The 288,358-nt window shown below is 34.2% G+C and overlaps 15 protein-coding genes, 1 non-coding gene and 1 pseudogene across 19 annotated transcripts in view; 11 read left to right on the forward strand and 6 right to left on the reverse strand.

The window, feature by feature from the left end:
* LOC130614662 (uncharacterized) overlaps positions 1-607 on the forward strand; it is a 3,207-nt gene extending 2,600 nt beyond the window's left edge. The window contains exon 2 of the mRNA XM_057436098.1: positions 1-607. This exon is cut by the window's left edge and continues 773 nt beyond it. The gene's annotated coding sequence lies outside the window, so the exon portion shown is untranslated.
* A 10,685-nt stretch (positions 608-11,292) lies between these two features.
* On the forward strand, positions 11,293-15,452 carry LOC130614643 (uncharacterized). Its single transcript, XM_057436078.1, has 4 exons — positions 11,293-13,031; positions 13,357-13,921; positions 14,369-15,142; positions 15,230-15,452. The coding sequence occupies exons 2-4, from the start codon at positions 13,855-13,857 to the stop codon at positions 15,430-15,432; spliced, it is 1,044 nt and encodes a 347-aa protein (XP_057292061.1). The 5' UTR covers positions 11,293-13,031; positions 13,357-13,854; the 3' UTR covers positions 15,433-15,452.
* Positions 15,453-16,936: 1,484 nt separating this feature from the next.
* LOC130614644 (uncharacterized) lies at positions 16,937-18,801 on the forward strand. Its single transcript, XM_057436079.1, has 4 exons — positions 16,937-17,061; positions 17,496-17,546; positions 17,682-17,855; positions 18,033-18,801. Exons 1-4 carry the CDS (start codon positions 16,995-16,997, stop codon positions 18,167-18,169), a joined length of 429 nt encoding a protein of 142 aa, XP_057292062.1. The 5' UTR covers positions 16,937-16,994; the 3' UTR covers positions 18,170-18,801.
* A 15,660-nt stretch (positions 18,802-34,461) lies between these two features.
* On the reverse strand, positions 34,462-34,593 carry LOC130619987 (U11 spliceosomal RNA). Its single transcript, XR_008980721.1, has one exon. It is a non-coding gene; the product is annotated as a U11 spliceosomal RNA (small nuclear RNA).
* A 10,268-nt stretch (positions 34,594-44,861) lies between these two features.
* Positions 44,862-48,064, reverse strand: LOC130613703 (uncharacterized protein F13E9.13, mitochondrial-like). The gene is made up of 5 exons (XM_057435034.1): positions 47,770-48,064; positions 47,155-47,240; positions 46,893-47,069; positions 46,328-46,485; positions 44,862-45,630 (listed from the first exon to the last, which is right to left on the reverse strand). The coding sequence occupies exons 1-5, from the start codon at positions 47,843-47,845 to the stop codon at positions 45,294-45,296; spliced, it is 834 nt and encodes a 277-aa protein (XP_057291017.1). The 5' UTR covers positions 47,846-48,064; the 3' UTR covers positions 44,862-45,293.
* An 87-nt stretch (positions 48,065-48,151) lies between these two features.
* LOC130613700 (aspartate aminotransferase, mitochondrial-like) lies at positions 48,152-55,344 on the reverse strand. Its single transcript, XM_057435032.1, has 12 exons — positions 55,018-55,344; positions 53,045-53,201; positions 51,808-51,936; positions 51,640-51,699; positions 51,490-51,563; positions 51,256-51,343; positions 50,976-51,044; positions 50,701-50,736; positions 50,221-50,371; positions 49,813-50,055; positions 48,994-49,067; positions 48,152-48,809 (listed from the first exon to the last, which is right to left on the reverse strand). Exons 1-12 carry the CDS (start codon positions 55,086-55,088, stop codon positions 48,687-48,689), a joined length of 1,275 nt encoding a protein of 424 aa, XP_057291015.1. The 5' UTR covers positions 55,089-55,344; the 3' UTR covers positions 48,152-48,686.
* LOC130613704 (UPF0598 protein CG30010-like) lies at positions 55,344-60,642 on the forward strand. Its single transcript, XM_057435035.1, has 3 exons — positions 55,344-58,862; positions 59,939-59,987; positions 60,097-60,642. The coding sequence occupies exons 1-3, from the start codon at positions 58,728-58,730 to the stop codon at positions 60,549-60,551; spliced, it is 639 nt and encodes a 212-aa protein (XP_057291018.1). The 5' UTR covers positions 55,344-58,727; the 3' UTR covers positions 60,552-60,642.
* Positions 60,643-61,154: 512 nt separating this feature from the next.
* LOC130613701 (dehydrogenase/reductase SDR family member 4-like) lies at positions 61,155-70,752 on the forward strand. Its single transcript, XM_057435033.1, has 9 exons — positions 61,155-61,358; positions 61,790-61,967; positions 62,310-62,387; positions 63,607-63,630; positions 63,990-64,060; positions 65,053-65,101; positions 65,628-65,762; positions 68,557-68,612; positions 69,495-70,752. Exons 1-9 carry the CDS (start codon positions 61,216-61,218, stop codon positions 69,607-69,609), a joined length of 849 nt encoding a protein of 282 aa, XP_057291016.1. The 5' UTR covers positions 61,155-61,215; the 3' UTR covers positions 69,610-70,752.
* Positions 70,753-73,029: 2,277 nt separating this feature from the next.
* LOC130613849 (uncharacterized) lies at positions 73,030-97,239 on the forward strand. 2 transcript variants are annotated; one of them, XM_057435199.1, is made up of 29 exons: positions 73,030-73,188; positions 75,865-76,345; positions 76,619-76,822; positions 79,802-80,021; positions 80,164-80,311; positions 80,644-80,897; positions 81,566-82,265; positions 82,522-82,755; positions 83,176-83,356; positions 83,440-83,707; positions 83,924-84,228; positions 84,373-84,527; positions 85,284-85,458; positions 86,286-86,449; positions 87,137-87,276; positions 87,394-87,505; positions 87,660-87,879; positions 88,209-88,411; positions 88,957-89,193; positions 89,750-89,968; positions 90,451-90,633; positions 90,783-90,904; positions 91,257-91,412; positions 91,818-91,901; positions 92,790-93,113; positions 93,721-93,918; positions 94,165-94,935; positions 95,903-96,014; positions 96,176-97,239. In XM_057435199.1, the coding sequence occupies exons 1-29, from the start codon at positions 73,158-73,160 to the stop codon at positions 96,223-96,225; spliced, it is 6,651 nt and encodes a 2,216-aa protein (XP_057291182.1). In that variant the 5' UTR covers positions 73,030-73,157; the 3' UTR covers positions 96,226-97,239. The 2 variants fall into 2 exon arrangements, with proteins under 2 accessions (XP_057291182.1, XP_057291183.1); XM_057435200.1 differs by lacking the exons at positions 84,373-84,527; positions 85,284-85,458; positions 86,286-86,449; positions 87,137-87,276 and having other exon boundaries at positions 83,924-83,979; positions 87,411-87,505.
* A 3,065-nt stretch (positions 97,240-100,304) lies between these two features.
* On the forward strand, positions 100,305-132,270 carry LOC130614879 (uncharacterized). Its single transcript, XM_057436346.1, has 35 exons — positions 100,305-100,456; positions 104,280-104,390; positions 104,661-105,204; positions 105,296-105,361; positions 105,584-105,681; positions 106,188-106,464; positions 106,709-106,783; positions 106,956-107,012; positions 108,649-108,852; positions 108,919-109,111; positions 109,460-109,610; positions 109,872-110,029; positions 110,848-111,580; positions 112,082-112,312; positions 112,856-113,030; positions 114,330-114,606; positions 115,287-115,603; positions 115,679-115,845; positions 116,328-116,490; positions 117,052-117,212; positions 117,614-117,750; positions 118,071-118,182; positions 118,375-118,603; positions 119,102-119,295; positions 120,000-120,230; positions 121,131-121,310; positions 121,645-121,830; positions 122,005-122,147; positions 122,354-122,518; positions 125,840-125,929; positions 127,457-127,795; positions 128,615-128,797; positions 129,566-130,414; positions 130,548-130,625; positions 130,934-132,270. The coding sequence occupies exons 1-35, from the start codon at positions 100,429-100,431 to the stop codon at positions 130,955-130,957; spliced, it is 7,326 nt and encodes a 2,441-aa protein (XP_057292329.1). The 5' UTR covers positions 100,305-100,428; the 3' UTR covers positions 130,958-132,270.
* A 134-nt stretch (positions 132,271-132,404) lies between these two features.
* LOC130614880 (uncharacterized) lies at positions 132,405-135,074 on the forward strand. Of its 2 annotated transcripts, XM_057436348.1 has the most exons (3): positions 132,405-133,376; positions 133,455-133,700; positions 133,844-135,074. In XM_057436348.1, the coding sequence occupies exons 2-3, from the start codon at positions 133,457-133,459 to the stop codon at positions 134,638-134,640; spliced, it is 1,041 nt and encodes a 346-aa protein (XP_057292331.1). In that variant the 5' UTR covers positions 132,405-133,376; positions 133,455-133,456; the 3' UTR covers positions 134,641-135,074. The 2 variants fall into 2 exon arrangements, with proteins under 2 accessions (XP_057292331.1, XP_057292330.1); XM_057436347.1 differs by having other exon boundaries at positions 132,405-133,700.
* Positions 135,075-136,122: 1,048 nt separating this feature from the next.
* On the forward strand, positions 136,123-157,780 carry LOC130613762 (enhancer of mRNA-decapping protein 4-like). Of its 2 annotated transcripts, XM_057435102.1 has the most exons (22): positions 136,124-136,278; positions 140,734-140,775; positions 141,389-141,497; positions 142,866-142,965; positions 144,296-144,485; positions 144,711-144,954; positions 145,176-145,285; positions 146,105-146,284; positions 146,647-146,676; positions 147,405-147,474; positions 147,849-148,087; positions 149,114-149,205; positions 149,893-150,418; positions 150,580-150,604; positions 151,040-151,325; positions 151,866-152,077; positions 152,631-152,690; positions 153,575-153,740; positions 154,824-155,010; positions 155,622-155,802; positions 156,173-156,387; positions 157,346-157,780. In XM_057435102.1, exons 2-22 carry the CDS (start codon positions 140,738-140,740, stop codon positions 157,542-157,544), a joined length of 3,459 nt encoding a protein of 1,152 aa, XP_057291085.1. In that variant the 5' UTR covers positions 136,124-136,278; positions 140,734-140,737; the 3' UTR covers positions 157,545-157,780. The 2 variants fall into 2 exon arrangements, with proteins under 2 accessions (XP_057291086.1, XP_057291085.1); XM_057435103.1 differs by lacking the exons at positions 155,622-155,802; positions 156,173-156,387; positions 157,346-157,780 and adding an exon at positions 155,087-155,615 and having other exon boundaries at positions 136,123-136,278.
* A 5,165-nt stretch (positions 157,781-162,945) lies between these two features.
* On the reverse strand, positions 162,946-169,348 carry LOC130613383 (zinc metalloproteinase nas-6-like). Its single transcript, XM_057434738.1, has 11 exons — positions 169,188-169,348; positions 168,948-169,025; positions 168,280-168,308; positions 166,826-167,052; positions 166,554-166,602; positions 165,741-165,882; positions 165,232-165,341; positions 164,143-164,214; positions 163,655-163,882; positions 163,517-163,567; positions 162,946-163,097 (listed from the first exon to the last, which is right to left on the reverse strand). The coding sequence occupies exons 1-11, from the start codon at positions 169,346-169,348 to the stop codon at positions 162,946-162,948; spliced, it is 1,299 nt and encodes a 432-aa protein (XP_057290721.1).
* A 31,388-nt stretch (positions 169,349-200,736) lies between these two features.
* LOC130613385 (lactoperoxidase-like) lies at positions 200,737-203,998 on the forward strand (annotated as a pseudogene).
* A 55,814-nt stretch (positions 203,999-259,812) lies between these two features.
* Positions 259,813-261,409, reverse strand: LOC130614331 (serine/threonine-protein kinase Nek7-like). Its single transcript, XM_057435756.1, has 2 exons — positions 261,146-261,409; positions 259,813-260,886 (listed from the first exon to the last, which is right to left on the reverse strand). Exons 1-2 carry the CDS (start codon positions 261,190-261,192, stop codon positions 259,845-259,847), a joined length of 1,089 nt encoding a protein of 362 aa, XP_057291739.1. The 5' UTR covers positions 261,193-261,409; the 3' UTR covers positions 259,813-259,844.
* A 126-nt stretch (positions 261,410-261,535) lies between these two features.
* On the reverse strand, positions 261,536-266,302 carry LOC130614330 (uncharacterized). Its single transcript, XM_057435755.1, has 6 exons — positions 266,168-266,302; positions 264,891-264,970; positions 264,668-264,775; positions 263,506-264,556; positions 262,939-263,319; positions 261,536-262,745 (listed from the first exon to the last, which is right to left on the reverse strand). The coding sequence occupies exons 1-6, from the start codon at positions 266,298-266,300 to the stop codon at positions 261,628-261,630; spliced, it is 2,871 nt and encodes a 956-aa protein (XP_057291738.1). The 5' UTR covers positions 266,301-266,302; the 3' UTR covers positions 261,536-261,627.
* A 466-nt stretch (positions 266,303-266,768) lies between these two features.
* LOC130613386 (uncharacterized) lies at positions 266,769-267,492 on the forward strand. Its single transcript, XM_057434739.1, has 3 exons — positions 266,769-266,908; positions 266,995-267,069; positions 267,315-267,492. Exons 1-3 carry the CDS (start codon positions 266,769-266,771, stop codon positions 267,490-267,492), a joined length of 393 nt encoding a protein of 130 aa, XP_057290722.1.
* The last annotated feature ends 20,866 nt before the right edge of the window (positions 267,493-288,358 follow it).

The raw sequence follows: 288,358 nt of genomic DNA on the forward strand, positions 1-288,358 counted from the left end.
TGCAAGGTCAGAAATAAAAGTATGAGAACTGCCATTGCATAATTTTCTTTGCACTTCTACCACCGGAGTTGTGATTTGTCACTAATGTTTTATCACATTTAATAAGGATTAGTCAATTGTGGTTTTTCCTTTATTTAACTTGTATTAATTTTTTGTAATTAAAAAGCGTTGCACTTGTCCATGGAATACTTTCGCAAAATTGCTTTATTTTTTAGTCTATCTTGGTTCAACTTTCTTATGAATTTTGCCAGTTATATACGAGTGTTTAGTTTACAACAAGAGATCGCATAAGGGCTTTAATTTGCACGGAAAATTTTTTTTAATTCAACTAGAAACGATGTTCTAGGTTAAGAACAAAGAAAAAAAAGAAAAACTCAAATAAATTTGCACTGATACCTTGCTATACTTGCGGACTTGCTTAGATAGGCTATTGTTGATAAACAATACCTTTAAATAAACAATACCTTTAAAAGAAACTCATTATATTTTTTATACGCACTTTAAATTTTTCATATGTCGTATTTCAATAACGTATATATTTGTTGAAGCATGATAAACTAACGCACATGTAATTCGATATATTTTCATGCAATATAACTCTTCGGAATTGTTGTTTCTATATCCCCCAGAGAAGCGAAAAGAATTGACAGCGCTTTTCGAAAATACCTTGTGGTTATTTTAGCATAAACATATGTTATTTTTTAAAAAAAGTATGCGACGTGGTATTATCAATACAATGAAAAATACATTCATATTTTTTTAGCAGTGTCTTTCAACTTTTTTTTAGGCAATGTTTTTTACTCCTTTTAAAAGACTAAAGGATGTATAGCCCTGTACAATAAGCTAGAAAAACTTGATATAAATTTTTATAACATGCAGTCTACCATGAACTTTAAAATTAACATTTTAAAGAAGTGTTTGAGTTATTCCAAGACAAATAGATACACCGTTGTTAACCCTTTGGCGGCCAGGGGGGTCATATATGACCCCCTCACAAAAGGCGTTATTGTGGGCGAACCGCCCGGCCTTTTTGGCTGTAAATTTATAAATACCGTCTTGAAGTATCTACGAAGTGAAATATCGAACTTATGATTGGTAGATATAAATAAAATAGCGTCTTGATATCTCAACATTTTGTAAACATTCACATTAAGTTATGATTCTCGTTGTCACGTCTTTATTCATTATGTGCGGATTAATAGTCAGCAAATTTCAAAGAAATTAAAATTTTATAGCTATAATAGCCAGATTATCCACGTCAGTAAATTGAATAAAAAAGTCAGCACAAAATAGAAAATGTCTACAGCAATTATATCCGTATTAATAACCTACACAAAAACAATGTTCACGTGAGAAAATGACCAGAAAGATCCGCTGCAATTTATTCCAACAGCTACCCTCTCACTTGTTCATAAACGTAAGCACAAGAACTCACATTGGGAATTACATTAAATATTAAAACATTTTGATATTCCATGTCATGGCTGCGGCACATTTTTTGTAGTGGGTACCAGAGCAACATAAGCAATTCTTTTCACGGAAAACGGCTTAACAAAAGATTTGCGATTAGGTGAACGGAATAGAATTATTTGACATATTTTTGAAGATTTCCCTCAATAATATGAATGTTTAAATCACACGTACGGAGCGGCCTTAAATGACAGAGAAGGGCGATTTTTGAAATTGTCGTAATTAGGGCCAGCGTTAAATTTGGGTCTACGTTATAAAAGCCAAAGGTATTAGAAAGAATAAAAGAAGCGTCATAGCTGCTGAACAAACGAAACAAGTGGCTAAATTAAAACACAATGGAATTGTTTTTATTGTGATGTTGATGGTCAAACAAAAGAGGATGTTTAAAACTTTTACAATAAAAAATTTAAAGTTCTTCTCCCAACAACCGATGAAGCAGTTTAAAAAATTTTACGAGGACCATTTCTATCCCCAGCGACAGCCAACGTTTTGCTGTTGCGTAATCTTAAAAATACAATGTTATATCATTAAGATAAAAAAAATAAAAAGTATGTTTGGATGATTCGTTTCTAGACAGAGTTCACGTCAATACTTTTTATGGTTTAACAGAGATGTTTTGTTACCTTTTAATGTTCATTCGTATCAGAAAGGTTGAAACAAAATCGTTCAGAATCTCATCTCTTCTCTCTAGCTAATTCATAATTACAGATAATCTATAGTTACAGTTTTTTAATATGGAGACCGTCAAATAGCTGTATTAGCTAATCGGGTGAGAGCACCAGTGAGAAAAACCTAGATAGTATATATATATGATGACAAATAGTAGATATTAACTCAGATTGAGCTCAGTTTATTTTCGTAAATGAAAACACGCATTATTATCTCTTGTGTTAGGTGTACACACGTTTCTCCCTAATTTGAATATATCTGCGTGAAGTTTGGTTAACTATGACAAAATTGTCGATCTCTCGGAGGAGTCGTCGTCGTACCACGGCAAAACTAATACGTTATCTGCTTGCTGCTACCGTAAAAATGCGTGAAAATGTAATTACAATATGTTAAAAATTAGCTAAATAGTCATACGATACAGTATAAAATATCTTTCGATCAGTAAAAGCGCAAAGTATAAAAAAAATTAAAAGTTAAGTAAATAGAAACCAAAAGATATGATAGATAATGTGGAAACCGGAAAACTAACGATAAACCAATCACACGAAAATACTTACGAAAACGTGTTTTACCTGTTTGTTTTTATCTCTCTTTATCTCTCTTTATATCTCTAATCACCAGATACTGAACAATACCAGTACTGTACATTAACATTCCAACACGAACGCTTTTGATGAATACAATAAAACGACTTAATGTGTCGTGGAGTTAATAAAAGTGATTGTCAGCTTTTCATATAACGTTTTATCTGTGCTTAGATTAAATAGCAGATTCTTGATTTTTATTTTAAGCATGCACAAAAAATTCCCGTTGAATTCCCGCGGGGGAAAAACTAAGCTTGTGCATTGAAAATAGCTAAACGTTAATTTAGAACTGCATTGAGTCGTTAATTCAAATGCTTTAGATTCAAATTTAAATGAATTTAGTTTTAAAATTGAACATTGTTTAACATTGCTGAACACTATCCTCGCCTTTCCGTCTAATTCACAGCCAGTAACTGTCATCCCCAGAAATGGTCACTATTATAGATCGCCTTTATTAACAGGGTAACTGTGTCCGGGTGTCTGTAATTGTGAAGTAGACTAATTCTTTACAATATGAAACCGTTCTGTTCTTTACAAAGCTTTGATGTTATTACGAAGATTGCCTTATTAACTTTATTAAAGCTAGTAACACATAAACAGTGCACTTATAAGTTTAAGGCAGAATAATAATTATCATTATTATTCCGCATATTTATACAGGATATAGCCAATTCAGTGTTATCAATGAGGGTCTCATGTTCGGAATGTATACATTAACTATATACCGGCATTACCTGGCATAGTTGGTTGGCATAAAGAGTGGTAGTGGTAAAGACACTTGCTAAACATGCCCGCGCTGTGGACCGAACCACGGTCAAGAAAAAAAACGGGTGAAAATAACTGACGTCATCTGTTTGGGTAACTGAGGACCAATTTCCTGGGTCAACCAATCAGTTTTTGAACAGATGGGTTGATGAAAGAATTACAGGAAAATAGACTCTTTTAAAATTAGGTAATCACATCCTAAGTTTAATACTTTTCTATGTCAGACATTTAGTTAACAGTTCTCTCATGCTGGAAAATTCAGCTTTGTCAACCCTGGTTCCGCCTATTGTCGACTGGTAGAGGTTTATAATGCCTCTTATTTATTTCTACCTAATAGACCAGTTTTCCATTTCCTGACGGTTTTAAGTTAGCTATATATTTTTTTAAATTTCTTTTTACCAGTTTTTTAATGATGGTTAGTAAACAACGTATGTATATGTACGTAAAAATATAGAAAAGTATATAACAACTCTAATATCATCTAATACTCAATTAAGCTGCCTCCTACCTATAAGCCCTCCCTTTTAATAAGCTCTAATCCTCAAAATACATTTCTGAGAAATGTTTGTGTACAATATGCATTTCTCATTAAAATTATTTCAAGTCAGCGAAAAAAAATATCCAACTTAAAAACGACAACACTATTTAAATCATTTTGTTAAAATCTCGGCATTTGTGTCGCTATCAGTGTTGCCATTGATAACGTTCATATCAGCAAAATTTTGCTATCATATTTCAATTTTTTCATACATAAAAATCTAGCATCAGTTTTAAGTGACACAAAATTAAGGTTCAAGTATATAACTATTCGGTAACAAGGTTTAGCAAACTTTTTCTTTCTCCAATAAAAATACAAAATTAAAATTGTCAGTTAAAATGTAATGTTAGATTTTTCGCATTCTTGTGAGAATAGAATCAAGCGCCTGTCTTAAAAACATTTCATGTATAGATACCTATCTAGACATCGTATCCAGTCGGTTTGGTGTGAAATGATGAATTTTTTTATACGTTTTTTTTTACTACTGCTAGCTGAGCTATAAGTATAATTCTTTGAAATAACGAGATGACTAAGGGATTGTAGCTAGGTGACCAGCTACTGTCAATTTAACAGGAATATGTTTTAATACTCAGCTTCCTGAAGCTTTATCAGATTGAGGTTAATACTTTCTAGTCTCTGTTTTCGATAAAAAAAATGAAAAATCCTAATTTAGTCAACTTCAATCAAAAGTGATAGTATCTTGTAACTGGTTAGAGCTACCTATGCATAGCTTCTTTTAAAACAAACGTTTCTCGTTTTCTATCACTTCACCTCCATTAATGTCAGTATAAGGATCAACAATACTTGTAGGATTTTTTATATCATTTTATTTGAAAAGGAAGTTAAAACAGAATAATAATGCTTTAAAAGTTGTAAACAACCGATCTTTCCTTGCTCTCGTACATCCCAAATAAAACTCTTAACACTTGCCTCGTTTTAAAAAAGACATCCTCGTTTCGATGTATGGCAAAATATGAAGTATTCTTAGAATTTAAAAATTTCTGAAACAATTGTCTCTTCTGCCTAAGTGTAGTTTTCCACGATACAATTTGCTTTTAATTAAACGACGCAGAAAAAGGTTTTGACATGCTACGCTTGTGTTCCTCATGTGATATGCTACAACTTCCAAAAGTTGAAATTATAAATGGGCAAGGCGGGATCACCCATTCCCCGTCACTTTTTTCTTCTTCACAAAACAGGGTTTAGAGCTTCTGGGTAACCTGTGCGCACATTGGGCGGAATGCTTAGTAGAAGTGTACTGTGTCTCAGGCTTTTACATAACTATTAGTTAAATCAGAAAAACCATATTCCTGCATACTTAGATTATATTCTTATTGTAGCCAAACAGTTCACCGCATAACCAGTACAGAGCTGACAGTGGGTCGGACACAGTTCACAGTGGGGAGCAGAGCCGCATACAGCTTGTACTGGTGTACAGGGTCGATACAGCTCACAGTGGAGAGCAGGGTCAAATACAGCTCACAGATGAAGCCATAGACGCAGATACGGCCATAGGCAAGGCGTACATTAAAATATGCCATCTAAATCATGCATCAAATTCCTGTATATGATTCCGATAATCTTGAGTAGCGCTGGAAGCATCATGAAGTAGTGCAAATGTTGTGTCCTTGAAAAGCCACCGTAAATAGACTAGGAATGCCACCGTAATAGGCTCACAACGGCCTAAGTAAGATCTTTAGCGTTGGTGTAACTCTCCATCTTTGCACTTATGAATACAATTATGTAATAACCAGACCGCTCAAAGAGTTCAAGAAATTATACCTACCTGGTTCTGACTATGGGCTAACAATGAGCTAACAATATGTTGTGCATAATTTACACACCTTACGGAGTTTTCAACATGTTCTTACTTCAATGTCTCAAAAAGGAGTGATACTTTAGTCAAGTGATGGACGTACCTTTTAAGGTAAAGTGTTGCTCTTTCTTCTTGTCGTCGTCGAAAAGACGTCGAAAATTCTCGGAAATAAAAGAAATAACAAAACCAAAAAGAGATTTTTGGTGAGAAATAATTTCTTGCGTATTGAACAACTCGGTGATTATCACAAAATTTTCAAAGAGTTAAGACTCTCAGACAGGGACTGCTTTTAGGTGTAATTAAATTTATTTTCAGAATTCTAATATTTCTCCTTTACTATATCGGTGGACAATGATGAAACAGTAAAGAAACTTGCATCGCAGGTGTCACCGAATAGATTTGAATATCTCCTTTCTTCTGTTAGACGCATATATCCAAAGAATACACTTGATTAAGAAAATCTGTTTCTGCTGAAGAGCGCTTGGTTATGGCATTACGTTTTCTGGCAAGTGGAGATTCACAACAATCGTTATGTTACATTTCTTGAATAGTCAACATTGTCATCAATCGTATCAGAAACTTCTCATGCCATTATGAGAACCTTCAAAATGATTCCTTACGTTATCCTTCTTCCGTAGACGATTGGATGAACATTACAAACTCGTATGAAGAATTGTGAAATTTACCTCATATAAACAGGGCAATATGTGAACGCCTATTCTATTGATTTTTTGCCTAAATGAACAACGCTTTAAGGAATGCAAATATAATGACGTAATTCGTCAAATTAAAATCTCGTTTGCCAAATGACATATTATGAAAGTATTACTGATGGTTTTAATCTAAGAAGATTAAACTAGGCTCTTATAAAATTGAGTCATCTTATATAGACGCCGAGCGCTTAATTAATCCTCCCTCTTTCTGCTAGTTTGGAGAGTCGCCTAATTAGTAGTGCACGCTTACTTAGTATTTCCCCTGACTAAACAATGACTTTGCAATTTCAATTTCGGCACTACTTTGCGTGACATACAGACAGACAACGAAGAGATTAAAATTCCAAAATAACTTTTTATTTGTGTGACTACGCTTTGTCACTTTTCTACGAAAATAATCAATTATTTATAAAATTCACTTCCAGGCTCCTATGCTCATTTTAAAATATAAACGCGAATTTTTTTTTTTTTATATTATCAGTTTCGAAACTTACTTTCGTTGCTTAGTTACACGAAAAAAAAAAATTAAAGAAATAAAGATTAAAAGGCAATGCTATATCCCTGACGTTAAACTGTGGTTATCAATAACCGCCTTTTGTGAAAGCATAACATCTCTATGGTGATAGAAAAATAAAAAATGAATAGGTAAGTATGATTAAAAAAAACCAATAAAGAAATATATTGTAACGTAGGGCAATACTATTAAACAGACGCCATGTTTTTATCAAGTAAATGGTTGCCATCTTACTATCAGAAACCTAAAAGGAGTTGGAGACGAAGTTCCTGTTTAAATGGCTATTTCTAGACGAAACGTGTGAAATTACCACAGATCTAGGATAACGATTTCCACGAATTTATAAACACAATTACAACGAATTTCAGGTTTAGTTTTCTGCACCGCGCAAGAACAAATGCAAAACTAGTTATAACTGGTTATAATTAGTTATAACTGGTTATAACTGGTTATAACTGGTTATAATTAGTTATAACTGGTTATAACTGGTTATAATTAGTCATGCTATAATTTTAAACAAGTTTAAAAAACGTTCTTAAAGCTATATATGGTTTTATATTCGGCGGAAAGAAAAAAAAAATGAGAACAAAAGTGCTTATATTTTTATTTATATTGTCACGTAAGAAAACGTCATAGCGGCGGCGCGCATTCTCGAATTATTATTTCGAATTATTTTTATCCCACAGTATTTGATTAAATTTCTACCAGAAAGAGACCTTCTTCCAAATTCGGCGGTGTAACTTTATTACTAATCACCTAGTAGATACTCATTTGTAGTAAAATCCTAGAATATCGGGGTTTTGTGCGAGCATTTATCAACATCTACAAACTGTGTTTTTTAAACGAGGACGCTAAACCAAAGTATTTTTTGCTAAGGGGGACTCTTTTCGCTCAGAAATAGTCTGAAGTAAGTTGAAAGGAACAGTTATATCCTGACTAAGGAAGCGATAAATCATTTCTCCCCTTCATCTCTAAAACGTAAGACTTATGTAGTTAGTTATGGTCATGAACAATGTAAGTATTGAACAACAAATGAAGTTATTATTCGATTTTAAGTGTACACCTTATTAGCAAATGCCAGACCTATCTTCGTTCCTAGGGAGTTTTTTTTCCTTTTTGAAATAAAAGAATACGTCGAAAGATACCCGGGCATCGTTGGCCGGATTTTAAATTATAATCAGCTCAATTTTTCACACAATTATGAGGATTCTTTCCTTATACAGCACTTTTTAAGGCCAATATTATAACGGCGCATGGCGCCGTTATCGATTAATTTCGTAAACAAAATTTAGCCGATACAAAAAACATCAAAATTAGCAACAAAATACATGATTTTTAAGAAAGAGAAGAATATAGTTAAAAAAAACTCCAATAATTTCATTAATGTCTTTTGAATCTAGTGTTTCCGTATATTTCATTAATAGAAATTATACCCCATATGATCTTTTCTCTACCTACCGAAATGCGCGTGCATAAACAAAAATCGGTAAGGTTCTGTAAACTGTTAAACATTGGCAAGTCATCTATATACACAAAATGTGCTTGTTGTGTCATTACTTCATTTCTCATTAACTTTTTTATCTCCAAAAGTATTTTAGTTCACAAAAATCTAAGACAGGATTGCTTTCTGTTTCTTGTCTTTATACTCCGTTGTACATACCCAAATATTCTTCTTCTTCTCTCTTCATTCTTTTCGTTTTTTTTTAATGACAAGTGATTTGAAATTCAATATAAATCGTCAGTTCATAAAACAAAATTTCTGGAAGTACCAACAAACACGGAGAAAATATAATTTAATAGAAGTATTCAATGATTACGCTGTTTATGGTATATTTTAACCGCTATCCGACTGGCGTTCTTGCGCAAAAAAGCATCAAGAGTATTGAACATTTTATTCTTTTGACCACGTTTGACAACAGAAGAAATTTTTTTTTCATAAATTCTATCCACGATTTCAGCTCCCCATAATAAGTGCCTACAAATTTAGGTATTTTTAGAGCCTGCTGGAAAACACCATAATATATTATTTTAATATTTTAAAGCTACTTATTGCAGTTACAAAACCAACTGTTTATTTATATAATTCAGTCGTGGCAATATGTTTAAGTCCACTTGCTAAAACCATCAAACAATTTTACCGCTAAAGTCCCGCCATTGTTGCTTGCATAATTTATGCATTACTTATGACATACATAATTAGTGGTCGTAAAATAGACAACAATACCAGGGTATTTTTCGACGTCTTCTCTCATATAAATAGGCAACGATCGCTGCCAACGAGGCTTGTAACACTAAGTTAACTAACAATTATATAAATTCTCAATATCTTTTTTCTTATTATGAATATTATCATGTCATAAACAGGCGAGTTTATTCTAGGCTACGTTTCGACAGCTACATCGACGTGCAGTGGTCGATGAGAAGGGTAGCTGTAGTTGGAATAAATAGTTTCGAAACAACCCAAATAAATGTTAATAATAATAATAATAATAATTTCAAAGTTAAAATCATATTTGAGTTTTTTAACTAACATCAATCCCAAGAACTTTGAGTAAGAGATTAAAATACTTCATTAACAGCCAGGCTAAGCAGAGTATTATTTGTTAAAGCAACAACCGTGTGGTGAGCTAAGGGAGCTTTTATTTTTGTACTTTTCTAAATTAACGCCATTTTAAACCTCGTTGAAGAAAAAAATTGATAAAAATAACCGCTTATTAAGCTCGGCTTCACTGGGCATCTAACTAGCTTTAATCTGGTTGGGTGTGACTTTTAAGCGTCTTATACAACCTAGTGAGAATGCAAAAAGTACCTGTAGTGCGAGTTATGTTAAATAAAATGTTCTGCGTCGAGGTGCGATTTGACCATACCCGGTAGTTGCCTAATAATGTATACCTACTTTGGTTTGTCGTATGACGTTGCAGTGAGTTTGGATCTAATCCAGGGTTTTGCGTTGCAGCATGTTATATGAGATTTTTTTATTTATTTTTTTCTGAAATCATCTATTTTTTTCTATTGCATACAAAAATGAAATGAAATATTTTAAAATTTATTGTGAACTGCCTCACCTCGGGAAAATGCTTTTTTTAGTGTAAATTCAGCTTCAGACGCTCATTTCACGCCATTTTAACGCGTTTTAAATTAATTTATATTGTTTTTTAGTACATTTAAAGGCTAATTGGCGTTTATACTGATAAAAGATAACTGACATATTTCTGCATTTTTTTCTGCATTATTTTTTAGACCATCTTGTGACGTTTAACATAAGGACAGTAATTAACGATTAGACGAATAGATTTTCACAAGTTGTATCTGTTCACTCCAATTGTGGTTAGAAATATTATATAAGACTGATTTTATCTTTCGAGTTATAAAAAACGTAAACTCGTCATTACTCCCTTTTTGATTTATGAGTCAAAGCAACGGATCAATAATAAATATTGTTTCTCGGTGATTGATAACTAAATAATAAATCTTGCATTAACAAAGAAAAGTTATAATGTATGTCTCTATTTGATATGTCGTAGTGGTTGATGATTAGGAAGAACACAATTACACGCCTTTGTTTCGGAACTCGTTTAATTGTTACCGTCATGCACGCACCCAAATACCGGAAGGATGTTATTTCACTTTAAATGCGAATGCTTTTGTATAATATCTTCTCTTTAACGATGAGTAATCAAAGATAGCGTTGCTAATAGGGAAACGGTTTAGAAATTAGTTTATATTGACCCACAAATACAATATTTAGTAACGTGATTTGTTTGTTGAAAAATTAAAGTCATTTTAAATTATTGTTATTAAAAGCTATCAAATAAAAACGTTTAATGAATATTTGTCACACAGCTGAACCCAAAATAACCACGTGATACCTCAATACGCCCTTTCCGATCTACATTGTTGTTTGAAACGTAATATTGTCTTCATAAAAGCCGTAATTTGTCTTTCAGTCCCCGGAATCAAGTTTTTGTAAAAGAACGAACAAAATATTTGTGGACAAAAGAGCAAATTTAATATGATGTTTTTTCCAACACTGTTGCGATCACCTGCTGAATAAATCAGTATTTTATGGTAAAAATGTTTAAAACAGGTCTACAAATAGTCATATATATCATTGTTTTTTTTTCGGATTAGGCATATAGTTTCTATTGAACTTCCCGAGCTATTTCTTTGCTGTCATATATTAAGGGTAGCAAAATGAGCCTAACAAGTCAGCAAGTTGGACACGTGATACCAACTTAACTTTGTATTTTTGTTACTCACTTCATAGAAACCTAATTTGTCGTTAAAAATAAATATAAAAGAGTTTATCAAGGTCCTCACAATTAAAGCAAAAATTCCTGGTATATGATTCTCAAAAATATAAACGAAATAAGGATAAATTGTATCTGATTGTTAGAAGCAACTTCATGTTTCAGCAAAAACATCAACCATCACCACAGCGGTAGAAAGGACAATAATTTTTCGTTGACGCAAAAATTAAAATAATTCACATGATTAAAATTTGATATAACAATCATTGATTTATTTAAATCCGTTCGAACAATAAGTATTGGTGTATTTAAACAGTAGTAAACACTTCATTATTGTTCACAGATAATACTAGAAATAAGGACTTACCAACATTTTGACGAAGACTTCAAATAAAATGTATCTGCCAAATGCAATTTTAACACCAAAAGCATTCAGATTTATTAAAGGGAACAGCCAAAATATCTTTGTTTCAACATGTTGCCTAGACAACTAGTCGACCATTTTAAGATCAGATTGCATAAAAAACAATAATAATTAGGAATCGTTATCGAATGTAAAACGCCAATTCATTTCTTATGTAACAATGACTTCCCATGAAAGATTAATTGCGGAAAGAGAAATCGTCTCCAACAAAATAAACATGTTAATTAACTTTGCATAATTACTTTTAATTATGCAACATAATGTCACACAAACAAATAAAAAGCCGAGGAGCCTTTCAAACAACAAATCAAAAATTTCAGAAGCAGAAGAAGGAGTAAATTCGAAATGAAGTGTGTGTTATCAACGCTAGCAGTAGCGTTATGTATTTTTTCGTTGACGTCTGCATTAGATAAGCGTTATTTTATTCCATTTGGAGCAGAGAATGGAGACGAAACATTGGTTGATCTGAGTAAGGGCATTGGATCTAGTAAAAGTGACGACGGAACATTTCTTGTTGATGTGGAGCACATTCCATTTTTTAATATGACATCAAATACTAAAATTCAAGTAAGTTATAATTAACTAGGATTTTTGTTGTTAAATTTTTTCCTTTAAAAGCACTGAAATCAGAATTTTCATTGTATGAATAGCAAACGAAATCTCCGTGATTTTTTTATAATTTGCTGCCTTGAATATCATAAGAGTATTACACTCTAAAGATTTAAAGTAGATGGAGAGTTTGGTTTTCTTTACGACAAACTTATCATTTTTCACTGATGTTAGTTAAGATTTCATTGACGAAAGAAGTTCTCCCTTCACACAAGAACAAATCGCATATGGTTTGTACTGGAGAAGTACTTTAAAAGGAGTTAACGCTTTGCGCTGTGTGGGCTTTGTATGCTTATACTATCAAGAAAAAATAAAAAAAATATTTCTTCTGTTGTCAAGAAAAAAAGTAATTAATTTTAAAAAATATTTTACTTTACAGATAAGTCCAAATGGTTTTATCACATTCTTCGAGGGGTCAATTCTTAACCCTTCTACGCCAACACCATTTCCAAGATTACTTCCATCTGGCATGGCAGCTCCTCAAATTGCTATTTACCATACAGATCTACTATTTACGAATCACATGATGTCCAGACTAACCTATCAAATGCATAGAAATGGGATAGCTATCTCGCAAGTACAAAATGATATAATGTCATCCTTTGGAAAAAGTTTCACACCAACTAGAGTGCTTGCAGTAACGTGGAAATACGCAGAACCATTTGACGCTGTGGTACCAGTAAGTGTTTTATTAATATTATTGCTTTGGTGATAATTTTTTTTGTTAAAAGATCTTAAAAGAGGGCATAGAGAAGGGTTTCATGTAGCACTGAGCGCCTTCTGCCAACTCTTGGAAATTATTTTGTTGTTGAAATAATAAACTAACTGCTCCTAACAATTTCTTCTATTTTTTTAGTTTTTCTAATAGCTAGTTTCCATTTGGATTAATTTTTCGCTTTAATTTTGTCAAAGTGCGCAAGAAAACTCATGAGCTTTTTGCGCTTTAGCAGATAATACAGTCGAATGAAAACGGATCTTATTGTTATGATGATCTTTCTTTACAGTATACCCAAAACGCAACCTTTCAATTGGTTCTGGCTACAGACGAACAAGAAACTTTCCTGTTTTTGCATTATGGTGAGCTGAACATCAAGGACTTCCGACCAACAGTTGTAAGTAGTGTGTGGATTTTTTACCCTTATACGAGTAAAAGAATCTGTCTTTTCTTTAAGCTCTAGCTCACCTATCCTCCTAACATAGTACTAGTATCATAAATGTAGAAAAATGTAGTAAAAAATCCAAAGCATAAAACTTTTTACCATTTGTTAAGTTAGCAAATATTTCCACCAGCTACTAATCTCGTGCCATCTTCTTCGTCCTCACCAATTTATTAGCCGAACATCTTTACATCTCGTAGTGATACTGCTCAAATTTAATAGGTGCTATGACATGTTAAATGTTTTTATTAGGTCGGCTGGCAAGGACCATACCCTTCAAACTCATTCACACATAGATTGAGTCAGTTAGTGTCGGACCCCAATGACGCAACCATTAACAGACCAATGGAATTGCAGAAAGAATCCAACGTTGGAATGCCAGGAAAATGGATTTATGGAGTAACCCACAAGTGTAAGTTGGACTTTACCCAAAAAGATTTTTAAACATTATTTTTTCTACAGAATTTTGTCTTCCACCAAGTTTAAGCTTAATGGAAAGAATGAATGTTTTTTTTTTAACCTAAGCGTGAATAAAAGTTACTGGATATTACTGAAAACTCTGTCTTTTCTTATTTGTACAGCTCCTTACCAACGTTATCAATTTTTTCTGTTCCATAAAATTTTTTTTTAAATTTGAGTTCTCTATTATTAATTTGATAAGAAAACACCGCAAACAGACTAAAAAGGCTGGAAAGGTATTTTTCGACAACTTATGAATTTCAAGATGTAGAATCTTTCTGGCACGCAAATTTTGGTGACCGTTTGGACCCTGCACTTGGGAAGGGGCTGTTTTTTATTCCTTCTATTTATTTTAACATTGAGTAATATAAATAACTAAGCAATATAATTTTTTATTTAGATACCAAAGTACTAGTTGCCACAACCACAACTTTTTCAAATGGTACAACCATTACCACTTTTGCCAACGGTACGACTCATATAACCACTACAACTGGTACAACTGGCACAACCGGAACAACCGGAACAACCGGAACGACTGGTACCTCCGTTATGACGTATTCAAACGGCACTACCATTACCACTTTTGCGAACGGTACGACCGTTATAACCACTATGACTGGTACAACTGGCACAACCGGAACTACCGGAACAACCGGAACGACTGGTACCTCCGTTATGACGTATTCAAACGGCACTACCATCACCACTTTTGCGAACGGTACAACTGTTATAACCACTAGGACTGGTACAACTGGCACAACCGGAACGACTGGAACGACTGGTACCTCCGTTATGACGTATTCAAACGGCACTACCATTACCACTTTTGCCAACGGGACGACCGTTATAACCACTAGGACTGGTACAACTGGCACAACTGGCACCACTGGAACGGCTGGTACCACCGTTATGACGTATTCGAACGGCACTACCATTACCACTTTTGCCAACGGGACGACCGTTATAACCACTAGGACTGGTACAACTGGCACAACTGGCACCACTGGAACGACTGGTACCACCGTTATGACGTATTCAAACGGTACCACCATTACCACTTTTGCCAACGGGACGACTGTTATAACCACTAGGACTGGTACAACTGGTACAACAGGAACCACCGGGACGACTGGAACCACCGGAACAACGGGAACAATTAGCACTGTATCATGTATGTAGCTTCTCCTTTTCACAGAGTATTTTATTGCCGCTGGCGTATACAATTAACACAATTTTTTCTTTTTTTTTACATATTTAGACATGCAATATTTTATTTCATTTGGATCAGAGAATGGCGATGAAGTATTAGTTGATATTAGCAACGGAATTGGAGTAGGCAGTCAAGACGATGGAATATTTTTTGTTGATGTTGAACACATCCCCTTCTTCGATTTGACATCAAATACCAGAATTCAAGTAAGAAAAATACCTTATTTCTCAAAGCTGAGGATAATTAAGTAAAAGTCCTTTTCGAAAATACTGTGCTTCCATTTTTTTTCCAAAATATATTACACACGAAACTTTATGCCTAAATTTTGCTTTTAGCGACAGCGAAGGGAAAGCGACTTGTATCACACATTAAATGACATAAAATATTGTTATTCATTTTCAGATAAGTACAAATGGTTACATCACATTTTTTGGAGCACCGACATACAACCGCTTTACACCAGAAGCCTTTCCAAGACTACTATCATCTGGTCTTGCAGCTCCTCAAATTGCCATCTACCATACAGATTTACTGTTTTCAAACAACATGTTGTCAAAATTAACCTATCAAATGCACAGAAGCGGAGCGGCTCTCACACAAGTACACAGTGATATAATGACATTCTTCGGAAGAAGTTTCACTCCAACTAGAGTGTTTACAGTGACTTGGAAATACGCTGAAACGTTTCTTCCTGGATCAAACGTAAGTATAGATTTTATTCAAACTAATAATTATGTCACTGTTCTTAGTATGTCGTGTTATTTTCACGTCCCGCCTAGTTTGGATACATACTAACTTATCAGGATCAATTAAGTTGAGGCACTTAGACTTTTTCTTTTTACAAATAAGAACAATTGTACGAAACACGTTTGTGACAAATAACAGTGCGAAAAAATATGATAATGCTCGAAAAATTATGACAATAGTCACTGCTGATGCTTTGGAAAATGCCCGTCATTATAGGTACGTTTGACTGCTGTACCGCATGAACACTCTAACTGTACACGCCTTTCTTTATGATAACTAAATGACTGTTTCCGGCTGTTTTAAACTTGCCTTCACTTAGAGTTAGATCTCAAGCTAAACAGAAACGATGTTTTCTTTTCGAAATTTTACACTAAAGCAAATTGCTGGAATTAGGGTTCGAATATTTTTCTAGGGAATAAACATTGCCCCTAAGCCAGACTGTACTTCAATACATGTTACTTTCTTCTCTCACTTAATGTTACTATCTTTTACAATCTCCTTTACAGAATAATCAAAACGCAACCTTTCAATTGGTACTGGCTACAGACGAAAAACAAACTTACCTCTTTTTGCATTATGGGGAACTAAACATCAATGGGTTTCGACCAACTGCTGTAAGTAATTTTGAGCATTATTTTGCACGTACATCTCACTTTTGCATACTTTACTGTTCTCATCTCTTCATGTACATGCAACAATGACATTAAAAGATGATGATCAAAAACAACTGTTTTTAACTAAATTTTTAAGGACTTACTTTTAACAGAACTAAAAAAAGTATCTCAATAAAAAAACTTGTAGTTTGAAAAAAATGCTTGAGAAATTCGAAATTTGAAATTCTAGAAAGTAATCTGAAGAAAGACAAAGCAAAACAGCTTAGTTCAGTCTATATCAACGTAATTACAGAAGGTTTTATTTGTGGACGCTATACTTTACTTTCCCATAGCAAACACTATAGCTTTGCATATTTTTTATTTAGGTTGGCTGGCAGCAGGCAAACCCTTTGAACTCATTCACGCATCCTCTAAGTCAGCTAGTGTTTGACGCAGCTGAACCTACCAGACCAATGAGACTGCAGAGCGAATCAAATGTTGGAGTCGCAGGAAGATGGATTTATCGCGTTGCAAAACCATGTAAGATAAAGGCTTTTTGCCTTTTTTACTTTCAAACTGTCATGCATTTCAAAAGTTTTAAGAACACCGTTAAATTGTAAACTATATTCCCTTTTGATAGACAGTAAGACATCCTTTTAAAGAAAGCGTTCATAACCAAACACCACTGGAATGTTAGCATTGCGCCTTTTTTGCCAAATCTAATTATTGTGTATTGATAACAAACAACATTCTTCCGGTGTTATCCTTTTTTACAATTTGTTTGGTATAAGTTAGTATTAACAGTTTCAATTTGTATCCACTCGGCGATTGCCTTGTGATTTTAAAACTTAATTTAGGATTAATTCACATTGCAGAACTCTTATTAGGCAGATATGCACAACCCTTGTATATTGGCATTGTTACTTATGTTTAAATTTGTTCTCGATCATTAACTATAAAATTAACATTTTTAGTGGTTGTCGAAGATACAGTGACTACACCACCGACTGGCACTCCAATCGCATGTACGTGGTTTTGTATTACTCAACCTTTATTTCAAAAAAAAATCCTTCTTATAAAAGCTACTAACTGTTCTAGCTTTTGGTATCAATATTAATGGTGTTTGCATGAAATCAATTGCATTTTTTTTTTATTTTTAGGTCCAGCACCTGCCACTAATGCATGTGATGGCAAACAGGGCAACATTGTATATCCAAGTCGTCCAGATTTATTTATCTCGTGCGTGACAGGAAGTCAACCAATTTGTCAACCGTGTCCTATTGGTTTGAATTTTGTAGAATCATGTAACCAATGTCTTCAGCCAGGCGTAACAGGTAAATAAATCCAAACTAAACATATTGATCGTTTTTTTATAGAATTTGTTACAATGTACGACAAGAAAAAGGACGGAACAATCGATACGATCTGTATACTACCATAGAATTATTATTCAATCAATCGGCCTTTCTTTAAGTATATTTCTTTTAATCCTTTAATTATATTATTTTTAGAATGTGTTGCAACCCTACCGCCAGTAACCAACACTATACCAACCGTGCCATTTGACGGCTGCACTACAGAAAGAGGTAGGCGCCATACCACGTTTTATTATTTCGGTTATCAGAATTCAATATTAGAAAATGTTTAAGCTTGACAAATAATAGTTGTAACTTTTACTCTGTAAATAAATACAGGCCCAAGACGGGTTTAAGTACAAACTTAGTATGGTAAACCATCGAGTGTTTGTAAACATTTATAAAAATTGAAATGCCTTGTACTGTTTTATATAGTTAATCATTAAATATACCACAGTAAATGATGAGAGTCTTGTAAAAATTTATTTTAGCTAATGAATACTGCTCAGGAAAGTCGGTTGGGCAATACGCAAATCCTTTTGATAACTACGATCGAACATTTTTCTGGTGTTATGGTATCGGAGCGGTGTGTCAAAACTGTGCACCTGGAACAGCCTTCTGTGCCACCAGTGCTACATCTGGAGTATGCAAATAAGTTGGGAAGCACGTTTACCAACCTAACTTTAGGATGCTCAATCGCAACAAATGGTGATGCCATCTATAAAGTAATTGATGTTAAGGTGGAGGTTCATTTCTACCTTTTTGTCATTGCAAACATTACAAAGATATTTTTAAAGAAGATAGATTTTTTACGTGTTGGTCGTTTTAAAAACTAATTTATTAAAAAAAAAATATTCGTTAACTTGAAAATTTGAGGTCGTATACCATTAGAGTGGACTGTAACGTCATTTGTACTTACATTCCGGAACGTTTGAAGCAAAATACACACTCAGTTCCACTCCTTTCTAGTTGATGTTGACCACAACGGTACCAAAATGTGTATCAATACAATATTACCATACCCTTCTCTAAATGTCGCTAAATTTTTATCAAAATTTCGTCCAAATTAGGTTTAGGTATTTATTATCTATCAATTTATTTATTTAGAAGGCTGAAGATTTTTTTATTGTAAATATATGTCTGACATATTCTGACGGGATGGTAAATGACTTGGAACACAAATGTCTCTTTTCTTTACCGGGTTAGCCATCACTTACTCAGCTTCATAAAAAAATCACAATTCTACTTTAGGGGCACAAACTTTTGCGAGCATTAACTTTTGCGTTTTTCGCGTTTTCTGGTAATTTTCACGAAAGTTTATGCCTTTGAAAATTGTGAATCATCAAAACGCGAAAGTTTTTTCACACAAAATCATGGATATTTTTCAAAACGCGAAAGTTTTTTCACCATAAAAAAATCATAAAAACGGGGCAATTTTCAAAAGTAATGATTATTTTCTACTTTATTCGCCGTCAACTACAATAACACTTGGTATTTTATTCTTCTTTGGAGCTGAGAGAATTTCTCTGATGTCCCGATTATTTGAAACAGTAGTGCTTGTGTATGCAGTCTTTTTCTTCTTTTTGTCGGGGGCTTGTGGTCTAACGACTGTAGGCGGCAACGCCATGATGAAATTGAACAGATTTCCAACAAGCAAAGTGCCATCGATTGATCCTTCCAAGATATAGATCCGATGCTCAGTAATGATGCTGAGCAATCTGATGATAGCCATCTCTTAGCAATTTGTGATGTCACAGTTGAGGAATTTGAAGTGTTATGTGGAAGCAAGATACAAGAAAGTGACGACGATACTGACTCATAATGGGAAGAGGCAGATAATTAAATTTACTTAGCCTAAACTTTTGATTACCGTAAAAAACTTAGTTGTGATTTAACGAACAAAATTTTTTTCTTGGATTTTGCCCATTCGCGATTTTTTCACGCGAATATAAACCTCATTTTGAATTCGAGAAAGTTTTTTCCGCGAAATTTGATTCAAGAATCGCCAAACGCGAAAGTTTTTGTCAAATATTTCGCGTTTTTTTGACACGCGAAAGTTAATGCCCGCGAAAGTTTCTGCCCTTAAAATAATTGGAGAGGGTTTGAAATTAAGACTGTATGTTTAACTTTTGTCAATTCTTTGCACAATTTCAAGAGGACACAATTTCCGTTCTGAATTTTTAAATATTATTTTATCCACCAAAAATTTTCCATGAATGTCTCAATAAATATTAAAAGGGACACGAATTATAAACAATTTATATACTAACTGATAATAATAAAAAACATTCTCGTTGTAAAATATATTTAACTAGCCTGGAGACGCGCCGCCTCACGCCGGAAGTAGCACGTTAGGTAAACTGTGAAATGTTGCTTAGAGACAAGCTTCAATTCATCGCAACACTTAGTAACACTTTTCATGACAGGTCGTGTGTATAAATTGAAGAATTGACAGGTTTCCATATTGGTCACATTGAATGCCATCACCCTACATTTTATGACTCATAATATCTTAGTTAAACAGTTCAATTATGAAAGTAAAAAAATTAAATTTGCTCAACCCTTTCCTTAAAAATACTATAAGTTTTGTAAAAATACATGTATTAAGTTGAAACTTGTTGTGGGGGTGCCTTCGGATTGGTTTTATGGAATGAGCATGAAAGGTATATTGTGTTCAGCATACTTCCAGAATTTCAGAATTTTGGCATTTTAGGTAAGAGCGAAGAGCTGAGATTTAACCAAATTTTTAAACTTTGAAAAATTTACAAAAAAAGCGAATTAGTGTTATGTCGCTCTTTTTGTGTGTGAATGTGGGTTAAAAAGAGCTGTATATAGCTTAAGCTAAATTTGACATTTTTCTTACGCTTATTGTGCAATAAAGAACATGATGAGAACATGAAAACAAGTTGCAAAGTTGCAGCTTTATCCATAAATTTAAACGTTCCTATATAAAAGATAAATGGTTACAGGTTAAACAAAATTCATGAGAAATTTTATTTTGTGGAATAATTTCTCGTGAATTTTTGGAAATTAATTTTAAATATAAATAAAAACAAGAATTGTGACGAATGATGAATGAATTATGGGTAAGAATCCCATTAGTACGGGTTAATCTCGTAAAATTAATAAACTTTCACTTTTTGCAAAGTTTCCATTACAGCAAAAGCTTTAGCTACCTAACTTATTTGCAAATTTGTTGCAGCCAACTGCATTTAGCTATAATTTTACTCAGTAGCTGCATGTAGCTAGGTAGCCACTAACAACAAGTTGCAGGTTAGTGAAAATCAGACAGGTCAACATATAACACAAAGAAACAACAATAACAATGGCTAAGATAAAAAGCACTGACCATAAAATGCCAAAATCAAGCGCATCGCTATCAGTGGTGATAGCAAGATTCTGATGCGCTTATCTGATTGTTATAAATGAGTATAAAAAAGTGCAAGGAAAAAAGGAAAGAAATTGAATGGTTTATTTTCGATGATGCATATTTTTTTATGTATTATTTTGTACATTTTATATTCCTTAATCTTCATCAGTTGTTGAATCGTCAGAAGAAATATCAGAGTGAACATCACTTTGTTCGTACTCAATACAATTTGTGTCCAAAGATTCTGAATCATCATCATCGTCACTCATTAAGGAGAATTCGCTTTTTGGTTTTGGCATAATGTAGTCTTCTAAACCTCGAATGTTAACAAGATGGTTTACGGTATACAAAATTAACAAAGACAAAATAATATGGACAAAATATAACAGACAAAATAATACGGCTTTTATTATGAAGACTAGTTGTTATTCCCTGAAAGAAATTCACAGGTTCGCTAGTGCTCAAATATTCGCACGTCATATTTCTCGCATCGGCATTTCGTGCATTATGTCCTCCATTTAAAATTAAGTAATGCAGTTACTCAGACGCAGTTTGAAATAAAGCCCCGAGGGAAACCATTTTAAATAGACAGACAAAATACGGCTATTAATAAAGAGATCGAACGATTTATAATTTATAATATTATAAACTATTTTATTACACTCTTCACGTCTAAGAGCACGTCAAAAATTGTCTATACCCTAGGAAATAGCATGTTTTGCAAGTAATATCACGGCCTTATGGAAAATTTACACTTCTAAATGTAAAACCAGGGGCGGATCCAGTGTACGTCAGCGTCGTCATGCAACTGACATAATTTTTACTAAGAATCGTAAAAAATAATAGGGTACTGTGATCCTGCAGTTCCTGCGACCGTCGACCTTTATTTTACGGACCTTTCTCTTGTGTGACTGAGTTGATGGATACGGCAAAAAGCGACTGACATCCGAAGAATTTTCATGCAATGTGATTGGCTTGCCGGCCGAAATAAGGTATTCTGATTGGTTTACAAAAAACTGACGACTTTGACCCATATTTACGGCATTCGAAATGTGACACAGCATGTATTTTTCAATAATCATTGAATTTTTTTGTAACCGATGCCGTGTAATTTGAATTTCGGACCAAACGAAAGCAATTAGGAGGGTTTTTTCGGACCAAACGAAAGCAATCAAGAGCTTTTCGGACCAAACGAAAGCATGCAACCAGGTGTGGTGACTCACCATGTATGCAGCAATGAGATGCAATAATTTTTTAAATGTGCAAGAAAGATACGTAAAGTTATTACATTAAATTAAGTCTTTATGTCAAAAATGTAATTACAGTTGCGTAGCTATAGATATTGGAACATATGTAGCTAGCTAGAAATTTCAATGCAGAGTGGGTTATTTTTAAAGTTGTTGTTGTTGAACCAAAAACTTAGAGAGTTCTGCAATTGCTTTATGTTAAGAAGATAATGCTTTATTATTCTTGTTATCTTTAACACTTGTAATATATAGCTAATATAAGCATGCACCATCTAACTTTCATATGAAAAATCCTTTTTATACCAATTTTTAATTTTCACAAAATAGGCCCAGAGCACACGTAGACTGATAATAACTTCCTGCAGATGTTAATAGCTTACTACTAGGATTTATCATTTGAGGAATTTTGATATTAGTACAAGTCTGTGAATTTTTTAAAAAAAATAATAATTCATAACCAATTGTTAAAGTGGCAATTTTATGTGGGTAGTATAAAAAAGCATACTTTTCGCTAATGGTAAACGTCCAATAACTTGTGCAAAAATTAAAACAATGGCTTAAAACTTGATATGGTATAGTTTTAGACCAGATCGATGAAAGAGAGTCCAATATACATTGACCTATCATTGTAGTTCTTAAGTTTTTTAATTTAGGAATTTTCGGTGACTCCGGCAAGGCATTTTTTACAGCACATCTGTTTTAACACATATACAAGAACAAAAACCATTAAAAGCAATTATTCTGATTGAAATAAGTCAGATAGGAATTGATAAAACTAGTTTAAGCCTAAATTATTTAACCAGTCCAAAGAAATTGTAAAGTACCGGAATGTTCAACTTAAATTATGTTGGTACAAAAGCTTAATCATGATTACGACTACGGTTTAAGTGATAAAATTTTTGTTTGTCCTTTATTTATTATGTTATCAATTGAATAATATTTGAGCAAACACATTTTGCAGAATAGGCAGTGACCAACCAAACGGATGCATATATGTTTTATTCTGTGGTGCTACATCCAACATGTTGTATAATACAGAAGTTAGTTTCGACAATTTACTTATTTCCTGGGATAATTATTTTTAGCTCTTAAAGTCACTGGAGATTGGTTTGTACATCTACATGTCCTAGCTACATGTTGGTGACAATACACTGGTTGGCGTGCTGCAACATTCCATCATTAGGGTTTTTCCTTTACCCTGAGGTATATATATAGTAAGAATTCTGTTTTACTTTCTTGCTAAGAAGAACATCAACATTAGTATTCCATCTTACATATGATGATAATGACGCTTTGTACAATTAAACTGGTGTAACACAATAGAATTTGTGGGGAATGAAGCTGTTTTTACTTGTACTATCAGGCTTGGTTTAGTTTATTTTGGTAGACTAGTTGCGATTGCATGGTTAGTACTCTGAACACAGAAAATTTTTGCCAACTTTCGCCAAATACTTTAATTTTCCAGTCGTAAGAAAAGTTATGATGTGCCTCCAGACTGTACAGATACATCAAAAACCAAATTTCCTATTTATTACTTAACTGTGGTGCAAAGTGCAAAGTTGAACCTGTATTTACATCATTAAATGCTAAAAATACTTATGCTCAAGTTCATATTCTGTTTTGTCTGCAAGGTGTTGATGAAGGATGTGATGATAATTTTAAAGCCAACCATTTTTGTAATTCTGGTTAAAACAATTCAGCTTCCCCTAGTTAAGCCTACTTTAGCATATAGCAGACTGTCCATGTCTGGAATAGCTAACATTACGTTATTAACCATTTCCTAGAAATGCTGACGAGCCCTGATATTGGGCGAAACAGTCTTAAAATATTTGAATTTAAACTGTTGTTTTTAATTTTCATACACTTTTGAAACCCTTTAAAAGATGGTTTGTTATTTTCTTGTCCATTCAAAACTTTAGAGCAAAAAATATCTCTAACAAAACTAATAATTTGGACATTATTTAGGCCGTTTTTAATGCGTAGAGGCTTAAAATAGCGAAAGTTTCTGGGGCTGCGCCCCGCACCCCATGTGCGGCTCACAGCGCCCCCAATGACCCCCAGCTGTTTTGGACGCAGCAAATTGCTGTGTTTTTTCTTGCTTCGCAAAAAATGTGACTGACATGTTAAAAATGTTGGATCCGCCCCTGAAAACAATATTGTATTACGCTATTTAGGAAAATTATCTCTGAAACTAAGATCTCGTTTAGTGAATACATTTCACAACAGTTCTCCTGGTTGAACACAAACACGTGCACAAACTAAACCACAAAGGGACCTGGGATAAAAATAATCTTTTGTAATAGCATTTGAAGCTCTACACAATGAAGGCAACAGGTACATAAATTCCTAAAATGTTTTTTGTGCGCATTAATGGGACATTGCTGACGGCAACAAAAATTTTTAAACTACTATATCTCCTTAACCACTGACCAAAACCGCACAATCCTATTTAAACTTGATTAGAGTTTCCAGCTAGACACAATACAGGTAACAGCTAAAAAAAATTGTAATAAAAAACCTTCTGCATCAACGGATCATTGCTGACGTGATTAAAATTTAAATGACAGATCTCATTTCTTATTTCTTTTTTACTTAAGTGGATTTTTCCACGGGCCTTATCGACTAGTCTCTATTATAATAATACGGAGGTTCCGTCTGCCTTTGCGTCTGCTTTTGCAAAGTGGATTATATTCTTCACAATTTTCTTTATAAAGTCTATAAAACATCACCTATAGATTTGTTTGGTAAATCAGCAATGTTGATGTTAAACTATTGACGTCAAAGGAAAGTACATTAATATTAGTGATTATGATTTTTCACCGTGTGTGTAACTAGAGACCACCTAAGACCAAATTAAGTAATCGTTCCAAACCTGGGTCCCCAAATCCGTTTTCGAATGGACATCAAAAAACTTTTAAGCTGCAATATCTCTGCAACCGTTTGTCAAAGAAACATTTTCTTAATCAGGGTTTCAAGATCAATACGATGAAGACAACAGGTATACAAATTTCTATTTTTTGTGTTTTGGTGGGTTTTTACTGACGTCAGCAAAATTTTTAAACCATTTTATCTCCTTAGGCGTTCGTCAAAACATATGATCCCATATGCATTATTTGGTCAGCATTTCAACTCTATACATTACAGGCAACGAATAAACTAAATTTCACCCTTTTTTGTATTTGCAGTGCTGACGTCAGCATAAAATCTAAAACAACCTATTTTTCCTTTGTCCTTCTGCTTAAGTGGATTTTTCCACGGTCCTTATCGGATTTTTACGACATATACAAACGACTACTAAATGAAATATATACAGGCAAAATGCACATAGATGAAACATGCCAATAATTACAAACACAGACTTACAAACATTATACTACCGAATGAACAATTGCCCAACAACATTAAAGTATTTTGTATCTGTGACAACCAAATTTATGTTAACAAGAAAAAAAATATGCTCTAATATAATAAGAGCTTTTTTCGGTGAAGATACGCGTTTAAAACGACAACTGAACTTCAATTAAACAAAATTACCAACATCGTCAAAAAAGAGCTATTTATAAAAACTTTATAGTCGCGGAGCATATGAGAAATTTTTTGGTCGATTGAAATAATTTTAACTTGTTGAACCTGCTAGATAATCACTCATATATTCCGAAAATCTTTACTGGAATTATTGGATGCACCAACTCCTTGTTTCCAGGCTATTTTCTCATTTTAAGACGTCATCCATAGGAAAAAAACCTAATTTAAGACTTTTAAAATACGATGCAATAACTGTCTAAGAGCTCTAGGGAAGAGGCTGCAGTTGGATGTGGATGTTTTGATTAGTTCAAATCATTTTATAGGTTTTTTAAAAAATTAATGGTACGTGAGAAATCAAAAAAAGACCAATGTGTGAAACTAATCCCAGTAAAAAGTTGAAAAAATGATAAACTGCAAAAGATTTTACTCGCGAAATTTCCTACGCTAACTTTTCTATATGCTGTGTGCACAGATAATGAAATTGTTCTTATAAGAAAAGTGTATATCTTGAGAGAGAATTGCTGCATTGTTCCTCTTTTATGACGAAATCTAGACTACCACTTCCTACTTTTTTTAATGAGCTCTCCGGAAGTATAAGTGACTTTGACGGGAGTAGTTTTTGTTCCCTAATTTTTTTGTTGACAGTTCTACAGTTAACTAGTCGATAATTGATCAATCCACTCAAGCAGATAAACAAATATTTCCATTATTATGATGACGTCAGCAAAGACAAATCGATCCACAAAAATTCTCTTTCGAAATTTGTATGATACCCGCTGCCGTTATTTTGTAAAGCCTGAAACTTTGATAAAGAAAATGTACAGGATCATGTGCTTTTGACGAATGGTTACAGAGATATTGCGGTTTTAAGGTTTTTTGATGAAATTTTCTTGATAAGCGTTTCAAGCTCTAAGAAAAAGATTTGTGTACTTTTGTGGGACATTGCTGATGTCAGCAAAAATTTTAAACCCTTTTATATCCCTAACCATTCGTCAAAAGCACATGATTCTACATTTTGATCGCCAGCGTTTCAAGGTTTTTTAAGAGAGGTAGCGGGTAAAGAAATTTTTATTTAGAATAACGCTGGGTCATTGTTCACCTCATCAAAATTTAAATGACAGATCTTTTTTATATTGGTTTTTGCTTAGGTGGATTTTTTCAAGGGGCTTTATAAACTAGTCTTTATAAATAGGAAAAGTGTTCGTCTGTCTGTGACAGGCATTTTCCTTTGATGTCGCCGAAAAACTTATGTCTTTAATGTTAAATTTTTTGACGTTACGGCACGACGTTAATAACATTAATGAAACGTCAATATTTTAATTTAAAATAACGAAGCCATTACAATGCACGTAAAACTTTGAGGTCAAATGACATGAAAATGAGGGTGGTGGCGTCAGTCATTTTTTACTGCTTAGTTAACTAGGGACACCCTGGGACTAGATTGGGTAAGTTTTTAAAACCTGATTCCGCGAATCCTTTTCGGAATGAACGTGTTAGTAACATCATTAAAAAACCTTTAAACAGTATGCAAAAGTTGATGAACACAATAATACGCCAGTTCCGTGTGTCTGTGACAGGCAAAGTTGATATCGTCATTTTCCTTTGATGTTGCCGAAAAAATCTTTGATGTTACTGAAAAAAAATATGTCTATTTTGTTAGCGGGTTTACTTTGTTTACATCACGTGATGAAAACGACTCAATTTGATTTGCTGAAATTAATTTAACAGCTAACTTTCTTTCCTCGAGACCGAAAAAAACACAAAAGAAAGGTCCCTTCGTCTTGAAAAAAGTGCAACATGTGATGACTCTAAGTACTCTAAGTAAAGAAGTAGAAGTAAAAAAATAAAGTTGAAAGCCACAAGAAGTTACTTCGGAAGTGAAGAGTAGAGCTAGGAAGTAGTAAAGTAAAGTTAGAAGTAGAAAATGCATGCTAGAGATTCAAGTGGATTGGAATTCAGAAAAAGTAAGGACTTTGATATATTTAGACGTTCCGTTTTTATGTCGCTGAAGCTGCGTGTTACTTTTTTTTATGTAGTACACTTAAAGTCGCATTCCTAAAATCGCATTCTCAAAAAAAATCCATTAAAGCTCCAAATTCTTAAAGTTTTTACCGCGTTTTATTTAAAAATAAAAAAGCTAGCCATATTTGTTTACAATTTTTTTGCATAATTAATGTGTCCCCTGGTGCGTAACTAATGTATTTGTCCTAAAATTCAAAATGCTACATAAAGCTGTTAGCTGGCTAACAAACTAATTTGCTGGACAAACGGAAAACTTTGGTTTGTTTTACATTACTATTGTTTCTCTTTATAATGTCTTTTACTAAGCATGAATACCTAGCTGTAGACCCAGTTAAGTCTCCCCAGTTGAAGTATATTTAACTGGCTGTCTTAGCTACTGTTATCTGATAGCTAATGTTAGCTTTAAGGCTCCCATCCCAAGCTTAGCTAGCTCTAACCTATCTCTTCTTTTTTGAACACGAATTATGATGAAACAAGCTAGCTACAAAATCTTTCTTGAACTTTTAGGATGGTGTGACTCATTGTTATGCCCATAGAGTATAATTTTTTCACATTATTTGGGGACCAAAATATGACAAGTGGAACGAAGTTTATAGAATTTAAAGTGTGTGTGTTAAGTTAATTTTATTGTTTTGTTTCTGACATCCTGTTAAACTTTTGTCAGCCTACATGTAATATGCCAGGTTTTTTTACATTTGATTGGAAATTTACGTGTGTTTATGATGACTTTGGGTTAAAAAAAATTATGAGAGGATGGTATGATTAAGTCAGTTTATAATTGTTTGTGTTGCAAAATGCTGTTTTTTAAAATTTTGTGTAAATTTTTGTGGAAATAAACCACATGCAATATATACTGAAAAAACAAATTTTTGTAGAATCAGACTTCACTGTAAGCTGTTGTATAAGCTAATGTCTTTATATTTCGTAATATAAACTATTGTTGAGGAGAACTGTATGTGATGTCATTTTTGGTGGAAGAAAATTCCATGGTTTCAGAGTTTTGTTTTTCTTGAGAATTTTACAAAATTTTGTAGGGATATATAAATGTTTGCTGATGATAAAGAAATACTTAATGTTCGGACTGAAACTGTTTTTGTTTTTTATATTTTGTAATCTAACGGGCGAGGACTGTATACACTGAAATGACTGATTTTTCTAAATTCTGATGTGTTTTATAACCCTTTTGTAGTAGATTAATGGGTATTGGCAATATACAATATGCTGAATGAAATTATTTTGTTTAGATGTGTTTCTCAAAAACCAATCTGTTTTACATTTTGTGTACACTTTTGTTTACGAACCGTATACAATGTTTCCAAAATAATGAGCTTTTTTATTCAAGTTTATTCTTTGCTTATTGATTTTTTGACATTTAGGTTCAAAATTGTTGGTAAAGGGCAGTACGGATCATCATACTACAAAAGAAAAAATTTTGTCTTCTTAACTGGTTGATTTTTACATTTTGTGTAAATTTTTTGTGGGAGAGCATGGTATGCAACTGAAATGACTGATTTTTGTAGATTTAAATTTGATGTTTTCCAAACTATGGCTTTTTCATATTTTTGTATGAGTTTTTAAGGGAAAGACAATTTTTAAAATGTGTAACTCTTGTAGGCCAACTTTTTGACATTTCAGAATAAAATACTGAGGGTTTTCAACATAATCACTTATAAGATGTACATATTTGAGATGGGTTATTTCTGACATTGTTATTATCCGTGTTGTGACTGTCAGTGTTGTAACTGTCGGTGTTCTTACTGTCGGTTTTGTGAGTATTGGTGTTGTGAGTGTCGATGTTGTGAGTGTCGTTGTTGTAACTTTTTATTAACTAGATTTTGCACCTTGCATGTTGTTCTTTATTATTTTGTGTAAGATTTGTGTGGAGGATTTAATGCGATTTGACATTTGATATTTGGTGTAAAATTTTCAGAAATTTTTTTTGTAAATGCACTGATGGCGTCAGCAAAACATCTATAGCAACCTATTTTTTCATTGGCCTTTTGGCTAAGTGGATTTTTCCACGGGCCTTATCGACTAGTCTCTTATAATAATACAGAGACTGTGTCTGTTTGTATCAGGCAAAGTGGATGTCTTCATTTGATGTTGTCGAAAAGGTTATGTCTAATATGTTTTATGTCTAATATATTTTTTGACGTTAGAGCGCGACGAAAATAACACTACTTTAACGTCAATATCCTATATTAAATTAACGAAGCCATTGCAGTCCACCTAAAATTTTGAGGCCAAATAACTTGGAAACGAGGTGGTGACGTCATTGTTTTTCACCGCGTGGGTAACTAGGGACCACCTGGGACCAATTTGGGTAATTTTCCAAACCTGGGTCCCCAAATCCGTTTCGGAATGAACGGGTTTATGACGTCATCAAAGAACCTTTAAACCCCATTATCTCTGCAACCGTTTGTCAAAAGTACATGATCCTATACATTTTCTTGATCAGCGTTTAAAGAGCTACAACATGAAGGCAACGGGTATACAAATTTTGAAAAAATAATTTTCTGTACTTTTATTAGGGACTTTGCTGACGTCAGCAAAATTTTTAAACCCGTAAATCTCATTAACCATTCATCAAAAGCACGTAATTACATACATTCTCTTGATCAGCGCTTTAAGGTCTACACAATAAAGGCAACGTAAGAACAAGGTTCTAATATTTTTTGCAGATGGGTTGCTGACGTCATCAAAATTCATATGACGCTTATTTTTCAATTTTATCCTGCTTCAGTGGATTTTTCCACGGGCTTTATCAACTAGTAATTTGTATAATTTCTCAGATTGTGGTCTACTTGATGATTAAAAACTGAGAACTCTGTGGTCAAGGTGATTGTAAAAGTAGTACTAGCTAGCTATACACTCAAAGTTTGTGGGTGAAAAGAAATTTACAAGGGTTGTTTAACACGAAAAGTCTAAAGGAGTTTTTTACCAACATTTTGGTTCATGGTATGCCATATTAAACATTATTTTTTTGCAGAAAAACCTTTGAAATCGTGTTTTGTAAATTTTGGACAAAAAGAAAGTGACAGTGTATGTAACGAAAATTCTAAACCCCCGGTCAATACAGAAGCCAAAAATTTCGAAAAGTTTGTCAGAAACTAGCTCGTTGTCACGACAAATAAAGAGAAGTTACAGTATAAAACACAAAACTCTTTTACATTTATAATTGGCTAGAACAGAGGAGGACAGGACAGGATTTGGCTAGCACAGAGGATGAGAAAAGGGTACCTTGGAAGCATTATTATCAGAGGTTGCTTAACAATGAGTTTGATTGGGATGAGGATAATTTGTCTGATGATAATGTTGTAGAAGGGCCAGCTATGCAGATCAAGACAGAATGGGTAGTGGAGGCTATTAGAAAATTGAAGATTGGCAAGGCTGCAGGAGTATCACGTATGGTTGCAGAGATGGTAAAAGCATCTGGATATATTGGTGTTGAGCTTATTAAAAGTCTTGCTAATCAGATTATAAAGGATGGTGCTATTCCGAGTGAGTGGCAGTCGAGTGTAATAGTAAATTTTTTCAAGGGCAAGGGTGATGCATTAGACAGAGGTAACTATACAGGTTTGAAGTTGGTTGATTAAGTAATGAAAGTGATTGAAAGAATGATTGATAAGTTACTTACAGAAAAAATTGATATAGATTAGATGCAGTTTGGTTTTGTTCCAGGGCGTGGCACTACAGATGCAATATTTTTACTCAGACAGCTTCAGGAAAAGTATTTAGGAAAGAGAAAGAATCTCTATTTTGCCTTTGTAAATTTAGAGAAAGCTTTTGATAGAGTGCCACGTAAAGTTATTTGGTGGGCTATGAGAAAATTATGTAGGTCCACTCGCACGGACGTGGGGGTTCTGTTCACAATACACAAAACACAGTTTTGATGATGATCGTGTAATGTAATGTTTAAACTAAAAATATTAAAATGATTACAAAGATTAACTAACCTAATGGCCCGACAAACACTGAAAGGGCAAGGACACACACAAAACCTGCAAAAAGCAAAAAGAGACAAACAAGAAAAACATGAAAAAACCTACCAGCTGGCCAAGAGTGTGCGCTGGAATAGTGAGCCAGTGAGAAAAATTGAAACTTGATTGATTCGACTACTTCATAGTCAACTAGTGACGGAACGAAAAACTAGAAAAAACGTAGGCCTTATATAGAAAAAAATGATATAAAAACTTGTTTGACAAGATACAGAAACAATGCTACATATAACCCTAGAACCCTAGATTGTAGCTGTGATGAGAAATTCCTAATCAGAGCAGAATTATCTCACTCATCGTACAAGGTAGAATATCTGTTCCATAGAATTCTTATAAGCTAGCTACAGTCAACTTCTAGTCTACATGTTATCGGGTACGCTGTGTTTTTAAGTACAGTTGAATCTGAGGTTAAAATCTGCTCAAAATATGTTCACGCTTTCCTGAAAAGCAATGAAATTGTGAAATTCTGCTTTATAAGTGTATCAAATATAATTTAAAATTTCGTTCTCAAGGCTGGAAATACGCTTACTCTCCCTCTGTTTTAGACTTTATATACTTGAAAATAGGCAAATATGATTCTTTTATGTAACATAAGCTGCATTAAAAATTTTATTCGAAGGATCGTATATGCACGTTCAATGTATTTCTCAAATTTGAGTATTGAAGGGTTTCACAGTCTTCAAAATCAACACTGGCAACATAAACTTCTTTTCAGCAGCGGCACTGCAACGCAGTTTGGCTCTTCTTTAACCTTTGTCGCTTTGAATAGCAATTCCGCCGTTTTTTTAAGGATAGTGAAGATTGTTGAACCGTTTCTCCGAATAATGCAACTGGTGACTATATTTAGAGATTTAAGATTTTGATTCACTGTAGAATTAAAGGACAAACTATTTGTATTCCAGCGCAAACTGAAAGCCTGCCAGCACGTGATTAAAGAATTTGAAAACATGCCGAAAGTTTTTATCAGTTTGTTTCAATGGAGAGCATATGGGAAAAGTTGCTGTCAAGTTACTGTGATTGAATCGTTGATATTCATCAAAACATCAGAACAACCATCTCCATATGCCTTGGATATTTCATACTGACCTGAATAGAATTTGCAACATTTGTTAGTTAGAAATAATATACCAAATTTCATGTTTTTTAAAACTTTTGTTATTAACCCGTTTCAGCTATAAGAAGTCCTGTTCATATGGAGTTATTTGTGAGACAAAATTCGTGTTAATTTTACGTCGCGCCGTAGTGTTCTTCGTCGTGATGTTTTACTCAATAGTTTTAAAAAAAGGGAGCTTTTTACCTATGTCGTTAAAATAAGAAACTTTCGTAGAGATATGACATCATTTTTTATCCTAATGACGTCTTTATAATTTTTTTGTCTATCCTATGAAATGTTTTCATCGATAGATGTATTGTAGGAGTTAGATATATTATTATTTTCAATGGTTCTTAAAACTCCATTTGTTCTTGCTTGTTTACATTTTAAGCTACCATTTTTTTGACGATGGGCAATACCGCTTCACATCAGCCCGTCGTCAAGTGCGCTAAGCCAATCAGAATGCCCAAAAACCCATCTTGCCCACCGGCATAATCCAGACGGTTACCAGTCATCTAAAGTGAACAAGGAGAACTTTGCGAAAGAAAATATTACTGCTGTTGAAATAAAACATCTAGAAGAACAAATTAATATATATGAACAATGTTCATCGTTAAACCGCAACAGGATCAGAAAGCCAACCAAAACCAAATATTACATCGTTGAGAACGCCAATATGGTGCAGAGATTGGAAGTAAAGAAATCAAACGTAATGCTGTTAAAAAGCCGGTTAAGAAGTGGGTAGATGAAATTACCCTTTTCTTTGACTCCACTACAAAAAGCCAACGCATGTTATATCATCAGATACGAATACAAATGCTCATTCTACCTCAAAACTACACCAGACGTTAAAGTGTGTTTTAAAGACTAAGATACGAAGAAGATAATAATATGAAGAATTCCAACCGAGCTACATAAGCGTTGTTTTTCATGGTACAAGTACACCAATCATTCAAGGAGCATTTTTAAACCAAGGACGTGTAAGCTACATGCAATTTCTCAGCGTTTCTTATTATAATATAAACGTACCTGCTTATCTTTGGTTATTACCTACCAACTTAATAAAAATCACTAAATAAGCCTAGTCTAAAACATCTTCTTTTAATAGGAAATTTGGGTGACTAGAAAGGCCAGCTACAAAAGGTATATATTAAGTAAAGGTCGCCATGTCGCTTCTTTTGTTTAAATGATGCCGTTGTAATTAATTCTGTTTAATCTAGGTTTCGTCCCGGCAGATACCGACACGAAATTTGTTTCGTAATGACCTATCTACAATGGTCAAACTTCTGATACTTCGAAAACAACTCAACAAATTTTCCTTTTCATACCATGGGGCGTCAATTTAAAGAAATCGACTACCCTCGTTTCCAAACATTATGCACCCAAAATCTCTTGATAGCGATTCCGCGTAGTGTCCCTGTTATCAGACGTCTACGTGCCATTGACGGCAAGTGCCCTTTTCAAATTATTTGTCTTGCTTATCATTGGTACACTCATTATGCTTTACTATCACTTGTGGCTTTTTATCAAAAATAACGGGACGCAATCATTTAGTTATGATAATTACATTCTAACTGTTTATTAATTACACGATTTATATTCAAATAGTCGGTGGCCCCTGGAAATACGCATTTAATGTGTTTTGAAAATACTTGCAAAGTTTCAGTGAAGAAAGATTAGTAATTTTTCTGATATTGCTGATCATAAAGCTCGTTTAGCAAAAATTGGGTGTCCGGACCTTAAAATTCTGACTTTATGCATCAGTATTTTCACCAGAAAGCTTTCTTTAGTTTAGAAATGGTCACCAAACATTCCCATACATATCAAATATCTTCTCAAGTCTATTCAACATCCAATGATAAGTCACAATTCAACATTTTTCTTTGGTTAAAAAATGTCCGGAAACTACACGAAAGATACGTTACCAAGATTTAAGGCCAGTCAAAACGTTTTTACAAGTGATAAGGACCTTGTTTTGAAGTTAAGCGGTGACTCGTATGTATGCCAACGTAAAGTTACATTGCTTACAAAGCCTCACGCAAGCATTTTTTTTTACATTCATTGAAATTTCTTCTATTCCGTAAATAAAATTGTAACATACGTTACGCATATTCACAGCGGTTAGAGAGGATTGACGGGATTAATATAGTTGCGTTATGATTTAATATTAGGTAACCTTAAGTTGAACTAAATCTTTAAAATTTCACTTTTGGGCTTTTGTAGATATACAAAGTGAAACATGCAAATGTAACTTACGTTTGGTAACATACGTTACTGCAAATTCGAATGTTTTCTTTTCGAACGTTTTGTTCAATTTTTTTGGTTGAATTGTTTTATTGACGATCGTGCGTTGTATTTGTAATGACCAATTATGATGCAGTTTTCATAAATAGGACGTTTGATTTTATTGGGGAATATCAAGCCCATTTAGATTTATGTTCAACAGTACCATTCTTAAAAGCAATATTTAAAAAATAAAATTTTGCCAATATTATTTCTTATGTATCAACCACGCAAAACATACAGAAAATCATAATCAAATAGTGTCATGGATATAAAGTTATAGCTTTGCCTCCTGAAACTTTTTACTACTGTTTCATCTATATTAAAATGCCCGTATACGTCTATCCGTCACGCAAAATGGTAGCCTAGCTGCGCAAGTAGCGGGACGCAAGCAATGTGGTATTAAAAGGACGGGGGAACCCGCGGATTTTTCCGCGGGCTAACGACTAGTTAAATATAATATAAAGAGACGAGGCTAAAATAGGTTTTAAGTCTAAAATTAATTGAGAGTGACATACGTTACGAAACTTTTTAGATATGCATCGATTTAAAGTTTTCGAGCTGATCTTCATTTTTTATGCTAAATATATATTATTTGTTTTGTATACTCTCTTTTTCTTTTGACCCTTTATCAAAAAACTTTATTGCAACAACATGAAACAGTATGTCATTACCTTGTCCGGTTAAAAAATTACTCAGCAATTTTATTTTGCGGAATAAGTTTTCATGACAGTAATAAGTGTTGCTACCTAACTGCATATAGCATAAGAATTATTAACAATTTTGTTATAGGCAAACTGTGTTTGATTACTTTCACTTTTTAGTCAGAGGTAGCTGAAGGTTGTGGATATCTAATACAAATAAATAATAATATACCAAACTAAATAATAACTTTAAAATTATGGAAATATAGATAAGGCTGGCTTTTATGCTCCCTTATATTCTGTTTCTAGCCAAAATCATAAAAATGGTTTGTCTAAGATTTATATAAGATAAGAAAATAAGTGGTAATATATCAATACCAACCTATAGAAACATATAAATAACAAAAGAAAACTAATACAAAGCTTTAGGAGGTGGCTGGGTAGCTAGCTATAGCTTGTCCGATAGGTAAACAAAAATGAAAACAAAAAGAGGAAATACCTAAAAAGTATCTTAAAAAAAACTGCAATCTTGTCTTTTCGGCTATGTAAAAAAGTATGCATGGTGAACATGCGTAGTAGAACAAAGCGGGGTATGAAAAAAATAAAAGAAACGTGTTTTTTCTGGATTTCGATTGAAAGCAAAACGAATTTTATCTTTGTTTAAAAACTAGTTGACTCTCTTAACAATTTACTTTAATTTGATTTTTATGTAATTATGATGCGAAATGGTACACATGACATTGTAACATCGTTGGTAAATTGTATAATACCAAACGAAAGAGAAGAGCATGCCATTAGCGGTACAAATTTAATCTGCAGTAAAAATCTGAATGTTTGTTTTCTGCGAAATTAAATCTAAGGTTTTTTGTTCGGACAACATTACGAATAGGTTTTCTGTGTAATTTTTAGCAATGATGTACAAAAGCGGAGAATAAGAAATAAATGTAGATGGTTTCAAGACTGTTTCTCTTAACCCTATTCGGTCAGACATATTTTGAACATATTATGACCGGGAGAGGATTCCGCTCCCTTCTTTCTCCATAACTTTTGATAGGCTTTTTAAAAAGAAATCAAGTCTGGCACAGTATGTGAAAAAAAGGAACAAAATGGTGGGAATAAATACTGTCATCACTTTTCTCTGACGTCATCAGAAGCTTTAAATAATCATAATCTATTGACGATTTTCCTAAAACATTGATAGCTATTTACCCCTTAATGGTGTTTAATGTACAGTCACGTCGCAGGATCCAAACCTTTGCTGTTCACAAAAAGAAGGAGGGTGGAAAGAAGATACAATGCAATGAAACAAATCGTTAATGTTGATTACGGTTTTTATTTTTTTCCTGCTTTGGTGGACTGTCTCATAATTAGCTGTATGAGCTGCTAATTATAAGGTACGCATAGTATATATAATTATTCTGCATCGGCTAACTATTCTGTTACTGGCTAATTATCAGTTTGCCTTGAGTGCCTAATTTGCTTGAAAAACTTTCTTGAACTCACCCAAAGTATCACCAAATATTTTTCTAGATTTCTTAGAAAAAACTTGTTTTTAAAAATCTCCCGAAAAGGACAATTGATTTATCAAATCCGACAAATTTATTAATTATATGTTTACCCTTCTTTGTTTCAACTTGTTAAATTCAATTTGTCAATTGAAATTTCAAAAGTTATAGATATGTTCAACTTTTTGGATTTATCAAACAAAACAATGGCCAGTTAGTTTCCTCAAAATAAGAAATTACAACTAATCAGACTCTCCAAAAAGAGATTTAAATTTGAGAATTCGAATAAAAAAAGACAATAAATGATCAAATTTGTTGATTTTTTTGTCGATTTCGACAGAATAAATCCTGGATTGTTTCAATCATGTATCGCCTGCTTAATATGTTACTTGTTTAACAAAGATATCAAAAGCCAGCTTATTTAACTATACTTATAAATTTTGAAGGCCTAAAAACTGAAATACTCAAATGCTAATATGTATTCATTGCTCTGAATTAATTAACTATTTCATTAATTGAAATTGAGCTTGCCCATAAGTTATTATATTCGAATCGACAAGTTTATACATAACAAGATTTGTATTCTGTAATTTCCAGAAATTTCCTGATCAGTTTTGAGAATATCCAGAAAATTTTAACTGTTATTTTAGAATACTTCATATAGCTATGTAAAAAAAATTTTAATTTTTATTTATCGAGTTGTATTTTAACTTTGCAGGCTAGTTGCAATAATAATTGAGAATTAGAATACTCAAAGATTTGTTTACCGCATAAGTCTCTGTTTTCAAGGTCTGCTTCAAATTTCAGAATCTCTCAGGCTAATGACAGAAATCTTCAAGACGCTGGGCTTTTTGTTTTAAATTTTTTTTTTAATACATTGCAATTCTTAACAAAAAGTGGAATCAAACAGGTGTGCTACAAACAAATTCGATATTTTTTACATTTTTACGGTGTCATTTTGATAATGACCTGCGAAATCGGTTAGTCTGGCTTCATACAAAGTCCTATTAAAACATTATTTCCCACATTTATTGCATTTTTGTATCAATCAAACAGTAAAGAAATAATTTAACTTTAGCTGTTCGACAGATGTTTCAGAATTATAAAAGATTTTCTTATTTTTTACTGCTCATCTTAACTTTCAATTCATCATTGATTTCAATTCATCACCGCCTCAAAACACGAATCTATTGCCATATCCGAGGAGATCAATATTGTGTGCCAGCGCCCTACTGAAAATAAAAAAGGTTTGAGTTCCACAGGAAATTGAATAATACTCATATTAATAAAAAAAACATTTTTTTCCTCCGGAATGGAATCCTGCTCGATACCAAGCAGTGTGTTGGTGATGCGCACAGTAATTCTACTTCAATATGATATCATTCAACTTGAAAAGGTAAAGCACAAAGGCTCACTAATAAATCTATACATATGTAACATCGCACTAGAATTCTAGATTGAAATTTCACATATCTCCATAACTTTTGATAGGGTTTTCTAAATGAATTCAAACTTGTTACACTTATAGTACATCCTGAAAGGAACAAAATTGCAGCAATAGGTTTATCTGCAATATTATCGGATTCTTGAAATACCACTATTTGCTTAAGATAAATTACTTTCTAGAACGAGTTTTAACATTTTGTTTACAGTTTTCGATAGTGAAATAGAAGTTTTTTTTCGATTTTTGGGTGAAAGCCAAAAAATTAAGGAAAACGGGATGATCACGTGTACAAACTATGCAGGATGATTTTATTCACTGATAGAAGGTTGTGCTGTGAGCACGATCCTAACGAACGTTATTATATTTCCTGAAAGATTTTATAGGAATCCAAGGAGTAGTTTTGACTAATGGTCAATATATAAGGCCCTGAGAGGTATGGGACCTGACAATTTTGCATGTAAGTATCTAAGAGATAAATAAAAAATTTATAGCTTTACAGCGTAGCAATAAGTATTTATTGAAAAATCCGCCATGGAAAGGAGGGGGGGGGCTGAATAAGTTCCCGGACCAGAAAAGGTTAAAAGATGTGTCACGCAACGATTCAACTCGATTAGTCCTTCGTATTGGCATCGATACGCGTTGGTATGTAGTTTCATCATAGCACCTATAGAACAGTTGCATCCAATACACTGGTTATAAAGACATTCTACAGGCGAAAACGAAAAAGAATTGACGATGAATTTCTGATGCTTAGTGTTTCAGATTTTTTTGTAGGATTGGTATCATTGCCAATGTATTCAATGAAGTTTTTCAAAATGGATCAAGACCGTTATTGCAAGCTTTACCCTTGGATTATTGCATTTATATACTTCCCATTCTCCTATTCATGGACCTTAACATTAGGTATCTGTATGGAAAGATATTTCGCTTTTAAAAATCCTCGATTTAAGCGTTATGTAAAGGACATATGGGTTTATCCGCTTGCTTTCTTCTTACTTGTTATTTGCGCAGCGCATGGGGCGTATGCTTCGTGGTCCACCTCTCTATTACAATCACCATCGGTAATAGTATCAAAATATAAGTCAGATAATACCACAAGTTTTATTCTAGCAGCGGCACTCACATTACCCATAGGCTTCTTAAATCTGTTAGTATTCCTACATGTAGTAAAAGAATCCAAAGCAATGGCGGGTAGTAGACATACTAGAGCAAATTCAAGTCATCAGTTGACAATACCAGTTTTGCTAATCTTTGGATGTTTTATTGTTCTTTACACACCGTATATTGTTAGGTTAGTAATTAATTTACTGCTGCAGTTACACGGTTCTATGCTTTCAGAAAAAATCGGAAACTGGTGTTCTCTTGCAATTTGTACGAACTCTTTTATGAATTCCCTTATACTGCTTCGTTCATCAAAAATTAAAAATAAATCAGCCAAATGAAGAAAACAAGAAAGAAGAATTCATTAATAGTATTTATTGCACAGTGCCGAAAGAAATATCGGAGATAATTTTTTTAGAGTTTTTCATGCTCTCATTTCCATATATAACGAGTCTTTGGCGAGTATAATATGCGATAACTAAAAAACGAAAATATATGACGATATTTTCCGATAAAGAAGTGCAAAAACTGCGTTATCATATAAACCGAACATAAATCATTGTATATGATATACTGGTAGATTATTGTTCAATTCCATTCAAAGTTTTTTGTTCTACGCGAATAAAGTTAGATAATATGATCGTGCAAATGATTTAATAATAAATTTACTTGTTCTGAATAATCGAATTAAATTCTATAACGTGTTATAAATCTCTCTGAAGTAAAAGTTGAAAAATATTTCCTCAGCGATGGAGAATTGTCTTCCTAATGACCCTTTAATGATAATTCGCGAAGAAAAGAAAAATTGAATTGTAAATATTTATGTTCGTTTAATAAAAATTTGTTTTATTTTAGAATATTACGGAATAAATTTACCGACAAATTCCAACCTCGTCCCTAGGAGTATATCCTTCTCCACGGCACTGCGCTTTCTTATAGTTTTGACATGGTAACAGGTGCTGGGGTCGAGCTTAAACGAGTTCTAGTTTTTCAAGAAAACAATAAGCTTGTTGCACTGTAGAGTTGAAAAAAATTAAAAATATAATTTAAAAACTCAACCATATGATAAAATATATATTATAATGGAGAAGTGATATGAGAAAACACCCAAACTCGCGGAATAATCTAAAAGAAAAAGGAAAAAGGTTTTCGTACAGAACACAAATTCTCGTAATTATTTTTTCTTAAATCATGCGAAAATACTACAGAACCCTGTTTATTTTCTTAGCTGCAGCTATAACACACTTCAGCGCTGGGTCATTTCACACAGTTCAAAAATAACTTCTGAGCAAGTTCATTACTCCACCAGCCGAATATACTTCTTATCACTTTTATTTCGGAAAAAGAAATTTAAGGATTTTCTTTACATCGGCATTGTGTGAATAAACCAGAACTTTCAGCCAATCAAAAATAGCAAAGAATGTAAATATTTCCTACATAATAAGTTACCTAGTTAGCTAATATAGAATACCTTCATCTCTATGTTTAACAGCATCCCTATGCTTGATGTTTTCTCCTACTGGCACTGATCACACACCAATTTCATTCCCAAGTAATTTGTCCATATCATAATTATTTAAATTATTAAAGGACGAAATTGTAGACGGTCATAATAGACAATAACCATTCTCAGACATACATTAACTTCAAAAAATGTCGGACGTTTTTATTACTGCACAAATGCATCCGAAAATTTAATTGTCCGAATTTTTTTTGTCCGATTTTTTAATGTACAAACATTGTAATTGGTTTTGTTTACTGGCGTGTAATTGGTAACATTTTATTTGAAGATACGGTATATTTATTACATCATCAACGCTATTATCAAGAAATACAATTAAATCTGCTTTTGTTCCTTTTCTCTTTTCATTTTCTTGATGAAAATATTTTAACTCTGTGTCCTTCAAATGCTGACTTCAGCATATCAAAATTTCCCTAACAATTTGGTTGGTTTATCTTTTATGATATCTCTATGGTGTCTTTATATTCCAATCATCTTATATTTTTAAATGTTACTTCTAAAAATATTTTCAACCCTGAATTGGTGTAGTTCAGCACTTTTGATTCTCTACCTTAACATACACAAATCACACAGATCCACGAAGTACTCCACGAATTTTGATGCCTCTAATGGTACTCAGGGTTAGGCTACTACTTGAAAAATTCCAGCAAGGCCTGATCTGTGCTGACATAAGCAAAGTTAAAAAAGACCAAAATGGAATAATTGGTGGGTATTTAATTTGGCAAATGATAAATTTTTTATAAAATTTGGCGAGGATTTAAGTTGGCAAATACAAAAAAAATATTCATTTTGGCGGGGATTTATTTTTGCGAATGATACAAAGAAATGAAGTTTTATCTCTTTAATAATAACCGTCGTCTGTCTGTCTGTGTGTCCGCGAAAGCCGTGTCCCGTAACGGAAACACGAAATTTTTAAAATGCGCATCAATACCAAATGCGATATATTTCTGTCCACTTTGTTGCAACGGGTTAATTTAAAGGACGAGCGAACGCGACAGGCGACCCCGTGGATTTTTCCACGGGCTAACGACTAGTCTCTATAATATCTCTATAATAATAGCCGTCGTCTGTCTGTCTGTTCAAAAGGGTTACCGATATTCCTTTGATCTTTCCGCGAATTTTTAGAAAACAGGGGGTTGTTTAATGAAAAACTTTATAATTAATTGAACTAAACTCAAGAAATTAATTTATTTCCTTACATAATTTAATTAATTTAATTGATAAACTTCTAATTTAAAAACCAAATTAGGTGATTAAAATAAATTCATTATTTAAATGCGCCTTTTTTAATAATAATTTACCCCCGTGACCTTAATCGCTGATTCCGCTCAGGAGCCATCTATATTATAATACCCGTATACGTCTGTCACGCACAATGGTACCGCAAGTAGCGACACACACGTAATTAAAAGGACAGGCGAACCGCGGATTTTTCCACGGGCCACCGACTAGTGTCTTAAAACTTATTGTGAATATAAAAAAGTTCGTTTTGGGGGGAAAAAAGCATTTTACTTTTATAAAAAAAAATGTTTTTTTTAAAAATTTGGCGAACTGTAGATTATGTTAAATTTGGCGTAGTTCGTTTTTGGGGGAAAAAAGCATTTTTCTTTTGTTTATAAAAAGTTTTTTTTAAAAATTTGGCGAACTGTAGATTATGTTAAATTTGGCGAGTATTTAATTTGGCGAATAGTCAGTTATTAAAATTTTGGCGGCTATTTAAATTGGCGAGTTTCGGCGAAATTCGCCAAATTTAATCCTCACCAAAATTTATCCACTTAAGGTAGTTGGAGAGCCTGGTAAAGGATGTTTAGAGAAGTTTTATATTGTTGTTCCTTAAGCATTTCGACACTCGTTACCTTAAAATGAAACATAAAACTTTTTATCATGTTGAGCTTGCATCATAACTAGGTTTTTGTGAAGTTTTCATTTTTAACAGCAAGAGCTTATCTAGCTAGCTACAAGGTTTTTTTCTTAGACCCATAGCCACTTTCTGCCTATGGGTCTAAGTATGGGTTAGTTTTATGTTATAATTATATATAGCTGTAATATTAGGTTTCTTAGCTAGTATTTTTCAGCAGTTATATCTCCTAATTTTGTTGGACCTTTTGGACTTCTGAGCATGAACTGTGAAAGATGAAGTAGCTAGCTACAAAATCTGAAGCGTATACACAAGGACAAGGATACTTTTAAAATGTGTGTAAACTTGTGAGTGATTTATATTTATATACGTCGCCTCAAAAATTTCAAGGAATATACTTTGTCATTTGTTTTAAAAAAGAAACGCAAAAGTGATTCGTCAGTAGTGCTTAAACATCCCATTTAAGCCGCAGATATTTTGCAATTTTTATTCAACTATGTGAATCGAACCCACAACTTATTGAGCACGAGTCAATTGCTCTACTGACTGAGCTACAAATCCCCAAATCATGCCATGCATAAATGACAAATTAAAACCAGATAAACACGTTTTTTATATAAGAAACACACTGCTTGGCTTCAGCCTGGGCTTTTTTAATTTTTCCCGATTTAAGCCTCAAATGTTTCTAAACGTGTTTTTCTTCTTTTTCCATACAGGGTTACAGTATATACTACGATATAAAATGTGACAACACAACTTTGTATTTTATTTAAAAAAATTAAAGAAGTTTTCCGTTATATTATTAATGGTTTAGTATTCCTTGCATTTTTAAAAATCTTGTTCGAGACTTTCAGCCTAGCCATGTTTCTTAACTATATTTCAATTTTGGCCTAATCTCACCCTCGTGTTTCTTATATAGATGTTTCTTATATAAAAAAACGTGATAAATAAGCCCCCAATCTGAAATAAACCCGCAGTCAGTTCTTTCAAGGTGGAAAACTTTATAATTTTTTTTAAAATAATTCCAAATCGTTGATGAGAGTTTTGGTAAATATTGAAATAATGATTGGAAACATGGTATGGAAGGTTTTTAGACTGGTTTAGCACAATAGACTAAGAAATAAGTAATCGTAGTTCCTGAATTTAGGCGTTTTCAGAGACAATTCTGAAGAAGGCACATGTTATGTACATTAAAAGGCTTGGGGCGGAATGCTTTATCCAGTTCAGAGAAATTCTTACATTAATTCTGTCAGTCAAAATAGGGTTATGCATACACCCCTAAACACCTATTCAGTCATCAACAGTAACCGAAAGAATCTGATGCTGTGCTTATACTTAAACACTCGTATCCTGATTTAAACGAAAACGTAAGATTTCGAAAACGGAATTGTTTTACTCATTTTATGTTGACACCCACATATTAAAACGCATAAAATTTTAAATTATCACATTTCTATTATACCGAAGTTATGTACGGGGACACACAGGTCATTTTTTAGGGCTTAAATTAATTGAAAAATTGACAAAGGTTTTGAAATAATGTGACTGAGAAAAAATCCAGAAAGATTAAAGATGGAGTAAATATAACTGATATTGTTGAACAAAACAAAATCATAATAGAAATTGCAAGGAAGCTGGGTGACTAAAAAAAGTCTTTCAAAAATGGCTGTGAATTCTAAGAGCTGGTTCTACATAAAACATTGCAACTCCAATTCTTAAAGCTGTGTAAATTGTCATGACTCGCTGCAAATCGGAAGTTAATCAGTGCAATACGAAATTGTCTATCCGCGTAAAAATTAACTCTATTATATTAACGGTGCAGCGGGACGGCGATATTTTCGAGTCCCCGACATGAAACTTTTAACTCGCTCCTTACAAACCTCATTTCTCCAATCACCGTCCTTTTTAAAATGCGACCCAATAATAATACCATGTGCGTTTTTAAATTCCACAAAATTATTTAGCGTTACACCAGAACCAATTAGGACGGGTAGATTACAACTTGAAAGGACATTGTTAAGTTCTTTAGAGCTTGCTGGTTTTCCTGTGGAAGCGCCTGTTAATACAACACCATCACTCATAAAAAAGTCGGCAGCTGTACACATCTCCGTTAAACTGACGTCACTTGTGATGGCATGAGAGCTAATAAAAAAAACGCAGTATCAATGAGCATTAATATAAATCCTCGCATTTGATTTGGCAGTTTTTACAAAAAATATTTTCTCGGCTCTATGGTTAAAGGGAAAATGTTACGACATTCACTTTCTCATTATATGGCACAAATTTTCCTCGGGTGAGAAAATGTGATAAAAATCATCTAATTTTAAATTTTAAAAAATTACGCCGAATCGATATATTATTACTAGTCCGCCGAAAAAATTTAATTCATACAAAAATGAACCAAGATCTCGATCTTGCGCACTCGAGACCTCGGTATGCTGTTAAAAGCTTTTTCCCATGTGAATAAAATAACTTTTTAGCAGTTTGTTAGCAACTCGAGATCTCGACTTGAAATCATGCTGAAACATTTGCTGGTTCCTGAGGAAATATTTCCCATATAAACACCACCTAAATATTTATTTCAAATTAAACGACGTGTTAATGTGTGGTGCTTAATTCCATAACTACAGTATTACATACACACAAAAAGAGGTGTTTCACAAAAGTAAGATTAAAATTTTAGAGGTAGGGAAAGTTTTAGTAAAAATTTTCCGTGACTTTCAAAACACAGGACACAAATGCCCACTTACGTTCATGCTTTTTTTAGAGAAAAAGCATCGTTTGATGATTAAATCTTCGTTTATACAAGAAATTAAACACAATTTACGGATAGTTTTACCTGTGTTTTTTCTTCAGATCTGTCAGTACCAACACATTTTCGGCATCGATTGTTTTTCTGTAGCGTAAAAGTTCACCAGCATCAGCATTCATTAAACCTTCATCTGCAACATGACCAAACAAAAAACCTTCAGCGCGTATAAAATCAAGACCACTGACCTAAAAAAAAAACAGATTACGTAGACTAATAATGAAAAAATTTAAATATGATTACAACTAACTTTTTTTGAAACATACAGCTGAATGAACCGAGACAATCATATGGAACTTGATAGTGAGAAACAAATATTATAACACCCTTTCAGATGACACTATGACAAGGGACGTGGGCTTTTTAAACGCGACAGGTACAACAACTATCATTAACGCTCCCTGAAAGGCGTATATTCATTTTTTGGTTCCAATTCTAGGCGGCTGTATTGCCAGCTTCCTTAGTTCAAGGTTGGGTTCGAAAGCTCTTTTCAAGAACCACCGATCAGGTGAGATTGTGGCGAGTAAGTTTAGTCCTCCAGAGTTACAATTGGTGATAGCCATGGTTCCAGCAGTACCTAATTAAGGATACTTACCGCTGCTATGGCTAATGCTTCCTTATTGCAACCGGCTAATATTTGTATCCCACACGGTACATCCGCACCTACGTATTTTACAGCACTGGCTACAGCTGTCATCGAGGATGTAATTTCAGGACCCACATTACGGTTTAAGTAGGGAACATCATGCATATTTTCAACCATAAGGGCGTCCTATAGAAAAATACATATCGTGACATATACAGCTCCGGCAAGTTTCGGTGGACAAAATTAAGCGTTAATATAAAGAAACTGGTACCACTCCTGCGTTTAGATATAATTCAGCTTCTTGTTGAGCAAGTTTGATTGTGTGGTTGAGACTACCTGATATATAGTTTGGTGTACCTACACAAAAAAAACTGAGATAATCGTTTGAAAGCAACCACAGTAAAAAATTAAAATTTCCGCTATACACATGCAACACGGGCGCTTATTTCAAAATAAATGGGTTCAGGTCAAAAAAAAATATATATATATATATTTTACTATCGCAGCTTAATTAGTATGTAAAATACCTACAGTTGTAGTGAACGCATTTATTAGGGAAGTTCTAGTTTCAAATATTTGCACCACTTAGTAATTTGAAGCATTCACTTCACACCTTGTATGCATACTGTTGCATTTCTAGTTGATCAATTTTTTGTTTGTTTTTATCGTTTTTACTGTTTTTACTGCTTTTTCCATTTCTATTCTCAGACAGGACGGACATTGATAGCAGTTTTTTTTGTATTTATGTATATATTTGCAAATTACTGAAGTCCTCATCCTGTATAAATATTTTTAAATAAATAAATAAATAATAAATACATTATATGAGAACTTGCAATAAAAAAAGTTATACATATACACATATCTAAAAATAAAAATTTATCACCTGGTAATGGCCGAACGTGGATCATTCCAATGGTAGTTGGATAACATGATTTAAAAATGTTCTTGAACCGATTCATGGACGCCTTTGTAAATGATATGTCGTTTATTTATATAAAAGAAAGTATAAAACAAACAAACAACCAAAGGAAGTGTTTAATTGGAGAAATGTAAATGACATTAGCACTTATAGCGATTTTAAATATGGGTGCTTGCACTAAGAAATAAACTTTGTCAACAAGCATAGGACACGCAAAGCTCCTCGTTGTCCTTTTAGCCCACTGTTAATAAACCTGTTCTCTGAAGAAGCTGTGTCAAGTACAGTGAGATGTTTTGCAAATAGTAAAATAACCAACAAAAACACATGAAAAGACAAAAAAGAGAAGTTTTGAAACAATATTTTTATTTTTTGCTGACGCACGGTATTAATAAGATTTCTATTTTGACATTTCTGAATATCTTGTTGTTATAATCTATATCGATATCTTTTGTAGTAAATGTTTTCGTAAAAACTGGGTTTCAAAAATATATCTCGTTTAGTTTAACAGATGCATATTCAATATTGATAAGTTTGGGCGGTGATAATTAATATCAAGTTAGTTTGCAAAAGTCAAAGGGGTATTCCTTCTGAAAGAAAAAAAAATCACAAAATTATAAATCTAATAAATAAAAAAAAACATACTTCGAAGCTCTAAAAATAAATACTGTGGTTTAACTCAGCAATACTAAAACATGACAGCACACTACACTTAAAAGAACAGAAATCTGACCACGAAAGATGTTTTCTCACTGAAGTAGTAAATCCAAACATTAGCTTACAGCTGGCAAAAGAGCTTCTTACAAAAACAAAGTATATGGAAACGTAAAAACAGAACTGAAGAAGAATTCGGCGTGGACAGATGATTTGGATGACACAAATTATCATTTTGTAACAGCATGCATAGCCTTTGCTAAATATTCCACGTTTTTAGATGTGATTCCCACAACTGAAATACGTCCGTCTTTTGTAAGATACACTGAATGGTCTTTCGTTAAATTAGCAACCTGAAAAAAATGAAGAGTAATCTATATTATAATACCCGTATATGTCTGTCTGTCACGGAAAATGGTAACCGCAGTAGAGACACACGAAATAGGGTAACTAAAATACGGGGGTAATAGTATATATAAACACGGGCTGGGACGCTAACTGGAATATTTTCTCGATTGCAAATTATTTTTACCCTACCTGATCTGGTTTCATACCAGTATAGCAGAACATACCAATTTGATTGACAATATGCGACCAATCGTGACTTGAACCTTAAAATACAAAACATGATTTATAGTTTCACCTTCCTTTCCATCAACCTGTGTTATTTAGCAAAATTTTTTGGACTAATTTAAGTTTACTTTTTATATCCCTTGAGAAAAACTGTTTGTGGGAAAAAATTTCAGAAAAATTTAATTTTGTGAACTTATTTTTGCGATTTTGAACTCTATTCGTAAACATAATTCTAAAATAATGTACTTTTTACAACAAACGCAAAACAGGGACAAATTCGATCAACGGCAAATTTGTCATGGAATATTAACAAATAGTTTTTAAAGAATGACTGATGTTCCTGAAGAATATTACTATCTTGTTAACGTATTCGTTAAAAATATTCAAAAAAATGTTATAACAAGCTTCCTCATCGCAAACATTTATTTTACATTTTTTCGTCTATCTTCCGCCGCAAAACGTCAGTGATCACAAAAACAATAAAAGGGTTTCTCTCATTCTCTCCCTTTAACTTCTTTTTCATAACATTAAATTTTGCTGAAGTCTTAGTCCAAACACTTTATTCTCAGAACTTAGGTATATATGTCGTAATGGACAAAGTAGAAATCATCCTAACAGACATTTTAATTTTCAAAAATGTATATGCTTTCAACAACGTGACCTACGCGAATTCCCATACCATAAATCGACTTATGAATCTTTTCTAAACGTAGCTTAATACATAGTGATGTGGAATTCGCAATAAAAGTTCAACTGTATGTTCAATACACGTAGTCTACTTACCTTCCCTTTCTAGATTTTTTTTTAATGCTGCTCGAACACTGATGATACGGTCGGCCATTCCCTTGACCTCCACCAACCATTGTGCATATAGGTCATCATTGTAAAATACCTCATTAACAAGACGAGCACCGTGAATGGGAGGATTGGAATACAATGGACGGATCAAGATTTTGATCTGTGATTCCACAGCTTTAGCCTCTTCACTCGTGTTACAAACTACTGTGAATGCTCCAACTCTTTCTCCTAGAAATAAATAAATAAAATAACAAAACTCCATCTTGCAAGGTGATGAAGAAGGTGGACAAATTACGCCCCTGCAAAAACTAGCAGTGTGAAAGTTAATATATTTATGATTGGTTTGTAAAATTGATACCTATTAAAACCACAAGAAAAGATCTTCATACTAACCGTACAATCCCATATTTTTAGCATAAGATTGCGCCAGGCAAGGAGTATGTCCATCTTTAATGAACAAGCGCAACGCATGCGCGTCTCGAGTAAGATCCCCACTTGCGAATCCTTGGTAGGCCATATCAAAGAAAGGAAAGTGATTTTTTCGCTGAAAAAAAAATGTGGCAGAATAGAGAGAATGTTAGAACTGAACACATGGGTGCATTCAAATCCCATCACTTTTCCATGACTTCTGGGATTGCCATAACTTGTGGCCACCGTGCAAATCTTTGTTAAGTGCTAATAATACACAACACCTTGCGTTGTAGATTCTAGCTACTGAACCACAACATTTGTTTTAATTCGAACAAAGGTTTTGGTCCCTTGCGAATTCGAAGAATACAATGTGTAATAAGCAAAAATAAGAACGCAAAACAACAACTACAAAAACATTGAGATCAACAAAAAGCAAAAAACTATAAAACACAATAGGAATACCTTGATGATATTAGACAGTTCTTGCCATTGTTCTGGCTACAATAGAACAAAGTGAAAGTATCAATTATGAAATTGTTCCGAAACTAGTAGACATAAGACCACTAGTAAAACCGTAAGAAATCTGATTCTCTTGTTATAAATTCGAAAGCATAAATATTGAAAATTTAAGATTCTTCTCTAATCTATAGGACTTGAAAATCACCAGGGATATTTGATTCTAGTCTAGTTCAGTGTTTCAATTCAACAATCCTTTTTTCAAACCCGCAACAACTTACAGTAGGATCAACACCAGTTGGATTGTGTGCACAAGCATGAAGCATGATAATGGAATTTTCTGGAAGGTTCTAGAAACAAGGTAAAAAAATTAAAATATTCTAATTAAGATTTTTAGTAGAAAATCTATAACCTATTTAAAATGCATTCAATTGATTTAAAATTATGTATACTGACAACAACATCAATTATCTGCACTTGACGTTTTCCAGTGATGACACTTTATGAAAAAGGTACAACACAAAGAAATTGTTTCAGATAATTTTCTGGTATAAAACTTACAGAGAGGTCCTCAAAACAACCAGCAGCATCAAAGCCACAAGTATTTTTATCATAATATCGATAGCTTGCAACTTCCATGCCTGCATGTCTATAAAACATTTAGGCAAATGTTCATATTTTTAGAGGTTTATAACAACACGCCTTGTACAATGACTTATAATAGTCTAATAGTCTTGAATATTATACGTCACTTGTAAAGCATTGTTGATTTTGGTAAGAAATTTAAGAACTTACTTAAAAATAGGTCCGTGGTTAGCCCATGATGGAGTTGGTAAGAAAACGGTTTTATTATGAGGGTAAAATTTTTCCTACAAAGCAAAAATGAAAAGACTAAGATAATAACAAATTTCTACAAATGTCTATAAACATAACACAAATACTTACAAGAAATGCAGCTCCAATTCTAAGTGAACCAGTACCAGAGATTCCTTGAACAGTGCAGTTCTAAAGGCATAACAGCACAAACATACAAATAGATGTAATACATTACACACAAATCTAAACACAGTTAGATTTTCTTGTTCAAATTTGACCAAAACAAGAGAAACACACCAATCCATTGTTAACGATTTCATTATCAGGGCCAAAAGCCAAATTCGCACTTTCTTTTGTAAACTCTGCGATGCCTGCTATACCAGCATATTCTTTGTCCAGTTGCTTGCGTATTAAATTCTCTTCTGCCTAAAATTACAAAGACATGAATTTCCAGATCACCATACATAGAAAGTACAATTTACATGTTCCAGGTAAGATTTTAGATTTTTGTCTTTTACGAAGTACAGACTGACCTTTGTTGTAGTTGCCAGAAATATCAAAATTCTGGTACAGTAAACTTTACAAATATCAAGAGGATATTATATTAAAAAAATTAGTAGACAGATCCAAAAATACAAAGTTTTCTGAAAATTTAATTGGGAGTAATGTATACTTTAAAGCAGGAAACTTTTGCTGGAAGAAAGTTTCGTGGTTTTTGGGGCCTGTCCGCGAAAGTTTCTTCTGCAAAATTTTCTAAAACGTGTTGTCCGCGAAAGTTTTTCTTGCGAATCTTGAAATACCCAGTGTAACAAAGGTTTCAATCCCTGGAACTTGTTTAAACTTATTGCTGATGAAGGGTTACAAGGAACTTATAGCAAAATTTTACACTGCACAAAAAAAGGGAGAAATAATAGGTTCTTATTTACGAATAGAACCTTTATTACAAACCCCAAATCTAGAAAAAGAACCAAGGAGAGCGAACAAAAAACAAACTACGGAAAAGAAGAGCGAAGAGAAAAGCAAACACATACGAATGTTTTCTGCCCGAGTTACTGCCAATAACAGTAAAACATAAGACTCATCTACCAATCCGAAGATTGTGAAGGCTTTATAATCATAGACTAAGAATATCATATAGTATTTTTTTGTGATAAAATAATTACAACATTTATATCCTTTGTTTTATATTGTTTTTTAATATTTCATTATCGGTCCGCAAAACTTTTTTCCCTTAAAAAATTTCCAAATTGCTCATCCGTGAAAGTTTTTCCCCACGAAATGCAAACTTTCTTCCAGGGAAAGTTTCTTCCTTTAAAGTACCAGTTTTGGGACACAAAGTTTATGTAAAAACTCTGCTTTCGCCTTACAAAATACACGAATTTCAGCATAAGGAAAATAAGAAAAAGAACACTTGTGTAAATGTGTTAAATAAACAAGTATAAAATAGTAAAAAGATACAGCCACACAAAATGACAATTTTCCTGGTCTAAGACCTAAAAATATATACATTTTCTCTGACAAAATGATGACTCACAGCTTTAATGCATGGCAAAACATATGGTTTTCCATTATCATCTCTGTAAGCACCTGCTCCTAAATTTATCTTATTTGGATTTGTGTCACGTTTAAAAGCTTCAGTGATTCCAAGGATAGCATCTGGAGGACCTTGTTCAACATGGGACCAAAACGAGCTATAAAAAGATTGTTTTTTTAAAAGAGACTAGTAACAGCATTAGTCTGTTTTATTTAATTTCGATAGTATATATAGTACAACAAAGTTGGGCTAACAAGTGGAAACAAAATACATAAAATTCTAAAGTTTTACATAATTTTTTGTGTCCACAAAATTTTAAGTGAAATGGTCGTTACAGGCAAACAGACAGTTTGCAATAATGGCATTAGACAATAAATATCAATTCTAACAAACTTTTAAATGTGTATTTGTATGATATGAGCAGCACACATCAAAACTCTGAAGTTGTTAATGTGGATGATAAAGATTTAATTAAAGGGATTATACCTGCATTGCAAAATGATATTTGATATATATAATATTTTTTTTGCTTTCGTATACTGAAGATATAAATTTTAAAAACCAAGATTTGAAAAATGCTGACATTACATTTCGACATGAGATGAGATCATTCTTAAACCACATAATTTTACCTGTCAAGATATCAAAAGCATCATATGAAAATCTTTAAAGTTCATTTTCAACGCAGGAATATCTTTAATATAAAAAAAGGTTTTATATTTTTTAAAGGAAGCTTCCGATCCAGAGCAACACTGAATTAGAAGGAAAGATGAAATAAATCAATAAAAATATTGTCAACACAAATTGTAGCAAATTCAATTATTGAAAAAACAGCAAATTTATGCCTTGGTGTATTATAAGACTATATCCTAATGAGCTTCACCAAATTGCAAAGAATTATTAAATTGCAGGCGATTAAAAATCCTTCTAATTGAATAAAACAAACTAAGAAACAATGCTACGCTAGAAAGCTGCACATCTCAAGTCAGTTTTTAACTAGATGATTTAACGGGGTGCTGATAGGCAGTCTATATACAACCTAAGAAATGTGGGTATTTAGAAGAGCTTTTAAAATCTAAATACTGCATTTTCTCTTTTCAGCAGCACAACACTAATTTGAACAAGTGTGCTGCGCTAATTAGAGGGCAGTGTTGAAAATGAATTTGTTTAGCAAAGAAAATAAAACACTAGCATGTTTTGTAAGCCAACTTTTAGCAGTGTTCACACAAATTTCACTAGTTTTACTAGTGTTACAAATTTAGAACATATATTCTGAAGTAGTTTCATGTTTTACTATTCAGATTTCTTCAAGTTTCGTGTGGAAGTTAGATTCTGTTTATTAATTTTTTATTAAGCACCATTTTTCTAGGTATGGGGCTAAATCCAAAGTTATTCGGCCCAATCAACCGATGTGGATGTTAAGCTGCCTGTTGACAATGTACACTGGTGGTTTGTTGTTGGTTTTGTTTTAAAGTCTGGTGGTTTGCTGCTTTGGTATGTGTATATAAACAAAATTTTATGCAATCAATCTCTTATTTCCTGAGCACTGTTTCTCCTGGTTATCTTGGCAAAACGCACTGAGTACAAATTTATGTGTGAATATAAGAGACCTGTCCAGGACAGAATAGAGATTTGTAGGAAAAGCCAAAACATTTATGATGGTGTCAATTTTACTTTGATTTGCTACCACTCACCCATTCAGGACAGAGTTTTTACACTAGGTCTGCGTAGCTCAAAATGAGCATTAAATACTCTAGGACTCTCCATCTACGCCATGGCCCCTCCTGGAAATAATAGACAGGGTATATCCCTCCATATTTGTGAGGCTATCCATGTAAAATATGCACATCTATCTATCTAACTGGTCATTCACTGAAAAATCGTGATATGAATCCATCCATGTTTTAAAAGGCTTGACTTGTTTTTCTGACTAAGATTTGGTCTCTTTTTTGTTCAGAAGTAAGAATACGCACCTTAATCTGACTGATGACAATTGTGCGATTCTTTTTGTCGTAGTTGACAAGTTCTTCAGTTTTAAAGCCATCCTTCTGTTGGTTTTGTAAACTTTGTCTATGGTCGCCGTGCAATACAACACGAGATAAATGCCTTTTACACGCGTTACATTTGTAGCAAGGAATAAACGTTTATACTGCAGCGGAGTGTATCTAACACAGGTTTGACTGACAAGTCGGTACGGATGGCAGTGCGTCACGCCTGCTGCACGTGATAATGTTGCTGTTTTCAAATAAAAGGGTAGCTGCGGCTTCAGGGGAGGAAAACAAGCTATTCTAACTGTCCACAAAAATCAACAGCAGTGAAAATGATTCATCTTAGTTAAGTATCCTGGTCTATCTCTTATTATCAATTTTAAAATGCAATAAATTATGTCCCAATTGTTTTTGGTACTAAATCCAAATCTCTCTCACTTATCACAAAAAATGACAACTGATTGTTTCAGTTGGCACTGTGTCAAGGCATACTGTTCTGCCCGGATAATGAACATTGGCTTGATTAAGTACGACAGCTTGCCCCAGTTAAGAACAGGGAAAAAAATACATAATCAGGGCAACATAATCAGGACAAACCGACTTATTACTCAAGAAAATATTATTTGGCACTTATAAAAGGAACATAATCAGGGCAGGCCAGTTTATATATGACAGTGTAATATTATTTCTCACTTATTAAAGAATGCACATAATCGGGGAAGGCTGGATTATGTATGACAGTCAAATATTATTTGAAACTTATAGAACAAATATATCGGGGCCCACCACTTTTTTATCATTTGTCATCACTTCTGACAAGCAAATAGCCCTGGTGGCAAAGTTGTTGTTGTTCTCAAATGAAGCAAAATTTCGTGGCAAATACTAAGTTTTGGGATTCGCAAGTATATTAACTTTTCACCAAACTTAATTTCCGCAAAAAAAATAATTTAGGTTCCGTGAAATTTAGTTACTTCAAAGTATATTATGTTGAAGTTATTTACTACAGAGTAGTGTATACTAAGAATTACATCGATACTTTTTTCTTTCGCCATGTATAGTTTTCCAAAGAATGTTTAACTTACAAATGTTCGAAGAAAATGCCAATCACAGCCTGGCCAGCCATTATATCAGCTTTCATAATCCGGTCACCACGACATAACCAGTGCAAAAAAACATAATCGGACCATGCGTACGTAATCCGGTTGTGCTGATTGTAAACAGGCCGTTTTCGCAATCTAGGCAGAACAAAACTCCCTTTCAAGTAGAGTTCTAGGTTGAAGCACCTAAAAGTTATAAATGCTGTGTCAATAAAATACATGTTTTTTTCTTCAAAATAGAGTACCAATCAGTATATAGACAAGTGTAATTTTTATTAGTACTACTATTAAAATTTAAATTGTTGATAATCACTCTTAAAGGGAGCCTGAGGTATAAAATGATCTTGGATTTATATTATAGAGCTTAAAAAGTTAGCTAACAAGTTAATTTTTTAAAAAGCTCTTTTTGTTTTTAAGATATTTAATTTTAAGGATTTCAGATTTAATTATGTTGCATGAATTATGATATCATATTTTAAGTAATAGCAAATTTGGAAATTTTCTGTCATCAGTAATTATAGACCTGTTAAGAGATGTGCATTCAAACTTTATATCTTTATAATATCTACCCAGCCGGCACAAAGAGCTCTAAAAGACGCCTTTTAGACATCTTCCGCAATTCTAAAAAGACGTCTTTTTTAGCGCTGATTTGTCTGTCTATAATGCATCTTTTTAAGCATCTAAAAGATGTCCTTTTAAAGATGCATTTCAAAAGATCTCTTTTAGACATGTTTTAAAAGATGTTTTTCCAAAGACGTCTTTTAGAAATTTTTAAGAAATTTTTTACGACGCGTCTTTTTAAAGACGTTTTTTATACCTTTTACAGATTTATCAGCGACTAAAATGCATCTTTAATGCAACTTCTTAAATGCATGTTTAGAAAGAGATCTTTTATATATCTATAAGACGTCTTCCTTGGTTTTAATTGTTTTTTTTTTACTTAACTTTTCAGAAAAAATAGGCAATTTATAAAACAAATTTAAGATGTTTTTGTACGTTAATGTTGAAACGTACATTTTTAATAAATTGCAGAAATAACGATATCAAAGACAACAAATATTTTGCGATGAAAATATTTTGAACTTTTTATATCAAATTCGTATTGACACTTTGAAAAATAAAATTTATTTTAGAATTACAGTAAGCAAATATAACTGGAAGTAAATAAATAAAATATTTTTTATAATAAACACTAATCATTCATATTCATATTTATAAATTCTAATTATTAAAATATTCTGTATTACGAATTCTACTGAATTCTAATGAACTTATCCATGCGTAGAAACATTTCTACGCACTAATCTCTACGTCAGTTTTTAAATAAAGCATGCTATGTAAAGCATAAATTGGAACTCTAATCGAAAAAATCTTAAGCATATTAAGCTTAGGCCATATGAAAGAATCACCTTAAAAATTCTGTGAAAATTGCTAGTAGTTGAAATTCATTGTAACGCTTGCAAGGCCAAAATAAACAAAATAAATATTTGAAATAATAAAAAAGTCAGATCAGAAGAAACAAAAAAAAATAATAAATGTATAAATGTCATTCATAAATGAGTAAAGTCGAAAGGGCTTTTCCTTTGTTTATACATTTAATGTACCCCTTACGTCTCTGATCCTCTGACTGGGAGCTTTTCGCAGCTTGTTCCCAAAATTTGCGTTGCATTTCTTGCTCATTCACATCTTTAAAACGCTCGTTGACAGATTCTAAAGAGAAAATAATAGCTTATTTCCAAGTAAATTTTCATAGAAACATAGTCAGAAAACACACCATACATAGAAGGGTCACAGCGTAATACATCAGCTAATACACTTACCTACTATAATTTTATAAATTAATTTGCCGAGAATCACAAACAAAAGTACTTACTTTTTAAGCAACAGGTGTTCCGCAGATGCTTTCATTAAAATACTGCCAATTTTAATTGAATGTTCCAATGATCATTTGTCAAAGAATATCTACCAGGGTGTGCAGGAAAACAAAATTACGACGCATTAAAATGAAAACAAGTTTGCGAACACCCCCGTCCTTTTAAATCGAATTTTTCATATAAAAAAGAAAGACACATTTTAGACCACTTTTAGAAATAAGAAATAAGACGTCTTTGCAAAGATGCGTTTTAGATGCATTATAGCAAGAAGAGAAAGATGTCTTTTAAAAGATATATTTTAGATAACTTTTAAATGTCTTTTAAAAGACCTCTTTTAAAGATCTTCTAAAAGACATCTAAAATGTGTATACTACAAGATTCAAATTTATTTACTTTCAAGAGACGTTTAAAAGATGTCTTTTGAAAGACGTTCTTAAGAAGATGCATTAAAGACATCTTAATAGCGCTTTCTAACAGAAGATTTAAAAAAGACATCTTAAGACGTCTTGTGTCGGCATTGATAAAGTTTGAATGTACATGACAAAAAAAGTCAAAATTGGCTATTACTTAAATATGGCATAATTTATGAGACACCAGACCTGTCTCTATTTGCATTTGGTAATACCCCAGGCATTTAAATGTTTTATATTCAACTGGTTTAATTTGGGGATACTTAATATACATAATTTTTTTAGGTAAGACGTGCATTTGACACAACAAAAACATGTTTGCCAAACGTCTAAATCTTCTCATCAACAAAAGATGGTATTCTGTTATGTCATCTGGTAAATATGTTCAAGGTTTTTCTCCAAGGGATGGAGTGAGAGAATATTTTTACTACATTGATCATCAGGGGCAGGTAAGATTTTCTTTTTATTAATTTTTGAAGCAGCCTGCATTTTTTTTCAGAAGTAAATTTTTTTACGTATATATATGTATATATATATATACCTACTAATTATTGTATATATACCTACTACTGTATATATACCTACTAATTATTGTCTTGCCTCTAAATTCTCTCAATAAAACAAAATCAGGAAGTATTTTCAATGTTTTCCAGGAGATTGCCATCAAAAATTTGCAAGTGCCATTTTGCATGATGGTATTTCTGTTCTACTGTAGTTAAACAAAACAACAGTATTTCAATTGTTCTGTACTGGATAATATATGAAAGAGTTTTTTCTGCTTAAGCACTACCATTTGTGATGCAGTCAGCAATTTTACCAGTTAATTTTGTAAAAATAAGTTCCTGGATCTATTTCTTTACCATCTCTCTTTTGTTTCATTGTGATTGTTTAAGTTGCCATCTTATCAATAAAAATCTGCTTCCAGAATGCAAACAATATTTATTATTAATTATATACGGTAACAAGTAAACCTAAAAGATATACTGAACATAATGCATGTTAATGTAAAAAAATGCAGCTAAATACAAGAGATAAGTATATATATCAACATTGGGTTTTTGGAAAAAAACAACCTCCCTGTAAGGATACTCTTTTTTTCTTTCTTTTTTTTATTGTTAGTTATTTTTCTTTGTAAAATTTTTATGTAAGTAGTGAGGGAAACTAGATGAAAACATTTTGAAACTTTTATCGTTTTATCTTTTATCATTTTTTTTGGTATATTCATGTAAATTCACAAAACCTAATGTATATATAGAGGCAAACTGCATATATAAAATTGTTTACTATTTTGACTCTTAAATCTGGATAAATTTGCTCAGGTGTAAATATAGTAATGTAAAAAAATTGTTGAAATTGTTTCATGTGGAATGTGGGTTTCGTTTATTTCAGAAATGGTTTTTAATCCAGCATGAATACGTATTTAAGGATTTTTCGATATTTTATTATTTATTATTAAAATATTAAATTCTGTTTTTTCTGGCTTAAAATTATGTTCAATTTTATGTTAATATATCTTTACATTTAGTTATTCTTAGAAGGAACAAAAATAAGAAATTTTGTGACATGTTATAAAGGTAAGAATGATTACTAAACAATTCACAGAGAAAAGTTTGCATTTATGGACAAATTGTTGTGGTCAAATAATTTTGTGTGTGTGTAATTAACTGTTAAATTTCATTTTAGATAAAGACTTTTTAACATTTTTCTTTAAAAGATTAAGACTAAACAAGGCTGGAAAGTACTGTGACGATTTTCCCTATATTTCTCGTTGTGGACCCGAAATCAATTATGTTTATTGCGAGAACAAACCAATTGTTTTTACTGACATTATCAATGCACAAGAGGGAGACAGAATTGTTATAAATAAAATAGGTCCAAAGATGACAATAACATTTCAACCGGAAAAACTTTGCATGCTCCCTAAAAATGGGCGGGTTTATCATCCAGCTTCAAAAAAGGTTGGAGGCGTTGGAATACTAAAAACTAGTTTGGCCATTGAGTTTAGTAATCATTTTTTATTTGAAAATGGTGAAGAGGATAAAGATCCACCATCACATTTTGTATGGAAAGGTTGCAAGTATCAATTAGATAACGAATTGTGGAATATTATGAAGGAAGATAATGTTGAAGAAACCTAAGCATATGTATAATATATTTTTCTTTGTGTTGAAATTGTATATATATGTATAGTATATGAAAAAAGGACCAATGTTTTGTTGTATTTTGATACGTATAGGTCTTTTAATTCTTAAATTAATTTTCTTCCCTTCAATCCTTTTTAAAATTGATTTATACCTTGAACACTACCAGATCTTCCTTTTTGCTGTTTTGTTCTAAAATGCAACTAAGCTGTGAACTATGTATGGCAACACTCAACCCTAATTATGCTAAGCTTTTGAGGTAGAGGATAGCATAAAGTGTCTGCAGGCCATAAATCTTATGCTCATGTGATGATGAAGCATGGCACATTTGTAGGATGCGTTAATACGAGTCATTCCAGGTAAAAAAAAGATTTTATGACATCATAATGTCACACCTACATAGACTTGGCCATTTTCCCATTTTGCAACATGATGTATGAGTAATTTTATTTATTGACTAAATGGGATAAAAATGACTCGTTATACGTGTATTATTCTGTATTTGTCACCTGGTAGAAGGGGTGTGCAGAATGCCTTCTAGTGATTGAAAACTGCCTTGTTTATCAAGCATATATTTCCAATCTATATACCAGCTTTTGAAACAGTTTTTAATATACTTTCTAGAAGATTTAATGAAGTTGAGTTACAGAAATTACAAACTATGATTCGAACAGCATACAATCGAATGATAAGACCACAGAATACAAGTACTGCTGTTTTGGGTGTAAGAAATCTAAATATGTCCTCTGTACTTCACAAAAAATTGGATGGTAAAGTTGCTATAGTAACAGCCTCAACTGCAGGGTGAGTCAAGGTTTTTGTAATCTAATTTAGCTCTAATTTTTAGTCTTTAGCTTACGTTTACAAACTTGGGTGTATAGTTTATGTTTGCAAGCTGGGTGTAACCTATGCATTGCACATAGACAGTGAGAACGCAGGTATACAAAGAGAAAATCTTTATGTTACTTTAGAATTCTCGTCACTTTTATCTGACAAAAAAAACACAATATTCTATTTATGCTAATAATTGCAGTAGTAAACAATTTTATGCATCTTAGATGAAACATGTGACTAGTATCAGATTAAACTTTCGTCGTTACCATCCATGCTATGGATTTCTGCTTATGATAAAAAAGTTGATGTGACAAGTATAATTGTCACCTGAAGGGGCTTTGTCCTTTTTTTCAAATAAGGTACATATTAGACAACAACAATTAAAAGGCATTTTATTTTAGTATTGGTTTTGCTATAGCACAAGGCTTAGCAGAGAATGGAGCAAAGGTATTGATTAGTAGTCGCAAGCAGGACAATGTCGACAAGGCTTTGGAGAGGTTAAAGAATGAGGGTTTAGATGTGTCTGGAACTGTTTGCCATGTCAATAAAGAAGAGGACAGAACCAAACTCATACAAAAGGTATTCTTAATTCTGGCACATTTTTGTTACGAATACTTCTCATATATTGTGCAAGCAGGGAATTAAATCCAAATTGTTTTTTATAATGTACTTTGAGTAATATGGAAGTGATCTCATGGGTTAACTTGTAAAATTATACAGGTGGTTGGTAAATTTTAATAAATATGGAGGGGCCATGCTAAAGTAATCTTAAATTTGGTCAAGTTTGAGTGGAAATTTTATGACGGTGGAGGGCAAGGTGTTGATTTTTTGTTTTAGAAGGAACATATAAGTGGTAAGTTAGGACAAACATTAGTTAAATAAATAAGTACAACTCATTATCGTATTATATTGGATTTGTAGGCAGTTTCGTATTATGGCCAACTAGATATTCTTGTTTCAAATGCTGGTGTTAATCCTTACTTCGGACCAGTGCTTCAGGTATGTGTTGTTTTTTCGCCAAGGAATATTTTAGTAAAATGAAGCTATAAGAAAACTAGTGAATATACATACATAATATCAAGTCGTTCATTTTGTTCTACTTTGTATAAGCATAGCTTGAGATATACTATACTGGTTGCACATCATATTTCACTTGGAATCCCTTTACACTTTTTTTTACCAAAGTTAATTTGCATAAAATTAACCATAGTTTACTACCTCTTAAATTTTTTTGCTAAACCTTTACACAAGTTGCTTTTTTACTATTTTTCTTGTACAAATAGAAAGTAGCCTTTATTTTTGACGTATTATTCTCCATCATTTTCCACGCATAACGTATGTATAGTTGACTGTGTGTAAGTTAACCTAAGTAAGCAATAAGTGGCAGATCTAGGATTTTCTGAGACTTAGTTAAAACATTGCACAGAAATTAGTTGGGGGTCGTAGAAGTGGGGTGATGTAAGCACTCCAAGAAGTGTTTTACTATTTTAAGCTTCGTGAATACAAAAATTGCCAGAAATTGTCTTTCAATTCGTTAATTATCATAAAAATTGACGAAGAAATTATCCAGAATTCGAAAATAAAAGTTCTATCAGAACATTGACGCTGCTATTTTCTATAAGAGGTACAACCTACTTGGTTTCTCTTATTATGTAAGATGTAAAACTTTAAATTCTGTTTTCACGAATCAAACCATGATTTGGATTTACAACAGTAAAGAGAACATTGAGTATATAATTAAACTCTAGCTGTTTCTGCTTGTTAGTTCAGCATGTTTAAAATCGTTAAAGTTAGGAACATGTTAAGAAAAATTTTAAAGCTCTGTGAAGCTTAAATGCATTTTTTCCATGAAAATATAAAGAAAAGATCACAAATCTAAAAAGAAAGATGACAAAAAGCTATAAGTGAAATAAGAGGCGTTGCCCATCTGTCAAGCTTCAAACAAGTAAAATTTTAATCATTAATTACATAATGTCATAGAAAATTTATGTACGCTACCCCTAGGTGATGCCAATCTAGAGTATATATTCGTTGCACTTGAATTGACTCTTCGGAGCTGATGAATTTTGTGAAAATACAATAGGAATAGGAATGATATGACGAGAAGATAAGTGCATTAGTGTTTGAAACACTGTTTAAATAATATGGTCTATAAAAAGATATACAAATTTTATAGAATAAACATATAGTATAATTTTTTTTTTTTAATTTTATTTAGACGCCAGAAAGTTCATGGGATAAGGTATTGTGTTAATTTTATCAGTCTAACTTTAATTTTTTTCTCTTGTGTCGCAAAAGCCGTTCGTATGCAAAATATGCCTTTCTTGAATTTTTTCTTTGATATTTTGCAGGTCTGTGAAGAAATTTAAAACAGTTAACAGGACAAACTAAAACAAAACAATTTAAAACCTCGTTACGACGACGAGGCTGGTATTGTCACATCCAATAGGAAGAGTTTGACACAAAAATAACGCTTTTAAAGCGCTACTTTTGAACTGGAATTGGTAATTTAATCAGAAATTTTGATAATGCTAGCAGACAAGTAATTAAGTGAAGTAATTAAGAATATTTGTCAAAGTGTTATATTTCTGTTTTTATTAGATATTCGATTCCAACGTGAAATGTGCATTTCTGCTGGCTAAAGAAGTTGCACCACATCTAGAGAAAACTAGGTAAAAACGCTAAAATTTATAATTTTTTCCCATTCAATCTGCATTTCAATTCGGGATGGCCACCCTTGGCGCGTCAATTTTGACTTGTTGCCGTCAATAAAACCAGAGCTAACTTCGTTTTGAAATAAAAAGCGAATTTGCTGCGACTAAGTTTGAATTAACTTTAGGTAGTGTCCAGAATGTGTGTCATGCCTTATTTTAAGCAATCGTTTAATTTTGTGAATGAAAGAATCTTATTTTAGGAATTAAATTTCCCGTATTAAAATGTATTAATGTTCACGGGCCCAGTGAAATTTCATGAAAAATAATTAAGTATCATGTTATTCCTGGTTAAACGTTTATTACGACAAATGTTGTTCCATAAACCTCCCTATAATGGACATCCCATATAGCCGATAAATTTTACAACGGACAGTTTTTTTGTATGAAGAAATCTCCATTTATTGTACATTACAGCAGATATATATTTCTTTATTAAACGGTGTACGTTACTTACAACAACGAATAACCCCATTAAGAAATAAGCAAATCGTGGTTATATTCCATACGTTAAGTTATATTACGTTGATAATAATATGGATACATGTTCCGTGTGTTTGTAATCAAATAAAGCTTGGTTTTTTTTACATGTTCTGTCTCATTTTATTTACAACATGCTGCCATTTTTAATTTTCTACTGCTCGCCTCAGATCACGTGACTATATCTATTGTTTTATGAAGGAATTCCTGCTGCTGTTGACGTCAGCATGCTGGGACCTTTATCGTTACATATCATTGCATATTATCTTGAAACTTTTGAAGACAATAATTTTATGTCCTTTGTTAAATTTTTTCGATCGCCTTTAGTCTCTTCTTGAGCCAGGAAGACATTGAACTAGAATTTTTTTTAACCTAGCCTCGATTAATTCATCCCCAACTACCTGTACACTTTTAAAGCGAGACTACTATTATTTTTTTTCTCCTTTACAATAGTTTACATATTAATTTTATAGAGGTTCCATGCTGTTTGTATCATCAATACTTGGCTTAAACCCATCCCAAGTAGGTATTCGAATCATAGCTACCGAAAAAGGAGAATTTTTTTTAATTAAAAACAAAATTCATCGTTTCCTTCAGATGCTTTCATCACAATAGTCAATGATGAATTTTTTTATTAAATCTGACTCGATGTTTAAAAATTATTTTTTCATCACACGCCAAATTTAATGCAGGCCAAGGAACCTACGCCAAATGTTTCTCCTCTCGGGGTATCTTTGAATCATTTTTTAAGCGCGTGTCCAGTCCACTCTGTCGAGAATGCCAAGAATTGTCAGAAATTTTAAAAATATAGGTAAAATGTCAGCAAGATTTTGATCTTTTATGGAAAGTTGGATGGTCAATCAGAACTATTTTTATTTTGGAAAATATTGGCAATGATTAAATTTTAGAATCATTCACTTTTACCTGGACACCCTGGAGTTAAATTCCTTCAATCGAAATTACGAACGGAAAGCTGTGCTTATAGAATAAACAGCTTTTTTCAGAAGATCTTGCAATTTGTAGTTAACAATCTTAACGCTTGATTTAGATGTTGGGAGCATATTCAGTTTCAAAAACAGCTTTGTTGGGTTTGGTCAAAGTCTTAGCTGGTGAATGTGCACCAATGAATATTCGTGTGAATGGTATTGCCCCTGGAGTAATCAAGACAGCTTTTAGCAGTAAAGTATGTCTTTTTATATATCCACTGCGAAATATTTACGCCTGCTTTTTTGTGCGTTGCGGAGGTAACCTGAGAACACAATATTAAAATGATATTAAACCTCCCACTCCCAAATTAGTTAACCTAAAAATCCAGTTTTGACGTCATGACGTTGCTCAGGGCTGTGCTATTGTATGAAAGGGCCGAGCTATAGTTCTTTTTTACAGTCGCCATTCCACTGTTTGTGTTTGCTGCGAGTTTCGATGGAGCAACAAATACAACGATACAACAGGAATTTTTACCGACGTTGATATATAAAAAATATTAGCTACTTAGGAGTCCTCTTTAAAATTTCTGACGGGCAACGTAATGACGTCAAAACTTCTCTGATGTTTGGCGCTTCACGTAGGAATTTCATCATAGTAGCTTGTGCAATCTTGTTTCTTATATATTAATTCCCTTGCGTGAGTAAAACTGTGAGTCCACGAGACGGAAATCACGGGTCACTTTCTTATGACGTGGCCGTACGCTAAAATTTTCCTTAAAAATAAGTAAGTCATTAAATAGGAAAACAGCGGGTCCATTTGTCATTTATTTTCGGCCGTTACGGTTAAAATAATTTAATTTTACCCCCGGTTTACCATATGTGCAGTATCTCATGGAAACAAGTTGTTTATCAACTGACAAAAGAAAACCGAACTGAAAAAAGTTGTCTGTTTTTCAAGTTAATACTGAAAAAGTTATTTCCAACAAAGTTTACTTATCATGAGGTTAGATTAAAGCTTACCGTATTTCCTCCAATAAGCGCCGCCCTCTATTAAGCGCCGCCCTCTAATAAGCGCCGCACCTAAAATCACAAAAATTAAATAAGCGCCGCGGCGCTTATTAGAGGAAATACGGTATATGTTTTTTTATATTTTCCATTTTTGTGTTCTGGAACCGAGGTTGTATCGCATTCGAATATGACTGTATTTCGAATCTAAAATGTAAAAAACAAACTGTTGTTGTCGAACGAAATTGATAATGTTGTCAGAAATATTTTTTAAAACGAAGAAAAACGTATGATGATATAACATCACAAAAAGAATTGATTGGAAATGCATCAGACAATTGTAGCTATACATTTTCAATTCGTTCTCTTTGGGATGAAGCGAAATTTAGTTATCGAAGTAAAAAACCGATTGGACTACTGAGAAAGCGAAAAAAAAGCAGGTGTGTTCTCTAAATTATTTGATAGAGAATTGAATTTGGGTGCATAACGATTTTTTAACCGTTTCTTCCAGAGCTAAGCTTTTCCTTGAATATTAAATTTGTTGTTGTGTCTTGAGCAGGAAAATATTTTCTTTAAGCATTTATTTCGTAAGAATATACTCCGAAAAATGGATCAGAATTTAGAATGTCCTAAGAATATGCCTGAGCCTGATAGTTTGAATATGAACATTTGTATGACGCACAAAATTGATTAGAAGTTAACTTTTTTTATTGTATATCAAACGAACTAAACTTTTTTGTGTCCAAGCGATGGTCCGTTACATGTAGTAGAATTGCCATTAGCTAGCTATAGTAACTTATAGCATGCTTTATTTTATAAAGGCATTATATATTTTCAGTCCATGGTTATGTTGAGAACATATTGAGAATAATGAGGATAGCAGTTGTCAAAAAAGTTAAGAACATAAAGGCTGAAACTAAAACACACTATTCTTATAAAAACATAAACCGTAAAAGTAAATTTTTCCGTTGTTACTGTTTTTAACACTACAGACTGTGTGATTCAGTGTTGATGTCGTTATAATAAACCTAAACCTAAAACCTAAACTTAAATCAATGTTTACATCTGTTACGTTACAATCGTTTGAAATACATTCGATTCTTAAATTCGAAAACGCTGCATTGTTATCTTCTTTGATTTTATGCGTGATTTTCTAGATTATAAGTTTGGGTCTGGTAAAGCAAGATGTTCTTTTAATATTTTGGATTGAAATATTTCTGTAGATATACAATATACCAAATGATTCAGGTATTTTATTTCTCTTTTTCATGTGTTTTCAATTAATAATTTCTTATATTTTGAGTATAACTTTGGAAGGTTTGTCGTATGCAACAGACTGAATAGCTGATTTCGTATGACTTAACAAAAATTGGTGGATTTTTTTTTAATGTTTGGTATCCATTTTTTTCCTGGTGTACTTCAGGAATTGCAAAGCAAGTATATAGTTTTAGCGTATTCCGCTTTTTACGTAACGGTTGTTATACGCCTATGATATTTTTGGACATTTTCCATTTTTATTTCATAAGTTTTTTTATTATTTTTTTGTTGTTGCACACTTATATTTTTAAATTTTTTGTTTCAGCGTTTAAAGATTGTGAGCAACCTCGATCCCAGGGCTTTTTTTCTTTATGCCATACCGTGATAAAAGAGACAAAGAGCCCGGGGTCGAGGTTGAAATGTGAGTTTTAAAAAATCAAATTACTGTGTTGTATGTTTTTGTATGGTACCCCTTACATCAGTTTAATGAGAGATTCAGTGGATTCTTCCACGGGAATTCGACTAGTATATATTATTAATACTCTCTTATAATTACAAATGGTTTATGATTGTTTTGAGATTAAATTGCCGTGAAGTGAGAGGTAAAAAATTTCGTCTCAAATTGAGATTTTTTCTAAATCGCAAACAGTTTTTATTACCTCAACTTACAATCATATTCGTACAAAGAAAATTCTTATAGTCGGCATGTGCATATAGTACAAAGTTTCCAATTTACAACAAGTATCCTCTATGTACAGGGCTGTACATCATTTATGTTATTGTCTTTAGCTAACGGAAACACCAGCGATTAGTGAAACTATGTTAAATTCGATTCCAATGAAAAGGTAAGCAGACACGCTCTTATAGAACGATGTTTCCCGCTAGGCGAAGTATTTCGTGCGAACTAGATCTAAACCTTTTTATTGGCTAATGGTCAATTTGCCGCCTATCAAATTAAACTTGATTTCTTCTATATTTGACTAGTTTAACCTGTCCAATAAATATATTTGTTTTTTTACTCCACGAGAAATAAGTCCACCTAATTGGAAATTGGTCCAAGGCTTTGCAAACTTTAAAAGCTTTGTTCTTGTCATCTTAAAAGGTGCCCATATAGCATTGGCCCGTTTATCACTGGCACATAATAGCGTAATTCAAAATGGCGGGCGTCAGAGTGTTTCTCCGTAAATATAAAGGAACATAATGGCAATAAATCAGCCGTTTCGGCAGGAAATTCTACGGCGTAATACTCATTTATTACAGTCTTATACGGGACGTTTCAGATCACAAAAAAAATAACAAACGACCGTTGTAGCTTGGTGAAACTGGCGAAACCAACTGAACATAAAATAATAATTCAAAATGTTTTATTTGTAAAAATAAGGTTTTTGTACCTTTTGTACCGTTTAACAGGGTAGTTCTGTTATCAACACTCAAAAACTATTAATTCACGTACCGCTACACTAGACTGGTATGCTTTACTAGTCTCGATAGTAAAAACAGCGACAAAAAAGAAGCCCATTTAAAAGGTTTTACCGGCTAAAGCCGTAGAAAAAAAACAGCGATAAGGCAACGTTAACTTTGGGGTGGGGGGAGGGGAGGAGGATTGGTACGATAGTTTTTTACTTTTTACCAAATATTTGTTTGTTCTAATAAATAGTGCCAAAACAAGCACAACAAATATTCTCGTCAGAGAATAGTAATTTTAACAGTAATTTATCTATTTGTAGATTTGGCACTCCATCAGAATGCGCTGGAACAGCTGTGTTTTTATCGTCGGACGAAGCTAGTTATATAACAGGCGAAATAATTTCAATCACCGGAGGCATGCAATCGAGGCTGTAGTGTTGTGTGTTTTTAGTTCACGTTTTCTTTACATTATCTTCATATTATATAATTTTGCTACCGGTGCGAACGGCTTTCAGGATATTTCACGAAGTGGTAATCTCTTTTCCAGACTATAATTATCATTATTTTGTTCTTTAGAAAAATTATCGTAATTAAAAAAAACATAAACGACAAATTTGTAAATCTATATTATAATACCCGTATACGTCTGTCTGTCTGTGTGTCTGTCACGCAAAATGGTAGCTTAGCTGCGCAATAGCGAGAACCACGCAATGCGGTATAAAAAGGACGGGCGAACCCGTGGATTTTCCACGGGCTAACGACTAGTTAAATACAAAACTAACTGGAAGATTTTCCTGCTATTTGTAGACCCAAGGTTATTAGTAGACAATTAAAAAATATTTAAATTAGCACTTGCCACATCTTTTCTCTGTAATATATAGCTTCTCTTTTAACATCAATTTTTTAAATAAATATTCCTAATTTCGGTCAACCGTTTGAAAGGGTTATTCTTTGTAAATATGGGTACTTAATCTGCAAATTCGCAAACTATGGAGAAAATTGTCAAAAAAAATTCGTAATTCTAATAAAGCGTGTTTTAGAATGTAAAACAGAGGTTACGCTGTATAAATTTTCAGAAAACTCAAAAATTAAGAAACACCAGGCTAAACCGAAAACGTTTTTTGACTTTGGACCTGCTACTTGGTTTGCTAAAAAATGTCTGGAAATCGATAAAATGTAATTGTTGCTTAGTAACAGCATCGAAGATATTCGAGAATTCTGGTCAGAGTGTCGAGAATTTACTCACAAATGTGCATGTCAAATTCTTACACAATTCCCTCCAAGGAAATGATTTTTTTATTCCAAAACGAGAAAAGGAAAAGGTGTGTTTCATGAATGCGTATTAGCGATTCTGTTTGGAACACGAAATCCTCAAGTCTGCCTTACTTTTGATTTTTACATAACGTATTTTTAACCCGAGCTCAAACATATTCAATATTGCTTGTACTGAAGTTTCTTTGCAATCTTATAGATTTTACTTATAAAATGGTTTCTTATTAAAAAAATAAAGATTAAATTTTGTAAATTGTTTATTGATAAATCTAGATAATTTTTGTTAGAATAAATTTTTTTAGTGTCTTTGGGCTTTTTTATTTTTTTTAACTTGTGGTGTAAGCCCGAATTAAAAAACCCCGAAAAGATCATAATACCTCACAAAATGGAGATAATTTTTTCTGGCAAGACATTGAGGATGGATGCATTTCTTTAGTTATAGTTTATTTTAATCACTAAAATCTCTTTTCTTGTATCTAGAAAAGGGTTTAAACTTATCCAGCATTTAACAACCTCGTCCCTAGCGCTTCTAGCATTTTCTCTTTCTAGCATTCTCGTCGCACCACTAGCGAGGCGGTCGACCGAAGTATTAATCATATTAACCAATCAGATTGTGACGATGAGCAGCCAGGGCTATTTCTTATTGCTGTCCGAGATTGTCATAAAGAGAAAAAAAGCCCTGAGAACGAGGTTGAGCATTTAATAGATCATTCACGAATTTTCAATCTCCCGTAAGATTAAAGCAATGACCTTTCACGAAATTAAATTATCGCAAATCTAAAACATAGCATACTTTCGCGAAATCTGTATTTTAAGAAGAAAAAAAGTTTTTAAAAAACTTTGTTCTAAGCATATAAAAAAGATTGCGCAAGGGGGGTGTCTTTGGCTACAAAACAGTGATTTTGTTTTCATTTTCACCATATGTCTTTGAATGCATACAATTAAAAACAGTTCCATCCATTCATCATTTTCTAATTCCCTGCTGAGGGTCACAGGTTAACAAGGTTGACCACAAGATGTTTTTTAACTAATTAGCTAAATAATATTTTAATAAATTTAAAAGCTTTAATTTTTTATGAAAATTTTATTTCCTCTTCAGCAAATCTTAACCTCGATACATTTAAGTTTTATATTTGAATTGGTTTAAATTCAATACAAATGTGTCACTGATGTTTTAGGCAGATTGTACAAGTTCTATTATTACCCAATAGCGTTACTAGGACCTTTTCTAACATGAAATCAAAGAGCTCTGGGAACGAAGTGGACAACTACCGTTTTTATTTAGTAAAAAGGTTCGTTGTTGGCCATGCTGTTTCTACGTCTTTATTTGTTTTAATCACGTGATCAGTCTATATTAGGAGAATAAATCACAATCTCGGTCGGCACTTGGATCTGATGCAATATTTTATAGTACAACCCGGGGTAGTTGGGTATTTTCTTAGTATGGACCGGTTAAATGGTTCTTAGCTAAGAAGACATTAAAAGCATGTACACGAAGACTTGTGGTTGAAAAAAAGAATGGGTCGTCACCTGTTTGATGCAATCCCATAATACACTGCAAATGCCAATATTGACGGTGCTGTATTTCCCAGTACCTTATCGATAAAATAATGTCGGCAAAAATATAATCACTTTGACATGATTTACTCACTTTTTGCCAACTAATAGAGAGATCCATTAATTAAGTTTAAACTGGTACATTGCTACATTCTGTGACTTGATACAAATAGGACTAATTCCCTACGATCCACTTGTTAATCAATATACTGGTACCGATCCCCTCAGGTATAGTTATCGACAATACAAGAAAAATTAGTTTGAAATCTAGGATTACAAACGACAGTGAATTTTATTTGTTCTAATTAGAAGAAATCTGACAACCTCGATATTACTTTCGGATCACGTTTGGCAATGATGGTAGACACAGAGGGATCCGTCTTTTTATTCTGAAAAGGTTTTTCTTTACCTATATAATTTTTAAATAAAATAAGATTCTTGGAATAGGAAAAGACACAGTATATCGTTCTCGTTCCCAGGCTTTTTAAAACAAGCCCTTTTTAAGGAGTTCTGGTGATGATTATCCTAACTGATAAATTGGGATAAGGAGGCCGTTAGTAACGAGGCTCACTTAATGATTATTTGTTGAGTAAGTACAACTTAGTCCCTGGGGTTTGTTACGTTTTTTTGTATTCGGATGAAACTCTAAAAAGGGCTTAGGGACGAAGCTGTCATGTAGATTTTTTTCGATGACATTATCCTTACATTGACAACCGAAATTTCGTGATGACATAAACAAATAATGTGGTGCTACTAGTGATAGAAAAATATTTTGCCTCTTTGTTGTTAGGTAACAGTCAAAAGACAGAACTTTCAAAATCGCTTAAATGTTTCGCCTATGGATACTTACAAACAGAACATTTTGAATATTTAAAACCGTTTGTCATTTTAAATGCTGGCTCCATAATTGACATCTATTTAGTCAGATGGTAAATTATTAAGATTTTTACTTAGTACAGAAATAGCCTAAATTAAAACAGGTGGCTGCATTTAAGTTAATCAAAGATAGAGAAGAAATATTTTTCAATTTAACTTTTATCTGACAAAATATTAACAACCTTGACTCGCGATTATATTTTACTCGCGTATAATTTTTAAATATTGCTTTAAATTTACTTCATCAAAATTATTGACAATAAGAAGAAAGAACGAAGATGAAGTTAAGAAGATTAAACATCTCGGCGGGTAATTTTTTCTTCTTCTTCCTCTTTTTTTTTGTCTGGCAATTTTATTATTAAACAGCCTTATTGTTAAAATTCTAAGAAAACTTTCAAAGTTTTATTTGGTTAGTTCAAGAAATATTTAACAAATATTGAAGTAACCAGACATCAATGTAATAACAACTTTAGAATCTGAAAATAAGGCCAGGTACAATAATTTAGGTAGAGAGGATCACTAAAATTAGAAAGATGAACATGACAAAAGAAAAAAAGAAAGTAAAAATTGTCGTATAAAATGTAGTCCATAGCGTTTTCTTCAATGTTGGCATCTCTGGAAAAATATTATGGGTATTGGTTCAAATTTTTAAGATGTAAGCACAAGCAGTGTAGAAATACCTAACGACTTGTCGCTCTACCTAAGGGATATGCACTTTAAAGTTTGTCTACAGTAAAATTAACCGTTACTGAATTTCGCTTATTTCAGAATGCTGCGCTTCAATTTTTAAAACGACTAAAAATAATAATATTTATTCTACACAAAAAATCATTAACTTGCCTCGTCGCCTTTAAAAAAAATAGGAATTTTTTACTAGTAAAAATGTAAATTTTTTAAGCAAGAATTTTTTTCCACACATGTCTTCCAGCAATCACCATAGCAACAACTACACTATGACGAATAACATTCACGTAATATGCGACCTGGTATATCGAGAAATTGGACCAATATCGAGTAGTTTGTTAAAGACTACTTAAAAATTCACAGTCTCAATGGAACCATTCTCAACCCCAGTGCGCTTTGAGATAAACCTCTTCGAGTTTTTAATCTCAAAGAGCTCTGGGGACGAGAATGATCTTTAAACGAGAAATATTAGTCTCAAAAAACATTCTTTCATCTTTTTGTAGTTTCAAAATCAGATTTGTGATTAAGTATCCCTCTTGTAGACTCCCAGTAAAATGAAGAACTTGCTAAGAAACTTTTTCTAGTAAAATGACCCCAGAATGTACACAGCTTTTTCTAGTTCAGGGTGTGCTTGGTTCTTATGAAAAACGTATTATTCCTTCCTCTGCATTACCACCTAAAAAATAAAAGAGAGCTGGGATTATTTTTTTTAAATCATGAAAATTAGTTTAGTATTATTTTCAACAAAAAAATTCAACAAAGGTCACAGAATTATAAATATAAGTGTGACAATAAAAAACAACAACTAATTTTTATGCATTCAGAACTTTTTCAAGATCCACTCTAATTTAAAAATTCAATAAAATCCGCTTCCTATGGCACATGGAGTTAGCTTGTTTGGCACCAAGGTGTTCGTTGTCTCCGGGGCGGGAAGTTCAAGCTCGGCGATTTTAAACCGCTTTGTTGAGCCCTCAGTATCGAAAGTGAAAGCGTTTTTATCATCTACGGTAGCCCTATTGGCTCTAAAACAACTGTGTGGCATTTAAAAAGATGTGGGAGCTTACCGAGAAGAGTTTTTTTAATCCATTACTTTTTAATGAAATATTGTTGAAGCTTTAAACTTTTATTAAGCATAAATAAATGCTGTCTGATTAATTCCTAAGAAAAAATCTTTTTGTAGGATGTAACACCAGACAGAAAAAGACCTTGCTTTAACGTGCATCTGGAGTCTGCATCTTTTTGCCTAAAGCTAAAAGGGCTTAGCACGAAAAATGTACACATTCAAATTATAAGGAAGCCCTGTCTTAAGGAACTTTAGGTCTAAAATAACTAGTGGTTAAAAAATATAAAATAAATAGAACGCAATTCATTTTACAACTTATTAACCCAAAGCTAAGGCTGCAATGATATATATATATATATATATATATATATATATATATATATATATATATATATATATATATATATATATATATATATATATATATATATATATATATATATATATATATATATATATATATATATATATATATATATATATATATATATATATATATATATATATATATATATATATATATATATATATATATATATATATATATATATATATATATATATATATATATATATATATATATATATATATGCAATGATATATGCAATGATATACATCTTTTATATAGATTTCTTGTTATTACACGATTTTGTTATGCCAATGACTCATATTTAATTGTTAAAAAATGCAGTTTGTGTTACTTAATATTCACTTGGTATAAACATAGAAAAAATAACAAAATTTAGCCCTAACCTGGGGTGTGCATTTGCATGTAAAAAAGATAACAGAAATTTCCAAAAAGAAAATTTATATGCTGTATTTTTTTATTAAAAAATTATTATATTTATTTCCATTTTGAAGAAAACCAGATTAAAGTATGTAGATCGGAATGGAAATATAATTATGAAAAAGTATTTCCCATGTGTACAAAGATATTCTTGCATTACAAACAGCCTTATTTTTGTTTTATGTTAAAAATGGTAGCAAACTTGAATATAGAATCTATGAGGCTTTAACTTTTGAAAAAGGAAACACTCCCAGTAAAAATAAACATATATAACGATATAAATTACTTTTTAATATTCCTTGAAATGTAAAGTGCACAGCATTTCTATAGCATGGTATATAAGTGACATAAAAATACAACTTGCAACATTGAATGTGTTTTTTTGTGCACTGTTGATTACATGCATTTACATTATATCATTATATACATTATATACATTGTGGTTTTAAAGGAATATTTGTGGTGTTGGTTTTTGGTGTGTTATCTCAAGATCGTACGCTACCTCCGATGAAAACAGATGAGGAAGGAAGGTTTACACTACCCCCAATGACAACAGATGAGGAAGGAAAGTTTACCCTACCACCAATAAAAACGGACGATGAAGATAAGTTTACACATCCCCCAATGAAAACAGATGATGAAGGGAAGTTTACACATCCCCCAATGAAAACAGATGATGAAGGGAAGTTTACACATCCCCCAATGAAGACCGACGATGAAGGGAAGTTTACACATCCCCCAATGAAGACAGACGATGAGGGGAAGTTTACACATCCCCCAATGAAAACAGATGATGAAGGGAAGTTTACACATCCCCCAATGAAGACAGACGATGAAGGGAAGTTTACACATCCCCCAATGAAAACAGATGATGAAGGGAAGTTTACACTCCCCTCAATGAAAACATTTACAGATCCACCAAGGGAAGATAGGTATAATTTTTTTTAATAATTGTCAAAACTATGTGGTTTATGGCGAATAAATCAAACACAAAATGCTACATTGTTACAGAAATAATTTGTTCTTCACTAGTAGTGTTACATTTAAAGTCCTTTCAAATAAAAATTTGAGAATGTCCTCAAATCTCCTTAATTTTTTTTTGTATATATTTAAATAAAAAAGTTTGAAAATTCCTCAAAAATTTGACTCTATAAAAAGAGTGGCAACCCTGAGTAGGACAACAGATTAACATTTGTTTGTTTTAGGCTATTGAAAATTCTAATTGACACGAAGATTAACGTTATACAAAATATTGGAAAAGTGTTTGTAAGAAACGGCATGGAACCAATGCAGTTGAAAATGATAGTTACTGGTATTGGAGCAAATGAGGAATGGATGTGTATTTCAGATAAAGACATAAAGTCTCCAGTTGTCTTGGGTAATCAATTGGACCCTATCTGCAAATTGAGGTAGGTTTCTAATTCAAGGTGGCATTCCTAGTTAAAAATGTAAATTAAACTAAGAAATGAGGTTTTAGGAGCTCCAAGTTTTTAGAACCTAATGATTTTTCTGTTCTTAAATGAACTTTAGATAAACCTTAGACTGCGTCAGCTCAATCAAACATAGTAACATTTATAATCAGTGAAAATTAAAAAGCAAAAGAATAAAAAGCAAAAATTAAAAAGTTAAAAAGTGATCTCCATTAGAATTTGCCAAATATATTAGAGATGGAAGTTTTAAACAAAAGCAGACTTCCATTACAGGTCACTTGGTCTGGAAGATTATTCCACACTTTTGCAGCTTCAAATAGGAAGACTTTTTTGCCAAATTTCGTGTTGACCAAGGGAAGTGTTAACCTGTTTTTTGAAGCTCCTCCTGTTTGATGGTTATGACAGTTTTTTGCCAAAAGGAATTTTGAGCACATGTAATCAGGAGCAATGTGATTCATGGCTTTGAAAACTAATATGGCATCGTTTTTGATGAGTATATTACTTTCCCAAGAAAGGTACGGTCTCATTTTAATCGTTTTTCTAGTTTTCACAATCTACCTTGGGTGGCACAAGCCCATGCCGAGGTGCAGTAGTTAAAATGGCATGACAATTGCATTAGTAAACACAAATAAAAACACAGAAGTTAAAATTAGCAGAAGCTTTTTGGTTTATATAACCATTCTCAATGCATAGAATTAAAACCTTATGGCAAATGTTGATAATAAACAACAAACAGTGTAAGAAGTGTTATGTTGTACGGTAGTGAGACATGGGCAGTGAAGCAGGAAGATCTTGACCGTTTAGAAAGGAATGATATGAGAATGGTTAGGTGGATGTGTAATGCCAGTCTGAGAGACAGAAAGGGTTCAGATGAGCTAAGAAGCAGGCTTAGTCTCTGTAGAATTAAAGATGTTATCCAGATAAGAAGATTGAATTGGCTGGGGCACTTGGAAAGAATGGAGGAGGATAATTGGGTAAGAAAGTGTAGAGACTTGATAGTTCCTGGGGCAAAGCCCAGAGGCAGACCAAGAAAGACTTGGCAGGAGGTTATAAGGACAGACTTGATAGAGAGGAAGTTGAGTTTAGATCTAACACAGTCTAGATCAGATTGGAAGAGGGTCATTAATATACCCCGTCCAACCCATGCTAGCATGGAAAACGAACGTTAAGCCGAGAATGATGATGATGATGAAGTGCATTAATTAAAATGTTTTTTGTCTAAGGTGTTAAACAGGATGCAATGCTTCTAATTTTAGAATATTTAATTAATATTTTTCTATTTATGTCATTAATGTGCTCTTCCCATTGCATTTTTTAATTAAATGTTACCCCAAGATATTTAAATTTTTTCGCTCCTTTTTTCCTCTGTGGCACCCCGAAACCCGTTTTTATAAAGCAGATCTGATCCTGTGTCGTTTACAAGAGCCAGCTGCATTTGGCCCGTTAAGTGGAACTCAAACCAGTCAAAGGCAGCATTCTATGATGCCAAAACACCATAGTTTTTTAACAAAATTTTATGATGAACAGTGTCAAAAGCTTTTTTAAGGTCAATGAGCACAGCACAAAAAATTATTGTTGGTTGAGCTCAGTAAGAATAAAATCAAAGACATCCACTACTGCAGTTTCTGTTGAGACTGTCTGTCATTCAGAAAGTTGTGTTCAGAAATAAAATGAGACATTTGTTCATCCACTAACTTTTCAAAAATTTTCATAGGAATTGGCAAAATAGAGATAGGCTGATAATTAGTAGGATCTGTTTTATTGCCACTTTTAAAAATAGGCGAGACCCAGTTAGTCTTCCAACATTTAGGTACATAACCAGTAAATAAAGATTTGTTAAAAAGACTTGATAAATAAATACTTAAAACTGATGAGCCTGCTTTTAGCAGTCGTGAACAAATTCTATCTAAGCCTGTAGCCTTATTGAGTTTTGGTTAACTAATTATTTTTCGACACTTTTGGTCTCAATAGGAGCCCACCGAAAATTGTGTCGATAACAGGTGGATTAACATTAGTAGTGTAAGAAGAAAATTTTGAGGTTATTTGTTTGGCAGCAACGCTGACAAAAAATTAATTGAATGTGTTGGAAATTTCTTTTGGGTGAGATTCTGTACCTTCGTTTTGGACTACTCATTTTATCGAGGTAGTATTGCCTGACTTATCAGGAACCAGTTTTTTTAGGGTCCTGCAAAATGTCATTATAGTACTCGTTTTTGACTCGTTTTTTGAGACAATCTTAAGATGGTGTACAGGAGTTTTTTTGTTTATTCAAATTTCTTATCCAAATATCATATCCAGAATAAATATATTTCTAAACAACGTTTTAAAAGAAAAAAAAATGATATCAGAATATCATTGAAAATTTCTATTCTACATGCCATCTTTGTTTATATTATTGTTTCCCTTTTAAAATTATGTCACTTTTTTTCCATAACTTTGCAAGCGTGTTGCACTGGAACTATTTTTATTAGACTATTTATTTTCAACATTTTCAGTTTAAAGAGGAATTATTGAAACTAAATATTTTTGGTGAAGATAATAGTATTATAGTTGTAAGATCTTGAAGAGTTGTATAATAGGAAAATAATGGAAATATATATATCGTTTAGAAATACTTTTTAATATATGCTTAATATGTATTTGGATTTATACAGGTTGCCTTGATGCGTCCTTGAAGAGAGTGTACAAAAAATTACACATTCAAAAGTATAGCATTACTATGCATTTGTATATTTTGATCCCTTGAATAATACAAAAAAAAGGTTTTAATGTCCTTACTTTATGAAGGCAACCTAAATATCTATGATTTTTGCAAACAAATCAGTGTGAGCACACGTATTGAAGTCAGAGAATGTTTGGACAAAACTCAAATAGTTGAAATTTGCCTATTCAGAAAGGTTTGAAATTTTCAGCCTTGCAAAAGAGTCTTGTAATTATAGCATTGCCTAATTTTTTTAGGTTTATGCAAAAGGGTTTTTGCACCATAAAAACTTTAAATGTTACAGCTCAAGCATTGTCAGGAATAATGTCAGGAAAGGAATTTAAACTAACGCTAGTCTGGTTATCATTAAATTTTCCAAAACCAAAACAATCTCAGATCAAAACACGCCAGGTCAGAGAGCGCGTTTTTGATACATCAAAATCCTCAGCTGCTAATTATCAAGGAAAGTCATTGAATGTAAGTTACTTTATATGTATACTACATAATTTCTTTAGTTTCAGTTGAAATTTAACAAATTATATTCTAATTTCCCCATGGATTTTTGTTGCCTTCTTCTAGTTCTTTTGTTAAGCATAATAATAATTTGGAATTACTGTAGGTTGATGAGTTTGGAATAGATGATACTCCTTCTGTTAATAAATGCCCTAAGCTTCCAAAAGATATCCAAGATCTTGTTGATCATGACAAAAAGAAGAAATGTGTAGAAACAGGAACGTTTTTAGTTGGTTGCAATGGTCCTTCTGATGGTAATTGTTGCTTTTAATCGTTTTAAATATTTTATGGTAATTTTGATTATTGTTTTGATGCTGATTATGATAAACCATCAAAATCATCACATGAAGATCAGATTAATTATTTTATTTATTGTTGTGTTTTGAAAAATGATACCAATTCTTCTTTTTTTCTGGAAAGTATTGATATCTGTAATAATTTCTTTTCTGCATAATCAAGATCAAGATAGTTTATCCTTATTGAAATGGCAGCTTTATATGTATTAATAATAGTTTAAGTTTAAAGCAAAATATGTGTAAAGAAAGAAGAATAACAAAGATGTAAGCAAACAATTGTTTTTTCATAGGAAAAATAGAAATCCATGAAAAACGTAATACCAGCATGCCTACTAAAACTCCACCAATGAACTACACTCTAACTCCAAAAAATGGAACCGTTATGGATTTTGAAAAATCACAAACAATGTTTAAGAGACATGTTGTCAAGTGTGCAGATCTACTCTACCGATCTGTTTTCATTACAAAAAACACAAGCTTTACTTATATACCTCCTTATAACAGCAAGCAGAATGTTACACTGAAAATTAGATTTGGATGCTTGGTACGTATCACAGTGGTCAATTTTATAATACCTATTGTCAAAGCAACAGAAACAGGAAAATTCCTGTGGATTTTATTCTACAGGCTACAACTAGTTTTTTCATTATATCTGATACATATATCATTCTCATGCTGATATTTCTACTTTGCTTATAAAAGGATTGCATGAAATGATGTTAGCAATGCATAGATTGCAAATCCAGGGACAAATCACGGTATGAAGGGTTGTACCTACAAAAATTATTCAAATTTGCATTTTCTCTTTGTATACCAAATATTTATTACGAGTGGTCTGGAGAATCTCAATTATTTCAGTATGTTATTCTTTTTCTAATAAAGGCGTGTTAGTTAAATGCTCAAAGCAATTGTCTATATTAACTATCAGAATGACTCTCTGGCAGTTTATAATGCTCCTTTAAAAATAGATGTTTTAGCTGAGTTAGCTGAATGTAGAAAAGCACTAACAATCACAGTGCTTATTCTTACTATTTTATTTTTATAAAACACTCTTTTTTGTGAGTATTTTACTCTACACAGAACATTTTTTGTATCATTTAATAGATCCCACCTTTTTTAAACACTAAATCTCTACCTGAATAAAAGCATACATGTCAGGTATAAGTGTTTGGCAACAAGTTAGTGTTTTTTAAGCAAACGCTTTTTCTGTAGATTCATACAACACGTGGTAAAGAAATCAACCGAGCTATTAACAACAGAGATGATGATGATACACATAGTGTAAAGGTAACAATAGCAATTGAAAGAACAAAACAAAAACCGAAATGTTTGGTAGGTAAAGCATTTGCCCCACCAATTCCGGCAGATCTTAGCCAAAATGAAGGTTTTCCTGTGGAGAAGCTTCTTTTTTCAAATCCAAAACTCTATCAAAGAGGATTTCCCGATATTCAAATGAAGGGGAAAAAATTGATGGAAGATAATCATGACAATCTCAATGCTGGTATTGCTATTTTTGGAGTTAATAATGGTGAAATTGGAAATTTCCAATACAAATGTGGTAATGGAGATTTTGCCAATATTGAAATTGCAGACAAGAAAGTCTTGTTGTTAAAGCGAAAGTGTTTAATCAGGTTTAAACCAGAAAAAGAAGATGTGTCAAACACGCAGTCTGTGCATCTTCTAATGCGTTGCTGGGATGGAAGTGATAACAAGACGGTTGGTACCCACGATAAGTCGGAAATTGACTTCTCTAAAGATGCGTATAGTAGTGAAGACACAAGTGTTGAAATTTTACGCACTGGTTGTGACGGACGTGCTGGGTCTGGTAAGAAGAAAAACAGATGTGATGAATGCTCACTTTATGAATGTAAACCAAAATGTGATAATGAATACAAATCAGATGCTATACAAGGTAATTCAAAAAATTGTAGATGACATAAGGCTGAGATCGTGGGTGCTTTCAACTGCTAACTTGTAAAATACTCAAATAAAATTAAAAAAGTTAGTTAATGATGAAATATTGATGCTATCAATTTATATCTAAGCGGAACCAAATCTTTTTTTAAAAAAATGTGTATATACTTTTTAAAATTGTGACTGTTCGTTCTAGATGTAGATTAAGTCAATCAATGGTATAAAAACTATGATTACATAATGTTGCATTTTAGTTTGTGATGAATGTATACTTGGAAAAACTGGTAAACAAATGAATGAAAGTAAGTTATTCTTTGAAAATGGTGAGAAAAAATGTTGTTCGCAAAGGCTGGTGTGTGGTAGATGCCCGGATAGACATCCTGTCAAGCAGGATTGTAACCAGGATCCAATTTGCAACCGTGCTTTTGCTGCAGTTAAAAAATGTGGAGTTTGCGTTGGTGGAAGGACTGGACGTAAACCAGAGGATGGTACGTTCTGTTTGTTTGTTTGTTTATTTTTCAAGATGCTAAACGGACCTTGAAAAATTCACAAACCTCACTCTTTAGACATAAATATATACCGAAAAAAATCCTTTAAATCTTGTCAGGTGTGTAAAAGATTTTCAGCTAGAACCTGAAAAGTTTAAGTAATTTTGTTAAGGATATAAATAATCAAAACTGATTTTTTTTGCTATATGTTGCAACAAAGTTACATTTCAAGCAATGCTTTCAGCTGGTTGTTTTTTAATTTCTTATTACACAACATTAAAATTAACTGTTCGCTGGTATTTAATCCTCTTTATTTCAAAAACGTTATTGTCAAGGCATCATTGCCAAATCCTAAAGCTTTTTTCCAATGTTTTTTTATGAGATAATGTTTTTTATGAGATGATGCTTTAATGTATACAGTGCTTAACTCTTGTGGAAAATGCAAAAATGATGCTAATGCTGACGAAGAGTGTGCTAGCTACATCAGTGATGTTATTCCAAAATCTTCACATGCTTCGGTGTCTACACAAGTTTATCAAATCTGTGGATATGCCCATGAAACACCCAGAGAAGAAATTCACTGTGAATTGAGAAAAAAAGAGTAAGCAAACTGTTAAATTTTATCAATTTTAATATTTCCTATGATTTCTTATGTTCTCTGGATAAATGTATTCATTCCTTTAGCTCTGATGAAAAATGTGTATTGGAAAAAACATGGTTTAAAAGAATTATTGGCCAAATGGAATGTCAGCCAGCAATGCGTAAGGAATGTATATCAAGGGCTAGATATCAATCGTGCAGCCCAGGCAATTATACTATGGTATGCACTGATGCAGCCGCGACTGAGGTTTCGTTCAATGAAGATATTGTTTTAAAGGAAGACAAAGATATTGTAATCACTGGAATAATTCCAGCATCAGCTTCACTTGGCCAAAATAAAATTCTAATTGCTGTACGTCTTTTAAACGATTTCGTTTGTTAATAACATGTAAAGAAAAAGAGTAACAAAAATAAGAATTGTGTTGCAAGCATTAAGATATATACATCTAACACTAGTAACAAATTAGCTCACAAATTACATTCCTGGTTGGTCTTAGTTATCTAAACAACAAGTGTAATATTTGTGTTAAATGTACATGTTAAATCTTGATAATTTTTTTACCTTTAGGGTGCCTTCTCCCTGCGCAATAGATATTTTTGTAAATTTGGCAGCATGAAACCACAGATGGCAAAACACAACGCAACTCATGTCCTTTGTCAATATTTTGCTAAGAAAGTTGAAAGGAACATTCCTATCAAAATCATTTCCTGTGCCAATCAATCATCAAATGTACTATTCATGAACGTAGGATGTGACATGCCCATGATACAAAAAGTGAAGTTAGGAAAGAAATTTACATACAACATTTTCTTTAATCAAACAGTACAGAAGAATGTGGCACAAGGATGTGAAGACTATGTTCAAATCACTGGGTTTGTTTATATACTCATTTTATAGTTTTAGGTTGTCATCTGATTTAGATTCACAGGAAGATAAAGCTAGAGGATATACACAATTCTCATTTTAATAGTACCACATCTTTACTTTTAGTAATGCTACTTTATATTTTTTTGCAGGAAAAAAATTGGTGTGAATAGCGTGCAGGGAAATAAAATCTCCATTCCTAAAAAATGTTTTGCTTGTCCTGGAAGTACTTTAACTGATGCACCGGGTGTTTATGAAGTAAGCATACCTGAAACCAAATGTGCAATTGGTGGCATGGATGTTGTCAGTAAGTTGCCTGAATTAGAAAGTAACTGACCATATGTTTATCCCTTTGGCTGCCAAGACGATATTCAAGACTCTAAAATTTCTTTTGTCCATTACCCAACTAATAACAGTATCAATTAATTGCTAGCTACTCCAAAACTTCACAATTAAGATTTTTAGCAAAAAGGCTAGTTAGTTTGCAGTTTGCTGCAAATTGTTTGAACATATGAGGGTTTATTAGAGGTCTGCCCATGTCATCGGAGAAAAATTGTGTAGGCACTGCTAGTGTATGCTTAATGTTTGAAGATTACTGCATAGAGATTGAACCCAGTTATTATTGGTGGTCTAGAATAATCTCTGTATGTCTGTCTTAGAATGAAGTTGACATGCTGCAAAAGTCAGTGTTACCTAAACCTTTACGCAGAAACTCAAAAATTTAATCAGCTTTGGTATTATGTACCCTCTCTAATTACCATAACCAGTAAAATAATAATATGAAAAAATAAATAAATAAATAATAATAGCCACCAATGGGTTAAAAGTCGAACTACAGTATTGGAATAATTGTTGTGAGAAAAAATGTTTTATGTGATTTCTTGCGGCGTATCTTTAAAGGAAAATAACAAAATTTATCTTCTAAACCAAAAAAATTAAACTCTCCTTGAAATTGTTTTGTTAAAAGTTTGCTTGCTTAAAATATTCGATTTACAATATTTAGTTGTCAGGTTTATTCTTTTTATCAACTTGCAGTTGACGGTGTTTGACCAATTTCGTTTAGGCACATGTGGTAACTTAAAACTTAATGCAAGAATGAAGAAAATAAAGACTGTACGATGGTCAGTGCAATATAAGAATGGAAATCCTGCTGATGACAATAATGGAGCCAAACTGGCAAAATTAAATGCTACCCTTGGTAGTAGGAGAGGAATATTTGCCAAGAATAATGCATCAATGTATGTTGATTTTTACTAAAAGCTTCAATTGAACGATGTGACATTAATTATATTACTAGAATGCATTAATTATTTACTAAAAACTTCAATTGAACGATTTGACATTAATTATATTACTAGAATGCATTAATTAAGCAATTACCTTGGTGCATAGTTTTTGTTTCAGTTTTTAAAAGGAATTAAAAAAAATTAAATCGTTTTAAAATATATATCTGTAAAATGTCAAATTATTACCTAATTATTACCTCATATTGACTTTTATCAATTAAAATAGTAACATTTCCTTCTTTAAATTAGTTAAAATGTTAAAAATTGTGTGTCGAAGCTTTCTCACTGTGTCAGGGTAGCTAGTTCTCATAACAAGACAGCAGTCTTCCGGATAACATTTTATATATTCCATCACAAATACTTAGATAATATGACATTTGTTCTTTGCAAATGAGAATGATATTGATGCAAAGATAGTAGCTGTTGTCATTTCATGCTAATCCTAAAAATGATGTCAATATTCTCATTTTAATAATTTGATGGTAATGAAGCACCATACATCTATTATTTGTTTTTTTCAAGTTTCTATCTATTACGTGGTTGTAGAAATGCTGCCAGGACATATGTTTATATATATTGTGGAGAATTTAGTGTACTAAGGATTGTCGCCCCTGCTGCAGTATGAAAATTTAAAAAACAAATGAATATTCTTTTTATTTACACTTGCGTTATGTGCTTGCTCTACTTCAAGGTATAGAGAACTCTAACTTAACAAACGTAAACTCTAAAAAATAATTATTTTCTATACATTTATATTTATTTATTTTTTCTTTGCATAGATGGTCAATTCATGGGCGAAAATTTGTTTTTAAAATGTGTGCAATGAATAATGCTGATATGGAATGTTGTGCAGAAAAAGAAGTTTTAGTAAATAGCTCTATCCAGGCTGAGATTAAGTTTCTGGCTAACAAAGGAAGGAAAAAGGCAGATATCAAAATGTTTGGTAAGTTCTAATTTATGTTAAACTTTGAAGGAAAGCTAAAAATGTTTTCAGATAAAAAAAGATTGAATAAATGCAAGGATATATTTGAGATTGTAACAAGATTTTTTATAAAATTTCTATATTCACTGGGAAGTCACGCTCTATGTCCTAAAGGCAAATATTACATTGTGTCTATGTACAAAAATTTGGACCAAAATATCCCCAACAATTGCTAATCCTGACATTTCTTTCAAGAAAAAAAGAGAACTCTTCATTGTTATTTTTTTTACAAATGATTAAAACCAGCTTGTATCTTCAAAAAGCTTGATTACTATCCATTTTCTCCTCATATTTTGTCAAAATCCTCTAAAAAATAGTATAGTTTTTAGACATTTTTAGAAATATATTCTAAACTTTTGATCCAAAACCTAAATTCTCCTGAAATCTTTTGAATTTTTTATAATTTTAAGTCTGTGATTACCCTGACGCGTGTCTTGTGTTTTTAATATAGCAAAATCCTTGGTTTACCAACGCCCATAATTTACGTTTGTTAAAAATCAGATTAAATGCAGATTAACTCATTTGGTAAGAAATGACTTAATCTGCATTGCGAGCTGATTGCGATCAATGTCACAAACTTTACTTACAAGTGCCTTATATTGTACTTACTTTTGTACTCATTTTCTTTGTCATTTTCCTTTTATGCAGCTGCTGTTAAATCATGTAATGCACGAAAACTGGAATACAAATGGATTGTAAAAGAAAACAATGAAGTTCTACCATTAACTTCTTACGAGCGAAAGTTTATTATCAAGCAACGCGAAGAAGGGAAAGTAAACAAAGCTCGAGTAAGTTGATCCTTTTTAAAAAAAATTATTTGTACATTATTAAAATTCAACATATATAATCATGAAGTGAAGAAATTCTCTTTATTGGTTTATTAATTAAGTCCATTTGATTTTTAGAATCTCACAGTGCAATTGATGGCTAAAATACCTGATACCAACATTATGGCATTATCTAAACAAAGGAATATTTCCATCCCAGCTATCCTGTTAAAAATCAAACTTGCTGGAGGTAATAAATTTTTTATGATGGAAAGTACATTTGTCAAGGTTTCCTGTGATTAAAAAAATTTCCTCGTGAGAGTAATTTATTCTCCTAATATATATACCTGATAATTGACTTAATTTACTGATTCGTTGTATGTGCAGTCTATTATACTTTTCAGGTCGTAAAAAGGTTTATGCTAAATGTGATCAAAAAAGATTCACGATTCCATCAAAACTAAAAGCTGGAGCAGCTGCACAATTCAAATGGAGTTGTTTCGTGAAAGGTGATGATGGAAGTGATATGAGCAGATGTATGGAAAATGCCACAAAAGTTTTGGAGTTTCCCAATTTACCTGACTTGACAGTTAGCCCGATGAATCATTTCCAATGTGGTGGGATGTACGTAATGTTTTGTTATTGCCCTAATATTTATTTTGTTGTGTTTTGTTTTGTTGTGTTTTGTTTTGTTTTTGAAAACTTCCATGTTTCTGCATATTGCATTGAAAACATGTTAGCGAGGAGGTTTCTGATTGTGGTAGTATTTTTTGTATAATTACAACGAATTATTGCCTTGGATTTCCCTGTATGCTTCTTACAGCAAGAATCAAAGATTTGTTGTTTGAGTTGTTTTTAAAATGTCCCCTTTAGTACTAGAAACTTTTTAAGCCCTGTTAAACATTTTTAAAACATTTCTAACAGCCTTCATATGTTTTCTCATTCTTATATAGATACACCATCAAACTCGAGTATCTGCTTAACAAAGAAGCCATTGATTCACAGTCTATTGATGTCATAGTCCTAGACGAAGCACCACCCAAAATCAAATGCAAACCTCCTAAGGAAACGAAAGACGATGCTTACCAAATTATGTGCAAAGTTGAAGGTGCAAAGGCAGATGCTATCAAGTTAATCAATAACATTGATGATGCAGGTAAAAGAAAATAACAGGGTTCATATAGAACCTGGAAAACCTGAAAAATGGTTGAATTTGTGTTAAAATCAGAGAAAACATAGAAAAGTCAAGAAATTTTGTTTAAATTTTCTAGAAATTCTAATTTTTTCAAGTAATATTTCTTTTAAAAAAAATTTTTTCTGAATTTTATTGAAACAAACCATTCAGTGTAGTTAGTGTCTTTTTTTTATTCCGTTTTCATTCTTTATCATGACCATTCTGCGCTGACAATGCAATTGGATTTTGAATGTTTTATTCAGTGTCAAAAATTGTGAGGGAAAATCTTCTGATGTCAGGGAATTTTATTTTGAAAATCTTGTAGGAACCCTTTACATGTTCTACAATGAGCATCATTAAAGGACCTTTGAATGAAATACCTTTTATGTTACTACTTTACTTAATTTTGTCAGCATTAAGCTTTTATTGTTTTCAGTATTACTGCTAAAGTCATACTCACTATCAAAGCTGCTGTAGGGAAGGAAGTTTTTCCTTTTAACGCACTAAAATTTTATATTACCGTTTAGACTTCGCCGTTGATTTAAATTCGACGAAGGCCCAAAAGACTATACAAATTAAGAGGGTTGGCAAAAAGATAGTTAAAGGCGGTTTCGACAGAGAAGTTAACATCATCAAGATGCATCTCAAAAAAGAATGGCTTACTGAGAATTCGAAATATAAATTTGAAGCCAGTGCGAAGAACGAGAATGGTGAAAGTGAGCCTGCTGTGGTTGTAGTTGAACACTCTGGTCCTCCAACTGGCTGTACGTATACTGTTGTTTTTATACTGTACAAATGAAGGGAATAACTTTAAGAAATGCTCAGGGTTTTATTGGGCACCTTAAGATTTAGGACAGTTCAGTAGTTTTTATTTATTTATTTATTTATTAAAAACGAATATTCTTACAGGATAGCCATTCAAAAACTAAATATATAATATAGATTGGTCCTGTGTAATTTTTGATTGAAAAGAGGGCAAAAAGTAAAAGAATAATGAAAAAATAAAATAAATAAATATACAAACAAAAAATGAGAACATAAGTAATAAAAGAGAGTAAAATTTAAAATATAAATATTAAAAAGTGTGTGGTTACTTAAACCTTAAAAAATTATTTATATAAGTTTAAAAAAACCTTGTCTGATTTCGCGGAACGAATTGCTTAGTTTTTATGTCGAAATTTGCACTAATACTTAATTTCGAGAAATTTTAGTCATCCGCAAAATGAAGCATTTTGGAACCATTTTTCAACCAGTTCCGCAAAAAAAAAGTTATCTGTTGGTTAGAAAGACAGGAGTTTGAATAACTATTATTATTCTTAGGTATACTCAGTGTTTCTCCGATGGAGGGCATAGCATTTGACACGAAATTTGAAGCTTTTGTTGAAGGCTGTAGTACTGGTGATGACGGAGAAGAAGAAGACGAAGAAAATGACGATGAGGACGGATTGGAGTATCAAATTGGACCAGTTTTGGATGGCAAGTTGACTGCTGAACCATTCAGTGGGGAGTTCGAACAAAATCTTGATGTTCTACCACCAGGTGAACCTTTTATTAGAAATTCGCGAGCACAAATTGCATTAAGGCTAAACTTAATTTAAGTTGTCCCGAGAATAACGGAGAAATTCTCCTTTTAATTTAATGCTAGTTCATAAAACTGGAGAAAAGTAGGGCTTAAAAAGAAATTGGTGCTCAAGCTCCTATTCAAGTAACATAAAATGCTCCTTTTGACTGAAATGTTTTAGATGCTCAGCAATTAAAAAGAAAGTTTATTTTTAACTAATCTTTTTTATCTCTATAAAATAGTCGTATATTATATGTTCAAGATGGCTGCGCGCTGGTTCATTCCGGGTCCTCCTAAGTGTTAATAATTTACTGACGGACGAAACGTTTTTTTTTTTCCACGAGATAGGGACAAGTTGTAAAGAAAGTCGTGAATATATAAAAAAAACATTAATACCATCTTTATATTGGCATAATCTGTTTTTATGTGATCCTCTAAGAATCAACATTTCATTTTATAGGCGATGGTTCTCGTGGACAACTAAAAATTAGAGCGATAGTCAGAAATAGAAGGGGGAAATTTGTTAAATTGGAAAAAACAGTGAACTGCACTAAGCCTAATATTGAAAACAAAGAAATCTTCAGGCAGAGAAATAACGAAACAAGAATAAATCTTGAAAATGGAAACTATGAAAAAGCTGCAAGTAAGTCCTTTTATTTTTTCGTGTTAGGTTTTTTCATTGTTTGTTTGTTTGTACGTCCGTCTATTTTTACTTATTACCAATAGTATATCGCCGCCCTGGCAAAAGTAGGTTATTTCACCAGTCAGAAACCGTCCAACTTTGACATTTAGATTACATTGCAAAAACCAACGAGGGTGTTGTAAAACTCCAGGATGAAAAAAACAAAGATAAAACTCAATGTGAGCAACTTTCTGATGAAGCAAAAGTTCGGCGCAGTGAAAGTGCTGAACAGGTAATTCTTATTAGCGTTAAGTTTGTTTTGTTTTTTGCATTGACGCTATGTTTTTGTGTAAATTGCAGAATATTTGGCGCAGCCGCGATATGTGGTGCATAGGCAAGAGAATACGTTATTTTTTTGCTGGTAATATATATGAGCGATAACTGCATAACAAACCACTTCCGGATTGTTGCCTACAAACCGCCTATATTTTTTTTTCAGATGACATGTTCTAATTTATATGTTTACGTGCAAATATAGCATCCACTCTGTTTTTCTGTGGTTATTTCTGTCACATCTCTACCCTTTTTGAATTGCTTTGTCTTTTAAGTGTTATAATAGCCTGTGAATTAATACTATTTTATAGATGGCACAGGCGTCCAATCCAAACCTGGGAAAAGCTAGTGTTTTATCAGGTGTGGCAGCTCTTGTGCGGAAAAACTGTCCCAAGGATGAAATTGTGTCTGATAATCAAAAGGCAGCAGTTGTATCTTCCTTGAAAAATATGAAAGAACAGAAAGCGGTAAATTATTTTTTCCTGTCGTTTTTTTCGTTTCAACAACCTTTAACGTTATTACCGGCGTTGACCTAATTTTTGACCTTTTTACCGTCGTTTTTTAAGCTTTTACCGTCGATGTCATGGTCTTCGACGTGTCTAGTCTGACGTTTTTATCGTTGTTGTCGAAGTGTTTTCGCCGATACCTTTGTCGCAGTCTTCGTCAGTGTTATAGTTTTTATTAGCCTTGATATCAAAAATTGTCATAGTTTTCATTTTTTTATATTTTTGCCCATTTAATGTTAAGATACCCTTTATATTTGCTGTCGTAGTTGTTGTTGTAGTTGTTAAAAATTCCCCTCCGGACGCATTTTTAACTACATTTCTCCACAAGAGCGATCAATTGTTTAGACAGGCGACTCCTTGTTTTAGGCCCCCGCAAGACGTAGGAGAAGAAGCGTAGGCGAAGAAGAAGGCAACGAAGAAGAAAGCGCTTCCTTTGTTAGCGAAGCTGAGGTGAGTTGTTTTCCGTATTTTACAACCATTCATTAACGATAAACAAAAATAAAAATGTGTTAACCTTTCAGGAAAAGCTTGATCATATTGTTTTTACGAACAATCCTCATAAACTTTTAACCCTATTCGGTCCGGGGTAATTCGAACATATTATGACAGGGAGAGGGGAGGATCCGCCTCACCTTCATTGCTTTTGGCAGCGTTGTCCTACTTAAATTAAACATGGCACACTTATAGTGCGGCATGAAAGAAACAAAATGGCAGCAATAAATCTTTGCTTATGTCAGCATTTTTTCTGTGACGTCGAAAGTTTGAAATTTTTCTGTTATACCACTGTCTGCTTAAAATTAAATTACTTACGTTTTAGAGCGAATTTTTACCCTCCGTTTAAGGTTTCTGACAGCTAAATGTTTCGGTTTTTATATAGATCTCATGAATATAAAAAATTGCACGAAAATCCGATTTTTCCTGTTTGCTAAAATTCGAAAATATCGTATATAATCAAATTAATCACGTGACCAAAACTCTCAGAAATAACCCACCGAAATAAAGTTAGTTTCAAATCCTACAGATAATCTTAACGAAAGTTATTATATTTCTCAGATTTAAGTATTTTATAGAGATTTCTAAGGGTAGTTTCGAATTATTGCTCTATCTAAAGCTGTAAGTATGGGACCTAAATATTTGGAATACAGGTGCTTTATAGATAAATATAAAAACTGAGTAGATATCATTACAGCATAGCAAAAAAGAGTTATTAAAAAAAAACGGCAGGGTGGATTGGACTGAATAGGGTTAAACCACCACCACTAGCTCGACTATCGCTTTAGTTACTACTCAAATTCATCACCCCAAATGCAACATCCAAAATTTTATCTTATACCATAGGTTCTGAGTTTTGTTGAAACTCATAACAATCTTCTCCTACCAGTTGGCTACACAGACACTGACACTTCTGCTAAACAAGATTTTATTGAAGAGTTGCCTTACTATCTCAAATCGCTATGCGACAGCTTGATTTCTGATCCACTCAATGCTACAGCAGAACATATTTCACTGCATGCTTCCAGGCTGGATAATTTGACGGAGATGACATTAACTACACCCCTTGGTGACGCCATCATGATAAACGGCGAAATTGCTAATAAATATAGCTACTGGAATTGTTCGTCAGCTGACTACTGCGATGGAGTGTTTTTTGTTGCTTCATCGGTGAGTATTTTTATGTTTTTTATCTAAACAATTGATGACACAAAAAGTAAGTGGTCTTAGTAACTGAGACAGACCTACTTTTAATTCAAAACGACCTAAAATTTACAGATTTTACCTTTGTTTCAAAGTAAGTTTTACCCAAAGCCAACTCATGTTCTACAATCCTGGCCAAAATTGTTGATAAAATTTCCAATGCAACATAAGTTCATAAGATAAACAAAGATGCAAGCCCCCCTCTCTCTCCCCATTTCAATGTTAAAGACAATGGCTGGCTGTGGATTGAGTGGCCAGCTGCATTTTTCAAACTGTTACAATGACTTCAAAATTGAAATGGGGGGAGAGGGGAACTGGAAACTAGCTAGTATTCTATAAGTGAAAACTTGCACTGTTTTAGTATACACATAGCATAATTTTGCTGGCTAGTTTATGTCAACAAAACAGAGAATCTCTACATATGAAACACAGAAACAAAAAAGATAATAAACTCACATGTGTTGGGCCTTTTCTCAACCAATTTTGGCCAGGATTGTAGGTCCCAAATAGTTTTCATGCTCTATTTTTTTACGGTATATATGTCGGGTGTTTTCAGCTCTTTATCTTTTTTCAGCTTACCTTTGATGCTTTAAGTCTGACGGAGCCAAGCTCTGATTTCACACTGGTTTCTAACTTGGTCAAAGCTGAATTTGCAAATCCAACTGGAGAAGGTGTGGACGGAACTTATGACTTCATCCAAGACGAGTCAATACCGTCTAATACAAAAGTTACTCTGGATATCTCAGCGCACAACATTACTGGAACTGTACTAGTAAGTGGCATATTTACTTACCTTAACCCACTTCCAACCAAGATATATCTTGTTTTTCTGAAGTCCTGTCAGGAGGTCAGGAAATCCAAAAATTGTCAGAAATTTTGTAAATATTGTCAAATATCATATGCCATAAAAATGATTTAAGTGGATGAAACAGTTCAGTTTTAGTATGGTCACAACCTGTACTGCATATAAAACCCAACTTTACCAACATTTTTATTTTTATGTTTCTAACCTTTTTAGTGTCATGTGTGGCACGAAGGGGTGTGGTCATCTGACCATTGCAGTACATTAAACGCTGATAATATGAATGGCAATGCTGACTGCAAATGTTATAAGCATGGATTCATCGCTGCATTTGATGTGCCAGAAATCATCCAATCGCTTGAGGAAACCACTACCACCTTTGCTCCTACCACTAACCAACAGTCTGTTAACTCCAGCGTAACAATCACCACCACCACAAGAAATGATAACAGCAACCCAACCACCACCACAACCACTCGTTCCACAACAACCAAAAAGATTAGTCCTGAATTGAACCGAGAGTCCACACTTTCATTTAAATTTAACGCTGTTTTCAATGACGTTATCGACAAATTTGGCAACAAGACCGCCGCTGAGAAATACATTTGCGATACAGTTCGAAACGACCTGAAGTTAAACAGCGAAGATATACGACGCTGTGATATCAGCAGTGGTAGTGTGATTGTCGTTCTTGTGCTGTATCAAAACGAAGAAGATACCAACTCGACCTTGCAACAGTTTGGAACTCTGGTTCAAACCAACACTTTCACTGTGGAGCTACCTGATGGGACAAAGATGCATACCATCGAAGATTCTGCTTTGCTTAATGGACAGCAACACAGCGTAGAGCTACCTGATGCAGATGATGATGATGAGGACGATGAAAACTACGGGGTGGTGATTGGTGTTGTTGTTGCTTTGCTCGTCGTGGGTGTCATCATAATCATCGTGATTGTTGTTGTCGTGAAGCAGAAGAAAACAAAGAAGGTAGTAGTGAGCTATATTGGGGGTTAGCTTTAATAATTTCTAGGGATACACCCTGTTAATTGTTTACAGGAGGGGCTACAAAGGCGATTCTGAGCGTTTGAAGCTCCTATTTCAGCTACAGAATCCGCTTTTGAGATTACCGCCCAAGTAGACTTCAACCTTATGGAGAAATGGAACCCATGACCTCCTTGATGTTCGTTTTCTGATTACGTAGCCGTTTCGTAATTCATCACGTTTTAAACTTATATTTCAAATGTCCCCGATGACGCTACACATCTTTTATAAGCCACCGAGTTGTTAAAAGTCGAAGCTTAGATTTGGTTCAAAATTTAAGCAACCACTAAGCGACTTCCGAAGCTAAAAATTTGAATAATTAGGCAAGTGAAGTTTACTTGTATATAATATACCGTGCAGCTTCTGTAACAGTTTCTTAAAAGAATATTTTTTTATAATAAATAATAAGATGAAGCGCGCAAGTAAAAAAATAGCACTTCTGCATTGCCGCATGAAGACGAAATAAAATTGCTTTTAAACCATCCTTTTAATATCTTGATTATATACTAAAATTATTATAATAAACCAAACACAAATATGGATAGAAATTGTTTTGTGCCACAATTTTTTTCTTTCTTTTATTGTTGTCTCTAACATAGTGTTTTAGTGGGGAAATAGACCATAAGAACATTGGATTTTATAATTTAACTATGCCAATGATTTGCTTTATATTTTTCGAAGTTTGTGTTTAGTCTTTAAAACACTTGTGTTATTGTCGTTATGTAAACATGCAGCAAGCGCGACACAACGAACTGGTTGAAAGGGCCAAGAAAACAATCTTGGTTATTTTTGTGTTTTCTTTGTTTAAAAAGAAAACATTTAAAATATTATTAAGGGGGTCTAAAGGTCTGGACGTTTCTTCGAAGTGTGTACGCGGTCATTTAGTAATGCAATTCTTTTATATAATTTTTAGGTCGCCCCATCTCCCTATCCAAGTTATGCTCAAATGAGAAGTCCAGACACTCAGGAAAAGCAGAATCCTCAGAGTCATGCAGGATACGAAAATTTAAGACAATCGCCTGAAGGTAGGAAATTAATAATACATCGTTTTGTTCGTCAGAAAGTACCTTAATCCGCCCTCGGGCGTTAATGTTTTACAGGCGTTTTAATGCAGATTCAGGGAAACGTTATTGCTTATAGGAAAAAGTTGTAGTGAGTTGTTTACCTATTGCTTCTTTCATTTTAGGTATACGCGCCGAGCCTGGTATCAATAACCCCACATATAACAGTGAATGAATCAACTTACCATGTCCACACTGTATGTAGTGGACAAAACTCGTACAAAAATGTTGCTTTAGATATTGTTTTAAAGGGTTTCGATTTAGCATGAAAATTTTTAATAACCACAATTAAGTGTTTGCACTTTTTTAAAAAAAAAAAGAAAAGAAGTTTATTCCGTGGGGTCGAGCACAGTGGTCCCTTGCTCGTTTTCCTCTCCTTCGAAAATTTCTATTTCTCAAATAAAATTTCCAGGTCTTCTCGAGTTTGTGATTTTTATTTTGTTTAAATCTTCGAAAACATTACATCGGACGAAAATTTAGAAAGCAAGATATCTTACCCGACATTTTGCGATGCGATACCCCGGGTTTACTTCTCGTTTTAGTACTTTGTATTATATTATTGTGTTTATATGTATATGCGTTTGTAAATAAATGGCGAATTTTATTAATAAGCTTTTGTTATAAACAGAGCTCGTGCAGAGTTTGGAAAAAGCTGGAAGTGATGAACTTTAGATTAAACAGTTAAGAAAAATCTAAAATAATAAGATAATTCCAAGTGAAATTTTAAAAATCTAACTGACAGGTAATAGATTTTATTTTGATCCTTTGGCAAAGTAAATGGTGAATGGATCAATGTCTTCAACACGGTGATAAATTTTGTTATGGATGAATGAAAAATCCTGGGTATTTTTTTTTTCCGAATCTGTTCGAACGTTAAAGTAATATACAATTTTTTTAGAAAGCTTTTTAAAAAGTTTGCGTTGTGTTAAGAATTTTAACATTGTATATAGAATGTTTTGCATATATTTAAGATGTGTTATTTTATTCGGAATGTATGCAGGGTAAATATGTTAACTAATTAGTTTTTCTCTAAGAATCGTCTTTAGACAGATGAGAATTTGGTTAAGTATTTCTTTTTTGATTAAAGGCTGGTTTACTTATGCCTTGCATATATATTTAGGGCTGTATCTTCATTGCTATATTGTATAATACACCTAGTTTAATGTGAGAAAAAATGAAGAAAAACGTATCCGGTTTTTTGTTTATTTGTATTTACCTTTTGTGGAAAATCCACACACTAAACTTTCTTCATAGCGCGATGTCTCTCTTTTTATCGGCACAGCAAGACGACCCATTTTTTTCTATTATTGTTGTTGTTGTTGTTGTTATTAAACGAGATTGGAATGAATAAATAAACACGTTTAAAATATTAATAAAATACTAATATCCTGAACATAATTTCAAAATGGTAGTTTTCTAGCCAGCCAATCGATAAAAAGCTTTAATTAATTTTTCTTCTTAGTTGATAGTCTTAGAAAACTATATTCCTGCATTTTGTAAGAAAATTACGTCTCGCTCCTGAACATGCTAGAAATAAAACGATAAATACATACATCGACAAGCAATAGAACGTTTTATGCCGGCATCTTTATTAAAAGAGATCTATTTACATCGTTAATGGTTAATACTTTAATATATACAAAAATACGTGAGCAAAAAGAAGGCACGAGTTGCCTTATCACCAAGCCATGTTTTTAAGCAAAAAGAAATAGAGTTTAAATAATATTTAATATAAATGTCAAGTATAGTAAAGAAATATTCTAACTATATTGATTAAACAAATGACAAGTGTGTATCTAAAAATCTGTATTGTAATGCCCGTATACGTCTGTCTGTCTGTCTGTCTGTCTGTCTGTCTGTCTGTCTGTCTGTCTGTCTGTCTGTCTGTCTGTCACGCAAAATGGTAGCTTAGCTGTGACGGGCGAACCCGTGGATTTTCCATGGGCTAACGACAAGTATTTATAAATGTCTGTAAGTGCTGTCGTTAATAATTTTGATTTTGCAGTTGGTTTGCTTTATTTGCATCAGATAAAAAAGTATTTCACAGGGATTGTCCCCTATATCTTTTTTAATTAAGACTAAGTCGATCGTGAGGTGTTAACACGAGAACATATGGAGGTGACCCCTGAATTTTGGACATAATAAAAAAGAGAATGTGATCCCAGTTTTTTTTCTCGAGAGAGAGAGAGCTCAAAGAATGCTGTGTCGAGAATCTGCATAGCTACTAAGAAAAAAGTAGTTCTCCTGTAAGTGGAAAAAAATAACACTTCTGGCAAGGATGTTGACGGGTTCACTCCATGTGAACTCGTCAACTTTTCGTTTGTAGTAATAATTCTCGTTTCATACAAAAACAAGAAGCCCTGTGGCTTAAAGATTTCCGCCAATAGCAATAATCTAAAAAAGTACTGAACTTTGAAGAGTACTGAGTATTGGGGAACGAAATCATTGAATATTTTAAAATTTTAAAATTCAATTTTTGATTATTATTGTAACTGTTAATCATAGCTAATTTAACTTACATAAACTTCATTTCTCTATAAGAACAATTTTAAAAGAAAAATAATAAGCCTGAAAATTGATGAACAATAAAAACAAAATGAAAACAACGACAGTTATTTTCAGACTACATATTCATATTTTTTCTTTTATAACACATTTGTTACGGTTTTATAGCTATTATACATTATCTCTCACCAAAAATTTTCAGCCTCGACTATTCCTCTTTAAATTAAAATTGATGACTAATTAATTAGTTCTGTCGAATATGGCTTTAGTCTTCGTGCTTGCAATATTGTACAGAAGGAAATGGCGTAATTATTAAAGGGGAACATTAATAATATCAAAGATGGTGCATTTTAGGACGATCTTTATAATGCTACACTGCACGAGCTTTAACTTTCGATAGCATATAAACTTTAAAATAAAGTATTGTTCATTGGATAATAAAACATTGGATAATAAAACAATTTGTTGCACTGTTAGGATTCTTGTTGACTCAAAACTCACTTTAGCCTCGTTCTCCAAAAAAATCTGTCAAAACGAGGATTTAGACTTTAGCCTGGATAAGTTTGAGGCGTCCAGCCTAGCTGCGCTGTCTCTTTCTATCTATCTCCTCAGGCGATTTAAAAGATTCCGCCTTTGCTGGCGGAAATCAAAGTAAATTTGAAAGTTGTATCAGGGAAACAAAATTTGGTCACAACACAATATTATAGATTTGCTAAATAGAAACACAAAATAATGGTGGAAAACCGATTTCATTGTACTACGTCAAATGATTCATCGTGGCTTAGTGTAGCGCCAAGCTAGTGTGTTGAAGCGTCATCGTGACGGTATAGACTGATGTCACCAAGAAGAAAGAAAGAAAAATATGGCTATTAGATCGTGAAGATATATTCAAACCTTTAATTTAAATGCTGAATGCATTTCATATAATATCTATGGCAGCCTTGCCAACTAAGATGTTTGTGAACAAATCCAACACGCATTAATCTGGGAGAGAAATTGTTAATGCAGTTCAAAAATAAGATTTTCAACTCGTTGTCAGATTATTTTTTTCGTCTCACATGTGCACGCTTTTTTATAAGAACAAGCATAACCTGAGACCAGCTATTCTTATTTTTTGAGACTATTCAGCCTAGTTTGGACTTATTTTTTTCTTAATAGTAAGAACACAACTTCTAATGCAGCCTTATTTTTTATTATTTCCCCAAATCTCTTTGAAATTTTTTTGTGTGCTATAAAAAATAGGTGTTTTATTTTTATTGTGCTAATGGACCTCTATAATTGTTTTCATGAACAATCGAGACAGAGGAGACAGAGAGAGATTTCTTCCTAGATTGTTTATACTTTTGGGAAAATTAAGATTCAGGTTGTCTTTAGCTCCTAAAAGTGGTTTTTTCTCTTTTGACATCGAGACCGAAAGCAAAAAGTAAACGCTAGCGGCTTTGACATAGGCAACAAAACATTAGGATGAGGATGTACAGAGCCTGAAGTTATTCATAATTTACTTTTATTATTCGGCAAAATCCGAGGCTCCTGTTCTTATCACATAGCTCTTATTAAAACAACGTGTACTGAGGCATGGAAATTTTGGTGTTCGAGGAGGCTTAAGGTTTTTAGGTTTCAAATAACGAAGTCTGGGAACGAGTTGGAATAAAAAACATAACGTCAGGAATATGAATTTGCATTAAATTATTCCTTTTTTTATAAATAACTACATAAATTATTGATATTCTGTCTCATTGTATTTATCTTTATAAGAATTCTCATAAATAAAATAAAAAACGAAAAGAAAGAAAGGAATTTTCTTGGGATGAATAAGCATTTCATAGCACATGAAACCAAAATGAAAAATCTTCACCAGAAAATGGACGTATAAATGAACTTTAAAATGTGGACAGTTATAGGTAAGGTTTTTAGGCTTTCATTTCTTGTTTATTTTCTTCTTCTTCTTCTTCTTCTTCTTCTTCTTCTTCTTCTTCTTCTTCTTCTTCTTCTTCTTCTTCTTCTTCTTCTTCTTCTTCTTCTTCTTCTTCTTCTTCTTCTTCTTCTTCTTCTTCTTCTTCTTCTTCTTCTTCTTCTTCTTCTTCTTCTTCTTCTTCTTCTTCTTCTTCTTCTTCTTCTTCTTCTTCTTCTTCTTCTTCTTCTTCTTCTTCTTCTTCTTCTTCTTCTTCTTCTTCTTCTTCTTCTTCTTCTTCTTCTTCTTCTTCTTCTTCTTCTTCTTGTTATTGTTTTTGTTCTCCGTCTTAAACAGTATTTCCAAATTTGACATTCCGGAGAAACTTGAAACATCTGATTTACAAGACAGATAAAGAGTTTCTCTATTTTCTTAATGGACATTTACCTCGCACTTGTTTTTACCACAAACAAATATTTTGATCTTTCGACGGTACTCTCTTAGTATTTTCATTTTAAACTAAATTAAGTACACGCTCTTTTTTATAAGAAACACGCTTATAAGAAACCTGAGGCTCAAAATTTAAAAATATTAAGCTTGACTCAAGCTTTCTCAAGCTCCTCCACACCATACTATTGCAGAAAATAAATAGCAGACAAACTAAAACTATTAAGAAGCAACCATTTTTGCAAACAAAGCTTTTGTACCTTGGTTGGATTTCCTGTACAGGGGGTTGATGACCTACTTACTTAAGAAACTGTTAAGAAATTTTTAGCCTCAAAATCAGATAAAAATAAGAAACTTAAGCCTCAGTAGACAAAGATAAAAAAAGTGTGTAGTTAAAAATAAAAGTCCAAAGTTTTCTCGTGTTTCCCGATTTTTAAAAAGCACGCGGTGTATTATATATTTGTGCATCAACAGCTTTTAATGAATATATATTTTTCTTTAGTGGTCTAGAGAAATGGTGGTGTTATTCATTTAAACTATATATACAAATTTACTACGTGCATGCTAAGTAGACAAAAAACCACCAATTCAAGTCTTAAAAACAAATGGTGAATCGCCATTCTCGACCCCACAGCTCTTTAAAGTTTTAATATAAAAGAGCTCTGGGGACCAGAATGGTGATCCACGTCTCCAGGGTTCAAAATACTTAACACAAAAGTGAACTGATCCTGGAGAAGAGGTTGCATACTGGTAATGTTTTGCGTTGCATCAGCTTCCAGATTATTCTATTATTATATAAGATAATTCATTCTGGTATATATTTAACAGGAAATATGATCAATTTAAAATTATGCATATTTACGGAAATTATGTATAAGGGTTAGGGTTATAGTTATTTTGCATAATAACCGGTTGGTATGCATACTTCCAGAATTTATTACATCTCTGTAATGCTACGTTGACACTAATAAGAAAATAGAATTATCATTATTATTATCCAGCGAGCACTTTTCCACATCTTTTCTTTAAAAAAGATAAAAACCCCGGGAACAAAGTTGTTATAATGTATAACCTTGCTTTAATTTACTTCTTGGTCGTAGTAGGACTTGATATTCAGAGTTTTCTACAACCTCGTCCCTAGGGTTTCCTGCCTGTTGGACATGGAGGCGTCAGGTGAGCGCTAGCGGCCTCGACGTTAGGTAACAACCTTGGGGACGAGGATGTTTTTATGCTTCGCCTAAATACAACTATCGTTCATTTTTTCGAAATAAAACAGTGACACAAATTATATTGTACCAAAATATTTTTTTTTACAACGAACAGCACGAACTCAAAACACACAAAATCAAGCTTAGCAAGGCTCAAGTGTTAAACCGTCTTTAACAATAATGGTTAAATAAAGAAATCAATCAAAACGGATATAGTTCTACTTAAAACATTGTACTAAACATTGTCTTGTTCAGGCTAACAAAATTAGGACCATGTTTATAATTTTGTTCCCCTTTTTGTTTTCGTGTCTTTAAAACGAAACGTAAAGAGTTTTAGTAATAAGAATTTGTACTACTACACAAAGATTGATTTTGAAAACTACAACTCCGGGCATAATATAGTGAAAAAAAGGGCGGGATTTTTAACACCGTAATCACAAGGATTTTAGAACGCCCTTTCGTAAACAAAATTATTTTATTGCTGTTTATTATGGATGAAATGTCAGGTGGATGAAAAAATGTCAGTTTATACTACTCCGTTTAAACTGATCGTGTATTTCAGCCTTAACAAAAATTAAACGGCATGCATGGCAAAATAAAAACGAACAGGACGGGACGAATCATGGATAACCTTGCTGGAGAAAATGAAGATTTAGCGGAAGATGTAAAAAAAATAACCTTGTTGTTTGTATGGAAGAAGGACGGAGGTTGTCAAAAGTGCAGCTCGCGCTTTTTTGACGTGTTGTTTGTTGATCACATTTCAACGTAGAAATACTGGCCAAGAAATACAAGTAGTCAAAACCCAACAACCCTTGAGATTAGGTTGCCATTTGCATGGATCAGTAGTCTAGGTCTTTAAAACCCCTGGGTGCACGAAATAAGTAGTTACGGTAACCATGTGAGGTGTATACCGTTAAGCTTGGTTCTCACCTGGCACTAAAAGAGCACTAAGGAGCACTAAAGAGCACTATAACGAGCGATATCCCGTGTTTTTTCGTAACTGAGAATCAGTTTCAACGCTCCTTAGTGCTTATCAGAGAGCTTAAGGTTACTGTAAAGGAAACAATTTTTTTTAGGTTTTTTGCAAAAAATTCAAGACATATAGAAAAAAAAATTCTCTTTCGAATGACATATTTTATATTCAATGAAAATAATTGAAACATCCCTTTTTTCTGAAAAAAGTCTTTTCGAAGGTTTTAGCTATATCCTTCACACCTTCAAGAGAATATTTGCAAAATGAGTTGAGCATATTTTTTGTAAACATTATGCATGATGTGGAACTCCCCTGTAAATTATATGCATAATAGATAGTTTACTTTCACCATCGATATATATATATATATATATATATATATATATATAAATAAATTCTGGTTTTCCATAATATGAACAGCTAATAGCGCTATATCTTGATGGGGGATATAATTTGTATCTTAACTTGGGGAAAACCACATGCAGAGGGTTTATATGTTAAAGCTGTTCTTACAATCTTTAACCTTTTTAATCCAGACTACCCGACTGGCAGTTTGAATGGTTCAAATTGGTTTGAATGTGTCAATATTTCTGAACCCTCCTCAGAGCAAGTGATTCTGATAAAATATATTTGTGACGAAACAGGAATACAAATAACTTTAAATGTTTCTAGTCCTTGATCCTAGTAAAGTTGGATTTAAAATGTTGATACCCACTTAATCATATGATAGTCAGTTGATATACTTGCCAAGGGCTTTCAGTTACTGTGTAGATGAATTATTTTGATGTATATAGTGAAATGAAAATACACTAAGCAGTTATAGACTAGTTGTTATGCAAAGATTCTTTATATAAGTAGTCCTGATTTTTATCTTAGTGACTTTTTTGACAGGTTTGACTATAAACAAAACTCAAATAAATGCAAAATTTCCACAACCAGCAGATTTAAAAATTGAACTTATGCAAATGTGAACCTTTATCATATAAATGTCATTCCCCAGTGTTTATAATTCATTATTTGGCTCTGCAATTTTTTGTTAAAGGGTATGTTATTTGTCTTTATGCTGAGTTATGTTGGCATATATCATGAGTTAGTACGTTGGCATTCACATTGGCAATTGTCATAGGTCAACTTAACTTACTGCAAGTTTTCTTTATTAAAGCATTTACACCAGAGACTGTATTTTTGTATGTTATGTTTTATAGTGTGGATGGTATTTGTGCTATTGCCAATTATATGTCATGGCATCAAAAATGATATTCCCTCTGGTAGCTGGCAAGCTTGGACAGAATGCAAAGACCCATCAATTTGCAGAGGTATTTTATTTTTAAATATGATTTACATACTGCTTTGGTTTCAAAAATTATTTTTAAATAGTATATATATTGATTATATTTTTATGCCTGAATTAGGGTATAATTTATGTGCATCAGTTTAATATAAATTTTTTGTATTATATATATTGCAATCCTGAATAATTTGTTCCAAATTTAGGCTTCCATACTTTCAGCTGTATATTTAACTTCTATTTTTTTATAATTTTAATTATTTTATATACCTTTACTGGAAAAAAAATTAACTTATAGCTTGCAATGAAATATCAAGAATATACAAAATGTGCATGGCCAAGGAATCATTATGTTCAAGAAATGGGATGACACAAAACCAATCCTTAATAGATGTGAAAAATGGATCCTCAATAAACCCATTATTACCATTCTCTTGTAACAAAAACAAAGACAAGTGGAATGTGCTCCAAAGAATCAATGTGTCCTTGACGAAACTGCAGAACCTAAACATTTCAGTTGATGTTCGTTTTTCTGTTAAACTTCTCACCAGCATAATGGGTCAGGCAGCTGTGATGACAGACAAAAATGAGCAGAGTTTTCTAAATACTTCTCTCTATAGATTAAAAATGTTTTTTCAAAATTTTGACAGTTGCAAGTCACAACCTGCTAATAAACCTCATTGTATGGTGTTATTGGAGTTGATAAAACTTTTCTCTGGGGAATTAAATTACACATGTAATAAATTGCCACCCCAGTTTCACTGTCAACCAGGAGAGAAATATTGTTTTCCCTTAAAACAGTGCATTGGTATGAATCAAACCTGTCAATTTAATTTTGAAAGGCGAGTAAAGTTTTTTGTTTTATATATTATTTTATTTGAAACAGTTTCTTAAATTCCTAATTAATTGTAATGGCACTGGTTTAAACTTTAGATTTAAAGATAATGATGAACAACAAGTTAAGAATAGGTGCTTGGAGTTGTCATCATTTTGTGGAAGGTACAAATCCTTTGTTTAAAGCCACTAATCTTTATTAGCATCATGAACCATGCAATAATACGAAACTGCAATTTAGTGAATGAAGATCAGATTTTTTTAAACTTATATACAAAACACTAATAAACATTCTTCTAAATGGTAAATAAAAGTAAAACTCATTGTGTGTTACCTATATGACTTGTTAATTGATGCATATAATTATTATATATATTGTATATTTAGCTTTCATGCTAACATTACAATCTTCGATAAGCTGTGTCCTGATCTAAAATTGCCTTTGCAGAAGAAAACAGACTGTTTCAAGCCTATTAATAACAAAGGTACTGTTTTTCAGTCAGAATGTTTGTGTCATAGCTGAGTAAGCACCTATTATAATCAATTAGCCTTAAAGTAAGAAGGCAGGTGGATAAAGTTCATTCAAATTATATTAGTTCCACTATATTGAATGTATTGATCTAAAATAAACAAAAGACACAATATAGAAATCAGAATGTGTATATATACTATTGAGTTCAATATCCTACAGCAGGGTTGTATCTTAAAATGCGCTTTTAGTTTGAGCCGCTATAATCTCTTATATCACTTTGTTTTGGTCGGGTACACTTCAAAATAAGCGAAAGTAAAGCATTAATGGCATTGAGAACAGTATCAAACAGAATCAAATCAAATCAAAACACTGTTAATTGACAAGGCTGGTGAATGTTTGTCGGTTTAAATTTTAGGTTTTGAACATAGGAAATATATTATGCAGTTTTTTGCATCTGTTTTTCTTATTCTTTTGCAAGATAGAAGAACCAGTCAACATTAAATTCTGAAATTATTTTAGTGTGCCACAAGTTTGCAAATATGCGTGATGCATGTTTCTTGTCAAAAAATGTATGCTCACTCAACTCACCAGCAGATATTATTCCTCAATTGAGCTGTTGTGAGAAGTCTGATGGCATTGATCCATTGATGTTTATTTGTGGTCAAAATATGTTCAATAAATCAGGAGACACTTTTAATATTCCAAGTAAATACAAGTGCCCTGGTGGCCAGTCATTCTGTTTTGCAACTGGTGGTTGTTTGATGGATGATACTAAATGTTCCCTAAATAAATTGAGGTGTGTGATGATGTAGAATTTTTGATTTCCGATGTAATTTGAAATGTAAAATATTGAAGATGTTTCAACCTACCCACTCACAAATTATTCTTGATAAACTGTATTCCTGGTACTTCATTATTTTTTGTAAGAAAGGATTCGAATAAGTAGCCTTGTTTTGAGTAAAAATAACACTTTTGAGCAGAAGCTTCACATTGTAATCGCACAAAGAAATGTTAAAAAACTTTTAATGTTTATCTTTTAGTGACATAGAAGCTCGCAACAAAAGCTATCTCTGGAAAATAGCTTGTAATGTGTTACCTAATTTTTGTAGAACAAGGTAAGTTTTATTGTAAAGTAATTCAAACAATTATAACATAGAAGGGAGATAATTTACTAGTGTGTAGGCTTGTAAAAACCGGATTGCTTTGTCTATTTTTGTTGTGTAGGGAAAAATATTTTTCTATGTTTAAATGACGAATATTTTCATACATATTTTCTTTGTACCCTAGGTACAATGTTTACAAAGAAGATCTGATGCATTTATGCAGTGCAAAGCCAATTATTGTGTAAGTGTTTTACTTATTTTATGAATTTTTTTTTGAGTGTAATTTTAATTACATATATACTGTTTTTCCTCTAACACACACCCTCCCAAGTTAAAAAAATATTTTGCGCCACCCCCTCTATTTAGTACTCAGCGGTATAACATTCATTATATTTGAAAATAAGTGACAGGGCAATTAAAATTATTAGTTAATTTGTTATTTTTATAATAACATTCTTTTTTTTTCATGTTACTAAATAGGCATAGGCAGTTACTAGAATTTTGTAACATATATAACACTAAGAATATTATTGTATTGTTTTTACCTTTTTCACAATTTGTAGTGATTTTTAAAATAATTTCGTAACCACTTCCTTTTTTAAACCCCCCCCCCCCTGCAGTTATTAGAGGAAATACGGTATTTTTTATATCATATTGGTACCTAAAACAGCAGTTTTTCATATTTTCTCACCAGGATTAGTTGTTATAACCACATTAAAGTGATTCTAATTTAATCTAAAGGACGATTAATGAGCCATATAGTCCAAGACCAGTGCTGTAAACACATTGGCTTTTTGCTTTACAATCATTTAAAAACATATTAATATGGTTATCAAACATTGTTGTGTGCAAAACGATATCACCTTGATGGTATTATTTTTTATTGGTACATATTTTTGCATTTCAAAAAAAATTAGTCTTAATTTTTGCAGATGATTGTTTGCATATTAAAGGTCTTAATTTCCACTAATGACTTAAAATTGTATCTATTTCGTTCTTAATATCAATGAAATTGAACTTCTTTCACCCTGAGAAAAAAAAATCACAAATTGTTGCCATTTATTTTTTCGCAAATATTAAAAAGAAGAAAATGTGTGCTTGGTATTTTGTGTAATAATTTAATAACCTCATAAATTCTTTAAAAGCGCAAAAATCAATATCCCTGGGTTGAACTTCTAAGTGCCTATGTTATATATTTTTTTGTTTTAACCAAATGCTTGTTCATGTGAAGAAACAATTTTTCTTTGCATATCATTTTTTATTTATATACACCTTAAGGATTCCTCTTTTTAACTAAGAGCTTTCTGTAGATTTTTAGCAATTTATTAAAGTGGTTTTGAGTAGTTGTTGTTTGCAAAAAGGAACACCACAGTTTGATACAGTAAAAGAAACACAATTCTTGGAGACCAAATTTTGCTGTGTTTTGATTACGAAAATATTTTTAGTCCTTTAGGGCATGTGAGACCTGGTATAATTTGCATTCATATGAAATTTTAAAAAATTGGGCCATACAATTTCTGATATTAAGGTGCTAAATAGGCATGCAGGAAGACAAAAGAATGCATAGGCCAAAAATGGTATATTTTTAGGGTTTATCCCTGTTTAATTAAGAAGTAGATGGAATGTGATGTATATAAAGCTAATGGAAGATTTCTTAGCAAAAACACCAAACAAAGGGAAATTTCTGGAATAAATAAGTTAAAAATTTGGAATTATAAGAAATAAGGTTACTAAACATTTTCAGACTTTTGATTTTGGAATTAAAAACTTGAAAATTAGTCATTTTTTGTGTTGGAACTCAAAAACAAGTTACTATCTTTAACAATAACTTTTGCCGTTGTTTTATGGTTTTATGTAATTACGTTATTGTCGTTTAGGGGTAATTTAACTGTTCTCCTTCGACATGGGAAAACCATTATGGAAAACATTCTGTTGGAGCTTTTTAATATGAAGATGTTAGAGAAAGGTGTCTTGATCAAAGAAATAAAGAGATTTCGTAGAAACACAATGCGCATGTCCTGTGATGTAATCTCTAATGATGATAAAGATTATGTTTACGTTCGTCCAAACTGTGTGTTACGGTAAGATTTATTCCATTATTGTACAGCACGTCATGTCAAAAAAACTAAGTCTTTATAATTTTTTAGACCTGCCACAAATGAACCATGTTATTATTACATATGGGATGGTTTAGTAACATTAGCAAATGGTCAAATATATGAAGTGAAATTCATTCAGTTTAATTCCCAATTTCCATCACCTTCTCAGCAAGAAATGTATACGTTAGAAGTACCTGAGTGGGTAAGATCCACCAGGAAGTATGCTGACAAGTTTGTTGAAGTAAGTTTTGTTATTAATCTTTAAAAGCAATTACTCTGTTGCACCTTGATCTCAAGAAAACAAAAACGTTGAGAAGAAGATATTTTTGGACAAATTAGTGCGTGGACCTAATTGGTGTGAGTCAAGATCGCTTATCACTCTTCTTTAGCTTATCGTTTTAGAGTTTAATATTTTGGATGCTAGTTGTTTTATTTTCCTGATGTAAGTCTCATGTGTTCATTCTTACGAATAGTTCCAGCAGATTTACTGATTACTGATTACTGACTAACTTTTTCAAAAATTGTTGCAATATAATGTTGAAATTTCAAACACCCAGAGCACTATGTTTAAAAAATTATTTCGATATAGATCAAACATCTTAATTTCACATCAGCACCTACAACAGATAAATGCTTCACTGTACCAGATCAACTACTCCAGTTAGTGAAAGATCAACTGTTATATGTTGCCTGCCAAAGGCCAGTTCTTGCTATTTCCAGATGCAAGGCTCCATCAAGAAGTAAGTAAGAACAGAGAATGGTATATAACTGTACAAAGAAAGAAGTATTAGGAATTACATTGTAGCCATTTTTTTTTTACTCCTTTTAACTGCAGAGACCTTCCTATGACTCATTCCAAAACAGTAAAAAACACAAGCATATATTTGCAATTTTTTCTAAGTTAAATTAAATTTTGTAATACTATCAGCTCTTCAAGAAAACCCCACAAACGTGTACAAACTAGTAAAAATTAATTTTAAAATTTGAATAATTTTGTTTAGGCACGTTTATGATTAAAAGTAAATATGGCTGGATCAGGAAAATTCGCTGCAGTCATATAAAAAGACCCATTCCAATAAGTGCTGATTCAGCTGTGGCATACCGGCCACCATATAACTCAGAACAGCATGGAAACTTGTCATTCTCATTTATATGCCAGGTAATGTCCTCAAATTTAGGATGTAGAAAAAACATGTGCACTTTTCATACATGTGGAATGAAAAATGCACTCAAAATTGTTTACGAAAAATAAAAGAAAAGGAGCAACAAGAAGTAAAACTAAAACAAATATGGCTACTGTAGCAAAAAAAAGTGAAACTAACAAGTTGAACAGACAAAATTTGGAAAAAAGGATGTATTTGCTTTTCCTGATTACTTTTATCAGTAATGTTTTCATATGACATTTTCAAAAAGTTTACCTACAACCTCAAAATGGTTCTTTTCGAGTCGAAGGGAGAATGGCAACTTTGTTTTTAGGGGTTTAACGTGATCTCGAAATGCTCATTGAAAAACTAATACATGGAATCACAGTCCCGATATTTACTTGCACATGTGTCTAAGTGATTACCTTATGCTCGATGCACGCACAGGAATGGAGGTAAAAATGTAAACCTACTAAACGGACAAGTTACCTCCATTTCTGCGCGGGCAGAAAAAGCATGGCACTATGATTGAGTGTATAGTGTTCTATCCATTGTAGATGGCCCAGTCTTTGTTTTGCAAGGTCGCCAATAAGGAATGACAACTGTTCTGCTATGTTACATTTTTTTTAATTGATTTAACGATGGAAGCAAATTAAATGTGATGAAAACAAATTAACCTATCTGAACAAAATTGTATAGATCTCATTTGATCCTCTTCCTGATAAAGTCATAAAGGCACACTTATTTGTCGTTCTGTAAGTTCCGGATTATGTTTAACAAAAAAGTAAAAGTTATATAAGAAACCTTTAGTAATCACTCACTCTCTACATTTTAGCCCCCAACTACTCAATCAAGAAGAACAAACAGTATTTTCACAACCAGAATTAATGATCAGGACCACATATCCCTATCATACACCAATTTAATGTTCTCTGTCACACCCACAAATACCCCGCCAGTGATTTTTGATAAAGTTGTGTTTGGTCCACCCGTTTCTTACAATATTTCAGTCAATGAAGGATTCCGTGTATCTGCTATTATGGATGTTCAACCAAGGCTATATGGACCAGGTTATTTTCCTGGTGTTATAACAGCGACAATATTTCAACCATTTATAAGAGACCCAGATGGTCCCATTGAAAATGGTGGTATACTTGTCTTGGATGCAAAACACAATAAAAAAGTTGGAATGTTTGAGTTTAAGTGCAAAACACATACAGATTGGCAAACAATGGAAGAATTGCGCAAAAATAAAAGGCTTCTTTTAACAAAGGACTGCTTTTTAAGATTCAATCTATCTGACAATGTTAATAAAAAAAATAATTACCACACCGCGTACCTTGAGATACTGGCTTGGGATGGAAGTAACGCAATGACTTCAGGTTTTCATGACAATGTTGATGTGAAATCCGATGCATACAGTGTTAAGAAGGCAAAGTTGTATGTAATGCAATTTGGTTGTGATGAAATTGCAGGATCTCGAAAGAGAATCAATGATTGCAAAGAATGTTCTTTGAAATCTTGTACAAAGAAATGTGATGGGGAATTTTATTCAAATGCCAGACTAGGTTTGTTTTTAGCTAGTGTGTTTTATGAAAGTTGTGAAAATCAGAAAGCATGTTTTTTTTAAGAATATTGTAGAAATCATGCATTGCAAGTAAATTAAGTGTTCAATCAGTTTATTTTGCTGATGGTAACCAATCCTAGAAGATGCTAAAATTTCTTAAAATATGCCTTTTGTTGTGGAAAGCATTGGAATGTCCCAGAGTTTTACTAAATTTTATAAAATGAGGTTTAAATCACAGTGCCTATCATCGAAACATATTATTTACAAATATGTTGTTTCCTATAATTTCCAATAAATTTTATTTGAGCAAGTGACATGATGGATAAATCTCCATTGAGACTGTGACATTGCAACCGGAGTGGTCTGTCCAGGAAAACTGACAAAGGATGTCCCACCATGTCAAGAATTGTACTGAAAAGTTCAAATCTTTGTCATAAGTTGAAAAGTGACACTATATGTTACTACTGGTTAAATTAATAACAACTTTTTAACCTTATTTTAGATAGCTGCGGTATTTGTTACGGAGGCAGTACTGGTGTGAAAAAAAACAGCCGTAGATATCGTATGAAAAATGGACGGTTAGGGTGCTGTATGCAAGAGCTGGAATGTCGACAATGTCCAGACCAGGGACCTGTAAAAAAAGATTGCAATAACCAGTGTTGGACAAAGAGACCTGCATATAAGAAATGTGGTGTATGTATTGGAGGCAATACCGGATTTGGTGAAAAACATGGTATGTTTTTAGATTTCTTTACTTACTTTTGTTTATCGTAGTTTAATTTGTCTTTAGGCTAATATTATTATACCCGATTTTCCAATCTTAAGCCAGTTTAGTGATATTGTTATGAATGCTTTGATATTTCTTTGTAAATAAAATTGATTGATAGATAAAACTTAGATTGATGATATTGTTAGTTTACAGCCTTTCTAGTTCACATCAGCACTTTGCAATTACAAGTGCAAATGCCAATATGTTAATAAAACAGGCAGGGAAATGAAATTTGATATCAGCAACCATTTATCGCTGCAAAAAATATTTGCAAATTTGAATTAAAAATACTTGTTTATAGATTAATTGTTATAGTATTTTGATGCTATAACAATTAATCTATATGGAAAATACATAGGAACAAAAAAATAGAGGAACGATAACAAAAATTCACTGCAAGATAAGAACAATAATGACAACAAGATAAAAAGACACACAGATTACACATATCTTATTACCAGACCCAAACAAACAGTTACGAAAAAATGTGCAATTCTATTTTTTTAGTCCTTAATTCGTGTGGTAAATGTAAAAGCAAAGAAACAGATTCTGAATCATGCAATGCTGGATACATTTCATCTGTTCAACCAAAAACAATGTCTGTATCATCATCTGTGAAACAATTCCAAATTTGTTTATCTATGATATACAACAACCTGACATGTCAACTGCAAAGCACAAGGTACATTAGCTTTTGCTTCTTTTCGTTTGGTCGATACTTTAAATGAGTTTATCGTTGTTCACCTGCTTAATCTCTTTCTAGGAATAGATGAGATAACTACATGCTATCATTTTGCTCATTTTTATCATTATTTAGCTATAATTTTGGTGTTTTTGTAAAACCTACTTTTAGTAGTGTAGACAATCCTAAGTTGTCAATAAACTGAAACTAGTTCCGATAACGTATTACTGCAAGAAAAAATTGGTTTGGGGTTAAAATAAATTTGTTTTTAGCCATTAAAGTACTATACAGTTTAAAAATTGCTGGGTTTCGAAGTTTATATATTAAAAGTTTTATTTGATTGTCTGAAAACAGGAAAACTGCTACCTTCTGAAATAACAAAGTAATGAAAAGTATGAATTATATACAAAACTGTAGAAACCCACTTGTATGCAATCAAAATAATTATTCATCCAAATTCATTTTAGACTTTTGATTAACTGTACTAGAGACTTTGGAAAGCTTAAATAGAGAATTAAGCTCTTCATTAATATTTTTTTATTTAAGCTTTCTTAGGACTCTCTATAGTTATTTAAAGTGTGATAAAGAAGTCTACATTTCCAAAATCTCCCTTTTTCTCGTAACAATATAGGATTGTACTTAATTTATGGTGACTACAGTTAACTCTCCGTAACTCGAACCTCCAAGGGTCCAGAAAGAAAACTTCGACATGTTTGATTTAAGCGAAGCTCCTCTTAACTTTCACTTAGACAAAAATGAGATATTAGTTCGAGTTAAGGCTTTTTTTTTTCAGACTCTATAAAATTTACAAATGTTACAATCTAGTAAGTTTTCACTGAAAGAAATATCAGCAGATTGAAGAGCCTTCTCTTTTATCATATTGCCATCAAAAGGAACATTTTGGCTCCTTTGTAAAGAAAACCATTTAAGAACAGCTTTTTCGAAAGTTATGGCTACATTACATACCAGTATTCATTTTCCGAACATTTATTTTCTACTTAGACACTAAAAAGTTCGAGTTATCCGAAAAAATTACCTTAAGGGGGGACAAAGAATGGTTCGAGAAAACGAATGTTCGAGTTATCTGCAGTTCCAGTTAACGAGTAGTTTTTATAAGGAAGTATAAGAAATGTCCAAGGGACTGTAGAAAATAGTTCAAGCTAATGAAAGTTTCGAGTTACCAGGAGTCTACTGTTATGTATTTTGTGCATCATGTGCCTATTTTGGATTTTATCTAATAATTTGGGCTATAAACAAACAAAATGCTGGTAGAATGATAACGTATATAATATGTTTTAGCGCTGTTTGTAAACTTGAAAGTTATGATAAAAAAAAAATCGAAAGACCTCACCGACAATGCTACTCTGTTTTGTTTCAACGTCACAGAAGAAAATGCATTTCACGATATCTTTACAACTCTTGCAATCCAGGCTTGTACAACCTAACCTGTTCATATTCAGGTGGTGTAGTGCGTTATACTGAACCGATTCGAGTTAAAAATGGCAGTCATATTGTTGTAACTATGTTGTCATCGACCACTTTGTATCCAGGGAGGAGAAGTTGGCTTACCATGCAGGTATAATTTGCAGAATTAAGGAGAATCTATAATTAATATGCATAGAGTCATATTTTGATCTATTATATTAAAAAACTAACTGTGTCTATCTGTCTGTAATAGGCAAAGTTTATTATATTTTTAGCGATCTTTTTAAAATTCGCCTAAGAACTATGTTCTGTATATAATACTTTTATTTTTAACGACAAGGAAGGTAATTTCTTTGTTATGAATTAATAATGTACAAGCATTTTGAAAAGTATCTAAGTGGATATTTCTACAGGTTTAAATAACTAGTCTTATAACAAGTCCATGAGAATTTTTTGAGAATTCACCAGAGTTTCAAATTGTGTTCATATAATACATGTGGAAAATTTAATTGTTAACTATAGTAAAAAAAAATCTTGATGAAAAGTTCAAATGAACTTTAATGCACTTGAACACTAATGTGTTGCATGTAGACCAGAAGAATATTTTTTGTTTTGATGATTTCGAATAAATGTTACATGTTTGTTTGTCCCAAAAGTAGACTAAAATCGTGTTAACAAGGTTTTAAAAGAACTTAAAAATATACCGAAGGCAAACTTATTACCATGGTGTATATATCTAGTGATATTCTGACACTGGGGTGTTACGAAAGAGTAAAAGTTGGGGCTTTTTGTGGATATTTAATTTTTTATAACAAATTTACCTTTTTAAAGGGTGTATTCTCATCGGCTGGAAAGTACTTTTGTCAATTTAACACTGCTGGTGGAAAACGAATGGCCATTGCGAGACATAATACAACCCACTTGCGATGTTACTTCTATCCACGTCAAGTCGAAACAGGAATCATGCTGGTCGTGAAAGATTGTAATAACCAGATGTCTAATGCAATATCAGTAAATGTTATTTGCGAGACACAAACTATAACCAAAAAGAGGTTCATATGGAGGGACAATTCAATAAGGATTCATTTTGATGCTGCTGTAAAAATATACAAGAGTAGTGGTTGTGAAAATATGGCTGTACTAAGAAGGTTTCTCTTTGAATAATCTTATTTTATTTTTTATTTTTTAGTTCTTTGATATTTAATGTTTTATTTTGGTTATAGGAATGTTATAAGAGTTCGTTTAAACGAGCAACAAGCCAATGAAGGGAGTTATTGTTTGATGAACAAATGTTTTGGTTGCCCTGGTGTCTCTTTCCAAGATAAGGAAGGCTGCATTGACATTAAATTACCAGAGTTAACATGTTCTGTCAATGGTCCAGATTTTATAAGTAAGAATTCTTTTATAATTCTACCAATTCCAAAAACTGAATTAACACTTTTGCAAAGAACATATATTGGGAAGAAGGCGGTATTTTAAAGATCGCAACCACAAGCAATTCAGACATAGGACTTGAATATTTGGTTAATTTGTTAGGTCTAAAACCTGCAAGGGTGCTCATTTTTGATGATGTCAGCACGCCACAATTCCACCTTGGTTCAGACCTTTCCAGGTCATGGAACGGATAATGTGGTCATTGTGGAAATTGTAGCTAGCACTTTTTTAACATTAATTAGTTGGCCTGCACCCCTGTAAAGTAAAACTCTTTCAGATTACTGCCTGAAGAGCACTAACCAAGTGATGTTGCTTGCCGATTCTGATAAAAATTAGCTCTTTATCGAAATGGGCAAACAAAAATACTGACTATTTTTCAGTCATCATTTCCATGATTTTATGTTGGAACTTGTTTCTAACAGAATAACTTTTACATAGATAGTTGTGGTCGCTTACGTCTTTCACCAGTCATGAGAAGCTTAAAACACACCAATTGGACAGTAACAACTGATGATACCAACACAAGCAGTTTATCTGTGAAACGATTCAATGAAGAATTAGCTGCCAATGCAAATGGTGGATTCAAGTTGGGTAGTCACTTGTATGTAGTAAAGATATATTCTATTTTTCTGATGAATTTAAATCCCGGGGAAAAAAGTGATCACTGTGTCTGTAAAAGTTAAAAGACAATATGAAAGGGTTTTGAGATTTTAAAATTTAAAATAGTTTTTAGGGTAGAATTGATATTAAAAACGATGTGTAAGAATTCTAATCATGGTCTTCGAGATGTAGTGATTTATATTTTATGTTGTTAGTCTCACTAATTTTGAGGGCTGTGTATTGTCGTTTGTTTTCCAAATTGATCACAAAGGTGGTTCTAGCGTGTTTAAAGCTTCTATTTGAGATACAGAATCCTTTGGAATTTCTGCGTAATTAGACATCAGTCTTATGTAAGGATCGAACCCTTGACCTCTTGGGCATAAGTCAAATGCTCTGATGGCCGAGGTACCCATCACTGTATAACCAACAAAAAGATTGAATTTTAGTTCTATCACTGCTAAAACAAACTAAAGTAATGTTATACACCTGCTCTAACATTTGCTATTTCATAATAAAGTCAAAAAATGTTTTAGCATCTAACAAAAAAAATATTAATTTTTAGATTGCCTGAGGATGGAGGGATGTACAAATTCCAGATGTGCGGCACGTCTAAATACAACAGAAAATGTTGCGCTTATAAAAATGTAACAATTGCTTCGGCTAAAACATTACAATGTGGCATAGGAGGCATGTATCAGTCGAAAAGATTCATCGTAATAAAACGTAATGTTTATTTTTTTGTTGATCATATGTAGCAGTTCTTTTGAATTCAAGATTTTGAGCAAGAAAAGCACAAAACTTTCTAAGATTTCAACGATCACAAAACGCCGTCAAGGTGTGTTAAAACTTGGAGGATAAAAGTTAAAATAACTGTTCGGCTAATTATTGACACTATAAGTATGATAAAAAATTAAGTTATGAGTGTACTTTAATGCCCTTAGCTGTGTGTGCCTATTTTATCAATAAACAGTATGGTCAGAAGCAAAAACATTTTGCCTACTGATAAGTTAGTAATGCTTGACAAATGCTTAGTTACAAATCTAATTAATTGTTTCATTTTTTGTAACATGACTGTTACTATAGTTTTCTCAAATTTGTGTATAATGTTATTTTGTTGTTTAAAGCACGAATTAAAAGCTGCAATTCATTGAGGTCTATGCTGTATGAATGGATTGTAAAAGGTGATGGCCATGACATATATCAAATATCAAATGAGCGAGTTCTTCGAATTGCTAAGCGTTCTGAACTTTTCAAATATGATGTGAGTGTATCTTTTTTGTTGGTGTTAATGACCAATGAATTTATTAGAAGTTTTGAGTGATCTTTTTTTGGGTAACACGTTTTTATCAGCTTCTACCATGGATTTATAATATCATCTCCTTTAACTCTATCTCCTCTGCCTAGTAACACCTTAATTTTTGTTTGTTTTTTAAAAGTTGCACTATAGATAGACTTAAAAACAAAGTGTATCTTTAGAAGCTACTGGATGTGTGAAAATTGTACTTGTTGGCTAATAACAAGTTTTGAGTTTTTTATATACATATGTGTAACTGTCTCTCCAAATGTTTATTTTTCTCTTAGAACATCACTGTACAGCTTCGTGGTACAATACAACTAAGAGATAATATGACATGCATGAGTGCGATCAAGACAATAACGCTTAATAAGAATTTCAAGTTGAAATTAGCTGGAGGTATTATAAAACTTACCTATAATTCTTTACAATCTTAAACATTACAATTTTTGTAGAGATTTTGCTTTTTGTTCACATCGGTCATCTGGAATCCTAACAACATTTCTTAAAAATACATTGCAATATGTATGTCTCCATCGCCGTGGTGATTTTGTTGTGAATGACTAAACCCTTCCTTGGGTATATTTTAAGGTCGCAAAACAGTATATGCAACATGCGAGGATCAAAAAGTCCGAATATTCTCCAAAGTAATTCCTCAGACATTAGAAGGCGACGAAATCTTATGGACCTGTAATCCAATACTTGATGGTGTAACTTCCGCACAAAGTTGTATTGATAACTCCACCGGTGCTGATTTAGTGATTGAAAACAAAAGGAAAATTACACTTAATGCAAAGGAGCAACTAATCTGTGGGGGAGAGTAAGTAATAATATTGTACAAGTTTACTTAGCGAGGACGAAACATTTTTTCAAGCATATTTTTTGTTGTGCTTATGACTTTGTAATATTATTATGCGCCAGTTTATGGTTTTTTTGAATTTCTTTGACAGAAAATAATGCAAAATTATTGGTTAAGGAATAGTTTTAACTAATCTGACAAATAGATACCATTTATCGTCTTGTACTTTCTGTTACGAAAATTGATTGGCATTACCATATCGTATTAAAGAACGCAAATCTTGCTTACCACAAATAGACAATTCTTATGTAGCAAGTTTGAATCTCATCGACCAGGTACACAAAATAGCATTTCCTTTATATAATCACTCACCTCGATGGATTACAATTCCCGTCCACAGTACAAAATATTGAAAAGATTCAAAAGAATAAATGTTCTTCAGAAATTAAGCCCGAAAAATGATCAGGGCTATTGTTTAAATTTATAACCATACGATGTGATTGTTTTATTTTCATTTAGGTACAATTTCTCACTTGTGTATACTAGAGGCGACATCACTTTATACAAATCTGTCAAACTCATAGTTGCTGACTTTAGTTGTCCAGTGGTTTATTGTCGTGTGAGAGAGAATCAAAAAATGTTCAGCATCTCTTGCGTTGTAAAACAAGCTGCAAAACAAAATGTTACCTTCACAAATTTTGAAGATGGAGAAGGTAACATTCTACACTTATAAATTAATTACTTTACTATATTACTATATTATTGTTTAAAATTATATTTTATATTTAACTTTGTTTAACTATTTTGTTTATTTCTTTGTGATTATAATATTGCCATGATATTTCTAACCAAAGTCAGGTAACAACATCTGCTTAAGAAAAATCTGGATATAAGATTTCCAACTGTATGAACGTTTGTCTAATTTACACTAAGGTAATACCTTTGCACGGGTATATTCCCAAACTTTGAAATTTAATTTGAGTTCTAATATACCTGGACTATTCTTTTCTATGTATTTTTCCTTTCTTTTGAGTTCAAGTTTTTCTTAAATCAAAATTAATTTTTTACATTGTTTTTTTTTTTCAATGTTTGTTTCCGAATTTTTGAAGATGCAATTCCAAAGCCCTAGGTTTATCAACTCGATTTTTTCTAATATTGCGTAAAATCTCATGTAAGAAAATGCAAAATGTAAAATATAAATTTCGATTATTGGACGAAGGAAATTAATTTTTTCACAACATTTTTTTTTCATATATTAAATTTAATTTTCGAATTTTATTTTTTATTAAATCCATGTATGTTTGCAATAATACTTTTGCAGACTTTGGCTATCTACAAAGTACTATTAATGATTTTTATCGAGCTTAAAAATGGTTATCACACAACCGAAAATTTTCATTTTTTTATTACAACTCAGATTATGGTGTGGTTGACTTTAACGAAGTTAAAAAGTCTGTTTACATTAATCAACTGAGACCAAAGAGAGTTGGTAACGATCTTGTCAGCATGGTGAGAATTACCGCCATTATACGTAAAGAATTTCTAGCTCCGAACACAACATATCGCTTTGATATTGCAGCATGGAACGAAGATTGTGTAGCCGATATTAAATCTATTGAAATTATTTATCATTTGGCATCTGCAAATTGTATGTATTGTTTTCTTGTTTTGCTTATATATTACAATGAAAAGCAAATTAATAGTTAACTAGTTGTAAAAACCCATGATAAAGATCTACTTACAAAAACTTTTTAAAACTTGTTGTGCTCCTTATCATAAAATGTTTTGTTGTTAATTTCATTAAAAAAGGCTGCAAATAAAATGTTTTTAACGAAATTGACAACAACAATAACAATGTTTTGCATGAATTTGTAACATATCAATTACACTCTCTGTGGTTTTAAAACCTGTCTCAGTAAGTTTAAATTAACGTCCAATAAAGACTCCCAGCTAATCAAATCGCTTTATTTTATCACATGATTTGTTCTAGCCTATTAAAAATATAAACAGAAGTTTCATAAATGCAGAATATAGTTTTTAGGGGATGTTTTTTTCGGACTTTGGGAGAAAATTTTATGAAATATAATCGATTTCCTTGTTACAGACAGACTACATCAAACAGTTAGCGTTTTAAAATACAAAACTAGTTGTTAACCATTGCCAAATTTCCACGAACAGAAACTTAATTTTCATAAAAATTACTTCAAATAAAACATTTTAAACGAAATAGACAACAGTAACAACAACAGTGTTTAATTGCCCGTGACAACGCCCGTACTTTAGCTTACAATAGGCATGTGGCTTTAAAACCCGTTAAAACCCATTTGCATGCCATAAAATTACCAGCTAATCAGATGGCAGCTAATCACGTTACAATTGCCAGGAAAACAACTTTGCTTTCAGGGTTTGTCTGGGGCGGGAGGGTGAGGACAGACCTGTTTATGTTTATAGCAGCATGACATAAAAGAAATTTTCTTCTTATCAATTTACAACTTTAGGCAAATATTCTATATTTCTTTAAGTTTAAATTCTTTTTTTCAACATGTAGGTAACGTGAGCATTGAGCCTACTGAGGGTATTGCATTTAATACAACGTTCAATGTATTCATTGATGGCTGTGATGATGAAGCAAAACTTGAATTCCAAGCAGGGCCCAAAATTAATGGTCGAATAAGAGCACAGCCATTTGATAGTTCGAATGTCATAACACTGAATCAGCTGCCGAGAGGTAACATGTTTTCTTTGCTTTAATAAACGTGATACACCATTGCGAACTAGCTTTTGTATGCATGCAGTGTTATGCCATTATTATTATGTGCCTGTATGTTCATTACAAATATATTGGTACAATATGGACCAATTTAGAAACCTACCAGGGAACATTAATGAAATTAAGTAGAGTGGATTTATACATGTATGAGAAAGATACATATTTATAAACAAGGGTTTCATACACATGAGAACATATACATACACGCAGGAATATCAAGACTAAACCACGCTTTATCATCCTTGATAGAACCCTTTTCGATTAATGAAAACCTTCTTATTTTACGAACCAGGAGATCCAGACAAAGGTAATATGCTGGAGGTGGTTGCTAGAGTCCGCAATCTGAATGGAAAGGTATCTTCATTCTCAACAATGGTTGTGGTCCTACCACCTCTTGACGACGATGAAAAAATATTGAAAGAAAGTAACGCAGACATTCAAAACAAAATTGAAGAAGGAGATTTCATATCAGCTGCAAGTAGGAGCAGGATAATTGACATTTTTTATCATTTTTTCCCTTCTCGCTAATCGCTTAATTTTAATCGTCTTATTCTGGCACACCATAACCTCTCTGGTTATTTTACCTCCTTCCATTTTGTGAACCTTGTTATTATGCCTAGTATTATATAAGCGATGAATTATTTCACTTCAGGTCAAATCGCACAGGTGAATTCTGGAGTGGTAAAACAACAGATGGAAAAAAATGCAAAACAAATTAAGAACAGTGAGAATTACACTGATTGTGAAACACTTTCCACTGAAGCACAAATACAACAGGATGAAACAGCTGAAATGGTTTGTTTATTTACGTTGTTCTTTGTTTTTTTTCTTTGTTGTTGTTTATTTGTTTATTTTTATTTGTTTGTTTTTTATTTTGTTTGTTTTGTTTGTTTGTTTTTGTTTGCTGGTTTCGTTTGTTTATTGTTTTGTTGTTGTTTTGTTGTTGTTTTTTGGTTTATCTGTTTTGGTTTTGCTTTGTTACAAATTATCTTGTTTTACAGGTAAAGGCGATGCATAACCAACCAGATGTTCAGAGCGAAGAGACGGAGAACGCAGTGGCATCACTCACTGAGAAAGTTTGTCCACAAGATGTCAATTCAAAAGTAATTAAGCAGATGACGAATATGGCGTTGGAAAAAATCACTCGAGCACAAACTAAAAAGAAGGTAAAAGAGTTTTTGTGACAGGAATATTTCGATGATAGGAAGGGATTTGGTTTACCAAGTTTGCGCGACGAGTCCAACAAACCTTTTTTTGCGTTTTTTCTACCACAGTAAGGTTACAAGTATGTGCATTCAAAATAAATTTGTTATAAAGCCGCGGGGACGACAAATTTTTCAGGCGATGGTAACAAATTTATGTTAATTACTATGGCCTAAAAATGTTAACTTGTGTCGCTAGTGCAGCTTTTGTTGCTCACAACATTTTGTTGTTAAGCTCAGGAGCCACGTGCATCATTTTTCATCCACACGCAGCAAAAAATGTTGCAGTTTTTTGGCAACAAATATACAGAATCATATACGGAATTTTTCATCAACATACAGCAACAAATTGCTGCGATAGCATTTGCAATTGGCTTCAAACCAAAGATGGAATTAAAGAGAAAACAAGCTCTCTGCGTTGCTGTACTTTTACACGATGACGGAGAGCAACTGCCTTCAAAGAAGAGCTGAACTTGGAATCTACACCAACCGCTTTCACGAATTACTCGGAAAAAATCTTACTAAGACATTATATCTAAATGGATAGAATACACTTTGATTATCTTATTGAAAGATTGAAAGGATGACACCATCATGAGGGAAAGTTGATGACACTCTCATGACAGAGTGGATGACACTATCATGAGAGAGTGGATGACACTATCATGGGAAAGAGTGGAGGACACTATCACGAGGAAGAGTGGATGACACTATCATGAGGAAGAGTGGATGACATTATCATGAGAGAGTAGATGAGACTATCATGAGGAAGAGTGGATGACATTATCATGAGAGAGTAGATGACACTATCATGAGGACACTAGTGGATGATGCTATAATGGATCCATACCTTTTAAAGGATGGATCGTGAGGAAGAGTGGGTGACACTAAAATAAGGAGAGTAGCACTATTATGAGGAGAGTGGATGACACTATCATGAGTTGAGTTTATGACACAGTTTCAAAAATCATTGGAAATGATTATATGACACAATAATAAATTCATCGATAAAAACATTTCATAGGATAGAAACAACAACAACAATGTCAAGTTTTGTGTTAAAGTACCCAGATTTAGCGTCAATAAATTTCTTCTTTAACATAATTAGTTAACTATCTAGCTACATTGTCTATAAAACACGATTGTAGAAAGGGTAGCCGAAACAATTCCTTGAAAATTGGATAAGAAGTACTTGAAACTCCAAATACGGCGAGAAACCGTTGAAAAATTTTTCACAGCGATAGAATTTTCCTAACGCGAGCAATGCTATTGATGGCAAGCATATAGTTTTGGAACAACCGAAAAATTTGTGTCCATACTATCGTAACTATAAGGGTAGGGACAGCATCATTATCATGGTAGTGGTTGGCCCTAAAATCAATTTCTTCATGCAGAAGTCTGTATGAATAGAAGGAATTTTGATGGCAGGGCCTGTGCAGTCCGTGAAAAGAAGCATTTGAAGATAACACAATAAATCTACCAGTCAACACCTCTTTCTGGTGACGTAAAATGTTATCCATTGTGGTTTAGCTAGAGATGACGCATCTCCATAAGCAAGTTATATGATAAAACCCTACCCGCAAAAAAATTCATTTCCTGACAAAAGAATCTTGACTTTTGTTCCGCGTGAGACGAATTTCAGAGAACGCCTTTAGTATGCTTGCTAATAGTTGGAGAGTATTACGTAAGTCGTTCCTTTCGAAACCCGAAAGGTTAAATTGATACCATATTTAGTTTTTATATTACATAATTTTTGGAGAAACAAATCAACCTCCAGTAAAATACACATTTCCCTAATGTGATTCACTTTGATGATATGAGTGCTGGATTTATCCCTTGCGCCTGGATGTACCTAATAACAGTTGGCTCGATCTAAATTTGTAAATATAATGTTTAAGAAAACTTTTAACAAGAAAGTGTTTAAAAGAGTGAGCGTCGTAGTCGTTCAATATCTTGTGACATTTGTGGTGATTGTAATGGCTAATTGTAGCGGTTGCATTTGATGGTTAAACCCGCAATCTTGAATACCTGGACTGGAATGTTTGCTCTGCTGTTGTGTAGGTGTTTAAATTAAATCGATTTGATTTAACAAAAAGATGTTACTTGTAAAAAAGGGGGTTCTTACTTTCTTCGTGTCACCACTTTCAGCAATAGTCAACAGTTTTGTATTCAGCTAATCAGAATGCAGTAATTACACCGAATTTTTTTCTTGTTGTGATGGAAATGTTATCCGTAGCACAAATTTGTGGCGACACTAGAAACTTATCAGGCGATTGTAACATAACTGAATTTGTTACTATCGCCTGAAAATGTTGCCCGTGTCTCCGTTGCGTAACAACATGAGTGAAACGCATGGGGGGTAACTTACGGTATGGTTACGTTAAACGAAATTTCTTTGAGATCACACGTTTTGGTTACAAAAACCTGGTTAATAAGAACAAAGAACCTGAAATTCTTTACAAATTATCTCTATTATAATAGCCACATTCCGTCTGTCTGTCTCTGTGCGGACCCCCCGCTGAGTTAGAAAATGTTGTTACGGAAACACGAATATCAAATGTGATATATTTTTATCCACTTTGCGACGGGTAAATATAAAGGACGGGCGAACCCGTGGTTTTTTTTTCACGGGCAACGACTAGCTCTATAATAATAGCCGTATTCCGTCTGTCTGTCTCTGCGCGAACCCCCCGCTGAGTTAGAAAATGATGTTACGGAAATACGAATCTCAATTACGATATATTTTTATCCACTTTGCGACGGGTAAATATAAAGAACAAGCGAACCCATGGATTTTTCCACGGGCAACGACTAGTCTATATTACAATACCCGTATACGTCTGTCCGTCACGCAAAATGGTAGCTTAGCTATGCAAGTAGCGAAACGAACGCAATGTGGTAAAAAAAGAACGGGCGCACCCGTGGATTTTTCCACGGGCTAACGACTAGTAAGAACAAGTTGACTAGGTCTAGAAGTATTAAAAAAAATAATATTTATAAACAGGTGATGTATCCTTTCGATGTATAACTTAAACAACATCTATTTCAGAAATTGATTTTAATTTTGTTATTTTTTGGAAGAACACCAAAAACATTCGAAACACACCCAGTTACAAATTTAGACGTTCTTTTAAATTAACTTGTACAACATGCCAGTAGAAATTGTTTGAAATATTGTAATATAATTATGTTATACTTGAAAACATTTCAAAATGAGCAGTTACCTTATTTTTGTAATGAAAAAATCATCTATGTTATATTTGGTAACTTTATTTTGTTTTTAAGAGCGATCCTTTACCAAGTAGCAGAAGAAAGCGAAGAGCAATTGAAGAAGATATAGAAGCGGAAGAACATCAGCCTATGGAAACATCATCGGTAAATAACTTATATTCACCAGATAGCTATTAAAATTAATTCGCTTCGCTCAACCGAAAATAACCTTATTTATTTTCTTATTTTTGTGACAGGGAAGACTCAAAGAACTTCGACTAGTATAGTTGTGTCATCTTAGTTAGGAATCGTGTGCTATCGGTAGTTATAACACAATATAATACATCTATATCTCCTACGAACTAAATTACAACCACTAATTTACATTCGAAACGTTTCCGAAATCGTGATGCGAAAAGCCCCATTCTATAGGGAAACATATCCTTAGACCCCAGTGCTACAGCCACTAACCCTCCAAGGTTAAGGGTATCATTAAAAAATTTACACTGCTATTAACAACAACATTATAAACTATTCAAAATAAAACTGCTTATCTTATAGGTAATCAAACAGTTTTAACGTGTACGGTTCAAGAACTAATTGACATGTGAGCGCTTCCATGCCTTTTACGCCCTTTAAACACCTAAAAAACCACGCGACCGGCCTTGGCCATACATACGAAAATAAATTCAGCTATTAAAATTAGGTTTAAAAGACATGTTAAGGCGGGTTTTCACTCACACAAATGTGGTCGAATCGATCGACATATTACATTTTAAAAGTATGTGATCAGTAACGTATGTTGTTTGGTGATGTATTATATGTGAAACACCGAATCATACTAATAACCAAGTTAACCAAATTAACATCATCGGTAAATAACTTATATTCACTTATATTCACTTGACTTCAACACGAGTATGAACAATTTTACAAACAATACATCTTTGACCTCCCTTTTTTATTTAAGATTTGCGCCCTTCGTAACTCTTTATTTTTGTCTGTCTCTGCGAAGAAATGGTATTGCAGTTGCGATAACTGTATGTGCGCGATTTTTAGTTGTGCTACGGACACAGGAAATGCAATATGTAAAGGCCTGCGAACCCTACCCGTATTTTGTGTGATTAAAATAGGTGCTCGTAGTTTTATTTCGGTACCACTGCAGTACTATGCTGAGGAGCGAGTCAACAGCCGTATTTTGCGTATTCAAAATGGTTGCGTCACAGCTTTACTTCTGATCCACAGCAATGATGCATGAAACATGTCAGATGGCCGAAAATCCAATAGCCACTGAACCCGTGGATTTTTCCACGGGCTGGCGACTAGTATATTGAATATTCTTATTCTTTATTAAAAATCTTTGGAACAATTAAAGCACAAATATAGTACACAGTTTTGCTCTAACCAATCACGAGACACAATAATTTTAACAATGAGGGAGTGTGCATCATAAGCACTTCAGAATTATATTATTAGAACATGTTTGAAAAATAACCCTTACTAACCCACAAGATAATTATTATTTAATTGTGAAAAGCTCAACCAATCACATTCAAGTATTTGTTATGGTTATCACAATCATCTTATGCAATTTGGCCCCAGTATGATTTGCGATTGGCTGTTGGTAAAGCATTTACCAATCCTTTTTTAGTTTACCAAATAGTTTGCACATAATGTTCTTACATCTTTCAGATTGATCTCGTTGTGACGTCATACAGTAACAACTTGTTTCCCATTCTCTACAATGAAGAAGAAGAAGACGAGATTGGTCGAAAACGTTTCGTCGAAGCTCTCCCGTACTTGAAGCAATCGCTGTCTTCCAATCTGGACGGATTACAGAATTTGACGATAACCTCAGACAACATCGTTTTATACACTGAGATGATCAACACGATCGTACCCAACATGAACATTCATATGCCCATGAAGGAGCGAATAATGTTCACGGATACTATGAAAAGTAATTTCTATCCCTGGCAATGTACGGAAGATGGGGAATATTGTAATGGTTTTACTATTGCCGCATCAACTGTAAGTGATTAGACTTTAAGAAAATAAATGGAAAGGGGGCGTACAGAATTTACAAAGGGATCCTTTTTATTATAATGCGCGCGTATTTTCGGAAAGCTACTAGAATAACTTCATACTCCATACATGTTATGAAGACGTTCTTGTTATTAAGTAGCTCTATAAAAGAACGAAACAATGACTTTCTTCCCAAATAAATTAGGAAACTTCTGACCTCTGCTATTAATATAGATTATCCGAAAAATAAGAACACCCAGGCTATCTAGCAAACGTTAAAAACTCTAAATTTAGACTGGATTTTAAAAAACCCTGAACATTTTTGCCAAAACTATTAGAAGGAAGTATATAGTTAGAATTATTTTAGGGATGATGGAAGTTCCATTATAGGCTTTCGTGTTAAGACAGTTTAAGAGTAAAAAACTTGACCATAGAAAATCACACAAAACACTGAAAATTCATGAAATTACTCAGTAGCTAAGTAACCCTGAATTTGATTCAACAAATACGCTCGACAACCTGACGGTGGGGATGTGTTTATTACAAAAACATTTCTTAAAAATTTTGAAATTACCATGCGCGTTTTTTTCATAATACATTTTTTCGTTAAACTCTTTACCCGTATTGATTCCTTACATGTGATTAGGGAATTGAAATCAATAGCGGACATAATGACGTAATAGAAATTGTTTAATTTTGTACTCTAGTTGAACAAGAACAATTATTCTTACTGTAATGTCTTTTTAGAAGAAGAAACGCCATTGGAACGTTTCTTTATTATTCATATATTTGTTGTTTATATTTTCCTGTTTTCTTTTCTTCCAGATAAAGGGAGATATATTCAGTGAGTCACCAACATCCAAACGTTTGGTTTCAAATGTTTTTGGACTTTACTTGATAAATCCCCATCCTGATGAGTCAGCATCTTTTATTGACGTTCCCATGGTGAATAAAAGCTTAAGAATCACGATACCATTGACTGCAAGAAATCTGACTGGAGACGTTAAGGTATGATAGCCATTTAAAATGTTTTTATTCTCATTAACCTACATAGTATTGTCCAAATGGTCATTGCAGCTTCATGGGGAGAATTTCCAAATTAGAAAGTGGCAATGATGTTTGCTGCTACAGGAAAGATGCGGTGTTACTTTAGAAGCACCTACAACTATTTTTAAATGAAAAAATTCATTTAAAAATAGTTGATAAACAGCTGGTAAGAAAATGTACTTGTTTAAAATGTGAAAAACGTACTAAATGAACGAAAAATGAAATTTTCATTCTGTTTGGTCCCTTGTCAGATTTTGAATTTAGCCTTATAATTGCTACTTTGACTTTGCAAAAAAACCCTATTTACATGAGACACAGATTTGGAAAGTTAAATAAATACGAATTGTTTTGCAGTGCCTGGTAAACTGCTAAAGTTTGGATGCGAGCCTAATCTATAGCAACAGGCAACTCGGTTTAAAATGTCAAAATAGTAGTTTTTAGATTATTCTATGTCTCTTGTTTACTAACGGAACTACGTAATGAAGAAAAAGAAAAACATCGTCGCGTAAGGGTATTCCCGCAAAAATTATCGGACTTAAATATGCCCACCACGTAAGACCTCTGCTGAATGACAAATATATATTATATATTAAACACTTGTTATATTATATATAAAACGCTTACTCTCAAAAAGTGTACTGGGCGCATCCTTATTCAGCTGCCTTACTGATCAACGACGCTAATTTTAAGGTCTGATCAGTGGTTAATAGCTCCATCTCTTGTTTTCAGTGTCATTGGTGGAATTCGTCAGCCTGGTCTTCTGAGGGTTGTTCCACCATCCAGGTGAGTGAGCTCGAAGCAGTATGCAAATGCTTAAGCCTTGGTCATATTGCTGTTTTCGAATCTACGAACGATGAGTTTTACAAGTTTTTGGAAACCTTGGAGAAGAGTGAAAATATTGGGACATCCTCTACAATGGAACCTTCAACAGCTTTCTCACCCTCACCCATCCCGGGATATGCAAGTTCTACAGTTTCAAAAGACACAAGCTCTAAATTGACCATGGAATCAACTAATTCCGAAATGACAGAGTCTGGAAAATCGACAGCAACAACGAAAATGGCAATGAAAACAACAACAACAACAATAACAACAACAACAACAATAACTATCTCGAAACAATGCCAGTACTCTTTTGATGCCAATTTTTTCCTCGTCATCACCAAGTACGGTGGCCTCGAAGACGCTCGAAATACAATATGTTCAAAAACGCGCAAACTCCTTCAGCTGTCCGTGGCCGAATTTACAGATTGTCACATAAAGAATGGCAGCATTATTGTAGTATTTATGCTAACCCAAGATTCGGCATCAATAAATGGTACATTGCAGCTCCTCGCCAAGCTGGTCTTCAATAACGAAATCGCAGTAACAACACCTGACGGGAAGAGACTTAATACCACTGCAACATCTTTTAAAGTTGATGGGAAGAAGTACGAGGGCGTGGTCGCGAAAAAGACGGAGTCAAAACACAGCGAGGAATCTTTTATGGCTATTGTTATTGTTGTTGTTGCCATTTTGACTTGTGGTATCTTCATATTGGCTGTTGCATTTGCTTATAAAAAGAAGAAACAGCGCAAGGTTTGTCCCTAAGTAACTTGTTGATGGCCAGCCGGGCGTTTGGGCGTGTTACGCCCGGGTTTGTTTAAAATACATTAATGCATGTATTTTTTTCATAGGTGAAAATAGATTAATGCATGTATTTTTTTCATAGGTGGAACCAATTGTATCAGGACGCAGCGAGCCCACCGATTTGGCGGTCTTTGCTAAGGAGGAGACGATATTAAAAAAGGTGAAAAATATGAAAATTAAAGTTATTTATATTTCGAATGCAAAAACGTGTGTTTAACTATTGCTTTTTTAGCCGAAATGTTACATTTTGCCGACTTTAATAAATCTATATGTTTTACCCAAACCTAAAGCAAGCTTTAATTTGACAAAAACGAAAGTGGAAGGGAAAGTGGATCTGTTTTAACTTTGCAACGTCATGCCATGTTTGCTATACCAAAAAACAGTCTTTGAGATTATGACTTTGAGCTTTTCAACAATGGTAATCCTTGAGGTTTTTCGTTACAAAGTTTCCACTACTTCTTTCTTTAGAGCCGATTGAAGAAGGTATTGTGAATCCGACCTACGAGACGAACGAAACATTTTAAATTGAACTTTCTCTGAAATATTTTTACTGACGCAGTGAATCCAACCTCGTTTGCAGTGCTCTATCGGGTCTATTTAGTCAGGGCAGCGATATAAAGCAAAAAAGAGTCAAGTGAACGAGGTTGAGATAAATTTTCTGTGCATTCTGAGCTTTAATACTCTGTTTAATAAAGATTTACGGAAATAAGAATTGCACTTTTTTTTACGTCTGCTCGCTCCAACCAACTCAATTTTGAATCATTTCTTTCTCGCAACTAATTTTCATATTTTAACTGTACATCTGGACACGTTTGAATAACATACTTTAAACAAGTCTCTCAAGCGTCCTTAATTTCAATTTTTTTGCCTCGTCTAAAAGCTTTTTGTCTCTCCACAGCGGTACCTGAATACACAATTGTGACAAAAAAGTTTTGTCTCGCCATCAGAAAAATAGGCAACGGCTCCTGGAATCGAGGGTAGTCAAATTTTTCTTAAGTTGTATTCGCACCGTCCACTATTTACATCTTTTAAATGAAACTCGCTTGATTTATTTCTAATTTCTTGTTGATTTTTTAATGTTATATTAAGTATTTAATTTATTTTAATTTATTCGACATATACAGTACAACATAATGTAATTTATTCCATATTTCAACAGTTTTCCAGTTTTGATTACATCACAAAAAAATGGCTACCATAGCCATATCAAAGATCACTTGAAGCATTGATCCTTTAAAATCAACACTTTTTCTGTCGTTTTATTCATGAAAGCGTTTTCCTTGGGATTATAATTTCGCTATAATTCCGTAACAAACAATTTTCCTCTGAAGGACCCCTGAATTATGAAACATTAATTTATTTAAAAAGTATATAATATTTCTAAAGTTTAATATATATTTACGTTAAAATTCACGATGTAGCAACTTTGTACCCGTACTTCCAAATTGAGGCTTAGTTCTTCAAAACGTCAGTTGTTTATAGTTTTCGATGCAGAACGCATTGTGTAACAATAATACCTTTTTTCCAAAAGTTTTTGAAATATAATTCTTCTAAAGTGTCACATACGTTTTCTTAACGGATTAGCGGTCTTCTTTGTAAATATTACGTGGGTACATTTTATAACGTTACACTTAATTTTGTATATATTATAAAGTCATCCTCTTCCCTAGGGTTTGTTGCCTGATGTCAGAGCGCCCATCGCTTACTTGACGACGCCAATCTCGATATCAAAAAGGCAAGAACCCTGGAGACGAGGTTGTAATAAAGTTATAATTTTTAGATGTAAGCAAATAAGTAGTAACACATTTTCAATCTCTTTTTATAGAAGAGCTCGAATGCGCTTACATAGGGTTTCGGCTGCTTAAAGAGGCAGAAGGTCTTTTTTATACAGTCCTGTTTGCTGTCACTTTTACAGGATTTTATTTCAATCATGGCGGGTTTCATTTTTCAAAATGGCTGTTCTTGTATGTCAGACAATAATCCGTCGTTTGTTTTCAAGTCTCCAAGACTCTGGCCTAGCCCTTACCCTTCGAAAAGACTCTTTTTCAGTCAACAAATATTTAACTTTCTGAAACTTGAGTCGCAATTGGTCAATCTAGATACAAGAATTAGACGGGTCATGTTTGATACCGTCGGTAGCTCATTTTCTTTTTGAAACATGGGAGCATCTTTCATTACAAATTAGTCAGCAGGAGTTATGGTGGTCAACTGTAGGTCTCTTTTTGCCGGATCTTTAAGGGTTAAGTTGGTTGTGTTATATGTTTTATAACTAATGGTATATATTTAGTTGGCGAATGAGTGGTGACCGACTATTAGACATAATGTGGTGTGTAAAATACACCAAGCAATGAACTGTTATGTACTGCAGAAAAAATAATTTTTTCGCATCAATGAATGATTGTTACCTCATGCCCAAGTTACAGAAACACAGCATCATTCAAACGTTTTTGCGAGTACTCTAAAATAAATATGAGTGAATGAATATTCATTAGATTTTAAAAAGTATCCCTTTTTGACAATTACGAAATACTGTACTTTTATTGAAGCAACCTCGATAGCTATTTGAAAGCCTGTTAAAAGCTTGTTGATTGCCTCGTGTTCTCTAGGCAGCCATATTCTCAAAAAGATATAAAAGTATGGCTTAATTAGAGTATCCGCTTTAAAACCACAACAAATTATCTCGACTTAGAAAACACATTTTAAATGTATGATATTATTGGACGATTTATTTCTCAAAAACACGTTGCATTGGATTATTACGAAATCTCACGCTGAATTAAACCATGGATCGTAACCAAACACGTTCTTCCCGCCCACTCCCACACTCACTTTGCGTACTATAAAAAAGAGCGACTTTGCAATTCTCAGACATCACTTGTTCACTGCAGGACAGAAACAGAACAAAGAGACGGTAAGAGTTCTTCTTTTAATTTAACAAAAATTTTCCAGTTCATGTATTATTTTATTTCATGTATCTTTTATCTACAAGACATGAAGCTGTATTTATTAATTGCATTTGTTGGCATCAGTGCCCTAGCACTTGCTGAAGACCAATTTGAAGATGAATTTGATGTAGAAGATCCCAGTTACGGATATACTGGAGTTGGACATCATGGAGGACATCTTGGAAATGGAAATCTTGGAAACGGCCATCTTGGAAATGGACACCTTGGAAAAGGCCATCTTGGAAATGAACTTCTTGGAAATGGACTTCTTGGAGCCGGTAAACATAACTGTAAGTACCTAAATTAGAAAGTATAATTATTTGATAATTCATATTCAGAAATACAACAACGAATCGTCCAATAGCAAAACGTCTTCTCGTATAATTTATTACTGGTTAAAGAAATCATTCCAATTTAAATAATTTCAATTCAGGTGGAGGATATGGTTACAATGTCAACACACATCTTTGCCATAGTGGAAAACTTTACGTAAAGAAATACCACCGTGCCTGTGGTTACGCCATCTATGACATTCGAACACATTTCTGTTTCAAAGGAACCGTATATGCTCAAAGCGTGTACCAAGTATGTGGAAACCGAAACGTCTGCAACCGAAAGAGTCAATTTTGTTTCAGAGGAACCTGTTACCTTAAAAAAGTCTACAGCATTTGTGGATGGAATGTATGCAAACGAGGTCAAGAATTCTGTTTAAGAGGAAAATGCTACAACAGAAGAGTATATCGAGTCTGTGGAAACAATGTTTGCAACCGACGATCTCAATTCTGTTTTAAAGGAACCTGTTACCTTCGACGTGTCTACAGCATCTGTGGATGGAATGTATGCAAAAAAGGTCAAGAATTCTGTTTAAGAGGAAAATGCTACAACAGAAGAGTATATCGAGTCTGTGGAAACAATGTTTGCAACCGACGATCTCAATTCTGTTTTAAAGGAACCTGCTACCTTCGACGAGTTTACAGAATCTGTGGATGGAACGTTTGCAATCGAAGCACCGAACTGTGTTGGAAAGGAAAATGCTACAACAAATCAGTATGGGCAGTCTGTGGTGGACGTCTGTACCAACAAAACGTGTATATCTGCCATGCCAAACGTTTGTACAAGCGAGATTACTATGGTTACTGTGGATCCTCAATCTATCGCACAAGTGATTACAGATGCAACAATGGAAAATTGTACGGCAATAAGGCTTACACGCCAAATTATCGAGGTTAAAAAAACATATCAGATTTAGAAATCGGACATTTGATTATAAGGTGAAAGGATTGTAATTTTGGGAAGCCACGGTAGAGGAAAAAAATACTAATTATAACAGAGCATTTAACATTTGTGTTTTTTTTTCTCTCTGGTAATAAGAATATTTTCTTTGAATTTAGCAATACATTTTTGCTGAACAGTAAGCGGAGATTATCTCACGTTTCAAGTGAATGTTTGTTTGGTTTATTTAAAAGGCTTTAAAAATAAAAATGGCTTTTCTATTTCAACAGCAAATTACGAAATAAGCTGAATCACTTCTATTGATAATACATTGCAGTTACAGAATTTATGTTAAAGATAATTAGCGATAATATAAGGGCAAAGCAAAAAATAAGTCAGCTGTTGATGTGCGTTACACCCAGCAACAACAATTCCTCTCAAAAGAAAGGCAAAATGGTAGACTCAGGTAAAATGACAGAAAATGGCAGAAAAGTTCCCTGCATATCCTAATTCATTTGATCCAAGTACTTACCTTTGCTTTTAACTCAAACCTCAAACTTTCTAGTAAATATCTTAAAACTTCTTGGAACTAGCTAGCTAGCTATATCATTTTAAAAATTTCGCACAGAGACGTATAAGTTTATTGTACATAAAGCAGTTTTTAAGCAACAACAACGACTTTAAAATCTTTTTAGAAGTATTAATTACTTTAAGGCAGGAAATTTTTGCAGGCATTTCAATTTCGCGGTGTTTTCGGTCAAAATTGCATTTTGCGGCTTTCTATTTTCGTGGTTGAACCATAGTCACGAGATTCGCGGCATTTTTATTTTGCGGTTTCAGGAAAAACACGGATTTTCCAACATTTTATTTTCGCGATACAGATATTTTACTTTGCATATGTCGAAATTAGAAGCAACCGAGATTAAAAGCAAGTTGGACACAAAAGTTGTAAAATGAAATAAATGTTAGAAAAACTATTTATTCTTATCCATTTTTCTTTGCTCGCTTTTGATTTGTTGGACTGTCCGCTAATTGGAGAGAACAAAAGCCTTATTTGCTCTTTGGTGCAAAAAATATTGTCTGCTAATCAGAGTGTATGAACAAAGTGTCCGCTAATCGGAGGTGTCCGCCTTTTAGAGTGCCAGTTAATTGAAGAGAACACTGAATAACAATTATTCTGTAAATTCACGAAATACGTCAGTGAAGTGTCGCTGTGGCTCGAAAACTTCGTCATCTCGGTCATCACTGTCATCAAGGGCCATATCGTGTCTACTGAATTTTTTTCTCGACTAAATTTTAAAACGGACAAGCTTCCATCTATTTTTTCATCGGTTTTAAGAAAATTTTTTTTAAACAATAGATAATTTAAATTCGCGGTTTTATTGCAGCATTTTAATTTCGCGTTTCGCGTCTAACTCAATTTTTCGCGACATTTTAATTTTTCATGCATTTGAATTTGTTGCAGAGGGGGTTGGTTTTTGCTATGACTGGGGGTCGCAGAACGAGGGTCAGGATGACTCATTTACTCCAGACTACTCCATGAGATCGAGGTGGGAAAAAGGCGAAAAAGAAAGTAAAACTCGAAAGCTATTTTTATTTTTGTAGAGAGTAAACATTCTTTCTAACTTCATACAAGGAAATATAGCAATCTAAAAGGTATGTTAATGAATGAAAAAATTCATTATTCATTTAATTCACATGTACTCAGAGAAATCTGCTAGCTAACTAAGCTAAGGAAACATCAATTGACACTTAATTAAGAGGATTTCCCTGCTGACTGACAAGTAAGTTTTCGTTCGCCTAGTTAGACTACACAGGTCGCCACATCACATCGCCTAACTAATGACTCACCTAATTAAACCATATCACCTAATTAGGTGTTTACCTTGACTTGAAATGCTAGCTAGATAGTGTTTTCCCTCTAATTCAGGCTATATAGTAGCTAGTTCTAGGACCACTGGAGCTGTACAGCTTAATTTTGATGTTAGCTTAATTAGGCGTTTTACAGCTTTTTTAAGATGTACAATACTTTGATCGTCTAAAACACACATTTAACTAAATTTTGGCATATATCTATTGAATAAATCCAATATGTACCTGAATATAAACATCTCCAATACATTAGTTTTTCGTAGCACCCTGGGGATCCGCTAAATTTAAAGTTTTAAAATTGCCGCCTAAATAGGCTGTATCACGTGACATCCAACTAGGATGCAGTACAGCTTAAATTTACGGATTCGGCTCAGCTTTGTTGCCGTAGTGATGAATGACATTTTGCTTAATTGACGAATCACATTTGTGCTACATCCGCAATTTTTAAAATTTCGCAGGGTGAAAACAAACCTAGTTCGTAGGGGGAAGAATGCTAAAAATGTTAAAATTAAAGAATAATTAGTTAACGAAAGATAACCACAAAAAAAACTAATCTAATGTATAAAATGACGTTGGACTTATATCATATAGTTTTAAAAGTTGGTTAACAAGTCTTTTTCAATTTTTTAAACAGCTCTTTCCGTTCTCAAGATATTCACATTTAAAGAATTTTAGATTTAATTATGCTGCATGGATTATGATGTCATATTTAAATAATAGCAAATCTTGATACTTTCTCTTATCAATAATTTTAGACCTGTTAAGCGGTGTGTATTCAAACTCTATTATCTATGCATAGGTATTATAAAAGGGAATTGATTAACATTATTTTTTTGCTAATATCTTGCTCGTCCCAGGCCTCTAAATTTTTTTTGATGACCTTTTGCAAGTTGAAAATCTTCATTAAATTATTTCGTATTGTACTGTATACCTAAATAGGCAACGCATAACCTAATTAGGTTATATTTCTTTTTAACATAATTCTCATGTGCGCAAACATATTGAGACATGAGTGACAATTTTGGAATCATAGTCACTTAATCATAGCATTACAGATTGTTATGTCTTAACTAGGCTACATTTGGCCTAACCGGTCCACCATGTCCACCGTAAGCTACTTTTACATGTTAAAAACAATAGAGTTCAGGTATTGCACACAAAGTTTACCATATTTTCTGGTATATAACCAGCGGGTTATAAGTTGATTTTTACGACTTCCACCTTTGGTGCGGGTTATATTGTGGTGCGGGTTATGTGATAAGTTTTGTATTTTCTGTCATTTATTGTGAAATTTTAAGTTTATACATTCAATGGAGAAAATAGTACCAACGGGATAAAATGCGTACATTAATATAACTGCATGCGCAATCCTATATCCACGTAATCTGACTTCAACTCATCATTCTCGGCTTAACGTCCCTTTTCCATGCTAGCATGGGTTGGACGGGGTATATTAATGACCCTCTTCCAATCTGATCTAGACTGTGTTAGATCTAAACTCAACTTCTTCTCTATCAAGTCTGTCCTTATAACCTCCTGCCAAGTCTTTCTTGGTCTGCCTCTGGGCTTTGCCCCAGGAACTATCAAGTCTCTACACTTTCTTACCCAATTATCCTCCTGCATTCTTCTGTGATTATGTGATTAAATTTTTTTACACAGTGAAATTGCTTTCTTTAACTTTCTTTAGCTTGCCATTGCTAATATTATGAGCTCTCTCTTTAATTCTGGAGATCATTTTTCTTTTGTGTTGAATGTAATTTTAATCTATTTATATCTTTGCAATCACATTGAGCACATTGAAATGATTTGCTTTTGGTAATAGAGCTATATAGCAGGTATCATTTTTAGGCTTAATTGACACGTATTTCACAACCTAGTGCCCAGGACTTAATTAATAATTCCTGTTAAAAATTTTGAAAAATGTTGAAATTAAAGTATAGATAATAATTTTCTTTTTTATCTTCGTTACCTTCGAGCAACAGGTGGCAACTCAAAATATAAAAAATAAATATAAATTATACAATTAATAATACACACGCAACTATCTCCTCCACATTGCCGCCATTCAGTTCATTATGCACACTGTGATTGCTGAGATATAAATAGATAACAAAATTCTATAAACATTAGAAAAGAACGTTCTGTACATCGCTGTTACAGACAATCCATGATAATTATTATGTTGTTTATTTTTATGCCAAAAAAACTTAAATATACCTAAAAAACAGATTTTACTTTAGGTTTATAACCTGATAGAATGGTTTTTTATTTGTTTGTTTGTTTAATCGCAGGAAGCAAGAGTTATTATTCGCTGAAACTTATGTCTACAAATAAAAAAAACAGCATTGTCTGATTTAGTACCGTCAGCATTAGCAGAAGATGGACTTTTCAAATTAATTTTAATTCATTATTATTTCGGCAATCGAAGACAAGGAAGTTAAGACTGAGAGAGTCGCTAGTTCAGACACTCGGTTCTCGTGTTTGGGGTTCACCAGTTTAAACGTCCCCCACTTGTCTCCAGAATGAAAAAACAGAACACACGCACTTGTTTATAAAATGATAAAGGTAAGTAAAAATACGCTGGATTTTTTTCTTAACATGATGCGGGTTATGCAAAGGTGCGGGTAAGTAAAACACATTGATTAAAATTTTATGCAGGTTATACGAAGGTGTGGGCTATCTGTTAGAATCTAGTTTATAACTCCCTAAAACAGCTGAGCTGCGGGTTATACGATGTGCGGGTTATATACCAGAAAATAGGGTATTTAGCTCATTAATTAGCTGTATTTAATTATTATAGTGTTGTGGAATCAACAAAAGGAAATAATGCAAATGTATATAACTATAGGCTAAGTTTTACCTGTTTCATACACGAATACAGTACTGTGAAAAGGTTTGTTAACATTGTGGTTCGTGTTTATTTCATGTTACGCACGAACCACAATAGCCCATGATGCGTAATTTTTTAACAATTGTGGACCTCACGTTCATGTTTCGTGGACTACACAAACAAAAATTAAACATTACACCGTGGTGTCCATGATTGATAACTGTTATTGTAAAACAACAAAGACCATATTAGTTTATCAATTAAATCAAAACCCGACGGCAAAAAAATAAATTAACGCTTGTTGTTTTAATTCATTGTCATAAAGCTTGTTATATAATAATCATATAATAATCTAAAAAAACATTTCTATCGCCGCATTTCGTTTATAAACTTTTTAACTTCAATCTAAAAAAGCATTTCTATCGCCGCATTTCGTTTTTTAACTTTTAAAATGCGATCTAAAAAAGCATTTCTATCGGCGCAGACAAATTTAACTTTTCTAGACAAATGACATTTCGTAAATATGCAATCGCGTGCATGACGAAAAATTATACACCAAGAAAAAACTACGAATATGCTTTTTTAGCTTGATAAAACCTGAAACAAACAAATTAACTTTAATGAAAGACTTTTTTGAAAAGAAAAAAAATTAAATTATACTAGCTATAAAAATTGTGGAGCTTACGAAAATAATGGTGGGACACACGATCTTTCGTGGAGATAATAATATTAGCGTGGTGGCCACGATGAATGTTTGAATGTTTGTGATACATAAAGACCACGATTTTATCGTGGTTCGTGTGCACCACGCTCGTTACACGAACACGATGTTAACAAACCTTTTCACAGTACTGTAGTTATAGGAAAAAAAAGAAAACACCTTGTACAAAGTTTTAAAATCCCATTATTTCATTCTAAAATAACAAGAAAATGACTGTATGATGCTTCAAATCGCCATATTTTGTTCTATAAAAAATGAGAAAACATAACGTGTGGAGGCCTAAAAATCTACGTATTTTGGACGAGTTAACATATTGTAGCTTAATCGCCATATTTAGATTAAATGACAAGGAAACAGCCCTGTTAAACTTAAACATCACCATATTTTGTTTTAAAATAACAAGAAAACGCTCTGTTAGTGCTTTTAGACAATAGTAGCAAAAGATGCCATATATTTTATTATGGTTTATCTGCGCATATGTAAAAATGTGAAAGGAGCATGGAGATTGTTGAAATCCCAGTTTTTAGTTATCTTATTTATGCCTAAGTGTATTTGATGTACGTTCGTAGTGTCAGCAGTTTTTCAACTTCGGGTTTGTGACGACTTAAAGAAAGTTTCAAACTTCAACCATTTTAGCTTTTAGGGAAATTATCTAGTAAGATTGCATATTTCTTGTTTTATGATTTAGAAATATGGAGCCTACTGAAGTAATACTTGAACACCAAGATATGTATGTTCAATTTTTTTTTAGATTGTTCCGATTTAGTAATGATTAAAGCCCTCCCCAAGTAAATATACAAAAACATTGGAAATATGGTTTTTGAGAATTATATATCAAATTATATACATACCTAGATTTTTTTAATATTGTAATGGAAATAAAATCAATATGCCTGTGAGATCATGCCAGAATATTACACATATTGAAATGTAGTGCTCACAGCACAGTTATGTATATATATATATATATGTACTTTTTATTGCCTTTTTGCTCTAAAAAAACACCTCACAGTCCAGCATGGTAAAATCAATTTTTCTTCTTGCAACTGGCAAAAATAATTATGCCTTTTTTTATAAGCATAAAGTTTATACAAGCTGAGATTTTGTAAAAATGAAAATAAGAATTTCCATAAATCATAATATTTTGCCAAAAAAACCATTTTACAGAACATGCATGAAAAAAAGATAAAAATGAACAAAATATCAAGAACATCAATTTATTTTCTAAGCTAAAGACTGTAGCTGTGAGTAGCAGTGAGAACATTTCTGTGGATTTTCTAAAATGTAAATCCCTTAACTTGCACAGAAAACTACATTTTAATGAGACTTAGTTTCTCTTTTAGACAATGTAAAGGAGATGATTCACAAAGTTCTTTCCCAGTATTTGGTAACAACGTCCTTGTAAAAGCTAGTGAATTAAACACAACAGACAGTAATACAGCTAGTAACAAGGTAATAACTTTAAACAAGAATCTAGAAACAACAAGAAACAACAAGAAACTAACAAGAATGTTATATAATCTGTGGACAACAATGTCAGTATTTGTTACCTGTGCAACCATTTTTTTTTACTTAGAAGCTATTTCCTTGATAAGCTGGAAGACGAAGCTGAGAATGCACTAACTTTTTCCACATTCTGTTTCTTTTTAAGGTGGCAATAACCCTTTTTTAGCCATTTAAACAGATAAGATTTTACAGTCAATGTCTCATCTGTTGTTATTATGTCCTGAAAATATTGGCCTTCAAGCACATATAGAATCAGTTATGTTCAATTTTTTAATTTCCTGAGTCAGCAGATATAGTTAAAATATGCAATAAAGAAAAAGAGAAGTAGATTTCACAAGCTTTAACTTTTTACAACCTTGTGATTATTTATTGATTTTTGGCCGTATTAAGAGGGTGTGTGGAAAACTTTTTTTTATGCTTTTCTCTTTGTTTGTTTTGAAAAAAATCTCATTAACATATATGCTGCATATAGCCGCTGCCACCCACATTTTTTAAAGTTTAATGATATACAAAGCTTGTGTTTCAATTTTAAAGAGTAACAAAAATGCTATCAGAAGTTAGAGCCCTGGGGGTGAGGCGTTATGGAGATTGGAGTTTATTTTTGCTTTATGCTCCGTATTTGTTGTTTTAACATTTCTCTTTAATAATTATGTCATTTCTTCCTGTATAATTTTACAAGCATGTAGCACTGAAGCTATATCTGGCCAAACTAACTAATTATTCACTTAAATTGCCCCATTTGTACTTTCTAACACATCCACTTGATGGAATAATCGATACCAGGGCCCACAAAAACCCGAAATTTAAAAAAAATTGGACATGTTAATGTCAGCAACAACTAGCACATCTTGAAAGTTGGGATGTAACCAAATAACCTACGATTTTAAGTCAAAAATACACTGTAAACATTGATAAGTGAACTTCAAAAAGTCCAATTTCCCGAAAACGGCCTATATAACTATTTGAGGGACAAATTTCAAAATTCGCTGACTTGTCATAACATACTTTGTGTGGGTTGTAGATGAACTTTGGGCTGAACATTGGGTCACTTATAACAAAAAATGAAATACAAACTCTTTTGATTATGCGAAAAAAAAAAAAAAAAGGTGAAGTTTTCCAGAACTGATCAAGTTTAATCTGTTGTAGTTTCATAATCACGCAATAATTGATTAAAAAATAGTTGAAGGAACTTGGACCAACTAAAACACTCAAATTAAAGTTCTCTTTAACATGTTTAAAGTAAAAACGCATGCAAAAAACAATATGCAAAGACCATCTACTGCTCTGCAGTAAATTGTATATATATTTTTTTAGATTAAAGTTAGTCAAATATCAAAATTTGAATGGGAAGAAAAATATTACTCTGGAAATCTTGTATCCTGTAATAGTACATACATAGCGTATGTTTTGAAAGGTTTGTGTACTGTCATTTTGGTTTGTGAACTGTCATTTTGGTTTGTGTACTGTCATTTTGGTTTGTGTAGTGTCATTTTGGTTTGTGTACTGTCATTTTGGTTTGTGTACTGTCATTTTGGTTTGTGTACTGTCATTTTGGTTTGTGTACTGTCATTTTGGTTTGTGTACTGTCATTTTGGTTTGTGTACTGTCATTTTGGTTTGTGTAGTGTCATTTTGGTTTGTGAACTGTCATTTTGGTTTGTGAACTGTCATTTTGGTTTGTGTAGTGTCATTTTGGTTTGTGAACTGTCATTTTGGTTTGTGAACTGTCATTTTGGTTTGTGTACTGTCATTTTGGTTTGTGTACTGTCATTTTGGTTTGTGTACTGTCATTTTGGTTTGTGTACTGTCATTTTGGTTTGTGAACTGTCATTTTTGGTTTGTGTACTGTCATTTTGGTTTGTGTACTGTCATTTTGGTTTGTGTACTGTCATTTTGGTTTGTGTACTGTCATTTTGGTTTGTGTAGTGTCATTTTGGTTTGTGAACTGTCATTTTGGTTTGTGAACTGTCATTTTGGTTTGTGTAGTGTCATTTTGGTTTGTGAACTGTCATTTTGGTTTGTGAACTGTCATTTTGGTTTGTGTACTGTCATTTTGGTTTGTGTACTGTCATTTTGGTTTGTGTACTGTCATTTTGGTTTGTGTACTGTCATTTTGGTTTGTGAACTGTTATTTTGGTTTAGATGTGCCTGCTACTTGTTTTCAGATCTCTGTAGGTGTTAAAAAGACTCCAAAATAATATCATTTAATAGCTCTAAATTAATAAGTAACAGATTGGTTTAAATTAAGAGATTGGCAATCGTGGTTTGCTTTCACTTATGTTCTGGCTGATAAAATTTACTTACAAAAATAAAATTTGCATATTGCAACAAAACACAGTGTAATGTTTAGGCTTGTTGTAAAGTCATTCTTCTACCTTCAAAAGAAAAAAAAATTAGTTATATTAGGTCTTTATTCACAGTTCATTTTTAGCGTTTAATTCAAGCACTAAAAATTAGAGGATTGTGATTTCTAATAAACCCTTAAATTTGAAAACAGACTGTGAAAATTAATTCTCAAGAAATGAATATTACAGCTTTAGATGACTGCATACATTTGGTGTCTTAACTAAAACCCATTTCTTTGACAAACCATCGAGTATGTAGATGAGTATGAGTATGCATAAAGTTGGCATGGTATTAATTGGCCCATACTCGGCCAGTTAGCATAAACTTGCTAATCCCTAAAGCTGCCTTTATTGTTAAATAATAAAATTATCTCTGTATTAAATACCTTTTATTTACTAGCTAAAGGAAGTGCAGATGATCATGTTCGTGTTATCAATCATCACACATCGTCTCGTGTATTACTGCGTGGGTTTAAAAAATGTGTTGAAGACGTTAATTTTGAATCGTTTAAGTCTAACCAGTTGGCTTGTGTCGATTCAGAAGGCACACTATTTGTCTTCAATATATTTGAAACAGAAGGAAATGTAAAGTATCTTTTCAAAACCTCGTTACGGTACAGTGGACAGTTGTAAAAATAGAAAGAAAAGGAACAATTTAAGACAGACAAAAAGTAGAGAGATGATTGCACTGGTATTTTTTAGAATCAACTACACATCATTCGTTTTCAGAAATTTTTTTTTTTTGGTTTTGTGAATACATTAGAAACTTCATGTAAAAAAAGCCTTGTTTATAAATTTCTTTAACTAAACCCAAGATCTAAAATAATTATAAAGGTAGTAAGAAGTCACATTGACACTGCAAAAACTCGTCGAGTTGTTTGGGCACCTAATCTTTTACTTCCTATGGAAGGTCATGAACCAATGGTAGCTTTGTCCTCTGGATGTGAGGCTGAAGTTTTTAACATACATACTATAAAAGAAAATTTTAAAGAAGTTGAGGAACTTTCTAGAGATGATATTACAAAAGGTGTTATTCGCATTGAGAAGGGCCATACTGAGGTGAGTGTTTATTTGCTAACTTTTTACAGGTGCATATTTAAAATGTTTTTTTAAACAGGGTGGCTGCAAGTTGTAGAGATACATGTTTTAAATTAGAGATACACATTTCTAAAACCAAAATAGGAATTTCATCAAGGCGGTCTTATGTATAATTTAACTTCTTCACAACTTAAATAAAAAGGGGCAATTTTCTCTTTATATTTTTTTTTACATTTTTTAAGGAAATCACAAGTCTGGCATTATCTCCTGACACACAAGTGCTGGCTACATGCAGTTTGGATGGTGACGTTAAATTTTGGAGCTTGAACTTTGAGGCTGAAGATCCTCCAACGTAAATTTTATTTTCCAATTTAATGAAACTTTTGTTCCTAAAAAGTTATAAAGTTCCATAAAATATCAACCCATTTTTTTAATACAAAAATTCCACTTAGCAATAAATTTATTAAGTTAAAATGCTTTTATGAAAAGTTTTTTCATGTTTAAAAAGCTGAAAAATGCTCACAACAGACCGTTCGAGGAAAACGTAAAAAATCAAACCTGAAATAAAATTTAAATAAAAAAGAGTCGTTGCTTTTCTTTTTTATCTAGTTTTCTGCACCATATGTTTCTCAATTCCCCAAAAAAAATGTCTCATACAACCAGAAAACGAAATACACTGTTTAAAATTGACCACTGGAATAATCTTTCAAACAGTGACTTAATAAACTACAAAAATCAAAATAAGCAATAAAAGTCTTTATAAAAATTTAATTCTCTTAACTCTGGAAAGTTAGCAAATGTTATTTGACTGATGCGCTTTTTACACATGCCAGCATGATGTGTGCATACACAAACAAGAAAGTTTGCGTAAGCAACTTTGATTTCCAAAAAGAGTTAGCTGCGAAAGTTAAATTTCTTTGTGATTTTGGTATCTTAAAAGTACCTTTCCGCTAACTCTCTTTTCTTAAAGTAGAGTAAAAAACCGAAACACGTTTTCAGAGAATATCAGAATGTTTCATTGTGTGAGTACAATTGCAAACAAGTGAGAGTATTTGAGATAGAATACTCGTCACATACAAGTGGAGTACCAACAGGAGAAATTACCCATACTCGTAGTTTCATACTTATGTATAGTTTTCGCAATCGGCACTGCATTGCTGTTTATATTTAGCTGTCTTCACGAGTGGGAACCACATGATGGAGAACCTGTATCATGTTTATTCTTTTGTGACAACTTAGTTGTTAGTGATGACTCTTCACCGTTTTGGAGATACCTTATAACTGGGACTGCAAGGAATTCGGTTTTAAAAATTTGGTGCGCTGTCAAATGGGAGTGTATGCAAACCTTAAGGTAGGTTATATATAAGAAGTTAGCCTAGGAATTGTTTTTTTTCCAAGAAAATAGGAAAATTTCGGTATTTGCAATTTGAATGGACGATAATCATCTAGAAAAATGGAACAGAGAAGGTGGGGAGATCATTGAAAATGTGGGTACCTGATGCCACAAAAGGAATTAAAAATCATTTTTGACGCAAAGAATTTAATTTAGAACCCCATTACTTTAATTTTTTTTATTTGAATGTTTTTGAGTAGGTGTAAATTTGTTTGACTGCAAAAAAATTTTGGTCATTTTAACAAAATTATTTAAAAAAGAAAGAAACAACCCGTGCTAATGTTGTATCGTTTCTATATGTTTGACGTTATATTTTTTAGGTTTGACAAGTACACTGATAGTGCAATCACGTAAGTTATATTTACCACCTTGTAAATGTGAATGTTCATAATGGAATATCTATTATACTAAGAAAAAAAGTCTGTGTATCTGTCTGCGACTTTTGCAAATTGGATTATATTATTTTTAATTTTCTTTGACGAAGTCTAAAAAACATCACCTTTGAAACTGTTCTGTAATTTAGAAATCTTTGACAATATTGTATTGCACTTTAAAGTTGAGGCCAAATAACTTGGAACAGATGGAATTAAACTGACGCCATCTTTTGCATGGGTAATTCAGTCCCTTCTAAGTCCAAAATGGGTCCAATTTTGGAGCTGGGTTAATTCTCATTTTATAACAGAGAGGTTAATGACATTATTAAAAATTCTTTAAACCCTGATATCTCTGTAACTGTTCCTAAAAAAGAACTTGTCCATATACATTATTTTAGCCAACAGTTCTCTTCCCTTGTTTTTCTGCCTAAGTGGATAATTCTACAGGCTTATCGTCTAGTTTATAATAGTCTTAATTCTGTAGCTTTATTTTGGACCTCCTGCAAAGTAATTTTTATGCTAAGGGGCACGAAATACCAATACAGGAAACATACGACAGGCAAATTTCTGTGGCTTTTTTGTATATGCTTAAGACTAGTTTTGTTATGATACTATAAAACACAAAGAAAAATAGCTTCTATTCTATCAAACATGATTGTGTGTGAATCTGTTGCTGGTTTTATTATTTTTAATTATCTTTTTAGTTCACCTTGCTTTAAAGTAGCGTTGGATATATCTGCAAAGTATCTCATACTTTCTGATATTCACAGGCAGGTTAGTTTTTTTGGTTTGATGTATGTCTTCATGTTATAATATATACGATAGGTTTCTCAACGCAATCTTTTTTTAATAAACAGCCTTGGACATTTAATAAGATATTTAGAGATTGAGGCAAACAAGAATATATCCTTAGCTAGAATGCTGAACATAAAATCCTATAGATGGTGAACTCATTTATTTTGTATTTCAAGATTCAGCCATCATAACCTGCACAATTTGTCTATAGTGACACAATTAGAACTATTAGTTTGTAAAATTTGACTGTTCCACACCATTTTGAAATTAACCCCACTAACAGAGTCTAGCTCTCCATTTTTGTTTCTAATAATCGTCTCTTGACACCTTTGTTGGATTGAATTTTTTACTAGGTCCTGTATATCTGTCAAATGCATCACGATCTCGAAAAAGAAAATTCCTCCTTCATATCTATTTCTGAGTTTATTTTGAAAGAACCCTTGCTAAGTTTTGCAATAAACGTTGCAAAAGAACGTAAAAGCAGGTCCTCTTCTGATGAAGCTGAAGCTGACCTGGACGACAGCGAAGACAAGGAAGAGAAAGAAGAAAAATCAAATTTGTCTGTGGTTACTTTATTTGCAATTCAAAAGAGGTATTTTTCTCTATTAAGGTCCATTTTTATTGTTGTTAATGTTACAGTGGACTCTCCATAACTCGAACCCTTTAACTCGAACCGCTCCTTAACTCGAACGAATTCGTAGGCACCAGGAAAATTTCCGAATCAACTCTCTACTACTCGAATCTCCATAACTCGAAAATCTCCTTAAGTCGAACAATATTTTTTGTCCCTTGAAAGCATATTAGGCTATTTTCGCTCTTCATAACTCAAACAATCTGAAAATTAAAGAATTTCAGAGTTTTTTTCTGATTCGAATATTTTCTACGTGTGTTCGGTCCCTTAGATCATTCGAACGAAGTCATTCGAACGCGCCGTTCGAATGTCAAATGTTGGAGTCTTTCAAGGATTTAAATGATAATATTAAACATATCAATTTGATCAGTGAACGAACTGTAACTACGGATTTTTTCATTACAGAATAGATTTAATCAACTGAAATAACTTGTTTACGACTTACTTCTCACCCGTAAGGTAGATAATTACTCTAATACATCGTTTTCTTGTAAGGGGCTTATGTATAAAGGATAAACTAGCAAAATGTCCAAACTGTCTTTTACTCGAACCGCTCCATAACTCGAACGATTTCTGATTCCTCGTGAGAGTTCGAGTTATGGAGAGTCCACTGTATCAATTTTTTTTTTTTTTTTTGCGCAATATTTTCCGCCTATGCATGAATGTTTGAAACAATGATGTGTTTTGCTTGCTGGATATCCTCAATATTTCCAACCACTTCTGTATGCCTTTTCCTCTCACTTGAGTGCAGAGTTCAGGTGGTTTCCAAAAAAGGTTTGTTTCCTGTCCGTAGGCGATATTTAGACTTGGTACTGAAGATTTATAACAGTTTATAACAAATGCAACAAAGTCTAGCTGCAGCTAAGCTTTTGGCCGGTGTGGAAGATGTCTCGACTTTATACAGGGGCATTCCGACACTTTCTTATAAAAGAACCAACAACCCTTTTGTTTTGTTATTTATTGTTTTTTGTGATGTTCTCCTTATAGAGCATTGCAGAAACTGTCAATAAAGTTTAAAGCAAGCACGTCAGTGCATACTGTTCCACCTTCCATTTCGACAGCTTCTCAAGATGACCTATGTAAGTCTTCCCTATTCTAGTAGGGTGAACGGTTTTACACTTGTGATCTACCATGTCTGCCTTTCTAATTTGTGTCGAAACTCGGCAATTGCAGAGGCGAATGCCGACATGTTAACAAAGTTGAATTATTTCGGCAAATGTTTGCCGGTGTGGTTTTTGTTTAAAGGAGCTACAAAACGGATCAAGTAAGGTCGCCGATAACCCTACCACCTCGACTTTCATGTAAGTCGCTAAAGTAAAAAATCAACAGCCTGTTTTGTAGCCCCTTTAAGTTGGTTGTAACTTGAACTTAAGTTTTGCCCAAATTTTATCACTCAATTTTGTGTTTTTTCTGTATTTCCGACGTGAAACAAGTTTGCCAACATGAAGCAGGCGAATGATATGTCTTTTTTTCCAACGTGAAATAATTGAATTATAGCTGCTGGCAGCAAGTCAAATAGTTGTGAAAAACAGATTATGCAACTTGTGTATAAAATGTAGATGGTTTAGACCTAGTACTACAGTAAGGTTTACGTCATTTAACAACGATTATTTCAGTCGTGTCATTAGCTCATAACTTTAATTCCAAAATTAGTTGAACCAGCAATAATAACATTTTAATCATGAGAATAAGGCAGAATTTAAATAATATTTTTAAAGAAAGGATTTGGCGTTATAAACTGTACAATACAATCATTTATATTTCAGCAATAAGAGATGGTCTTTCGGATATTGAAGTTATTGAGAATACCACTGACAAAAACCCACCCGAATCACTGTCTGTATCTGATGAAGACTTGTCATCGCCAGTTGCAAGTTTCCGTAGCCTGGAGAGCACTCTGACGACTGTATCTACTATATCCCTACTTCCTTCTTCGATTACTCCCATTGAAAACAAACTTGATGTTTCTTCGCACAACGAAGATGGAGAGACAACTTTGATTGATATTCAGTCAACGGAAATAAATAACTCAGTGATGGAGGAATACTCCATTGTTTCTGAGTCGTTGATACATGGAATGGAGAAATTAAGTTTTGATGTGTCAATGTTAGTTGGCAATGATGCCGTCGCAAATGACGCTGTTGTTAATGGACATAGTGAAAGTAGCGCTAGTGTAGTCATAAACGGTAAAACCGGGCCAGACGAAAGTATGACGTCAAGTGCTCACAGGCAAAGAACACTTAGTTTTGATGCAGTAGACGGTGTCGTGTTGGATGAGAAACCTGTGATAAGGTGAACTATTACTAACTTTTTAGTTTTAGTTCTGCATTGTGGATTATTTTAGTCATTGTAATGCTTCTAAAGGATATGCTTTCATACGTGAATGTTATACCATGTAGAAGTCTCTGTTCATAGTGTGACTGGTTACTTACTTACCTTTCTCTTTCTTTCAGCACACCAAACACTACGAGTGACAAGGTATGGTGATGTTTTTACTATGCATTATTATATTATTTCCAAAAAAAAAAAAATTTGTTTAAAAATAAAGAAATGAATCTACAACTAGTGGATTATACAATAATAATGAGTGCTTGATGTGCCTTACCTAAGTTTGCATTACAAAGATTTCCTAGAAATCCTGTAAACGTTACCGTTACCCATTGTGATTTGACATTTTCCAAACTGAAGCTTTTTTCTAAAACTTTCTTATTAACAAGGCTTTTTGTGATGAGGATTTGAACTATGGTTTTATGGTTTTGATATAAAAAACATTTGCTGTTTTGTACATTTTTTTAGTTTTGTTTTGTTGTATGCATGAGTTTCACAATATTGGAGCTTTTCTCAGCCTATTAAAGTTTTTCAACAGGTTTCTTATAGACTGGTTTCTTATATAAAAATGTTTCTTTTTATTAGACCACGACACCTGTCGACATGCAGCAAATGGCTACCATTTTAAACAAACAGCAACAGCTTTTAAGCCAACAACAACACATGTTATACAGTCAGCAGCAAGAACTAAGCGAGATGAAGGGCATGTTAAAACAGCTGCTCAATCAAAAGCGGCCTGCTTCAGGTGAAAGCCCAGTTGCTGCCTCTGACACCACGGATCACGAGGATTTGAAAGTCTTCATGCAACTCCTGCAAAAGAGTGCCCTCTCTCAGTTCAGCAAAGCAAGTAAAGATTTTAACAAGTCGTGCAGTATCTTTTCAAGTAGTATTTGTTGTTGCAAGTTGTTGCTTGTGTAACAGATCTTTTTTTGAAAATAAAAATTAGGTGAGGCTTAAAAAAATGAAAACAATATAACCATAATAAATAAAAAATTTGTATTGATATTTATTTTAGTCGTTTATAGCCTTACAGTTTTTTAGAAAGCTACTATTAAATGCAAATAACTGGTGTTAAGCGTTGTAATGCTTTACACCACCAAAGAAAAAATTTCTATGGGACAATAGAGGAGATGAGTAAAAACAGTGCACAAAAATGCAGATATTTTTTATGGATCAAAATCAAATTTCGAAAAAAAAATTCCATGGACAATTGCAAAATAGAAAAATATTAAAAGATTTTAACTGGATTAATTAAAATGATTTCAAGTTTTGTGTAATCGTCCTCTACTTCACAGGATTCAAAAAGTTGTTAGCCAGAGTTCTTTTTTTCAGTATAACGGTAACGCCAATTGCTGACAAATAATTACACCAATTTTAGATTTATACTTTCTTGATTCCATATAAACAATAGCACAGCGTATCGACCAGTTTATCAAGGATCTTCATGCGCATGTGCAAAGTAGAGAGGATCGAACAGTTCAACAGTTATCGAGTGTTGTGTCCAACACCATAGCGATTAAGTTGGAGAAGACGATCAAAGGCGAGATGAAACAAACAGTGTTGAATGGTTTGGAGAGGATCCAACGTGAATACTTTGAAAAATTAACCAATCAAATTGCGCAGGTAATAGTTATTTTTTGGTTGTATTTTTTTTTTTTTTTGAGTTTGCTCTAGATAGAACAAATGAGAGATTTCTTTCAGGTTCGTAAAATTCTTGGGTTATGACTTCTTTAAAAATTTTTTAAAAAATCAGCTTTTTGTGCTCAAAAAAGTTTTTGTATTTAAGAGCAGAAATTTTCTCAGGCAGAAACTTTGTAAACAAGCAGCTTTTAAAATGTCAAAATTCGTAGTCTAAAAAAGTTTTCTTAAAGGCGGACGAGAGAGAAAAATGTCTCAAAATTATAAAGTAAAAACATTTTGTCTTTAACTAATTGTCTGACACCATCAAAGAATATTGTAGACAAGTCCCAATTAAATGATATTTTCTTGGAAAGTCTTTCAAAGCAATCAAAAAATGAAAGTTAACATAAAAGATTTCTTTGGTTCAGCTATCTTTAAGAAATTTCTGGGATTTTGGTTAGTAATTTAAGGGTCGGGTCGTGAAGACCAATGTCCCCATTTTGTTGTCGCTGCAGTAGAGATCTATAAAGTTTATTTTCCGATGTTTTTTTTGTAGAAATTATCTGTATGGGAGAGGACTCTTCGTGAAGAAAGTCAAGAACTCATTAAAAGCAAAGTAAGTTATCTGCCTCTCTTTCGCGTTGTTGATATTATGATTGTCTTTTTCTAGCAAAGAAACTTGATACCCCCTTCTAATAAACTCTTCTCCAATAGAAAAATGACATTGAGACAAACTGAAGCTTTTTTCTAAAACTTTCTTATTAACAAGGCTTTTTTTTATGAGGATTTGAACTATGGTTTTATGGTTTTGATATAAAAAACATTTGCTGTTTTGTACATTTTTTTAGTTTTGTTTTGTTGTATGCATGAGTTTCATAATATTGGAGCTTTTCTCAGCCTATTAAAGTTTTTCAACAGGTTTCTTATAGACATTGAGACAAATGACGTCACTTTTTTACCTGATCTAATAAGTCTTCTTGCAAGTAAACTAGTGCTTACCCTATGACTAATCTTAAATTGACCCACTAAGATTCCGCTCGCCACATTTTCTTATTTTCATTTTGGCATATGTAAAGAAATAGAATATCTTGAAATTCAAATAGCGCTATTTCGTGCGTCGTAAACATAATGCTTAATAGTCAACTGGATTGGATCAATGACTGTAACTACGAACTACAAACGAACTAATAACATGAAATAAAAATTGCGAATCGTGCGCCTTCCAGTTCTGGGAACCGCGGATTGAATCCCGCTCGCTGCCAGCCAATGTGTTAGCGATGCACTAAGTAGCTCTGTTTCTATATTGAAAAAATTGCCTAAAAAAAATTGCTTAAAAATTGCTCAAGTCTTAAGTAATTCAAAATATGAGTTAAGATAAGTAAGTCTTAAAAAAACGTAAAAAAGCTCAGTACATCGTCAAAACGTTAACTCTCTGTTATTACCCTGACATAAGACACAAATTTCTTTTCCGTGTTCATATCTTTTCCTTTCTTCACATAGCCGCTAGCTGAATCGATCGGGTTTGCAGCAGCAAGTATACTCGAAGGGACGATTCCGAATGCGTACAGGGAATCTTTTAAGAATGTTCTTCTACCAGGATTTGAGAAAGCTTCGATGACCATGTTTGCACAAATCAACGATGCGTTTCAAAAAGGGACCAAACAGTGTAAGTTCTTTTTCATGTAATTTCTTTTGCGTCGTGCTAAACATTTTAAGCTACAATGCAACTCCTTCCATGACCATATTTAACCAGATGACCATGTGTGAATAGTCTGTCATAGTTAGAAGGCTTTGTAGAATACTAATACTCTGGGCGTCACATGATTCGGCGTCAAAACGGAAGGGGTCTTAACATTACAAAATCCTCCTTTTTTCGCTTGTTAATATAAAATATTTGTATATTAGGAAGTCAAAAAAAGCTTGAGTGTACATAATATAAGCCGCTCATGTATAGACCAATTATTGATTTTTTTGGTAACACTGCCAAGTATAGACTTCCTGTGTAAGCCCTAATGCAGGAAAATATTAAACATCAAGAATGCAAAGCCCCGTGAAAATTGTTGAAAATGCAAAATCTGATGCTTGAAATGACGTTTTCTTGTTCCATGTAAGACATATTGTTTCCTGAACGAATTCTTTTTTTCCTGAACAGATACTTGTATAAGTATATAGCCCATCACCCGGCTATAAATCCACCATAAAGAGCTTTTAAACTTCTATAAACCTAGTTCAGAGGTTTTATGGTATGTGCAATTGTTTTTAGATGTGTATTTTTACAGTGGGTTACATCTTTGTGCCATGACAAGAAATTTTGCCACTTATCTATTAGCGACTTCCTGGTTCTTAGATTAAATAGGAAACTGTAAATGTTTTCTATGACTTTATTCTTTCCCTGGATGGTTAGCCTTTTTTTCTGTTGTTTGTATCACATCACCTTTTAATCAAAGTTGGATGTACACTTTGTACTAAAAAAATAATAGTTGAGTTTTAAATACCTTAGGTATTAAATTTCACGTGTACATGGGAGTTAATTTAAGTACCAGAATTTTCGAAATTTGTATCTGCAAAAGTTGAATTTTAACAAATATTTTAAATATTTAGTAATATCTTTGTATAAAACAAATGCTTCTCTTCGCCAATATTGCGAAATTAATACCTAAAATAACATGATCGTGTAATTTGGAAGTTTTTGATTTGGGAATCTACACTTGAAATTTTATTTAGTAACTCGTAACCCTCTTTCTTGTAGACCTTGAGCGTCTGGAAGGTCATTTGGACGTAAGGAGACAGAAACAACAAGAAAAACAAGACCCTCTCATCAATAGTCTGCAAGATTTGGTACATTCCTTCCAAGGAACTGCAGATCGATTAACTAGTGGGGTAGAAACCAACCTCGAAGCTTTGATGCAGAAGCAACTGCGTGATGCTACCGATAGGTAAGGCCTGCTAACAAAGCATGGTTTCTATTTAACTATCGATTTTGTGGAAATGTGTCAATGTAAATGTTTTTAGCCCTGTGTAATGATTGTTGTTTGCGCAAAGAAGAATGTGTTGGTTTTAAACACGGTTCTTAGCGTCTGGAGGATCAGGGAGAATCATAACCTTGACCAGATAGTAAGGATTCAGGGAATGTCAGGATTTTTTCTTCTTTTTTTTTTGCTAATCATGAATATGTTTTATGGTTGTGTCATATTCTGACGAGCGATAAATATGTCATGTTTAAAGTTGTTTATTTATTGGGGTGAAGAAAAAGAAGAGATATTATGTTCATGTTCAGTTCGGATATTAACTTCTATTCTTGATGCCAGCATGTAGGCTTAAAACTCAAGTTTCATGAAGACAAGGAGAAAAGTTTTTTTAAAGCCAACTGACCAGGAGAAATGATATTAATTTCGTGCTATTTGGCCAGAGTAATTTAAGAAATTTTATATCAATAACTGTTATGAACCCTAAATTCATTTTTGTATTTGTATTGTTACCAAAAAAAAAACAAGAAACCGTCATATGAACTGTGTGGCGTACAGTGTAGAGGCCTATTTTACTTTAGAATGCAAAACAACCTTGGGAAATCAATCGAAGCTCAGATTATTCCATTGATTGCAAAGTCTGTAAACAGACATTTTGGCGATGCTTTCAACGAGTGGAAGACTAAGATTGATGAATCACTGAGTTTGATACAAAGCTCCACAGTCAGTGCGTCGATGTTGGTCGATGACCGGGATCCGAGGGTATGACTTTTAACATGTTTCTATTTTCCCACTAACGTGCTTAACATGGTTTTACCGCGAACTGAGGACAGATGCTAAACGGAAGTTTAATTTCCTGTGTGGAGTTAACACGGTTTTATATACACAGACACGAATTAATACCTTTGATGGGTCAATACAGACAGGTGTCTGTGTTACTATTGTCGATGCTCTAATTCTGAAGTCTTTGCTTGGATTGTCAGGGAGTTTTTTCGTTCGTTCGTTCGTTCGTTCGTTCATTCGTTCGTTCCTTCATTCGTTCGTTCGTTCGTTCGTTCATTCGTTTGTTTTTTTTTCGTTCATTTTCGTTCGTTCGTTATGATATGTGTACTATCTATTGTGTTTTCTTTAGACTCGTGTAGCGGAGTTTTTAAAATTCGGCGACTACAACTCAGCTTTCGACGCTGCATTGAACGCTTCAGATCTTGAAGTCGTTATGTTTCTGTGCAAACAAGTGGATCCTGTGGAATTATTCCAAGCGAAGGATAAGCTGCCCCAGCCTACCATTTTGTCTTTGATGCAACAATTTTCTATGCACCTCAACGAAGAAACGGAAACGAAAATAAGGTACGATATACGCAAAATTCGATCCTTTAAAACATTAAACTAAAGTCGCATTAGCGGTAATGTATTTCGAAAGTTTTGCTGCGGTATACATATACATGGATCCGTGTTTTCTATATGCAAAATGTTAGGCGAATCACTAAAGAAAAAGTGCGAATCTAACGGTAGACGAACAAGTAAATAAGTAAAAACGTTAAACATAAACCGTTGTGCGTCGTAAATTTTAACCCTTCCAGGTTGCACTTTGTTACGCTACGTTGCATTGGTATAATACTTCCGGATTTTCAGTAAGATGTAATATCTCCCAGAGTCCTAATTATTGGCTATCACTCAAAACTACCTCTTAAATTCCTATGAAATCCTTACACTTGGTAAGATGTAATAATCTCCCTTAGGATAATGTTTAAAACAACTTAAAATTTACAACATAATTTTATTTGAAGAGGAATCATTCCAGCAAGTTTCGACACTTAATTAATCCAATTCACGTATTTTTTATGAATCAATTTTTTGGTCAAAAAGATCATATTTTAGGTCAAATTTCAAACAGAAGGAAGGTGTGGTGGTCATAATTTGGTAATTTTTGTTAAAACCTGCGAAATTCGCTAATCTTTCCAGGGCAGTTGTTGGAAGAATGAGGGATTTTAAAGCCGTGGAATATTTGCTTTTGCTGACCATTTAAATTGTGGAGATAAAAATCCTGGTCCGAAAATTTTTACGCTTGTAATTACATCAGATGCCGTTTTTTCGTATAATTTTCATCGACTCTGCTTTTAACTTTGTTGAACAATTTAGTAATCTCTGTTACATTAATTCTTGTAAAAATAAATTTTGCCGGATTTAATTTTGGTAACGTCTTTAGCTTTAATTGCATTAAAAGCAGTGTTTGTTATAAGTCCTGTGTAACAAAGCCAACCTTCCGGTTCACATTTTGTATTTAACATTTTTTGTAATTTTCTAGATACATGGAAGAATCAATCATGGCGTTGGACCCAGAAGACGAAATCACCCGCCAGCACATGCCGGCTGTTTTAACAAATCTTACCGAACAGGTAAACATTGCTATCGAGTGTTTGACGGAGACTGACCCATCTAACAAACAGATAAAACGGTTAAAGATGCTGGTGATGGCCTCCAAATCTCTCCTCCACGGAGATTAACATTCACACAACAAGTTGACACGAAGTAACTGAGACTACCGTAAAAAATGACCTACCTCCTACCAAATCTGAGACGAATGGATACGCGTTGGAGAGAGCGATTTAGTAAGCAGATATTTATGAAAGTGGACACACAAACATAGTTTTTTTCTAACTTTTTAGTCGTAGTATAAATACGAATGTTTTTGTTGAGTTTTTTAATTGTTAAAGTTCAGTGTCTGACTTCATGCCAGCGAGATGTGTGTTTTTATTTTAATTTTCAATTTGTTATCTTCATGCCAGTGTGACGGGTTTTTTCAACTTGTTGAAATGTCCTTCCGATTCTACTTTCTCAGACTGAGCGCGAGCGATGCGATATTTTTGCCACCTTTTTTTAAGGATTCATGTTGGATTAAAAATTTTGTTTGTTTGCGTCCTCTTAGCATGAAATAAAATGAAATGAACGGTTACAAAATATTGTGTGGGATTGTTTTGGTTGAAATAATAATTCTCTTTTCAAACATTTCACATGTTACACAATTAGGCCTCTCACACCTCCTAAAGTTCCTAAAATAAGATAATAAGGAGGTCAATTCCTGGAATCCTCCTTAAATTATGTAAATGCTCCTAAAATTCGTAAAAAAATGCAGTTATGTATGTCTGTTTGATTTACATTTGCTGTGCAGCATATTACCATGTGCGGAATGAATTTTGTATGAACATGTAACTGTGATATTGCATTTCTGTTTTCAATCCTTCCTCAGTGAGTATACATGCTATCTCTCGACTCATTTTAGTTGATTTTTTCAGATAGTATAAAATAGCAAGTAAATGACAAAAAACCTCTTAAATGGGAAAAGCGGTATACATGGTTAAAACAGTCTAACATATTATAAACTTTTATGTAAGTCATTCAGAATAGATAGTGGCAGTGCCCAAATCGCAGCAAACGTCATTAGGCCTTAAAAAACAGAAATTTGCAACTGGGCAATCCACACAGAGAACATTTTAAGTTAAATCATTGATTTTCTAGTGCAGAAAACGACTTTAAGTATAGTTTGCAGTTCTGCATCTCTCTATATGTAAAAGATGAATTGATTCAAGATTTCAGTGATCTTTCTATCACTTTCAATTTTTAAAATTCAGAAGCGATATGGTGGTTATGTACAGTATTGGACAAAAAGAAGTAACCAGGCTGTTACTTCCTGCTGTGGTCAATTTTTGTTGGACATTCTACCAATGAACATTTTTACATCATTTTTAAAAGTTTAGCATTGACATGGAATGGACTCGTTCTACCTCTTACATTAGGATTTAAAAATGGTTGCTCTTAATGTGAATTTTGCGTTTGAAAGACGTTTGCTGACTCAGTTAGAAAATGAGAATGATGCATCAAATTTAGATGTTGGCGCTTATGCCTTGCATCAAGTACATAATGCATTTGCAAAAGGCTTACTGAAACTAGATTTTGATAGTGACCAGTTCATCGTTGATGAGGAAATTTTAGACATATCAGCACATTCTACTATAAAGCATTCTTCTACACAGTGAATAACAATAAAGAAAGTTGTTGTTAGGACGTTGGAACAGTCGAATAATTTAACAGAGTATTTATATCAAAGAAAGTAAGCGCTATCAAGAAGTTTCGGAGAATTATTATTCCGAATATTTATACAGGATATAGCCACTTCAGTGTAGGAAACACTGTTATCAATGTGGGTCGTGTGTTCGGAATGTATACATTAAGCATACACTGGTAATATGCTACCCACTTTCCCTCACATGGCATGGGTTGACCCGTAACTGTGGTAAAGACACTTGCTAAACATGCCCGCGCTGTGGACCGAACTACGGACCTTGTGATTACGAAGCGAACTCCATAACCACAAGGCTACGCGCCATTTATTTGACAATGATTTGACGAAACCATTACTATCATTCACAGCACAACTCTCTGAAAGCTTTCTGTTGTAATTTCAGGCAGTTTTAGTTTCTTTGTATTCCACCGTGGGAAATCTTCTCAGTAACCTTATGAGTTAGTTTGTTCGTAAGAACTGTTTGTGTAGCAATAGTAAAATGCAAAGCCTGAAATCAGTTATTGGTATGGTCAATGGAGGTGTGACATTTAGTGTCAATCAACTGTCAATTAATACAATTGATATTGGGGCTAAAACCAAAATGTTGCTTTCAGATCCGGCCTCTTTCACGGAATGACAAAAGTTCTTTCGAGAAGAATTGCTTAATGTTCTATGCAGTATCAGTGAATTACTTACAGAAAAATCTGCCATTCAACATCTCAATAATAAAAAATGCACAAAACCTTTAATCAGAGAAAAAAAAAGAGATTTACCTGAAGTTAGGTAGTATTTTAGAGAATGTGCTACGAAATTTTTTTCCCGTTGATTCACACACTACTGTAGAAGGTTTATGTGATGAATTTCATGCACATTGGAGAGCTTACCAAGAGGCAGTTTAACTTCTTTAACATAGTTACCGCAAAATGCTAATGCGACAGAAAGAAAAGCTATATTAAATTCCATTTCTTTTTCTACTCTTTTCATATTTACTGAAGTCAAACGCTGGTGTTTCAAATTCTTGCTTTTTTACTTACCACCTTTACCAAAATAAATATAAAATTCGCCCAGCATGGTAAATTCGTTTAGCAAGTTTCCCAAAAACTCCCGTAACTCACAATTTTCGTGTTGTCTTTTGAGCCATATTGATGTATTTTCTGTTGGACAAATTAGCGTACGTCTTTGCGATTTTTTGGTCAGGCATCTCGTCTGCAAAGTTCTTTAAAAATATTAGCTTTCGAAACATAACCTAGAATAAACTTGTTTGTTCACGACATGATAATATTGATATCATTTAATATCAATGTTTTTATTGCATTTTTTAGGCAACTCGTGCGTTTCGCCTTAGAAGATTTCTTCTTTCAATGCTGCATTTAAGCATTGTGCGTTCTTGTTTCACCAATGAAGTAATAATTATAAGTCAACTTATCTGCTAGAGGTTCAAGGATTGTCTTTTGCCGAGTGTAAGTGGTCTTCTACTCTCCGTGCTATAGGCTGTTGTAACGTTTTAACATCTTTAGTAACATATCCAAAGAAAATCTCTTGTACGAAGGAGTAAATTAAATTTCCACTCTCAAATGGAATGGAAAATGTGATTCCGATTCACACTAAAATTTAAAAATTATTTCAAGTTTACTTGCGGACACGGACAGGAAAGAACATAAATAATACAGAATAATTAAAAGAAGAAACAATCAAATTAATGTTAAATTAACAAGACGTATGACATACGTAAACAACCTCGCAAATAAAGTTTACAAAAAACAGCCTATCAGATTGTGACTTCTGTTACGAAGGTTAGATACGACATATTTTGCTATTCAGATAGGCTATAATATTTGTTACACACTATGTAGTTATTTTTTAAAATTGATTTGTGAGATCTTCTTGAACGGAAAATTCCTCGAACGTGAAGCCCAGAAGAGAAATGCAGAAAGTTGATAGTCGATAAAGGTTTCTTACTTTCCAGGCATTTGAGAGACCTTCATTCTGCCTACATTCACTTTTGTAAACTTTGGTGCAGACACTTACTTTACCGGTTAGTTAAAAAATGATTTTGAACACTTATTTATATAAACAGCAAAAAAAAAAAAATGAATAATTACCAAGATGAGACTCGAACAGACGACTACTCCCGTTTCGGTGCTCAGAGAGGCAAAAATTTCCATTTTTCTGCGACACATTTGCGCTTTAATACAAGCTCACGAGCTTGTAATTAAATTATTATTCCCTTACATTCCGATGTACGTGCTGTTTATGTTGCCTTGTATATTTTACCTTCCATGACAATTTTGTGATTTTAAGTGTTTATGTGTCCTTAGTGTATATTTACGTATTCATATTGTTGATTTTTTATTTCTTGTGGCACATTTAAAGTAATGAGGTTTATCTTTAAATATAATAACAAAAGTTATGTGGTTTTACAAGAGTCCATTTACTTGTAGCTAGTAAGTAGCAGTTTGTATTTATTTTCTTAAAAGTCATGTTGGAACTTCTCTTTTTACATTTCTGTATTTTAATTAAATAAACGTTTTTGTCCTTACAAGTTATTTCTGATAGTATCAACTGTATTTGTTCTGACTTTTAACAAAAAGTTTTTACCCCTTATAACATCTGCAATTTCGGCGCCATGTTCACAGTAACTTCAGATGAACTTGTGTAACGCATTCATATACTCGTTTGATGACTCAATGACCCTTTTATACTATTAAAAGTCAAATATTCTTCAAACCAGTCGTTAGCCCTGAAAACTTCCACGCGAAATCACGTGTTGCACATTTTTCCTCATCACTGTTCGTCTTCATCTGTTAACACAAAGTAATGAAATTACTTGATCTGAGGTTATTACAATGATTATAGGTGCGATCATATTGGCGTTTTTGATTGTAAGACAAACGATAGTGTAAATTAACAGACAGACATACGGAGGGACGAACAACGAGTATTGCTATAAAGACTTGTCATAAAATATCCACAAAAATTCAGCCGTTGCAGCAAAGTGCACAACGGCTATTGATATAGAGACTAGCTAGATGATCCGACGTTGAATATCTGGTTGAGCGTACAGGTGCAAGTAAACCGCGCTGTACACCCGAGTGGGGCGCTTTAGTATAGGTATGCAGTATGTGGGAAATATAGTAAAGCGCTTACAGTAATACGCATACCAAAATATATTTTGAGTATGTAATATTGTTTTATTAAATAATAAGTTTCCTGCAACGTCAACTGAAATAAAAACTCAAGTTACAACAAGTTCTTACCTTTTATAGAAAAAACAATCGGTCAAGATTCTTTTTTTCGTAAAATTAGCTCCCGGGAGAAGTTCAAAACTAATCGGGATAAAGGTTTAGTAGAAGTTGAAATTGAGGGAGGTACATGTCTTTATTTAAATCAAAGCTCAAATTTATATTTCTGTTGAATTTCTTATGGTTATAGAGAAATACGAAAAGTAATTGGATCGTCCAGAAATGGGAGTTATGTTTTAAATAAATTTTTGCTGTTGATTCTTAGTTATTTTTCGAGTGTGGTTTGCTACCAACAGATAGGTTAACTTTTACATTTCCAGAACACGTAACTACGTTGTATCTAATTCCTATATAAGGCACAGCGGTTTCCTACTGTTTCAGTATAAGTTTTGTTGTAAGACATTTCCACTATTCGTTGTTTTGTAAGAACCTAGTTGGGACTGAGATCTGCGAGACGCGAAGAGCAGTCTGGAATTACAAAGATACGTGTTTTTTTTTAGTTTGAATTTTCTAATCTAAAATACTACAGCGGATAAAATTTTCATAATTATATTACAATATATACTGAATTATAAAGATGTGTTATTCTAAAAAATAAATAGCTTAACTTTGGATCAATTTTTTCTTTATCGGCGGAGATTTACAAAAACCACAAGCACGCTTACACCAGTAATACATTGTAAATTTCCAATCATTTTTACAACGATTCAGTTGTTTGGCCATGTAGTCACAATCCTGGCGAAGGTCTTGACAATCTATGGGAATAATGAAAATTTGAAGGATAGTTGCCTACCTTTTCAACAATTTCAAACAAATACGTCTTTCTTCGTTTTTAAACCCGTCCTTATTAGAATCTGGCATTGTTATGTTGTAGACATGAAGAAAATGTCTTTACAACAACCGACGCTGATTCAAACTAAAGTCGAACAACACGGCGTCTCTTGCACAGTATTTGCTTCGTTGTACAACACATGAAAAATTACATTCATAACAGTTAGCGACAACGTCGACAGTTGTGAAACAATATGATGGTAATAATTCGATGCATTCTCGACCCCAGAGCTCCTAGAGATAACCTCCATGTTTTATCTCAAAGAACTCTGGGGACGAGAAGGGATTCGACGGAAAGAGACACACAATGCAAAAAGTTTCATAGGCGTTCTAAATTACGTACCTTGCGGTGGTCTTGTGTATGGCTTTGGACCGGGGGTCGGGAAATTGTCAACTGTAATGAAAGTAAATCATTTATGCATCACATAACGTGTGGATTTTGAAAATCTTATAAAAATGTCTTCATTGTCACGTGACTTACTTTGCGTGCAATAATACATTTTGTTAATCTGATATTGATCCGAGACCGAAAGATGAGCCCGCTGTCCGATTTCATATTTATCTAAAGGATCTTTTGTTTCTATGGTAAGATCTCCAAGTGTCCAACCAAAAGCATTCCATGCACAATGCATTATTGAACGCAGGTCATATGGAACTTTTCTTGAGTCGACATCTTTGATGGATCTTTTGTTGAATTTGTCATGATAGCCTGTCAAAGACAATATAATATTTAGTCCAGAAGAAAATAATTGTTTAAGTTGCACGATGAATAAAAAAAAATAATAACAAAATACGCTCCCGTTGTAGTAGTGGTCAAAATGCTGAAGGAAAATGATTACTATTAGCGTGTAGGGTTTTTTTTTTAATTGTCTACAACGATTTTAAATTCATCTCCACTAAACTCCCTGAGTTTAAGTAAATATCACAATGTTTGGTAAGGTGAAATAATGCAAATGCACAGCTACCTACCCTTCATAATATTTTTCCAATTGATCGTGACATAATTATCTCTGTCTGGTCGATTGTGCTCATGATAAAAGCCTAAGGTGATGTGAGTGAAGAAAAATTCTTCTTAGTTTAACAATGTTCATCAGAGCATAAGCAATGCTTAAAAGGGCTACAAAACAGTTTAAGTGAGGTCTCCGATATAGACGTCTTTATATCACCCATTCTGGTTGAAGGTGTGTAATAAGGTTATTTTTCACTTCCGTTTCGCGAAAATTCTTTCGAAGTGGCAAACAGTCTTTAAATAGACCACTCAAAAGATCGAGTACAAGTAATTATACACACTTTACAACTGTGCAGTAATTATGAAAAATTACTTTTGTTATGATGAATTTGCTACCTTATAAAAAAATATACGTTTCCTTTTAGCATCTTTTTGGGGCGCTAAAATAAGCTACGTTGTAGAATACTAAACACTAATATTAAATATTTTAATATTAAATGGTAATTATTAAAATATTAAATATCAGTGAATCAAAAGTTTGTTTTGATGTTTTGACGAGGAAACAAAGACAACACGAGAAGCTATTCTTGGTGAAAATGCTATGCTACTTGCTTTAAGATTATATTAATAGTAATTATGTACAAATTTGATGTGCAAATTTGAAGATTATAGCTAGATAGCTAGTTCAAAAAAGTTTAAAGTTTATTTCATCCGAAGGCTTGATTTAATTCCATAGTAAATACCTATATGGATTAAATTATAGATATTAATTAACGTAAGGAATTTTTTTGTCATTTTTAGGTTGTCCAATGTAATATTTAAAAGAATTTTAGATGTTGTTTTTTTCCTCGGTGCTCGTAATTTTTTTTCCTGTTATTAGTCTGACTCTTGTGCAAGCCACTAAATTCAAGCTAAATTAACAGCCCGTTTCGTAGCTCCTTTAAATTAGAGATAATTAAAGCTTAATTGACAGACAACACGCTTTTAGATTTTAAGCGTTTTTTCTACGCTTTCTGCATAATGCGAGTTTCAAAAACACATTGAAGAAAATAGCGTGCTACTTATAAAGAATTTTAAAGTGTTGGATTTAAACTCTAAGTCCATCATACCTAAAACATGCATAATCTGATGCATTACAGTTATATTGTAATAGCATCCAGCTCCTAACGAGATAACATGTTTCTTTCCTTTTCCTTTATATCCAACTTCAGAACTGCATCTGCAATGAAAGAAAGTTTATCATATTAGCCGAAATAAAATGTATTTCGATTCTGCGACACGTTATTTTACTATACCTACACACACAAGATATACATATCTTTATGAGAATACACTGCACAAAGAAGAATTTTTTACTTTCTCACGCTTTTAGAGAAAACAAGCAAATAAATTAGCTATATATACACATTCAAGATTTCACAAAACAAGAGCAGTTTTATATAATCGATAATTTTAAATATGTTGACGTCAGCAAAAGTTATTGCAGTTTGGAGGTATTGGATCTAACCAAATAACCTAATTCCTTATTCTTCTCGTTACTTACTTACAAAAACTTCCCTTTACTAAACGCTCTTTTCGCAGCTACTGACTACTTTGACAGAGAATTTAATTTTCTTACCCTCCTTTTCCCTTTTGGAAAGAGATGTATCCGTGATACAGATTGTGTGGATACCTCCATCTATCGTGAAACACAACGCATGTATATTTTTGAAACATCGCGATAGCTTCCATTACTCCTTTTTTTGCTTCGCTATTGTTAGCTAAAAGAAAAAAAATTAAAGCTTAGTCATGGAGCTTCTCTAACTTGGAGTTAAACTTTTTTTTCTTTCTTACTGACTGACTGATAGCCTGGTGTTAAGACGTTTACTGCAAGGTCGTGGTTTCAATCCCTAGCCGAGTCAAGCTAAGAGCTTTAAAATTGTAAAATAACATATCTTTTTAGCGTTTAGTTTAAGAATAAGATTGGTATTTTACGTAGTTGTCTAGTTAGGGCAGTTGCTGTGCTTGCACCGCTTTTGTTGCTATTGTCCGGCGCGTACCTATCAATATTTTTTTCCTGATTAAATTGGTATACTCAAGCCTGTAAAAATGGGTTAACATCACGGTTAAACGCTTATTTCCAAATGTATTGTTGGAGTTTTTATGAACAATGTTTATCGACTTATATTAGGGACATTTTCCAAACAAATTTCCCGAGCTTGCGGCGTGTTAAGTCAGATTTCCATGTAAAAAAGTTAGCCCCCATTAAAGGAGAATATGGAATCTGATGATTTTTTGCGACAAAGACTCGGTCGAGCACCTCGCGTACTGATTCTTTTGAAATTAAAAACAATAGAAAATTCAATACATTTAAAGCGTACAGAATTGTTTCTCCTTCCGTATTCTTTCCTCTAAGGTTGCTTTAAAAGGGAGATTTAAATGGGCTTCATACGGCCCTCGTTGATAACAGTACCAATAGCAACTAAGAAGCTATCCTGGGTCTATAATCATAACAAACAAAATAAACAAATAAATAAAAGTATTAGAAAAAATGTTTTCTCATCATTAAATCTATTAGTGAAATCTGTATATAGCATTTTGTTAATTTAAATTGTCAAACTATTTTTAGTCATTTTGTTTTTGTTCCTTTGCCATATCAATTCATTCATTGTGACCACTTTTGTTTTGGTTCTATGATGGTTTGTTTATACAATTATTTTTAACCAATGTGATATGAATGTCACTCCATTGTTGTTCAAAGTTGAAGTTATTTTTACCAAGACATTGATGCAGAAGCACAGTACCTATTTCTGGTGTTAATTCATACCACACGATACCAAATGGCCATGTTCTACCATGTCCTCTCACTGCTGCAAATGAATTTGTCTTCGTTAGAATTTCCTGTTTTTGCTTTTCATCCACCACCATATCTCCTTCAAATAGATCTGGATCTAAAAATAGTTTATTGTATATATATTTGGAAATCACTATTGTAGATAAGTATAAGGTTAATGTTATAACAACACAGTTCTTGAAGAAGAAAAATATAAACAAAAAGTGTAGTTATTCTTGTTATTTTGATAAGGTCAAAGATATCATTCCACAAACTGAATATAATTTTTTTTAATTTTAATTTTTTTTGTTTAATTGTTTTTCTTTTTATTTCGTCGATGACAATCATAAAATGACCAACAAAATATCTTTGTTCAATTTGTCCATGACACATCAATAATAAATCAAATGTTTTTTTTTCTTCTAATTTCCAAGTCGCTTTAACATCCTTTGGCAAAATTTTTAAAAAATTTAAACTAGTTGGGGTAAGAAGTCTTTTTAAGTCTTTGTGTGATCGGAAAAAATGAAATAAAATATATTAAAACTTCTACGCATTATTCTTACAATAAAAACGTAAAAAAAGAAAACTGATAGATAATCAGTTTACCCGCAGTCTGAGACAAATGTATGGCGGACTCTGAAACCTAACGTAAAGGTAGCTTTAATTCATTGTCAAAGAGATATACCGATGGTAAGAAGATAATAATAAAAATAAGGTCAATAAAAAAAAGCAATCTTTTGAACAACAGAAAAAAATTACGTTGTGAAAAAGCGGCAAAATAATTAGGTAGTGACGAAAGATTAACCTGTCAAATTTTTCTTGGACGAAAATTTTACTGATAAGGTATACGATTTTTAAACGTGGCAATCAAGATTTTTTATTCTACAAAATCGGGGCGTGGAAAAGAATGCTGTTCAATATAAACGTAGGTATGACTCAGCGCATATATTGATCTACTGATTTTTTATCATTGGTATATTTAAAACAAATTTAACTTGAAATTATAGGCAAAATAATTTTGATTTTTGGACTAAAATCTGGAATATGGCGTTTTTCCCTAGTTCTCCAAATTTACTCCAGTTTCTGATTTTTTATTTGTCGCGTAGATCTCCAGTTGGTAGTGGTAGCGATAAACTTTATAACGTTCAGAATTTTTCTTATTTCGATTCTATTATCATACTATTCGTTAGCCCGTGGAAAGATTCACGGGTTCGCCCTTCCTTTTTATATCGCATTGCGTGCGTCTCGCTACTCGCGCAGTTAAGAGCTACTATTTTGCATGACAGACAGACAGACGCATACGGGTATTTTAATATAGATACATGATTTTTTAATGGTTAAATACCACAGATATGCTCTATTGCAATTTGCATTCTAAAGGATAATAAGGATAATAATAATAATAATTATAATTTTAGATTTATTTCCAACCAATCAGTTCATTAATTCATTAAGCAGAGTATTAACTCGCTTTTCTGTCTAATTGTTTTCTGTAATCAAATTGAAATAGTATATTAAAGCCAGCATAAGATCAATATTGCAACACCGCCTTTTTAGTAGTTTTTTTTAATAAGGCTTTAGATAAAATTCATTGGAATCATGAAACTTCTCAGCACAAGTCCATGTTCAAAAATTAGGGATAAGGAAACAAGCTCCTGCGCATGACAGTAGTAAAACGAAATGTAATGATCACCACTTTATTGTAATAGCCGTAATACATGTGTTCAAAATGGTTCCTCGCGTCATTATTTTCGACTACCCGCGGAATAATGTAATTCTCCTTAATTCGAATTCCCACGGGAAAAAATTTTGTTTCAATTATAGAGAGATTTGAATTATAGAAAGTCTGTGTAACTCAAACTTTCAGCTTTAGAGAGTAAAAATTCGAATTACAGAGAGAAATTATGTTACTTTTAAAATCAAGAAAACATAATTCAAGTTTCATTCAATCTTTATTTTCAAAAAAACTGTTAAATATTTTATTCTCTTTCGACAATATGTGTCGAATATTACCTTTTCGCAGAGAAAAACTTTGAAGACTTTGAATAAAGTTTGCCAGCATTTATCTGATAACTGAGAGCATTGTTTGCACTACCGAAATAAAAGAATGTACAAAAAGTAGGTTAGTTTTACTTTTGTTATCATCCAAAATAAAATTAACAGAGAGAACATTTCAACTATAATCCACAGTGTAAGATGTTTTTAAAATCGTTGTTTACAACAAAACACTTTCGATGATTAAACCAGAATAACCTGTTTAAGTTTCTACTGGCACAAATTTTCTTCAATAATTTATGTCTACTGGTGTTTTTATCCCAAAAAACAAAAAATTCTAGAACGTTAATTTTCGTTACAATATGATTAGGTCTTCGAACTCTTTTAAAACTCTTTAAAATATTTAACCATTGTAACATGGTAAATAGACGATAAATAATATAATGACCCTAAAGTAAGCCCACCAAAAGAAAGCACAGAAGAACGATTCCTTTATCTTGAAAAAAAGGGAAAAAATTGGTTCAAAAAAGCATAGCTATATATTTAAAAATAAAAGAGACCAAGTGAAGAAGTAGAAAAGTGAAGTGAGAAGTGGAGCTAGATGTAAAGTAAAGTTGGAAGTAGAAAATAAAGGTTAGAGTTTAAAGTGGATTTGAAATTACAAATAGTAAGAACTTTGATATTTCTAGACGCTTAGTTTTTATGTCGCTGGAGCAAGCAGACTCGCATTTTCCAGGAAAAGCCACTTAAATGCCTCAAGTTCTAAAAGTTTTTTATTTTGCCGCGTATGTAGCCATATTTGTTTGCATTTTATTTATTGCATAATTAATGATGCCCTGGCGTGTAACTAATGTATTGTCCTAAAATTCAAAATGCTACATAAAGCTGTTAGCTGACTAACAAACGGAAAACTTTGGTTTGTTGAACTGTAATGTTATTAATTTTACATTGCTATTGCTTCACTTTATAAGTGTTTTACTAAGCATAAATAGCTAGCTTTAGTTTTGGCTAAGTGTTCCCAGTTTGAGTATACTTAACTGGGTGTCTTAGCTACTGTTACCTAGCTAATGTTAGCGTCCAAGTCCAGCTCCCCATCCCATGGCTAGCTCTAACCTATGACTTCTATTGTTATTCCTCTTTTGTAATTATCTATAGCTAGCTACCTTAGTTTCCAAACTTCTCTTCTTTTATGAGCACGAATTATAATGTAACAAGCTACCTACAAAAAATTTCAAAGACTTGAATTTCTGCAGGATAGTGGGATGTATTTTTATGCCCATAAGAGCTCAATTATTTTCACTTTCCCTGTAAACTTTACAAGGGGACCACGTGCAATATGGAATAACACTTTTCAGAATTTAAAGCGTGCAGGTTAAGTTATTTTTTATAGTTTTGTTTCTGACATCCTGTTAAACTTTTGTCAGCCTACATGTAAAATGGCAGGTTATTTTTACAGGAGGTTGTAGACACTTCATTGACAATTTACATGGGTTTTTAACTTTATTTTAAATTATGAGAGGATGGCATGGTTGTTCGTATAATTTTTACATTTTGTGTATATTTTTGGGGAACAGGATAATATGTAACCGAATAAATGATTTTGCAGATATAAATTTGAAGTTTTTGACATTTCTGATTAAAATATTGAAGGTTTTCAACGTAATTAAACGTAATAAGATGCAACTTTATAAGATGCAAATATTGGAGATGTGTTATTTCTGACCTTATTATTATTGTTGGTGTTGTGCATGATTCTATGTATTATTTTGATTAGCGTTTCAAGCTCTACACATTGGAAGCACGTGTCAACAAATTTCAAATAAAATATTTTTGTATATGCAATGCTGACGACAGCGAAACACTTTTAGCAATCTATTTTTCTTTCTGAGTGGATTTTTCCACGGGCCTTATCGTCTAGTCGTATATAATAATACGGAGTGTTTGTGACGGTTATAGTGGATATTGTCATTTTCCTTTGATGTTGCTGGAATTTTCTTTGAAGTTGCCGAAGAAAGTATATCTCGAATGTTAAATTTTATGACGTTACGGCGCGACGTCAATAACACTACCTTAACGTCAATATCCTTATTAAATTAATGAAGGCATTATAGTGCACTTAAAACTTTGAGGCCAAATAACTTGGAAACAAGGTGGTGACGTCAATGATTTTTCACGGCGTGGGTAACTAGGGACCACCTAGGTCCAATTTGGGTGATTTTCCCAAACCTGTGTCCCCGAATCCGATGGACGGGTTAATGATGTCATCAAAAAACCTTCAAACCCTAATATCTCTGCAACCGCTTATCAAAAGTATATGATTCTATACATTTCTTGACCAGCGTTTCAAGATCTATATGATGAAGTCAACAGGTATACAAATTTCTAAAAAAAATTTTTAAGGTTTTTTGCTGACGTCAGCAAAATTTTTAATTCCTGATATCTCCTTAGGCGTTCGTCGAGAACATATGTTCCTGTACATTATTTTGACCAGAGTTTCAACCTCTACACATTGCAGACAAAGAATCAACAAAATTTACACAAGATTAATATTTTTTTTAATGCAGCTTATTACTTAGGCGAATTTCAAAAAACGTCGGCGAATAAGAGGCGAACAAAAAATTATTCTGTGGTAGCCAGAAAAAAAGTTTAAGCTAATTTTTTTTAAGATAACTACCATCATAACAAATAAATAATTGTATTTCAAAACTATAAGTATCTATATATCTTCCCAGTATCATTTTGTAGAATTTTCATGGTTGTATGGGGTAAAAATAAATATATTTTGGATGTACTTACCAGTGAGAATAAAAAATATATTTCTAATATTTTAAGTTTTTTTTCCACAACATGGTAGCATAAGCAACTTCAAACAATGAATTTTGTTATGTTAAGATGGCGCTAAATTTAATAAATATACAGACCGGAAACATTTAACAACAAATCGGACGCCAAATATGGTAGCTTCATCTTTTTTCACAAATTTTTACTTTCTTTACCTTCTCTCACAAATTTATTCAGTAAGTAGTATAAAATAATGAAGGATATTTTTGTCACACTTTAAAACATTATTCTTACACGTGAATGTAAAAAAATGAGTTTAATAAACATAATTTTCGTTTTTTTTTTAATAAATTTCAAAATATTAAAATAAACTGGCATTGTACATTATATCTCTTAGAAAATAAAGTCTAACAAAATAAACCTGAAACATTTCTACAAAATCATATATAAATAACAATTTTTTATGCTTGAAACTGTAACTTTCTGTATCACTACACTAGTACCACTCGGTATTCACTAGCCACATAAAAAACCGACGATACGAGCCCATTCTAAAGTTCTGAAACTGTAATAAATAATTTACACTTAACTAAATATTTAAAGAAACTTTACTTGTAGAGTATGTAGAATAGTTTTATTGCTTAAAGGTAAAAAAAATACACCAATCGAAAAGCTTTGGAACGCAGGATACGTTAAGCAGCGATTTTAGTTAAAAAAAATTCAGGGAACACCCCCATATCTAGGTTAAATTCAGCACCTATACTGATAACGAAGACCGTTATTGGTTCCAACAGTTTAAGAAGTAATAAAAAATGATAAATTGGCAGAAATCAGAAGCGTTGTAATAGAAATAAACCTGTGTTTTTATTTTTCATGTCTATTATTTCTCATTCTGTAGATTTAAAAGCAATTTTTTACAATTTACGTAATTAATTTTTAAATTTTTTGTTTCCGTCTTGATCATTTGTTATTAGATTAAACAGTAAAAGAAAAAATGCAACAACAAAACACTTACTTTCCATCTCCTTTACCCACGCCTTTGTAGACGTCAGAAGTAAAACGATCAGGTAAAAGCATTCCATCTTTCTGTACAATGGATGACTGCAAAATTGTGAATGAAGCCACTTGTGTGATTTCAAAATCTGCGTATAACATTCGTCCTATATATAATTTTTCAAAATATTAGGGGTATGGGATCTAGCAATCCTTACCCGAACAATGCTTCATGTTAAGCGGTATTGCAAAGCCACCCTAAGTATTTAATTCGTAAACAACGAGACTTGAGAACATCATAGGTGGTCTTTCAATTATTTGTAGAGGTCATACGTATTCTTAAGTGAAGTTGTTAAAGCATTGTACAATTTGAGTTCAGTTTAAGAAATAATACCCGTTTTCGTATATTACATCAAAGCATATAGTAGACAAGGTTAAGGTGAAAACTTTGAATTCTGTACATGGATTTATATTTTGAGTTTTAAAGTCGGATTCTTATTTTTGACGGAAACGGAGAAAAAACAGAAAAGGGACAGGAAAAATGGGAACCAAATTAACGTTTTGGATAATGAGTATCCTATTTTCGATAAGAAGGGGACAAAAAAACAATTTTGCTAACAACGATGATGATATCTCCTAAAAAAATACCTTTTTAGGCAAAATTGTTCCGGAAATAAATTCTCCTTTGTTTTCGAAAGACTCGGGTCAAGGAAACAAATTTCATGCTTGTTCTGGATAAAATAGAACATGGAAGAAAAACGAACAATAAAGAAAGTTTTATTTGCACAAGGTGGTGGATGGTACCCAGAAAAATTGACGGTACTTTTCACACGATGAGAGGATTCTGATGGATTTAAATAAAAAATTAATAAGTTTTTTCACCATCATCTTTTCTTCAGCCGCACGTTTTAACTCTCAGTCATCTTGTAGAATGTTTTGCCATACCGGAAATCTGGAACGTAGGATTTTATAGAAGAACCTAGGACCCAGGACCCTATAGGAAGACCCAGGATTCTGAAGGAGGACCCTGGTTGTCGCCTTTTAAACTTTTTGTTACGAAGATATGCTCCAAAATAATTTTTCTTGTTTAGTCGCCTTTAAAATTTAAAATGAATTAAGAAAATAAAAAGCGTCCTTGTGTCTAATATATACCCTTTTGTGAACCATACCATATCTATTTGAATATTCTATATTATAATGCCCGTATACGTATGTCCGTCCGTCCGTCTGTCTGTCACGCAAAATGGTAGCTTAGCTGCGACGGGCGAACCCGTGGATTTTTCCACGGGCTAACGACTAGTTTCTAACATTAGACGTTTATTTGACTTCATCAACGATTAACAGTTAAATACGTAGATAATGAGAGCAAAAATTAACAAAACCAAAATCAAGAAATTTTATTTATTTTATTTTAAAAAATTAACTATAATCATGAAAACGATACACGTGTTTTCTATAAGAACCTAATTTAAAATACTGAGGTTTTGCCAGAAATTTAAAACATCAAGAACATACTCACCCTGAGCTATGTTAGTCTAAAGTTAGTAGGGTACAACATGTTCATATTTAGAGCAAATTGTCTCTGCTGGTTTTAAAATGGAAGTTAAAAAATACTGAAAAATAATGTGTCAAAGTGATGAAACAAGAATGAAAACATCTCTTATTCGCCACGCTATAAAGACATTGAGTCTTCAAATTAATCATGATTACACATGCTTAGTCTCAGGTTGAAATGTTTGAGAAAGAAATTTCTGTAAAATTTCGCTGACCTATCACAATATTTTTACAAAGTGTTAGCATAATTTTTGAATCCTTTTAAATCTTTTCAAGCTTATATCAAACGTTATACCGATGCTTGGAATCTTAAGCTTTCACATTGCGTGCAATGAAGGCATACGAAACATGATATTACTTTTTTACACTGTCTTACTTTATCAAATGTATTTTATTGCACTCTAAATGGTTAGTTGGAAATTTTTGTTTGTTTTCTTACGGATTTCCAGTATGTCGGCCTTAGAATGCAAAGTTTAGCAACAACAAAATATTCTTCGAAAAAAAAAGAAAGAAAAACACTGTCTATCTGTATTCGTAGATGGCATTAACTTGTCTTCGTGATAATTTCCATCCACATATACATATTAACTCATCCTCAACTCACATTCTTGGTCCTCTTTAAAGGTCGTGGATCCTCCATGAGGGTCGTAGGTCCTCCATGAGGGTCCTGGGCCCTCTATGAGGGTCTTGGGTCTGGCTTGAGGGTTCTGGGTCCTCCTATAGGGTCCTGGTTACCGGTTTTCTGGTATGCCGAATGTTTTGATTCGAATGTTCTGTTTTGCTTTGAACTTTCAATGAATTTGATTGGATAAGAGGAAAATTGTTTCTAGAAATCTACACGGAATTTTCCCTTGCAAAGTTTTTAGGTACTCCAACATTTTCTTGAAAAAGTTAATCTTTTCAATATCGTGCTATTGTGCAACTCGAATGACGAATGTTAATGTAATTTTCTATTGTGTATGTGATAAACTTCAAATATTGCGGTTTTCCTATCCCGATAGTTTTTGGCAGTTCAAATTTCTCTTGGAAACAAAGAGATCAACAATTCATTCAGCGAAGGAAAGAAAGAGGAAATTTTCCCTGTGACAGAAACAAGTGTGTGCCTATATGATCATTTTCCATTACTGGTAATAAATAAACTTTTTGCCTTCTCTCTTGTTTGTAACCATTAGGAAATTCATTTCCATATCACCTATAAAAAATCCTTTTCTCTGGATACCTGTTGGATCTCCACTTCCACTGCCGTGGAATAACTATGGGAGATTCTATTGAACGTTAAAACTTATCTTGGGATACTAATTGTCATTATCAATAAAGGAATTTTTTTTCACAACACTCTATTACTTGATTTTTTTCGTTCTTTTTTTATTACTTTTCAATATCAGTTCATTAATTTAAAAAAGTGGCAGTTTCTCTTTCCCAAAGCATTCGCACGTCGCTTTTTCTTTTTAGCCGCGGTACGTATTTTGAGCATTAAGTAGACAGCCATGTTATAGACAGAAATCTAAGCATATCAAGTTTTCAAAGTCAGTTAATATCGGCGTGATTTTTTTATTATTTACGAAATGATTGATGTTTTAACTTTTTAAATCGCGAACTATCTATTCAAAAATATTTATATTCAATGTGACTTAAAACCAACGCCACAGATAGTCGTAGGGTAGAAAAGGTGTGGCTTTCTATTTTCATGCGAATAAAAAGACCTTAGAATTATTTGGGTTTTCAGTTTACACTCACCGAGCAGTCCTTGCGACCGCACAAAATAACGCGTATTTAAAGAAAAAACAGCGACACTTTTAGTTAATAATAAAATAGGAAAATTTGGTTAGGCAAATGAAAATTCTTGTTTTCTTACGTGTTTTTTAAATTCTTGAGTCAGCTTTCAGTTTAAATATGCAGAGAACTTCAATGGCTTTTTAAGTGTTTAATAAGTGATAGTCGCTAATATTTTCAATGCCATTGTTGTTATAACTATTATTAGAGAAAACTTTTAAGTTTATGTGGACAATGATATCAATGAGATTCCTTCGAAAAGGATATTTGTAAATTTAAATCCTACACTTGTGTTCAACTCAAGACAATGATTTGTCATTACGAAACAGTAAATCGACTTATCCTTATTCTTTAGTACTCTATCTAGGATTACTTTAGAAAAACATTTTACCAAAGAGGGCCACCCACTGTGATGCAGCCTCGCCCCACTCTCAACCGTGTATAAATTTTATCTTAAATTTTTTTAGATTTAAATAAAAGAACAAGATGTTTTTGTTTTTTTTGCTTTTTGATTCATTATTTCCTTCGTCCTCTATAAATACCTTCGTCCTATATAAATACCTTGATCATTTTTTCATAATTTTTAGCATCTAGCTAAAAGTAAAATTTTACAAATTTCAGTTTCTTTTTTCTACAGACTAAAACCTGAACATAACCCGACATTTCCGCTTAATGAAAATTTGTTTTTAATGATGTGGTATGATGAACTTTTAAGTTTAAGAAAAAAACGTTGAAATGACAAAAAATAGATTTCTCTTCTTGCCGTTACAAAAAATTAAAAATCAAATTGTGTAGAATGAGTTCTTACTTAAGCTACGATGTTTTAAAATAAACCAACTTTTACTTATGTCTGGACGTTCTACTTGCTTATCCGTGTAATATTTTAGTAATAATCTTTCTTTTCTTAAAAAAACATTTGTGCCATGTACCTTTTACTTTTGTAACTTTCAAACACTGCTACATAACAATAGTGATAGCCACGGTATGTTAGCGCAACATGATAGCGATGTGAAGAATTTTCGAAACTGCTCAGTCCCTAAGTGAAAGGTAAGTATCAAGTTCTAAATTAGCCTTATCATTTTCGTATTTCCTCTATTTCTCTTAGGGACAGTAATCATGCAGTATTTATTATGTAACTGAAGAATGTATAAAGACGACCAATACCTTTGATTTTAAGAAGTCTGTTTCAACATTTTTCAGCTGATTTTTTACCCTTCTACTTACATTTCAAATTTATTGACCCCGGTGTTTTTCTTCTTTTTACAAAGTGGAAATTGCGATTCATCTTTTTTGTATTTTTATTTATTTACCTTCACACTCCATTTAATGTCACCGTAACATACTCCATTTTTCATTTTCTACATTCTCAGTTTGCTTCTAATCCATTTAACTAATTTTTTTTTATCAAATATTCAGTTTCAAAATTTTTACAATCAACAGAACGAACGTTACTAGCAGTTTTACTGTACACGCTGTTTGTATATATGACGGAAGTTCCCACCCGGTATAAATATTCATGGAATAAAAAATAAAATAAAACTCCATTCGTCGTTTATCTGATTTGGTCAAGGGTACATTAAGCTAGTCTGCTTTTATTTTCAGGCACAATACGAATTACATAAAGTCGCTACTGTTTCGCCCTGCCTTTTCAAATCTCTTCTTTCACACGCAATGGGTGTTGATTACACATTTTTTTTCTAAATCATTTCTGCGACGCATATAGAATGTTATGTAATGTTATGATATGCGCGCGCGGTATTTTTTTGTGAGCCTGTGTATTCGGTACATAATTAATTCAAAGACAAACTAACGTAAATACGTATCACAACATATTACATATAGCGTATAATTATTGTGGGGTTTTCGTTGCCTTTTTTGACGTGTTAACCTCGTGCCGGAGAAATTAATTTGGTTCACAGACAAACAGAACAGGAGAAGCATAACATAAACTAGAAGAAAAATTTACGACGATTTTGCACCAAGTCGTGCATATTCCTTTCAATACAGTTTTGTGCATCCTCACTATGAAATAGTAAAATGGTTGTCATTCTAAACCCACAGACAGCATACAGTCAAAAAGGGTAAGTATTTTGGTTGTTACAACCAGGAAAAACCAATATATGAAAAAAAATTCTTGCGTAAGGATTTTCTTCTTGTTGGACGTAGATTTGAAGAATAAATAAGAAAAATACCACAAACGGCACACACAAAAATACGCTTGTGAATTCTTTGTGGTTTTTTACTTCTATTTATTCTTAACAGTTGTTGAGGTCAGAAAATTTGTGGTTTTATCCCAAGTAAACAAGACAGATCAGCATTAACACACGCGTATTGAGTTTTGTGCCAAGTCTCGAAAGAAATATTTGGCAAGAAAAGCATGTTAAACAACAAACAAGTGTGAACAAGCAGTTAATCCCCGTTATGTTTATTTTGATAACAAACAGCTCTATCGAATATAGAAAATTTTGGCAAAGAGTTTAAAAAAAACTGGCCTTGGGATATAGGTCTGATGTCTGATATGAGGCAGTTTTCTCTAAGGAAGTCACAAGACATTTTTTTTTAGAAAGAAAACATCAATGCAGTAAATAAAAATTTCGCTTTTTTCAGTGCCTCTATCATTTGAAATATTCGGTGCGTAAATGTTTTATGTAGGTGATGACGTGTGGATACAAATATCAATTTTTTCCAGACTGTGTGTTTGGTTCTTTGCCAAAACGAAATAAAGATTTTCATTTGAAGGTCAACGAGCAATAGTGGGTTTATGGTTAAAACAGCACAATGCTGTTCTTCACACCAATAACACACAGCCTCGTAATGGGCAGGATTTAAATCGCATTTTCGGCAACCGCTGTTTGAATTCAGCTCACTACCAAACCAACGTACAGAATAGCACTGTTTTAATTGCATCATTGTTTGTGCTGGTTAAGCATCTTCGAAAGACAATTCTGTTGTCGACTTTATAGTTTGATTTTCATTTTGATTATTTTTTTATTAACAATATTTTTTTGCAGGTTTGCTTCATAGAAATTTGAGGCGAAATGAAATTTCATTTCGATCTTATAGACAAACACCAAAATAAGTTTCATGATTTCGCGCGAAATCATGTAAAGTTAACATTCCTAATTCTCTATAAAAATAGCCGTATTTTGTCTGTCTGTCCGCACGAAAAGTGTTGTGCAACGGGTACACAAATAGTGTGTAATTTAAAAAAGGACGACCCCGTGAAATAAATTTTTTTTTTCGCCTTTAGAATGAAACTTTATGTAAATATTGACGAAAAGCAACCTCTTTACCAGAAATTAGGTTAACTTTACAGAACATTTCGCGGTTAGTTTGTGTAACCTGGAATTTTGCCAATTCTTCATCGGTCGGAATTTATATTTCTTTAACGTATCAACACACTTAGGCACTGTATTAACCTGTTATGACGCATTTAACTGTGCAACCAAGCACAGTGTGAGACAACACTAATCACCAAACGATGAATATACCAATTTAAAACTCATTTTCAATTAGAAAGGCTAATTAACTATATAAACATGGATAGGACAGAATGACCATCGCTAATTCTTTACTGGCAATAAGCAAATAAGGTACATCTAAAAGAATTAAGTAAACGCATATGCTGAGACCTTTTTCCTGAAAAAAACGTTGAGCCAACCTTTTTCTCTTCTTTCCGCGAAAAAAGTGTTTGCGAATTAGATGTTTAAATTTTTTTTGCGAAAACTAATCTTCGCGAATAAGAAGAAGAAAAACGACTAATATGATACAAATAACTACTACAGAAAAACATTCAATAAGCGGACAGCCTGAATAGCGGACACCTCCAAATAACGAACAAAAGTTTGAAGTCCGGATTAAACTACCATAAAATCCTTATGAAAAAACGTCCCAATAGCGGACATTTTAGGCCAACACATCCTATGAGCGAACACAGATACATAATCCCAATTAGGTATTTCTAGCAAAAATACCTCCCAGTAGCAGACAAGGTAGAAAAACAAAACAAAAAACACAAGTTTGAGATAACACAATCAAATTTCTATTTTAAACATCTTAAAACTTCTTTGTTTACAATTGAATCAATGTTATTTAAGTTATTCTTACCCCATTGAAGGGCTTTCTCGTTGTCATTGAATACATATTCAACAGGGATTTCTAAGCAATTTCCTTGGTTAATTCTCTTTCCCGTAACCAACGCCAATATTGTATGATTGGGTAAAGAAAGAAACTTTTCAAACGAAGAATACATAAATCAAACGTGGCCAACTACACGAGGTTGATTAGAAGAATGTATTACAGCCACTGTATTTTGTCGTGTGTGTGTTATCGTCTTCTCGTTTACAACGAACACTGTCATCTCATATTAGTGGCTTTCAAATGATAACCGCGCAAATGAAGATTTGTAACGTAGAATCGATGGCGTCATAGCAACCATCGAAGAAGTATTTATTCGTGCTTGGAAATAAGCATCGAATAAAAACTTTTTTCCGTAATTTTCTTATAAACCTTTATTTTAATACATTTTAAGAACTAAAAGTCTTCTTCTAAATATAGACTATATTTTTGAACCTATTTCGTTCGAAAATACCTGGATAGTTTGATAAAGCTGACAACGCTTAAAATTTGAATATTTTTACAAAATCACCTAACAGTTGAAACCTCCGAATAGCCGACGGTTTTGCGCATACCTAGGGTATCTGCTATTGTAGTTGCAGAACCAAAAGTATGACAATGAACTTAGTGTGGTTGTAAATTTTAGATTCCTTTTCTCGAGATGAATAGCTGGCTTTGGTCTATTTCTCGAGAAGAAATTTTCTTAAATCGAAACGAACAATATTTTTTTGGTCGCGTATGGCTGACTTTAGAGAGCTCCCTTAAAATCTGAGTTTGTGACTACAATCTTAAAATTGGTTTGTTAAAGATTTAATTTAGTTAAACATTTTCCAAGTAGAAAGCAGCATATTTTTATATATCAGAAGTTGTAAACCAAAGAAATCACTCCTAAATAATAATAATAATGAATTTATCTTAACATGTAAAAACAAATAGGCTGTTAGCTCAACCTTGTCCCTAGAGCTTGTTAGGCCTTTTATATTTGTACGGTCCGAACAAGGCTTGTTCAGGCCGTACAAATATAAAAAGTCTAGGCAAGCAAAACAAACTTAATTAAAAACAAGAAACCGCGGTCGGTTTGAAATCACACACACGGTTCCTATCAACCTCGTCCCCGGGCATCTTGTATCTTTTTCTGACATCCGGACGGCGATGTACGTTTGTCTCGCCGTCCCGGTTATTGAAAAAAGACAATGGGTTCGAGGAACGAGGTTGGGTTCCTATGGCACTAATTTACCAAATTTTACAAAAGATGATGTAAAACAAGCTACGATTTTGAATTTAAAAAGTCGTAAACAAAATTTGTGATACGATGAATAAATTTCGCTAATAACACGATATTTGCTGCCGGAAATGTGCCAGGGATCGAAGCAATCAATAGAACCGGGGGGAAAGGATAAAAAATGTTTAAAAGGTATGTTCTTAAAATGTCCTAAATGACCTCTGAAGCCATGTCTTTATATAGTTTGTTCTTATAATAAAAAAAACCTGTAGCTCAAAATATAGGAACAGTCGAACCTATGGTGTTTCAATCATTTGTATTCAAAGTTAAAACATGCTGTTCTGAAACCAAAAAAAATTTCACGTCATGAAAAATGCTTGCTTCATGAAAATGCTCCTGTAAACTTAAAAAATAAGAGAAAAAATTAAGAACAATTTAGTAAGACCTCCTTCAAGTTCAGTTATAAAAAATGTGTATGTGTAATATGTGAATGTGTAAATGTGTAATAAATAATGTGAAGAAGGGGAAGGATGCTGTGTTCCTTAATGACTACTCTACTGTGGAGGAGAAGGAGATGGGATTTTCCCATAACCCTATACTTGAATATATGACAGTGCAGCAAGTTATCAACCAGGCACCCATTGGAACAAAAATCAATGTGCGAGGGGTTGTTGTCATGAATGATCCTATTTGAAGCGTCACAGTGCAAGGTGAAAGTATCAATCTTAGAGATGGCTATCTTGTGGATAAAGAATCAAGAATAAAATTTACGATTTGGCGTGAGTATTGTGATCTTCTGGAAAATAAGTCAATATATGATCTTAGAAATGTCTCTAAACATAGGTATTCTGGGGAAATTTAATTGCAAACATTGCATAAAACCACCTATTCTTTAAGTGATGAACAAATTTTTGATTCTGATCCTATACCAACTGTTGAAGAGAAAGTATTACCTAATGCAACAATAAGCTCTGTTGAACCAATTGCAGCGATTTGCCTAGAATTTAACAAATTGATTATAGCTGATAAGAGTACAGAAGATATGTTGGTAACATGCTCCAATTGATCGAAAGTTATGCTTCGTTCGAAATTAAAGCAGAAAAAAATTCATTCCATCACTGTTGGAGAGGGATTCGAAAAATTCACGTTGTGTGCTCACCGTGCTTTGTTGCAAGCGTAACAAAAACGTGGATGATATGAATGAAAAGCAAGTGATCCTTCTGTTTCTCACAAATATGTTCAACATCCGGTATAAAGGGGAATCCATGGTTGTTACTAGTCTTGAACTTGTTTCTGATTAGATGGATATCACCTTTTTTTACAACATTTTGTTGTTGTATACCTAGCTATATGATTTTCAGTTATTTCTGTACTTTGAACCTGATAAAAACTAATTTCTCTGCAAGGCTATTGTAAAACAGGTCGTTTGTCTGTGGCCTTCAAATCGTTGTGGATATAACAGTCTCAATTTTATTCACTTTCAAAAATAATTAGAAAAAGTTTCTTGCTTTCTCCATTTAAGTAAAATATATCCTGTATATAATACTTTATTCAGTGTTTTGTATTTTTCGTTTTGTTAAAGATTTATCTTTTTGTGATTCTCATTTTCTGTAAAATTGAGTTGTAAAGTTGAACACTTGAGATCATTTTCATTACGAAAAGGATAAAACATAAAAAGCAAATGATGTGCGTATTTCTCAGGATACTTATGTCTATTTGGTACAAAATAACGTAATACTGCTTTAACCTTGCGACATTTTAATTTTTTTTTTGAGTTCATTAAAGGGATATTATTTGGGTAATTACAGTTGGTATTATCAACTTCAAACAGTTCATCTTGTAAAACAGTTGGCTGATTATCGTTTACAACATTATCTTTCGCAGGCAAGTAATAATGTGCTATAAATTCTGCATAGCAAAATCTATCTACAATATTATACTCTCCACCTAAAAATGTAGCATTTGATCTTTCAGTGTAACGATCTATCATGTTACGTTTAAAAATACCAACACTGTCTTCAGGTAACTTATCAATTTCTTCCTTGCTGCGACGCATTCTAAAGCGATTTTCAGGAAGATTACTGTTAGCAAAAATCACACCTGGAAAGGTTTTTCTAAGCCACAACTCAGGCATTAAAATATAAACAGCTTCCTGAACAGAACATTCTCTTTTATTAGCATAGGCTCTGGCAATTGCTCTCATTCACTTTATATCTGCATTTGAACTAAAAGCTTCTTTCGCTGCCTGCTTCATAGCCTCAGAAGTCTCATCTTCAGATTTTGAAAAATAAGTACACATATATGTAACAGCCTTGTAATGATTGAAAACAGGCTACAAATCAATATTGGCCGTCTAAGCTGCTAAACCTTCTTCAAAATAATTGTTAACAAAATAAGAATTTGGTGGACGCTTTAGGTGAATTTGGAAGTCCCGTCATCAGAGGTAGAAAGTGCCTCATAATAATCATGCTCACAAATCCCTAATTCTTGAAGAGTCTCTTTTATCGTTGGGACTTGTTCAAAATAATCATCTGATGGATTTAAGATGTTTCTTTTTCAAGGATCCAAATTTTTATCAATGTATTCCTTGACCACGGCAAGTAGCAACTTGTGCTTTTCTAGAATTTTTGTTTTCTCATCCAATGTTGTCTCTTTGGGTAGTGGAATAGCTATAACCGTATGATCCGTGAAAAAACGACCAAAATGGTATCTACAACTTTGATTTTTATACTTTCGGCAGGATTTAGAATGAGAATGAATTTGATACGTAGTTACTCGTTCATGGAGCTCTGGGTCTGGATCTATATCTGAAACATATGCCCTAATGACAGAATCAACAAACGCAACATATTTGTCAACATTTGTTTCACTTAATATAGGAGCATTTAAAACCCATAAAAAAGAATAAATATGAGGACTTCCACGAACTTGGAATTCAACACGAATCGCGTAATAATTAACTTTGCCAAGAGACCCATTAACCACTATTTTTTTAACGAATGTTCCAACTCTGTATTGAAAATGTCTAGCAAGCAACATTGGATTAAAATTTAAATAATTGCATCGTTTAAAATAGGTCATTTTATCGATATATTCCTCTGAAACTTTCGCCTTTAAGTTTAGAAATTATTAAAATAAGTTCATTCCACCTTAAATCTGCACAACTTAATGTCATAAAGAAAGTGGGCAATCCAAGCTGCTTAACCATAGCCAAAACTTCAGAGAGAAACTTTTTCCAGTAAGCTGGAGTCCCTTTAACTGTATTCATAAAATTGAAACCTTTATCATTTAAGCACAGTTTCCGACGTCTCTTCTGTAAACTGATCCAGTGGATTATTAGAGTCTTCGATAACATTTCTAAAAATTTGAGGAACATGATTTTCTGACTGTATTTCAATTGGTATTTCAATAGGTTTAGCTAGAGATAAAATATCAACTGGTATCTGAGCTATATCAATTGTTATGTTTTGGGTTATTCATTTTCAAGTATTGTAGTACTGCCTGAACTTTTTCTGGTGAAACAGCTTCAAAGTATACATGAGCTCTGTAAGTTAACTTGCGCTTTAATTTTAGCATTACAATACCATTACTATCAGCTCCTTGAGGTAGCGTCCTTGCTAAATCTGCCGTGTCTATTGGAACATTGCAAATACTGCCTTTGAGTTTTGGCATTTTGCCTTTAGGCATTATTGTGATCTTTTTAAATAGAATTCTTCTGGATATTAAAACTTTTTCAAGTCTGTTCAAATTTGCTAAATCATTAGGGAAATTGAATATATCAAGTTATTCCAAACAGCTTGTGCAGAAATTTCTGACTTTTTTAACTTATTATGACAAGTGCGACAAATGTAAAACTTTCCATCAGGAGTTTCAACTTTTTTATTAAAGTCAAATATGTGAATATCATATTTGCCAACATCGAAGAGTATTACTGATCTAAAGTAAAGACAACGATTGCAGACCACACAAATACAGAATGGCCTTTCATTTATCATTTTAGTGAATTTTTTTATCCTTTCTTTTGAAGTTTGATGAGATTTATTAACATAACTTTCCTGCTTCCTCCTCAGTATAGTTTCATGCATTTCAGCCCCAACAATACTGGCGTAACTTAATCGCTTTTTCATTTTTATATCTTCATGCTGATTTGTTCCTGCAATGCTTGCACGCTTTTCACATTTTGCTTTTTTAATTCGCACTTGTTCATGTGTTCCAAAAATTTCTGCACGTTTTTCACATTTTGCTTTTTTCATTTGCTCATGCTCAGGTGTTCCAAAAATTTCTGCACGTTTTTCACATTTTGCTTTTTTTATTCGCTCATGCTCAGGTGTTCCAAAACTTTCTGCATATTTTAAACGCATTTCACACTTTTTGTTACTGTAACGGGTGCTGTAATGCTTATCAAATGGAATTTTGTTATGAATCCTTTTTCAGTTTTTCATAAGAGAAGATAAAATTTCAGAACAATTCCTGGATTCTATAATTTTGATATACTGTATTTCAAACTGCATATTCACACAATTAGCAGCAAAATGTTTAGATTATTGATGCTTAATGTGCCTCTGCACTAAGCGAATTAAAAGATAAAGAATTGAACTTCCATCTGCAACTAATGAGCCATCTGAATCCCGACTGTGAGAATCAAGCAAAAAAATTGATTTTTTTGCCCAAATCAATGAGAAGCTGATTTCATTTGCCATAAATATTAGACCATTTCCAATATCAGTGATTGTGTCGTGATTAACAAAAATATCTGTTTGTCCCATCAATCCGTAAAGATGTGGTTTTCAATCTCAATATTAGTTCTTTCAATTAGTACACTAGAAGTCTTTTCATCCATAAATAATGGACGGAATTTACCTAATCTTTTAAACAATTCATCTCCTTTTTCTAGTACATAATCTAAATCAAACGCTTTCCAAACTGAAAAATATCGAATAGAGTGCATTGCAGGCACATTATATACCACTACTTTCACCAAATCTAGGCTCACCTTGGTGAAAAGAGCCTAGAATAACTTTTTGATGAAAATGCGGGCCTGGTCCAGGATTTATTTCAATATCGCCAGCCAAAATTAGCAAAAGTGAAAGAAACACAGCAGTAACTGTTAGATTAATTATCTTGGATATAAAGTAATACAGCATGATACACATAACATATAGCTATGGATAACCAGGGATCTTAAAAATATTAAAAATGTTGTTGCCAACAGTGTCTAGCTAGCTAACTAGCTTAGTTTACCAACTTGCTAAACCAGAAGATTATTACACAATATTTTACCAATACTTTTAACCAATAGTTTACAATATTTTAACAGTGTTGTACCAATAGTTTTAACCAATAGTTTACCAACTTCAAACCAATTTTCACAGTTTGGTTCAGTGTTAGTTTCAGTTCTAACACCGAATAGAGAGAGAGGGACAATTTTATGACTTAACACTGCAGAAAATAAAAAATAAAAAAATAAATATGTTATTGTTTTTATATTCATAATCGTGTTAACCCTGTTTAATAATCTGTATTATAATACCCGTATACGTCCGTCCGTCCGTCCGTCCGTCCGTCCGTCCGTCCGTCCGTCCGTCCGTCCGTCCGTCCGTCCGTCCGTCTGTCACGCAAAATAGTAGCTTAGCTGCGCAGGTAGCGAGACGCCCGCAATGCGGTATAAAAAAAACGGGAGAACCCGTGGAATTTTCCACGGGCTAACAACTAGTAAAGCACTATTTCGGATTCAGTGGCATACGCAAAGTAAAACAACTCAAATCCAGTGTGATGAAACTTTCCTGAAGACCACCGCCGCCGCCGCCGTCGCCGCGACGAAAGGGTAAACCAACATATCACACTACTCCGTATGTGTGATTTAAAAAACTGTAATCTTGTCAGAAAACGAAAATTTAGGGCTTTTGAAATCACCTTTGCCGGAGATGATGGGTTCTTTATTTTAAAATAGCGAGAAGAATACAAACATTTTACGCCTCTCATACGTGAGTTCGTGGGTTGTTATTTCGTACGTGGTTAGCTTCTCGCTGACAAATAGACAGAAAACGGGTATTATAAAAACAGAGAAGATAAGATTAAGGTGGGTATAAAAAGACATTCTTACAAGCAAAACGCGTTTTCTGAGAGACAGTAGCTACCCAACATTTGGTGATCAATAAAAACACATACACTAATTCCAAAGAATTTATCCGTAATATTAATTTTATTTACAATTTTATAAAAACTAATGAAGTATCCACATCAATAAAATAAACACTTATTTCTAAAGTAAGTGAAACAAACTACAAAGAAAACCTTTCTTTACTTTTCAAAAGTTCACCTAATTTAGTGCCCACTTATCTTATTATAGAAAAAAGTTAACGCGGTTTTGAATATATAATCAAGTTATTAGAAATAATTTAAATGGTAATTTAATCTACATAAGTCATTAGATTTTATAGTAAAACACTTAACTGGCAGGTTTTAACGCTACAACTTAGTTAACAAACATGCATAAAAAAGGCTGGAAATGTTTTCGTTCTGTTTTTTGTTTTTCTTACGTTGTTTTTTTTGTTGAGTCCTGTTGAGTTTTATCTCCTTTTTCTGTTTTTTCTTTCATTATTCTCTCTTTTTACATTACTAATGCCGACCCGGTAATTTGATAGGCCTTTACTGCTGAAGTTAATAAACCGCGTTAATTTTTTGGCTTAAGAATTTTTACTGGTTTTGCCGAATTAATTTCATTGAGCGCTATTTTGAAATGTTCTGTAATAATGTGTGCTTATTATTATAGACACAGTAGACGTCCGTTAATTCGAACACGCTAGGAACTATATTCTTTGTTCGAATTAACGAATGTTCGGATTATCGGAAGTTCAGAAAAAACAAGAATTTTAATAAAAGTTTAAGGTTTTTATATTTTCTCAAATTAATTTAATAATGAACTTTATGTAACAAAAATAGAAAACGACATTCATTTTATACCCATTATGCTTATTAAAATTGCTGCTTTACATTCTTTACTGGTGTTTATCTGCTAAGTTGATTGATTTAGATTTTATATTTTAGCTACACTAGCATATTGGTTACTACTAGCTAGCTAGTTGGAGCTGTAACCAATATGGTTGGCATATACACTTTATTCTTTGTTATTGGATATCTTTTATTGACTTAGCTACCTAGGCACGTTGGGTTAGTTAGGCTGAATATTGGTTTTCGTCATGTTATATATTCAACAAAATGTAATAAGAGCAAGGTTAAAGCATTCTCATAAGTAAGCCTTAAACATTATTTAAACCTCGTTTTTATGCAATGTTTATATTTTTTGCGGCTGATCAAAAAAAGGCGATATTGAAAAAGACTTATTTAGAATTCTTGCAAAAAGTTTTGAGAGTTTTTTACCGAGAAAAATGCTAAATCGGTTGTCATGTGTTAAAAACGCAAGACGTCTTTGATATTTCGAACCTAATAGTAAACCCGCCTTTTATTTCATAGGCTGAAACACCAATCCTGGGTTAGGAATGATTACTAAATACGCCATCTACGAATTTGTCAGACGTTTTTATACCACCGTTTCCATCTTCCTTCCACGTAGAATCCCAATCCGTGTTAAGCTTTTTTGATTGAGGTGTCAAATCACTTTCGTCGATGCTTCCACTGACTTTTCCTTCTAATAGTGGATCCAGCCTGCCACCTATTCCACGATTTATCGAAAATTGACCGGGACGTAAGTTAGCTGTAGCACTTTTTGTAGATTTTAGTAACTTTTTAAGCGTAGCAGGCACAGCAGCATTGCTAGCCTTCATTGCTTTATCCAAACTTTCAAGAGCCGCCTTTTTGTTGCTTGTATTCACGCTAACATACTCCGGGTACGCCGCTGAATTTTTTAAATCTGTGAACAAGGATGAATATACCACACTTCGTGTTCATCTGTTATAACACAATTTATTAGGATATGACAATTAGCTTGCATATTAAAGATTAATGTTTTTTTACGCGTCAGCTTTCTAATGCCTTTATATATTTACGGGTCCATATTTTATATATATTACACATGCGCTTAATGTTTTACGAGTGTTTTGGTAGTTTTTATATAGTCCTTTGGTAGCAAGAAGTTTTGATAAACGTTCCTGTTAGTGTTGTTCATTCTATTTATCTATTCGGTCATAGTCGTTTTTCGACTTGGTCATAGTGTGTGATTCTTGACTGTTTATAATGTGCTTTTTGTTTTAGTTTTATTTGTCCCTTTTTTGTGTTATCCACTTCAAGTCTTTAATTTATGCAATTCTAATTTATAATATATGTTAATTTATTCTTACTTTGTTATTCATTTGTTCTTAATTTATTCTAAATTTATTCTATTTAATTTATTGAAAAATAAATGTTGGTCTCAATTAAAAATAATAAAGAAATTATAAAGCTCCATCGCGACAAAAAATAAACAATCTTCTCAAACCTCATATATAAGAACAAAATGAGGCTAAATTCTAAAGTTTTTTTGTAAAGAAAAAGAACATAAGGTTGAGAATGGCTCAGAAACTAAGAACATCCAATCTGGTCAGTTATTTCTGGTGTTTCTTATAAAATCGTGTATTTCGTAAGTTTTGACCATGATAGGCTTACGTTGTTAAATTTTCTTAGCTAGAATTCATTTCTTCTCGCCCTCCGAGATTGTCAGGAGAAAAATGGGCCAACACTGAAATGGGCAAATATTAATAAAAATGTCGAAATTCTTAAACTCCATAAATACAATTTAATTAATTTTTTATGTTCGTGCCTTTAACCCTATTCTCTTTGGGGGGAGGGGGGAGAATGGGCGGTTTCGACGCCCCCGCCGCCCCCGCCGCCCCCTGACGGTTTTCGGGTAATTTTTGGCAATTTTTGGCAATTTTTTATGCGATCAGCGTAAAAACCGGAAAATTTGTCAAATAAATTTTATTTAGCTGTCAGAAACTTCAAACAGAATGCATAAATACGCTCTGGAACAAAAGTGAATTACGGAATTTCATAACGCGCAAGTCTGGGCACTAGCAAAGCGCTTGTAGGGACAAATTTTTAAATCCCCAGCAGAGCGTAAGGCATTTGCTAAGAAAACCATGCAGTACGAAGAAAATTATTCACTTTTTCCTTTGTATTTTTACTTTTTAAACTGGTGCGATATATTGATTTTACAATTACTTAAAGGAACGATACTCAGTATTGACATAAGATTGTATATTATGAAGGTTCAAGACCTAAACTTGGTTATTAATTTAATTGCTTCAAGTTATGGGGTAAACTCATCATGAAAAGTTGGCAGTCAAAAGAGAAAGAAACCTTATTTTGGAAGTTAGTTACATCACAAGTTTTAATATTGTCTTAAAAATATCAGTGCTGATCAAAGAGGGATTGCTAGTTATGTCATTCAAGATTTATATAGCTACTAGTACAGCCAAAATAATGTAGCTCATTAAACACAGTAAAGAAAACAATGGGTTTTTTGCTAAACTAATAGTTTCATGCTCATTAAACAGATACCTAGCTAGCCATAATATAAAACAATTCCAAAATTTCTTATTTTGTGTTTGCTAGAAACTTTATTTATAATTTTTTTATAAACCAAATTAAAAATTGTGAAAAAGCTGGCTGTGTCTGTCTCCTTGTAGTTTTTGTTAGCTAGAGGTCACACTGGGTCACTCATATATATATCGTAGCCTTACTCATAAAATATTCAGATATGTAGGTGAGTAAGTGCCCAGATGCTAAAATAGAATCATAAAAACTCATTTCTAATATCACTCAACTTAACAGTGCAATTCAAACACCAACTTAGCCTTAAAAATTGCTACGCCTCAATTTTGCATTAGAATAATTTTAATCTGTAAACCACAAAGTTTCGACCGCTGCAAAATATAAAATAAAATAACATACTGTGGTTAAAATAAACAAATTTAATGGAAAATAACTTTTTAAACACATTTAGTGACAAATTTAGTGTCAATGTACCAAAATTACTGTAGCCATCACAAAATTGTAAAAGTGGACCTTGCCTAAATTTATTCTTGCATTTTACCAAAATTAAGAACACATTAATACAGTGTAACATGCTATTATATATATCCCTTCCTAGCTAGTTATGTAATATTTATATACAATAATTTCTAACGAAAAGTCAAAGCCAGTTCTTATATCATTGAAGTGTGTATTTTAATTTCAATTGATTTCATCTGTGCTCTTTTTTATATAACTAGTTAGCTATACTTTGCAAATAAATCCTTTATTAAATGCTCTTCCGCGTTAATCCATGTCAAACTTGCAGATCCATATATAGCTAGCTAGCTATAGCTTACTGTAAAAAAACTTCCTTTAAGTCTTTCTATAGCTAGCTGTAATTTTTATTTCTTCTTGTCAAACTGCACTGATAATGATAGAATAGTGTTTCTTTTTAACCATTACTTTATTCCTCACAACACAAAATGTATGGTATATGTAGCTTGCAACTTCAGGAAGCTAACCCCTAAAACCAACATCAACAATATGTCTTCTCTTGCCTCTCTATAAAAGTCAGTAATTTAAGTTTTCTTCGATTCCAACATCTTACCCATGTCAGTATACCACAAAGAGGGTTAGCAACACCATTTAAACGTGTTATTAAAAAGCAAAACGTCAGTTACAGTAAAAAATTAGTTGAAGAAACATCAGGCAGGATTTTGCATTTCTGCCTCTTTTCGCAGCACTAACCAGAATAGTTGTGAAAAACTGACCATGAAAATTATTTGGGCTATCGAGACAAATGAAAACAAGCCAAAATTTGTCCCTACAAAGCCCTTCGCTAGCGCCCAGACCTGTGCGGTATAAAACTCCGTAATAAATCTTAAGCAGATAGAGGCATTTTTAACAAATTTCAAGCTTTTGATGACGTCACAGAAAGAGGCTGACGCAAGCAAAAATTTATTGCTGCTATTTTGTTTCTTTTATGACGTACTTTAAGTGTGCCAAGATGATTCAATTTAAACAACCCTATGAAAAGTTATTGAGGGGGTGGATTCCGCCCCACGGTCATAGTATTTTAGAAAAAACCCGGACCGAATAGGGTTAAAATCCAAAATGATAACAAAAGTGATAAATTTTTTTTATATCAAGACTTACATAAAGAAGAAATCTCTTTTTATAAATTCAGGATTAAATAAGAACTAGAAAACTTTAAAATAATCTTCTAAATATAAAAATCAAAACAGAGAGCTCAAAATAAATTTTAGTACATTATTTGAAGTAGATCTAGTAATACAGGAAAATCTTAAATATCCAGCTAGAAATTTTAAAATTTAAATCACATTTAACACTGTTACTGACCTGTATTTTTGTCTAAATTACATACAATATAATATAATAAATAAGAAAAACAAATATACAATTTTGGAAATTCCTTAATGAATATCCTGTCACGTAAAGTTGATAAAAATTCAGCGGACAATTCGAATAATTAACTAGCTAACAGGTTAAAGAACCAAGTAGTTCATGTTGGATTTTGAGGCTTGCTCTTTTGCTCAGATTTTTTAAAAATGCTGATGGTTGCTGCTTTGATCTCAGCTGATCTGGAAAAGAAAGAATTCTCAAAAAATAAGAAACAAAACTTCAGTTTTTAAACTAATGCTTGAAGTATTTGAATTGGGTGCAAATTTATAGGAAACCTCTGTGAAACAGACAAATCAATATGGCATTTGATGCATAAGGTGTATAAAAGATTAATTTCATTCATTATTATAATATACTAATACATGTTACGGAGATTGTGATAAATTCTGGAAGTATGCATAATAACTGGTTATTATGCAAAGTAACAATAACCATTGCACATAATACCCAGTGCGTTTGCATAATTTCCAATTGATTTCCCGTAACATATATGTAATTACTTTGTCACTCAGAGCAAAAGGAAACAAGTCAGTAATAAAACACGAAGCAAAAATCAGATACATCCTATACGATATGTTTCGAATATACAGGATAAAATAATGGCAAATAATTACTTTTGGCCCTATTTGCATTTACAAAAAATTAACTTAGATAAAATGAACAAGCTACATAATTTAAAATGTGTGTCCTCCATCTTATAATATAACTCCCGTGGAAATCTGAAGTCATTACGTTGCAGATCGAGAAATTGTCAAAATTTTGATAGGGGACACCTAGAGAAATTTAAAATTATCAACAACATTTATAATATTCTGCGTTTTGACGCTGTAGTGTGCCACCCACATTCAAAGTTCGGAATCAATGCGTAGGAAGCAATTTTATTTTTTGTTTAGTTTTGTTTGTTTTTGTTGTTGTTTTTTTAGGGGGAGAAGAGCTGACATTTGATCTGTTTGGCGAGGACAACCCACGGTATTGCCTTAGGGTGAAATTTGAAAACTCGCACCTTTAAATTGTCGGAAAACCATCAAGGTGGTTTACCAACAAAAAAACTATATCGCAGAGGATTGTCTTTTGTAAAGTTATTTGATGAGGATATTATAGTACGCGACAGTACGACAAAATTTAATTGGAAAATTTAATTAATTGGTTGCCATTTTTACCCGTTGCTAGGTAAAATATAGGCAAAATATGACATTTTGCTGCTCGACGCTAAACCAAATAACTGAATAACATGCGCTATTTCACGCACCTTTTTGACTGCGTATGTTTCTCAAGGGGCACGTGTAGTGACTGACTGAAACGCATTTTCGTAAGGCGACTCGTCTTCCAGACAACTGATGCGGTATTTCTTGGATGGAAGAATGGCTAAAACAGGGCGAAACTGGACAGAATAACTGAAAGGCAAAACTTCGATTTGAAAATCAGTTTTCATTTAAGCACCAGGTAATGTTGATGCCTGCATAGACAGAAGAAGCTGTAAAGCGTGCGTGCTTCAATCTTGAGAACTCTTGTTTCGCGTGGATTCCGAACTTAAACGGCAAAAAACTTGTTTAAAGATTACTTTATGGACATTTTTGACTTGTGATTCGACAAAAGGTGTATGCCAGCACTATTTCGACCTGAAAAGCACAAAATACGAAACACAAAGTCATAAGTCTAATTGATGGCGAGTAAACTCTGAGGAGTTCACTTCGGAGAATGCATCGTTAAGACAGCTTTCTGACTGCGTTTGGAACACTAAATTTAATATTCAGAACTGTCATATATTGTCTTAGGAGGCCGTAAAGTACCATCTAGCTACTGCAAAGCACTAAAAATCGACGGATGGGGCAAGAAAGCTGTCTAAAAATGCGAAAATAATTGATATGGGCGTTGCTAAGCACTTATATTTGCGGTTGGTTGGAAAAAGTGCCAGATTGTGCAATAAAAACCTAAATTTGTCATAAGCACTACTTGCCACGGTGTTCTAAGATGAATTTGCTGTCAGAAAACAGGTAAAAGACAATTCTTTAAATTTAGACATTTTTTCTTGCCACCTTAACCTCCACCAAAATCATTTTTAAATCATCTTTTCATTTTGTTTTTACAAAAAATATAATATCCTTAGTAAAAAAAACCGGCTAGAACGTTTTTCCGTTTCTTGCTCGAAGATAATATGGATTGTTGAGAGCCTTTTGACATTCTTCATACACCTTAAGACACTGGATTGATAAAAGACTTGTGTGTTTAATGTTTAAGTTCATCTATCCACTACGCAGGTAAAAAAAGAAGAAATAAACAATTCTTGTGGTATATGCGAAAAATAAGCGAAATCGGCCGAATACAAATGTTATAATTTAATAATCCCCTTTTTTTTCTTTTGGACATTATGTTTTAAAAACACTGTCTTTGAAATTGTTAAGCTGTAAAATACAACAGATTCCATGCAATGGATAGATTGTAGAAGGAAAAAGGAAAAAAAAAAAATTTTTTATATAATTTAAAAAAAAAGCTATTTAAATATCTGAGATAATTTTTAAATAGTTGATGTCGCACCAGCTTTGTGTATAGTAAACCGACACTGATGTCGGCTTACTATACACAACATTGATAAAGTAGATAATAAACAATTAGGATCCATTGGCAAAACAAAAGAAAAATTTACAATAGTTTAAAAACATTACAGCATGCTTGCACATTCAGTTTTTCCTTTTAGGCGGGTGATACAAGATTCAATTTGTCAAATTTGAAAGACCTATTTTCCCTAATACGATGCAACGGAAAAAGCTCATCAGTTAAACTTGTGAGTGAAAAAGTGCAAATTTGTTGCAAATATCAACTTGCGGTCAAACAACTCTGTGACTATAAAGCATAGGCTTTTCTCATAAAGTACACACACTGGATACGCTCAATGTAATGTAACCAGATTCTCTATTTCTTCGAACACTTCATCCGTAGAATCTGCTTTAAGCACAGTCAAGAGAATTTGAATCTCTAAACCTCCTGTTGGAATGGGGGATGGCCTGTATCTAGCACAAGTAACACGAGCTTCCAATATTCCACCGTAATTCAAGAAGTAATGACAGAAACAACTGATTTCACGAGGGATATGTCCTACAATTTCTTTATCTGTCAGCTTTCCAGGTATTTTAGTCCCCAAGGAAATCGCAAAAGGATCATGGACATTATTAATCTCTTGTTCCACTTTCTTTCTACCGAAGAAAGAGAAGTGATAAGTGCTTTGGAGGATGCTGAACTTCCTATAAAGTAAAAGGGGGGAAGGTGAGAATAATTCTTCTCCTGTTCATGTAAAACAATATTTTCAATGCTTTCAAATTAAAATCATACATGGAACGTTAAAGGATATCTGAAGAGATGTATTTTAGAATTATATGAGGTAGACCCCTCCACCTTTTGTGCTATACACACCCGAGAAAAAAAGGCACCTCTCGTGTTCCCGTTTTAGGCACCTCCGATTACCGTCAAATTACTGGCACGTAACCATGTCAGGTCATTTCTTACCGATCCAGTTAATTTATGAAGGGAACACCGATCGAAGTCAACCCATTTTCAAATTCCCTACAGAATTCCACGTCATCCAAACTCCAAATCATTAGGCTAATGAGAATACAATGATAAAGTGAAATGATAAAGAAAATTTTGATCCCCTACATTAAACAAAAATGGAAAGAATTGAAGGCTCCGAAGAAACCGTGGCTTTTGATTTGCGATGTTTTCAAAGGGCAGTGGACAGACGCAGTCAAGAAAGTTGTGAAAGCATCAATTGGAAAGATGGTTTCTGTTTCAAACAATTGGACGAGTTATTTCCAACTGCTCGACCTCACCGTGAACAAAAGTAGTAAGGATTTTTTGCGCGACGAAGCGCAAACCTGGTACTCGAACGAAATCGCGAAGCAAATGTCTGAAGGCAAGCGTACGGGTCAAATTAAGGTAGATGTCCGACCCTCAGTCGTCAAACCATTACATGCTCAATGGATTACCAAATATTATGACTACGCCCGGAGCCACCCAGAAATAATCATAAACGGCTGGAAAAAGTCCGGTGTTACGGAAAATCTTGAAAAGAAAATTAATTTAGACCCTTTTTCTACAAAATAGTTTTATTGTTTAGTATATCATGATTATTTTGTATCAACGGGCTTACTTAAAACGACAAGAAAAGCTGAAAAACCGTCTATCAATTACTTTTAAAATTTTCTCACTTCAAAAAAAATTGTAAATTTGGAGGTGCACGAAAATTAAAGGAGCGATAAGAGTGTGCGCGAAAACATAAGGCGTGCGAAAATTATATCATTCTTACAAAAAGTAAAGAAAACAACTTTCAGAAGTTAATTTATCTCGATTATTGACATGTGAGGATTTTACGGGCCTTTTCTGTTGAGTAGTAGAGACGTGAAAATCAAAGTTATCCGTTCTACCATATACTAAAGGCTGAAATACACGATCCGTTTAAATTGAAGGTCAAAACCTGACGGATAACATGTAGGGGAAGGTTTCTTGTCTACACGTAATCCGTTTAAACGTGCAAGGCATGGTACAAAAGTCTTTCGAACCGTGGCTAGCAAAATGAAAAACGTGTCGCTACGGCTGCTGACTCTGCGATTATCATAGCGACCGTTGCTTGAAACGAGAGGAAAATCTGGGCGAATTTAGCAAAGAAGACCAGTTTAAACAAGAAAGTTTTTAAGAATGAGTCCAGATGTTTTTTGATTTAGTCGCTTGCAATTATAGAGTCATCCATACAAAAACAAGACACAGTAATGCGGTCTGCGATTAGTCCTGGCATAAAGCTTGCTGCAACAATTCGATTTTTAGCACGTGCGCTAGTTATTCCGAATTGCAACATCCGTGTTTACAGAAGCACGCTTGCCGAAATTATTCCAGATGTTTGCGATACAATATACAATATACAATATACAATTTTCACTTTTCAACATTCTTTTATTTTCTTTTCGCCATTTTCTCTTGTTTTATCTTAATTGATTTTTTACTGTAGTTTTCAACTGTATTTTTTTTGCATAATATTCCGAAAAGTGATACATGACGTCAAACGAATAAAACAAAAGATTTACGAAATTTCAATAGAGAAAGATCATCCGTTTAATCAAAAACAGATAACACGTCCACCTTTTTGAAATGACGGATAGGTCAAATTTGGCAGGTCAAAATGTTTTATTTTTTTAAATACACGATCCGTTTTGACATATGACTTATCCGTCAGCTTTAAACCTTCCGTTTAAACGGATCGTGTATTTCAGCCTGGCGTAGATATCTGACATTTCGACTGTACTACCACCTACGTAAGGGGCGGCAATAAATGTTTTCATGGAATAGGATGTATTTCATGCTGAAAACACACGATTTCAGACATATTAGTCTATTTCCAATTAACTTAATTGGCGACAGTAATGTTTGCGGACAATAACAGATTATAAAATTGTTTTAATTAAATTTTCTTTTCAAATTTACTTGTTATGCAACAAAAAAAAACGTTTCTTAAGACACAAAACAGGTAGTGATGCACAAAAAAGAAAGTTGTTGTAAAACAGGTGGGAAAAGTATTAAAGTATCTGACCAGAGTACAGGATAAAGTAGCAGAAACTCATCTTTGTCCCCCGAGTTTCTCGGTACCTAACCTGTTATTAAGGAGCAGCCGATAAGTAAATCTTCTTATTCATTCACGTGCGTGTTCACACGCATATGTTTGAATTGCGTGTCCTATCCCATGAAAGTTAAGTTTTAAGCTACCATTTTGAAGTTAGCAAAGTTATTCCCAGGACCCTGTTTTTGAGAAGCGTAAACTCTGCGTAAACCAGACATCGGCAAAAAGTTCCTCACATGATCTAACCCAAGTGTGGAAACGGTAAGTAATTATTTGCAAGTCAGAGCGTACTTTGATTAAAAAGGATGACTGTTCCTGCTTACGATGAAGAGTTGGTCACGCTCATGTTGTCTGATAATGTATCAGCTATCATTATCAATGCTAGAAACACGTGTTTTGGTATCAAACAGTTAACCAGTGAAATAGTAAACTTGAAACTTTTGACATTTTATGCTGTTATCTTGTTTTCTTGAAAGATATTTTTCTCTTTTTTATATAACATATGTTTTATAACTCTTTTGTGAGCGTATTCAAACAATCAATGCTGTGCGTACCAGTATTTCTTTGTTTGCAAATGACATGTTTTCAATATTATTGAGGAAAACAACAAAACTGTTGTGAATAAGACTTTCACGACAATGTTGATTTATTGTGAAAATTCTGTTAGTGTTCATTATTAAAATAACTGAAGTGAGTTGTACTGAGTCCTGTGACTTGTCTTGGTGTCTGCTGATATCTTTAATAGTGGGACCTTTTGAGCCGAAAATAATTAAGGGGTGAAACGCAGCGCAGATGTTAAAGACGCATGTCTTCTTGTTGAGTTTGTTGTTGCTGTTTTTAACACATGTTTATGCCAAAAACATGTTTTTACTTCAATAAAATTAAAACAGACGCCAGCCCCACTCCAACGTCTTTTTTCACAATGAGAACACAAAAAATACTGCAACAAAACGAGGCAATCACATATACAGGGGCGGTTATAAGTCTTTTTAAAAAAAAACAGTCTTCTTGACTATGCATCCTTCTCGAATATACAGTGGAATCTCTCTATCTCGACTACTCTCTATCTCGAATTTCTCTCTATCTGGAACTAAATTCTCGGTTCCTTTGTGGTCCGCTTAAGGTATTTTCCTTCCTTTATCTCGAACTTTCTCTATCTCGAACAAATTTTTTGGTCCCTTGCGAGTTCGAGATAGAGAGATTCCACTGTACGTTTGACCTTTAATAAGGATCTTAAGTTAGGCGGTGTTCCTAATACAGCACCAGGGGTGCTCAAATGAACACATTTTTATATCAAAGAGAGCGCTTATTTGAGTCACTAAGTTTCCAAGGAGGGTTTCTTAAAATAAAGTAAACAAGAAAATAAACATGTATTTGGATTTTAACCTTTTGTTTTTGTACTAATATTTCTCAATCCATTTCTTGGTCTTCGTCAATTTTTGGCTGCATTAAACTTCCCATTTTCGCTAGTTCTTCCTTCCTTAAATTTCTTGTATTTCAATCAGTTAGGGTTCAATTCAATTAAGTTTAGCTGAATCACTTCCGAACAACTTAAAATAAAAATTCTTCCATCGCTTATCTATGCCTATGCTCGTTTTGTGGGGAATTTCATGCGTCTGTTTTCTGTCTAGAAATAATTTCGTACGCTTTAAGTATAAATAGAGTCCATGATATAGCGGAAAGAAATCAGATAAGATTGGCCACCATAACTTAGCTAAATGACTACGGTATTCACTTCCCTATGATTACCCTGAAGGTTAATTACCCACTACCCGCATAGCTACTTCCTTATACTGTATAATTAATTGCACTCCGTCGGAGTGCTTCTGAATCTTCTCTAATGGTGGCCACTATGAAAACTTTTTTTTTCGGTATTATACTCCCTAAAAAATAATACTTCGTACTTTTACCTGACGACATACTATGGAGTGTTTTTTTGTAGCCATTTGTTAAAAAATAATTAAAAGGACAACTAAATGAATCTTGAATTGTGAACTAATAAACGGTTTTTTTAACATATATAAAGATATGTAAATCAAGCGTGTATTTTAATTCTAAAGGTAAAATCAGAATTTTTGGTGATGGGCCAAAAGTCAAAGAGCGTAAAGGCTGGAGAACAGCATAATTTTGATGAATCCCAACGTCTATAGGAAAATATAAGTTGGGAAAAACCCGAACATTTCTCTGCGTACAATGAAGAAACTTTCTTCTTGTGTGACAGGCGACACAAAAATCCTTTTTGACAAAACAATAGAAATGGCAGTTAAATATGTCATTGTACATTAGGAAATGATGGCGATTTGATGAAAATGCGTCAATAGGGGTTACAGTATCCTCAGCAATTACTTTGGTCTATTTGTGGTTTACGAATCAAACGAAACTATTTATGGAAAATGATCGTGCTGACCATATCGCGAAAGCTATTTTCTGGCATCAATTTTTTCAATCAGACATTGAAACAATTTCTCACATGCAAAGTAAACAAATATGATTTGACGACTGCTAATTATAGCGGTAGAACCCAAACGGTATAAATAGGAGGATCTTGGGAAAGTATTTCATCTAATTCTTGTTGCATAGCAAGAGCAAGGTACATCGTTGGAAGTACGAAAAACAGTTTTTAGAAATGGCAAAATTGTCGACAGTTCTCGTTGGAGTTGTTCTAATGTTGCTGCAACACACCAGCCAAAGTAATTCACCTTTGTTCTTTGTCTATATACCTTTCTCCTTTGCAGGTTTTTATTACTTGAGATTAAATAGAACGATAAATACTGATGAACTAATTCTATACTCTTCAAATAACATTTTCAACAAAAGGCATTACTTAATTCTTTAGGTAATATTGAACTAATAAAAAACTAATAAAACTTGATTTATAACCTTGTTTCTATTTTTTTAGGCATGCTAATAAACCAGCAAGACACATTCTCCAACTGTATTTCTGCCGTCTCATCTCGTAGATGTGCTTTTTATTGATTCTTATCAAGATTCAGATCAGTCGATGGGACTTGTAACAATCTTATGCGAGGGATACAAGGAGCTGCGAATACCCCTTTGGCAAGATTATTGTGTAAGCTTATTACTTACCTTACAACTAGCATTTCTTAAGATAGTCAAGGCTTATTTATATGTGAAACAAGCTGCAACTGTGAATATAATGGACCACCCAAATACATTCATGTACCGTCATTTTAATTATCTTAACACAAAAAATAACTCATGAATATTATCATTTTAGGTATGACTATCTTGTGACGAATAAATCAAATAACAATAACTGCTTTAATACATTTAGCTCCTTATATGCCGACGTTAATAATCGTGGAACACCTCGTGGCTTTCCTGGAACTCTTTCTGTTCCAACACCTCATGAAGTTTCTGCAGCTGTATTCTCTGTTCATACTCAGAACATACAAAGATCTCGAGGATTATCAGCGATGTTTATGGCTTTTGGTCAATTTGTGGATCATGATTTCGGATATACAACGCATCCAACTTGTCAGCTTCCAGCGAATAGGTTATCTTATGAAAATCAATGCTATAGAAATGTCAGTAGAACTTTAATTAATATCTGGAAGTTTATTTTAGATGTGCATCAATGACTGCTTTTACGTATCCATGTTTCCCAATCCGCTTTCAACGAAATGGTAAAAGTTGCACACCATTCGCGAGATCGTTTCCTGTTTGTCCTAGACGAAATCGTCGACGAGCTACGCGACAACAGATTAATATTATTACTTCTTATCTTGATCTCTCTCAAGTGTATAGCAATGATTTACAAGTCCACCGGCAGTTAAGACAACTGGATGGTATGATGTATTTATTGTTATTATTACTAAATTATTTATCCAGGATAGCCTTGTCAGTTCCTATTGGTACTGCTTTCCATGGGGGACTTGCGAAGGGGATCCTAATGCATTTTAAAGCTCCCATTTGAGCTACGAAAGTCGTGCAAGCACAGCAATCGATTAACTAAACAACCGTCTAGGATATCAATTCTATTCTCATGCTGAACGCTAAACAGAAAGGACAGAGTTACAATTTTATAGTCTCTGGCATGACTCGGCCGGGGTTTGAACACAAGACCTCTCGCACTGGAAGCGAGCGCTCTACCACAAGGCTACCAGTCTTTCAATAGATTCGGTTGTATCATTTGTGCAATTATATTTAAGCTTTCACTATTATCAAAGGTCTACATAGCTTAATATTTTGATTATTTTGCATAAAAATAACGTACTACTATTTCTTCCAACGTTAGATGTTGGCACCATTCATTCTTTTTTAGTGAGGACAACTACAATTTAATTTAGGAAAGTTTTTATGAGGCATAAGTTCATATTCCAAGAGTTTTCATCAAAGCAATTGTATACACTCTTTCTTTATTGATCATATGCACTTAAAAGTTTGTCTTGATTTTGACATTGATGTTGAATTCGCTTGACCTGAGTTTTTTTTTAGTTTGTTTACGAAAATAAGAACAAAAAACATTCAGCAAAATATTACTGGTTAAAATTATTTAAATTGCCATGACAAAATAATTGTTTATGCCGTTTTAGGAAGTGGATTATTGAAAGTAACCAACACAAATCTGTTTCCAATTAAATTTCCAGAAACAGATACCCGATGTGATATTCCTGGCGGTTGCTCTTTGGTTGGTGATGATAGAGGGGATGAAAACATTGTTCTTCATACGCTCCATACTATATTTGTGCGGAACCATAACTTTATTGCTAAACAACTAAAGAAGGCTCTAAGATATTGGAATAAGAATTTTCTTTTTGAAACAGCAAGAAAAATCAATATTGCAATTTATCAGCGCATTATCTACACGGAGTTCTTACCAAACCTAATTGATGTGAGCTCCTACCAAAGATATAAACCATCGGTTGATGCTAGCATTTTCAATGTTTTTTCTACCGCAGCTTTTCGATTTGGCCACAGTTTAGTTCCAAACGCATGCTCACAACTCGATAAGAACTTCAACAGAGCCTTTGATGATATTTCTCTTCAAGCTTCTTTTGAAGATACTCGGATTATTCGTCAGCGTGGCATTGAGTCAACAGCATTTGGCTTAGTGGCAAATCAATCACAGCAAGTCGATGTATCTTTTGCTTTCGGCCTTGCTCAAAGGTTATTTGTGCCCCCTGGAGAAAACACACATGACGATTTAACCGATTTGAACATTCAACGAGGCCGCGATCACGGTCTACCAACATACGGGGCATGGAGAAGAATATGCAATCTACGCTCGGTTAGTTCATTCTCTGACTTAGCTGGTATTTTTACATCAAGAGTTGTGTCGAACTTTCAAAAAATCTACACTGACCCGAATGATATTGACATTATTGCGGCTGGCATTGCGAAACTCCCACCAATGGAAAAATGCTTGGTCCAACATTCCAATGTATTCAGCAGATCCAATTTGAAAGGCTAAGAGATGGAGACCAATTTTGGTATGAAAAGCCGTATTACTTTGCACATCCGCAACTTGACGAAATAAACAAGATGACATTGGCAAAGGTTTTATGCAACAGGTTAGCAGATATCGTTTCTATCCAACCAAAAGCTTTGCAAGCTGTTACTCGAAGAACAAGAAGAACAGAGTGTAGTAGCTTGTCAGGCATGAACTTTGCTGTTTGGCGATTTAATTATTAAATTATAGGATAAAATCTTATCTTGATAATAAAACTTTCTTTCGTAACAGATAGTTTTCCGTTGTTGAAATATTTAGACAAAAAATGTTCTTGTTATTAAGTAGGGCTCTATCTAATGGTAACCTGATATTCTCTTCATGGGGCATTGATTTAAATAAACAACGGAGGCATTAAATGTTTTTGGCGTCCATTTGTGGGGCGTTGGAAAGACGGGTCGTTTCTATTAACTTTTGCTTTTAAACCGTATTCAGTTCCCGATGGCGTTAAATAGTTCGTATTTGTTGTGTTGCTGTGTTCGTTTTTGCTGTGCTTGCTGTGTCGCATTTTCAGCTTCCATACCTTTCAGAATCGTAGATACTAGCCGTTTTTCGTAACGACACCGTAAAATTCCATGAAATTTTATAATTGGGAAAATATAATAACTTTTCTTGGGATTACCATTAGAAGTTGAAACTCGTAACACCACTTTACTTTATGAAAAGGAATCGTTGCCTAAATTAATCCGATTCCTTGATGTTTTTATGCGATTTATATAAAAGCCAGAAAATATGCCACTTTAATTTGGCTTACAAAAATTTCTTACAAAAAAACAAATAATACTTTTCTCGAATTTCCTAATTATGCCAAACTCAATTAAAGAGGTCGATACTAAAAATGATTCTCATCCCTAAGTTCCTTAGCAAAAGGTAGAACAAATTACCTAATTTTGTAAATATTTTTGTTCGTTAAGTGCCTCATTTGCGAGCTGAAAGTTACGGTCAAACCCTTCATATAACCGAGCTTTCTAAGAATAGCCTCAATTTCAAAACAAATATTTTCTTCAAATTTAAGTAAAATCCAAACAGAACATTATATTGCTCTAAAAACTTCAGTTTTGTCATGATAATTTGATATTCTATCTGAATAATAGGTACTTGTATTTTTATTTTAACTAAAGTTACCAAAAAAGTTATTTTTTTAAAATTACGTTATCCTTGAAAGGAACGCCGATGTAAATGCTCCACACTGATGCGGTCAGCTTGGTGTTATCCATTGTTATTTTGTTAACTTAGATTGTTCTTTTGCTACGACAGGGTAATAGCAGGTTGTAGCCTGTATTTTTTGCAGCTGAAGTTAGGGAAGATTTCTTCTTGAATATACATTGCATTCAAAACATCTTTATCACTTTGATACTTTATTGCAATCTTGACATGGTGTATACAGGAATTACAAAGCATCACCTCGATGTGTGTCACGTTTTTACAAAATTACTTCATTTCCAGATCTTATTTGATGAAATATAATTTTGTAATCACATTTTTCAAAAACTCCATTTTTTATTCAAACTAGAGTATAGTTTTCGACCATAAAAAAGTAAACTCATTGGCTTTAACAGGATGGCCCCCTATGCAGAGTTCCCATAATTTTGTAAGAGAGATGTACAGCATACTGGTGCGATCTTTCTAGCTTAAACAGCGGTTCTGAATTGACTAACACAGCTTTTTGCAAGACTTCCATACCTATGGGCACTGGAGAAGCTATAATAAGTGGTTAATTATTTATTATCACGCTAAATCATCGCTACGTTAATGATTCCATTATGAAAGTTTATATTCGATTTGACTTTGCAGAAAAAAAATCTTTCAAGCCTAATTAGGTAGTTCTCATTTAATTACACATATTTGATTAAAATTAAAACGAAACATCAAGACTTTCAATTTACAATAATATTCATTGATTCTAAGTATGTCATGATGTAAGTGAAAAATAGTTTTTTGAAACATCGCTACTAAAGGAATGGTACAACAATGGACTTTTCGTTTCATTTTCTTTTCTCTTTAAATGGCGTAAATAGATCAATAAAACAGTTTGACTTTTTTGCTTAAATAACACCCGACCAGATCTAAGGAAGCACGTAATGTACTATGAAATAATGTACACGTGATTTTATTGAAAGTACATGACTCGATCTTTCGTTTTAGTGTTTCTATAAAAGCTTAAACACTCCCATATTCGAATATTAAAGTATTATATACGCCTTATATTCTTATCGCGATAATTATCAAAATGTTTTTACATACAATCGTAATTGTAATATTCTGTGTGGGGATTGGTAAGTATTTTAAATAGTAACATCCCCTATTTTAGTTTTTGGTTTAACCCTATTATACCTGAGCTTTTTTTGACCTTGTAACGCCCCAGGGCTCTTATTCTCTTTTTGACAATTTCGCCAGGTGGTGTGCATATATATTTAACCTTTTTACGATCATATAATTACTCCAATTATATGGGTGAAATATGTTTTTACATTTTATACACGACGTAATTGCATATAATTGATCCAATTACGTTGACTATTGTTACAATCAACCCTTTGAAGTATCATCACACATGTTCAATAAGCAACAATAACAAATTTTCCCCTTTGAAGTAAAAAAGTTCTCTTTGAAGTAGGAAAAAGTTCTTTGAAGTAAAAAATATTCTTTTAGTTATTATAAGTAACTATAACTAACTATATGTCAAGTTTAAACCTTACAAATTTATGTTACTGTAAATGGAAAAAGTAAACATCAATCTATCATGAAATAAAAAAAAAGTAATAAACTGCCCTTTTCAAATGTGAATAAAATTTGCTGCGTTGGCGCCTCAAACGAAGGGTCTTAAAGTAAGCCAAAATAGCTAAAATGTTTATATAATTATTAAATTAACATTATTTTTGTCAATATTTACAAAAAAAATAATAAAAATCTATCATAAGCTACACAAATGCAAGAGAAATAATGCTGACGTCCGCAAAGAAATTTTGACAAAGTCAGCATTTGAATCATGATTTTTAATTGTCATGTGACAGATATCATCCATACCAAGTTTTATAATTTATAACCTAACACAAGGGAAGTTATGAGGTTAGGGCACTAAATTATTGTGCTTGAGCATTTAATACTTTATTCCGCGTTTGGTTACTTTCGCAGAATATCTCTTTAGTGATGTAGCTATGAATGGGTATCCGATTTGCCTTTTTGCAAAAGTAAAGATTTACTTCAAATGGTCTGCTAGAACGTTATCTTCTTCGCGCGCGATATTTCTTAAAAGTATCTTTCTAGTGATGTATGCAAGCGTATATTCCACCTCTGCTTGTCTACTGTATCGTACATATATTTTATTTGTCTTGTTCTGCTAGGGCATCTAATATTTCAATGGAGCTAAAAATTCTCGCAAAATTTCCTTTTCATTGACTTATGAATGGGTCCAGCATTTCTGCTTTATTACTGACCAGAAGATGGTTTTCCTTTGAATTTATTTGCCCTTTTAAAGGATCTAAGATTCTATATTGTGTAGTGTATTGGTCTGGTTTCGGACCTTTGATGTGTCATTACGCAGGAAGGTATTTGTCCAGAACATCGTATCTCTTGGTGTATCGATAAGTATAGAACAATACCACTTGTTTAATGTATAGTATATCGTCTTCCCTCAGATTGTCATGTTTTAGGACATCTAATAATGTCAGCTCGAATGAACATAGAATCGCTTCTAATGAAGTATGAGTGGGTATAGCACACTGCTGTCTGTTCAATGTATTGCCTTAAGACTTTTAATATGTTTTTTCGCGAGAGGATATTCGTCCAGAATGCAGTTTTGGTATTTTGTCAAAATATCTGTTCTATTAGTGGATGGATTTGTACCCTACCTCAATACCTCTATAGTGCAACGTGTTCCCTCAGATTGGTTTATATTGTAAAGCCTTCGCATTGATTGGTCTGCTTTAGGACTGTTGATGCGTCATTTCCAGGGAGGGTATTTCTCCATAAAATTGTTTCTATTTGTGTATGGATGTATTTCCAGCATAAGTGTTTGTGAAGGGTAAAGTATAAAATTTTCTCTTTGATTGGTCTTTTAAAATATCTCAGATCTTATTTTGCACATACCTCAACTTCTAAAAGTGTTACCTTAAATGACGTATGGATGTGTCTCACATTTACAGACTTCTTTTAATTTTTCTGCTAGGATTTCGACCTTTACTTTCATCCAGGTTGTTTTTTAGCCATGTATTGTAGAATATCCCATTTACTTACTGGTTTAGGGAGGCTTTATTTGAATAGATCTATTAGGTCATTTTTTAAATAGTCTTATCCAAGCTATCACTGTCGTCTCTATTGCATGTGCATAGGTATAGAACAAAACCGCCTTTTTAGTGTATCATATACATCTTTCCTCAAATCTAACAGCTTAAGACTTTTACTGTGTCATTTGCGAGGGGGTATTTGTCCAGAATATTGTTTCTATTGGTGCATAGATGTGCACCCAATCTCACTGAATGTTTAATTTAAGGCGTAAAGTCTTCTCTTGATTGGCGTGCTTCATCTTTTCGGGGAAGCGTATTCGTCCAAAGTATAGTGTCTATTTGTGAATGGATTGTTATCCAACATCAGTGTTGGTTTGGTTTATAGTGAATAGTTTTTCCTTCGATTGGTCTGCTTTGGGACTTTTGATGTGTCATTTTCTTGGAGGGTATTTAGTCAAATTTGACTTCTATTGGTGGATGGATGTGTATCCAACCTCAATATTTGTTTAATTACAGTGTAAAGTCTACACATTGATTAGTCTGCTTTGGAACTTTCATTTTTTTATATCGCGGCAAGGTACTTGTCCAAAATATAGTGTCTCTTTGTCTATTGACGTGTATCCAACATCAGTGTTTGTTTAGTTTAAAGTATAAAGTCTTCTCTTGATTGTCGTGCTTGAGGACTTTTAATGTAGGACTTTTGATGTATCATTTCGCAGAAGAGTATTTTGCCATAATATCATTTCTATTGGTAAATGGATGTATACTCAACCTCAATTGTTGTTTTTTTCAATATGTGATCACTTTGCATTAATTGGTCTACTTTAGAAATTTTGATACGTCATTTCCAGGGAGAACACTTGTTTCTACTGCGGAATAATGTGGCATATTACGTTGGTTATAGCCTATCTACAAAAAAATGCATTTGTTATGTAGCGATAGAGAGTATTATAAGGGTAACATGCAATATTATGCGATATTACGTTGGTTATGGATTATTGACAGAAAAATATAATATTGTTATGGAACGATTGAGAGTATTATGAAGGTATTATGCTGTATTATGTAATATTACGTTGGTATGGCCATCGACAAAAAAAATTTGTATTTTTTATGGAACGATAGAGAGTATTATGAAGGTATTATGCAGTATTATGCGATATTACGTTGGTATGGCCATCGACAGAAAATTTATGTATTTTTTATGAATTATGAAGGTATTATGCAGTATTATGCAGTATTATGCGATATTACGTTGGTATGGCCATCGACAGAAAATTTATGCATTTTTTATGAATTATGAAGGTATTATGCAGTATTATGCAGTATTATGCGATATTACGTTGGTATGGCCATCGACAGAAAATTTATGTATTTTTTATGAATTATGAAGGTATTATGCAGTATTATGCGATATTACGTTGTTATGGCCATCGACAGAAAATTTATGTACTTTTTTTGAATTATAAAGGTATTATGCAGTATTATGCAGTATTATGCGATATTACGTTGCTATGGCCATCGACAGAAAATTTATGTATTTTTTATGTAACGACAGAGAGTATTATGAAGGTATTATGCAGTATTATGCGATATTACGTTGGTATGGCCATCGACAGAAAATTTATGTGTTTTTTATGAATTATGAAGGTATTATGCAGTATTATGCAGTATTATGCGATATTACGTTGGTATGGCCATCGACAGAAAATTTATGTATTTTTTATGTAACGACAGAGAGTATTATGCAGTATTATGCAGTATTATGCGATATTGCGTTGGTATGGCCATCGACAGAAAATTTTTGTATTTTTTATGTAACGACAGAGAGTATTATGCAGTATTATGCAGTATTATGCGATATTGCGTTGGTATGGCCATCGACAGAAAATTTATGTGTTTTTTATGAATTATGAAGGTATTATGCAGTATTATGCGATATTACGTTGTTATGGCCATCGACAGAAAATTTATGTACTTTTTTTGAATTATAAAGGTATTATGCAGTATTATGCAGTATTATGCGATATTACGTTGGTTATGGATTATTGACAGAAAAAATATGTATTTGTTATATAGAGAGGATGTCGGATAATGCGGTTTCATTTGTCTGGTCCATTTGGTTGGAGAAGTATGACTGAACGTCTGTCGGACTTTTAATATCGATAAAGTATGAAGGGTACTAGTTATGTTGTACGTCGTGTGTCGGGACCACTTAGCCCGGTGCTAAATGAAGTCGTTCCCGCACAAAGTGCCCGCGGGCCATAAATCCTGAATCACTTGTGCTTAAGTGATGAAACTTGGCTCAATTGGAGAATGAATGTCTTAGTACAAACTTAACCCTATTCGGTCCGGGGTTTTTCGAACATACTATGACCGGGGGCGGGGCGGATTCCGCCCCCCCTCAATAACTTTTCATAGGGTTGTTCAAATTGAATCAAACTTGGCACACTTATAGTACGTCATAAAAGGAACAAAATGGCGCCAAAAAAAATTCGCTTGCGTCAGCACATTTTCTGTGACGTCATCAAAAGCTTGAAAATTGTTAAAAATGCCACTATCTTCTTAAAATATAATTACTTTTGTTCTAGAGCGAATTTTTACATTCTGTTTGAAGTTTCGGAAAGCTAAATAAAAGTTATTTAACATATCTTCCGGTTTTTACATGGATCGGATGAAAAATTGCCAAAAATTGCCCGAAAATCCGTTTTTTTCCGATTTTCGGGTAAAATACGACAAAATCGGGAAATCGGATTAGTCACGTGTTCAAATTATTCCAAATGATTCTTCTTGATGAAACAAAGTTGTGTTGCAAGTTTCAAGTTCTAAGGATAATCCTAACAGGAGTTATTATATTTTCCCCATTATAAGGATTTCATAGAGATTTTTAGGGGTAGTTTCGAGTAATGGCCAATATCAAAGCCTCTGAAAGGTATGGGACCTAAAAAATTAGCATGCAGGTGTCTAATAGATAAATGTTGAAACTCAGTAAGTATCATAGCCATATAACAAAGCAATCAGGAGTTATTAAAAAAAACCCGTCAGGGGGGGCGGAATCCGCCCCCCCGGACCGAATAGGGTTAATCCAGGTAAAAAAATAATTAGATGACGTCATAAGGATTAGAAATGACGTCACACATCTGAAAAATGGTCATTTTCCCAATTTTTCAGTACTTTAATTTCTCGCGTGTTACTAATGATACGGCATTGATATTCTTGATAGATTTGTGGAATGAATACCAAAATATGTGTTTCACATGAAAAAAGTAATTTCGATGACGTCATTGGGATGAAAAATGGCGTCATTTCGGCAAGAAAATTTCTTGTTTTAAGAATAAAGATAAAAAGGTCCGTTCTACCAGAAATATTGACTTGGCGTATATGTAGAACCATAGTCACAAGAAAAAGAATAGTCTGGAGACTCGTGCCAACGCGCTCTGCTCCCGGCAAATAACTCGGGTTCCTACATTTTCTAGTACCCAGACTACTTTTAGGGGCACCAAAATTTAAAAAACAAGCAGGAAACCTTAGCGAAGCTTATATTTTTTTAAAGTAATTTTTCATTTATGCTGTAATTTGCTATGCCTGGTGCTAATTGTTCGATTTTTGGTTGCTCTACTTCGAGAAGAACTACCGGCAACTCAATATTTTGTATTCCACAAGGAAATGATGAGTACAACACATCTTGGAGACAGAAACTTATTGCTGTGATTACGAAGGATCGTGTTGTTGATAATAAGTTGAGGACACAGATTGAAAAACGTAATTTACATGTATGCGAAAAACACTTTCAACAGAGTCAGCTTATACAACGTAGGTGCTATTTTATGTACTTTTAGCTATGTAAACATTGGAAACACTATTAATAAAGCTCTCTCTTATACCTGTTGTTTATTTAGATGAAAAAAGAAGAACACTAATTCCAGGATCTATTCCAACACTAAATTTACCAATAAAAAGCATTCCCTCTTCCAGGTATGAGACCATATATTTTTTTGTACAGATACGTATATAGCTAGCTATTTATAAACATTTATGCATATACAGAAAATATGACTACAGGAAAAATATATATTTACAGTAAATTATATTTTTATTTAGCACATCAGTCAAGCCAAGACCTTCTGCTGAAAAGATTGCTGTGAAAAGAAACAGTACAATAACTGTTGAACAAAACCAACACATATTCTATCAATCCTTTGACGAGCCGAGTAAAATCACTAAAGCTTCCAGAGAGTTGGAGTGTAGATATATCTCCAGACTTAGTAATGGTTTGGATGTGCGATGAAATTCATTCCAGTGCACAGTTTGAAATATATGTTAACGATAGTTTGTCATTTACTATTCGAGGCTATACATGGAGTCTTCCTGATGATCACGAAATATACAGTACATATAAACGATCAGTCCGAAATATTACACTGTCAAAATTAATAAAAGTTGTATCCTCCTACAAATTCTGTCCTGGAGTTATTGATTTGTCATTTGTACATTCACACCACTTAAAGAAACATAACATCTCGAAAAATTTTTGTCTTCATTCCGATGAAATACCCTTACAACAGTCAGAATATCATCGATCTATGCATTGTTCACTGTTACAATTTAACGATGAAAAAATGTGCATGCAATGTGACAGTGCTGCTAAAAAATCGCAAAAATCTGTAAAACGTTCATCAACAAATTTAACTGTTCCAGCAAAGTTAAATGAACCAATTTCGTTAACATCACCAGAACGTGTTGTGCTAAGGTTTCGCAATGAACGTGAAGAAAACAAGTCCTTGAAAATTGAGAACATGTCATTAAAACATGAAATAAAATTGCTACAAGAGGAATTATCTTCTTCTTCAGTCCTTGTTAGTTCAGAGCTAGGTTCAGATTTAAAAACCATTATGTCAAACACCAATACATCGACAATTTCTCCATTCATGAAATTCTTCTGGGAGGAGCAACAAAAGTATTTGTCGTCTACAAAAACTGGTGTCCGTTACCACCCAATGGTAATTAGATATTGTTTGTCATTGGCAGCAAAGTCACCAGCTACTTATGATGATATCCGTTATGATGAAAAATCTGGTACTGGTTTTGTGATTCTACCTAGTCGACGTAAATTGAGAGATTATAAGAACTACATCCATCCACAACGAGGATTCAATAAAAGTATAGTTGAAGAATTAAAACTTAAAGTTGAGCATTTCAGTGACATTGAAAAGTTTCTTGTCCTTTTATTCGACGAAATGAAAATCCAAGAAAATTTAGTCTGGGATAAACATACAGGCGAACTAATTGGATTTGTCGATCTCGGAGACATAAATATAAATTATGCAACATTACAAAAAGTAGATAAGTTAGCATCCCATGTTTTGTTTTTTCTTGTTCGGAGTATCGTAAACCCTTTTAAGTTCAGTCTGGCTAATTTTGCAACAACTGGAGCTACAGCAAGTCAAATGTTTCCTTTGTTTTGGAAAGCAGTTGGCATATGTGAACTACAATGCAATCTAAAAGTAGTTGCCGCAACATGTGATGGAGCATCACCAAACAGGAAGCTTTTCCGTATGCATTTCAACTTAACAAAAGCTGACGATATAAATCCAGATGTTGATGTTACATATCGCACAGTAAATTATTTTAGTGCTGAAAAACGATACATCTACTTTCTCTCTGATCCACCTCATCTGATAAAAACTGCTCGTAATTGCTTGTCAAACTCTGGTGCTGGTAGATGCACAAGGTTTATGTGGAATGATGGAATGTTCCTCATTTGGAATCACATAGCTGATATATTTTATGAGGATCGTGAATGTGGATTACACCTTCTACCTAAATTATCACATGATCACATTAAATTATCATCTTTTTCTGTAATGAATGTTAAGCTAGCAGCACAAGTTTTGAGTTCAACAGTCAGCACAATTTTGAATAATTATGGCCCTCCAGAAGCAGGTGGTACTGCTAAGTTTTGCGAGATGATGGATGGGTTCTTCGATATTTTGAACATCCGAAACACGGAAGAATACAAGCAAAAGAGGAAACCATTTCTTGTTCCATTTTCATCAGTCGATGACGCACGCTTTGTATGGCTACGTAAAGTTTTCCTTCAATATTTTGAAGATTGGTTACAGTCCATTGAGGAACGACCAGGTGATTTTTCTAAAAACGCAAAGTCAAATATGTTTATATCTTGGCAGACATATGAAGGCCTCAAAATAACTGTCAATTCTATTATAGAGTTGGTTCAGTTTTTAGTAAATAATAATATGCCTTATATTCTTACTGAACGTTTATGCCAGATCCCTTAGAGAATTATTTTGGTCGTCAGAGATCCATGGGAGCACGAAAAGACAACCCTTCAATGCGTGATTTTGGCTACAATGATAACACTATCAGGAACCAAAAAATCTTCAGGCCTACTTCTGGAGGAAATGTAGTTGGTAATGCTGTAGTGGATTTTAGTGATGAACCTGTTCCTTGCAGAAAAAAGAAAAAACTATGAAGAAAAACACTTAAAAAAACGGCTATTTTTATAGCCACACATTCTTAAAAACATTATACTTGGCTTTAAAACAGTTACACTTATGCCTCTCACTAGCCTAGCTAGCTATATGCTAGTAACTAGCTATCCAGCTATGTGCTAATAATGCCATAGGTAATGATTTTTATAGGTGTGTAGCTATAAAAAAAGCTGTTTTGTTAGTGGTTGCAGTACTTTCAATGACCTTGATCCAGGGTGGATGATTTCTTCTTTAATTCTGTGCGTAGAGATTTTGATCTCTTTGTATCGGCCGATATTTTGTGAAGCTGCATTTTATCTTTAACAAAAGAAAATGTTCTCACTCTGACATATAGCATGAGTAGGTCTTCTAGAAGATTTAAAGAAACTTCTTTTTTCAGTGATACATCGCAGAGGTTAACTATTTTCGTGAAATTTGACTTCACATTAAAATTTTTCATAAGAAAGGAAACTATTTCCTTGCTATCAATTTTACTGCACCCTTTATTGGTATATAATCGAAAATATTCCTCGGCAGCTGTAAAAATTAAAATTATCTCTTTTCTGACTTTCCATAGACCACCACGATCCCTAGCATTAACCAATTTGTACTCTGGTATATCTTCTGTGTCATCAGATTTTCCAGCCAGAAGAACTGCCAAATACTGTTGATGATATATTTGTTGACATGTGTTTTTTGAGGAGAAACGTATTCGCCGATACATAGTACTAAAGATGTATCCACTAAGATAGGATATGATGGCCGTTTCCTTATCTGAAAAGGTGTGTGGTTTATTTGGAACTTGCAAAACATCCTTGAAATCAGACTTAGACAAGTGACACATACTTGATTTGCTAACTCAAATCCTAGAAGAACAGTACAGTTGTGGCTTAGACTTGCTCCAAAGGGGTGTTCCATGTCCAAAATATTTTTATAAAATAATGGATAAAACTTTTCAGCATCTCCATCAAAAGATTTGATAACATTTTTTACCAGACTGTATGATGGCAAAACATTGTCAAGGCTACCAATTTTAAAAAACTTGAATTCGTTTGTGATTTCAGAGGGATAACATTCATCACCTGTCAATTTTATTATTGAATCCTCGATATATCGCTTAAAATACAGCGGATGCAGAACCTGTTCAGCTTCCAAACTTGCATCACTTTCCTTTTCTTTACTGTGCTTAGTGTTGTTGTGGCGAGATAAACCCCTTTGTGATACACAAACTTTAGAGCACAAACTACAGGTAAATGTAACCTTGGCCTTTTCTTTGGGTATTTCGTCAATTACTGAAGTTAGTTCCACTTCAAACTCAGTAATACTTTGTAAAAAATCTTCATCTATTGCCTCCAAAATAGCATCCAGATCTTCACCATAAAGGAAATCCTCTGCAGCCGCAGCCATTTTTTAAACTTTGGTGCCCTTATATTCCGGCCACCTCAGTTTTTTGAAGTCTCTTTACGATACGGCCCGGAATGGCCGATTACCCAGACTATTCTTTTTCTTGTGACTATGGTAGAACAGGGCATTTAAAGATAATCTAGGTAAGGAAAACATTATAATGACGTCATTGGGATCCGAAATGACGTCAATTTGCTGGATCGATATTTCCTTCTAATCTGGTCTGCTTTTTGTGCCTAGTAACCGTATATCCCCTTAGTAACACCTTGGTTACCACTTAGTAACCAACACACATGTAATAATTATTTATATACCCAATACAACATCTTAAAATCACATTAATCACATGTGTATCTAAAGTTATGCCAAGTCAAAGAGGCTGCGGGCACTTTGTGCCCCCCCCCCCCCCCCAGGTAAAATAAGGTTAAGCCTCATGATTCTTAAATAATTTTAGAAATGATTCTTAAAAGTTGGTAAAAACTTACTTAAGGTATTAAATGCTGTATATATGATGTTAAAAATTTATGTATGGATTAATTAAGTAAACCTTTTTAGGGAAAAAACAAATTTTAATAACGATTTTTTATAGCTAAAAAGGTTACATTAAGCGATAAATATTTTTTACCATAAAAAATTTCTATTTGCGTAAATTTGTGTTATTTGCGCTAAGGTTATCATTTTTGTCAAATATTTTAAGAAAAATGACTGCAGTTATTTCGCCTGAAGGCTCGTAAAATAATTTTCTGCAAAAGTTAAAAACTCGAAATGTTCAAAGCAAATATTTTGTTAAATATTTATCTTTCCTTAAACTTGATCTATTATCAAATCTTTTAACAGAAAAAATACGACAAGCCCCACTTTTTGGTTTAAATAGTTGCGAGATATATTCTTAAATATTGCTACGCATTCTTAATTTACATTTTACATTTGGAAGCGCTTTCTCTTTGTGGTCACAAAAACACGCTGTAGCTCTTTTATGCAATACATATTTCTGTACCAAAAGTACGTTGGTTTATAGATGACATGTTCATATAACCACATATTTTTTATTAACTCTCTACTCAATTTCATTACAGTTATAACTATCAAATCGACAAATTGACAGTTATAATTGGCGAATTGACAGTTATAATTGTCGAAATGACAGTTATAACGGTCGAAAAGAGAGTTACAACTAATAGAAAATTGTCACATTAAAATGTCACATATAGGTCACAGTACCAAAGCTTTCCATTAGCTTAGTATTAATATAAGATTTGAAAACGTAAATTTTTATGACAGTTATGAACACAATCATTGTCATTCGGATTAAAATGAAATTCACTTTATCAATGTATTTCTGTGCGATCACGAAAACAGAAAGTACTTGAATCTCTTTGGCGCAAGAGCGATTGTTTTTTGGCTCAATCTTACAAAATTTCTACACCTCAAAGTCATTCTGTTTCTGAACATACTAATTTTGCATAGAGAATTAACAGTAAATATAATGAAAAGTACAAAAAATAGTATCGTTTCAACCTTTTTTTTTCCATAGACTCTTTGGACATACGTTTCTAAGCGTAATGGTGAAGATAACACTCTTTGTGGTACGTACCAAAATCCCTGTAATACATTTGATGTTGCTGTAAAGAAGACTCATCATACTGCAACAATACTCTCCGATTGGACGGGGGTAATGATAAAACATAAGTATATCACGTAGACAGATCAATAATCCCTAAAAGAAGCCTTACAATGACAAACTATAAAAATAATAAATTTCGTCCAATCATCAAAAACACCAATCGAAACACAAGTAAAAATTACTTGTTTCACGCTCACGAAAAAATGAATATTAAAAAATAAAAAATTAAAACTTTTAAAGAAACTGCTCTCTTGTTATATACTTCATCTTTAATTATTACTATCACCAACTGCAGCTTTGAAAAAAACAGGTACACCTATAATAAAGGCAAACAATGCTGTAGAATCCGTTATAATGAACGTATCTTGTAGTACTATAAAAAATTCAGGACTTATTAGCATGTTTGAAGCTGCAAATCTATTTGTTGTCATTAAGACGTGCACTTTTCAAGCTGAGGCGATGACTTGCCAGGATCGAATGATAAGAGTAAAGGGAACGAAAAAAGTCAAAGTTAAGGTCATCCATCAATAGCATATTTAAGTTTTCTACTACTGCTATTATACTTATATGTAGCATCAACCCATTGATTTTCAATGAAACGTACCAACCAATACAACCTGTTTCTTCCATTATAATACACAAATCAAGTTTTTTTTTCAGAGTATGATGCATGTGAAATGTCTTGCGGGGATTTGTCAAATAGTTGTAAAGAAATTACCGTAACGGAATGCGTGTTCTCAGGATTTCAATATTCAGCTATACGAGTATATTCAGCTTCAAGAACGATGATTTATAATTCTTCATCCAGAAACAACAAATGTAAGGTAGTGCCATCTATATTGAAGACAGTAAACACCTCACTGTATATAACTCGTTATTCTCTTATAACACTGCAAACACTGATGGAACCATATGTGTCTCTAAAGCAAAAGATGTAGTTCTTATTGAATCTTCTAAATTTCTGCATAACTCATTCTGCATAGCTAATATGTCCGGCGGCAATATTGACGCCGGAGTAGCAGGCTTTTACCCAATGATATTGCATTTACATACAGTTCGAATTATTATCGTTCGTGTATTGTCGTTCCAATGTCGTAGATGTCCGAAAGGAATGTATAATTTGAAAGGTGGTAACATTCTATTATTAACACGAAAGACCAAACTTGTTCCCACTAAATCAGATTTTAAGTGTTTTCAATGCCCTCCTGGTGCAAAATGCGAATATTGTACAAAGTAGAGGAAACTTTTTGGGAAAACGTCGGATAATATTTTATATAATATATTTTAGAAACATAAATAATATTTCTACCCTGCCCGGCTTCCTATTGCTGTTCTCAAAAGACAACAAAATGTGCTTCATTCAATACCTGTGATAAAAACAGAATAGGGATACTTTGCGGAACTTGCCAGATGTGATACGGGCTAAGTTATTATAATAATGAATGCGTTAAGAAAAAAAGATGCAATCGGCGGCTGTTTTGGATAGTGTACCTAGCGTATGGAATACTTTACGTTGTATTTCTGATGTAATTTGAAACGATATTCAAGTGCTTGTATAACAAACTACACAAATTGAAATGCAAAGAAAAAGAATCTAATGTTTATAATGATTTGTATCGATACAGACGTTTTGAAGAGAGCATGAATGAAAATGTGGAAGAAGTTAACGTTTATGAAGAGGAAGAAAAAGACTCTGAAAACAATAGTAAACCAAAATATGATGGCAGTAAAACAGATCTTTACATCTCGGGATTTAAATCCATTATATTTTTCTTTTTCCAAATACAAGTTTTATTAGAAGTTCCTGCTGCGGAAAAAAATAATTGCGGATGTATAACAGTAATAAAAAACTCGATCTCAAGCATTTTTAATTTCAATTTAATCCAACTTAACTTATCTAAACTGTGTCCAACAACACATCTTGATGCACTTTCGAAAGCAGTGATTAAGCTTGGTAATATATTCATCCTTTTTTTAATACTTTTTGCATTAGCTTTAATTGTAAAAGTTACCCAGTTTTTCAAAAGAAAAAGAGACCCAACCTATAACTCCACTGGAACAACTGACAAAATCTTAAAGAGCATCCGCACTTGTTTGATCCAGGTTACATTGCTTGGTTATACTGCAGTAAATGCATTTTGCTTTCGAATGTTAAATTGTGTTTCAATAAACAATGACAACTACCTATACATTCAAGGAGATGTCAAATGCAATGCGTGCTGGCGATATTGCATTTTGATTTTTACTGTAAAATGGACAATCCCATTTACAGTATCTGTACACGTGTCTGTTAAGATGCTGCGACGAAGTCAAATAAATTTGAGCCAATTTGACCTTTCATTTGCCATTCCACCAATCTCAGCACATTATTATTTGCGTTCCCTATGTACAAGCAAAGCGTTAGATGTAAATGTCCATGACACCAGGGATGACATCGACAAAGTAACATATATTTTCACTGGTCCTTATAAATATATTAAAAATGGGCAATCAAATTGGGAGGCTGTTCTAACTTGTCGACGAATGGTTATAACAGCTTTGTGTGCATTCATTGTTAATCCAATCTCGCGAATGATCTTCACATTGCTTTTAATGCCGGGATTTTTTATGCATCATCTGTATACCTTACCGTACCGCACGCAAATCTAATAACTTCGTTTCGTTGATTCATTTTTTTCAAACTTACTTTGACTTTCAAATTCAAAAATTATGCACCTCACAACAAGTAAATATTTTCTTCATCGCATGCATGTCTTGACAGACGGGAGTAATGACAACAATTCGAAAATATCTATCGGCTTTAGAGTACTTATTGCGGATTGCCCATAAAGCACACGATGGTATGTCTTTCTGAACATCTGTTTTCTAATCGATTATGTACCCATCAAATCTGTAATACATGTTTTTCTTTAAATAGGAAATTTCACGTAAACTCATTGAGAGCACATCTCACTATTGTATTTCTTCATTAGAACGCATCTTCGGTATTCTATTTTTTTTAATCCCTTCACCATTGTTGCTTTTCGGGCCTTCTTCATTGAATTTCAAAGATGTAGTTGCATAAAATATTTCGGATGGAGAGCAAGATGCTTTTTTCACAAAAGATTGTGTTGAAAAGTTTAATGTAAAGCGCTTGGTGAGAAACTCTTTATCATGTTGTGCCGTATGGAAAATGTATTTCCTTTTTTATCGGACTTTTTATATCTAACACGATCCTATTTAACAATTTCAATTAATTGAAGACAGAAGGATGTTAAAGATAAAATGGATATCACTTCAGTTATGATTATAAATATGAAAGACTTTATATTTGGCGAAATTATTTGTACTTTCAAAGTAGTCGTCAGGAATTTCATTATTATCTTTGCAGCACAAACTTTCAGAGGATAAACTCATCGGTCTACAGTGACCAACTTATTTACTCCAATTATTGTTTCCAATTCGATTGCCTTCTTTTTGTATAACTTCGTCTTCATGGTTTGAACTTAAAAATTTATCTTGCTCTTCCAACCACATTTCAGGCTCAAAACTAAATGACTTTAGAGCCGAAATGTCTGGAACAGTGTTTTTATCGTCACTGGACAAGAAACTGTGATGCATTTTTTTGTTTCTTATTCAAAAGTCTGTTGCATTATAAGCACCGACATAGAGTCTCGTCTAGCTAGCTCAATGTTATGAAATATAAAACGTCACTAGTACTAGTCCACGGACGGACGGACGGACGGACGGACGGACGGACGGACGGACGGACGGACGGACGGACGGACGGACGGACGGACGGACGGACGGACGGACGGACGGACGGACGGACGGACGGACGGACGGACGGACGGACGGACGGACGGACGGACGGACGGACGGACGGACGGACGGACGGACGGACGGACGGACGGACGGACGGACGGACGGACGGACGGACGGACGGACAGACAGACAGACAGACAGACAGACAGACAGACAGACAGACAGACAGACAGACAGACAGACAGACAGACAGACAGACAGACAGACAGACAGACAGACAGACAGACAGACAGACAGACAGACAGACAGACAGACAGACAGACAGACAGACAGACAGACAGACAGACAGACAGACAGACAGACAGACAGACAGACAGACAGACAGACAGACAGACAGACAGACAGACAGACATTTTTGAGGTTACTTCGCCTTTAATATTCATCAACATAGAAAATCTATTTTTTGCTTTTCTTTACATGAACGATCAATTAAGCGTACCTGGCATTAACACTATCGCGATATTTTTTGTATGGTCAGAGCATATCACACTGGCGGCGCCGGTGATCATAATAATTCTCATATCTGTATACAGTAGACGTCCGTTAATTCGAATGCCGCTTAATTCGAACTTTCCGTTATTTCGAACAAATTGCCAAGTCCCTTGCGTTTGGTTTCATAAAGTCTTATATTTTGAGCTGCTTAATTCGAACTCTGCTAATTCGAACATATCGTTAATTCGAACAATTTTTTAGTCCCAAGGCTACATTATGCTCGTTAATTCGAACTTTTGTGTATCGATAAATAAAATGTTATGGAAAAATAAGAAAATGTTATCATTTTTTTCATTTTTATTGCATCAATGGTGCAAAATTTCTTTTAATTTATTAATTAAATTGGCATTTCCAATAAAATTAAGTTTACAAGATTTTTATAAAAACTTGTAGTAAAGATGTAATAAAGTTATATTAGCATAAAACCTTTAAAAGTTTATTAAAATTCTTGTTTTTTCTGAAATTCCGTTAATCTGAACATTCGTTAATTCGAACAAATAATTTAGTCTTTTGCGTGTTCGAATTAACAGACGTCTACTGTATGTACTGCGTAAGAAATTGGGCTGTATGTTCAGAAATTGTTTTGTCTGACTGCGCCTGTAGAAAAGAAACAAGAGTCAGCGTTTATGTTGATTACTTTCATTTATTTATCATTTGTATGATTTTTTCGTAGTTTTTATTATGCAGAATAATAGACACTTCCCATATTTATCCTCTGTGTTATGCAGTACCTTTTAGAAAAGCATTTGACAGACAATAGATATAATGTTCGAAATCCTCACTAAAACTAGAATAAAGTCTAAAATTTCCAAAATCATACTGCAAAATAACCTTTTACAGTTTCTTGATTTAATTATGGCGTATTCGTGAATTAGAGTCTTTCAAAAAACATGAAATTCGGGAAAGGTCTGTCATGTGTATTCTAATTTTACTATAATCTTTGCTATACTTTCTTATTATTAAATTGTATGTAGTTTTGCAGGGTTAAGAGCAAATTACAGCTCCAATTAGAACAACCTTAGCGTCTGGTCTTGTTTTAAATTAAACATTGAAAACATTGCAAGCAATCTCTCAAATTACATTTTGATGTTGTGGACAGTTGAAAAATTATTATCTAATGCTTAAATACACTGTGTTTTTTGTTTCTAAAACAAAGCTTCAAAAAAAAGAATAAGCTAGCCATTAAATAGTATTTGGTTAATATATCAATTAACATATATTTTCTTCCAAATTAAGGGGATCTTGTAAAGTAATCATTCTGGCAGGAAACAAAGCAAAATACATTCAGTTTGAACGCTATTATTATATTCAAATCCAGTAAATGGCTTTGATTTCCTCGAATAGGAATTGTCAATCTATCACTTAACCATGAAACACAAAGTTAAAACGGCTCCAATCTGTCAAATTTCATAGTTAGGTAATTTTCTGATTGGTTAATAAAAGGTTTTGAGTTCCTTATTTGGATTATATGATGTTGTCAAAAGGTAACACCTATATGCAAAAATTATTGTAGTTTGTAGAGAAATATATAAGAAATCATCACACAGGCTTTTGTCAGTTTTTTCTGCCCTGCCCAATCATCTCCTGATTTTCTTTTTTTCTGATTTGTCACGTGTTACCCTGCAGGTGTTACTACTTTATAGTTCATATTTAATTCTGCAAAATTCAACATTCAAGCAGGAGTGCTCACGATTATTTAATTTATAAAACAATACGCCTGTAGCGCGCAAAGCCATGCGATAAAAAAGGTAAAGTTTTTGCCTTAAAATTAAAGAAAATATATGTTCAATACTATCGTACTCCAAAGAACTCACGTGATTTGAATTCTTTTCATTTTAAAAATTATTTTAGCCGAATAAGATCTTCTTAATGAACAGTAGTGTCTTGTTGATTAAATATTGTCCAATAGAACCAAGGTTTTCCTTGCTCAAGCCTCTCATTGCGGTTATGGAAGCTACGTCTTCTGAAGAAACTGCTGCCAACTTGATTTGTTTGAGAACTGTTATAACCAGTTTTCAGGTGTTTTGAGTGAATTTGCTCGGATTACATTAAATAATTGGTCAATGAAAATTACACTTCTGAGAATTATATGTCACTGCTTTGCGAACTCAACTACCAAGTACAACCATGGTACCTGCTTGAGATGTGAAACTTATTTTGCTGAAGTTAAGAATGCCTAGATACAACGGTTCGGAGTCTTTTTAAAATAATTCCTGGTATTCATAGTACGATATCATAAATTAAAATGGAGTGTTGCTTTGCGTAAAAATGCTTTGCTCGTGACAAGACAAACAACATGAGCATTGCGAGCGAAGTGGTCTCTGCCAAGCCGACAATTTCTTAATTTTTTTTTTAATTTAACAAAATGTTACTACCATCTACAAAGTCCTTTGATGGGGAAAAACTAAAGCTAAAATAAACAATGGCTATTAATGAAATAAAAAATAAGTTCCACTCTACTTGCAAAATTCTAAGTAAAAGCTAGCTAGTTGGTTACGATGTCTTCAAACTTAGTGTACCAATGTAGGCTACATTAAAACATTTATAGGGTTTCGCTTTAAAGAGTTGTTTTAGTTAAGTAGCGTTAAATTCCTTCACAAGTTAGCGGCTATTTCAACAAAAAACTCATGCATTTCACACTTTGCAGATATATCTGTGTAATGTCAAAGGTCAACAGACACCTTAACTCTCACCCATAAAAAATGCTAAGTTGCATATATTGTGGAAAGTGCGTACTTGTGGAGGGTGAGGCTTTTAAAAAAGCAATTAAATTTTGGAAAATCTTTGTGTAGAATTCATTAGGTTGGCAGAGAAAGTTTGGGAGGTTTTCAAAAAACTTTCTTTAGAAAAAATACTAAAACTAAACCAGATATGCAGGTGTTTACCAATTGTCGCCACACTAGTAGTCTCTATCCATTTGCTTTGCATTTGTGAAAATTCTTTATCGTATTAATGTTGGGTTGTGGTTGGTTGTAGCTGGTTGTGGCTGGTTGTGGCTGGTTGGGGCTAGTTGGGGCTGGTTGGAGCTTGTTGGGGCTGGTCACAACGAACCATATTAAAATGTCTGGCATTCCTTAGCAATGCAGCAGTTTTTGTAAAACCGTTTGACTTTTTTACAAGGCGGTAAACATATCAGAATTTGAAAAAATAGTCCCAAACTGTTTAGCCCCAGTGGCTAGTCACAAACTTTACTTTTCATTCAAGCTAAAAGTCATATCACTTCAGTGAAATTGAAAGAATGACCTGCAAGCTCGTATGGTAGGTTTTTAGTTTAACTAGTCAGTGGACCCGTGAAAAAATTCACGGGTTCGCCTGTTCTTTTTATACCTCACTGCGTGCGTCTCGCTACTTGCAGTACCATTTTGCGTGACAGACAGACAGACGTATACGGGTAATTTAATATAGATTTAATGATAATCATAGTTTCCGAGTCCTGATTTGGACCATTTTCGGAGACAGCGTAAAAATTTTTAATAAAATATCAATGTTAAGCATTTTTAATGTAGCTATGTAGGGTTATATTGATTCTTTTTTCTCATTTTTTGTCACAATTAAAATTTCAGGCTAAAAGGACTTGTTAACTTAAGGCGCCATTGTTCAGAGTCATGTCCTGGTACAATGTAGAAACCATGAGAGAGGATTTTTCTTAATTTGTGCAAATCCGAGGGTTGTATTTATAAACTTTCTCATAAAGTGGAACCCAAATGTTTCACAATGAGGGAACAAACTTTCATCACATTTACTGAAACTGTTAATAGTGCTACAACAAAGGTGTTGGCTGTCTTTGCCAAAGATCCTTTTTTTTCAAAGTTAACACAGGGTTATCTTTCTTGGCTGGAACTGCCATATAGTTTGGCGAAATATGAAATATGAATTATAAGCATCTCTCAACTCGTTTCATAAATTCAAACCATGGCATAGTTCTTTTTCCATTTATCCTCAAATAAAATACCTCGTAATAAATTGCTCCACAAGACATCCTTCTTCATATACCACGTGTTTTCTCCAAATTTTGAACATTACATCTATCTGCCATTTTCTTTTTCTGTTTGTTGCGATTTTCACAATTTGGTGTGTAAAAAATATGTTTTCCCCCAGTTTAGCTGCAATAAAACACAGTTTACAACCTGTTGTTGTAAAGTTTGTGTTAAAGTTAAAAAATTAATCGGAACACTAGGCTAAGCTCTTAGTACAAATAAACCTTGTCGCACATCTGTATATGAACAATACTATTATCGCAGCTTTGGTTTAAATAAAAACACAGAAAACAGCCCGTCGCTAATAACAGGCGTAATACACTTTATAAATAGCTAGCTATAAAATCGTGAAAGTATGTTATAACAAAAAAATGTGGATATATAGTCTGAAAATAACCTTTAGTAACTAATTATGTAAAAAAAAAGTTTCGATTTTTAAAAGGGTTATTGCCATCGTAACGCAAATGCCTGAAATAGCCGTTAGAAAAAGAACTTAATGGATGCAGTGCTGTTAAACGGACTTACAAATGCATACAAAAAAACGTGAATCAGGAAATTAAAATTTAAAATTTGATGGACATCCTTATTGGTTTCCTAGTTTTCGATTGAAGATGTTTCGAATATTACATAGTTCTTTTAGGTGAGTTTCCATATTTCCATATTTATATGTTGCCACTTTTTATCATCAAGGACTCTCTCTTCGTGGGAAGACACAGAAAAGAAACAAAAATGAGCCTCCAGCCACATATAACCAAACAGGACCAGCTACAATACAATCTGTTACTTTGAAACTAGGGTGTTAATTTGTCTTTACTCTCTGCCATTTCACAACATCAGCTTTACAACCAATGAATCAAGGAGTCATTTGGTCTTTAAAAGCTAAATATCGCAATCAAGAAGATCATTACCACAATTATTCAGGAGAAGAAAGTCGTGCCCATTTCCATCCTAAAGGCAATAAAAATTCTTGTGCTTTTATTGGGAGACGTCCACTTACAATTACTAACTGTTTTAGGAAAGCAGGGTTTTCAGAAACTCCTATTTCTCAGGACGATGATGACCTTTCGCTAACTCAAAAAAGCAACGTGAATTTAAGTGAAAACATAAGGAGTGGGTATGGGAACAAGAAAGAATAACAAATGTTGTATTGACAATATCGTGTAATATTCAAGGACTAGCTTGTGTATAACATGTTAATTCGTTACAAATAGAATTTTGATTCGTAGCACATAGTAGTGGTAATCCATTGTGATAATTTTATTTCATATGGTAAAACGGCCATAGTGATTGAGGTTAAGTAAGCTACGTTTTCGTCTCGTTTTGGCACAGATATTGCAATATTGCTGTATTCCCGGAGTTTCATAACGATTTTTCCTATTATGCTCTTACTCGGTGTCTTTAAAACTTATAAGAAAAGTTTTAAAAACACATGTTAAACTTTTATTTTTAATTTATAAACTTTACTACTAAACTTTACTAAGCTACTTTATAAATTAGAAATAAAAATAAAATTTTAACATGTGTTTTTAAAACTTTTCCTATTTATTTGTTGGCTGATTTATCATAATTTAAAACTTATATTACCCTCTCCAAAAAGAACCAGGACTTGTGGGATAAGTGGGTAGTAAATCAAGTAGCTGTAATAGGGTTTAATTCCGGCAAGCACGACATCAACCTGATCAAGCATTATTTTGCAGAAGAGATCGCGCAAGACAATATAATCAATGTGGCAAAAAAAAGATAATGACTACATGTTTCTCACCACCTCAAGGTTTGAATTTCTAGATATCAAAAATTTCCTTGCTCCCGGTCTAAGCTATGACGGTTGGTTCAAGTCGCTGGAAGATAAGCTCTAAAAGCTCGTGTTTCCGATTGAATGGTTGACGAGCCACGGGAAGTTGAACCATGCTGGACCTGTCGTGCATGAGTTAGAGATATACGCTCCGGGAGACCCATGCAGGCATAGGTGTAAGGACTCCTGTTATAACAAGACTTGTAAGGCCTGCAAGGAGGTAAAGAAAACATGTGACAAATGTACGAGGAATAAGGCCTACGAGCTCCTACAGACGGGGATGGAGGGTGATCCTGCGATCGTATTCTGTAGATATCACGAACGGGACGTGACGGGTATCAGATCTCACGTATACAGCGAACCCCTCAAATGCAAGACCATTCTAGGGTATGATGCAAACATGCTCCACCCGAGTACCCTGATGCAGGACTTTCCTTGTGGAAAGGAACACCTGATTAAGGTGGCCACGCCGACATCAGCACATAACTTAGAGCTACTAGCGCGAGGTGTGGTAGATGGATCCTTGTTTGTGTTTGTCCAGGTTGATATCGAGGTACCCGAAAATCTGCGCGAAAAGTTTAGTGAAATGCCCCCCTGATTGTCGTCAAGGAGATACCTGATGATCAAATCCCCGAGCACATGCACGAATACTTAAAAACTACGGGTCGCAAGCGTGTTCCGGGCACGCGTAAGCTTCTGGGGTTGCTAAAAGCCGAAAATATCCTATTGTGCTAAAATGGTACCTTGACCATGGGCTGAAAGTGACTGCCTTTTACCAGTTTCTCAAGTATGCCAGAGTTAGGCCCTTTGAATGCCTCCCGAAAGAGATTGCCGATGCATGGCGACAGACCGATAAAGACCCCAACAAGCGCATTGCGGGAGATACGGAAAAATTAAAAGGCAACTCGTTTTATGGCAAGATGATAGAGGATCTGGCGAGGCATGCAAATACTACGTTTAGAGGGATGAAAAGGAGATTGATGCTGTACTGCAAAGCCCTTACCTCAGGGAATTTAAATAGATCAGGGATGCGTATGAGGTAAGAAGGGACAAACACAAGTGTACTATCGATACGGAGTACCAGTGTGGTATTGCAGCATATCAATTGGCCAAGCTGCGCATGCTCAAATTTTACTATGATTTTCTCGACAAGTACGTGGATCGTCGAGACGTTGAGTACATTTACATGAACACTGACAGTGCTTATTTTGCCATCTCCGGAGAAGAATTGCAAGATGTCGTTCGCCCCGAACTGCTTGGCGAGTACGACAAAGACGTAAAAAGCTGGCTCATCACCGATAAGTACACGAGTCGGACAGGAGGGTTATTTAAAGCGGAATTTATTGGGTTTCGGAAGATTGCCCTGACGACCAAGTGCTACTTCGTTAAAGGAAAAAAGGGTACTAAACTTTCATTTAAGGGCATGTCAAAGAGACAAAATGCTGTGACCTGGAGTAGATACATGAGTGCGCTGAGGGGTGGTTTAAACATGGCTAAACATGTAAGTTTTCGGGTACACAACAAGGGTATGGTTACGTACGAACAAAACAAGCTCGAACTCTTGGCCTTTTACGACAAAAGAGTTGTACATGAGGATGGTTTACATATCTCTCCGCTTGTGGTTTAGGGGAATAAAATGGAGGTGTGTGTAGTAATCGCTATGCTTCTACCCTATACCCTGATCGCTTATATTCTTTTTCGTTATAAACGACTACTAATAAAGATGTCTGATATCGCACAAGTATTCGACACGGCCTCGGAATCTTTTGAAATTATCAAAAAGCCCATCGATAAACGCCAGGCCTTGAAAGAGGCCCTACGCAAAAGCAAGGGTCACTTACTACCCAAAAAAATGTACAGAGGGCTCCATTGACAAGGCCACGGATGAGGCGGTGGAAAAAATCTATACCGAGCACGTACAACGCAAGTTGCGGGAAGAGGGGGAGAAAACAGCTAGAGCACTGTCTACTCACGTGGTCAATCTGTATGCTAATATGATTGAAAACTTCGTAGATATCGATAGTGTTGACGAATTGCGCAGGGATATCGAAGGGGACCCTATAATCCGGGACTCTAAGACAGATCTCGGGATCCTGGTGTACTGCACCATCGGCAGATGTCTTGCAGCGCTCCTGGTCCTGTCTCACACGGCTCGACATATGAGCAAGAAGAAGAAACAGGAGGATTAGGAAAAGGAGGTGGAGGAGGGAGGCGGCGCTATAATAAAATGAGTAAAGAGGAACAAAAACAACAAGAGAGAGTTATAACAAAACCACCGAAGAACGAGGGTCGTGTCGCAGCTGGCAAGAGATTTGCCGAATGGAACCGGAAGAGCAAGACCGACTTAAAGAATAACGTGGGCAAAGAACCTTCACAGGATGATAAAAAACCTGCGACAGGTTCCGGCAAGTCAACGGATGTATACCTTTATGGAATCGGGAGTTTGGCCATATTGGCGATAGGCGTCGGGGTTTGGTATATGTTTATCAGGGGTAAGAATGAATCCAAAAACACCAGACCGGCGGCCCATCCAGAACCCCAACAGGGCAAACATGGCAAAACTCAGCCAAAATTGACATCTTCAAGATGCAATGAAATTTTGCTAAAAAAATAACACCTAATATAATGGCAAACAAACATGATGAAAATATGAGTCCCAAGGAAACGATGATTATTGATCCTGTATGGGAGTCCGTCAGGCTCATGTCATACACGATACTGATCGCTATGGGTGGAAAAAAGGCCTTGGGGGTTTACAGGCCGGGTGCTAAGATGGACATGGGGGACGGCATTAAACTTGCCGGGTATATGACGGCAGCTATTTTGCTTGACGAATATGCAATAAAACAAGGGCGGTACAAAAAATCGTTAATATCTCCGATGTAGACCGCCCGATATTATATAGGGCAAATAGAAATATGGAAGAGAAAGAATGTCTTGTGTGTTCAAAATCTCTCCCCCTGGATCAGTTCAAGGCAAAGGGTAAAGATCTTACAAAAACATGCATTCCATGCCTTGATCTCGGGAGAATTTCAAAGGGTCCCCCTAGAGGTCGTATCTACATGCAATCCTTATATGAGTTAATAATCTTTCAACAGGATCATAATCAAGCCCAGTTTAATGAGGGGTACACGTGGGAAAATTTTGAACTACATGTACATAATATGGTATGCTTCAGATACGATGAAACGTTTAAATCTCCAACGCTTGCCGATGTGGCGAAAGCATTAGAGCGGGCCCAATATATAATACTAAATGGACATTAAATTTTGTAGGGCATGTAAAGGATTATTATCCCTCGATCGATTCAAAATCAAGGGGTATGGTTGGACCAAGACCTGTATAGGTTGTCTTGATAAAGCGAAAGACAGGCGGGCTGTTAAAAATAAGGACAACATCGTTGAACACAAAGTGGACATCTTTGTTTTTAACAAAAACATTAGAGGGGTTCGACAGGATAAGAATTATCTGATTCTCTATAACCTTCTCACATATAAAATTATACCTGGATATATTGAGCTTATTGGAAAGAGCCCCGAGAAGGCAAGCCTCGTCGAGAGGTACCGCAAGGCACTGCTATGCCTGCGAGGGAAGTTAATGTATACTCCACTACCCCTAGAATACAAGGTTCAAAATACCAAGCTCTGCCCTACTTGCCGGGGGGTCTTTGGTAAACAATCACGGGGGTGTGTTAATATGTTCGGCATGTGCTGCCATATACCCCAAAATTCACGATCAAAAGTGGTCGGACTATTAGAATAAAATGGATGTCGTGAAGGAACCGTTCACAGCAATCTTTACAGGCCCAACGTCTTGTGGCAAGACACAACGTGTTTGGACCTCCTCGAGCAGGAATATAAGAAGCACTTCAACAACATAGTCATTTTATGCCTAACTATACAGTGTAACGCTTCTTATTTGGAGAGGGCATCGCTATGGAAGGACGCATGTGTGTTCCTGATATACCCCGGAAATGATCTGTTTGAATGGATCCAAAAATTGTCCTCATTATTGGGAGGAGCGGACACGTTGTTTGAAGTCGACGACTGTATTGCTAACGAGGACTTCGATAAGCGTCGGCCATCCCTACTTGAGCTTGCTATCAGCGGCAGGCATCGCAAACACAGCCTGTGGCTATTAACGCAGCCGTATACGGCTTTGCCCAAGAATCTGAGGAGGCAGAAGAAAGCCCTGTTTTTATGGTACCCTATTGACCGCTCAGATATGAAAAACCAATATGATCACAGACTCGGATCACATTAAAGCTGAATTGCAAAAATCTAAGCATGCATGTCTGTACGTGAGATTGGAACACCCTAGGACTTGGAAAATTCTCGAATGACCACATTGAAAACCTCCGGCCAAGCATCAGTATATAGGAAATGTCTTCACAACTCGCTTTATTTAACGCAATACCCGCAGGAGCCATTGAGACCTTGTTCGATAAACAAGGCTAACCCCTCTTCAAAAAAGGCAGATCTCGAAAAATTCCTCTGTATTCAAAATGCTAGGAAGTATGGTCCTAATCGCCTTATAACGATATCAAGGGGAGAAATAGAGGGTATCATGGGAAATGTGTGTAGCGAATACAGTTCTTCGGGTATATCGGTAGGAGTGAAAGAACGGCATGATGTATTTGTCACGCTGAGCAGGGCACTCGAAATTACGCACCGTTCTAGGAAACCCAAAGCAGTGAAACTAATTAAATGGGTAGCTCAAAAAGGTGTTGAGAAATTAAAGGATGAAATCAAGGAGCAGCGTCAAGCCCTTGAGGATAATGATAATGCTATGGCCGTTCTGAATGATGAAATTGAGGACAAGGATAGTCAACTCATGGCGTTGGGTGATGAAATTGAGGAGCTACAGCAACGTGCCGTGCCCCACCTTGAAGATCCTGGAAAGGATTTTAGTATGGTGATTAAAAAGAATAACGACGATCCATTTCAATACCTTGCCATTTGCGGTCAACAGGGGTATGTAGCCCAAAAAATTCGAAATAAGGTTGTCGACTACTCCAAGGGTGAGATTGTGGTATTGGCAGAAACACCGAATGCTATCGTCCATTACAATTGGCTACGAGAGCGTGGATGTATCGGCGTAAACCCGAAGAGGGTCAGACATTTTGGACTTGGTGAGCACTATAAACATGACTGAATTTTGGAACTCGCGTAATAGGCACGATTTTTAAAAAAAAATTGTATTCAAAAGTGGTGGCTTCCCAACCCCTCCCTTGGTAAAGCTCGGGAACTATTACCAATCCCTCACGTACTTCGACATTTTCAGGGACCAATATCAACTCCTCCGAGACAAAGCTCCTTTCAGGAACGTCTTTTAGGTAGTACAGAACGCGACTACCTGCTGCTATACGGTCCAACCTTTAGGTTTTCTTGCTCCAAAAGGCGTCAGTGGCGCGTCTCTTTTGATCACCGTGTTCCTCTCCAGGTAGCAGGATGTACAACTATAAACCATCCTCGGGTAGGGGTTTGGGATATTCCTTGCTTTTTGCGAGTGGGACATCCTCGAGTTTGACCGTATTCGAGGGCTTTATGCAAATCATAGCAGTCCTAATATTGTTGAGGCCCCTCACGATGGTATATAGATTTTTCACCCAAATACTGCTAGTCTCATCAGAAGCTAACTCTTGTGCATCTTGAGGCTTGAAGAGCCTTTCCGCAAGAACCTTGTTGTAAGATTCTACAAAGGCTGTAAACGTATGGTGATATTTAGTGGTGGCACGGTTAATATCAACCCCCTTGTCCTCTAGCAGCTTGGTTACGTCCGATTTGAATTTGAAACCATTGTCACAGTGGAAGGTTTTGGGGTAGTGAAGGGGTCCTGCTTTGTAGATATCTTTGATCCTCTCTGCGACTTCGCTAGCTTTTTTGGTTCTTAAGGGCCTAGCTACCTTGTATCTTGAAACTACATTAATACCCATCAGAATACACTTGTACGTATTGCCATGCAATCGATCGTCGGGCATGTAGAGTAGATCGAATTGGTGCATTTTGTTGGCTACTGTAATGGTAAAATGGAGATAATCGATACGTTTTGGACCCCTGATGTGTCGTAGCCAAAGCAGTTGCCTACTCAGCCAATGAGTTACCTTCTTCTTGGAGAGACCGCTCTCCTTTGCAAGTAATATTATGGCTTTGTGCCCGTCCACAGATGTTCTGGGATATAGTAGATGTTCCTTAGCTTTTCAGCCTCTTCGTCGGTAACGATATGTGGTGATTTTTCTGACATGTTTATTATATGTCAAAAAAAACGTTCTTACAAATACTTATATGCCACGAAGCCTAGCAGGGATGGAGAACCAACAACAAAGGCCAATTCACAATCTTGCTGGGTTTCTGAAAGGGTATAAAAGTCCTTCAATTGTGGTCCCTTTTTATCCTAGACGATGTAATACTAATACATAGTATTGTCCAGTTCTCCAGTTGTCCAGACTCTTGGCCGTCTTTATTTGCATCTCTCTTTCCTTCGCAAGCCAAGCGCACTTGGCTTGCCTATCCCGTATCCGTTGAGCCTGAGCTGTATTGAGCCTTTCTATAGCCTCGTCGTGCCGTTTCCTCTCGGCTTCCCCGTGTTCCAAGAGCTTGGAAAACAATAAGTTCGTTCCGCTGAATGCTAGGACGTTTATGGCCGCCCGACCACTATCACGGCAATGGTTGCCATATCTCTTTATTTCACTACTCAACACGATTGAGCCTACCATCCAAAAATTCATTTGCGCGTCTTGCAGGAGGTACACAAAACATCTAAATTATCTGGTTCCGTCGGCTTTTTTGCCGATTTGTAGGGTGACGCCATCACCTAGACGTTGTAATGGTCTCCCGGAACCATGCAAAATATTGTCGGGGGACATCCCCCGACAATATCCCCCGAAAGTCCACAAAAAGGGCATACCTTTTATTGAAACACTTGGCGATCGCGACGTTACTATCGTGGCTGCCAAAGAGGTTCACGACTTGTTCCAAATGATCCTTTGGAAGCATGGCATGAGAGTAGAGCTCGTAAGGTTCACACTTGACTGTAATAGATACCTTCTCGATTTTGGGGTTATAAAAGACATCATTAACACCGGCATAGGGCTTCACTTCAAGAAATAGTAGCAACACGCCCTTGAAGGACTTAGCGAGGGCATCAATCTAGAGGTTGTGGCTAGTATCGGCTTTTTTCATGGTCACAACCTTCATTCTAAGTACTCTTTCATAGGGCAAAGCGAGTCTTGCATATCTTGACATCATAGCACTTGCCAGACCTTCATGAGTGATCTTGTAGAACTCCAGCCTAATTTTGGTGATCCTATAGGCAGCGTCGGTCGCCTTGGCTGCTGTGATCCCCGAGGCTGCTTTCCCTCCATCTTTAATGACGTCACCGTAAGGCGCGAAATTTATGATGAACTGGAGGCGGTCATAGAGTCCCGCTGGGTAGATTGCCAGATCACAAGTCAATTCAAACATTTTGCCAAGGGGGATGCAAAATGTGTTGCCATAGGCCACAGCAATGGCCTTTTCTTCATCGGTTCCCACATGGCCACTAGCACTTACCTGCAGGGCTCTGATGGTTCCGTCGTTGGAATTAATGCACTGCCCTGGCTATTATCGCGGTCAAATTTTGGTAACTACAGGTCCCGGCACACGGCCAGGATATTATAATCCGATATGTTTTGGACCTCCTTGCCATTCAACGTTACGCGTAAATTCTTAAATAACGCTTCAACTATATTTCTGACAATGGTACGTGTTGTATTTGTTCCCGTTATCGCCAGATCAAATAAGAATAATGAATAATGACAGCATTCTGAGGCATAATAGGTATGTCAACGTAGATTTCCTCGTTCTGGTTGATGGTTGACGGGGTATGTGAGATTTGAACCTGTTGACGGCGTCCTTTCATACCTAGTAGCTGCTTTGTCTCTACATAAGGGTCCATCAGACTTCCATATGCATTCATTGGTTATTAATATAGAATAAAATTTTGTAAATGAATGGATAATCTGGGATATGATTTTACGCATGAGAAGGATATAGGCAGGAACAATAAGGATGACAACGAGGATATGCAGCAATCGACGAAACTCCCCGGAACACAGCAACTTCCATCAACATCAGGAGCAAAGCAGGGATGTGCGCATAGGCGATTGGGGTTGGCCACAACGTTGGCCGAGAACATGCTATTTAAATCGAAGGTTAATAGCCTATACATGAATCTTAGGGATGGGCTGAGAATGACACCAGATGCAAAGCATTACGAAAGGCGTAGAATGGGGGAGGATAACCAACTTATCATAAAAAAGCTTGTGACCGGGAAAAGATCCTTACCGGAAGTAGTACTCACGTTGCAGGATGGTAACTTTCTGACCATTGGACAGCTCCAGAGGTTGTTGGGTAGTATGCGTATGAAGGTCATAAAGGCCAAGAATATTAAGTCCGAGTTGATGAACATTGCCGGGGATGATATGCCCTTGCTGGAGAAACTTAAAACCCTTTTCCGGGAGCAGGGGATAACCATAGCGAGTATCGTTTCTGCTATTGGTCTATTGATCAGCACCATTGTACTCTCCGTTACAGGAGGAGGGGTGCAGCAGCAGGTTCTGCAGGGAAATGTGCCGCAGTGTGTGGTGAAAATGGTTTTGTGGAGAAACAGCTGCAAAGGCTTGAAAGGTTCCTAGAATATTAGAATTGGCAGGCAAGGCAGGTGCCGCGCTACCCGGTATTATTGGAACAGTAGTTTCCTTCTTACTGAGGGTAGCGTCAACTATCGTCGAGTATGTGGCCAAGCATCTCTATATGGCCGTTGCGGCTGCTGCCGGGTTTTTCGTGCTCTATATCAGGAAATAGGTCTATTTTTTAATGATGATACCTACCCCTATCGTGTTTATTAATGCATTGGTGTCTTCATGGTGGTTTTGTTGGGGTTGTTCGGGTATGGGAGGTGGTATGGTATGTTTTGGAGGTGTAGGAAGTATGTTATGATCAGAAGTATGCCTGGAGGATAATTTGAAATCTGCCACATGTCTGATGGTATGCTCCGCATGCTTGGATGGTGATTTGATATCTGCCACATGCTGATGGTATGCCTAGGACGTGGTTTGATAGCCCTCTCTGTATGCCTCACAATAGGCTTGTTATTCAGGTCAAGTTGGATGCCAATAATTGCATTGGCAGGTGCGATAAAAATATTGTTATTGTACCCTACAATTCTTCCTATGCGCAAGTTCATGCCGGATGGCAGCATGTACACTCCATGCATGACCGCGAAGTTCACCGGCGTCCTGGCATACTGCAATACCTTCTGGAATGAGGTGATGTCATGGCCTACGTCCTCCTTGCGTTGGACCATGGCCTCAAATTTTTGCAATAGGATCTGCCTTGCTGTGTAGTTGTCTGCACCGGAGCCGATTAAGGATGCCTTAGCTCCTGCTTGCGACCCCAGTAACAGCACCACTTAAACCCTGATACTCTCGCTTAGCTTTGTCAACCCTTTAGGTGTAAGGCCTTGGCTTGTTGGTATGATCAACTTCGCCCAGTCCCCATCAACTTGTGGCCACCACGATCCATTGGTGAGTGACGACATGATTTTTTTGATTTTGCACAGATTATTAGGATCTGCGCTATGCTCCCGGCATACCTGTGCATATCCCAAGGTGGAATAGGGGTTTTTGTACCGAGAAAACCCATCGTCATAGGGCATGGGTACTTTCATTCTGACAAGAATACGACGCATGTGGTAATAGACGTGGAACTTAAAGATGGAGTTTATAAGGGGTACCGAACCCGACATGTGCTTAGCACGGATACCCAGGGCCGTTGTTGCGCAGTGTGTGGCAAAATTGACCTGGATATTCCAGTAGTCCATGGCCTGCCCTTTCCAACCTAGTTGAACGGGGTCATCAAGGTATGTTGTTGGAACCTTGATGGCATACTTGGTAAACTCCGGAAACACCACGGAAAAATGGGAGTCAGTACTCACGTACAGGTCCTGGTGCTCAAGATTTGTAATACCAAGTTCCCATTCTCCCCTGTTAGACTTGTACTTTGCTGAGGGATTGTATTGGTATATCTTGTTTATCTTTCTTTTAAAACAAGAGGATATGAAACAAGTCTACATCACTGATATTGAGAAACCCACGATATTTGAGGACTACCTTGGGCAGGATACCAGAATTGCCCTGAAATCCATCAGTATTCATCACGGATGGCTGAACCTGTATAGCAATAACGTTTTCACCATTCGCAAGGTGGAGCCTGATCAGAGGGTGACTCGGATCGAGATCCTAAGCGGGTTGTATAAGACAGAGGATATTGCGATGGGTATACGGTGGTTATTACCAGACCTTCTGGGCTACCTTACGATCCCGCAAAAGATTACTACACGAGCGGTGACAATTATATGACCGACATATATATCAAAGATTATGACTCGTTTGTCCTCAGCTGGATGAGGATGATTGCCTGCTTGAGGGTAAAAAGTCAAAAATTCTGACCCTAATTCCCAACAAGGAGTTAAACGCTTGTTAACCTGGAGTTTTGACACTCCTGTGTACCTTCCGCTGAAGGGCTCTACGGATCGTCTAGAGTTTATGCTTACAGACATCTACCATCATAAGAAGAACGTTACGTTCACCGGTCTCACGATGCAGATCCTAATAGAATTGAGGAAATAGAACAGTATCTGCGAAATGAAATAAAGGAGCGGGATAAGCTAGCGAAAAAATTCAAAATGCACGGCACGTGGATACGATCTTGTGACCATGGTCTGCTTGGTGTGAGTGTTATTACGTCTGGACTTGGTATCGGAGCTATAGCGTTGATGCCCTTGGCTATTGCCATGGGGGGGCTCACTATTGCGGCCGGGATAGGGCAGGCAGGCCTTAGAAATTCCTCAAAAAAGCTTGGGGTTAAAAGCAAAAAGCATGAAGGCTACTCGCAGAGGCAAAATTAAATTCCATCGCCGACCTTATCAGTAAGGTCATGGAGAATGGTATCATCAGCGACTACGAATTTAGCCTAATCAGCAGGGAAAAGGAGAGGTATATGTTGCTTAAGGAGCAGATGCGACAGCGTTTTAATCAAATTGTGAATAACATAAACGAACAAGAGCATGCCCAACTAGTTGCCAGAGGTAGAGAGGAAGGGAGACAGCACGTTTTAAAAAGTACCGGTACCACCTAAGTATAAGCCTTAAATATAATTGCATAGGCCTATAAGACCTATAAAAATATATGGTTTTTAATCCTCACTCAGCAGCCATCCTTTTTAAAGTCCTTATATCGACATTATGTGATGTGTGCCTGAGGGTAGTAGTTACTACCTTGCACATACACCGATGAAATAGCCAGGATTGCACTGGTTTGGCAGCGCTCATCGTAGGGTACCGGCATACCGTAGAATTTATTTGTAATTGTATCCTTGTAATATTTGAGTTTGGCGTTGACGTAACGGTCTTTTTTGACAGGTTCCGTCGGCAATTACTCGGAGATCGATTCTTCGATTTTAGCCCAGATTTGACGATATTTTGCAGCCCATCCACGGTATTCTTCAAAATCAAGACTCATTGCCGGTACAGCATTAGCGTTGTACCGGATGACCCCATGTGCGCAGCAGATCTTAGGTGTTTTCACCCTCAGGGCAAGCACGAGATCTCGTGTATGGTACCCTACGATGTACCGTTTTTCCTTACCTCCGTTAGCAGGTATGGGATCTGACACTGTTAGGTATTCTACATTGATATCGTTGATGTCTGTAAAGGTGGCGGCAAATGAGTAGAATAGTTTTGGATTTACAAGTTCGTTCTCAAAATTCAGCATCTTGTTTATTGTATATTTCGAACGACTGCGGAGAATTGCATGTCATTGTACATACACAACCACCCCCATTATATGTAGTATGCTCATTATAGCAGCACCAACACAACATCCTATCCCTTACAACGAACCTCCGAACACAGGTACACTTATCATACGCATCGAGTACCCCTTCAAAGTCCTTGCATTTTTCGTTCATTTATTATGACATCAAGACGATCCTCCAGGGCTTTAATATTCCGTTCATTCTCCTTCTCCTTCTCTGATTTTTGTACTAATTCCAGAGTCATGAGAGGTAAAGAGATCTATGCCGGCCATAAATGTAATCAATATTGTGGTTCCGAAGATAGCGAATTTTGATTGACAGTTGACGCACATTTATTAGTAGTATTATCTTACAATATGGTTGTAAGAGAACGTTTCAAACCAACCCTTAAAATTCCTTCTGTGTCAAGTCACCCCCAAATCTTTTGAGGCGTCTCCAGTCCGGGGCAGGCCTTCCGTTAAAAAGCCTTTTCAACAACCACAACGATATTTCATACGCGCTGTCATACACCTTTCGCTTTTCCACATAAGTCAGGCAGCATGCATCTCCACAAAAGTACCCTTCGTATATGTACTCACAACCAACCAATATTTCGGAAAAATCAGAAGATTACACCTACATATTGGACAAATGTCCCGCCTATCGGGCACATGTACGAGTGCATACATTCTCGTCCCCAGAGCTCTTTGAGATTAAAACCTCGAAAGTAGCTTTGGACCTGTCTGGTCACGTGATGAAAATATGCCACTATACATGGCATATTTTTGTGACCCGATTTGACAATTTGACTTATCGTTTGTGGGGACCCAATGGGATTCGTGATTAAGCACAACTTGAGAAATCGGATCTGACAGTACAGTGGGAGATCCTGAAAAGAAATTCAATTTGATGATTCTAAGTCCAAAGCACTTATATAAATTTTTAAAAACTTTTTAATGTTTAAGCTACATGTAAGTCTGAAACTTAGTTACGTAGTCAGTCTCTGTTTTGTAGCTTAGTTTTAGCTATAGCTATATATAGCTAGCTATAAGCAAAAGTCTCACTGTACGTACAAATTTAGCACACTAGTTAGCTAACTATTTATCTAGTAAATTGCTGCTTTCAATCATGAGCTTATATTTTTAATCATAAGTTTAACCAGAGTGGCTTCTACTACTGAAAGACTCCAAAAAAGATGCCATCTATCTATCTTTAGCTTTATAGAAATAGCTAGTTTTTTTTTCTGTGGAAACTGTTTTGTGACACCGGCCTAGAGCTTGATTATAAAAGATGGATTGACCCATTTGTAATTAAGTTAACCAGGTGGCATAAAAAAGACCACTATTAAAGATTTTTTGACATAAAAAGCAGGACGACTCTCCGAAAGCCAGCTGGCTCGTTTTTCAACTCAGGATGAGTTGAATCGGTGAGCTGACTCGAATCATATGATATCACTTGGCAAGCCAGTGTCAGGTTGAAAAAGCAAAAACATGCATATTGCAAGCTAAAACAAAAAGAAACAACCATGTTATGTTTCACATTTCTTATCAGTTTTATTTTGCCAAAAAAAGAGTATTTTCTGTATTAAGGGAATTTAATTAAAGCAAAGACAAAAACCTTAGATTTGAATTAGCAAACAATTGGTAGCTAAATCAAACACTCATTGACAATTTTATGTGTATTTTGCTGGTTTGTTTACACCTATTTTTTTAAAAACAGAACACTATATATAGATTATTTCCTGGGTTGACTTTTCGAATAAAAAATAATTTTTGAACCAGGTTGATCTGCCAACTGAGCAATATGACCTGCATCGTATAATCAGGTTTGTGATACACAATGGACGTGTTAGCACAGAAAAGTTAGATTCGATAACCGAAGTGCAAAATTTTTGCTTTTTTCTTGGAATAAAAGGCATAAAAATTTTTTTTTTGTTTAACACAATCAGGATGCCATAAAAAAATAAAGTTTGCAACAAATTTATGAATATAACTAACTTTCAGACTTTATGTCCCTGTCCACACAAACAGAATGTCTGTCTCTACACAAATTAAAGTAGATTATTTTAAAGCAGCTTTATATTCTGTGCCGATCTGAGACCAGACGCGGGTAAGATAATTTACGTAAAAGTATATCTACGCAGACATCCGTTTGAGTGGCCGATGCTCAAACGGAGACAGCATCGTGCGATGATGAAATTATACCGCACGTGGATTATAATTGTTTAAATAACACTTGGGGCATGAAGAAAAAACCCCAGTAAATTCGGACGTGCTATGGTTTCCAATTGTTTTGTCAAATGAAGAAATTATATACAATTAAATCCATGAAAAAATGTCTGTTCCACCTGTAAGTGCAGTCTTGCAGATTTGATTCATCCGTGCTCCGTCGGTGTTCACCTCCGCATAAGGTAAGAACCGCATGGCTGGATTTCTTGTGTAAGACCTGATTAGCAACGACGAAGGGTCCAGGCAAAAGAGATTCATGTCTACGTAGTTTTTTTTAACTAAGTCAGGAGTCGGTGAATTAGCTAGGATGGTCAGGTTGGCTATGAATAGGCTTGCTTGTGGATGAAAAGGACCAGGACTATTCGATAATTCTGAGATCTAAAAGTTCTAAACGAGTTAAGAACATGTCCAAACAAACTGGAAATTTGGTGGACATTTTGTCTGACGAGACTCCAAAAATTATTTCGAGGCCTGCCATCGCACGCTATAAAATGGGATTTTATAGGTTGATTTTTTCCAGTATACACCCCATTTGTACTTGGATATTCTCTACGTATCGTAGACACGACACAACATGGTATAACCCGACAAACGCTTTTTCCCAAGTAGTTATGAACAGACCAACAGAGTTGGTGGTATGCCGCATAACGATAAGATCTAAAAATATCATCCTCAAATAAGATTGGAAATACTATGACAACAGAAATTTCAAGAGTGCTAGCGACTTACTTGTTAGAAACTTCGTGCTTTTTTTAAGTCCACAGCCTTCCCGATCGTGGAGAGCGACTAATGCTGTCCACAGAGTGTTCTTTAAAATCACAACCGCGTTGAGATCTTCGCGATCTGTTTAGTATGCTCTGTTATACATTTCTTATCTAAATCACAATAGAAACCTTGTACCCAGGCGCTCATTTATAATACAACCAATAGAAAAATGTGAGGTCAAATTATATAGGTACCATAGCTGCAAGTATTTTATAGTGTCCACCTCGTTACAGCACAAACACTCAACAGCTGAAGGCATCCTCTCGCACTTTTCACATAAGCACCACTCACTGACATCTGTCTGTGTGCGAGAAGTAGCGGGTGATTCTGGTGCGTCTGGTTCATTGTCATTATAAAAGGGAATTTGTTGTTTGTTATTGGGTCGTTCTGGCTCAAACTGAAATCCAATTATGTTTATATTTCTGCTTGTGAACATGATTGATAAACGTAAAAACATTCTGTTGAGAATATCATTAACTTTTTTTTTTTTATTTTTCTTTCTGCACGCGCCAGTCTCTACACGGGGGTAACCCAAAGAGTACGTCATTGCATAAATTGCGCATATTAATGTTTTCACCTAATCCTTTTCCGCGTTCGAAGTTCAGTAAAGATGGTGATTGAGAATGGCATTGTCAAGTAAACAAATTCAGTATAAACTTATGAAAGACAATTTTGGTTGCATTTTAATACTTTTTTCTTTACTTTTGTGAAGAGATGTAACTAATATCATGTTTTAATTTTTAACCGGACAATACTTAAATTCTATATTTAAAGAATCCATCAATAAAATTCTTAAATCAGACCCAAACTATCTTTAAGGAAAAATGGCTATATCATAAAATCATAATCTAAAAATATTAGCGGTCTTGCTACAATTTAAGTGTTTGCTCAGATTTTCTAATTTCGTCATTTTTTTCTCTTCAATTTTATTTCATTAAAATTTATATAATTGTTGCACAGTCATTCTAAAAGTGACTTAAATCCAGCTTTTTGAAAAAATATAATATATGCTTTATATTTTGCTGAACATTTTCTGCAATGATATTTTCGAACGAATTATATTACTGCCACAATATTCAGTTCTTACATAAAATATATAACTTTTGCGAGAATGCTTCAAAATTTCCAAAATAATAAGACTCCAAGTATTTGAAACTTGCAAAAGCTTATGCTCTTAAATTTAGTACAATATGGTTAAATCACAGCATTTTTTAATACAAGTTTTTTCACTGCGTCTTTTTCCACGAAAAAGAAAAATAGGATAGCCTGCATCCTTTTCAACAACCCCATCACACATGCCTTGCGTCTTTAACCTATCCGGCACAAGCATGAAGCTAGTGTAAGGATTTTTTCAACAGCCTTGCTACATATGCCTTGCGTCTTGAACCCGCTGTGCACATACTTTAGCACCCGGGGATGCTTTTCAACCACTTCGTTGCACATGCAACAACAGCTTTGTTGAACATGTCTTGTGTCCTGAACCTATCCGGCACAAACTCGAGCGTATAGGGATCCTTTTCAACGGCCCAATTGCATATGTGTTGCGTCTTTAACTGGTCCGGAATACTGTGAAACCAACTCATTTATTATAGTAGTATTATCTTGCAACAATTGCAATAACAATAACCTTGGCCTAAGCCAACTTCCACACCTTTTCAAGATCTGCCTTTTCATCCTCCAAAAAGCACCAATCGATGACCCTATCTGGATGCCATGTTATTGAAGCTAACTTCTCCTTAATTCTATCCTTTTCGGCTTTTCTCCGGCGATATTCTTTTCGCCACTCATACCCTATCTATTTTTCAACATTGCCCTGGTGACAAACCAATCCGGCACATACTCGGACATGCTGTGATACTTTTCAACTACCCTGTTACACATGTCTTGCGTCTTGAACCTGCTGGGGATGTAGGGTAGAAAAAGGGGCTCTTTCCCAACGGGCCTGTTCCATATATTCTGCGTCATGAATTGCTCCAGTACCCAGATTAGTGCATGGGGATACTTTTCAACTACCCTGTTACACAAGTTCTGCGTCTCAAATCTATCCGGTACGCACCTGAACATAAAGAGGTACAATTCAACAGCCCTGCTGCACATGTCTTGTGTCTTGAACTTATTGGGGACATACTCGAACATGCTAGTATTCATTATAACAGCCTTGCTACACATGCCCTGCGTTTTTGTATGATCCGGTACATATTTGAGTGCCCAGGGCTCCTTTTCAACAAACCTATTACACATATCTCGCGTCTTGAACCGGTCTGGCACATGCCTGAACATGTTGAAATCCCCCCCCCCCAACAGCCTTGTTGCACATGTCCTGCGTCTTTAACCGATTTGGCACACGGGCTAGGATGTCGGGATATTCACCGACGGCCTTGATCCATCTTTCCTGGTTTGTAACACCACCTTCTGTATATTCAATTAGATTCTGTTTGCGTAGCCTATAATACCCCGGAAGATCACGGCTTTATATTTTTATTAGCGATATCGCGTAATTTTTTTACGGTATATGTGTTCATTCAAGTAAAATTCTGTATGATATTTTTTATAAGAGTTTGACCGTGTTTTCTAAAAATCCTGGGTATCTTCCATCCCTACTAAAATAACAAATGGTAATATAATATTAATTATATGATAACGAAACAAACTTTCAATCTTTACAGATGTTTAAAGTCTTTCAAACAAATGTTAACACATGATGGATAAATAATTAAAGATTTTATTGCCGTGGAAAGTTTTTCATTTCTTGAACATGATAGTTTAGCAGGCGACGTTTCGGGAGATCCTTCTCCCATCATCGGGCAAAGTAAAATGATGTTGAGCATGTATTTATATAATTGCAGAGGATCGAAATTTAAAAAAATTAACCAATCAGAAACGAGCTGATAATTACAGTTAATTACGGTAATTAACATTTTCGGACCTAGATGTAGGTAACTACTTCTTCTGTAGGGTTGGTAACCAAATCTCAGGAAGTTGATACGAGATGCTGTTTATGTGTTTGTTACGTGCTACACTGTTGATGGTTTTTTTAATCTTCCTGGCCGTTGTTCTGGATTCTCTGTCAATGATTTTCTTCTCATCCCAATTAAACTGGTGACTTCTGCTCCAGCTGTGGTCCGCAATTTCGTTTTTCTTCACATCTCCGTTTCTCACTGCGCGCATATGTTCTTGTACTCGTTGCTTAAACTTTCTTTTTGTTTCGCCTATGTACACTGCATCACAATCTTTACACGGGATTTCGTAAACAACATTGCTTTGTTCTTCCAGGTTTATTTTGTCTTTTGGTTTAGACAAAGTGCTTCTTAGGGTGTCTTTAGAATTAAGAATGCATTTGATCTTGTGTTGCCTTAAAACTCGACGAAGGGTCTCGCTAGTACCTGGTACAAAGGGTAGGAATGCTGATGCGATAAATTCCTCTGATGTTTTTTCAAATAATAAAGATTTTATTTTAAAAAGTCTTTAAGGTGATAAAGTTGTTAAGAAAGAAAATTGATGAAATTAAAAGTAAGCTGGACACAAAAGTTGTAAAATGTTTGAAATAAATGTTAACAAGAAGCCCTGGGGGCTCTAAGAATTTCCGCTCGCTACCAAAATATTTGATGACAACCTGCTAATTCGTTGTGTTATCGTGCCAGACATTCGAAGAGGTTTGGTGCATGAAGCTCTGAAGATAAAGCACACATGTGACATTATATCTTACAACAAACGCAAACAAAACGAAACGTGTCATAATAAACTCACATTTTAAAAGAAATTGCTAACAAAATTACAGCCTATCATTCATAGTTGAAAGTCTTGCGCTTGAAACGTTTATGGTCTTAAACAGCATTTAGTTGACAAAAAATCAAAATTTTGATGTGACCATCATTTTCAGCATACTTTTTTTATTAACTGTGCCAAATTTTGTTTAAAATAAAGTAGTTATAATTTTTGGACCAATTTTGGCCTAAAATGACATTTAGGTGACAAAAATCAAAATTATTATGTCACCATTATGTTTAGCACACTTTTTTTGTGCCAAATTTTGTCAAAAACAAATACCAATTTTGGCCTGAAACGTCATTTAGATGACTTCCCAGTAGTTAGGGAGCTTGGGTAAGAAGTTTGAATCTGTGACGGAGGAACGTGAAATCCCAGGGTCGATTTTTTCTCAAAAAATGCCCCGAAAGAAAAAAACGACGGTTTTAAAGAATTTCCTACGCCTGCGGGCGCGGAAATTCAAAAAAAAATATTCATTTTTGTCTATTTTTCTCTCCTCCCTTTTGATTTTTTTGGACTGTACGCTAATTGGAGAGAAGAAAAAGCCATATTTTCTCTTCGGTGAAAAAAATCCGTACGCTAATTAGAGTGTCCGTTGATTAAGTGTCCGCTTTTTGTAAAGGTTTTTTTGGGGACTTTAACTAGAAAACGGCCGGTGTATGACCAAAGTGTCCGCTAATTAGAGGGGTCCGTTAATTGGAGAAAATACTGAATTTTTCCATTACTGTAGTGGGTTTTTTTGCCACACAAATTTTTAATTTGATTAGTGTCAGTTATTCAACAAAGATGTATCTACCAATGTCGAGGAATCCATAATAGGTATTTAGAGACAGAAAACGTTTGGGATTTAGAAAGCCTAAAAAGAGAGAGGAATTTTTCTAACAGAAGATGTGGTAATCTCTATCTGTCCTAGCGTGATAGCTAGTTACGCAAATACAAGGGGATTGGTAACTGGGTGGTTGGTGTTATGGTAAATAATAGTGACGAAATCATTCATGTTCATTTTAAGTACTATACTTCTAATTCATTTGAAGTTTGTGATCTTGAGACCCCTTCTAATTCATTTGTAGTTTGTGATCCTGAAACCCAATGAAGTTAGGTAACCCTACCATAGCACGTAAAATATTTTTGCTTATCTTGATTCAAAGTTTTTTTGTTTTTTTTTGTTTTTTTTGATGTATACTGGTAAGTACATCCAAAACCCATTTATTTTTATCCTGTACAGCCATGAAAATTCCGTAAAAAAAATATTGTTAGAAAGATATATAGATACTTAGTTGCGATATATAGTTGTTATTTTGTCATTGTGGTAGTTATCTTAGTATGTTATAGGATTTAGATATCTACATCTTCTTTTTCTTTCACTTAAAATTTATTTTGTGGCTGTCACAAAATTTTTTTTTCTTTGCCTCACATTTAATAACAAAACGATGATGTCAGCAAAAGTTATTGTTGAATATCATCGTCGGAAGTATGGTTATTGATTGTCATATGTCAGACATTATTTTACAAAACTTTATTCAAGTGTGCAATTTTCCATTTTTTTTTTTTTTATTTCGAATAAAAATGATTCATAAGAGATAGGGAAATGCTGATGTTGGTGCAAATCCGTTAGCACTTTACCATTTTACGTCAAATCATGGATCATACCCGTTAAATCAACGATAGAAGAGTCCATAAAATCCGTTAGCACTTTACCATTTTACGTCAAATCATGGATCATACCCGTTAAATCAACGATAGAAGAATTTCTGTCCCCAACCCCCCAATCCCCGCCGTGTCCCCCAAACCCCCTGGTCCCCGTTTCCCCCTGTACCATGCTAAGATTCAACTGTGTCTATAATGGCCTCTAGCGTACGTGGTAACACCATCTTCCACAATTATGCGCTTATCATCATCCGCATTGAGTGCGAGTTTATTTGTTTTTACCGTGTGAATATCATGCTTAATGGATCGAAAGGTCATTTGGGTTCTGTAAACATTTACACCCTCGAACAGACACCTCTTGTAGTCATCAAAACCCAAGGTCTTCCTCACCACACACCTCTTGACCCCCTTACACTTCTTATCCTCCCTACCACATAGCTGTTTGTAAGCGTAGGTCTTCGCTCTTAGGGCGACAAACTCCGTCATTACCTTGCCACCTAACTCGTCCTTCATCAGCCCAATGATCTTTTTATTCAAACCTAATGGTAGAGGTCTACCATCTTTCTTATCGTACCTTGATGTGTCAAATCTCAAAGCTACATCGTCGGCGATATCCTTGTAAAAGTCGTCGGTTTTGATATGATAAACGAATGAATCTGTATCCATGTAGCAAAGCTTTACATCATTACCATATTTCGGTCTTATGTAATCATAGTGGAACTCATACATAACTATCTTGGACAAGTCGAGAATTGCCAGTCCCAGGTAGATTGGCTTATTCAGTTTGATCTTGATCTTGGACATCTCTATGCCCATCAGTGTTTCCGAGAACCACGTGCTACCCTTGAAATTGGGCTTCATCACCATCTTCTCGTAATTCTTTCGGTTGGTGGCCAAACGTATATCCTTTTGCTTACGTTGGTTTTCCATGGTTTTACCAAAGACCGAATTATTCATCAGCTTGAAAAAATCTTTCTCGAAGTCATTTGTTGATTTTGTACGCAAATCGGTGTTAAAATCGATGTACGGTTTCAACCACGCACTCTGATCAAATCTCAAGACCCTATGAACCTTATCCAGAACAAGACCGTGATTCAAAGCTTGAGCAAGCGCACGGATATGAATCACATAGTTCTTCTTGTCTGAAAGACACGGTGTCAGCTTCTCGACCCCATTGATAACCTTCCTCTCAGGCATGAAAGGAAGATCGTTATGAGAATCGTGAAGCTCCTGTGGATAGCTCACATCGACCTCAAGGATGTACCCCTCTTCACCGTTTTCCACAGCTAATTGCGAAATCAGTTCAGGTGTGAAGTGCGAAAGTTTACCGGTGTCAACCCACTCAAACCCTCCAGTCGGCAGCTTCTGAATCATGGCCCAGCTGTACAAATTATTTGCATCGAGGTACTGGAGATAGCTATCCATCTCCTTCCTCTCCGATATGTTGTACTTGTCCCCCATATACTTATTGTTGGCTTTGGCGTAGCGGTGGACAGCCTGACACAATCCACCCCTAATACCCCTCTCAATGAACAGGAACATCTCCATATCCGACAATAAATCTAGACTAACCTTGGTCTTTTTCAAACACGCCCTCCAGGCTAATCCCGGAGCAGGGTAAAAGTGAGCCGGGTCTAGATCGTAGTTTCTCAAGCATGTTTCCCTGAAGGTCTCAAACACATCACTCAGAAGCAGCACATCAGTCTTGAGATATATATCATGATAAACACCCATATTTTGAACTTTCATGTCTTTCCATACCTTTTGGGCATGCGCATAGTCAGCATCACTGATACCACTCATGTTCAACTTGCTATAAAAATCATCCTTCGACGGAAGCTTAGTCTCATTAAACCTATCGAATGAATCAACATATACATATGGGTATACACCCTTTCTTCTCATTATGTTGAATTGCTCATCATCATTGAAGAATTTTCGAAGATTTTTACACTGATCATCAAAGAGATTGTTTACCAATTTATCCAGGCTACTAGCCATGAAACGAACCGAATCGATGAATCTTAATTTTATCTTTTTGGCTTTAGTCTCTCTATTTTTGTCAATGTATTCACCAACCTTAACATCCGTCGAGAAAGAGATATATTTCTCTTTATTTTCAGCGATAACGCTCATATTTTCTTCTCCATGCTGCTTCGCAAGCTCTTTGATAAATAGATGTGCATCGTAGCCACTCAGATTATGAAAGACAACCGGAATATAATTAGGCACTTTGTATCGGATATTACATTCTCGATGGGCAGCCCCGCGAAACTTACCGGTGAAATGGCAGTGATCCCTAACCTTGATGTCATCCTTGTCATCAAATTCTTCCATGCAAATGTGGCACACCCTGGCTCTCTTGAAACTGTCACGCTCCTCCTCCGTCAGTGGATCCATTGCTTTCTGAGGAAACATGTTATATAACCTTTTCGCCTCAGAAACTACATGATCTACAAAGCGCGGAACACAGTCCTCACCGCGGTAAAGCTTCAGAGGGTCCGGCACTTCACCATGAGCATATTTACTATAACAACAAAATCCAGTGGGAACATGTTTACCAACTTTCTCGGTGGATGATCCGCATTTTCTCTCTTCTTCGGGCAACTCTTTTGTAAAAGCTTCGAAATCGGCATACATGATGAATGGAGCTTTGAGCTGAAACTTACCATCAGTGAAGGTTAAGGTGCTACCGTCCTTAGGGAGTTGAATCTTAGCAGCATCGTTATTCTTGCAATACTCAAAGTGCTCATCCCTTTTCTGTTCGCTTGGAAAACCAGAGAGACAATTCAAGCAATAATACTCCTTATGTTCATGCTTTGAGTTGGCCTTGCCCAGGACACCGCTCAAGTTCTTAACGGCGATGTAATGTCTCTTCTCCTCCTCATGTAGCAAGAACAAAACAACTGTCTCCTTACGATCCAGATGCTTCGACTTGCGACACATGTAAATACCTTTCCCCTCATCCTTTGTCAAAACATGCACAGCGACATCGGGGTTCCTTCTCTCAAACAAATCTATTTTATTTAGCGCCATTGGGAAAGTTAGACCATCCCAGTTATACTTATCATGCTTCTTAAGAATTGAGATACGCTCAGGATTACTTTTGATCAGATTGTGGTTAAGCGCGGCGATAATAGCCCATCTGAAACATTCATCATCATCTTCATTTTTAGGATTTATCACAGATCGCTTTCCACTGAAATTCTTAGGTAGCGGCAAATAAGAGCTTCCTCTCGTTAATTTTAGCTTATGAAAGTCCACATGCATATGCAAGATTTTATCGATTGTGAACCCGCTGGCGGGTAGAGCAGGGTTTTCAATCTGCTCAATTATCTTATTACACATCCGATCGAAAACATCAGAAATGTCATCGTGGGCGTGCAGCATCTCCATATAGCTATTGAACGCTTTATCGACATGTACACACGGGGCATCAGCCGAGCTGGTGTCCTCCCTTACCCACTTCACCCACAAGGTCGCCTGAGTCTTCAATGACTTCTTCTGCCCGAGCACGTCACTCATCAACCTCTTGACGACATGCTCGACCTTTTCGAGAAAGACCTTGACATTCTTCTCACCGTCAGGGTTTATTTTAAACCTTTTGTAGGAACCTACAAACGCTTCTTCAATAGGAGTATAGGGGTTTTCCTCTTTCACCTCTTCCTCCTCTTTCTCTCCACTGCCCTTTTTATACAAACCCATGATCTTATCCTTCATGGTTCTGAAAGCTTTACTCGCTTTCTCCTTAATAGCCTTAGGTACATGATTTATTAACTATTCCCTCCATTCATTCAACTTACTTTTTATCTGAGGTCTAGTTTTAGCCATTTCTTGCCGCTCAAACAAATCCATGTCTTGTTGGCTAGGAATAATTGTTACAGGTCTCGGCGCCGGCGCAGGTCTAGTAGGTCTAGGCGCTAGTATAGGTCTCGGCGCTGGCACGGGTCTAGTGGGTCTAGGCACCGGTACGGGTCTAGTGGGTCTAGGCGCTGGTACGGGAGGGGGTGCTAACAATTCGATCAGCTCAGCCTTTCTAAGTCTTGAGTAGCCACGTAGGCCGCGTTCTCTAGCGAGAGCTCTCAATTCAACAACGGTATTTCGTGAAGTCATGGTTGGATTATACTAGTACAGTTACCTTTCTTTAAGATCTTTTTTTTTCAATTTTTCGAGATCCAAGATCTTCCGAGATCCGAGCTCGGGCTCGGATAACCCCCCACCGTCAGGTTTTGTTACTCAGATTAAGTAACAAAACAACAGAGAGTTCTATTCTGTTTTGGAGGCTCTCTTAGCGTTATAACGTTTATGGTAGCCGAGATATGCTTCTCTATTCTTTTGAATCCAGGTCGAATTGTATCTCAAACACTTTTGTTTGGTATCAAGATCAAGAGTATAAGATGGATCCTTATCATTCATTTCAAGCATCTTAATCAATTTAGGTTTGTGCATTCGAAATGGATATTTTATCTTACGTGACAAACATAATTTTCGTAGCGCCTTAACAGTCATTGATTTGTAATCTGATACGGGAGTATCGCACTCCGGCGAGAGTTCTGTTATGTCAGACATCTTTATTACTTATATATGCAATAAATACATCTAAGGCACTTTTATCGTGCCACATCATAACGAAAAGGAGATAAATAAAGGTGTGCATAAATAAAACATGTCGAACTCTAAACTTCAAGAGACTTACTATCAACCTCAAAATTTATGGAAAGGACAAAAGGCTGTTCAGAATTTAATATTATTCGGTTTCAAGCCAAAGGAGATTAAGAAGTGGCTATCAAAACAAGCATTTTGGCAAGTACATTTACCCGCTCCAAAACATGTTGAAAGTCCACATTATGAAGTTACCAGCCCTAATGATTTACATCAATTCGATTTATTGTACATGCCCGGTGACATACTGTATGGTAATAAATATAAGTACATTTTGTCGGGAATCGATGCTGCTTCCAGATACAAAGTAGCCCGACCTTTGAGGAGTAAGAAAGCCAAAGAGGTTGCCGCTATGATTGAGGACATCTACAAGGCAGGACCATTAACTTATCCGAAAACTTTCCAATGTGATAACAGTTCAGAATTCAAAGCAGATGTATCAAAATTGTTGGAGAAGCATAAGGTTGAAATTAAAAGGGCGACTACAAAATATAAGCATACGCACACAGCTTTTGTTGAGGCGTTGAACAAGATACTTGCGGAAAATTTATTCAAAATACAAGATGCCCAAGAACTGAATGATTCGGAAAAGGTATCATCCACATGGGTTAAGCATCTGTATAAACTGATTGATAGGCTAAACGATACAAAGACACAGATGATTGGTATGAAACCAAAAGATGCTATTATAATGAAACAGGTGCCTTTGGTTAATCAAGAGAGTTATCCTTATGAAGTAGAATTACCTAAAGATGGCTTGTATAGATATTTACTACAACTCGGTGAAGAGCATGATGATGGGCGGAGACGGGCAACCGATAGAATATGGTCGAAAAACACATATAGATTGCGTGAGGTAATAGCGCAACCTGGTAACCGTGTAATGTACTATGTTCAAGACGGACCTAGACGAGCTTTTGTAAAAGAGGAATTGATGTTAATACCTGAAGATACAGATTTACCTCCTGATTATGTTCAAGGTTGGTGAAAAGGGGGACGATACATAAAAAGTATCTTTACCTGTTTCTGGTAAAGATGATTGTGCCGAGGATCGCGCGGGGCGGTCGGCAGGTAGGGCCGCTATAGCTCAGTCTTGGGAGAAAAAGGGACGATCGCTCCACATAATGTCATAATTAAAAAACCGCCTTACTTTCAAATATTAATTTTTCAAATAGCACATGAAATATGTAAGTGGTATACAGGCACACATTACTAACTTTGTTCCTGATTTAACGTCTTTTTTAGACTTTGAACTTCCGCCATTAAACTTTTTTCAAACTGATTGCGTGTTTCACTCTCCATCTTTCTATCTGTTTTGGTCATCTTTTCCAGAGCTTCGTAGTATATACCACACAAAGTTTGAAATTCCATGTGGCTAATATTATCATCATTCAATGCTCGTGACAAAGAATTTTCAAACACAGCAATAGCAGATGTTACAACATCACATAATTTCATGACTTTGTTTAGTTTATTTTGATATCTCTTAATCAATGCCGAGATAATGGTACAGGATATAGCTCCACCTATGGATACACTGGAAAGTCCTATAGAAATGGGAATTCCAACAAGGGTAGCACTGGTTGCTATTGTACCAATACCGGTGGAAATGGCTAAGGTTTCTGAGATGTAGAGTGAAATCGCTAATCGGTCTAGTGCTTTGTTGTATTTATACTCCTTGTCCCGGAATTTCTTTTGTAATTTTACCAACTCATCAAGTTGGGAATTAACTGTATTTGTGTTAAACTTGTCTTGCTCACTTGAATACTCGGGAGCGGTGGGTAACTTTGGATAAATCTTAAGATCGGTCATTTTAGGTTATTACAAAGAAAAACTATCCTCTAAATAATAAAAAAACCGCCTTTCATGATTCTTTTGAGAATGTTTCACACTCCATCTATTTTACTTATATTTTCAAGAGTTTCGTAGTATATACCACACAAACCTTGAAATTCCATGCGGCTAATATTATCAGACGGTTGCCGTGATAAAGTGCTTTCAAACACATCAATAGCAGATCTTACAACATAACATAAAGCCATGACTTTCTTAACTTTCTTTTGATATCTCTTAATCGATGCTACGATAATGGCACGGGAAACGGAGCTGGATATGGATATACCAGAAAGTCCTATAGGATTCCCTAAATTTCCAATAATGGTAGCGGTAGCTGCTATCGAACTGGTAACGGCTAAGGTTTCCGAGATGATGCGCGAAATCGCTAATCGGTCTAGTGCTTTGTTGATTTACACTTATTGTCCCGGAATTTCTTTTGTAATTTTACCAACTCGTCAAGTTGGGAATTAAGTGTGTTTGTGTTAAACTTGTCTTCCTCCCTCGAATACTCGGTGTAAATCCCAGCCATTTTAGTTTATTACCTTATTAAAAAGAAAAAACTATCCTCTAAATAATAAAAAATGGCAGACATTAACATTGACCCTTTTGGAGACCATGGGAGACCGGATGAAGGTACCGATGAAACGTTTCCTCTCAGGGACCGTACGCGAGTACAAATACACACACCGGGTGAGGAAGAAACATCATTCGGAGGTCTCAGTCAGAATACTAGAGTTTTGCAGGAAATAGTTGAAGGGTTGTATGATAGATTATCTGAAAGATTCCAACCAAAACCTGAGGTGTTATATACCGACCTGTTTGAAATTAGAGATGGTGAACTATACTACAAAGACGATAACAGGCCATTGACAAACAATGGAAGACTAAGGGCCACCGGTACTATATCAGATATATTAGGCAAGAGAAGGCTGCGTAATTTAGGCTTTGACATACCAAAAGGTAAGATTACAGCCCGACAAGCTGCTAAGCTAAACAAAATACAAGAAGAACTACCCTCGTCATCTAAAATAGAAACAGCAACTGTTGTAGAATTAGATGATATATCTAGGGAAGCTGTGAAAAGTACGGAAGATTTACTTTCATTGATGAAAAAACAATCTGTAGACGATGAAACAACTCAGACTCCCCCTATGTTTGAATATCCCGTGCGTGATATGTATGGATAGGATAAATCATTGAAAAACGTGCGCGGAGGTCTTCAGTCTGCGGCCGAAAAAAAGTTTGAGATCGAACACAACATCCATAAGGAAAAAATGAAGTTGAAAGAGATGACAGATCCCAACGAATCCGCAACATACACGGATGAACAGAGAGAGCAAGTGGAAACATGGTTGGAAAATCAAAAAGATGAGTTGAAGGCTATCGATGATCATATCGATAACCTCAAAGGTGACCTTAACACTCAAATAAAAAGCATCAAGGAGACGATTGCTAAAGTACTTGACAAAGATACAACATTGGGTGAGAAGATACGAACACTATTCCGTGAGCAGGGTATCACTGTTGTCAGCGTACTAACGGCATTTCGTATGGTTATCGGCCTTCTCGTAGAAACTTTGACGCCTGGGGGTGGGGGGTCATCCACCGGTAACGCACAAAATCATGAAAAGGGTGGTACAACCGAAGGTGGTGCAAAGGACCTCCGGTCCTGGATAAAAAACAAGTTGAATGCGTTGAGATCTCTCTTGGGAAGGTTGGCCGGGGTGGCAGCTGCATCCCTACCCGGTATAATAGGATCCATAGTATCATGGATACTCAATCGAGCGAAAGAAGCGGTAGGTTGGTTGAGTCAAAACTTGTGGGCTTTGATAGTTGGAATCGGAGGTCTGATATACACCTATCTCGTGACAAAGCGTTAGGGATACTACTACAGCTTATATGTTACACGCATCATGTAACATACTTTTTGTGCTACCTAGCAATAGTTTGCTATCTTTCAAAATACCACACAGCACCACCGACACCGATCATACTTAGCGCGATAAAGGCCAATTCCCTTTCATGTTGATCCTTACTAGGTGTATAAAAGTCGCTCAATACAGGTTCCCGCGGTAGATCCGTAAGAATTGATCTATCTCCAAACACTTTTTTATATTCGCGCATTGCATCATTTAGCTCCATGAATTTTCCTTCGGCCTTCTTTTCAAGTCTGAGCTGCTTATTGATAAAGTCTACTCTCTCCTGTCTTTTACGTTGCCACAAAACCTGGGCTTTTTGTAATTGTTCTATGGCCAAATCATGACGCTTTCTTTCCTTATCAATTCTGTCTTTTGATAAGCTTGAAAAGAGATAGCTTGAGCCTGTAAAAGCCAAAGCGTTGGCTAAGGCCCCTCCCAACATCATTGCAATTGAAGCCATGTTTAGATATTGATAGTTTCAGGTATAATCTTTTGCTTAATTAAGTATTCCCTTGACATTTCACTAGCAGCAACGATGGCGACTAGCTTTCCGGTATCTTCCAAGTCAAACTTTTGAATTGATGGTGGTGACATTTTTAACACCTTTTTTCCTAGCATCGAATACCCGACAGCGAAAACGCAGACGACTGATGCTTTATATATATCGTTGATTATACTTTTCTTGTCCATGTTATTTCTATGCTGCGAGATTATAATATCGCGATATTATCCCTTTATTCCATTTCAAGTTTACTTATTCTCACAGGTGTTTTGGATTTTTGTGGTGGGGTACCCTTCGACCCAGTTATAGCAAATAGTACATTGTCTTTCTGTTTATACACAAAATAAGCACCAACCAAACCGATGGCTATTATTCCCCCTATAGCGTAGTTCATAGGTTTTTCATTTTGGATGATGGTAGCTTCTGCCTCTCCGGCATTGTCTTCTTGAGTCGGCTGTGTCTGAGGCGTCGGCTGTGTTTGTGCCATGACCTCTTTTTTATATTCTTCCCGCATTTTACGGTTGTATTCCGGCAACCTCTTACCCGCTTCAACCTTTTTAGGGTTCTTCGTTGTCACCTGAATAGGAGTCTGTTCCTCTGACATCTTTATTATCTGTTGTATTTATATTATTTGCGTTTAAATTTCTTCCAGCGATATAATGCCTACCCGTAATGAGACCAACACTGAGTGTTGCTAACAATGAGCCGAATTTATAATACAAGTCACATGTGAATCTTTGAAGGGCAGAGTTTAAGAAGGGCTCATTTTCCAGGTCATTGCTCAATGCATCTTGAGAATTTATTCCCAAGACTGTACAAGCTCCCATGGAATACATGTGAATAATTGATTGTCCCAAGGACTTTACCATTTGACCTGATAGTTTAGCTTCATATATACTAAATAGTTTCTTCACCTCATCATCTTTGAGCTTTTGAATTTGATCGTCCGTATACATTTTACCCAGGTATAGCTTGCTATTTCCGGTTAACACACACTCTAGCAATTTTTGCCTCTTACCATCCTCGGATGGAGGACCTGGAAGAGCAATTAAGTTATCAATTGCCGTTTCAGCCATTTTCAATAGTGATAGGTATTTTTTAACACAAAAATAGCAAAAACTAAGTACTAGTAGTAGTACTAGTAGTACTAGTAGTAATATTATGAAATTGATATATTCTATCATTTTGTTGTGGTCCTATAGGATGCCTATAGGAGTCTTATAGGAGAGTCTTATAGGAGATTTCAAGAAATCTATAGGAGTCTTATAGGAGATTTCAAGAAATCTATAGGAGTCCTATAGATCTGTTAGATTCTTCTTATACTTTTGTTACAAGAGTCTTGTAACAAAAACGTCCAATCTAGCAAATCACGTAAGTTCTTGGATGTTCCATTCTCATGACTAAATGTGTGTATTTGCCATCTTTTAGCCTTTCCTTAACCGTCTGTATCTCTGATCGTGATTCAATGACATCATTCTCTTCATGAATAGTTGTGAGATCTTGTCTGTCTTTTGGATACCACACATATAACATTTTAGCTTGCCTTCGTAAATTTTTTGGTATAGCGGTGTATGATTGTGTGAGTAGCCACATAGTGTGGTTTCGGTGTCGTCCGCTAATGGCCAACTCTAGCAATGGCTGTCTCTTTTTGTCTAGTTTCTCATCTGCGATGATATCGTCGATCAGGAATAAGGTTTTGTATCCGGCACAGAAATCCGTCATCTTTCGAATCCATTAATACAACATACCTCCCGGCTCAATTAGAATCACATATCTGTCGTTCCAAAACCATTTTCGGTCCCTATATGTCTTATTCCATCTTAATGTTGGGCATATAATCACGATGATATCGAAGTGATCAAAGTATTCATTTTCTAATAATTTTACAACACGTTTGGATTTTCTGCAGCCCGTAGGACCAACAAATAATGCTGTGTGGGGCTCTTTCATGTAAAGTGTGTTTTTCGCCATTCTATCTTAATAAAGTACATCCATAATTTCACCGTTTTGAATGTTTAGTTGAGCGTCCATTATTAGATATATATAGGCGTTTAAGGATCCTGCGGTTTCTGCTGTCTTTTCAATTTGTAGGGTGATTACCTCACTTGCATTTTCAATCCGTCGGCCGGTCCCCACTGCGCAAAATGTCTCCGTATACGTAAATATAATTTGCGTGTCATAAATTCATTATACTCGAATAAGCGGAAATATACGAAAAGTCTGTGCACGATGTTCGTATATTTCCGTATAGGCGTAAACGGTTACGTATATTTTTGTTATACACAAGGTTTTACGTATACGTGAATAGTGATTTGCAAACCTTTACAGTATACTATGATATACGTAATAATTTCGTTGAGCTTCTTAAACCCAGGGTTTGTTTATTATTTTTCTCAGTTTATTTTCGGCAGAAAAAGATCACAATTTTACGCAGTCGAACTTTCTCTTTACGTATTTTACACGCGCTATTTTATATAACCGTAGCGTATTTTAAACCCAGCCTAAGATCCCTATTTTTAATTTTCTCCTTTTGATTCAATTTATGCATCCTGCCCTAGCTGTTAGTGAATTACTTCTAGTTTTAGACACGAACACTCGAGGCGTTTTGTCTGTCTGCTAGCTCTTTCCGCCCAGAGACGACAAGCTTGGACAGTTTCACTAGAGCAACCACGTCCCAACTTTAGTAAAAACAAATACAATAACAAGATTTAACGCAGCCTTGCCTTGCGCCAGCCGTTAATTACTTCTAGTTTTAGACACGAACACTCGAGGCGTTTTGTCTGTCTGCCAGCTCTTTCCGCCCAGAGACGACAAGCTTGGACAGTTTCACTAGAGCAACCACGTCACAACTTTAGAAAAAACAAATACAATAACAAATTTTAACGCAGCCTTCCCTTGCGCCAGCCGTTAATTACTTCTAGTTTTAGATACAAACACTCAAAGCTTTAGAAAAAAATTGTTGTAACGCAGCATCCAGCGCTTTCATTCAGATTTTAAGACTTCAAAAAAAAAACATCAATAACTAATCAAGTGGATTTCTTAACCTTGTTACTTATAAAGAGTCTATATACAAGGATTTACAAATATATTTTTAAAACGGGTTATGCAGCGTGATATTGAAGGCCTTTTACTTGGTTCTTCAGCCATCATATCATTTGCGATAGACGCTATTTTCATGTTTTTTATACATCGACTGATTAAATCCACGTTGTATCCTAATGAATAAACATCTGATTGAACCGACTGGTAAGAACCTTTAACATTCCTTAACTCATGTGCAAGAAATAGATGCTTGGTGTTAAATTTAACTTGCTGTGAAGACCCTGGTTCAATATCATATCTTGCTGGATCACTGACTAGTGTAGCCTTTCCCAGATCAATCAATTTTACCGTGGTTGAATTACGGACAAGGACATTTCCTGGATGTAAATCGTTGTGTAACAGACCACGGACGTGCATTTGGTGAACAGCGGAGCATAATCCAATTATAATTTCATTTAAATGACTGGAACACGGTGCGGGTACTCTCTGAATGAATTCCTTTAATGTTGGTGAACATGAACCACAGTCATCACAAACAAATTCAAGAAGGATGAATTTTGGTTTCAAAAATCCAAAAACATAGGGAAAGCCTTTATCACCTGCCATCAACATACCCTTCTTGCATTCCGCGTACGCATCAATTGGTCGTGCATTGTTGGATAAACATTTGATCGCCACAACTTGTTTGATGCTTTTAACATATCCTTTCGAAACATTCCCGAAAACACCAGCACCTATAGTTTCGTTTATATGCACGTCACACTTTGAGAATTGAATGACATTAAAATTGAGCGTCCGTGTGATGGCTATGCTTTTATCTTGAGTGCGGTATATACTCGATCTCGATGAACAGCACAATAAAATGTCCCTGCTAGTAGTGGCTTTAACCTTCGGCACATTTCTTTTTAAAACAGCGTTCTGAAATTCTAGTTCTCGAATTCTCTCTTCAATTAATATCTTTTTTTCCATTTCCGCGTCAAATTCCGCTTTCTTTCTTTCCTGACGCATTCTTTTTTTTTTTTTGTTGCGTTCAGCTCTCTTTTCCGAAGATCTCTTTCGTGTACTAACAATAAAGCACAACAAATACATGTTGTTTTTTTTAAGTTTAGACTATACGGATCCGTATTCTTTCCTCCAAGGTTTAGACAGTATAGTGGGGTTAATTAAGTGTTACTGTGTTTAAGGAAAAAGAAAGACTGTCTAATTAAAATATCCACAACACAAGAAAAACATACCTATCTGAGCCTGAATATGCTTATAAGTATTACAGGTTTTATAAGAACAAAAAGCGCATCCGGCCAAAATAAGAATGATTTACTCACCTAATCACGCTGTCGTTTAAGTCTTGCTTTTCCTGTTGTTCGAGCATTGTTATTTAGTTTTTATGTTTTTCAACCTAGAAAATGAAGCACAAATTTTATCAATCTAAGAAAATCTCATAATGAAACAGGTTTTATGCATGTATAAATATACATTATGTTGTACTAAAATATGTATATTAAGCACCTGATAAAAAGAAGACATACATACATAGTCTAAATGAAAAAAAAAAAAATAAGCCTTGTAAATAAAATATTTTTTTAAGAAACATTTGAGGCTTAAATTAACAAAATTTTATAAGCTCAAGGCTCAACCAAATACTTGCTGCAAGCACGTTTTAGCATTATAAATAAACACAATGGATGTTATATTAAAATAGAAACAATGCAAAATTTTTATGAAATTTTTTCTTGTCGACAAAAATATGTATATACAAAAAATTAGACATTAGTCGTTAAAAAATCTGTGAATAACAAAATTAATATTACAATGACTTAGAAGGCAAACTTATGCAAACTTTAACAATATCAACATGTTGCTTGCTTATTCTTATCTGTTCCTTTAACACCAATATACGTCCATGCACAAACTTTAGTGGTATCAACGATCTTTTATCAATTTCAGTACACCATACTTTCATGGGAGAGTTCACACCAAAAAAGTTATACTGCACGTGTTTCTTAAACCAGCTCACATCAACAACAATATGATTCACAACACGATCAGAAAAAACAACTTTAATTTCATATATACCATTCACAACGGCTGGTCTTAATTCTTTTGGCTCAAAGTCAAAATAATCACCATGATTATATCTTGCCTTTAAAAATGATCCATGTCCATTGCTCCGAATGTAATGCTTTGAACAAATAACTTCATTACCCAGCATGACTCTTTTTATTTGCACAATGAATCGTGACACTCTTTTGATATCCATATGTCGATAAAGAGATGAAAACAACTTAGTTAACTCATCTATTTGATGTCCTGGTAAACTAAACTGAGTGGCTTTGCTGAGTTTCTCTTCACAGCCTGTAAACTCGAGTTCAGTACCAACAACTTTATCACTGTCACGAACTTTTTGGAGCTTTAGGAGTGATTCCTGGGAATGCACGGTCTCTTTGTCAGACGACAATTTTAGCATATCAGTGAAGTCATCCTCCAATAGGTTAAAAGCTCTAACCTGAGAACCAATTATAAATTTGCGCATTAGTTGGATTGTTATGTCATGATTATTTACATGGTATGAACCTAAAATTCCATTGAAACGTTCATAACTAAAACACCAAAATGCATACACAGGTCCGTAATCCAGCAAACAATCTTTTAAGTGGAGGTGAAGATGCATATTTGGAGTACACCATAACTTTCCACATAGATTTGCAAATATGCCAATAAACATACAAAATAAAGTATGCGCTTGATAAATGTCACCTGCAGTTATACTTCGTGTGCAGATTTTATTGCAAGCTGCTACAAAGATCAACCACATGTTTAAATGATTATCTGGTATTACATCTTTTAAACAGAAGCATGAATAGATGTGTGTCCAATGGCGCCACTCATCAGCCTTCATGCTTTTGTAACAATCTGACATGTTACCTAGAACATAAAAAGGACCACTATTATGTAGATATTATTTTTACACAAAATCGAAATGTCTTTTTTATAAATTCACAATATATATAATACATCAGAAATATTAAGTGCAAGAGTAATGAGCTACGAAACAAGAACAAATTTTGTATATATATAAAAAACGTTTGAAGATATATAACAAGCAAATGCAACAAACCTGGTATTCTACCAACATCAGTTGGAACTTTTACCTTTTTCATTTTGTCGTCAATACATTTCAGTTTATCTGATGTTAAAACCCCAATTTCAATCCAAGTTTTAAAAACATGTTTTGCTGTACCCAAATAAAGATTATGCATAGGATCAATTGTATGCATTCTGACTGGATCATAGTATGGCAATCTATGGAGTTCGCTGTAACGGGCTCCGTGTTCTCTTTGTCTTTTTTCACATTCACTTTTCGTATTGGCGTTGGCAGCATGAAGGGCGTATCTTTTGTGATTTATTCCAGTTCGCAATTCCCAGGCATCAACATCAGATCCAGAATAATCAGTGAAGTCACCAACTTTGTTGAATACTTTCAAACACTTACTGCACCCTAAAATCACAACAAACATAATTATTTTGTCTCATGAGCTAACAAGTGCTCCAACTGTAAAACTGTTAAAATAAATATTTTTGGTCAAAAATAACATGCATGTCATAATAAAAATTTAATGCTCTGATTTAAAAAGAATTATTTTTTTATTTAGAAAAGGAAATTTAGCAAAATAAAAATTCTTACCTGACTTTGCATTGAAATTCAAAAAACCACCAAACTTTCGAGTAGCAGGAATATCATTTGATATTGATATTAAAGCAATTTTATATAAAGAATAACCAATGCTACTTGGCTCTTTCATAATCACACCATCCCAATATTGTAAAAGCTCATCAACCATTGGTTTGATAAAAGAATTAATGTGAAGATTTGGCTCTTTTGGACCAGGAATAATACCTATGATGAGTGTGTTTTTCCACAGCAATCGATGTTGTCTTGGTAAATTTAAAATTGACAGGTAAATTACACCAACACTATGCTCTCTGTTCTTATACGGATTAAACCAATCTAGGTTTAGCATAACGCCCAAATTTCTTTTATCTGCAAGATATAATTCCCCTATGCTGTCCTGAAAACTTTTCCAAATCTGTCCATCAAAAATATCTGACATTTTGACATGTTCATCAGGTTTAGTAAATAATAATTCCAAGAAACCTGGACGTGCTAGCAACTCTTCCAGGCCAGTCTTTATACTCCGATAAGCATAAACCTTCTTTGGGTATAAGTTTATATTTTTTTCAAAGGATACAACCACTTTCATTAAAATATTGTTGCAAGGTTCCCTGTAGGCAGGAAATGGGTGATTAGGGAATTTCACATGACTACATTTGCTGCTTGTCTTTCTACCAGTGATTTCTTTTTTCCAGCATTGATTATAAGAATACAGAGATTGACATGACGTGCACACAACAAACTTTGTAAAAGAATCCCGATTCAGAGCCAGATATTGTCGAGCCATGTATAATGAATTTGGAAATTTTTCCAATATTTCATCAAGAATGTGTAAACCAAACATTTTGTTGAGCAATAAACAAATCAGTTTTGAAAAACCTAAAATACTTTCCAATGTGTTATCAGAGAGAAAAATATGAACTTGCAAAATGAACATTGCTTGCAGTACCAGAGTGATGAATTTTGTGGTATGATGGTTAGCATGTTGACTAACAACAACATTAAAGTCGTCCTCTGGTTCTGCTTCAGGATCTTCCCACAATTCCGTTGCGGTTTCTTCATTCTGTAAATCAAGTGCAACATAGCTAAGCGTTGGCATACTTTATATACATTATAAAATATGTATTATTGCAAACATGTAATTTGAAGACCAAATTATAACAAAGGATGTTACCACACAATTGTCATCTGGATCATGATGATCATTGCATGTTGATTCATCACTCTCGATTGAAACATCACTCTCAATTAGTGTGTGATCAATAGGCAGAAGTGTTTTATCCTAAATTAAGGCAATGCATATATATATATTTACTTTTTGCTACATTAGTTCACAAATTTAGAATAAGCTCACTCAGCTATTAACATGACACCCTTAACAAATATACAAGCCTAACCTGAGAATCTAGGTTAACATCTGTATGTTGCACGTCGTTATCATCTCTTGTTTGTATTATTTGGTTTTTCGAAGATAGTTCTAAATGGAAAAGCACAAAAGGTAGCAAATGATGACGAAATTAAGCAAAAAAAACATGAAAAAAAACAAAAATGACTAAAGCAATCAAACACATGTCTCTGCAGATAACGATTGTAATATGATGCAATGTGCTGAAAATACAGTAGACGTCCGTTAATTGAACACGCTAGGGACTAAATTATTTATTCGAATTAACGAATGTTCGGATTATCAGAAGTTCGGAAAAAACAAGAATTTTAATAAACGTTTAAAGGTTTTATGCTAATATAACTTTATTACAACTTTACTACAACTTTTTCTAAAAATATTTTAACGTTGTTTGCTTGGAGATGGGCAAGGCCTCCAAATTCCTTGTAAACTTCATTTTATTGGAAATGTCAATTTAATCGATAAATTGAAAGAAATTTTGCCACCATTGATGCAATAAAAATGAATAAAAATGAAAACGCTTTTCTTATTTTCCCATAAGATTTTTTTTATCAATAGATAGATAGATAGATAGATAGATAGATGTGCATATTTTACATGGCTAGCCTCACAAACATCGAGGGATATACCCTGTCTATTATTTCCAGGAGGGGCCATGGCTTAGATGGAGAGTCCTAGAGTATTTAATGCTCATTTTGAGCTACGCAGACCCAATTAGTAGGGCGCACACCCTACTAGGCAACTCCCGGCAACATATAACGGCCCACACAGTGTGCCATCTCCCCAATTTCCCTCACATGGCTTGGGTTAACCCGGGGCTATGGTAACATTCACTCGCCCATGTTGAATCGCCGTCAAGAAGAATCGAACCCCGGTCTCCCGCACAGAGTACGAAAGCTATAACCACTAATCTACGGCGCCACAATAAGGTTGAATTAAAAAATTGTTCGAATTAGCGAAATGTTCGAATTAGCGGAGTTTGAATTAAGCACTTTATTTAACCAAACTCAAGGGACTTAGCAATTTGTTCGAAATAACGGAAAGTTCGAATTAAGCGGCATTCAAATTAACGGACGTCTACTGTATGCTAATTATGCTAAAACTATGCAGCAAAACAAGGACTCACAGTTATGCTTGTAATATGCTCATTTTTTCACTAACCCTGAGCCTAAATATTCTTATAAACGTTATGGTTAGGAAAAAAAAACATGTACTCCTTTTTTGTTGTAGTTTTAGATTCCAAACTGCTAAAAAAAGCCAAAAACAAACCTTGATTACGTTGATTTTCTTGAACTTTCCAAGTTCCATCTCGGTAATATAATTCTTTGTGACGAAAATATGCAGAATGAGATAGACTTTCGCTGCAATGGGGACATAACATCCGTTTCTTTATTCGAGGCATAAAAAAAGTTTAAATTTTAAGGAAGAAAAAACTAAGGTTTGTCTGCTTTTTCTTTCCTTGCATTTACAGAACGTAACTCGCGCGCAATCTTTTTAGCTCTTTATCTTGAATGATGTTTTACAATGTTAGGGGGTCAATAATAGCATAAAAGCCATCTTTAACGTCCTTAAAAATAATTATTTAATAAAATGTTAAATTATTTTCGCGAAAATTTCTTGTTCTATTGATAATATTTTATTGTGAATACATTTTGTTTCGACTATTTTAAAACATTAAAATTATTAATATTGTTTTTACCCCCTATCTCATCGCAATTTGTATCGGGGGTTGTCTATTTTATTACAATGGCCTAAACGCCCAAGAAAAAGTTTTGCTCGCACCCCCTGAAGACAAATTCCATTCAGGTTTGGGCGCGCAAATTTGTTTCAAAAGACCGGTACAGTCAGGAGCAGCAAACTTGAAGAAAACATGGCATCTTCGTTTTATGGAAATACTTCTACTGCCACAACTCCAGTGGCAAAAAAAAGAGCCAAGGTTCTAAATCCAACACCACCGCCACGTAAAAACTCAACCAAATGTGCTTCACGAAGCCCTGATGTGATGTTTGGGTATGTAGCTAGCTAGCTAGAGCTAAAATGATTATGTTCTCCATGCCATTACTTTTCACTAACATAAGTAATATGGTTTATTTCAGATTACAGCAACAGAATGAAAGTTTAGAGGAAACTTCATTTGAGGAAGAAAATAATGCTTCACCACGGATGTTGCGGTAATAACATAATAACATTACAATAACTTGCCCACTCACTGCTTACATGGTGTTTAAGCACCCTCATTATCCTAAATTTTAATTTTACTTGTAATAAATAATTTGGCGTAGTTTTTTTTGCCTCAGACAGTGCGAGAAGAATTTACCTCAATTGGGGTATATTGTATATAGCTATACCCCAGATCGAGATCGTTCTTGTTACTGCCATGCATATTTTGTACTTTATTTCATATTTTTTTATACAGGGCTCTCACTAACGTTAATGATGCACTGAGAAAGAGGATTTCATTGCTGGAATCTCAAATTCAGAACAACAATGTAAGAATAGAAAATGTGGAAAGTTCACTTGTAGATGTAAACAATAAATGTGCGAATCAATTTGATGATTCAAAAAAGGGAAATTGCCACCATTTATTTTCATGACATATTATATCCAGTATTTAGGCACCTTTTTTTAATTTTTTGCAACTGATGAAAAGGTTTGCTCAAATTTTAAGAGCTTTAAGTACAGAGATTGAATTAACGGTTCGCAGATTGCGAGCCAATATCCACTATTTGCGAAGCATTTTTTAACATTTTTGAACTAAGAATTGGTTGTTTCGCTCATTTTAGCAACTTGTTCGAAATGCATACAGAAGTATAAAGGATGAGAGTACTTGGAATTTTTTAGAGAGGTAAGGTTGATTCTCTAAAATGTATATAACCATTTTCCTGCACTTCCAGGATAATACTTTTAAAGACTGTCCACATTATTTTATCAGATGCTTGTTTGATTGTTGGAATATAAAATTTATATTATGATGGGAAGTAACTCAATACTTTAACTTTATAGATTTGACTCCATACACAACAGTAGAATAACTAATTTGATTTGCCAAATTGTAAAAGACAGCAACGAAAATCCCTATGCTCCATTTTTAATGCACAGTGAGTAACTACTGTTTCTTACCATAAGGCGTAAATTTATTTTGGTATTTTACATAATTGAATTGTTTGTTTATATATAATAGGGTCGTGTAGCAGATATTATTCTACCCTGAAACGAAAAGAAAAGGAGGAAGATAATGACAGAAATAGTGAATTAAAACGTAAAAGAAGGCGCACAACTCGTCGGCACCGGGTATGCGGTTAAATTTGAAAAAAATTATGCTATACCAATTTGGCCATGTGTTTTAAACCACACTTAGCTTTTATTAAAATTACTTTTCATTGTCAATTATTTTCTTTTAATACTTTTATTTTAGTTATACCGCCAACGATCAAAATACGTGCCACGAGATAAAGCCGACATCTGGATGTTATGTAATGCCGATATAATGAGTGACGAACATTCAGATAATGAAGCAGAAGGATATGTACATCCACCGAAGTTCAGAAGTGAAGAAGTCACTGAACTGCTTCACTTTATTGATAGTAAACGCTTGGGTAAAGATGAATTGGATGCAAGAATACCTGGAAGTTACTCAGATCGGGATATAAGGGCAAAGGTTGACCCACTGTTGTTAGCAAATAATAGATAATGTTTTTAAAACGTGATTTTTTGTATATTTTTTTAATTACTAATTTAATTTTTTACAACTATTTTTCTAATATTTTTTCTTACGTTTTCTTTTAGCTGAAATTTAGTCTTGCACGTTATAATTAAATCGTTCTGATTAATAAACTCAATAGCTGCATTAGCTTCCATCCTTATTTGTTATTTAAATGTATATAATTTTGTTAATATTTTTGTAAATATGTCTGTATATATATATGTATATATATATATATAAAACGTTTCAATAAATTTTTTAACTAACAAACTTATTACATGCATTATTCTTTAAAACCCTTTTTTGCTAAACCAAATAACGACAGCAACTTCATGTACAGCTCCTAAAGCCTTCCTGAAAGTTTAAAATTCTACCTGGAAAATTATCAAAAGGGGTGAAATGGGATAAACCTATAATTCCCTCAGGCAGCGCTACACCAGATTTACTCCGTATATTACCTCGTACTTTTGTATACAGTCGCATATTTTGATAGAATACGACGCGAATATTTTCGTATACAACGTTATAGTTAATTTACGACGTGTATAGTCGAGGCATATAACGTCTGCGATATTTTCGTGTTACTTGATACCTTTGTATACAGTCGCATAGTGTGATAGAATACGACGCGAATATTTTCGTATACAACTTAAACGTAAATATACGGCATGTATATTCAAGACGTGTCACGGCTGCGATATTTTCGTATACTCTGGGGTCCCTATACGCAAAGTATATTTTCGTATTCCACCATAGTATACAAAGAAAAACGCTTCAGTATATTTCCGTATATTGACGGTATACGAAAAAAAACTCAGACTTATATTATCGTATATTCAGTATTTTTGCGCAGTGTTAAAAGCCTTTTTTCATGCATGTTTCTGTTTCTAAAAACAAGACGTCGACTTCTTCCCCACAACTTTTTTTCACTTTTGATTTTGGAACGATGTTTGTTTATTTGCCTAATATCAAAAAGTAAAAAAACAAGTCTTGGTTCACTTCAATAAATAGTAATTTTCCTTAAAATAACATTTTTACTGGACGCGATAAGATACGAACTCAAATCTCAACTGATACAGAACTCAGAGCTCTATCACGATAATTCACTGAGTCTGTGATTCCGCTATACTGCTAAGCGCGTAGAGGCGGAGGCTTTTGGTACTGACTATTGTGAACTAAAATGGTGTGCAGAGAATGTAAGAAAAATAACGCAAAAAATCGTAGTCCCTCATGAAGTGCGATGGTAGGAACAATAATAATATGTCATATTATTACGCAAAGATTCTACTTATTCGTTACCTTCCTTACAATTCTTTCGTAACACGTGTGCGTGTGGTCGTTACTTTCAGTAAACTTCTATCGGCAGCGAGAAAACATAATTAACTTCTATCGGCAGCGAGAAAACATAATTAACTGCTATTGGCAGCGAGAAAACATAATTAACTGCTATTGGCAGCGAGAAAACATAATTAACTGCTATTGGCGGCGAGAAAACATAATTAACTGCTATTGGCTGCGAGAAAACATAATTAACTTCTATTGGCTGCGAGAAAACATAATTAACTTCTATTGGCTGCGAGAAAACATAATTAACTTCTATTGGCTACGAGAAAACATAATTAACTTCTATTGGCTGCGAGAAAACATAATTGACTGCTATTGGCTGCGAGGAAACATGATTAGTAGTAGTTAGACTCAATAATTAGTATTATAGTCTCTCCTCTCATCTTTTTTCGAAAACATTAACATTAAAAATCTAATATTCTTTGTAAAGCAATGGAACAAAATTGCAGTTTTTTAAAAAAACCTGAAAATATTTCTCCCACACTTGTTCCGTATATCATCCGTCTGTGTCAAATCATAACTTACATTACGTGACCAAATTAATTCCCCATTATGAATTCAAAGGGGCTATTTATTTCAGAGGAAGTGTGTTATCAAAAATTAATTAAGAATTAATCAATTCTTAACGAGAAAACAAAAGGGTTAGCATCACTATGACAACAGCCTAAAGTGACGCATAATATGATATAATTTGATAGCACAGCTTTAACATGGTCTGTAACTTTGCTCTTTAGGCTATAAAAACAAGATCATTCTTTCCGATGAACATTTCCTTTAAGAGTCTCTTCGACAGTATTCAATTTTTGAAGTCAGGTTTGTTATAAGTATTATACTTGAAAGATGTTTGTACTGTTTTTAAAACATTAACATAAAAATAAGTTGTTGACGCACTAACAATCAAAATGACATCCCAATTTGATGATTTGTTCGAGTCTGTAAATTACATACATGCTGGAAAAATATCCATTTTTGTTTTTCGCCGCATCCAGCTCGACTTTCGTGTAAGTCACTAAAGTCGAAAACCAACAGCCGTTCCGTAGCCCTTTTAAACTGGAAAGATGAAACTAGGAAGAGACAATAGCAGGTCCAGGCATAGTTAATTCAAATATGAAAAAATTTATAATTTTGATTAGAAAATGACATGGCAATTACATCCCTAAAATTTTATCTTGCAGTACGTTTTTGAATTTTATAATCTAATCTCGTTTTCCAGTTGTTTTGTCTGTTCGCATGTGTAGTATTTGCAGGACTAAAACAGATATGGACTAGAACTTGTCCAGTCAGGAATTTGTTTCTTCAGATCAAGTTAGCTTTGAACTACCAATGCTTAATATTATCGTCACGAAATTAAAAATACTGGTATTACTTATTTTTTTCACAATTCTTTATAGTTAGTGTAGATTCATTGTGCAACAAACCAACAACTAAGGATTTTGGTCAGATCAAAAATTGCTTATTTCTTAGTCAGTATCTAGATCTGAAGTTGCCTAATTAATGCTTATTTTTATTCAACTAATTTCCGTAATCTACCGTATATAACAGATTAAACGCCCCGTGTTCAATAAGTGCCCCTGTCGAATAAGCGCCCCGGGGTTAGGAAAAAAATTTTAAATAAGGGCCCCTGCTCTGATAATGATAAAAGAAAATTTTGATACAGCTAAACCGAAGTGTAATCCATATCTTCTACTTTGAGGATTAATTCTATTCGATCCGGCATTTTTTAATCGTATTATGACCGGGCCCTTAACAACTGTTGATAGGCTTGTCTTTAAACCAAAATTAAATCAAACTTTACCACTATCTTTATAAAAATTCAATTACTTTAGTTCTAGAGAGAATTATTACAATTTTTTTAAAAGTTATTGAGAGCCAAATAAAAGCTGTGTAATATGTTTTCGGGTTTTCACATAGTTCGGTCGTTTCACATAGTTTTACATAGTTATCCGAAAATCCGATTTTTCATGATTTTAGGGAAAAACTCCAGAAAATCGGTAAATCGGATTAACCACGTGTGCAAAATTTACAGAATGATTCCACTTGGTGAAGTACAGTTGTGTTGTAATTTCATGTTGTCAAGATAATCGGCACGAAAGTTATTACATTTTCCTGATTTCATTCATTTGTGGGGGTAGTTTAAAGTAATAGCCAATATTTAAGGCTCGGAGAGGTATAGGACCTAATAATGTGGCATGCATGTGTAATAGATAAATATTAAAACTCAGTAAGTACCATAATCAAGCAACATAACAAAAATAATCTTTTAAAAAAACGGCAGGAGGGCTTTATCAGCTTTCCCCGGACTGAAGAGGATTAGGTTAAACAAATTGCTGTCAGTCAGTAATGCTTATTCAAAGCCAGGCTTGTGTAGTGCAGCATGGTATTTATCTTACGTCTTTTATCTATAATCCATTATAATTTTGTCAGATCTGTTTCACAAGCATAAAGTTAATAAGTAAGTAATCAAGAAAATAATACAAAAGTGCAGATTCAGGTTCAGGCACTAATTAATTAATAATAGGTCTTCTTTTTTATAGCGAAATTTTGCACCATGCAATTCGCAATTAACTTTTTGTTGGTAGTTTATACGGGTAACTGCTAAATAAATTCCCTCATTACATATAAATATAGTGTTTAGGTAGTTACTGGTATAAAATGTCACAAGAAAACTCTTGTGGTTTTACCTAACATTCATTCAAAGAGGACCTTAGATAAAGGTAAATACAAGACAAATCCTTTGACATTTTGCGAATTCGCTTTCTTTAACTCCAAAATAAATTCCCAAATATTCTGATCCTGGAGATCTGCAGGTAATAGATCGTGACAGGCAGAATGTATCAATTTTCAAACTATTGTTGATGGGTGCAATATACGAGGTGTTATATGACACAACGTACGTTATTTTAACGATTCTGGCATCTTAATAGGAGGAACGGGTTATTGAATTTCTAAACGATTTTTTTCTTTTACAATACTGGGTTTTTGCTAACGTTAACAAAATAACTCTTATATCTCCCGAACATATGATCAAAACCGGACAATCCTACGCAGTATCTTGTCAGCGTTTCAAGCTCATCATAATGCAGGTAACGACTAATGAATATTTGTAGAAGAAAAATACTTTGTTTATCGAAGGAGCAATGCTGACGTCATCAAGACTTAAATGACGGTTGTTTTTTTTGCCTAAGCGGATTTTTCCATGAGCCTTATCGTCTTAATGTTAATCGACAAGGCGTCACGACGTCAATAACATTAATTAGCTTAAATGTAGATTAATGAATCCATTACAGTGCACTTTAAACTTTGAAGCCAAAGAGCTTCGAAACGAGGTGGTGACGCAGTCATTTTTCACTTTTCACAAGAAAGGGTTGATGACGTCATCAAAAAACCTTCCCAATATCTATGCAGCCGTTTGGTAAAAGTATATGATCCTATGCTTCTTTTTGGTCAGTGTTTTAACCTCTATACAATGAAGCCAACGGACAAACAAGTTTCTAATTTTTTTGTATTGTGACAGGTCTTTGCTGACGTCAGCAAGATTTTTAAATTCTTGTATTTCCTTAGGTGTTCATCGAAAACTGTGATCCTATACGTTATTTGGATTAGCGTTTCAAACTTCACACAACAGAGGCAACGGGTAAACAAAATTTCAAAGAGAAAAATTGTGTATTGACGGCTCATGCTGACGTCATTAAAATTCAAGGGACGGTTCTTTTTTTCCATTGTTTTTCTGCCTGAATGGATTTTTCCACCGACCTTGTCGACTAGCCTTATAATATCCCTTTTCTCTCTTTTTTTCCTTCTTATCCCTGCTACATTTCTTTTTCAGAAAAAAATCAAATATATGTAATTGCTGGCTATGTTTTAAAATTACAAAAAAACAACTACAGAATGGTCTTTAGACGTCATTACACGGAACAAAATGTACCCCTAATTACCATTCGAAACCTCCAAACGTAGTTTTTATCCACGAGATCAAAGGATAACACGTCCAGGAACTAATTTATTCATAATGGAATGTTTTCGTTTTCAGTGCATGCAGTTTTACAACCTTTACAAACATTGCTCCTTCATTTAGAATTATCCAAATTAAAATATTTACTAATGGCTTCAAAAGAAACAGAGAATGATGTTGTTCCTGGAAAACGTTTTATTGCTTATGGTTTGAGCGCAATGAACAGAGCATTGGTTGTTATAATCATTTCTCCTACGAATTACGTTTACTTTAATGATATATACAAAAATACTGACGTGGCAAAATGGTATACAGGCTTGCAAGCAACTGCATATAATTTTGGTGCTGTGATGAGCTGTTTGACGATTGGTTTTTTGTTAGATATGTTTGGCCATCCAAAACGTTTAATTGTTATCCTTGTCTTTTTTCATATGATCGGGATGGTGCTTTATTCTATTCCAATTGGAAGTGTTATCCTTCTAGGGCAATTTTTCAACGGGATTGGTTATGCTTTGATTGTGGTGATACATTATAATCTCACCGTCCAATCGTCATTACAAGACATGGGGAAATATCTCTCGTATTTTAATCTTTGTGGTTTTTTCAGTCAATTGTTTATTTTTCTGGTCTGGTTTGTTTATCCTGAAGTAAACACGTACATTGGTCCGTGGCATATTTGGTCTAGCAACATGCCCGGTGTAACAATGATTTTTACATACTTTATCACTGCGATATCCTACTTTGTATTTTACGGACCAGATAATCACAAAGTGGTAGGAAAGAGCACAGAAATAAAAACACGTGTGGACACTGGTAAAAAGAAGCAAGAATTTAAAACGAGATATAGTGATATAATAGGACTTTTGACATCTCTAGATTTCATAGCAACCATGCTCCATGGAATTTTTTTGGGTTGCTCTCGAGCGATCTATGCAATTCTTGTTCCTGTTATCGTCTATGACTGCTTCAGCTTGCCAACAAAATACTCTGTTGGTATAACCATGTCACCAGCAGTAGCTATGGCAGTTATGTGGTCAGTTCTCCCATCCATATTAAGAAAGGTGTGTTCCTACGATTTAACGATAATATTCACCCTAGGTGGTTTGACCCTACTAGCGATCTCTTGTTTTCTTCCAAAAAATGAACTGTGTTTTATGATTATTTTGACCTTCTTCTATATCAGCTTATTTTTTATCCCTACTAAGCGATCGTTGCTGGTGTCAATAATCGCATACACGACACCAAATAAATTATTAGGCACTGCTCACAGTATATACGAGATGTCAATAAAACTAACTGGTGTATTTGCAACGTTGGTGATTGGGGTGTTTGCAAAGCATATACGGACTTTAGTTTGCATGTTGTTTTGTTTTGGCTCCATATCAACATTGTTACTTGTTTTGCAAAGAAAGAATTTAAGAAAATGTGTTAAAAAGCAGAAAAAATAAAAATATGGTGTAAAAATTGTAGGTTTTTTTTGACATAAACTTATATTAAATTTGCCGGGGTGGGGGGGGGGGGGGGGGGATGTGGAAAATTAAGATAAAGCAGTGTCGTATAGCCGAAACGGAAAACCCGTTTATTCTCTTTCACCGATGATGACGTGTAGTGGTAAATAGAATTTTATCCAACTTCTTTAAGAATCAAATATATACATATATATATATATAGAACCTTTTAATTCTGGAAAAATTGTCTTTCTGAATCACCATGTCCATTATAAAAACCTGAAATCCAACTTTCCGTCTTCTCTTCCCAATTACAATCAATAAAGATGAAGAAGGCATTAGTGACATTGAAATTAAAATTGAAACCTATGTTGTTATTAAGTTATGTTATTTTATTTTTTTTAATCTTACAATCACTATGCCCCCACTCAGGAATAAACCCCACCTACCGAAACGGGAAACTCGGTAATAATGAATTCTTATTCCACATGTGTGTGCAACAAGCACCCATGTACGTGATTGCTTTTTTATAATATACATATTTTAAGATGCTTTTTCCTTTTGGCCTAATTAACTCACGTAAGTAAAAAATTAACGACAGCTTGTCGATACATACTTTGACATGTTTTTTCCTGTTACCTAATCACTTAACTTATCTTTTATACCTTTTAGCTTATTTCTTTGCCGTATTCCGTCTGTCTGTTCGTGAGTCTGTTTGTCTTTTTGTTACGGAAACACGAAATGCGATACATAAAGGACGGGCGGCCCCTTGGATTTTTCCACAGGTAGACTAGTCTTTTTAATAATAGCCGTATTCCGTCTGTCTGTTTGTGCGCGAGAAAAACGTCCTGTTGCGGAAACACAAAATACGATATTTTAAGGACGGCAAACCCGTGTATTTATTTACGGACAACCTTTGTCTTTAATAGTAGCTAGCCATTTTTTTTCTGGCTGTCCGTAAAAAAAACGTCGTGTTACGGAAATACGAAATGCATTATATAAAGGACGGGCGACCCCGTGGATTTTTCTACAGGTAACCGACTTCTCTTTAATAATATCCGTATTCTGTCTGTGTGTCTGCGAAAGCCGCGTTCGTAACGGAAACACGAAATTTTTAAAATGCGTACCAACACCAAATGCGATATATTTTTGTCCAATTTGTTGCAACGGGCTAACGACTAGTCTCTTTAATAATTCTGTCTGTGTGTACGCGAAAGATGCGTCCTGTTACGGAAACATGAAATTTTTAAAATACGCACCAATGCCAAATTTGATATTTTTTTACTGACTTTGTTTTTAACCGCTCGCGCGTAGTATACCAATCACGAGGCCTGATTTTTGTGTTTAATTTTGAAAGTTGTTGTGTGTGAGGTTTGTGGACCTATTTGTCCTTTTTATCTTCTGAGAGGTTTACATTTTTGTAATATTTGTTTCCTTTCTGTTTTCAATGTTAAGATAAATATATTGCCACATTTTTTAGCCACGTACAAAACCTAAACACACCAGTTTTAGGATATTTGGTTAGAGACGACCATTTTAAAGGCTAGCTAGCTAGCTAGAGCCTTACTTATTACTATTCTGTATTGAATAAGAGCTTTTTATCCTAGCCAACATTTATTTGTATGTTGAGGCTGTGGCTAATTAACTAGCTCCTTAAAAAGTGAAAGTATAAAATGCATTTTGGCTACAACAATATTCTTAAGAAATATTGCTTATACTAAATGCAGTTAGCTATACAGCTACATCTTTTATTATTTTCCTGCAAATAGAATGGCTAAGCGATTGTTTTAGTTAGACGTGTAACGACAGGCTGTTTACTGTGTTTTTATTTAAACCGAAGTTGCAATATAGTTTTTTAGGAGAAGGTGAAATACGCCTATGCGCGTATACGCCAGTTTAACTCTGTTTGACTGTACTAAGTGCTTTTAGCCCAGTATTAACAACACACTGTTTTTTGGAAAAGACTGTTACGCTGTTTTTGGACTTACTGTTTTCAGCCCTGTGTTAGCAATGGGCTTTTTCTTGTGCTTTTATTTAAACAGAGCTTTTTTAAAGGGGTATTATCCATATATGCATGTGCAGCATCGTTTAACTGTACTAAGCGCTTAGGCCGGTGTCAAAATTAATTTAAAAAAAATTATTCTGAAAAAAAATATATTGACAGATTGTTTTTGCTATAATAGAGTAACAACGGTTTGTAAACTCTGTTTTTATTTTAGCTATCATTACGGGAAAGTTATTTTTTGGAAAATATGTTACAGCCGCAACACTAAAATGGTGTTTGCGCTTCACTTGATTTACGACATACTGTATACCTGTACTAAAGCGCTCCAACTGATCGTGTGGCACAGTTTACGACTCGGGTCACACCTTTACTTGTGGCTTAAATAGAAATAGGGAATAGCCGGGAGACCCGGTGTCGAAACTCCGGATCTCCCAGCTATTCTCCCCGCTGAGTTAGAAAATCGTGCTATGTAAACACGAATATCAAATGCGATATATTTTTATCCACCTTGTTGTGACGGGTAAATTTTAAGGACGGGCGAACCCGTGGATTTTTCCACGGGCTAACGCTTAGTATTTATAATATAAGCCGAAGAAAAACGTCATGCTGCGCAAACACAAAATGCGATATATAAGGGAAGTGGATTTTCGCACGGGTGATTGACTAGTCTCTTATATTAATGCAGGTATTCTGACTGTGTGTGGTGCTCGCAAGGACAAAGTCGCACAACGGACACACGAAGTAGCATTTTTATCCACCTTGTTTCGATAGGTCAATTCTCGTGAGCTACGTGAGCGAACCTGTTTTTCTACGGTTAAGATATTTGTGAATAATTGTCATCTGTCTGTCGGTACGTCGAAATGTAGCGGCGGCTTTTTGATCTTGCCGCGAAGTCATTGAAAAAGCGAGGTTACGATTTTTTTTATTCTATTCTATTTTATTGAATTTGATATAGTATTTAAAAGAGTATTTGGGGTTAAGATTTTAAAAAATATTATTAAATTAAAAAACAAAAAACGCAAATTAAAAATTCTTTATTTAATAGGATAAATTTAAAAGGAACCCACGTATGCCGTGTGATCTGTTCCCTTAATGACTAAGATCTAAAGTTTTAACGACGACGGCATGCTTGGTGGACGATCTGACGTGGTAGTGGCCATCTTGAAGCAGGTTTGTAGGTTCTTTTGTTTTACCTTTTTATTTTCTAAAAGTTCAGATAAATATATTGTTGCGTTTTCTAGCTTTATATAAATCTCGAACAAACCAATCTTAAGATTTCAGCTACAAACGGAGATTGTGAGGAAGCATCAAACCAGCTAGCTAGCTATAACTAGACTTATTTATTGCAATTCTTTTAAGGTTCTTATTCAGTTTGGTATAAGATCAGTTATTTTTATGTTGGGGTTGTGGCTATCTATATTTTAGTCCAAATATGTTGACACAAGACATCTAACCTCGAAGTTCGCCACCACAAGTCATTGCATACGCTATTGCTATTAGATTCATGCTTTTTGGACTTAACATAGTTCACTTGTTAATGTTTAGAGTGGACTTAGGTCTTGTTCAGAGCGGACTTAAGTCGTAGGTCTCTGGCTATTTAGCTAAGACCAAGTCCAAAATAAGCTAATTGTTGCTGACGTCAGTATGACAATTTTCACGAATTTTGGGGTCCTCGACGGGCCCGACGTGAGTTATTTCGTAAATGGGGCGTGTCAGAGAATGCGAGTAGCACATTTAATTGCGTGCAAAAGTAGCAACTGTGCTGTCCGTGCTAAAACGTTTAAGTAGCCGAATACAGTTTGGCTAGAACAAAATTCTTAATAATTCTTATGTTAGGGAACTACACTATTAGCTATTACTGTCCTAAAACTTATTTCCGCAAAATAAAATTGCTGAGTTGTTGTTTTGGTTGGACGAAGTAACGACGAATTAATAATGGTCATTTTGGTTTGGAAGTGGTGATGTTGAGGTTTGGATGTGTTTTAGACTTTATCTCTTCCATATATTTTGAATTTAGCTATAGTAATATTTAATTTTTATGATGAGCCGTGTATAAATCTCAAACAAACCTATTTAAGATTTTGGCGACGAATGTACATCCATGATATTATTACAAGTTAGCCTAGCCAACATTAGTTGTGTGTTTTTTTCGATATTAGGTATGAACACAATAGGTACGTAAAACTTTAAAAATGTTTTTTTTAGTATCCTGTGTTTAATTTTTAACTGTGGCGAGATGATATGCGAGATGACATGCAACTCTATTTTCGCTAAGATCTTTCTTCACCTTTGCTTTTGAAAAATTTACTGTAGCTTATTGCTCAAATTAAAAAAAATATTCTAGGGGGACTGTTTTCGCTGGCGTGGTAACAACAGGCTATGTCCTATTCCTTTTATTTAAACCTAAGTTTTGACGTTAATATGCTGGAAAGGGCACCGCCGTAAGCACTTCACAAAATAGTATTAATTATACAATGTGTGATAAAAATACACATACTTAAATTAAAAATATTTTGTTAATAAAAACGCACGTTTTATCAGGAAATACAGAAAATATACCATCATGTTGCTTAAATGGATTCTCGACAAGCCGCCTAAATCTGTCAAGTATAGTGTGAAAAGCTGGATTTATGCAAAAACATAAAAACAAAATGGTTCCATCAAAATGAAAATCTGTATCCAAAAAACGTTCAAAGAAGGGAGGGGTTAACAAAGTAACGTTTCGAGGTAAACACGAATAGCCAACTTTTTTTTCGAGTAGAGAAAAAGTCCTTTCTTCAGATCGCATAAGTCATCACACTTTAATACAGATTCTATTTTATATGTGGATCAATTGAAGAAGAAAATCTTACCTCTCTAGCACTGTAACGTTATGACAATATGGAGCCCAAAAAAAAGGACAAGAGTGTATATTAAAAGTAAAGTAACCTCTTGTCGTAAGTTGTTGGTTCCCACACGGTTCTCAACTGTACGTTAGCATCCTTCCAATGCAACAGCAATAGAATGGTGTTGTTTGCGAACAATTGCTTTACTTTGTGCAAGCCCGGAAGAGGTACCATATAATGATGCACACCTAAGAGGGCACTTTTAGAGTGCATTAACATGCATGTCACCCTTTTCAACATCATCGTTTGAGTTTTGGAAATTTATTGGATATGTTGTGGTATTTTTGGAAAAGAAAAAACGGTGAAAGGTGACAAGTGTGAAAAAAGTTTGCACGAAATGTGTAAAAACATACCAAATATTGTTTCCAAGAAATCCAAACAAAATTTGTATTGCAGGAGGCGTAGAAAATAGAAAAATATAAGTTTTGTGAAAGAAAGACTGAAAGAAAGAAATAAACAACTCAAAGTTTTCTATTTAATCTCCACGTTTGGCCAAGCCGTAAGAGCATAGGAATCTCCATGTAAATAACAGAAGAGTGTTCTATTCTATCACTCATGTATGTGTGTTTAAGCCATCTGTTCGATATTCATAATAACTGGCGCAAACCCTTCCATAATATTGTTCTCTATGAACCAAAAGGATAGAAATACACAAGGGGAAACATCTTCTGAATTTCTATTGTACTAGCCTCGTCTTTTATGTGATCTTTCTTTTGTTATTATAATTTTAAAGTTTGACAGTTTCCGGACATAATTATTCAAAATTTAAAATAATTTATTGATGCACCAACATTTACAATATTTAATGACTTGACTCAATTAGTAGCTTTTCCCGCGCTCTGTTTGTTAGAGAAAAATGACATATGTCGACTTGCAACATAAAACATCCAGTGGGCATTTAACCGACCTATCCAACCTGTGATTGTCCAGGTGTTATAACTGTTCAATAAAATTAGTAGAGGACCTCTAAAATTAATTTTGCAGTTTCATACTTTTTGACATTTGCATTTGATTTTTTTTAAAATGAAGGACTTTCACCATTCACAAGCACCATCTGTCTTTCTAAATAGTTATGAGCTTTGAAAGAAAAATTTGTTAATCAAGCGACAAAGTTTTGTGAGATCGGTATGAGCCGTTTTGCTCTTTGTGTATTAAAGTATATAATCGTTTTTAACTTTGTTGAGGTTAATTAGTCTGTACATACCTTGTAATTAAAATTTGATTTAAGACGTTGATATCGTTCAATCAATAATTGATGCGCTTTTTAGTGTGTACATACTTTTCAATTAGACTTTCTCGTCTAATTAAGCGGTTGTTTAATTATACGAGAAATAGTATATCGAGGGTTTCCCTGACTGTTAGAGTACACGGGCAATAAGCCTGTACCTTAAGACATTTAAGGCGATGTCTTAAGTAATTTGTGTTAGAGTCGCCGAACCTACCCCATTATTTAATCAAAAAATTTTTATATACAAAGTCAGAAAAGCTGTTTGGAGTTTTATTTTATCGCAGACTCCTAAAGTCACGTGGTCTTCTTTTATATGCGGCATATTTTTATTTTTATGTTCAATCTAATATAGTCCTCTGCTAGCGATCTAAGTGATTTTTCACTCCACAACCACTGCCCACCATTTGTATTTTGCTTTACTTTGAACTATGAGAGTTAAGGGTCCTGAGAACTAGTTTAAAATGGTGCGCGAAGACTCCGTTTAAACGAGGAGACGTGCGACTGGCTGACCTTATATTTAATGTTCAAATAACTCTAACACCAAATATTTGAGACATCCACCTACAGCGGCTAGATTAATTAAAAGAATAAATTGTGGATAGGGTGCTCAGAATATATTTGCAGGATTACGTTTTGACAATCCGATACTACCACGAGAAATAAAGAATGAAATTCTGATTTTTATTTTACGGAATTAATTTTTTGGAAGTGGGTTCAATAAGTTGTGTGACTTATGTTTACAAAGATTGGACATGTCCCATTAAAATTGATCCCGCAAGGTTTAATCCAACATTAATTATTTCTTTCCTAGGTAACAGAATGCAGCAAAAAACATGTCTGCTTGCAGCTGTGATGCATTTTTCATTATCATTTATTTGTGCACATCATGGAACTATTTTTAGACTCTTACTTATTTATATTTCTAATTTTGCGAAAATATCTTAGGTGGCATTTTGCTGTGGCATTTTTTGGCAGGGTTTTTTACTACGAGCTCAATTGCTTGTTGAAGTCCGTAAAAAAACTGATTCTAGGATTATTAAACTCTTTAGTAGCTGTCCAATCTGTTGTGACGAAAAAGCTATATTGTAATACCCGTATACGTCTGTCTGTCACGCAAAATGGTAATCGCAGTAGCCAGACACACGAAATGCGGTAAATAAAGAACAGGCGAACACCGACTAGTATTATAACAAAAGTATTCAAGGCAATGAATTATCTAATTTTAGTTGTTCAAAATTTACTCAAACCAATATGACATGTTCAACGTCTTATTAAAATATTTTCTTCTTCTTAAAAGGTTTTCTTTTATACATTGAAACACTTCTAAATAGCGGATAATGTTTAGACCATATAAAAGTGTCCGCTAGAAAGAGGTACTTCCAAGTTACCTTGTATTGCCTTAATAAAACCTGCTTTGGGGCGTTAGGGTATAGTGACTTCCACCTTAAAGTATGCCAAAAAGATGGTATCGCAAGACGAAGGAGATAGTAATTGTTCGTTTGTTATTCTTCTTTCCAAAATGTAAAACAGACTCAAGAAATCCCTGAATGTTTTGACTAAAAGAAAAGAAAAAAGACGAAGAAAGCTTAAATGAAAATGTAAAACATTGTCTTATTTAAAATTTATATGAACTTCTTACAACAACTGTTTTGATATTTAAGCCAAGACCGCTATAGAGAGGTAAGTTCTTAGAGGACAATGTATATCGAAACCTTAAAATAGGAACTTTATAGGAACGTGTTTTGGCTATAAAGTGTAATCTACATGCAGGTTTTTTTATGAGAGTTTGACTGTCATTCCATCAGTGTCTGGAAAATCAGTCCGCAGTAAAGAGGTGTTCGTATTTAAAGAATGTTTGCTAAAACGAGGTTTAAATGTCTCTTTATGTTTTATACCAAGTTACAGGCACATGAGTGCGCGCCTTAGGTGTGGTTAATTTGTTTTCTTTTCAGGAGTTTTAAGATCAAAAAAATCTCGTAGGAATAAAACTAAATTGTATAAAAATATATGTCATATTGCTTCTTCAATATGACTTACACGCATTATACTCGCCCGTCATGATCAGAGGTCTGATCGGGGTGAACCATTCTCTGTTGAGAATGAAATACGGATGTGCTATGATAAATATTCACCTATATATAAAAATATATGTTTTTATATAATTTTTTCTTTCGATCCTAATTAGTAGTATATTACTTTACAAACTAATTGTCATTTTCTTTCTGACTTTTCACAGTAAAATTCTCACTGCGAAATTCTATGATCGCATTCTCTTCGTTGATGTTTTACAATTAGCTTCATTGAAGCTCCACTCGTTATGGTAATCTCCTTTAAGATCTTTAATAGAGCTACTTACTTCACCCTTAGGAGTCAAAGGCGGGCCAGTCTTCTTATTAACGAAAGCATTGTTGTTGAACTTGACACATTTTTCGAAGGATTGTTTTAACTGAGCACATGGGGTTATTGCAGCATGATTGATCCAACACTCTACTGTTTCCTGAGGAGGTGTTTGCATTTTCTTTAAAGCAGTGCTGCAGTACCATGAAATGGTGTTGATAATTTTTATCATCGTTTGATCGAATTCATTGTTTTCTTTGAGAATGTTTTTGCCCTTTACATATTTTATCAGGCATTCCTTCAATACTCTTTGTTTCCATTCTGCTTTCTTGTTTGGTTTCTGGCCTTTCACATCCCCATCAACAAGTCCTTCCTTCAGGACCAAATATATCTTTGGTGTTGGTTGATTTTGACGGAGCATAGTATTCAATGCATAGGAGTACATTTGATCTTTTGATTTATCCGCAGCTCGAGAAAAGTACAGCCTATCCCATCCGAGATACAGCTTTTCGAATTTCGTTTTGTGTGTTTTAACGAAATCTGCGATAAGGTAGGAGCAGGATGTTGGAAGGCAGGTTTCAGGGTCCTTTTCATTTCCCCCACCACAGCAAGGCGAATGCAAAGTAAAAAAGTAAATAGTTGGTAGTTTTTTTCCTGACTTCCCCAGCTTTGCCATTATTGCAGGAAGTTTCTCCAAAATTCTCTTCTCGGTGTGGGGAAGTTCTTTACCAGCGATTTTCTTCTGTTCAGTGTCAATAATTGCACCAATGTAATTATCTCCTTCCACGCTAGCATCTTCCTTGAATGCCAGAGGTTCAGAAGGTTTGTACTGAATCTGTTCGTCTTCCTCTCCGATATATACTCCAACAACTTGTGATACGCTTCCTGGGTCAGTGCTTAATCCTTTGCTTTTTCTGTAGTCTACTTGGAGTTTCATGAATTTATCCGCTATTGATTTCATTCTTTCCATTGGTGTTCCTTGTAAAACAGCTATTGTAGCGAGCATGACAATAAATGTTATATTGGTGGCTGATTGCATCGTGAAACAACTGCAAGAAATCAATTTATTATCTTCAATTGATTTTAACACTATTTGGAACAATTGCGAAGATTGAATCTACTAGAAAAAATAAAAGCTTATCCACCCCACCCTTTTGAGGAAGATTGATTATTTAAATAACAAATCATAATACAGTGGAATCTCTCTATCTCGACTACTCTCTATCTCGAATTTCTCTCTATCTGGAACTAAATTCTCGGTTCCTTTGTGGTCCGCTTAAGGTATTTTCCTTCCTTTATCTCGAACTTTCTCTATCTCGAACAAATTTTTTGGTCCCTTGCGAGTTCGAGATAGAGAGATTCCACTGTACTATATTTTAGAAGCAGCTAACTAATATTTCAACCTCGATTAAATCAAAGTTTCATACAAAACGTAAAGCCATATACGCACATCTCTGAACATTATCTATAAATTTGGTCCTACCTTCTTTTTTAGCTCATCCCCTCGATTGGCTTATGTATCACTATTTCACTATAAAATGTAAAACGTTTTCTACAGAAAAATATGAGATATCTATTTACATACAGTGTAGTTTTTTGTTTAATGAAGCGAAAATAAGCATGAAGTATTGTGAACTTCCTCTTGAAGCCATGTTTACCAAATATTACAACGGAACTGGACGCTCGCTAATATTTTCCGCTTTTTTAAAAAAGTTTTTTTTTTCAAGGGTAAAAAAATTCTTCGGGTAACTGGAAAGTATTAACTCTTTCGTAAATCCCCCAAGGAAGTATAATAACACGCAGTGCGTTCAATGAGTTTTAAAATGTTTTGGATTCCTTCAAATTTATTGTGCCTTTTTTAAACTTTTATGTGGTGTATATTGTTTACCAAGGACCCCCTGCAGGCAGGGCATAGCTTGGTATTTCAATCCTGGTATTCGAGGGGTATTGAGGCGTACATTAATTTTCCCTGCAGACATCGCAGTACCTTGCGCTACCTCTTGACTAGCAGTGCCTTCTCTGGGCTCTCTCTGATGAGTTCGGCGTACTGGGGTATAATGTTGTATGTCAAAAAGGTATACAAAAGTAGGTAATCTTTATTCTGATTAAGCCCTCTAATTTCCCTATCAATAGCAAGGGGGTCTACCTTGTGTTCGATAACATGGTCTTTGCATTTGAAACCCCGCCTCGCCTTAGCTTTGGCCAGGCAGTCTATACAGGTCTTGGTTCGACTATTACCCCTGATTTTAAACTTGTCCGGGGGAAGCAGTTTTTTGCATCCTCTACAACGTTTCCTTTCCATTTAATATTGCGGTGTGCGCCCTATGCAATGCTTTCGTCACCTCGGCAAGCGTTAGAGACTTCCATGTTTCCTGATATCTGAAAAGTATCTTGTGGTGTACATGCAACTCGAAGTTCTCCCAGGTATAACCCTCTGAAAATTGGGCCTTTATATGATTCTAAAGTATGATTATCAACTCATGTAGGGGCTGCATATAGGTGCGGCGCTTACCCCATTTTTTTAGAAAAATTCATTGCATTTTAGATATCGATATTTGACTGAGTTTTGCCCTGTTTGCCCTGTTGCTGCTAAACATATACCAAACCCCGAAACCTATGGCAAGCACGGCTAAAGTCCCTACCCCGTACATGTACACATCCGTTGACCTGCTAGAACCTGCCGCAGGTTCTTGATCATCCGGCAAAGGTTCTTTGCCCACGTTCTTCTGCAAGTTAGACTTGTTCTTCCTATTCCATTCCAAGTCTCTTGCCTGCGGCAACACGACCCTCATTCTTCTTGGTTATTACCCTCTCCTCTTGTTTTTGTTCCTGTTCACTCATTTTATCATAGCACCGTCTCCGCCTCCCTCACTTCCTCCTGTTTTTTTATTTTACCCATATGCCGAGCTTTATGGCCCGCTACAAACAGGGCGGGCTAAACACCTCCCGATAGTGCAGTATACAAGGATACCAAGGTATGGACCTTGTCGATTGCCTCATTGGGAGCCTTATCAACATAGCCCTTAGTGCATTTTTTTGGTAGGAGATGACCCTTGCCTTTGCGTAGGGCCTCTTTCAGTATCTGACGCTTATCGATAGGCTTTTCAATATTTTCATATTCTGCAGAGGCTGTGTCGAATACTTGTGCAATATCAGACATTCTCTTTATTATACGTCTATATCGAAAAAGAACGTAGGCAATCATTGCATACGGCAGGACTATAGCGATACACAAGCATGCCTCCATTTTATTCCGCTGTAGACGCCAGGCAGTAATGGCCACGGGCAAGCGTCTTAATTTGATCGGGTTGCACGATCCGTTTGTCATCTGCCCTGTTGAGTGCTAGCTTGTTCACCTCTTGCGTGTATACCTTATGTCCCTTGTTTTGAATCAACACCTGGCTCTTTTGGACGTCAACGCCCTCTTCCAAACACCGCTGATATTCGATTTTTTGGTTACGCATCGCTTTACGCCCTTGGCTTTCCTGTCACCGCCTTCTTTGGTAAGGCTCTTATAGGCGTAAAGCTTGGCCCTTAGGATGATGAACTCGGTCATGATTTTGCCACCCAGCTCGTCTTTCATTAGACCTACTACTTTTTTGTTTTTCCCTATAGGGAGAGGCCTTCCATCATCCGCATTATAGGCACTTGCATCGAAACGTATCTCAACATCGTCCCTGATTTACCTATAAAATTCCTCTGTTCGTTTATGGTAAACGAAGCTGTCCGTATCCATATAACAGAGCTGCAGCTTGCTACAGTATTTTGACTGCATATAGTCGTAGTGGAACTCGTACATGACTAACTTCGACATTACAAGAATGGTCTGTCCTATATATACCGGCTTATTCATCTTGACCTTGGTCTTGCCCATTTCAACGCCTACTAGGTTTTTGCTATACCGGCTTCCACCCTTGAAATTTGGGTTCATTACGAGTTTCGTATACTTGTCCTCGTTTGTGACCAGATAAATGTTGCGGTGATTGCGTGTATTTTCAATGGTCTTACTAAACATGCTTAAATTCATAAGCTTGTAAAAGTCCTTCTCGAACTTGTTTTTTGCATCCGTTCACAGACTCGTATTGTGATCGATGTACCCTTTCAAACATGCCTTCTGGTTGAATTGAATCACTCTGCGTACTTTCTTCAATTCAAGCCCATGCTTTATAGCCTCATTTAATGCCCTTATATGCACCACATATCTACGCTTGTCCTCCAAATTTGGTACCAATTTCTCGACCCTATGGAACATAGTGCGTTCGAGTAGGAACGGCAACTCGTTATGCCTTTCGTGTAGTCCCTCCGGGTAATCGATATTAACCTCCAGAATATACCCATGCTTATTATCCTCAAAGAGCTTCCCGATCCGCTTTGCGGTAAAGGCCTCAACGTTTGACACCCATTTAAAGCCGTCCGTTGGCAGATCTTGACGCATCGCCCAGCCGTATAGGTTGTTGACATCCAGATATTGCAGGTAGGATGATTCAGCATTCGGATCATACTGGTCTCCCATGTACTTGTTATTTGCTTTAGCATAACGATGTACGGCTTGATTTAT

The sequence above is a fragment of the Hydractinia symbiolongicarpus genome, chromosome 11, assembly GCF_029227915.1.
Source record: "Hydractinia symbiolongicarpus strain clone_291-10 chromosome 11, HSymV2.1, whole genome shotgun sequence".
In the NCBI taxonomy this organism is placed as follows: domain Eukaryota; kingdom Metazoa; phylum Cnidaria; class Hydrozoa; order Anthoathecata; family Hydractiniidae; genus Hydractinia; species Hydractinia symbiolongicarpus.

Coding starts and splice junctions, on each gene's coding strand:
- LOC130614643 (XM_057436078.1), top strand. CDS start 13,855: ATGGAATTGCAGAAAGAATCCAACGTTGGAATGCCAGGAAAATGGATT. Junction 13,922..14,368: donor TTATGGAGTAACCCACAAGT/GTAAGTTGGACT, acceptor TTTTTTATTTAG/ATACCAAAGTACTAGTTGCC. Junction 15,143..15,229: donor AACAATTAGCACTGTATCAT/GTATGTAGCTTC, acceptor TTACATATTTAG/ACATGCAATATTTTATTTCA.
- LOC130614331 (XM_057435756.1), bottom strand. CDS start 261,192: ATGCTCGAACAACAGGAAAAGCAAGACTTAAACGACAGCGTGATTAG. Junction 260,887..261,145: donor TTAAACGACAGCGTGATTAG/GTGAGTAAATCA, acceptor CTTTATTGTTAG/TACACGAAAGAGATCTTCGG.
- LOC130613386 (XM_057434739.1), top strand. CDS start 266,769: ATGGCATCTTCGTTTTATGGAAATACTTCTACTGCCACAACTCCAGTG. Junction 266,909..266,994: donor AGCCCTGATGTGATGTTTGG/GTATGTAGCTAG, acceptor GGTTTATTTCAG/ATTACAGCAACAGAATGAAA. Junction 267,070..267,314: donor GCTTCACCACGGATGTTGCG/GTAATAACATAA, acceptor TTTTTTATACAG/GGCTCTCACTAACGTTAATG.
- LOC130613704 (XM_057435035.1), top strand. CDS start 58,728: ATGTTTGCCAAACGTCTAAATCTTCTCATCAACAAAAGATGGTATTCT. Junction 58,863..59,938: donor ACATTGATCATCAGGGGCAG/GTAAGATTTTCT, acceptor CTTTACATTTAG/TTATTCTTAGAAGGAACAAA. Junction 59,988..60,096: donor TTTTGTGACATGTTATAAAG/GTAAGAATGATT, acceptor ATTTCATTTTAG/ATAAAGACTTTTTAACATTT.
- LOC130614330 (XM_057435755.1), bottom strand. CDS start 266,300: ATGCCTCGAATAAAGAAACGGATGTTATGTCCCCATTGCAGCGAAAGT. Junction 263,320..263,505: donor GAATTTCAATGCAAAGTCAG/GTAAGAATTTTT, acceptor TTGTGATTTTAG/GGTGCAGTAAGTGTTTGAAA. Junction 262,746..262,938: donor TGATGTTGGTAGAATACCAG/GTTTGTTGCATT, acceptor TTTATGTTCTAG/GTAACATGTCAGATTGTTAC.
- LOC130614879 (XM_057436346.1), top strand. CDS start 100,429: ATGAACTTTAAAATGTGGACAGTTATAG. Junction 105,362..105,583: donor TTGTCATCATTTTGTGGAAG/GTACAAATCCTT, acceptor TTGTATATTTAG/CTTTCATGCTAACATTACAA. Junction 121,311..121,644: donor ACTGAATCAGCTGCCGAGAG/GTAACATGTTTT, acceptor TTTACGAACCAG/GAGATCCAGACAAAGGTAAT.
- LOC130613701 (XM_057435033.1), top strand. CDS start 61,216: ATGATTCGAACAGCATACAATCGAATGATAAGACCACAGAATACAAGT. Junction 61,968..62,309: donor GAACCAAACTCATACAAAAG/GTATTCTTAATT, acceptor TTGGATTTGTAG/GCAGTTTCGTATTATGGCCA. Junction 62,388..63,606: donor ACTTCGGACCAGTGCTTCAG/GTATGTGTTGTT, acceptor AATTTTATTTAG/ACGCCAGAAAGTTCATGGGA.
- LOC130614880 (XM_057436347.1), top strand. CDS start 133,418: ATGTATTATTTTATTTCATGTATCTTTTATCTACAAGACATGAAGCTG. Junction 133,701..133,843: donor TGGAGCCGGTAAACATAACT/GTAAGTACCTAA, acceptor ATTTCAATTCAG/GTGGAGGATATGGTTACAAT.
- LOC130613383 (XM_057434738.1), bottom strand. CDS start 169,348: ATGTTACAATGGTTAAATATTTTAAAGAGTTTTAAAAGAGTTCGAAGA. Junction 169,026..169,187: donor GCCAGTAGAAACTTAAACAG/GTTATTCTGGTT, acceptor TTATTTCGGTAG/TGCAAACAATGCTCTCAGTT. Junction 163,568..163,654: donor AATGTATTATTGCACGCAAA/GTAAGTCACGTG, acceptor CTTTCATTACAG/TTGACAATTTCCCGACCCCC.
- LOC130613703 (XM_057435034.1), bottom strand. CDS start 47,845: ATGAATCGGTTCAAGAACATTTTTAAATCATGTTATCCAACTACCATT. Junction 47,241..47,769: donor CCACGTTCGGCCATTACCAG/GTGATAAATTTT, acceptor TTTTTTGTGTAG/GTACACCAAACTATATATCA. Junction 46,486..46,892: donor AAGCATTAGCCATAGCAGCG/GTAAGTATCCTT, acceptor TTTTTTTTTTAG/GTCAGTGGTCTTGATTTTAT.
- LOC130613762 (XM_057435102.1), top strand. CDS start 140,738: ATGGAGCCTACTGAAGTAATACTTGAACACCAAGATAT. Junction 151,326..151,865: donor AGATTTTAACAAGTCGTGCA/GTATCTTTTCAA, acceptor TATAAACAATAG/CACAGCGTATCGACCAGTTT. Junction 152,691..153,574: donor AAGAACTCATTAAAAGCAAA/GTAAGTTATCTG, acceptor TTCTTCACATAG/CCGCTAGCTGAATCGATCGG.
- LOC130614644 (XM_057436079.1), top strand. CDS start 16,995: ATGAGACTGCAGAGCGAATCAAATGTTGGAGTCGCAGGAAGATGGATT. Junction 17,062..17,495: donor TTATCGCGTTGCAAAACCAT/GTAAGATAAAGG, acceptor TAACATTTTTAG/TGGTTGTCGAAGATACAGTG. Junction 17,856..18,032: donor TCTTCAGCCAGGCGTAACAG/GTAAATAAATCC, acceptor TATTATTTTTAG/AATGTGTTGCAACCCTACCG.
- LOC130613849 (XM_057435199.1), top strand. CDS start 73,158: ATGAAGTTAAGAAGATTAAACATCTCGGCGG. Junction 80,898..81,565: donor AAATTAGATTTGGATGCTTG/GTACGTATCACA, acceptor CTTTTTCTGTAG/ATTCATACAACACGTGGTAA. Junction 91,413..91,817: donor ATATGAAAGAACAGAAAGCG/GTAAATTATTTT, acceptor TCCTTGTTTTAG/GCCCCCGCAAGACGTAGGAG.
- LOC130613700 (XM_057435032.1), bottom strand. CDS start 55,088: ATGGCTTTAAAACTGAAGAACTTGTCAACTACGACAAAAAGAATCGCA. Junction 53,202..55,017: donor TTGTCATCAGTCAGATTAAG/GTGCGTATTCTT, acceptor ATCTTTTTATAG/CTCGTTTTGGTCCCATGTTG. Junction 49,068..49,812: donor AAAAAATCTAGAAAGGGAAG/GTAAGTAGACTA, acceptor TTGTATTTTAAG/GTTCAAGTCACGATTGGTCG.